This window comes from Eschrichtius robustus, chromosome 19, assembly GCF_028021215.1.
Source record: "Eschrichtius robustus isolate mEscRob2 chromosome 19, mEscRob2.pri, whole genome shotgun sequence".
Classification (NCBI taxonomy): domain Eukaryota; kingdom Metazoa; phylum Chordata; class Mammalia; order Artiodactyla; family Eschrichtiidae; genus Eschrichtius; species Eschrichtius robustus.
The window spans coordinates 36,010,335-36,255,817 of NC_090842.1; the positions used below are offsets into that span (position 1 = coordinate 36,010,335).

Consider the following 245,483-nt stretch of genomic DNA (forward strand, 5'->3'; position numbering starts at 1 on the left):
GTCACCCCCCACCCAGTGCTGCTGCCTGGGGCCCCTGGGATCTTTCCACTGCGGGACCTTGTAAGTGCTCCTTGTTCTCAGGGCAATGCCAGCACACTCAGACTCTCTCCTGGGACCAGATAACAGCCCCCCACTTATCAGGTGCCTACCATGTGTCTTATGATCGACAAAGTGATGACCACATATGTCTTATGAATCCCCGTTTCACCAAGGAGGAAACCCGGGCTCAGGGGATTAAGTGTTTCACCCAGGAACACACAGTCGGGGTTTAACTCAGGCCTGTCTGACCCCAAAGGCTATGCACTCTCTCTACTGCACACCCTTTCCTAACTTCACGCCCACCCCTGAGCCTCAACTGAGTCATAGCCCTCTGCACCCCAGCTGGGCTACTGTGGTGGCCAGGTGCCTCCTCTGGAGAAAGCAACAACCCCTGTAGGTCAGGACAGGCCTCCAGGAAGAGCTGTCAGCCAGACAATCCACAACCACCAGGTCCGGCTGGCTTTCCGGTGACTTTTCCACCGTGTGCTCTGCTTCCCTCTGATGCTGTGCCCTTGGGAGAGCTGGCAGTGGGGAAATGGGACCCACTTTATTCCCTGCACATCATGAAGCTCTGTTCCTGACTTCCATTCCTCACATCTGGAAACTGGTCTCCTGTCCAGACCCCTGTTACTTCTTTTTCTATTTTTTTAAATATAATTTTTGATTTTGTATTGGAATATAGTTGATTTACAATGTTGTGTTAGTTTCAGGTGTACAGCAAAACGATTCAGTTACACATATACATATATCCATTCTTTTTCAGATTCTTTTCCTATATAGGTTATTACAGAATACTGAGCAGAGTTCCCTGTGCTATACAGTAGGTCCTTGTTGGTTATCTATTTTATATATAGTCGTGTGTACATGTTAATCCCAAACTCCTGATTTATCCCTCCCCCCACCTTTCCCCTTTGGTAACCATAAGTTTGTTTTCCAAGTCTGTGATCCTGTCTCTGTTCTATAAATAAGTCCATTTGTATCATTACACCTGAGGAACTGTAAATACTGATGCTCGGGTCCCACCCCCAGAGATTCTGACCCAATTGTTCGGGAGTGTGGGCGTCGGCAGCTTGAAAGCTCTTCATGCCACTAGAGCGTACAGCTAGGACTGAGAGCCGCCACACCGCACGGGAGCTGATCCATGCTTATCTCTGTCCCCGGGCGGGCACTTCGGTCTCATTCAGTGTTGGTTGGATGAACGAGGGGACCCCAGATAGTCCCGGGAGCCGGGGTGGCTGCTGCTAGTGCCCTGAGATGGGAGGAATACTGCCTGTTCTCTCCTTCTCCTGCTCCCTGTCCCTCTCCCCCCTCCCTCCTTCTTCTTTTCCTCCTTCTTCTTTTAATTAATAAGCTTTCTTAGAGCAGCTTAGGTTCACAGCAAAATTGAGCAGGAAGTACAGAGATTTCCCGCATACTCCCTTTTTCTACACACATACAATCTCCCTACTACCCACACCCCCACCAGAGAGGCACTTCTGTTACAATCAGTGAACCTACGCATCACCCAAAGTCCACAGTTTACATTGGGGTTCTCTCTTGGTGTTGGACATTCTGTGGGTTTGGATAAATGTATAATGACATGTATCACACAGAATAGTTTCACTGCCCTAAAAATCCTCTGTGCTCTGTCTGTTCATCCCTACCTCTCCTCAACCACAGATCCTTTTACTGTCTCCATTTTTCCAGAATGTCAATATAGTTGGAATCATTTTCAGATTGGCTTCTTTGACATAGTACTAGGCCTTTTAGTCCCCTCCGTGTCTTTGCATTGCTTGATAGCTCGTTTCTTTAAGAGCTGAATAATATTCCATTGTCTGGATGCACCACAGTTTATGTATCCGCTCACCTACTGAAGGACATCTTAGTTGATTACAAGTTGTGACAACTAAGAATAAAGCTGCTATAGACATCCACGTGCAGGTTTTTGTGTGGACGTATGTTTTCAGTTCATTTGGTTAAATACCAAGGAGTGTGATGCCTGTATCTTATGGTAAGAGCATGTTTCATTTTGTAGGAAGGCAAACTGTCTTCCAAAGTGACTGTACCATTTTGCATTCCCACCAGCAATGAATGCGAATTCTTGTTTCTCCAAGCATTTGGTGTTGTCAGTGTTTTGGATTTTGACCATTCTAATGTGTAGTGTTATCTCATTGTTTGTCTCGTTGTTTGAATTTGCTGTTCCCTAATGACTATGATGTCCGGTACCTTTTCATATGCTCATTTGCCATCTGTATATCTTTTTTTTTTCTTTTTATAAATTTATTTATTTATTTTTGGCTGTGTTGGGTCTTCGTTTCTGTGCGAGGGCTTTCTCCAGTTGCGGTGAGCGGGGGCCACTCTTCATCGCGGTGCGCGGGCCTCTCACTGTCGCGGCCTCTCTTGTTGCGGAGCACAGGCTCCAGACGCGCAGGCTCAGTAGTTGTGGCTCACGGGCTTAGTTGCTCCACGGCATGTGGAATCTTCCCAGACCAGGGCTCGAACCCGTGTCCCCTGCATTGGCAGGCAGATTCTCAACCACTGCGCCACCAGGGAAGCCCTGTATATCTTTTTTGATGAGGTGTCTGTTAAGAACTTTTGCCCATTTTTTGATTGGATTGTTCACTTTTATTGTTGAATTTAAGAGTTCTTTCTATATTTTGGATAACCATCCTTTATCAATCAAGTATGTCTTTTGCAAATATTTTCTCCCAGTCTGTTGCTAGTCTTCTCATTCTCTTGGCAGTGTCTTTTGCATAGCAGAATTTTAATTTCAATGAAGTCTAGAACATGAATTATTTCTTTCATGGATTGTGCCTTTGGTGTTGTATCTAAAAACTCATCACCATACCCAAGGTCATCTAGGTTTTCTCATAGGTTATCTTCTAGGAGTTGATCCATTTTGAGTTAATTTTTGTGCAAGATATAAAGTCTGTGTCTAGATTCCTAATTTTTTTTTTTTTTTTTTGGCATGGAGATGTCCAGTTGTTTTAGCACCATTTGTTGAAAAGACTATATTTGCTCCATGGTATGACCTTTGCTCCTTTATCAAAGATCAGTTGACTATATTTATATGGGTCCATTTCTGGGATCTTGATTCTGTTTCACTGAACTATTTGTCTTTTCTTTCACCATACCACACTGTCTTGATTACTGTAGCTTAATAGTAAGTTGGGTAGTGTCAATCATCCCACTTTCTTCTTCTCCTTCAACGTGGTGTTGCTGTTCTCAGTTTTTGTCTCTCCAAAGTTGTCATCTTGACAATATTGAGCCTTTCTTTCCATGACTATGGAGTATCTCTCCATGTACTTAGTTCTTCCTTGATTCCATTATTCAGAGTTTTGTAGTGTTCCTCATATAGATCTTGTACATATAATATTTTGCCAGATTTATATCTAAGTATTTTACTTTGGAGGGTGTTAATATAAATGGCAATTTGTTTTTAAATTTCACTTGTTCATTGCTGGCGTATAGGAAAACAATTAACTTTTGTGCATCAACCTTGTATCCTGCAGCTTGTTATAATCACTTATTAATTTCAGGAATTTTTTTTGTCAATTCTTTCAGATTTTTCTATATAGTTATTGACGTCATCTGTGAGCAAAGAGTTTTATATTTTCCTTCCCAATCTGTATACCTTTTATATCTTTTTTTCTTGTCTTATTGCATTAGCTAGACCTTCCAGTGAAAGAAAATGAATGGTGTGAGGGACATCTTTGCCTTATTCTTGATCTTAGCAAAAAAGCTTTGAGTTTTTCATTATTAAGCATTATGTTACCTGTAGGTTTTTGTAGATTTTTTTTATCAGGTAGAAGAAATTCTCCTTTACTCCTAGTTTGCTGAGAGTTTTTATCATGAATGAATGCTGGATGTTTTCAAATGCTTTTCTGTATCAATTGATATGATCATTTGATTTTTCTTCTTTTAGCCCATTGATGTAATGGATTACATTAATTGATATTCTAATGTTGAACCATTCTTGCACATGTGGAACAAATCTCACTTGGTCATGGTGTATACTTCTTATTATACATTGTTGGATTTGGTTAGCTATATTTTGTTGAAGATTTTTGCATCTATGTTATGAGAGACACTGTTTAGTGGGGTTTTGTGTGTGTGTGTGTGTGTAATGTTTTTTCTGACTTTGACATCAGGGTAGTGCTGGCCTCATAGAATGACTTGTAAAGTATTCCCTCTGCTTCTATATTCTGGAAGAAATTGTAGAGAATTGATATAATTTCTTCATTAAGTACTTGATAGAATTTACCAGTGACACATCTGGGCCTGGTGTTTTCTGTTTTGATAGGTTGTTAATTATTGATTCAATTTCTTTTAATAGATATTGGCCTATTCGATTGTCTATTTCTTCTTGTGTGAGTTTTGGCAGATTGTCCCTTTAAAAGAATTGGTCCATTCCAACTAGGTTACCAAATTTGTGGTCATAGAGTTGTTCATAATAATATTCCTTTGTTATTGTTTTAATATCCAGGGGATCTGTAATGATGTTCCCACTTTCATTTCTGGTATTAGTAATTGTGACTCCTATTTTTCTTAGAAGAAATCAATGGCTAGAGGCTTACTGATTTTATTGATCTTTTCAAAGAAACAGCTTTTGGTTTCATTGACTTTTCTCTATTGATTTCTTTCCTGTCTTCAATTTCATTGATTTCTGCTCTAATTTTTATTATTTATTTTCTTCTGCTTATTTTGGATTGAATTTGCTCTTCTTTCTCTAATTTCCTAAGGAGGAAACTTATCTTATTGATTTTAAATCTTTTGTCTTTTCTAATACCTGGATTCAATGCTATAAATTTTCCTTTAAGTACCACCTTTGCTGCATCCCCAAAATTTTGATAAGTTGTGTTTTCACTTTCATTTTCTTTCAGTCCAAAATATTTTGAAATTTCTCTTGAGATTCCTTTTTTCACCCATGTGTTATTTAGAAATGTGTTGTTTAATCTCCAAATACTTTGGGAGTTTCCAACTATCTTTCTGTTATTGATTTCTAGTTTAATTCTATTATGGTCTGAGAGCAGACATTGTATGATTTATATTCTTTTAAATTTGTTAAGTTGTGTTTTATGGCCCAGAATGTGGTCTATCTTGGTGAATGTCCCATGTGACCTTGAAAAGAGTGTAAAATCTGCTGTTGTTGGATGAAGTAGTCTATACATGTCAATTATATCCAGTTGACTGATGGTGCTGTTGAGTTCAACTGTGTCCTTACTGATTTTCTTCCTACTGGATCTGCACATTTCCATTAGAGGGTGGTAATGTCTCCAACTATAAGAGTGGATAATCCATTGCTCCTTGTAATTCTGTCAGTTTTTGCCTCACATATTTCAATGCTCTGTTGTTGGGTGCATATACAAAGAGATTGTTGTGTCTTCTTGGAGAACTGACCTCTTTATCATTATGTGATGCCCCTGTTTATCCATGATAACTTTCCCTGCTCTGAAGTCTGCTCTGTCTGAAATTAATAGAGTTACTCTTTCTTTCTTTTGATTAGTGTTAGAAGGGTATAACTTTCTCCATTCCTTTACTTATAATTTGCATGTATTTTTATATTTAATGTGGGTTTCTTGTAGACAACATATAGTTGGGTCTTGCTGGTTTTTTTTTTTTACTCCACTCTGATAATCTCTGTCTCTTAATTGATGTATTTAAACCATTGATATTTAAGGTGATTATTGATATAATTGGATTAACATCTATAGTATTTGTTACTGATTTCTATTTGTTCCCCTTGTTTTTTGTTCCTATTTTTGTCTTCTACACTTTTTCTATCTTTTTGTGGTTTTAAGTGAGCATTTTATATAATTCCTTTTTCTCTCCTTTCTTAGAATATCAATTACACTTTTATTTTTAATGGTAGCCCTAGAGTTTACAATATATATTTACAATTAATCCAAGTCCACTTTCAAATAACACTATACCACTTCACTGTAGTGCAAGTACCTTATAATATTCTAAATTTCTCTCTCCCCTTCCTCATATCATTGCTGCCATATATATATATATATATATATATATATATATATTCAAATGCATTGTTGCTATTATTATTTTGAGCAAATTGTTATCTCTTAGATTAATTGGAATAATAAAAATAAAAGTTTTTATTTCACATTTACTTATTCATTCTCTAATGCTCTTGCTTTATGTGAGTCAGAGCTTCTGACCTATGTCATTTTCCTTCTTTCTGAACTTCTTTTAACATTTCTTTCAAGACAGTTCTACTGATAACAAGTTCCCTCAATTTTTATTTGTCTGAGAAAGTCTTAATCTCTTTTTCACTTTTGAAGGATAACTTTGCAGGGCACAGAATTCTAGGTTGGTGATTTTTTTTCTCTCAACACTTTAAATATTTAACTCCACTCTCTTCTTGCTTGCATGGAGAGAAGTTAGATGTAATTCTTAGCATTGCTCCTCTATAAGTAAGATTTTTTCCTCTGGTATCTTTCAAGATTTTTTTCTTTATCTTTGATTTTCTGCAAATTAAATATGATATGCCTAGGTGTAGTTTTTTTGTATTGTTTTGGCATTTATCCTGCTTGCTGTTTCTGAGCTTCCTGGATCTGTGGTTCAGTGTCTAACATTAATTTTGGAAAGTTCTCAGTCACTGTTGTTTCAAATGTTGCTTCTGTTCCTTTCTCTCTTTCTTCTCCTGCTATTCCCATTACACTTTTTGAGTTGTTCCACAATTCTTGGATATTTTGTTCTGTGGGGGGTTTTTTGAGTCTTTTTTCTCTTTGCTTTTTAATTTGGAAGTTTCCATTGTCATACTTTCAAGCTCAGAGATTGTTTCCTCAGCTAATGAGCCCATCAAAGGCATTCCTCATTTCTGTTACGGGTTTTTTTTCTTTTTTTTTTTAATCTCTACCATTTCTTTTTGGTTTTTTCTTAGAAACTACATGTTTCTGCTTACTTTATCCACCTGTTCTTGCATGTTGTCTACGTTTTACATATTAATCATAGTTTAAAAAAAATTCCTGGTCTGGTAATTCTAACATTCGTGCCATATCTGACTCTGGTTCTAATGCTTGTTCAGTTTCTTCAAACTGTGGTTCTTTCCTGTTAGTGTGCCTTGTAATTTCTTTGTTGAAAGGCAGACATGATATATTAGGTAAAAGGAACTGTGGTAAATAGGCCTTTAGTAATGTAGTGGTGAGGTGTAGGAGGAGGGGAAGCATTCTACAGTCCTGTGATTCAGTCTCAGTCTTTCAGTGACCCTGTGCCCCTGAACTGCGAATTTCGTCAGTGCTTCTCATTTGTCCCCCACTCCCCACCTTAGGTGGGGCAGGATGGCTGGAAGGGACTGGAGTTGTGTGTTTCCCTTCCCCCACATGGAAGGCTAGAGTGGGCTGGAGTTAGGTATTTCCCTTCCCCCAGGTTGGTTAAGCTCTGATAAAATCCCAATAGTTTAAGATCTGGCAAAATAGATTCTCCTGGCCTGTTGAGAAGAACAGAGGGCTGTGGCATATTTCAAAATGATCCCTTTTCCCTTTTCCCTTCCCCTGCCAGAAGCACAAGGGGATTTTTTTCTTCAGTATTCACTTTGAGAACCTGGTAGAGCTCCTGGAGGTAAAACTCACAAAAGCATGGGAGACCGCTGTGACAGGGTCCCCCTGGAGTTTTTAACTCTCAGAGTTGTTCACATTGAGCCTCCAGCAATTCACAGTTCTGGTTTTCCTACTCTGGCACTGGTTCTCAAAGAGGTTTCTGCTCCAGTAAGTTGTGATTCTCTGTATCCAACCTATCTGTGTCTCCAATTTTGCAACCTCACTTCTCTGTTGGATTTAAGAAGAGTTGTTGATTTTTCAGTTTTTAAACTTGTTAGGACATAGTGGCAAATTTCAAGCTCCCTACATGCCAGACTGGAAACTGGAAGTCCCTTCCTCTGCCGTCTAATGCCTGCCCGCCAGCAGCTCCTCCCCACTCATGGACAGGCCCATGCAGGTGACTCTCTGGGGCCCCAAATGCAGAAGAGAAGAGCATATGCTGGGGAGGTTACATTTGACCAGTGGAACTGAACCAGCAGGTGGTACAGAGAACCAGCACCACCCCCAACTCCACTCCACTCTCCATCCTTGGGCCCCACTACCTTCCTCTGGGAGGCACCTAAGTTCTAGGACCTGTATATGCTCAGTCTAAAGCACTCTCCCCACCCACCCACCCCAGGCTCCCTCCTAACTTTCCTAATTAGCTCTGACTCAGCCTCCAGAATAACTCAGGCAACCTGATCCCAATCTAGTTTGGGATTTTCTGATATGCCGTCATGGAACAGAGCCTGACTTGTAGAAGGCCTTCAGTAAATCTTTGTGACAGAAATGAGTGCATAGCATTGTGTTTCTTTCCGTTAGTGTGTGTGGTTCCTGCTGTAATCAAACATTCATTGAGATGATTATATATACTGTACATCTTTCCCTTTAGGCCATGAGGATTTAGTTTTTCATAACTGAATTCCCTACTTTTAGCACAATGTGGCATATAGTAGGTAATCAACAAATATTTCATGAATGGATGGATGTATGGATGATGAGAGGTGAGGTGAGTCCCTCATTGAACAGAGAGATTTAAATGTGTTTGGGAGCCCATGTCGCATACGTGGCGGCAAAGGTGGGAAAGCACTGTTCTGGGATGAACTCACTGGTGTTCTGGGGAGACTGTCAGCCAGACAAGCTTGCACCTGGAGGCCAAATACCTTGTGGATTTTGCAAAAGCATTTTTCGGTGGATGTGTTGGGGTGGCGGGGAAAGGAAGTGTTTCGCCCCAGTCAGCAGCTCATGTCAAAGGCAGGCAGGGAGACAGCAGGCAGGCCTGGCTGGGAGGAGAGTTTGTTGGGACCAGACACCCAGAAACCAGTCAGCGTTCCCAGCAGATACTGACTCATGGGCAGCCTCTAGGCTGTGGACAGAAATGGGCCCTCCAAACCCAGGGTCTGTGGCTCTGCATTGGCGGGGAGGTTGGGATCCTAGATGGTGGGCTGTAGGAAACTAACAGGATGATGAAAGCTCATGAGGGCCTTAGGGAAGGCAAAGATAAGGGGACTGGTGAGGGAGGCTGATGTCAGAAGCAGGTCTTCCCTGGGTGGCAAGAGCCCTCTGTGGGAGGAATGGAGGGCAGGCTCTCATGTAGCTAATCTTAGACTTCCACCAGCCCACGGATAGAGCCTCATGCTGTGAACAGCAAGGTTCTGGCTCTTCCCATTTGTGAGACCTCAGATTTGTTGTGGCAATGCAGAAGGTCAGAGACCCACAGGCTTACTACACAGGTGGGAAAACAGGCCCAGAGTGGGTAAGATAATATCCAGGGTGCCACAGGAAGGTAACAGGTGATCTGAACCTGGGGCTGATGTCCCAGGGCTCCAGGGCCACCCACTTACTATCTTTGGAAGGTTGCTGTAACCTCTCTGAGCCTTAGTGCACTCATCTATAAAATGGGGATAATAATACCTACCTTAGAGGATTGCTGTATTAAGTGAGATCGTTCCTCTATTCAGTAAATATTTATTGAGGGCTATGGCAGACACTGCTCGTTATCTTCCCTTCTTGGAAACCGAGCCCCCACTGTTAGCTGGGAACACAGCCACACAGAATAGATTACATTTCCCCCATTTCCCTTGCATGTGTGGTGATGAGACTTAGGAAGATAAGTGGAAGTGGTATATGAAATTTTGAGAAGCCTGACAACAAGGAAGCATGATTTGTATTCCCTCCTCCTTGCTGGCTAGAATTTGGCAGGGATGGCTAGAGCAGCCATCATGGACCATGGCGCCGAAGTCAAGGTAGAAGATGCGTGAGCTCCTGATCGTCATGGGGGTCCCCATTTCATAACTGTGGGGTAAGAAATGGGACTCCTTACCACTAGCCTTTGTTCACATGAGACAAAGATGAGTGTGTATTTCCTTAAGTCACCATTATTCCTGGTTTTCTGTCACTCACTGCTACACCCAATCCTAGTTGACACAAGAGCCATTTATGTGCCAGGCCCTGGACTCTACACTGGGGATAAAACAGAGAACAGAACCACATGCAGCCCCTTCCCTCCCGAAGCTTCCAGTCTGGTGGAGGCGAGAGACAATCAGAAAAGCACATGCAGAAGTGAAAAGTACAAATGTGTTGTCATGAGGGTGGACAATACAGGGCCTTGACCTCCTCAACACGGAAGCAGCAATCTGAAGGTTGAGAGGATTTTCCAGGAGGTGGAGAAGTGAAGACGGTTGCAGGGTTTAGGAAATACCTTGTGGCAGGAGGGACAGTGGCACGAAGTGACAATAGAAGAGGGCCAGGGAGGCCATGGGCAGAGCTGGGACTGCATGGTGTGAGGCGAGGCAGGGGCCAGACCACGCCAGCCACGGCAAGTGCTCCTCAAAACAATATTGACGACAACACCTGTAAAGCACCTAGCAGGGGGCCTGCTCACCAGCAGCCGGGCTGTCTGCAGTATATTTTCAGAGGATTGGATAGTAATAGGAGAACCGGGACTCAGGAGGGCCCCCAGGCCAGCAGAGTGAGGGGGAAGACATGGGAGCAGGAAAAAGACCGACGTGGAGGTGGGGCAGGAGAGGAGCAGGGAGAGGACCAGTAAGGCCCTTGATCACTTTAAGGGCTTGGTGTGCAGCTCACGTGTGACCCTTTCCCTTCATGCCTTGGACAAGCTCTCACTCCTGAACCCTGGGTAAGAACGGCTTTTTATCTTTTTGAATAGAAACTGACAAAGGGCTTCTCCGGGGTCGACGAAGGGCTTCTCCGGGGTCCCCAAAGTGCAGAACAGAGACAGCAGACACAGAAGACAGAGCCAAGGCCAAAACCAACCATGAGAAAGTGAGGCCTCTGGCAATCTGCCCAAAACTCAGGAAGAACTTTGGACTCCCCAGAGCAGGGTGGGTTTGAGCCTGGCTTGTCTGGACCTCGGAGGCCAGACGCCCCTTCCGCTACAACAGTCGGTGACACAGCTCTGAGCTGCCTGTCTAGGGCAGCGGGGGGTGGGAGGGAGTCACTGGCTAGGAGAGGGCTTTAGGGAAACTTGTAAAGCCCCTGGGGCCAGGGCAATGGAATATTTTGTTCCTTCAGCACTCCTGAGTCATCCGCCTCTGCTGGCCAGGTCCCAGGCCCCTGTGCACGGGGGCTGCAGCTTTCCCGGGGAAGGCGAAGGAAATGCCCAAGATGTTGCTGCAGTTGCGATTGGACGCTGGAGCTCAAGGCCTCATCAGGCCCCTGAGCTAACCTGCACTGGGGCGTGAGAAGAGCCCAGGCCTCGGGGGATAGCTAAGGCACTCTGCACCTCTGAGGACTCATTTGGCAGGAAGGGACCCAGGCCTCCCTGTACCTCACCCGAGACAGCTGATGGCTGAGATGGCTGGTGTTTGCTTGCCCCATTTGCTTTAGATTTCCTTCTTCCCTTCTTTCTTCCCTCCTTCTTCCCTTCTTTCTTCCCTCCTTCCTTCCTTCTTTCCTTCCTTCCTCCCTCCTTCCCTCCCTTCCTCTCTCTCTCTCTTTTTTTCTCTCCTTCTCTGCCTCCCTCCCTCCCTCCCTTTCTTTCTTTAAATTTTAAAATTTTATTATAACAAATACCAAAAAATACCCAAAAGAATAAGGAAGAAAATAAAAATATCTCAACTCCCACCGTCCCTGAGATAACTACCATTCTGGTGACAATCTTCTTATTCTTTTAAAAACCAGCATTTTTGGACTTCCCTGGTGGCGCAGTGGTTAAGAATCCGCCTGCCAATGTAGGCGACACAGGTTCGAGCCCTGGTCCATGAAGATCCCACATGCTGCAGAGCAACTAAGCCCGTGCGCCACAGCTACTGAAGCCCACGTGCTCTAGGGCCTATGTGCCGCGACTACTGAGCCCGCGAGCCACAACTACTGAAGCCCGCGTGCCTAGAGCTCATGCTCCGCAACAAGAGAAGCCACCACAATGAGAAGCCCGCGCACCGCGACGAAGAGTGGCCTCCGCTCACCACAACTAGCAAAAGCCCGCACACAGCAACAAAGACCCAACGCAGCCAAAAATAAATTAAAAAAAATAATAATAGGGCTTCCCTGGTGGCGCAGTGGTTGAGAATCTGCCTGCTAATGGAGGGGACACGGGTTTGAGCCCTGGTCTGGGAAGGTCCCACATGCCGCGGAGCAACTGGGCCCGTGAGCCACAATTACTGAGCCTGCGCGTCTGGAGCCTGTGCTCCGCAACGGGAGAGGCCGCGATAGTGAGAGGCCCGCACATCGCGATGAAGAGTGGCCCCCACTTGCCGCAACTAGAGAAAGCCCTTGCACAGAAATGAAGACCCAACACAGCCAAAAATAAATAAATAAATTTTTTAAAAAAAATTTTAAAAAATAAAGGAATTCCTTAAAAATAATAATAATAATAATAAAAACAGATTTTTAAAAACTGGCATTTTTAAAAGTAAATGATTTTAAAATGGATTTAGATATTCAGAAAGTTTACAAGGGTAGTTCAGAGAGTCCCCGTACAGCCCCTGTCTTAGTTCAGGCTGCTATAACAAAAATACTGTAGACCGGTGGCTTGAACAATAAACATTCATTTCTCACAGTTCTAGAGGCTGTAAAGTCCAAGACCAAGGTACTGGCAGATCCAGTGTCTCGGCGACGGCCCTCTTCCTGGTTGCAGACAATTAGTTGTCTTCCCCTTGTATCCACACCTGGAGGAGAGCAGGGACCAAAAACAAGCTGTGTCTTCTTATAAGGCACTAATCGTATTCAAGAAGGCTCAACCCTCATGACCTAATGCCCCCCAAAGGCCCCACCTTCTAATATCATCCCATTTGAGGAGGACACAAATATTCCATCCATACACCCCCACAAGCAATTTCTCCTGTTACTGTTAGCATCTTAAATATGTACGGCACATTTGTTACAACTAATGAACGGACACATATACCTAAAGCCTATACGGTACTCAGATTTCCTTAGTCTCTCCTAATGTCCTTTTTCATTCCAGGATCCCATCCAGGATTTACTTGCCATGTTTCCTTAGGCTCCTCTTGGCTATGACAGTTTCTCAGACTTCCCTTGTTTTTAACGACCTTGAGAGTTCTGAGAACTGGTCACATATATTATACAATGTCCATCAATTGGGATTTGCCTCTAGTTTTTCTTATGATTAAACTGAGGTTATGGGATGGGGGTTGGGCTCCTCTAGAAGAGGCAGCAGCTAGTAGGTGGGGAAAAAGCAAGAACCGGGCCTTCCCTTAAGGGAAGGAGCTTGTCTGGTTCCTACAGACCCTCCTGGTACTGGCTGATTTCCCAGACCAGCAGAGAAGAGGAAAAAGGATGCAGCCAGACTGGGGGTCCCCCAGGGCAATGTCCACCCCCAGGCTTCCTTCCTAAATGACTCAAGTTCACGGCCTTAAGTTGATTATTAATAACAATGACTGGCATGTGTGCAGCCCTTCAGAGCTTACAAAGGATTCTTATTAATAACAAAATGAATCACTAGAAAAGCTGCCCCAGTGCCGGGCATTGAGGTAAAGCACAATTGTTAGTAATCCTGGAGGAGGCTGATATCATGCCCATTTCACAGATGAGAAACAGGCTTACTGAGGCTAAGTGACTTGTCCAGTCATTAGCCTGAGAAGTGAGAAAATGGAGATTCAAACCCAGAGTGGACCTGACTCAGTTCCAGGCTTCCTCTATCACACTGCTGACCACTCACATTAATCTACAACCACTGTTCTCATTTATACAAATGAAGAAACCGAGGCTCACAGAGGAGAGGTGCCCGGCCCACAATGACCCAGCCCAGCATTACTGATGGACCTGCACAGAGCCCAGGTGTCCTTATCTACCCAGGGTCAGGGGTGTGGCCTGAGGGGCACTTTGCACGCAGCCCAGCCAGGTGGCATTCATAGGGAAGGCATGTGTGGGCGGAGCCTTGCTGGGGCCCTGCTGGGTTGGTGATCCTGTCCCTCTGCTCCCTGCAAGGCTGCCCAGGTGTGGCCGATGTTCCCAGCCACTCCTGAGTAGGAAAGGGACCAGAAAGGACCTCCATGATCACTCCTCCCCGGACCCCGGACAGCCTGGGAGCTTCAGTCCACAGCTGCTTCCTCAGCACAGCCAAGCCTGGCACAGAGCAACGCTCACACAATACTGAGGCCTGAACAAGTCCAGTGCCCACGGGCTGGAATGCCATCCTCACTGGCCCTGGTGTGCCACTGATGATCTTGCCTTCTTCCCAGAGATGGAACACTCACTTCCCACTCTCAGGGCAACTGCCTCTGTTTTTGGACGGTCCTATCTCTTAATTTACAGGTTTCCCTTTAACTGAACCAAAACATCCTTTCTTGGCTTTAGTTCAACCCTCTGTGGCCGCACACAACAAGAAAGCCTTTTTCTCTTTTTTTAACGCTCAGCTGGGTGCGCCTGCTTCACCCTGAGCAGCTCCAGCTTCACCTCCAGCCCCGCCTTCCCCAGGGCCCCACCTTCCCCTGTCCTCCCTCCCTAATGCACTCCCACCTCCCTCTTTCCCTCCTGTTCCCCGTTCCAGGTTGAACTGCATCCCCCCACAGTTGATATGGTGACTTCCTAACCGCCAGTACCTCAGAGTGTGATCTTATTTGGGAATAGGGTCATCACCAGATACAGTTACTTAAGATGAAATCATTAGGGTGTGTTCTAATCCAATATGACTGGTGCCGTTATAAAAAGGGGAAATTTGGACATAGAGGTGAACGCATATAGAGGGAAGGTGATGTGAAGATTCGCAAGGAGAGGACGCCAATCTGTGAGCCAAGGAGAGAGGCCTGGAGCAGGTGCTTCCTCGCAGCCCTTAGAAGGAACCAACCCTGCTGACACCGTGATCTCAGACTTCCAGTCTCCAGAACTGGAATACATTTCTGTTGTTTAGGTACCCAGTCTGTGGTCCTTCGTTTTGGCAGCCCCAGAAAACAAGCACACCCCCTGTCAATCATCCATTCAAAAATACTGAGCCCCTGACAGGTGCTAGGGATAAAGCAGTGAAGATTAACAGAAGGGACAGAGGATAGGTAACAGGAAGGGGTTGCCTTCAAGGGGCCTACACTTCATGGGGCTTACACAGGCAGATAATAAATACCTTAAGATGAAATCATTCCACACTGATAAGAGCTCTGCAGGAAATAAAACGTGGGCTGTTTTGGCTCTTCGTCAACTCTCTCCCCATCAGCCTTTTCGTCTCTTCTGAGCAAAGAGCTCAGGCCTCTCTCGACCTACGAAAGCCTTTGCCCAATGCTGCCGTGCTCCCCGAGCCTGCCCAGCCATTCTCCAGCCCACCTCTGGAGAAACCCTTAAGAGCGTACTCCCCACTCCTGGCACCTCCAGCTCTCCTGCACTCCTGAACCTCCAAGACTGCAGCGTTCTTCCCACAGCCCGCAGACTGCTCTTCAGCCGTCCCCACGTCCTCGCCACCTCCCACCTTCCCGCAGCCTCTGCTGCCTTCCTGGACTCACATCCTCTCTCTCGGCTGCCAGGAGCCTGCCCTCTCCCCCTGCTCTTCTCCTTTGTTGCCGCCTCTCCCTGCTCCCACTTCTTTTCTTTAACTTTTCCATTTGGAAGAATTTCAAGCCTACAGAAAATCTGCAAGAACAGTACAACAAATACCCTTATATCTTTCATCTATTGGTTTTCACCAATTGTTAACATTTTGCCACTTTGCTTTATCTCTACATGAGTATACTTACTATTATTGTTTGCTGAACCATTGGAGAGAAAGTTAGAGCCATCGTGACTCATCACCCTGAAATACTTCAGCTGTATCTCCTAAGAGCAGTACAGTCTCTTATGTAATTACAATTTAAATATTAATTAAGGGAATTTTATATCGACACTTTATTATCAAATGTACAGTCCGAATTTAAATTTCATCAATTGCTTTAATTCATGTCCTTTGAAGCATTTTTTTTTTCCTGATCCAACAGCCAACCTAGAGTCTCACATTGCACTGAGTTGTCATGTCCTTCTCCCCTTCAGAGAGCCACCAACTCCGAGGGCTGCCCGCTCTCAGCGAGAACTCTCCGACTTCAGTTATCACCTCTGTGTGGATGCCTCTGGGTTTGCACCTGCTCCACGATTTCCCGCCCTGCTTTGCCCCCCTTTTCTATCTCGTGGTTGTTCACTGCTTCCTGCACTGCCGGCTCCCTGGGGCAGGGATCCAAGTTCATCGCGTTTTCCCTGGGGCCAGGCCCAGAGCTTGAGGAGCACGTCAGGGAAGAATGGGAGAAACACCCACCCAGAGTCAGCCAGACCTGGATTTAAACTGTTGCCCCACCAGCCTCTGCTGCCGTGCCCTTCGTCAGGTTATTTAACAGTTGCTCTGAGCAGATAATACAGCCTACCCTGCAGGGCTACTATGAGTACTTACTTAGGTACTGGCTCATAGTAGCTTGGAAGGAAGGCAGGAAGAAAAAACAGGGAGGGACGATGGGAGGGGGTGGGGAAGAGGAAGGATGTCCAGTAGAGCTCAAAACCTGGAAAGGCAATGGAGTGCCAACCTAGACTCCCGGACTCACCCCACCACCCACCCCCAGGGCTCTAAGCAGCCTGACCCTCCCAAGCTTGCTGCACAGAGAGCCTCACATGAAGGAAAGCACATTAAATGACACAAGAAATCAAGCTGGTCTGGAGCTGGCTCCCAAGATGAAGAAGTGAGATTCAAGCACCTTTGAATTCTTGACCGGACACTTGACGAACATGACAACCTGGCCATAAATCAGCACAGCTAGGGAACACTGCCTACCTGCAGGCGGAAGAAACTACCGACCTGGGATCCCGTGGGCCCAGGACCCTCCAGAACCTCCAAACCCGGGCTGCAGGCTCAGGGGCCAAGGCTTCTGGCGGTAGGAAGGACCAGCTGTCCCAGGAACGCGTTTGTTAATATCAGATTCCTGGGCAACAGCTGGACTGAATTTAGCTGCGGAACATTGACAACGAGGCCTGGCCGCCAGCCAGCACCCCGCAGGAGACCTGAGCCTGCCATTCCCTTTTCCACGGAGATAGAGTTGCTGAGGACTCGCCCTGGCCCACCCAGCCCCCTTGTGCCTCCCAAGCAGCCCAGGGAAGGAGAGAGAGCTACCAACACTCGCTGGGAGCCCAACCTTTGTCTCCTGCAGACTGGTCTCCTTGCCTGCCTCCCAGGTTTTCCCAGACACTAAAGTGATTGCCACAGCTCTCTGCATGGATTTTGGGGTTTCCGGGGGTAACACCTCCACCCAGTGAAAAGGGACACACATATACTCATGCTCCCCAAACACACACACACACACACACAGACAGGTGCACGTATGCACACCATGTCGCTCTTTGGCATTGGACTTCCATCATGCCCTGCCCTTGGAAGTCCCCGGTTCTCAGAACAGGCAGAACATCTAGCCCAACCCTCGTTGTCCAGACAGGGGAAGGGACTTGGCAAAGGTCAACCAGCAAAGCAGGTCCCCGTGCCGGTGTACTCCACTGTAAATAAATAATATTTATTAACGATAATAGTAACATTATGTTTACTGGGTGCCTAAATCAACCAAATCTCCTGATGGGTATTTGAAATATAGTCGTTCTTTTAAATTAATCCTCAAAATAACTGGAGGCTTGGTGAGGTTAAATATTTCTCCCAAAGCCGCATACTTTTAAAAAGTGACAAAGCTGGGAATCAAATTCAGGGTTGCCTGACATCAAATGATAGGATTCCCTCCACTGCAGGTCTGATGTCTGGAATTCCACCAGTTAGTCTTTCCAGGCCCTGTGAATAAATGTAAATGGCCCTGGAAAGGTCCTGCCTTAAGCCATCCCCTGCCAGGAGGGGGCGCAGGAGGGAAGGACACCAGAAGGGGGTGTGGCACCTCCCACAAGGAGGTGAAAGGGTGTAAGAGACACTTTCTCGCCTTCCCAGCTTGTCAGCCTCAGAGATGTAAGGTGGAGGTGGAGCCTCCTCAAAATGCCTTCCTGGGAAGAGATCTCTTCTGTGGGAGGAGAGTTTTCCAGCTGTGCTGCTCTGCGGGCGGGGGGTGGGGGGGGGGGGGGGGCGGTGGGAAGGGAAGTGGGGCTTTAGGCACTGTGAGTGGAGTACATAGATGACATCTTCCTGAGGCAGTTTGGTCATTTAGATCAAGAGATTTTCCAATGTGCTTACTTTATGACCCAGTCTTACAGTCCCGACCTCCTTGCTAAGCTTAGAGCACTGGGTACACTGAATGCTCAATAAATAAGTCAAAAAGGTGTGTAGAGATTGCTCCCAAAAATGTATCTGTCTAGGGGTTATGAGTGACTTTCCTGTTCCCAGTATTTGTCCTCATCTTTTCTTCTTGTGGTTTTTTGTTCTTTAAGTAAACATATATAAAGCCATTGTTCTAGTCTCTCTGCCATTCATCCCCCCTTTTTTTGATAACTACAACCCTGGTTTCCCTTCCACTCAATCAGTCCATGTATTCCAGGCAGGGTGGGCATGTGACCTAGGCATGGCCAATCAGAATCCTCTCACTTGGCCACAGTGATTGGTACAGGGATGAGCACATGACTCAAACCAGGCCAATGGGATTCAGTTCTGAGACTTTTGTTGGAACTATTGGGAAAGAGACACTCCTTTTCACGGTTGTTATGAAGCTGGCAGGAGGTGAGCCTGGTGCTGTCGGCAGCCGTCCTGCTGCTCATTCTGGTGGGGGGGGGGTGCCCTCCTCCTCATTATGAGGGATGGTGTATGAAGTGGGAGCCGAATTCTTCCTGACTCTCAACCGTAGCATTGGAAGATCTACCATCATTGTTCCTTTGGCTCATATAGGCCTTCTAGACTCAAAATGGCAATGCCCTTGGGAAACATTATATGGGTTAGTAACTAAAATAGACCAGAATCCTCCCATTTGGGCCTGCTTGCTGTGGGGCATGATGAAAATAACACCAAGCCAGGCAGTGAGGTCAGCAAGATCAGGGGCCGATGGACAGCATCCAATTTCTTCTGTCCATCCCCTGTAACTCCTTGAGCATACGAAAAAATTCCCTTGGGTGGGAGGGGGTGGGAAGGTCACATGAGGCTCAGAATGCTTAAAGAAAGTAGAGAGAAAATGTGAGATTGTGGTATAAAAAGTGGGTTGAATGAGAAAAAAATCTTGCTGGGCCTGAAGAATTAAAAAGACGCAGACTGACTTCAAGAGAGTCTTCATCCATGTTAGGAGCCAGAGGTTTTGCTCCTTACTGTAAGTGGGAAGTAGTTGTGCTTCTGGGTTGGGCAACCACCAGAAGTAAACAGGAGAAGCTAAATGCACTTCTGAATCCATTTGCTTTAGGTTCTTCTTACGGATGTGGCAAAAGTCACAGGGAGACAGAAACGGGGGTGGGGTTGGGGGGAAACACACCAGTTCCCATCCCCCTCCATGGTCACTCTCAGCCATCAAACAGTCAACCAGGGGACTTCCCTGGTGACACAGTGGTTAAGAATCCGCCTGCCAATGCAGGGGACACGGGTTCGATCCCTGGTCTGGGAAGATCCCACATGCCGCGGAGCAGCTAAGCCCCTGCGCCACGACTACTGAGCCTGCGCTCTAGAGCCTGCATGCCACAACTACTGAAGCCCGCGCACCTAGAGCCCATGCTCTGCAACAAGAGAAGCCACCGCAATGAGAAGACCGTGCACTGCAACAAAGAGTAACCCCCGCTCCCCGCAACTAGAGAAAGCCCAGTGAAGACCCAACACAGCCAAAAATAAATAAATAAATAAACAAATTAATCTAAAAAAATTTAAAATAAAAAAAAAAAAACAGTCAACCAGCTGCTGAAACCACAGGGCATCTAATGAAAGTGTGTCTGTTCTTTTTTTTTTTTTCTTCTGAATTGGAGTTGCAGCTTTTAAGAAGTTGGGACTGTGGATTCATTAAAAATCAATCTGTTAAAAGCCTTGGATTATAGGCCTTTCATAGTCTTTTGCAGAGGGAAAGTGCCTTCTTCAGGAAAATAGATTGCCCAGGGGGAGCCTACATTTCTGCTTTGATATCTGCAAAGTTCTGTCTTTAATGACCACGTACATCAGCCCCACTGGTTTGGAACTGAGATCTGAATTTATGAGACAGGTTTTTGCTGTTCAACATGCACTTTTTTTATTCTTGTGAAAAGCTCTTAAAGGGATGTAGAGTTTATTTTTGAGTTAGGATACTCCTCACTTTTTCTCCATTATGAAAAACATTGTGCTAGTCATGGGCCTGCATAATTATAAATGTGTGACTTTAGTCAAGAATGTGCTTTTTATTTTTCTTAGAAGCTTTCTTACTTCGAAGCTAGTTCTCAGTGTCTGACACCACGTTGGCAGAGATCAGCAGGAAAGGAAGGCGATTTAAATTGGCAACCTGCCTGGAAATGAGAGAGAGAAAAAGTTCTCCCTTACTAGAGTTGCTAGCTTAGCCAAGGCTACAAAGAAAGAAATATTCTTATGCCACTTTTTTTCCTTTTCTCTTACCAAAGTAACACGAACATATTAAAAAAAAATCAAGTGATACAGAAGGGCTAATAATGAAAAGCAATTGTTTCTTTGTTCTGCTCCTAAGAAGGAATCACTTTCAAATCTGTCTTTCAGTGGATCCTTCCATATCTCCAATACTTCACTTACATAGCTGTCTCTGTTCTTGTTTTTGTTTTGTTTTTTATTGACGAATAATTCACATGGAACAAAATTCATCGTTTTAAAGAGTGCAATGCAGTGATTTTTTTTTGTATATTTGCAACGTTGTATGGCCATCACCACTATCTGATTCTAGAACATTTTTATCCCCCCACCCCCCCAAAAAAAACCCCATATTCATTAGCAGTCATTCCCCCTTGCTCCTCCCCCCAACTCCTGACAATTACTTATCTATCTTATGTTTCTCTGGATTTGACTCATCTGGACATTTCATATAAAGAGAATCACACAATATGTGACCTTTTGTTATCTGACTTCTTTCACTTAGCAAAATGTTTTCAAGGTTCATCCGTATTGTAATATGTATAAGTACTTCATTCTTTTTTATGGCTGAATAATATTCCATTGTATGGCCATACCATTCTTTGTTTATCAGTTAATCGGTCGATGATGAACATTTGGTTTGTTACCTCTGTGGGGCTATTATGAATAATGCTGCTATGAACATTCAAGTACAAGTGTTTGTATGGACATATGTTTTCAGTTCTTTTGGGTATATATAACTATTTTTGATTTATCCCTTTAGACTTCCTGTTATGAGAGATGAGTATTTAGCTTGTTTATACTACTCTCTCTCCTCCCCTGCCCCATCCCACCAGTATAGTATTATACATTTTTACTTTCTCTCTTCATTACGTTTGTAACTCTAGCAGTTGTGATTGCTCTTTGCTCAAATAATAGAAACCTGACTACAGTGGCTTAAACACATAGGGAGATATTTTTCTCACTTAATAAATCCAGTTTATTGCTAGTTCAGCTGCCAAAAACTGCCAGCAAGGGCCCAGGTTCTCTTTTGCTTTCCTCTCTGATGTCCTTAATAGACTAGTCTCCTTTGGAATACAAGATGGCTGCTGCAACTCCAGACCTCACATCTGCATACAAACAAGGAACAAGAGAATGGGCAAGAAACAGAAGCTATGTTGGTTGCCCTTTATCTAGAAAGCATAAGATTTCTTAGACCTCCTCTCACCAGCAAACTCCTACTTACATCTCATTGGCCAGAACTATGCCACAAGGTCACATCTAGCTGCCAGGGAGCTGGAGAAACCTGTAAGAAATAGGATTGACATCACTGGCTTAGATCAGTGGTTCTCGAAACTGGTTGCATATTAGAATCTTCTAGGGATATTTTAAGATGTAGTGATGTGTATGTGATCTTACCCTAGTCCAGTGGTTCTCAGCCAGCTATGATTTTGTCCCCCACAGGACTTTTGGCAATGTCTGGAGATATTTCTTATTGTCACGAATAGGGGTGGGGTGTTCCTGGCATTTTGTGGGTAAAGGCTAGGATACTGCCAAATATCCTACAATGCATAGGACAGCCCTGCACAGGAAAGACTTATCCAGTCCAAAATATCAGTAGTGTCAAGACTGAGAAACTGTGCCCATTCTGTTACTAAGAGGCAGAGAGGAGTGGATATTGGTTAGGTATTATGTCTGCCCCAGTAACTTTTAGTCATATACTGACATCTTTACTTCTAATTCCATTAATTATGCAGTGTCTTTTGGCTCCTTCTTTTTGGTTTGTTTGTTTGTTTTAATATTTATTTATTTATTTATTTATTTATTTATTTTGGCTGCGCTGGGTCTTAGCTGCGGCACGCGGGATCTTTTTTAGTTGCGGCATGCGGACTTCTTAGTTGTGGCATGCATGAGGGATCTACCTGATCAGGAATCAAACCTGGGCCCCCTGCCCTGGGAACGAGGAGCTTTACCCGCTGCACCACCAGGGAAGTCCTTTTTGGCTCCTTCTTTGTGAGATGAAGTTAGCCCCCTCACTTTGAATTCTTCTCCCTTCTGCCTTTCAACTTCTACAATTTGAACTTTTACATTGACAAAATTAACAGCATTTATTTTCTTTCTTATAATCAAAGTTATATCTATATGTTGTCTAACTATAGATTCTAAACATTGAAATTTAATAAACAGGATATATATTTTGACAATATGAAAGTTTAATGCAGAGCCAAGAAATGTTTTATAATAACTTTTTTCCTCTATCAGATTTTTGTTTTCCTGGAATATGTAGTTTCACTTTTTCCCCTGGCACTATTTAACTTAGGCCATTTTAAAGGGTTATTCATATAACCCCATTTCTATCTGGTATAAAAAATGAGCAAGGAAGAGATAAGCACTAAAACTGACCAAATTCCTTGAGAACCGAAAGCTTTCACAATCACCCTCAACTTCCAATTCGATAAAAAAATGACTGAGAAATCTATTTAATGTGAAATTGGGAATACAGAATTGAATGCTAATATTATAATCCTATGTACCTTACGTTTAATAAGTATTTGGTGAATGTTGTTAAATATTTGCTTCTGTTTGGAATAGTGTTACTGGATGCTTCTAATTTAAATAGAGGAAAAATCTCTCAATGATACATTTGTCAGTTACAATAACACATGATTTTTTATACTGTGCAAGGGTGACCTAAGGATATAGCAGTGGATTAGCTAGCAATGTAACAACTGTAAACATTTTTATCTGCAATGGATATTTGTCATTATTGACTGCTGTACGGCTGAAGAACTTTTAAGTGAAATTATGTTCAGACTTCCTGTGACCAGGAAGCAAGCTCCTTACCGTTGTGAATGTCTTCAACAGGAACATGCTGTGACCTCCAGGCTGCTGAACATCCACCCTGATTGCAATTCCACATGGGATTTCCTTCTAGATTTCAGTGACAATTTAAATAACTTTATGATATGCTTCCAAGAGCTCTACACAGCAGTGTAGATGAATACTTGGATTCCCAGAAGCTGTGTAATTCAACCTACCTTATAGGTAGTACAATATCATATTTCCACAGATTATTTTTGTATGTAGTACAGTTGTATTTTTTGTTACTATTGGTTGGCTAATTTTTATTAAGATAAAATTTACATACAGTGAAACACACAAATGTTAAGTACCATTCAAGGGGTTTTGACAAATGCATACACCCTAGTAATCAACATCTTAATCGGTTAATTTTTCCCTTTGGGGAATTTAGGGTAAATATTACTTTGAGATAATGCCCAAAGAGCTCTGAAAAAGATTTTTTTTACCTTTTGCTTTCTAGGAAAGTTTTTTTAATTGTGGTAAAATATACAGAATATAAATTTTACTATTAGTGACATTTAGTACATTCATAATGTTGTGCAATCATCACCACTATATATTTCTAGATTATTTGCATCACCAAAAAGAAAAACTGATACACATTAAGCAGTTACTTCGTATTTCCCCCTTCCCCAGGCCCTGGGCAACCACTAATCCACTTTCTGTCTCTATAGATTTGCCTATTCTGTATGTTTCATATAAATGGAATCACACAGTATATAGTCTTTTATATCTGGCCTCTTTTTAAACAATTAACATAAGGGGAATTCCCTGGCAGTCCAGTGGTTAGAACTCCACGTTGTAACTGCCAAGGGCCCGGGGTGCAATCCCTGGTCAAGGAACTAACATCCCACAAGCCTCGTAGCGTGGGCAAATACTACTACTACTACTACTAATAATAATAATAATAATAATAAAATGAAATTTGCATTTTGGTTTCTAAGGTCATCCATTTGTAACATGCATCAGCACTTCATTTCTTTTTATGCCCGAATAATATTCCATTGTGTATATATACACCACAATTTGTTTACCCATCCATCTGTTGATGGACATCTGGGCTGTTAACACACTTTGGCGATTATGAATATGGCTGCTATGAACATTTGTGTACAAGGTTTGTTTGAACACTTGTTTTCAATTCTGAAAAAAATATTTTACTTGTCCCCCAAATAGCCCAGATCTGATAAATATGAGTCACGTTGGGACGATGCTATTTTGTTCTCTCACTGCCTGTTACTTCCACTAAAATGAAAGAAAATAAAACAAAGGACTTCCCTGGTGGCACAGTGGTTAAGAATCCACCTACCAACGCAGGGGACACGGGTTCGAGCCCTGGTCCGGGAAGATCCCACATGCCGCGGAGCAACTAAGCCTGTGCGCCACAACTACTGAGCCTGCGCTCTAAAGCCTGTGAGCCACAACTACTGAAGCCCACGAACCTAGAGCCCGTGCTCCGCAACGAGAGAAGCCACCATGATGACAAGTCTGCACACCGCAAAGAGTAGCCCTTGCTGGTTGCAACTAGAGAAAGCCCGCGCACAGCAGCGAAGCCCCAACGCAGCCAAAAATAAAATTAAATAAATAAATTAATTTAAAAAACACAAATGTTAAAATAAAAAGAAAACAAAAAGAGCAAGTCAGTGGTGAAACCACCAAGGAAGAAAAGTTAAAGAGTTGGTCATGCTGTTTGGTATGATTTTTGACAACACCCTTGGCCAGTGCACAGGAATATGAAAGTGACAGAAATGGAGAACAGAAAGGAGGCGTCGGTGTGTTTTTAGTTATCAAAGTCACAAGCTTTTCTAATATTTTGTGTGAAAGGTTTTGATACCCACGCCTGTGTCCAAAAGGGGATTGTTGTTTGAACCACATGACTTCTTAGTAAAAACGGTAAAAGTGATCATTACTCAGCAGGCGGTCCTGACGGTGGTCAAGCTTGCACTGCAGTGTGCAGACATTAGGAAGGAGGCGTGGAATGGGAGTGAAAATTTGACCAACCCAGTAATAGTGTTACCCAAGGTGTGTGTACTCTGCAAGTTGAGAATCCCACAAAGTTTCCACTGCCCTCTAGCCTTCCAACCCAAAGTGATTCCCCCACCCTTGGCATCCAAGCAATTCTAGAGCTCTGAGAATGGGGAAATCCTGAGCACAATGCCCCTGTTTGGCCAGTACAAACAGTGGTGGGAGCTGGGCACTGGCTGAAGACCAGCAGCAGATCAGCCCAGCGTGCCCCAGGGTGAAAGGCCCCAGGAACGAGGTGCAGACTCGGCCAGGCATTTTCTTTCATTCTTGTACGCCCAGCTCACCAGAAACCATCTGTTTTCCCCTGTCCGCGACTGCCTCGGGATAAACCAATTCCTCTACAATCTGCTACTGACTGTGATCTTGGTCGAGTTAGTTAATACATCTCAGCTTATGTTTCCTCTGTAAAATGGTGTTCATCAAAGGGCCTACCATTTAGGATTCAGAGAATTGAGTTAATCCATGTAAAGCACTTAGTAGAGTTTCAGGAAGATCAGCAGTGAAAAAAAAAAAAAAAGCAATTATTATTCTGCTGACAGAACGAGGAGAGCACAGCAGCACTACAGATGTGATATAAACTGCCGGGGCACCTGAGCCTCCCCTAAGGGCCGGCACATGGGGACAGGGTAGTGAGAAGGAAAAGTCTATCCAGATCCCCAAATACCATGGACCAAGAGAAGCCATCTCTGCACCTTGGCTGCTAGCTGTACACCCACACTCTGTCCTGAAAACCACTGTGGTTCAGCCTGGGTAAAATTGTTCCAGCTGATTAAGGGCCTTGTAATTGTACTAATTCTGCAGGTATGTTTAAATATATGAAACTTTCTCTTATACACTCATTCATTAATTCAATAACCATTTACTGATCACCTCCTGTGTTCCAGCAATTGTTCTAGAACCTGGAGATATAGCAACAAATAAGACAGAAGAGGATTTATGCTCTCGTGGAGCTCTTGTTCCGAAGGGCTTTGCCACATAATGCCTGAGTCCTTAACTTCTTGTCACTGAACTTTTCTATGCTTCAGTTTCCTAATCTATAAAATGGAGATAATAATTGCTACTTCGTAAAGTTGTCCTGAGGCTTTTTTCTTTTTGGTTTGTTTGTTTTTTTTTGAGGTATACTTGACATATACTATTATGGACACTTAGATGGTTCCCATATCTTGGTTATTGTAAATCATGCTGTAGTGAACACGGGGGTACAGATATGTTTTGAGTTAGTGTTTTGTTTTCTTTGTATAAATACCCAGAAGTGGAATTCCTGGATCATATGGTGGTTCTATTTTTAATTTTCTGAGGAATTGCCATACTGTTCTCCATAGTGGCTACACCAATTTACAATCTCACCAACAGTGCACAAGTGTTCCCTTTTCTCCACGTCCTCACCAACACTTGTCATTCCTTGTCTTTTTGATAATAGCCATTCTAACAGGTGGTATCTTATTGTGGTTTTGATTTGCATTTCCTTGATGATTTGTGATGCTGAACATCTTTTCATGTAGCTGTTGGCCATTTGTATATGCCATCTTTAGAAATACGTTTATTTAGATCCGCTGCCCATTTTTTAATCAGGTCATTTGTTTTTCTTAATGAGTTAATATCATAAAACACTTAGAACAGTGCAAAGCACAGAGTCAGCACTGGGTAAGTGCTAGCTATTACTATTTGGGGGAAGACTGAATGAAAAGCAGGTTTGGGAGAAGATCAGCAGTTTCTTTTGGGTGCATATTAACTCTGAGATGTCTGTTAAACATCCAAGGGAAGATTGTTGATCAGGAGCTCAGATATAATACAAGTCTAGATGTCAAGGGACAGGTCTGAGTTAGAGATGTAAATCTGGAGGTAACTGGCATAGAGTTGGTAATTAAAGTCATGAAATTGATTGAGATCACCAAAGGAGTGGAGTTGGAGTAGAGACACATCCTGAGGACTGAGCCCCAGGGCACCCAAAGTTTAGGAGTTGAGGATCTGAGGAGGAATAAGCAAAGAAGACTGAAAAGGGGCAGCCAGAGGGGTAGGAGGAAAATTTGGAGAGTGCAGAGTCCTGGAGGCTAAGTGAAGAGAGCTTTGCCAGGAAAAGGGAAGGTCCACCGTGTATGCTTCTGGTGGGTCAGGTGAGATGAGAACTGAGAGGTAGTCATTGAATGTGGCCACAGGAAGGTCACTGGTAACCTTGCAGCAGTTCTGGAATAGTGGAGGCAGATATCATTTTGGAGTATGTTTCAGAGAGGATGGTAGGACATGAATTGAAGACTGTGAGTATAACATCACTTCTGAAGATATTTCTGTAAAGGGGAACAAAGAAATGAGAGGCAGAAGGGAATATAAAGTCAAAAAACTTCTCTTGTTTGTTTGCCTTTATTTTTGTAATATGGGCTTTGTTTCAGCATATTTGCAGTGATATGCAAATATATTTGAAGTATTCCTTTATGAGATTTTTTTTGGCCACACCGCACAGCTTGTGGGATCTTAGTTCCCCAACCGGGAATCAAACCTGGGCACCATCAGTGAAAGAATCGAGTCCTAATCACTGGACTGCCAGGGAATTCTCTATGAGATTTTAATAACATAGTTTTATCAATGAAAGGCACAGAACCCTAGGAGAAATTGTCACTGTTGTAGTTATACTGTTCCATGCATTTCTAATACATTGAATAAAGTAGGGAAGTTAACTCAAGGGCTCGAAAATATGGGCCTTTTGTGTTTAATAGCTGATGCTACAGAATCATTGGAGAGCCTTGTAGCTGATACGTTACATATGTGCAGTTCGATGTGACATATACCATGGTATCTAAAGGGAAGAAGAAAGCTGGTAACCCAGAAGGAAGAGTTAAAAATTGAAAAGTTCTTGTATAAATGATGGGAAAGGGCTTTAGTGAAGCTCCTGTACCGTCAATGAAATAAAACTGCGTGGTGTCTATGGGGTCACCCAATGACAGCAGGTAACATAACATGGTGTGCACCCCCAGGACCCAGAATTCTAGGCCTCTGGAGAAAAAAATGTTGTGGTCATCAAGCCATCAGCCACTGCAGCTGTCTCCCACAGTGTGCCCTGAGGGGAATTCAGGTTGGAGAAAAACAGGATGCTGGCCCAAAATAGTACGATGCATATCAAAGGAATATTGAGCCTGGACCCTTGCATCTTCATATATAGAAAAGCACTAAAATCATTAACTTGAGATGCCTATTTTTTGTGATTAACAGTAATCTTTTGATGTTCAGCTACATGGTTTTTTGTTTATTTTTGCTGTTGTTTTGTTTTTTCAGAAAAACTATGTATCCTAGCTCCTCCCTTATCTGGTTGGAACAGTTTCTCAGAGCTCTCTGAGAGGCTGATTCCCAGACTATAGTCCTCAGTAAGATCCCGAATAAAACATAACTCTCAAATTTTAGGTTGCCCATTTTTTTTAAAGTCCCCAGGTTTCTGCTACCATCTTTTACCAAAAGGAACCAGAGCCTTCCTGATGGGGTGGGGGTGGGGAGTGGAGGGGACTTGGGGTAAGACAGTAGCAAGGCTTGCGACATCTTGTGGTGAGGAAGCAAGGATGCTTTCAAAGACTTGAGGGTTCTTTGGAGCTAGGAAAGGAGGCCAGCCTGTGGGGAGGACCCAAACTTGGAAGGGTAACCATGGAATGAGTTCAGAAGGAAAATTCATAATCTCAGCCTTTTTGAAGAGGCTGAGTCTGTAAAAACTCTCAAGCCCTGAAAAGGAAATGTTAACATGGTATGTTTTATAAGGTAGTTATAATGCCCATGTGAATTGTCAGCATTATTAGAGAAAATATTATATATTGATTGAACCAAAGTATGACCCAAAGAAAAATTGTCTATTGAGATTTTGTTCAACAAGGAAAGTGCCAGAGTAACTTATTTTCCCCTATATCTTAATCAGTTTGGACTGCTATAACGAAAACACCATAGACTGGGTGACTTATAAACAATAGAATGTATTTCTCATAGTTCTGGAGGCTGGGAAGTCTGAGATCCAGGTGCCAGAAGATTCAATGTCTGGTGAGGCCCGCTTCCTAGTTCATAAATGGCTGTTTTCTCTCTGTGTCCTCACATGGTGGAAGGGGCAAGAGAGCTCTCTGAGGTCCCCATTTTAAGGACACTGCTGACTGAAAAAAAATGCACAACCTAAAAGTTAAGAGTTATGTTTTATTCTGTGGACTTTCTGAGGACTTCAAGCCCTACACACAGCATCTCAGATAACTCTGAGCGACTGCTCCAAACAGGCAACAGGGAGTAGCCAAGATATATAGGAGTTTTGCAGCAAAGACTAGGTAGTAGAAACATCAGAAGATTGTTGTTAAAAAAAAAACAAAAAAAACCCAGTTATCTTACGTTAAGGAACTTAGTGCTTTTTTATGTATGGGAAGATGCAAGAATCTGGGATCCTTGAAATCATTCCTTTGATATGCACATCAGCTATCCCGGGCCAGTATCTTGTATTTTCTCATCCTCAGTTTCCTCAGGGTGCACCCTTGGGGGTGGCTGTAATGGCGGGCATTCTGTTTCTTTCCTGAGCTCACTGTTGGCAACGCCCTAATGCGATGGCTTGATGGCTGCAAAGTCCTTTGTTTACTGATATGGCAGGCAATATTTTTCATTCACAACACTAATCCTATTCATGCGGGCTCTGCTGTGATGAGCTAATCACCACCCAAAGGCCTCACTTCCACACACCATCACAGTGGGATTAGGTTTCAACATATGACTTTGGAGGAGACACACACATTCAGTTCATAGTGCCCTGCAAGACTTTTGATCTGTTCAAGTTGCTTGATTAGGCAGAATCTCAGAATTTCTGAAGCTTCTGTCTGCTCCAAGTGGTTTTTGATTGGGAGGTAGTGTTGATCAACCTGTTAAACAAAAGGTGTGTATGATAGTCTGCAAGAACTGTTTTAAACTCAACGTACACACAAGCTTGCCACCTGCCAGTATAGAAACTCAGGGTAACATATCCACCTGCCTTTGTCATGAAGAAAGTAGGTCTTGTTCTTAGTCTAAAGAAATATTGGGGAAATATTTCAACTAGAGGCCAAGGACAGAGATGCCTTGTTCCCCCGGTCCACTTGTGTCTTTTATTTGAAACTTTCATTTTAATCACCTACTCCCTGTGCCTGCTTCTGGTCTCAACCCATATTGCAGAAGCCAAGCTCTACTTGTACATCCTTCCTGCTGTCTGATTCCCACAAAAATTGACTTTGCCACCCACTTCATACTTGCTGCAATTAGAGAGAAATTAGTCTCACACTTGGACTGACCAATAAGTCACAGGAGGCATTTCTGGAGAATCTAGGAGACTGAAACAGATAGAGAAGCATAAGGCAGCTGGGGCCAAGGACCGAAGCCGCCCAAAGCATCTCTCACTCTCAGAACCCCAGCTTCTGCTGCCCTTTTTGACTGGCTGGGGGAATCCAGCTGTGATGTCATAAAAAATAAGTATTGGCTTTTGTCCCTGGTTCCTGCCAACAGCTCCTAACACCCTTGGAATGTCCAGAGTGATCAATGTCTTTTATATGCTAATGATATGACTAGTGGCTGGGGGTATGGGGGCTGGTCACCAGAAAGACCAGGCATGATTAGAGCCTTGGAACTTTCAGCCCCACCTCCAGGCCTCCTGGAAGGGGAGAGGGGCTGGAGATTGAGTTAATCACCAATGGTCAATGACTTAATCAATCATGCCTACATGATGGAACCTCCATACAAACCCTAAATAGCAGGGTTTGGAGAGCTTCCAGGTTGATGAACATGTCGGGGTGCTAGGAGGGTGGTACACACCCCCATACCTTGCCCTATGCATCTCTTCCAACTGGCTGTTTCTGAGTTGAACCCTTTCTGATAAACTTCTAATCATAAGTAAAGCGTTTTCCTGAGTTCTGTGAGTTGGTCTAGCGAATTACCAAACTTGAAGAGGGGGTTGTGGGAACCCTCTAAATTTATAACCAGTTGGTCAAAAGTACCAGTGACAACCTGGGACTTGTAACTGGCATCTGAAGTGGGAGCAGTCTTGTGGGACTGAGCCCTTAACTTGTGGGATCTGATGCTGGTTCCAGGTAGATGGTGTCAGAATTGAACTGAATTGTAAGACCCACAGCTGGAAGAATGGTGTGGACAAGACACCACACATTTGGTGTCAGAAGTGTTGTGAGTAAAAATAGCTCAGAGGCCTGAAGCAAGAAGAGGAGAAGGAGGAGGAGTAAGGGGAGACCTGGGCAGGACACATGGTGTGGACCAGCGTAGTGTTCAAGTTCAACAGGCAATCTTTTTGTTTAAAAATCCCATACTTAAGAGACAAAGATTGACAATTACTATTTTTACTTTCTGTAAACTCAGAGAGGGAAAGCCAAGCCATGCCTTCAGGAGGGGATAGCAATTAAGCAAACATGAAGGCTGGATCCAATCATAGAGCAACCAGGCCCAGGACTGGCCCAGGAGTACAAAATAATGGTGACCTTGCCGATTTGAGGGGAGGAGGAAATGAGGTCACGTGTACAAAACTCCTAGCACAATGCCTGGAACACACAGATTTGTCTATAGTCATCACAGGCAGAGGGAAGAAACCTAGTTTCATGTTTCCTTTCTGTTGGAAACGAATGAAACTATTCAGTTTTCCTTTCATCTTGCTGTCTGAAAACTGGTTCATTTGAATGAAACCCTGGGCCTAGAACCCAGCAAACAGGGAAGGAGTTGCTTCAGGATAATGAGATGCTGATGGAGAAATAGAAAATGATAAAATTTCAACCCACTACTTGGAAATGCAAACACATTTCATGTATTCATTGTCACTGATGTCTTTACTGGAGCTGGAATGTCTAACACATCCAAACAACACATGATTAGTCTCCATAATAGGAATGAAACAAGCTCCCATTGAAGTAATCAGCTGATCACGTTGCAAAGGGTGTTCAGTGCTTTTCCACAACACATGTGGCACTGGGCTGGTCCCCTGGTGCCTTGCGCTAATGCGCACGTGGGGTGTCATCCGTCCCGGCACCTGCTGAGTTCAGATGCTTCAGCATCTTCAGTCACCGTAGCCTGACACCTCCAGCTGCTGGGCTCAGCTCCAGGCCCTTGAGGGATCAGACCTAATTCCCGACTAGGAGAGATCATGGTGAGACTGAAGTGCGTTGGCTGCTTGTTTATTTGATTAAAAAGAAGGAAAAACTCCACTGTTACAGAACAAAGGGTGCAAAGCAAGCCCCCAGACCTGGACCTGTTCCTGGCTCCGTTATTTCACTTACATATTTTATAAAGCTTGGCCAATATGGAAAATCGCACTATTGCTTAGCAACCCAAATTATAGAGAAAATTAGATCTGAAAGACCCATGACAATAAGCAGGATTCTAAAGGGAGATACAGTAAAGAGAAGGATCCAGAATGACTAAGCTCAAGGCTGACTCCCTTCTGAGCCTACACTTGGCCCCTAATAATAATCATAGTTAACATGAATTAAGCATTCCGTGGGTGAGGCACTATACAAAGTATTACACATTCATTATCTCGTTTATTCCTCACAACAACCTCTGGGGTGGGTATAATGATTACCTCCACTTTCTCACAAGAAAACAGAGGCATAGAGAAATAGGTATTGGTCAAGTCACTCAGCCAGAAACAGTGGGTCCAGAATTGGAACATCAGACCCCCAGTTTTTTGGCATCATGCGTACTAACCCAAGAGTGCAGTTCCCTGTGCCTCAAACATCCAAAAATGCAATTTATAGGAAAAGATGTAATTCGGAGGGCTAAATAATCCAGATGGTAAACTCGATTTTTTCCTTCACTGAGGCATAGTCATAGATCATTGGAACAAAAATGTTTTTTTCTGCTATTTTTACAAAATGGAGAAAGTATCATTGATTTTTTAATGATTATAAAAATAAAATACATGCTTATTATAAAATATGCAAATGATACAGGACTGTAGAAAATGGAACCTCCCCAAATACATGTATATATATAATCCCATTTGTCACAGATGTCAGAGATAATCACTGTTAATCATCTTCTCTCTCTCTCCTCCCCATATATATATATATATATATTTTTTTTTTTTTTAAAGAAATGCAGCAGACTTAAGAAGCAGCCACAACAAATTAGCTTTCACTGAGAAGAAATAGAAACACTGGTTTAATCAAAACAAAAGTAAAAATCTCTTTGAGGGACAAATCTTCCATACAGAAGAATTTCAAATTAGGCAAGTAAACACTTTTCCCTAATTCTCCATGAATGTGGACCTTAATGCTCCATGAGTGTGGGCTGTTCTTAGAGACCCACTTCCAATGAATATAGTACAGAAAGGGAAAAACACTAACCTTACAGTGGAGAAATCAGACAGACACTACTTTAACTAAATGATCACAGTTAACACCACCAGTAATAATCACGTTGACATCATGTACTGTCTTAATTCAGGCTGTTGTAAAAAAACAAAAACAAAAACACAGACTGTGTGGCTTAAACAGACATTTATTTCTCACAGTTCTGGAGGCTGGAAGTCCAAGATCAAGGTGATGGCAGATGCAGTTCCTGGTGAGAGCTCTCTTCCTAGCTTGCAGACGACCACCTTCTCACTGTTCTCACATGGTAGAGAGAGGGTGAGGGAGCAAGCTCTATGTTGTCTAGTCTTACACAGGCACTAATCTCATCATGAGGGCACCTCCCTCATCTAAACCTAATTCCCTCCCAAAGGCCTCACCTCCAAATACCATCACATTGGGGGTTAGGGCTTCAACATATGAATTTGGTGGACGGGGTGGGGGGGTGATACAAGCATTTAGTTCATAACACGTACCCACTGATATGATGTAATGAGAATGGTACTTTGTGGTCTATTCACGAGAAAACACCAGACAAACCCAAACTAAGAGATCCTTTACAAGATGCCTGACTAGTACTCTTCAAAACTATCAAGGTTGTGAAAAACAAATAATAAAGACTGATAAAATGGTTACAGACTGTGTTACAGACATGACAACTAAACACAATGCAGTACCCTGGATTGGGTATTAGAACAGAGAAAGGACATCCTGAAAAACCTGATGAAATCTGAATAAAGTCTGTAGATCACTTAATAGCATTATTTCAATGTTAACTTATTGGTTTTGACAAATGTAAAAAGGTTAGGCAAGATGTAATCAACAGGGGAAACTGGATGAAGGATATATGGGAACTCTATACTATTTTGCAAACTTCTGTAATTAAAAAATTATTTCAAAATAAAAAGTTTACTTAAATATTTTTGTTGTTGCTTGAAAATAGTTAGGACTTAAAGAGCCTGAAAGTGCTCGCTTTGGCAGCACATATACTAAAATTGGGACGATACAGAGAAGATTATCATGGCCCCTGTGCAAGGATGACACGCAAATTCGTGAAGCATTACATATTTTTGTACATATATACAATGGAATATTACTCAGCCATAAAAATAAACGAAATTGAGCTATTTGTAGTGAGGTGGATGGACTTAGAGTCTCTCATACAGACTGAAGTAAGTCAGCAAGAGAAAAACAAATACCGTATGCTAACACATATATATGGAATGTAAAAAAAAAAACAAAAACGGTTATGAAGAACCTAGAGGCAGAGCAAGAATAAAGACGCAGATGTAGAGAATGGACCTGAGGGCATGGGGAGGGGAAAGGGTAAACTGGGATGAAGTGAGAGAGTGGCATGGACTAATATATACTACCAAATATAAAATAGATAGCTAGTGGGAAGCAGCCGCATAGCACAGGGAGATCAGCTCGGTGCTTTGTGACCACCTAGAGGCGTGGGATAGGGAGGGTGGGAGGGAGACGCAAGAGGGAGGAGATATGGGGATAGATGTATAGGTATAGCTGATTCACTGTGTTATAAAGCAGAAACTAGCACACCATTGTAAAGCAATTATACTCCAATAAAGATGTTTATAAAAAAAAAAGAGCCTGAGAAAAGAGGGTGCATTGAAGTGAGCCCAGCATTACGCCCAGCTCCACTTTGAGGCATTAACCATAGGGCTAACAAGTGCCATAGGGCTAAGAGGCTCAGAAGCTTCCCCTGGCTCTTTGCTGATTCATACGCAGTATTGGGCTCCAATTAGCATCCCAGAAAAGCCACACCCTAGGAATAAAGGTGAAATGGAAATAGCCTGATTCTTCAAAAGACTAAAACTCTCTTTCAAACCAACTCAGACTCAGACTGGATTAAGGTAATCTGCATTTATTCAAACTAACTGCTAGAGGCAAAAGTAAATCCTCTCTGAAGGAAACTAACACCATGAGAACCTCAAATTATCTATACAATATTTTTATACACAATGCCTAGCATTCAGTAAAAAAATTTAAGTGATATGGTAAAAAGGGATATGGTAAAAAAAGCCAAACATACATAAAATTGGAATTTCAGAATGAGACAAAAAGATAGAGAGGGAAAGCAGCACTATTTGAAGAGAAAATGGCTGAGTGATAAAAGATACCATGTCATAGATCCAAGAAGCTCTATGAATGCCATGAAGAATAAATATAAAGAAAAACACATTTAATTACACCATATTAAACCTGTTGAAAATCAAAGACAAAGGAAACTCTTAAAAGCAGCCAGAGGATAAAAGACACGTTACTTTCAAAAGAACAACAAGACTGGCAATTTTTCAACAGAAATTATGGTAGCCTAGAGGACAATCCAATTGAATCTTTATGGAACACAAACAAAATAACTGCCACCCTAGAATTCTATTCTCAATGAAAATGTCTTTCCAAAATGAAGGTAAAATGAAAATATTTTCAGTCGAACAAAAACTTAGAGCATGCATTTCTAGCATATGGGAATAAAAGAAACACTAAAGGAGTTTTTTTAAACAGAAGGAAAATTATTAAAGATGGAGGTGCAGTAATGCAAGAAGGAATGATGAACAGTAGAAAGGTAAGTGTATCATTAACTCTAAATGAAAACAGATCAAATAAAATAATAATTATGTCTCTTGATGTTTAAAGTATATGTGGAATTAAAATATAAGATAGAAAGAAGCCCTTTCAAAACAGTAGAGTGAGAATCTCCAAAAAATCCACTCCTCCAAAACAGCAATAAAGAAACTGAGAAAAAATGTAAAAAAACCCACTTTTTGGGGCTTCCCTGGTGGCGCAGTGGTTGAGAATCTGCCTGCCAATGCAGGGGACACGGGTTCGAGCCCTGGTCTGGGAAGATCCCACATGCCGCAGAGCAACTGGGCCCGTGAGCCACAATTACTGAGCCTGCGCGTCTGGAGCCTGTGCTCCGCAACGGGAGAGGCCGCGATAGTGAGAGGCCCGCACATCGCGATGAAGAGTGGCCCCCGCTTGCCACAACTAGAGAAAGCCCTCGCACAGAAACGAAGACCCAACACAGCCATAAATAAATTAATTAATTAATATAGAAAAAAAAAAACCCACTTTTTCAGAACTTTGGAAACCACCAGCTTTCAACAATAAAGGAGTTCTTATCTAAGGAAAAAGTTTGAATATTAGAAAGAGGAATGAATTGTGTAGCATTTTAACTTGCCCTATTCTCATACTGTCTCCCCAGCTCCATGATTGGCTTGAAAATCGGAAGACTCACAGCCATGATAGCTGTTAAAACCAGTAGCCTCGTAACCACTGGAGAGGTTAGAACAGGTTTGAAGCTCCCAAAAAAAGCCCACCCGAGATTTGTCACTATTTGACTTGACAGTTTTCTGGAAAAGCCCCATTGCAAAGCTTGTCTTTATTTGACCTGACTCATAGCTCACTCAGTAAGAAAAACCCTATCCTCAGGGCATTTGTCAAAAGCAATCAACAGCAACTGTTTAACTTCATAGCTTCCTGAGGAGATGATACCAGAAAGGGGAAACAAAATGCTTGTCCAAAAATGTAAAAGGAAAATCTGGAGAATGAGATGTCCATCGGGGTTTTGAAAAACTCCAGCATATTTCTGTGGATCTAGAAGGCCGTGTGCATGTGCAGGATTAAGAAGATTAGGGCCTGAGAAGATCCTAATCTCTCACCTTGGGCTGATCTTGAGGCTTTGGCTGAGTGTTGAAGGTGTGCCCCAACACAAACACACAGAGCCCCTTTGCAAAGATAGGGAGATTTGGGGTGGGGGGGTGGTCCAAGAATTTAAGAAAATCTCTCTAATCACTAGCTGAGCACTAGGCTAGTGGAACAGACATTTCAATGCCCACACATGACAAAGAATACAGAATTAGTTCAGAAAAGTCACTAGGGAAGCAATCAGCAGAAACAACAAACCCTGGAAAAGAAGAGAAATCTGATGTTTACATTACATTATTTAAAATGTTTAGTTTTCAACAAAAATTTATGAGGCATGCAAAGAAACAGGAAAAGTATGGCCCGTAGACAGGGGAAAAAGCAGTCAGAAGTTACTGTCCCTGAGGAAGTCCAGATGCTGAACTTACCATATAAAGTCTTTAAACAAGCTATTATAAGTATGTTCAAAGAACTAAAGGAAACCATACCTAAAGAATTAAAGGAAAGTATGAAAATAATGTCTTGCCAAATAGAAAATATCACTAAAATGAAAAAAAATATTTTTAAATAGAGATCTGGACCTGAAAAGTATAACCGAAATGAAAAACTCACTAGAGGGGTTCAACAGCAGATGTGAGTTGGTAAAAGAAAGAATAAACATACTTATAGATAGTTCAATAAGATTATCCAGCCTGAGGAACAGAAAGAAAACAAGAATGAAGAAAAATTAATGGAGTGTCAGTGACCTGTGGACACAATCAAGCATATCAACATACACATAATGAGACCCACAGAAAGGGGGGAGGGAGAGAAAAAGGGACAGAAAGAATATTTGAAGAAATTATGACCAGAAGACTTCCCAAATTTGATTTTAAAAATCTATGTATCAAAGAAACTCACTAACTCTAAGTAAAATAAGCTCAAAAGAATCCACATCTAGACACATCACAGCCAAATTTTCAAAAGACAGAGAGAATCTTGAAAATAGCAAGAAAAAATTAAAACTCATCACATACAAGAGATCCACAAAAAGATTAACAGCTGACTTATCAGAATCCATGGAGGCCGGAAGGCAGTGCAATGACATATCCAATATGCTGGGGGTGGAGGGAGACTATCAATCAAGAACTCTATATCCAGGGACTTCCCTGGTGGCTCAGTCATTAAGAATCTGCCTGCAGGGACTTCCCTGGTGGCACAGTGGTTAGGAATCCGCCTGCCAATGCAGGGGCCACAGGTTCGAGCCCTGGTCTGGGAAGATCCCACATGCCGTGGAGCAACTGTGCCCCTGTGCCACAACTACTGAGCCTGCGCTCTAGAGACCCTGAGCCAAAACTGCTGAGTCTGCGTACCACAACAACTGAAGCCCACGCACCTAGAACCCATGTTCCGCAACAAGAGAAGCCACCGCAATGAGAAGCCCACGCACCGCAACGAAAAGTAGTCCCTGCTGGCTGCAATTAGAAAAAGCTCACACACAGAAACGAAGACCCAACACGGCCAAAAATAAATTAATTAATTAAAAAAAAAAGAATCTGCCTGCCAGTGCCAGGGACACAGGTTCGAGCCCTGGTCTGTGAAGATCCCACATGTTGCAGAGCAACTAAGCCCATGCACCACAACTACTGAGCCTGCACTCTAGAGCCTGCAAGCCACAACTACTGAGCCCACATGCCACAACTACTGAAGCCCACATGCCTGGAGCCAACACACTGCAACGAAGAGTAGCCCCTGCTTGCCGCAACTAGAGAAAGCCTGCGTGCAGCAACAAAGACCCAATGCAGCCAAAAATCAATCAATTAATTAATTAATTAAAAAAAAAGAATTCTATATCCAGCAAAACTATACTTCAAAAATTTAGACATTCTCAGAGAATTCATCACCAGTAGACCTGCCCTATAAGAAATACTAAAGGAAGTCTTTTCAAGCTGAAATGGAAGAACACCTGACAATAACTTGAATATACACAAAAAATAAGGAGTACTAGTGAAAGTAACTACATAGGTAAACATAAAAGGCAGTATAAATGTATTTTTGTTTGTAACTTTTTTGTACTCCTTTCTGACTTTTTAAAATCATTACAAATTTAATTAATATATTTCTTAAAATTTTATTGAAGTATAGTTGATTTACTACTCCCTTCTTATTTGAGACAACCACATAAGGCAATAATTATAAAACTATGTAAATGGGCTTCTAATGTATAAAAATGTAATTTGTATGACAATAATAGCACTAAGGGGGGGGAGGGTATGTAGCTATATTAGAGCAGTTTTTGTATAAGATTGAAATGAAGTTGGTATTAATCCAAACTAGATTGCTTTAAATTAAGATGTTAATTCTAATACTCAGGGAAACCACTAAGAAATAACTTTAAAAAGCAGAGTAAAAAAATAAGAAGGGAATTAAGACAGTGCACTATAAAATATTTATTTAATGCAAAAGGCATCAGTAATTGCAAATTAGTAGGAAAAAAGATACAAGATATGTAGAAAACAAATAGAAAAATGTCAGGCATTAATCCTACCTTATCAGTAATTACATTAAATATAAATAGATTAAACATGCCAAACAAAAGGCAGACATTGGCATAATGGATTTTTTTTAAATGATCCAGCTCAATGCTGTGTATAAGAGACAAATTTTAGATTCAAAGATTTATTAGGTTGAAAATAAAAGGATAGGAAAAGATATACCATGTAAATATTAGCCAAATACTGCTAGAGTGGCTATACTAATATCAGACAAAATAAATATTAAGACAAAAATTTTTACTAGACACAAAGAAAATACACTTGGCCATAAAGCAAGTCTCAACAATTTAATTTCAGAAAATTAAAATCACATAGGATGTGTGTCTCTGACTGCAGTGGAGATAGCTCGATGTGAATTACAGAATGAAAACTAGAAAAGTCCTCAAGGGTTTGCAAATTAAGCAATATAATTGTCAATAGTATATTAACAGATCAGAAAGGAAATTACAATCAAAATTAGGAAGTATTTTGAAAGGAATTATAAAAACCATATATCAATACTTCTGGGGTATTGCTTAGTCCATAGTCAGAGAAAACTCTTTAGCTCCAAATACATGTATGTATAAGAAAAAATAAACACCATAAATCAATTATCTAAGTATCCAGATCAAGTAGTTAGAAAATAGCAAATTAAAGGCAGAGAAAGTAGAGGAGAGGAAATGATAAAGATAGCAACAGAGATTAATGAAGTTGAAGACAAATATACAAAAAAGTGTATAAAAAAATTCATATTTATGAGCCCCTAGCAAAACTGATCTAGAATAAAAGTAGAAAAGACACAAAATATTGATACCAGGAACAAATAAGAGCATCATTACAGATCCCACATATTAGAAAGATAGTACATAAAAGAATATTATAAACGATGTGACAGTGAACTTGAAAATTTTAATGAAATAGCAAATTCCTAGAAAAATACAACTTTACAAAATTGACACAAGGTAAAAAAAGAAAATATAAAAAGTATCAATCATGTTTACTAAAGAAATAAATTCTGTAGTTAAAAACCTTCCTACAATACAAATTCCAAACCCAGATAGCTTCCTTGGTGAATATACCAAGCATTTAAAGAAGAAATAACACCAATCACACATAATAAACTCTTTCAGAAAATAGATGAAGAAATATTTTCCATTTTGCATTAGGTTATGAGATCACATAACCTTAATCCCCAAACCTAATAAGGACATTATAGCAAAGAAAAATTACCCACCAATCTTTCTCAGAAACAGAGATGAGCCAAAAAATCCTAAAAAAAGGAAATAGCTAGACTAGAGGAGAGCAGCCAAGATGGCAGAGTAGAAAGACCCTGAGCTCACCTCTTCCCACAAGCACATCAAAATCACAACTATCTGCAGAACAACCATCAATGAAAAAGACAAATCTACCAGAGAAGCTCTTCTACAACTAAAGACATAAAGAAGGAACCACAACGAGATGGGTGTGAGTGCTGGACTTGCAATATAATCAAATCCCATACCCCAGTTTGCGACTCACAAACTGGAGAATAATTATATTACAGAGGTTCTCCTACAGGAGTGAAAGTTCTGAGCCCCACATCAGGCTCCCCAGCCCAGGGGTCCTGCACTGGGAAGATGAGCCCCCACAGCACTTGGCTTTGAAGACCAGAAGGGCTTAATTTCAGGAGCCCCACAGGACTGGAGGAAATAGAGACTTCACTCTTAAAGCGTGCACACAAAATCTCACATGCATCAGGACCCAGGGCAAAAGAAGTAATTTGATAGGAGCCTAGGCCAGACCTGCCTGCTGGTCTTGGAGAGTCTCCTAGAGAGTCAGGGGGCAGCTGCAGCTCACCCTGGGGACATAGATACTGATGTCAGCCATATTTGGGAACATTCTACCGTGTGAACACTGCTGCTGGCAGCTGCCATCCTGGCTCATTAGTGGAAAGACCAGGTCCCACCCAACAGCCTGTGGGCACCAGTGCGAGGATGTCTCAGGCCAAGCAACGAACTGGGTGGAGACACAGCCCCACTCATTAGCAGACAGACTGCCTAAATACCTCCTGAGCCAACATCTGCCTCTAGAAATGCCCCTGACATGGCCCTGCCCACCAGAGGGCCAAGAACCAGCTCCACTCACCAGTGGGCAGGCACCAGCTCTTCTCTCCAGGAAGCCTGCACTAGCCTCTAGACAAGCCTCATCCACCAGGGGGGCTGATACCAGAAGCAAGAGAACTATGATCCAATAGTCTGCAGACCAAGCCCAGCCACAGTAAGCCAGACCCTACCCTGGGGCCAGCTGGGCCCTGGCTCTGCCCACTAGCAGGCAAACACAAGCTTTGAGTCACCCCAAATCCCCTGGGAACCACCCCTTTCCCACTCACCAATGATGTGAAATGAGCTCTGGGATCCCTGGGCTTTGCAGCCAGACTCCAGGAACCATCTCTGCTTGCCAGTAGTCTGGCACTAACCTCAAGACCTGGTTTCACTTGCCAGCAGGCAGGCAACAGCTCTGGAGTCTTCAGGACCCTGACTCTGCCCACCCGTGAGCCAGCACTAGCCCCAGAGTCCCCCAGGGTTCTGCAGCTAGCTGCCTCATGACCAGGCCCTGCTAAACAGCAGCCAGCAGCATCTGTACAAGGCAGAGTCTGGCAACCAACCAGACTAGGGGCCAACTGAGCCTACCAGACTGCCCACATAATCAGCCTGTCACAACAGAAGGACCCATGCAGCCCTTTTAGGGGAAACCTCCAGAACATAGAGCTTGGGTGACAAGAGGGGAGTGTCCTGCTGAGACAGATAGGATGTTTCCTACAAGAGGTTGCTTCTCCAAGGTCAAGAAACATAACTAACCTACCACACACATAAAAATACAAATAGCAGCTTAGACAAAATGAGGGGTCAGAGGAACATTTTCCAGATGAAGGAAAAAGACAAAACCCTAGAAGAAGAACTAAGTGAAGTGGAGATAGTCAATCTACCCAAGAAAGAGTTCAGAGTAATGGTCATAAAGATGATCAAAGAACTCAGGAGAAGAATGAATGCACAGAGTGAGAAGTTAGAAGTTTTTAAAGAGTTAGAAAACATAAAGAACAACCAAACAGAGATTAAGAATACAATAAGTGAAATGAAAAAAATACACTGGAAGGAATCAATAGTAGACTAAATGATACAGAGGAACAGATCAGTATTGGAAGATAGAATATTGGAAATCACTGCCGCTGAACTGAAAAAAAAAAAAAAAAGAATGGAAAGAAATGAGACCCCTGCGATAACATCAAGTGCACAATATTTGCAATATAGGGGTCCCAGAAGGAGAAGAGAGAGAGAGAAAGGGCCTGAGAAAATATTTGAAGACATAATAGCTGAAAACTTCCCTAACATGGAAAAGAAAACAGTCACCCAAGTCCAGGAAGTGCAGAGAGTCCATACAGGATTAACCCAAAAAGGAATATGCCAAGACACATTGTAATTAAAATGAAAAAAAAAAAAAAAAGATAAAGAAAGACTATTAAAAAGCAGCAAGGGAAAAGCAACAAATAACATACAAGGGAACTCCCATATGGCTATCAGCTGATTTTTCAGCATGAATTCTGCAGGCCAGAAGGGAGTGGCATAATATATTTAAAGTGATGAAAAGAAAAAACCTACAACCAAGAATACTCTACCCAGCAAGTCTCTCATCCAGGTTTGATGGAGAAATCAAAAGCTTTACAGACAAGCAAAAGCTAAAAGAGTTCAGCACCATGAAACCAGCTTTACAACAGATGTTACCTAGGAATTTCTCTAGGTGAAAAAGAAAAAAACCACAGCTAGAAACAAGAAAATTATGAAATAATAAAGCTCATCAGTAAAGGCACTAAAGATAGGAAATCATCCACACACAAAGCTAGTAGGGAGGTTAAAAGACAAAAGTAGTAAATTCATCTATATCCACAACAAGCAGTTAAGGGATACACAAAACAATTAGATGTAAAATATGATATCAAAAACAGTGATCATAAGAGGACTAGAATACAAATGCAGAGTTTAAAAAAATGCATTTGAAATTAGGAGATGAGCAATTTAAAACAATTGCATATACATATATATATATATATATATATATATATTATATATATATATACATACATACACACATACTGCTATACAAAAAACTCATGGTAAACACAAACCAAAAATCTATAATAGATACACACATAAAAAAGAGAAAGGAATCCAAACATAAGGTTAAAGATAGTCATAAAATTACAAGAGAAGAGAACAAAAGAAGAAGAAAGGGGAAAAAAAGACCTACAAAGACAAATCCAAAACAATTAATAAAATGGCAGTAAGAACATACATAATACCTAAATGTAAACAGACTAAATGCTCCAACCAAAAGACATAGAGTGGCTGAAGGGATACAAAAACAAGATCTGCATATATGCTGTCTACAAGAGACTCACTTCAGATCTAGAGACACATACAGACTGAACATGAGGGGATGGAAAAAAGGTATTCCATGAAAATGGAAATCAAAAGAAAGCCAGAGAAGCAATACTTATATCAGACAAAATAGACTTCAAAATAAAGACCGTTACAAGAGACAAAGAAGGACACTACATAATGATCAAGATATCAATCCAAGAAGTTATAATATTTGTAAATATATGTGCACCCAACATAGGTGCACCTAAATATACAAGGCAATTATTAACAGGCATAAAAGGAAAAATGGACAGTAATACAATAATAGTAGGGGACTTTAACACCACACTTATGTCAATGGACAGATCATCCAGACAGAAAATCAATACGGAAAAACAGGCCTTAAAAAACACATTAGTCCAAATGGACTTAATTGATATATAGAGAGCATTCTATCCAAAAGCAGCAGAATATGCATTATTTTCAACTGTACATGGAACATTCTCCAGGAGAGATGACTTGTTAGACCACAAAAGAAGCCTCAGTAAATTTAAGAAGATTGAAATCATAACGAGCATCTTTTCCCACTACAACGCGATGATACTAGAAATCTACTACAAGAAAAAAATTGCAAAAAACACAAACTCGTGGAGGCTAAACAATATGTTACTAAACAACTAATGCATCACTGAAGAAATCAAAGAGGAAATCAAAAAACACCTAGAGACAGATGAAAACAAAAACACGACAATCCAAAACCTATGGGACACAGCAAAAGCAGTTCTAAGAGGGAAGTTTATAGTGATACAGGCTTACCTCAGGAGACAAGAAAAATCTCAAATAAACAACCTAACCCTACACCTAGAGGAACTAGAGAAAAAAGAACAAACAAAACCCAAAATTAGTAGAAGGAAAAGATCACAAAGATCAGAGAAGAAATAAATGAAATAGATACTTAAAAAATCAATAGAAAAGATCAATGAAACTAAAAGCTCATTCTTTGAAAAGATAAACAAAAATGATAAACCTTTAGCCAGACTTATCAAGAAAAAAGAAGAGAGGCCCCAAATCAATAAAATCAGAAATGAAAAAGGAGACATAACTGAACCACAGAAATACAAAGGATCATAAAAGACTACTACAAGCAACTACATGCCAATGAAATGGACAACCTAGAAGAAATGGACAAATTCTTAGAAAGATACAATCTCCCAAGACTGAATCAGGAAGGAAGAGAAAATATGAATAGACCAATTACCAGTAATAAAATTGAATTAGTAATTTTAAAACTCCCAACAAACAAAAGTCCAGGACCAGATGGCTTCACAGGTGAATTCTACCAAACATTTAGAAAAGAGTTAGCACCTATTCTTTTGAAACTATTCCAAAAAACTACAGAGGAAGAAACACTTCTGAACTCATTCTATGAGGCCAGCATCATGGTGATTACAAAACCAGACAAAGATATCACGAAAAAAGAAAGTTACAGGCCAATATCACTGATGAATATAGATACAAAAATCATCAACAAAATACTAGCAATCCGTATCCAACAATACAATTAAAGGATCATATACCATGATCAAGTGGGATTTATCCTAGGGCTGCAAGGATTTTTCAGTATCTGCAGAATTAATCAATGTGATACACCACATTAACAAATTGAAGAATAAAAACTGTATGATCATCTCAATAGATGAAGAAAAAAGGATTTGATAAGATTCAACATACATTTATGGTAAAAACTCTCCAGAAAGTGAGCACGGAGGGAACATACTTCAACATATAATAAAGGCCATATATGACAAACCCACAGCTAACATCATACTCAATGGTGAAAAGCTGAAAGCATTTCCTCTAAGATCAGGAAAAAGACAAGGATGTCCACTCTTGCCACTTTTATTCAACATAGTTTTGGAAGTCCTGACCACAGCAATTGGAGAAGAAAAAGAAATAAAAGGAATCCAAATTGGAAGGAAGAAGTAAAATTGTCACTATTTGCAGATGACATGATAATATACATAGAAAACCCTAAAGAAGCCACCAGAAAATTACCAGAGCTCATGAATGAGTTCAGTAAAGTTTCAGGATAAAAAATTAATACACAGAAATCTGTTGCATTTCTATATGCTAACAACAAACTATCAGAGAGAGAAATTAAGGCAACAATCCTATTTACCATTGCATCAAAAAGAATAAACTACCTAGGAATAAACCTACCCAAGGAGGCAAAAGACCTGTACTCTGAAAACTATAAGGTGCTGATGAAAGAAATTGAAGATGACACAAACAGATGGAAAGATATACTGTGTTCTTGGACTGGAAGAATCAATATTATTAAAATGACCATACTATCCATGGCAATCTACAAATTCCATGCAATCCCTGTCAAAATACCAATGGCACTTTTCACAGAACAAGAACAATAATTTTAAAATTTGTATGAAAACATGAAAGACCCCAAATAGCCAAAACAATCTTGAGATAGAAGAACAGAGCTGGAGGAAACAAGCTCCCTTTCTTCAGACTATACTGCAAACCTACAGTAATCAAAACAGTATGGTACTGGCACAAAAACAGACACATAGATCAAGGGAACAGGAAAGAAATACCAAAAATAAACCCACGAAATTATGGTCAGTTAATCTGTGACAAAGCAGGCAAGAATATACAATGAAGAAAAGACAGTCTTTTCAATAAGTGGTGCTAGGAAAACTGTACAGCTACATGTAAAAGAATGAAATCAGAACATTCTCTAACCCCACACACAAAAATAAACTCAAAATGGTTTAAAGACTTAAATGTAAGACTGGATACTATAAAAGTCCTAGAAGAAAACATAGAACACTCTTCGACATAAATTGCAGTAAAATTTTTTTGGATCTGCCTCCTAAAGTAAAGGAAATCAAAGCAAAAATAAACAAATGGGACCTAACTAAACTCGAAAGGTTTTGCACAGCAAAGGAAATCATCAACAAAACAAAAAGACAGCCTATGGAATGGGAAAAGATATTCACAAAAGATATGATTGATAGGGGTTAATATCTAACATATATAAACAGCTCATACAACTCAACATCAAAAAAACAAACAACCCAATTTAAAAATGGGCAGAAGAACTGAATAGACGTTTTTCCAAAGAGGAAATGCAGGTGGTCAATAGGCACATGAAAAGATGCTCAACATTACTAATCATCAGGGAAATGAAAATCAAAACCACAGTGAGAAATCACCTGACACCTGTCAGATTGGCTAAAATCAAAAAGAACACAAATAACAAATGTTGGACAGGATGTGGAGAAAAGGGAACTCTCATACACTGTTGGTGGGAATGTAAATTAGTGCAGCCACTGTGGAAAACTTTATGGGGGTTTCTCAAAAAACTAAAAATAGAACTACCATATGACCCAGCAATTCCACTCCTGGGTATATATCTGAAAGAAACAAACACACTAATATGCACCCCAATATTCATAGCAGCATTATTTACAATTGCCAAGATATGGAAGCAACCTAAGTGTCCATCAACAGCTGAATGGATAAAGAAGATGTGGTATATATAAATACAATGGAATACTACTCAGCCATAAGAAAGAACGAAATTTTGCCATTTGTGGAAACATGGATTGGCTTGGAGGGCATTATGCTAAGTGAAATAAGTCTGACAGAGAAAGACAAATACTGAATGATATTGTTGATATGTGGAATTTTAAATATACAACAAACTAGTAAATATAACAAAAAAGAAGCGGACCCACAGATACAGAGTACAAACTAGTGATTACCAGTGCAGGGGTAGGGGCACCACAGGGGTGGGGGAGTGGAAGGTACAAACAATTGGGTGTGAGATAGGCTACAAGGTTATATTGTACAACATGGAGAATACAGCCAATATTTTGTAATAACTAAATGGAAAGTTACCCTTAAAATTGTATTAATTTTTTTTAATTTTTAAAAAAAGAAAATGGGAAATTAAATTTGGCAACATATAAAAGTGTAACATATCAAGCCAAAGTTGGATTCATTCCAGGAATGAGAGGTTGATCTAACAGTTAAAAATTAATCACTGTAACTCAGTATATTAGAAAAATATAAGAGAAAATTGCATAAAGCATCAATAGATACAGAGAATGCATTTGGTAAAATTCAACCCCATTCACAATAAACACATAGCAAACTAGGAATAAAAGGAAACTTTAACAAAATCTTTCCTCAAAGAACTATTTTAGACTTACAGAAAAGTTGCAAAAATAGTGCAAAAGTTGCAAATAATAGTTCTCATATAATATTAACCCACTTCCCCTAATCTTACCATCTTACATAATCATAGTATAATTATTGAAATTAGAAAATTAACACTGATAAAATATGATCTAATTTATAGAACTTATTTAAATTGTGCTCATTTTCCCATTAATGTCCTTTTCTGATCCAGGATCCAACCCAAGATCCCACCTTGCATATACTTGTTATGTCTACTTACTGTCCTCCAATCTGAGACAGTTCCTCAGTGTTTCTTTGTCTTTCATGACCTTAACACTTTCGAAGAATATTACAAAGTGATGTTATGCCAGAAGGGAACTTTCTTAATTTAATAAAGAACATGTTTAAAAAATCTAAGCACACTGTAGGGTGAAGAGGGAGAGGAGAAATAAAATGCACAAGGATCAGTAAGGAAGAAAAAAATGGTCACAAAGCACAGATGACATTATTATATACATAGAAGATCTAAAGAAATCTACAGATAAACTATTACAATCAATGAGTGAATTTAACAAGGTCATTAGACACAAGGTCAAAAATGTTTTTAATCCGTTGCATTTCTATCTAATTAGAAATTGAAGAAAAATTCAAATACCACATACAGTAGCATCAAGGACATAAATATATAGGAATAAATATAACAAAACTGTGTAGAATCTCTACACAGAAAATTACAATACTGTATTGAGGAATATTAAAGAAGAGTTACAAAAATGAAAGGAATGAAAGGATATAGTATGTTCATGGATTGAAATACTATTTCTAAGATGTCAGTTCTTCCTAACTTGATCTATAGATTGAATGCAATCGCAATTAAAATCCCAGTAGGGGACTTCCCTTGTGGTGCAGTGGTTAAGAATCTACCTGCCAATGCAGGGAACATGGGTTTGAGCCCTGGTCTGGGAAGATCCCACATGCCGCGGAGCGACTAAGCCAGTGAGCCACAGCTACTGAGCCCACGTGCCACAACTACTGAAGCCCACGCACCTAGAGCCTGTGCTCTGCAACAAGAGAAGCCACCGCAATGAGAAGCCCATGCACGGCAACGAATAGCAGCCCCTGCTCGTCACAACTAGAGAAAGCCTGTGCGCAGCAACAAAGACCCAACACAGCCATGAATAAATAAATAAATAAATAAATAAATAAATAAATAAATAAATAAATAAGTTTATTTATTAAAAAAAAAAATCCCAGTAGGTTTTTTGTTTGTTTTGGTTTTTTTGGGGGCGGGGGCGGGTGGGATGAAGGAGTTTTGAAATTGACATGCCAATTCTAGAATTTATACAAAATACAAAGGGCCGGAAATAGCTAAGACAATCTTGAAGAATAAGAACACAGCTGGAGGATTTAGACTACAGTAATAAGATAGTCTGGTATTGATACAAAGGTGTGAAAGAAAAGAGTCTAGAAACAACCCACGTGTATATAGACAGTTATGACAAAAGGTGGCACTGTAGTGGGGAAAAGATGAGTCTTTCAATAAATGGTGCTGGGTCAACTGAATACCCATACAGAAAAAAAATGAATCTCGGTTCTTATGTGATACCATACATAAAAATCAAATCCAGGTAGACTGTAGATCTGAATCTGAAAGGTAAAAGAATAAAGCTTCTAGAAATTAGCATAAGAACATATATTCATATCCTTGTGTCGGGCAAAATTTCTTAAACAAAACACAAAGAAGCACTAACCATAGAAGAAAAATAGACAAATTGGACTATATTAAATTCAAGAACTTCCATTTATCAAACAACACCATCAAGAGAGTAAAGAGGCAAGTTAAGGAATGGGAACAGATTTTTGGGATACATATAACCAACAAAAGTCTAATATCCAAAATACACAAAGAACTGCAAATTTGTAAGAAAAAGATTGGCAACTCAACAGAAAAAAAAGGCTAGACTGTAAAAGGGGATATCCAAATGGCCCGGAAACTTGTAGGTAAAAAAAAAAGTGCTCATCCTGATTAGTCATCAGAGAAGCACAAGTTAAAACCATAGTAATTCACTACTACACACCCACCAGAACCCCCAAAATGACACAGATTGGCAAATATCTGATGAAACTGAGCTCTCAAACACCGTTGGTGAGAGTGCCAATTGGTACCACCACTTTGGAAAATTCTTTGGCACTATCCATCAAAGCTGAATATAAGTACACCCCATAACCAGCTAAGTATATTCCTAATGAAATGGGCACACAATGCACCAAAATTCATGTGTAAGAATATTTGTAGCAGCATTATTTTTAAAAGACAAATAATGGGAACAATCCAAATATTCATCAGTAGGAGAATGAATACTATGTGAGTATATTCACACAGTGGAATCAGATATAGAAATGCATATGAACGAACTCCTAGTACATCCAGAGGGATCTCACAATGTTGACTGAAAGAAGCTAAACCTAAAAGAGTACATAGTTTATGATTCTGTTGATGTAAAGTTTAAGCAGAGATCAGATTCATTTCTGATATTAGACGTCAAAGTGTGGTCCTATGAGGGGGGTTGAGGGGAGTTTCAGGGCCTCTCCTGGTAATTTCTTTATGAGAAAGGCAGTTACACGAGTGTGCTCACTGTGCAAATTCTTCAAGTTGTACATTTTCTATGTTTATGTTCAATAAACTTGTTTATTTTTTAATGAACGTAGCTTATACTTACCAATCTTCAATAAGTCTATAAATACAGTTACAGGTGCACCAAAAAAACCCAAACCTGGCTGTTACCCTTTACTTACACAGGCTGGGACTCTTACCTCACCCCAAAGTCCTTATCATTTTCCCAGCTCTTTCTTGGAGTCTCCAAAGGGTAACCTCACATGTATTTACAAAATCGTCTGTCAAACATTTCAACTTCTGCAAATATCAGAAAACCAGTTGTAGAAAACCAGTTGTATAAAAACCAGTTGTCAAAATCAAAATCCAACTTAGGTCTCAGCCGGGAGACTCTGTTATCAAAAATAAGACCACATACTGCAATTTGCTTTTTGAATTTATCATGGACTTTCCCCCTTATCAGCATCTATAAATCCACCTTATCTCCTTCAACAGTTATATAGTAATCTGCTCTATAGCTTTTCAGTATTTTTCATAACAAATCTCCTTTTAAAGGACATTTAAGTTGTTTTCAACTGTTTGCTTTTTTAAAAAATGTACCAGTGAATATTCTAGCACATATCTTTTCCATTTGATTATTTTTTTTTCATTAGAATAAATGATGTGAAGTTAAAATATTAAGCCAAAAGGTGCACGTGTGGATGAGGACTTGGGCGTTTCCAATTTATCTCCAGAAAGGCTTTAAGCATTTATCCCACCACAGTCTAGAAGAGCATCTTCTACCCTGTACCCTTGCCAACACCGCTTATTGTCCGTCTTTTTAATCCTTGCCAAATCTGATGTATGAAAATAACATCTTGTCATTTTCATTATCATTTCTTTGATTATGAGCAAGGTTGAACCCACATTTAACTGTCATTTGTCGTTCCTCTTTTGTAGACTCTCCCATTTTTAGTGAGGTCTACTTCTGACTAATTTTTGAGTTGCTCATATATGGTAAAGAGATTAACCATGTTTCTATCACATATGAAGTAACAAATATTTCTCATTTTGACATTTGACTTTACATTTTCTTCTGTGCTCTGTCATGTCACACAGAAATTTTCCTTTGTTTTCTGTCTTTGATATCAATGCCAAGAAACACTTTCTCTATCCCAAAGATTATAAAAATATTTTCATCTGTTTTCTAGGCCAAGGTTACATATAAACAGTAAAGCCAGAATTTGAACATGAGTTTGTCTTACTTCATACCTTGTGTGTGTAACTCTTCACTATATTGTTAGTTAGCAATAATTGCAAGTATCTCTGGATATTAAAACTACAGGTTATCTTTAGTTTATTTTTACTTACCTGTATTTTCACACATGTACAATAAGGCATGATAGTATAGTGGTTAAAAGAGGGAACTCTGTGGCCACTGCTCTGCTACTTCTTAGTCATGTGATTCTGGGAAAGTTACTTACCTTCTCTGTGCCTTGATTTACTTATCCATAAAATGGGGGACATGGTAGTACCTACCTGGTAAAATTATTGTGCAAATTCAGTGAATTAAGACAAGTGTTAGAACAGTGCCTGCTATATCATAAGCTCAATATAAGCTTTTGTTTTAATGAACATAGACTACTTTTATAACAAAAAAACCTTAAGCTTATTTTTTAAATGAGAATATGTTGTTAAGGGCAAGTAACTGAAAAGCCCATTAGCCCAGCCCCCTGGGGAGCTGTCCTGGGATTCCAGGGCAAACCCTCACTGTCCAGACCTCACACTCAGCTCCATCAAATTAAGCCCCCAAGGGGACACAGCAGCTACACCTCCTGCCCCTAGCCCTGGCCTCCCCTCTTGTTTCCAAGCGGCAGAGCTTTCTAATCCCAAGTAGCTTTTTAGGTAAAGAACAAATATTTGGAGGATGAAAAGAAAAAGGAAACGTGTCTGATTCATTCTTCAGACATTTCCCAAGTGCCCATTATGTGTGACCTACCTGGTCAGGTAACTGCTGCCATTTATGAGGACCTACTGTGTGCTGGTACTTAATGAACATTATCTCATGAAAAACTCACCCCCTCCCATGAAGCAGACATGACTGTATCCCCATTTTACAGAGAGCTAAGTGACGTGCCGCAAATCTCCAAAGCTGGCAAATGGCAGGGCCTGCCTCGTCCAGAGGTGGCCGGGCCCTGCTGCGCTCTGCTGATTTGGCTGCACTGTCTCTCCTGAGCTCCCATCCCTGCTTAAACGTTATTTGGGAAGAAACTGGGGCCTCAAAGAAGGCCCAGCTGGGCAGGCATTTGGGGTGGCCAGCCAGCCTCCCGCCAGCCTTGGGCAGAGCACCCACCTATGGCCACGGGGAAGGAAAGGGCTTCTGGGCTGCCGCTCGCCTGGCGGCCTGGCTGGGACCCTGACTGGGGACTCACCATGTCCTGCTCTTCAGAGCTGAGCCCTGAATGCCTGGAACAGATTCCCGCTCTAGCCAAGCAGGGTGCACGCACACTGCAGCTTTCTCCCTGCCTCTCTTTCCACACACCTCTAGGCACTAGCCTCAGCCCACAGGGTGCCAACCGGGAGCCAAGGCATGTTGCCTAATTACCTCCCTCGAGACTCTGAAGGGTCTTCACAGCTCCCGCAGGGCCACATCCTCTCCCGTCCTCTTCCTGAAAGCCCACCCAGATCCCACTCCCACAGCTCCCCCGGGGAAGGGCTGGCTGTCCCCTCCTGCATCCCAGCATCACTCATGCCTCAAGATCTGACTTGTCTTTCGCCCTGATCCCCAAGCCTTTCTCCTTCTGAAGCAGGAAGTAGGCCTTCTCCACCTTTGAATCCCCCAGCCTTCAGCCAAGAGCTGGGCCCGTAGAAAGTGCTTAATAAATGTTGGTGATTAATGAATGAGTACATAAATCTAAAGTAGACACACCTATAGTTCTCTTCCAGGAACTGGCTGATGAATGGCTCGATGCTTTGGGTTCTGGTGGAGAAATTAGAAAATCTGCATTTGAGACCAAGCTCTGCCCTGACTTGCATTTAGTCCCTGGCTCTGGACGGATCACCAAGAACCTTTCTGAACCTGAGATTCCTCAGCTATAAAAAATGGTCATGACAGAGCAGCTCCACACTCTGCACAGGGGGAGGAAAAGAAGGAGGTGACGGCCCTGGAAAGGGCTCTGCTTGAAGAGCAGCTCTGACTGTGGTTTCTCATCCACTGGGAGGGATAGTGATAGATCCTGGGGGGAGAGAGCTACCTACCCCCACCCCCCAGCAGGTCTCCTTTTCCTCCACTGACCCCAGAGGAAAGCTGTTTTCAGACTTCAGGGTGCTGGACACTCACAAAAGGGGCTTTGAAATTTCAAGGCCTTGCCCTATCCTAGAAGCTTGTCTTCCTTCCCAAGAACCCTCAGCTTCCCTTCTGGCAGGTCTGAGGCAGGGGAAGGACGTAAGACCATCCAGTTCAGGTGACAGATGCCTGCCTGGGGACCTTTAAGTCCAGGCAGTGACCTCTCAGCCAGGTCCAAAGCTCTGAGGTCATTTCCCCTGACACCAGAGACTTGGCACCTGCTGGAATCCTTGGTGGATTAGCATGCCAGGAGTGCCCCTGATCTGACGCCTCCCGCCCTGGCGCCTGGCAAAGAGACCTGGGAGGAGCACACCGCCCTCCGCTGCCCAGAGTTCAGGCCCTGCTGCAGGGCAGGGTCCACAAAGCCCAGGGGAGAGGGGAGGTCACTGAGCTGCCAGCCTGTGTCCTGCAAGGCTGACCTTGGGCTCAGGGGCACCCGTAGGCAAGTGCAAGGGCAGACCCCTTCTGGAGACCTCAGAAGATCTGAAACAGGATCCAGCCTCATTCTCGCAATCCCTCCACTGTTGACGCCACCAACAGTTGCGAAGAGACAGCAGGCATCACAGGAGCTGGCAGGAAGTGTTCCCCAGAGCCCTGCCAACACCAGGCCCCTGGCAGAGCCTGGGGCTCTGTCCACATCCTCGGCCTCTGCAGAGGCCAGAGGTCGCCACCAGGAGCCAGTAGCTTTGCTGAGAAATCACTCGCTTGGAGCATGCAAGCTGCACCTAGCAATCCTCAGAGAGGAGGCGAGGGTGTTGGGGAAGACACGGGGTCTGGACTCCAAGCAGTGTGTGATCGTGGTAGCTCCCTAGCTGGCAAGTCACGTAACCGCCTTTTTTTTTTTTCTTTTTTTAAAGATTTGTTTTTTGTTTTTTGTGGTTTCTTTAAATTTATTTTATTTATTTTTGGCTGCGTTGGGTCTTCGTTTCTGCAGGCGAGCTTTCTCTAGTTGCGGCCAGTGGGGATTACTCTTCGTTGTGGTGTGTGGGCTTCTCATTGCGGTGGCTTCTCTTGTTGCGGAGCAGGGGCTCTAGGTGTGCGGGCTTCGGTAGTTGTGGTACGTGGGCTCAGTAGTTGTGGCTTGCGGGCTCTAGAGCGCAGGCTCAGTAGCTGTGGTGCATGGGCTTAGTTGCTCGGGGGCATGTGGGATCTTCCTGGGCCAAGGCTTGAACCCGTGTTCCCTGCATTGGCAAGCGGATTCTTAACCATTGCACTACCAGGGAAGCCCATGTAACCTCTTTGAACTTGAGTTTCTTTCTCAATAAAATGAGAATAGTTAGACAACATCAACAGACCTCCCAGAGGGATTGTTAGAATTGAAAGAGATAATGGCTGGAGAGGGCTCAGTAAGTTGTAAGGTGGAGTTCAATGCCAGTCATTATCATTACAAATAAAGAATTGGGTTTAGGGCACCTGGTGAAAGAAGACACGCCCATCCTCCACTTGGCCAAACTTGAGGTTTACCAAATCATGTCTACGGTGGGTTCTTATCCCATTTTTTTAATAAATATATAAATGTATATGCTATCAAATGATATACAAAAATTATAAGACAAAATGTTTTAAATGATACATTTTATTAAAAATAATTTTTATAGATATATAAATAAAATCTATGACTAAATGTATTGTCTCATCTATAGTCTGGGAAGTTAGTCACAAACTGTTAATAACTACCTCATCAAGAGGGGATCGTGGGTGGTTTTTAATCTTACTCTCTTTCCTTACCCATATTTTCTGTCTTTTCTGTAATGTTTGATTGCTTGCATGCTTTTTTAAGAGACAGACAGAGTGGGTTCCGGGCTACAGCGCTACAGAGGGGGCGCCTTCAACACTAGAAGATCCGTCTTGTCCAGACTTTTCCCACGGAATGACTCAGGCTCTGAACAGGTGGCTTCCCCGGGGCTGCTGATTCAGAGTAAAATCCTTTTTTCAAAGAAATCTCACACAGAAGCCCAAGGTACATGCCGGAGGGGGAGGCAGTCTGTGCAGTGGAAGGGGCTCAGCCTCAGGCATCAGAGAGGCCTGGGGCTGTAGGGCCCCAGACAAGCCCGCCCACCCCCAGCTCTTTATCTGTAAAATGGGATCCTAATACTTGCCCACAGGGCAGCTGTGAGAATTCAGTGTTATCTCTTTGTAACGTACAAAATGTGTTAGCAATTAGTAAAGTTTTTAAACAAAAAAATATAGTCAGAATTGCTCTGGTTAAAGGGCACACCCCTTCCCTGATCCTCTGTGTAGCCCCAGTAGCCCCGAAGGGACCTCCAGGGAAGCCTGATTTCCAAAGTGCGGGGTCGGAACCCTCTGTAGAAGGAGGGGCACCCAGCTAGGGTCAGGAGGCAGCATGCCCAGGCCAGGCTGGGCCGCTAGCCAGTTCCTAGGGCATTTTCTCTCTCTGTGCCCTGGTTCCTTTGCAAACCAAACAAGAGTAGTTCTCAATGGGAGGTGTGAAAACTTTTGTTGGGCCTGGGGGCAGGTTTTGCTTTGTCACAATGACTGTTGAATGGTCTCTCCTCTGGCCAGAATTTCAACTGCCCCTTCAAGCAGCCTGGTAGATGAAACAGCTATTAATAATCCCCTGTTTAAAAATCCATTTTACCTGTGTTTTATATGTTTACATATAAAGTGCAAGAATTTTTGCAGTTTTACCCTATGTTATGTTTTCTGGGATCGTAACTCCTATGTAAATCAAGGTAAGATGTATTGTTTTGTGCATTAATTTACCAAAACATTTCAGAAAATCAAACCACTGATGGCAGCACAGCTCACAGTGTTTGACCCACCAAAACATCACACCACAAAACATCACATACACTTATGCTGATTCCACACACCAGTACAAGCATCCATTTCATTAATTCTACTGGTGTAGTTTGACCAGGACAGTTGCCTGTTTGAAAGCCTATTTTTTTGTTTTCTAAGCCTCAGTTTTTATTTATTTTATACAATTTTTAAAGGTTACACTCTATTTACAGTTATTACAAAATATTGGCTGTATTCCCCATGTTGTACAATACATCCCTGTAGCCTACCTTACACCCAATAGTTTGTACCTCCCACTCCCCGGCCCCTATAGTGCCCCTCCCCTCGCCACTGGTAACCACTAGTTTGTTCTCTATACCTGGGAGTCTGCTTTTTTTTGTTGTTATATTCACTAGTTTGTTGTATTTTTAAAATTCCACATGTAAGTGATATCATTCAGTGTTTATCTTTCTCTGTCTGACTTATTTCACTTAGCATAATGCCCTCCAAGTCCATCCACTTTGCTGCAAATGGCAAAATTTCATTCTCTTTTATGGCTGAGTAGTATTCCATTGTACATATATACCACATCTTCTTTATCCATTCAGTTGTTGATGGGCACTTAGGTTGCTTCCATATCCTACTATGAACATTGTGGTGCATATTAGTGTGTTTGTTTCTTTCAGATATATACCCAGGAGTGGAATTGCTGGGTCATATGGTAGTTCTATTTTTAGTTTTTTGAGAAACCTCCATACTGTTTTCCACAATGGCTGCACCAATTTACACTCCCACCCACAGTGTATGAGGGTTCCCTTTTCTCCACATCCTGTCCAACATTTGTTATTTGTGTTCTTTTTGATGATAGCCATTGTGACAGGTGTGAGGTGATTTATCATTGTGGGTTTTTTTTTTTTTTGGCTGTGTTGGGTCTTTGTTGCTGCGTGCAGGCTTTCTCTAGTTGCAGCGACTGGGGGCTACTCTTCGTTGCGGTGTGCAGGCTTCTCATTGTGGTGGCTCCTCTTGTCGCGGAGCACGGGCTCTAGGTGTGTGGGCTTCAGTAGTTGCAGCATGCGGGCTCAGTAGTTGTGGCACACGGGTTCTAGAGCACAGGCTCAGTAGTTGTGGCGCATGGGCTTAGTTGCTCCGTGGCCTGTGGGATCTTCCCGGACCAGGAATCGAACTCGTGTCCCCTGCATTGGCAGGCAGATACTTAACCACTGCACCACCAGGGAAGTCCCTCTCATTGTGGTTTTGATTTGCATTTCCCTGATGCTTAGCGATGTTGAGCATCTTTTCATGAACCCATTGGCCATCTGCATTTTCTCTTTGGAAAAATGTCTATTCAGGTCTCTTGCCCATTCTTTAATCGGGTTGTTTGTTTTTTTTGATGTTGAGTTGTATGAGCTGTTTATATATGTTGGATATTAACCCCTTATTGACCATATCATTTGGAAATACCTTCTCATATTCCATAGGTTGTCTTTTCATTTTGTTGGTTTCGCTTGCTGTGTAAAAGCTTTTGAGTTTAATTAGGTTCCATTTGTTTATTTTTGCTTTTATTTCCTTTACTTTTAGGAGATGGATCCAAAAGAATATTGCTGCAATTTATGTCAAAGGGTGTTCTATGTTTTCCTCTAGGAGTTTTATGCTATCCTTACATTTAGGTCTTTAATCCATTTTGAGTTTATTTTTGTATATGGTGTTAGAGAATGTTCTAATTTCATTCTTTTACATGTAGCTGTCCAGTTTTCCCAGCACTGCTTATTGGAGGGACTGTCTTTTCTCTCTTATATATTCTTGCCTCCTTTGTTGTAGATTAATTGACCATAATTGCCTGGGTTTATTTCCGGGCTCTCTATCCTGTTCCACTGATCTATGTTTTTGTGCCAGTACCATAATGTTTTGATTATTGTAGCTTTGTGGTATAGTCTGAGATCAGAGAACATGATTCCTCCAGCTCTGTTCTTCTACTACACACAGGCATAAGCATCTGTTTCATAAGCATCTGTTTCATTAATTCTACTAGCGTAGTTTGGCCAGGGCATTTACCTGTTTGAAGGCCTATTACTTTATTTTATTATAAAGTACTATTCTTTTATATATGTAATACATATAGGTCAGTTATGTTATGCATACATTTCAGAACAATAAAAAGGGTTTTATAAAATATTTTTACCAAGTATTTGTTATAAGAAAGGGACTTTGACAGCTGTATCAAATTGTGGGAAGAGACTAGGAAAAGGAGCATAGGTGTTGGGACTGTGGGTTGGGAACCTCGGCTAACAGTAAACCATAGATTTCAGGTAATGACTCCTACCCTGCCTTCTCTGGCTGTTGAGCACAGTTCAGGAGCCCTCCTCCAGGACACCTGTTTTTGGGACTGGGAAAGCCGTATCAGATCCAGTGGCCCTGCTCTGGAGCCATTCTCAGTCTGAGGCTCCCAATCCAAGGGCGATTTACCAGTTGAGAAAACCCCTGGTTAAACTGAACTCAGCACAAAAGACTGGGCATCTCCTGATGATATTCTCAGTTTCCAGTCAGTTGGACTCATCAACCCAAACTGACGCAAGGGGGTGGGGTGTCTCGGGCAGCATCTGAAGGGCATCCCTAGGGTTCTGGTTGCCAGGGAAACCACAGCAGCTGGAACTGTGAGCTCACAGGCTGCCAGGCACCCCACTAGGGCTCACACTCTAGAACAGAAGATCTCAAAAGTTGGTCCTCACCCTGGGGCCTAAGGACAAGTAAGAAGTATAAAACCAACATGTATATATAAATGTAGAAGTTGTCAAGACTTGTTTCTTTGAAGCACTGTCCTTAAATCTGAGGTCATGACCTTCCTATTGCTTTTTGTATTAATATTACCTTGCTTTTATGAAATAACGGTGATGGTAGAGGAACTGGGGTATTTTCATAAACACCCTTTACATGGCAAAATAGTGAGCGACCCTCTTTGTTGGCCCCTCCATTTATTCTCTCTCCTTCCCCCTCCCCTCTCTCTCTCTCACCACCCCGCTCTTTTCTTTTCCTCTCCATCTTTCTATCTCCTCCTAAAAGTCTTGGAATGGAAGGAAACTGCATGAAAACCAACAAGTTCACTACAATGGTTCAGAAGTCATCCCAGTAGCCATCTGGACCTGGCACAGTGAGGTCACCAAAAAAGGGCGTGGTTAGCTTTACCTGGGGAAACTTCACAAAGGAGATGGTGTTTGAGCTAGGTCTGAAATTTCAGGGGCTGCTTGCCGGGGGATAGATAGATGGATGGTGGGAAGCGGGGGAGGAGGGATGGGGGCAGAGATGTGAGGCAGATCATGCCAGCGAGTCTCTTGTTAGAGATGTTGCCATCAGAGTGTCTCATCCAAGAGGGGCCCCATCAGGCCATGAAGCCGGAGCAGTCAGTGGATGCCAGGGAACTGCAGGTCTTGGGGGACAAGCTAAGACCCGTGGACTCCAGCCTCTGAATTGATATCCTCAGCATTAAGCAGTTAACGTCTAGGATTTGAAACTCCAAACTGAATACAGGCAGGAGGGTGTGTCGGGAGGCTAGGTGGTGCAGACAGCATTCTGGAGGAACTGGAGTCTCCCTTCGGAAGTTCTTTATGCAGGATGTCAGCAGGCCTTCCCTAGACCACAGGGGGATTCTGAGCCACTGGGGTCCCCAAAGTGACAAGAGACCTGTTGTGTAGACCACTCCCCAGGGACCTTCATGAAGATACAAAAGCAGCAAATTTTGCTGAGAATGATGATGCCTGCACTCTGTGAGAATAATATGCCCCCTACACAGGATGTAATAGGCTCTGCTCAGTCTCCAGCCTGGGGGGTGGGAGGTGGGAGGTGGGAGGTGGGGTCCGGGGTGGGGGGTGTTTAGGGGATTCCCTATTGGAATAAAATTGGACTTATTTATTTTTTATCCTTGTACTATTTTGAATTTTTTCCAGTGTTATTAAGAATAACTGACACACATCGCTATGTAAGTTTAAAGCGTACAGCATGATGGTTTGATTTACATATTGTATATTGTGAAATGATTATTGTAATAGGTTCAGCTAATGTCCATCTTCTCATAGAGATACAATAACAACTTTTTTTTTTTTTTATAACTGTTTAATTTTGTTCTAAGCTTCTGTTTTGCTAGGTGGCAGAAATGTCATCTCAAGCAACTTGGGGGGCTTGCCTCTTTGCTCAGGATCACCTCTAATTTCTGGGGGACTTACCAAGGGCTTGTTATCGAGGGTCCATGTCCCATCTGTCCTCAGGGTTGATGTGGGGGACACTCTCTCCTCAGTGTTCTGGGTCTGGAGCCTCTCTCACTGCTGGGGGGCCCGGCAACATTTCATAGCTCCCCACTCTTGGAAGTTGCCTGTGGCCACGGCCCTTTCTTTGAGTCTTGCTGCCTCTCCCGAACTCTTCCCAGGAACAGGAAGTGGCATTGGGCGCTCTGGTCATTGGCTGGGAGTTTTGCCTCCAACCCGAGGCTGAGATAGGGGTCAAGGTCCCTCTTGAATCCAGAATCCATCAGTATCTACTGCAGGCCTTCCTCTCTGCCTCTCTCCCCTCCCCCAACCTGTGGCATCCTATCTGCCCTGGGGGAGGGGTGCTGGTCTTACTCATCATGTACCCGCCTCCATCTTTAAATATTAGATTTATTCTTTCTATTTGTCTAAAGGCATAGGCTTCTGAAACTCAAAAGCCCGGGAAAGAACATTTTTCTCCTCCACTTTCATCACATCCTCTCCCCAAGGCATCAAGCAAGTCTGGGCTTAGCTGCCCGAATGGGGCAAAAGGACCATGGGTGGGTCTGGATTCTTCTCTGTTGGAGCCCTGGGATCCTTTTTGTACTGTTCTGTGCCAGGTATTTGTTTCTTCATTTGGTTCCCTCCCTAATCATTAAAACAAAACAAAGCAAAACCTCTCCGGCTCTTTGCTGCAGCCCTTGCCTAGAGCGGTCTCTGGCAGGTTATCAGTGCTCTCTGAAGGTGGCCTCTGCTGTACCCAAGCTGCTCTGCCCTGGGTGACGGACAATGGGTGATGGGTGATGGGCCAGGGCATGGGTGCAGCCAATCTGATGGGGCAATTGGTAATCAGGAAACTTGCAGGTCCATCACTGGTCCCTCTGGCTCTCTCATTCCAGTGCTCAGAGATTTCGTTTCCTTGGCCACAAGGAAGACAATGAGATGATGATGATAGAAAATTACAAACGGGGAAAAGTTATCTTGCTTGTGGTTATTGCTAAAAATGAAGCAATGTTTCAGGACCATTTTTTACATTTAAAAATATTTCCTCAGGACTTCCCTGGCGGTTCCAGTGGAAGACTCCACGCTTCCACTGCAAAGGGCACGAGTTTGATCCCTGGTCAGGGAGCTAAGATCCCACATGCCGCACGATGCATCCAAAAAAAAAAAAATTTTTCTCCAACCACCAACAAACATCTTATCCTTTATCTGTCACCAGCAAAGTGACAGCTTTTTCTCTCTTTTCTACTTTTCTTTTAATCCAATTTCCAGAAACAGAAGCTGCCTTTCTTGGAGATTTAAGTGTTTGTCCTTGAGAGATTGGGCTCTGTTTTTTGCCACCTACCACCCTATAACTGGTAAGAGGTGATTTGCATATACTGAGCCTCAGTTTCCTTATCTGTAAAGTGGGGGTGCTAATAGTACCTACCTCAAAGAATCGTGAGGATTAGATGAGTGAATACATGTAAAATGCTTTAGATCCATGTCTGTCACACAGTCAGCCCTCAATAAGTGTTGGCTTGAATCATGATGTGACCTAATTACTTCCCTGTGGTCCTTGGGAATTTATGGGGAAACTGGCATCAGGAATTCAAGGTTTTAATCTAAAGGAAGACTATGTACTGGGAGGAAGTGAGAAAGGGAAATGCTAGAGATTTCAGGCCACATGATATCATTTCAACTACAAACAGCAGCAGAGCCAGCAATTCCTCCATCATCCTGCAAAGCAAGGAGCTCCTTCCTTTAAGTCACTTGAAGGACAAATAGAGCCCCACCCCCTCTCCCAACATAGGCATAAGGAAGTAACTCGAGAACCACATCCACCAACAGAGAGAGAACTAGGAGCGCCCTGGTGGGCGCCGGCCCCGCAGCTGGGCTCCATCCATGGGTGCCAGTGCCCTCCAGCCTCCCTTGGCAGCCCAGGGACTGGGAGCCCCACCACGAGCTTCCAGTGAAGCCCCACTTCGGCAGGCTCCTGGATAATCCTCGGTGTGGACTTCCAGGATGGGGTACTTAGACAAGAGAGAAGCAGAGAAACATCTTTGTCCATGGATTTCAGAAGCATCCCTTAGGATTCCAGAGCTGGACACATCCTCTGGAGCCCACTGGCCTTCTTTGGACAGCCCACCTCTTAGCTACTCATGACTAATCACCATCACCATCACCATCAGCATCACTGATGTTCCTTTTGAGCATTGATTACAACCTGGCACTTTTCTAAATACTAGTGCCTCCTCATACCAGCACACCAAAGCCCCTCAGACTCCCCCAGAACTCTGCCCAAAAGGCCCTCTCCTCTAGGAAGCCTCTGTTGCTCTGTGAAGCTAGCAGGGGAGGTCAGGTCACAAATATCTGTTGAGTACCTACTATGTATCTGAAAAAGACACACTGAGTTGCTGCCATTAAACAACTAATTGCGAGTGTGACAAAGGTGAGCAAAGGGGAAGTACACGATGCCCCTGGGAGTAACCACCATGGAGAGTCGACCTCCTCCAGGGTGCCCAGGGCCAGAGCCCAGGCCAGTCACTGAGTGCCTCACAGGTCAATCGCCCATCTTCTTGGCTGCTGTTTCAGACCACCATGTGTGCACCTCATTCCCTCTGGTGGATGGACGGTTGAGTGACTTCATAATGGCAGAGTTGGGGAGGGATTCTGGGGTGTGTCCAGGCTGTGAGCTCATCGAGGACAGGAAATATCTCACCCCTGCATCTTTGTGCCCAGAGTGGACATTGAGGAACAAATGTGGCTCAGCAAAGGAAACTGTCAACAAAATGAAAAGGCAACCTACTGAGTGGGAGAAAGCATTATACCCAAAATATATTAAAAACTCATACAACTCAATAGTAAAAATAGATACAATTCAATTTAAAAATGGACAGAAGATCTGAATAAACATTTTTTCAAAGAAGACATGCAGATGGCCAACAGGCACATAAAAAGATGCTCAGCATCACTAAAATCAGAGAAATGCAAATCAAAACCACCACGAGATATTACCTCACACCTGTTGGAATGGCTATTTTCAAAAAGACCAGATGTAAGTGCTGATGAGGGTGTAGAGGAAAGAAAACTCTACTGCACTGTTGGTGGGATTGTAAATTGGTGCAATCACTATAGGAAACAGTATGGACATTCCTCAAAAACTTAAAAATAGAACTACCATGTGATCCAGCAATTCTACTTCTGGGTATTTATCTAAAGAAAAGGAAAACATTAACTCAAAAAGATATCTGCAATCCCATGTTCAAGGCAGCATTATTCAAAATAGCCAAGATATGGAAACAACCTGAGTGCCCATCAATGGAAAAGTGGATGAAGAAAATGTGATATATATATATGCTGGAATATTATTCAGCCATAAAAAAGAAGGAAATCTTGCTGTATGGGACAACATGAATGGACCTTGAGGGCATTATGGTAAGTGAAATAAGTCAGAAAAAGAATAATATCATATGATATCACTTATATGTGGAATTTAAAAAAGAAACAACAAAGAAGCTCAGAGATACAGAGAACTGATTGGTGGTTGCCAGAGGCGTGGGATTGGGGCAGGGAGTGGTAGATGAAATGGGTAAAGGGGGTTAAAAGGTACAAACTCCAGTTATAAAATAAATTCTGGGGAATATAATGTACAGCATGGTGACTATAGTTAATAATACTGTATTATATATTTGAAATTTACTAAGAGAGTAGATCTTAAAAGTTCTCATCACAGGAAAAAAATCTACTGTGTATGGTGACAGATGTTAACTAGACTTAATTGTGATGATCATTTTGCAATATATACAGATATTGAAACATTATATTGTGCACCTGAAGCTAATATAATGTTATATCAATTATACCTCAATTTTTTAAAAGACCATGAAATGATCTTTTAAAAAGGAATAAATATGAAGTGAATTAACACAGGAAGGAACAATAGAATAGATGAAGCCTTCATCACTGCCTTTTTTGTTTTTTCATGGTGGTGCTGTGTGGCATGTGGGATCTTAGTGCCCCGACCAGGGATGAACCTGTGTCCCCTGCAGTGGAAGCGTGGCGCCCTAATCACTGGACCGCCAGGGAATTCCCCATCATTGCCTCTTATAAGATAAAATTGTAGGGACTTCCCTGGTGGTGCAGTGGTTGAGAATTCGCCTGCCAATGCAGGGGACACGGGTTTGATCCCTGGTCCGGGAAGATCCCACATGCCGTGGAGCAACTAAGCCCTCGAGCCACAACTACTGAGCCCGCGTGCCTAGAGCCCATGCTCCGCAACAAGAGAAGCCACCACAATGAGAAGGTCGCGCAGCAACTAGAGAAAGCCCGTGCGCAGCATCGAAGACTCAGTGCAGCCAAAAATTAAAAAAAAAAAAAAAAAAAAGATAAATAAATAAATAAGTAAATTTATAAAAAATTTTAAAAATAAAATAAAATTGTAGGGGACTTGAGCTATTTCCCATTCTTCCCTGCCCAATGCCCGTCTTAGTGCTTGGCCCATAGTAAACAACACTATTTGTTGAATGAATAAATGGATGCATACCTGAAAAAGCATAACCCTGGTATCCATCAGAGTGTACAGTGTAGTGTATAGTATGCACTCTATAAATGTTTGACAAATAAACTAATAAATGAAATTATTAACATTATGTATATACCTTAGAAAACTACCAAAATTCTTTTCCCCATTACCTTCTATTAATATTTACTGGTAACAGATTTTCTACAACCTCACAATTGTTTACTCCCTTTTCTGGAATTTCTTAGCAAATTAAAAAAAAAAACAGACCCACTGAGTGGAAAATGGTCTGAGTCTACCTAAAAATATCTCCACGTGAGCAGCCAAATAGACTGTGGAGTCTGCTCATGGCCTCCTGCTGGCGTTGGGGCTGCCGCAGAGTGAGAGGGTGGGGACCACGTAGCGGAGAAGGCTCCTGGGGCCAGCCTGGCTGCTCGCGAAAGCACAGCTACCTCAGCCATATTCTCTCTGGAGGCTCACTTTTTCTATTTTCAACATCATTATCCGATTTCCGTATGATTTTACAAGATGCAGGGTAAATATTAGTACAAGTCCTTCTTTGCGAAGAGAAGCCATTTAATCCAATGAAGTATGGTTCACGGTGATGGATGATTTTGGACAAGCCGACATTGTACAAAGTCAACATTTACGGGACTCTCAGAGAAGCCTCCCCTGCTTGAAGAAAGCTGTTCCACGTCTGCTCAGCTTGATTCTCCATCAAAGGAAGTCAGGGCAGAAAGGGGAAACAGAGAAGGGCCATCTTTACGAAACTTGGAGGTTGAAAGATCAAGGCTGAGAGCAGAGAATCCTGGCTGAGTAACTTGGGGGCTTTCCCATGGTCCACTGGATTCTCCAGGGTGGTCCCTCGAGTTCACTTCCATTGTCAAGCACTAACCCCTCTTCTTACTCTCCACCTCACCTCAAAGGCTGAGCAGGGGAAGATCTTTCCTTGCCACCCTCCTCAGGAACCTCTTTTTTCCTCCTCCTTCCTCTCCTGCTAGGGATATTTGCTTAAAACAAAAAGAAAAAAAACCCAGAAGAACAATTGAAAGATCCAAAAAGGTGTGACTATGCAGAGGCAGGGGGGTCTTGCTTTCTACTCTCCCTTTTCCTGGGGGAAGGAGAGAGAGGGGTCCAACGCTTCTGCCCACCACTCTCCCCCAGCTGTTGGCACCCATCACAAGCATCAAGCCTGAGGCCGTGGGTCAGGGAGCACAGTGGGGCAGCTCAGGGAGTGAGCTCTGGGCGGCTCCTACCCGCCTCCTCTACTCTGCCCCAACCCAACAGACCCTTCCCAGTTGGTCTACCCCCCCGGGGAGTGGCACAGTAAAGACTGAGATTACTCCCTCTGAAATACTACTGTCCTCATCCACTTCAGCTCTTCTCCTACAATCATCACAATTTCTCCCATGCCCACGTGCGAACCTGTACTATTTTTTATAGCACAGGCCTTATTAAGGTATAATTTCCATTAAAATTCCCCTATTTTAAGTATAGCTTGATAAGTTGTGATAAACGCAAACAGTATGTAACCACCACTAGAATCAAGATGTTTTCATCTTGATGAAAGAATGTTTTCATCGCCACAAAAGTTCCCACACGTTCTTTGCAGTCACTCTCCTCCCCTCACTCCTGACTCCTGGTATGCTATTGTTTTGCCTTTTCAAAGTTTCATACAAGGGGGATCATATAGATCCATTGTTTGGTGATGGCTTCTTAACATAATGCTTTTGAGGTTCATCCAAGTTGTGACATGTATTAATTGTTCAATCTTTTTTATTGCTGAGTATGGATTCTCCTTAATTTGCTTGTCCCTTTACCTGTTGAAGCACACTGGGCAGTTTCTAGTTTTGGGGTCCTATGTATGAAGCTGCTGTGAATACTTGGGTACAACCTGTACTATTTTTTATTTAATATTTTTCTTTAAATTAAATCTTATTAAAATTACCATAAATGCAAAACCTTTATAGTATACCATAAGTCAACCAGGCAAAGACATGAAAAAGGATAATAAAAACAGTTATTCAATTCTAGCTAGATCCTGTTGCCTGCTCTCTTAGAATTCTTTAGATTTGTGTGCAAGTGCTTGAGTGAGGGAGAGCTCTTGGTGAAGAAGAAGGGAAACAGGAGGCTACACAAGGGCGTGGGTTCCGCTGAAGTCTGGCCTTAGCCTGGTCCCAGGAGCTCTGGACCACAAAAGGCAGCACGGCCTTGAACCACCTTGATGCATGAACACTGGGCCCTGCCTCTTGCACCCATCAGTCGTTGCCTGAAGATGGCCCCCCAGTGATGGTGTCATCATCTCTCACCTATTTCCAGGTGAGGCAACTTCCAAGAGAAGGGTGTAAGCTGTTGGCAGCCAACACTCACGGCAGCTGGGAGGTGAGTGACAGTGGGTCAAGGGGATCTGAGCGGGGCCAACATAACCATTACACCAGCCAGAGGCTTAGACCTGAGGTTGCTGCCTCTGGAACTTAAGAAGAGAGATGAGCACGTGTCAGAGAGATGTTAAAGGTCTGTTAGCACCAAGCAGAGACTGTCTCCTTAAAGCTAGCTGACAATGGGAAAGAGAATTAAAAATAGACCAGCTTACTCACAGATACGCTGTTCCTTGATGCCCTGCCTGGTCTGTTTGCCACCTTCCTCAGCTCTGGTATCTCACCCACATTTTGGGACACAGTAGTCAAGCTTTGAATGGGGTCTAGCCCCAGGCTGCCTGCTTAGTTCCCCTGCTCTCTTGGTGCTTTGCTATTTCCTAGCTGTTTCATCCAGCAATTGGCTTGTTGGAGACTCTGTCCGTTATTTGCTCCCGGGTCTGTTCCCTGCCTTTCCGCTGTTCTCTATACAGGAAGCTACATTTCCCAGGCTCCCTTGCCAAGTCACTTCCAGATAGCTTTGACCAATGGGAGAAACTGGTGGGAGACTGGAGTACACTGGCGTTTCTCCCCTCTTGTTCTGCCTTAGGTGGCACCTAAAGCAGTGGCCGTGTCTCCTCTATGGCTCCAGCACTCATAGGACAGCCCTCATGGGCTCCAACTCCTGCAGGACAGCCCTTATCTCCACGTGGCCAGCGCCCACAGGAACCTTGCCTGGTTTAGCGTCTGCCAGCCAGCTCTGGCTCTGGCTGGGCTCGCACTCCTCAGCCTCAGGGTAAGAGGCTTTCTGTTCTTGCTAAGCTGTGTTCTTCACTCTACCCTGTTTAGCTTCTTGTTCCTTCCATTTTCTGTATAACCAATTCCTTGTATTAAATTCCCTCTGTTGGCACCAGAGAGAGACTGTCTCCTTAAAGCTCTCTGACGATGGGAAAGAGAATGAAAAAGAGACCAGCTTTCTCACTCAACGGATACAGATCTACAGAAGTTTCTGGTCCCTGGCTGATACAGAGAAGCAGCGAGACAGCAGTGAGCTAACCAAGTGTTTACAAAGTTGCCAGTAAGAAGCTCTGCAGAAATCAATCAGATGCGAAGGTCATTTGACTGTGAAAGTCACCCAAGGCTAAGGGCCAAACTTCATCCACTTGAAAACCCAGATAGGATATAGAGGAGGAAGGAGGAGGAGAAGGAGTAATTAACAGTTTACATGCCTCCAGAAGTCCACTGTGTTAACAGTCCCGGCCTTGACCTTGTTCCTCGCCCTGCGTCTTACTTTCAGAGCAGTGCTAGCCCTTCCTGGCTTGCTTGGTAAGGGGCACTGACTCGTTTCCGCTGGCTCTTCAAAAAAAGTGTTTCTCATCTGTCCAGTGGGCCCTCTCATTAACAACCAGGATGTAAAGAAACAGAGAGAGAGATTACACAGAGGGACTTAATTTCAAACCACTTAAGTAAGTGGTTTTATGAGACCCGATTCCCTCTGTTATTTCTGAACAGTGCCGCTGAGAATTTGAAGGCTTGCACACAGCTCCCACTTTTAGTTACAGGTGGGAATAACCCTCCAGGTGGGAGAGTCAAGGAGGGAGGCAATCCTTCCAGGGAGAGTAAGACCGAGGCTGGACTCCAATGCTTTGCCTGGGATTCTGCTGTCAATTTCTCCTTGGAAATGGCCATGATTAGAGAGAGGGCCAGAAAGGAGCTCCGGGGAGGCTAGCCAAAGAGCAGAGTAACCTGGTGCTGAAGCAACACGAGTGCAGGGGACACTCCTTCCCTATGGTCGTCTTAAGACTTCACCAGGCTCCCTTGCTGGAAGGGGTTCCCTCCAAGCCAGGCGCCCACGAGGGCCCCCAGGAAGCAGGACCTGCTCCAATCCCCCACAGAACCTTCTCATGTGTGACACATTACACCTTTAAAAAGAAAAAATAACACTGTAGTTTTGTAACTGTCTATGGCTGGTCCCCTGGGTCTGGGCAAAGGCGACAACTGTGGATTCAGAATCCTGCCAGCGGCCCTCACTTCCTGGGGCCTGGTTGTCTGAAGGGCGTGGCTGATCCGGTGAGTGATGGCAGGGGCTCTCCCGGAGGGGGCAGCTGTATTATCGCTCCAAGAAGGACTTACCAAACGGCGAAATGGGGAGAACAGGTCCAGGAGCAAGTTTTGGCAACATAGAAACAAGTGACTAAAGCTGGGTTTTCTTCCTCTTTTTGTTTTTGGAAGCATTCACTGAATACTTAGTGTGTCAGGCACCAGCCTAGGCCTGTCTCAGGCCCGTCTCATGCCTGAGCTCATCTGATCTTCGCAGCCGCCGCAGGGGTCAGCTGCTCCACACTGGTGAGGAGAAGGAAGTCAGTAAGTAAGTAAGGGAGATAAAGGAGCATGCCAAGGTCACACAGCTGCCAGTGGCTCGTTTTGCAAGAGCAATATTTAGACTCTGCAACCCAGGAGGCAATCTAAACACCTGGTGAGGCAAGGGTCAGCTGCCCGAGAGGCAGAGAGGAGGGCCCCAGGTGGGGGTGGTGGTGGAATCACGCTCATGTGAAAGTTAGGCCAAAATAGCCCACTGAGAAGCAGGGAAAGGAGGAATCGACTGGGTGTGGGTCTATGAAACAGATGATCTGTGCGTTTGGAAGCAAGAGCAGTGTCCCCGTTTCATCTGGACCTTTGCCCTGAAGGCTTTGCCTGGAGTTTGTCTTCACTTCAGCTCTGTCCCGGGAAGCCTTATTTCTTGTTTACTGCAGATGTGATGGAGAACCCGCTGTGCCCTGGGGCCTACTGAGTGCTGTGGAGGACACAGATATCAACGAGATAAGATCCCTTACCCTGGAGAAGCCCACAGGGTAAAGAGAGGGGGACATATATCCAGATAGAAATGACCAAGAGATGCCTGACTAGAGGAGTGAGCAAATGGTGCAAGATCCAGAAAGGAGAGGAATCAGGGAGGACTTCTCAGAGGAAGTGGTCTTTGCCATAGACCCAGAAGATGGACTGGGCTTGCAATTGTTGGATTGAGAGGGAAGGCTAGCTCAGGCTGAGGAAGTAGCCTGAACACAAAGGTGCAGAGGAGAGAAGGGGGTGGGGGTGGGGGAATGGCCAGGATGGGTGAGGAACCACATGTGGCTGGAGGGTGAGCTTTCGGAGCTGGTGTAGGGACAATAAGCCTGGAAGGGTCACTCAGGTTGGGTGATGAAAGGCTCCACTACTTACTGCTACACACTCAGCGCTTCTACACAGACAGCACTAACCCTCAGAACACGGCTCCAGGGTGGGGATCAGCCCCCCTGTTTTTCACATGGGAAAACCAGGGATTGTAGCAATTCTTTCTCCTCACTTCCTCTTCCTCCACCATCAGCAAGAGGTCTTCCTTGGAGGCCCCTGTGTTCCCTTGAGGACGACGACCTATTCCACCCACAGTTCCTGGCGGCTTCACATCAAGTTGCCATTTCCCCAGGCGAAAGGCTGCTCCCAGAAGCTTGGTGTAGTGCGCAGGGCACTGAACTGGGAGACGGGACACCTGGGTTCTAGTCTGGACCCCATCACCAACCGGGGGACCTTGTGCAAGTCACTTCCTCTCTCTGGGTCTTACTTTCCTCATCTCCAAGATGAAGATGAGGAACTGAACTAAAGGTCTACCAACTCCCAGAGTCTGTGAGTGGTGAAATGGAGCCCAGGGACAAGTTCAGGTCCCCGACGTCCAATGAGGGGGAAAAACAAGTGAAATGAAAGGGGCAGCAGTGCAAGGGCACCTGGCGACAGTCTGCCCTGGAAACAGCCGGCCTCAAAATCAGCTTGATGGGGGAAGCAGGGCCTCACAAAGGAACTGAAGTTTGAGCGGCCCTGTGAAGGAAGAATGGGTGTGAACTGCTAGGTGTACGAGACAGGAAGGGCTTTCCAGGCAGGAGGAGCTGCGTGGAGCTGAGGCGACAGCGTATGGCCTTGGGAAAGTGCAAAGGTGAAAACAGAGTGGTTGGAAAGGGCAGCCAGGCCCATCCCCATGGGGCCAGGGGAGATGTTCTGTCCCAAGGGACGTGGCCATGGAAACCACTAGTTTGACGGCTGGCCAATTGCAGCGTGGGTAGATGCCTGCACCCCATGTAGATCCCCGAACAGGCATGGTTTCCCCCTGTGGTCCTCACCTCTCCAGGAGTGACAAGGCAGAGGTAACTCACCACAGACTTCTTCCTACTTGGGAAAACAGGGTGGGCATCGCAGGGGGTCTTGGTTGGTGCAGCGTTAAAAAAACAGGACACGTGCTCTCTGGAGCTGCAGCCTGAGTGCTCACAGCGTTACAACCATTATCTGAGTTGAAGAAAATGAAAGATTAGGCAGTGTGGATTCAGGACTAAGAGGCCTCTCCCAGGGCCCTCTCCTCCAGGCCAGGCATGTAGTAAGCATTCGATAAATAATTTAACGTTTTCATATATGCCCCATTCCCCCGCTATAAGATCGACAGCTTTATGAGGGTAAAGACAGTATCTTTGCCATCTTTATAGGCCCCTCAACCTTTGGCCCCCTGCTTTGAAGTTATCCAGAATGGATTCCACCTCCAGCTTAGCTACTACTTCCTGCTGTGTGACTTTGACAAGTCACTCACCCCCTCTGGAGACAGGACAATCATGCCCAGGCCAGATAGGATTATTGAGAAAGGATTATTATTGGAAGGATTATTGAGGCTGCACCTCCCTGGGCCCTCCACCGATGGCAGTTATTGTGACTCCTGTTGTTAGCTTGAATGGATGAAGAAGTAAGATGCTTGCCCTCTCTGGCCCTCTAGTGTCTTCACCTGTAAGCAAAGGTGCTCAAGCACTTCTCCTTGCATCTACTTGGAACATCTCGGTGACCAGTGCTTCCTGTAAGAGGAGTCTCCTTGCTACTGGCTTCCCAAGAAACTCCCTTGTCCTGGGAGCTGCAGAAGTGATAGAAACATGGCGGTCCTCAATTCTGAGACACTAAGACTTAGAGCAGAAGTTCATGGATCCTTTCACGGATCAGCCTCATGGGTGACCCAGGAACCTCCTAAACTGGAGGCAAAAGGTTGTGAGAGTACATTTTCCAGGAAGAAGGTCCGTATTAATTGCCATTTTATTTCATAGAATCGGATTACTATCCTCAAGGGTCCTTCAGGGTTTGGACTGAGTCTCCAATGCCCAGCACAGTGTAGATGTTTTGGGAGTGAAATTAATGGACATTTGTGAATTGATATGGTCCCCCAGGGGTGTGTTTTGTCCAGGATATGAAACGGATCTGAATTTAAGGTGACTATGTTCAGGTCCATGGTAAACCCCAATAATTTGGAGATTACAACACCCTGTTGTTTGTTAAATTTGATGCAAGTTCCCATACTCCTCCATATTCCCCACATCCAGAGCTCCCATGAATACCGATGGGTATAAACTGCTTTTCAAAACATAAAGTATATTGATACTAATTTTGCTTGGGGCATCTTTGAGACTCTCTCAACACCCTTAAAAGTTGTTGATAGGGCTTCCCTGGTGGCGCAGTGGTTGAGAATCTGCCTGCCAATGCAGGGGACACGGGTTCGAGCTCTGGTCTGGGAAGATCCCACATGCCACGGAGCAACTAAGCCCGTGTGCCACAACTACTGAGCCTGCGCATCTGGAGCCTGTGCCCCGCAACAAGAGAGGCCCCCACAGTGAAAGGCCCGCGCACCGCGATGAAGAGTGGCCCCCGCTTGCCTCAACTAGAGAAAGCCCTCGCACAGAAATGAAGACCCAACACAACCGTAAATAAATAAATAAATTAATTTAAAAAAAAAAAGTTGTTGATATACTGAAAAACCAGGATTTGGAAATACCACCCCCAATCCAGGAAATAAAGAAGATTAAGAAAAAAGGCCTTTTGTAATTCCCTGGCAGTCCGTGGTTAGGACTCCATGCTTCCACTGCAGGGGCTTGGGTTCGATCCCTTGTCGAGGAGTTGAGATCCCGCGTGCCGCACGGCGTAGCCAAAAAGAAGAAAAAAGGAAAAAGGCCTTTTATACCCTGTGTCCTAGGAACTCTTCAAAGCCAAAAGGTCCTTTAGACCTACAGTGGGTCTTGGTGATGTTGTTTGGTAGCAAGGGCAAAGAGTTATCCAGCCTGAAACATCAAAAATGCCTTCTCAGCCCCACTTCAGCCCCCATAGGTTGTATCATGCAATTTAGCACTTATTTATTGTATTGTTTTAAAACTTTATATTATTAAAGTAGCAGATGACAACAATCTTCCATCACACTTCTCTCCACCTCAGAAGCAATCTCTTTAACCACTAGTGATTGCAACTCTTCAGGTGGTTAATTCCACCTCACAGGACATCTATTGACTCACACTGTGAAACATGAAGCTCTAACTCACTCACTCTACGTCCCCCGACTAGTCCTCTCAATGTTCAGTAGTTCTAGTATTACTTTTCTTCTGTCCATTGGTTGCCTTTGTAAATTTAAATATTCAGAACTTTCTTTTCCATCAACCCGACATACTCCCTAACTTCTCTCTCACTTTGTAAGACAAAGGTATCAGAACCCTTTACCATTTTTTTTCATCCTCCATCCCCCACCTTTCACACTTCATCTTTTGTCAGCTACACTTAAAAGAAAACCTTTTCTTTTAGTACAACATAAAGAAATGTGCACGCATCGTAAGAGTACAGTTTGATGATTTTTCAGAAAGGAAACACACCTGTCTAACCAGCACCCAGATCAAGAAATAGAACATTATTGTTCTCCCCAGAAATACCCGTTGTGATGTTGGAAGAGTCTCAAAGGTGTCCAAAACAAAACCAGTTTTAATACATGTTTTAAAAACCAGTTTATATCCATCAGCATTTGTAGGGACTACGAGACATGGGAAATCAAAGGGGTTATGGGAAGTAGCATACAATTCCATAAAAAATAGCGTTCTGTAATAAAAAAAATTATTGGGTTTTCCATGGAACTGGACACAGTCACCTTAAATCCTTTTTTGTTTGCTTCCAGTTTGGACCATAATTTTCTTGTACAATCTTCTTTTTTCCTGGAGTTTCTAACTGACTTAGTTTTTGTATCCCTTGCATTATGTGTCTATCATATTCTTACATTAAAAAAAAAAGTCTCAACTGAAGTCCTCCATTTCTTCCTGATGCCTCTGTCCTGAACTCCTCCATCTTTCTGCTGCGATTTAAATGATTTCCTTCTTGGCAATCCTGTGTCTTCCTTTCACTGCTCTCCTGAGTTAGAGCTACTGTTTTCCAAGACCCCATTTTCCCCTACTTACTGGTTTACACATCCTCACATAGCTTCCTATGACAGGGACTGTGGGAGTTAAATTTTCTGAGAACTTGCCTGTTTGGAAAAGTTTTTTATTTTGCTCTTACCTGCTAGATATTTGGTTGGGTATAGAATTCCAGGTTTAAAATAATATTTTCTCATAACTGTGAAAGTATTTCTCTATTATGTCCAGAGTCACTACTAAGAGGTCTGAAACCAGACTGATCTCTGTTCCTTTTTTAACTGATTGTTTTGTCTCTTTGGAAACTTTTGGAACTTTCTATTTCCTTGTTATTCTGACATTTCACTAGAATGTCTTTTTCATTCACTGTGGGCCTTTTCAATCTAAAAATCTGGATCCTGTCAACTTGGAGGAATTCTCTTCTTCCTTCTTTATTATTTCTTCTTAATTTTTTGTCTTTTTTGTTTTCTCCTTTCTCTTGAATTCTTTTCTCGCATAGTTTGACATTCTAACAAACTTTACTTTCCACCCTTTAATAATTTATTTTGTTGACTTTGCTTTCCATCCTTTAATAATTTATTTTATTTTGGCAGTAATCTTTTAATCCCTAAAAGTGTCTTCTTATTCTCCAGCTGTTCCTTCTTCATAGCATTCTCTTCTTGTTTTACTGATGTAATATTGTCTTGAATCTCTCTGAGACTATTCATTAGGTGGTTTTAAAAATAGAATTTTTTTCTAATCCTTGAATTGTCTTTTTTTTTTTTTTCTGTTTGGGTTTTTAATTTTTGGTTATTCCCTTACAAGTTGCTGCTTGCCTCAGAAACCTAGTAATCCATGATCTTCCGTTCATACTTAAGAAAGACAGGATGGGGCGGGGCGGGTGGGGTGGTGTTGCTTTCTGCTACTGTTGGAAAGGACTGACTGTTTCACTACATCTTCTCCAGAGAGGACCTCTTTGTGAAATGGTCCCTAGGGCTGCCATAACAAAATACCACAAATGGGTGGCTTACACAACAGAAATTTGTTTTCTCACAGTTCTGGAGGCTGGAAGTCTGAGATCAAGATGTCAGGATTGGTTTCTCCAGAGGCCTCTCTCCTAGGCTTGCAGACAGCTGTCTTCTTGCTGTGTCCTCACATGGTCTTTCCTCTGTGTGTGTGTGTACTCCTGGTGTCTTGTCCTCTTCTTATAAGGACAGCAGTCCTATTGGGGTCCCCTATAAACTCATTTAACCTTAATTACCTCCTTACAGGCCCAATCTCCAAATACTGGCTGCAGACTGCTGGATTTTGCTTCAGGGTGAACAGGAAGAAAACCAGCTCTAAGGCAGTTGGACCCCAAATGTTGAATGAGCAGGTCTTTCCTCTGCGACACTGTCAGTTAGGAATGTTTTCAGTCATGCTTTTAAAAACACTCAATTAGCAGAGGTTTGTTTTATTTTTCCACATGAGAAATCTGGAAGTAGATAGTCTACTATGATCTAACAGCTTTGCAAGGTCTTTGAGAAGCCAGACTCTTTCCTCTCTTAGCATTTTGACTTTTCATCATGATGATTGCAAGATGAGTCCACAGCTTCAGGCATTGCCTGCACATTCAGGGCAGGTAGAGTCGGGAAGGGCTGGCACCGGCCAGATCTGTCCAGTTTATCAGGGAAGCAGAGCTTTGCAGAAGCTCCCTTTGCATTGTATCTCTTTGGGTCACAGGGCACAGCTACAAGTGAAGGGGGCCTGGGAAATAGGTTGTCAGACAATAGAAACAGAAGCAATGCTGCATTGGGGTTTACGATGGGCTCAAATGAAATTGGGGTTCTATGAGGAAGCTAGAAGGTGAGAATAGTTTTAGGGTAGGTAACTGTGTCTAGCACAGACACCAACATCTATACCCGAGGAGCGTGCCCTCCTCCTCAGAAGCTCATACACCTTCCCTCATAGCCGCTCAAGTAGACTTGAGCAGCTGTCCTCTCTGCTCCCACGGCCCCATGGACACCTCAGAGTTGGCATTAATGACCTGGTTTGGAAACTTGGTCTCTGTCTTCCCTTCAGACTGTGAGCTCCACGTGGGAGGAATTGTGTCGTGGTCATTTGGGGATGCCCGGAGGCTGACAAAGGGCCTGACCCAGATGAGGTCCTTTGCTGCCCATTGATGGAGGAAGGAAGGGAGAGAAGGAAAGAAGGGAAGAGGAATGGGGAAAAGGGATGGGGAGGCAAGGCAGCACTTGGTCTCCTTTGGATTATTCTTCTGGCTCCTGATAGCAACATCTGTAGATTTTGGATTCTGGAGTTTCTACGATAGTATGGTCTAAACTGAACTTCATAGAATACTCGTATATGCAAAGAAAACGTGGCTTCCTTAGCTTTCCAGTGTCTGACGCGGCCGTACCCTGCAGAGAGGTGCAAGTGAAAGAGGAGAGCTGTGTCTAGTCTAGTCTGGTCAATAGGAGTCCAGATGAATCATCTCACAGCTCCTTTGAGGCACACCCTCTTCTCCCCAGGATGGTGCCTTGGTAGAGAGGGTCACTGAGTCCTGGAGATGAGAGAAAGATCACCCTGACCCAGGCAGTGCCTCAGGGGTGCTCACTGGTCTCTGGAGCTGAGTACCTCCTCTGCCCTGCCCTCTGGGACTGGTGACTCCTGAAGTGTGACTGTCCCTCTGGTCCCCACTGCTAATGTCCATGGTTCTGACCATGGCGGCCTCTTCACCAGACACAGGCCTCTGATGGGCCACAGGCTCTCCCAGGCTCTCTGTCCCTCCTCCCTGTGACTTGGGTTCCTGGATGCCACGCCTTGGAGAGCCAAGGTGTCCTGCCATAGGCTAGCTGTTGTAGCTGCCTTCGGTGCCACATCCTCGCCATCTCTCCCATGCCATGGTAAAATGGTGCCAAACAAGAGAATAGAGTTCCCCTCAGGGCTGGCGCCTCCTGGACTCTGGCTAGGAGAGCCGATCATGGGCCCCTGAGTTCTGAGGATGCCCCAACCCCAGCTGGATGAGCCTGATGCCCCCACCTCCTCACTTGAAGGATAGCCCCAAAGGGCAAGGTTAGGACCCCACCTTCTCACCCTGCCTCAAGGTCCCTTCTTTTCAGAATCCCTGGAGGACGAAAGAACAGGCTTTTCACGTCCTCCCCTGTCTGACTGGGGCTCCCACCAGGTTACACTCTCCTTCCCAACTCCACTTTCATAGCTTAAATCCAATTGCACAAGGCATCTTTGCAGGAAGAGAAACCAGCCCACCAGTATGGGAACATAAATATTACTGCAAAATATAATACTGGTACAACATATACCCAAATAAACTTGCAAAGAAGAAGTATCTATTGGAAAGATACAGGATCTCACATGGATCCAAAGGCAGGGAGTGAAGCAGAAATGGCAGGATATGGCTGCCTCATAATCCTCTAGAGTAACACAGCATTTCTCAGTCTCAACTACAGATTCTCAAGAGAGAAGCTGATTACCCAGCTTGGGTCCTGACCAGGGGGATGGGATCACAAGGTACAGACATGGCTCTAGGGGGCCACCTATGTAGGAGAGGACACTGCGGGGGCAGTTTTTAATAGAAGAAGCAATGGTTTATGGGCTAAACAGACACCTGTCCAATTGTCCACTCTGATGGAGACCCAAATAACTGATGAAAATGAACTTACAGAGGTTCTCAGAGCAATGTAAATATATCTCATTAAATAACAGAATTGTCTAGGAAAAAATAAATACTGTTTCTAGCCAATATTCAGTGTAAATATGTGGTTTTCCAAATGTTTTCTTTGTAGAAAGATAATCAGTTGACTTGCCACTTCTGCTATGTTAATTCTTCTGTGGGACATTTCTATGCCCTGCTTCTCTTACATAAGGGTCATGAGGTAGCAATGAATTCTTAGTTAGGACACCAAAATCACAAGCAACAAAAGAAAAAATAAATTGGGCTTCATTAAAATTAAAAACCTGTTGTGCATCAAAGGACATTACCAAGAAAGTAAAAAGACTACTGCAGAATAGGAAAAATATTTGCAAATCATGTATCTGATAAGGGTTTAATATCCAGAATATGTAATGAACTCTTAAAACTCACCAGCAAAGAGACAAACAACAAAATTTTAAAAATGAGCAAAGGACTTGAATAGACATTTATCCGAAGACGATATATACATGGCCAATAAGCACATGAAAAGATGCTCAATATCCTTAGTCATTAGGTAACTGCAAATCAAAACCACAATAAGATAGCACTTCACATCTACTAGGATGGCTATAATTATTTTTAAAAACCTGAAAATAAGTGTTGGTGAGGATATGGAGAAACTGGAACTCTTGTGCATTGCTGGTGGGAATGTAAAATGATGCAGCTGCTATGGAAAACAATTTGGTGTTTCCCCAAAAAGTTAAACATAGAGTTACTACATGACTGAGCAATTCTACTCCTAGGTATGTATTCAAAAAAAAAAAAAAAATGAAAAGGACTCAAACAGGTACTTATATGCCAATGTTCATGATAGCATTATTCACAATAACCAAAATGTAGAAACAGCCCATGTCCACCAACAGATGAATGGATACACAAAATATGGTATATCCATACGATAGAATATTAATTAGCCATAAAAGGAATGTGTCCAAAATTCTGATTCATGCTGCAACCTGGATGAACCTTGAAAACATTATGCTAAGTGAAATAAGCCAGACACAAAAGGACAAATACTGTTTGATTCCACTCATAGGAAATATTTAGAATAGTCAAATCCTAGAGACAGAAAGTAGACCAGAGGTTACCAAGGGCTGAGGAGAGGAAGAATGGGGGCTTCTCTTAAGGGGCATAGAGTTTCTGTTTGCAGTGATGGAAAAGGTTTTGGAAATAGATAGTAGTAATGGTTGCACAACATTGTGAATGTAATTAATGCCACTGAATTTACTTTAAAAATGGTTTAAATGACATATTTTATGTTATTTTTTTTAACTACAAAAAAAGGGGTCATGAGGATGTTGGATTAGAATTCTCAGCTCTGTTGGCGCAGAGGGGCACTGAACCCCCAAACGTGGGAGCCAGGTCTTTTGAAATTACGGCACCACTAGCTCTGTTTGCTTCCTTTGTGAAAAAAAGAACACAACAACAGCAACAAGCGTGTGAAGAGAAGCCAGAAAAGACATTCTTATCTGTACCTTCTCTAACCTTGTTTGGAAAGGGACATATCACTGTAATCATCATGAAATGTAACTAAAAGTTACGGAAGGGGGACTGAGTGTCAACATTCTTCTTTAAGACATATTCATACTATTGAGTGTTTACCTCTGGTTAAAAATGCTTGCTGCACCCGTGTAACATGAGTTAAGCAGTCTTTTGCTGTGTGTATATCCATATCGAAGGATGTGGTTATTAGGGTTGATTGAGTTCCTTGCATGGAAGGAAATTCACCGTATGGCAACTGGGGTCAGTAGACAATGAGATCTTTTTCTGTTGAATGTCTAAACTAATATCATTACTATTATCTTATAAAATGACTAAGTTTGACCCAGCAATTCCAATCCTACTTATGTACCCAAGAGAAGTGAAAATGTACATCTGTACAAAAACTTGTACATATTCACAGCAGGTTTATTCATAATAACCAAAAAGTGGAAACAACCAAATATCCATTAACTAATGAATGGATAAATAAAAAGTAGCATAGCCATACAATGGAATATTATTTGTCAGTAAAAAGGAATGAAGTACTGACAAATACTACAAGGTTTTATGAACCTTGAAATTATTATACTAAGTGAAAGAAGCCAGACACAAAAGACCGTATATTATAAGATTCCATTTGTGTGAAATGTCCAGAATAAGCAAATCTATACAGACAGAAAATAGGTTAATGGTTGCCTAGAGCTGGTGGATGGGGGAGGGAAGGGTGACGGCTAAAGGGTACTAAGTTTCTTTTTAGGATGATGAAAAAGTTTTAAAAATAGATTACGATGATCATTGCACAATTCTGTGAATATGCTAAAAACCATTGACTTGTACAATCTAAATGGGTGAATTGTACGGTAATGTGAATTATATCTCAATAAAACTGCTATCCAAAAATAAGTAAACGGAAGAGATCTTGACTGACTGGCCGTGAGGACTAAAGGAAAGTATGAGGTCCAAGGGTACATATCTCTGAATCTACTACAATGTATAACTCCCTATGGGTTACAGTGTTCTAGTTTTTAAAAAGTGGTTATTGGATTATCAGCCCTAAGATGAAAACATGTTCAATGAATTAAATAAAACATAAAAACCTAAATTACAAAAACCTGTATGTATTTTAAAACCAATGATGAGTGGTTTAAATTGCATTTGACAGATAATTTATTTAGAATGATGCAGAGAGAAAATTACCCTTCTTGAGTTACAATAGTGTAGTCATCTTTTTAAATAGCTTCATTGAGATATAATTCACATACTACACATTTCACCCTTTTAAAGTGTAAATTCAATAGATTTTAGCATATTCACAGTTGTGCAACCATCACCACAGCCAATTTCAGAACATTTTATTCACCCCCAAAAAGAAACTCTGTACCCTTTAGCAATCACCCTTCAACCCCCCTGCCCATTATCCCCTCAGCCTTAGGCAATCACAAATCTTTCTGTCTGCATAGTTTTGCCTGTTCTGGACATTTCACATAAATGGAATCTTATAATATGCGGTCTTTTGTGATTGGCTTCTTTCCTTAGCATGATGTTTTCAAGGTTCGTCATGTTGTGTATCAGTACTTCATTCCTTTTTCTTGATAAATAACATTCCATTGTATGGATATAGCACATCTTACTTATCCATGTATCAGTTGGTGGACATTTGGGTTGTTTCCACTATCGTGAATAATGCTTCTGTGAATGTTAGTGTATAAGTTTTTGCGTGGACATATGTTTTAGATTTTCCTGTTATATACTTGAAGTGGCATTGCTGGGTCATATGGTACTTCCCTTCTGAGGAACTGTCAAGACAGTTTCCCAAAGTGGCTGCACCATTTTGCATCCCCACCAGCAGTGTGTGAGGGTTCCAGTTTCTCCATATCCTGCCGACACTTGTATTATCTGTCTTTTTTAATAATAGCCATCCCACTGAGTGTGTGATGGTACCTCATTGTGGTTTTGACATACATTTCCCTGATGGCTGATGATATTGAGCATCTTTATATGCATCCAGTTTATCTTTGAATATCTTTCTTCTCTCTAACACCCCTGCCCCTGCTTGTTTTGGCCCTAGCCATCTCTTCCCTGACTGGTTTGCATGCCTCCAAACTGGTCTTTCTGTCTTCTATTCCACTCCCTAAAATGCAATCTCAGACCATGTCACTTTCTGCCTAAAACCTTGAGTGATTCCCAGTTGCCCACAGGACAGAGCCGTAACTGCTGGGTGTGGTATTTAAGACCCTTCGCGGTCTATCTCTGACCTGCCTCTGGGTCCCATCCCTCTGTTCCCTCCTGCGTAGCAGCTGTGCTGTTCCCTCTGTTTGTAATCCCTCCCCTGAAGTGTCCAGCGAGTCAGCATTTACTGCCCTTCAAATAGGATATTCGGAGTGAAGTGGGATGGGACCCTCATGCTGCACAGCCCCAGGGGATGCCATTCGCGTTGTAATCTACATCGGGGGCCAGCAAAGTACAGCCCACAGGCCAAATCCAGCCCACCACCTGTTTTTGTATAGTGCACAAATGAAGATTTTTTACATTTTTTTTTTAAATTAATTAATTTATTTATTTATTTTTGGCTGTGTTGGGTCCTCGTTTCTGTGCGAGGGTTTTCTCTAGTTGCGGCAAGCGGGGTCCACTCTTCATCGCGGTGCGCGGGCCTCTCACTATCGCGGGCGGCCTCTCCCGTTGCGGAGCACAGGCTCCAGACGCGCAGGCTCAGCAGCTGTGGCTCACGGACCCAGTTGCTCCGCGGCATGTGGGATCCTCCCAGACCAGGGCTCGAACCCGTGTCCCCTGCATTGGCAGGCAGACTCTCAACCGCTGCGCCACCAGGGAAGCCCGATTTTTTACATTTTTAACGGTTGAAAATAATTAAAAATTAGAATACTTCATGGCACAATTCAGGGCCTACAAGTAAAGTTTAACTGGAATTTAGGCAAGCTGATTTGTGTACATAATGTCTCTTGCTGCATTTGTGCTACAACAACAGAGCTGAGAAATTGCAACGGAGACAGTATGGCCCACAAGACATAAAATATTTACTATCATCTGGCCCTCAACAGAAAACATTCGCCAAACCCTGGTCTATGTGAATGGAATCTCAGAGTTGTGCCGTGTACAACCTACGTGGATGGGCCCCAGCAGCCCGGCCTCCAGGGTCCCCTGGAACTCTCTTCAAACCTCTGCTCTCATTTTTTCACACGCTTTGTGTTCTTCCCCCACAGAGACTAGCCAAGACTAGCTCTATGCGTCTCATTCATCTGTGTATCCTCAGAGTGTAGCCCAGGGTCTGGCACAGAAAAAGACCTCCGTAAATGTCTGCGTCACTGCATTGAATTAAATATTTCCTGGATACTGAAGATGAATTAATCAAACACTAAATATTTCAGGAGTAATGTAACTCATAAAAATGATGGGACCACTGCTGGTAAATTTCTAGGTCCATTGTTTAAATACATTCCACATTCCGGCATAACTTGTGCAATTTGTTATCTCTCTTCTCCCAGAGAAGTACTAATTGGCATATTTCACTGAATCAAATTAAAATCACTGTGGTTGGTGTGGAATGTTGGCGCTATCACAGCACCCCTCCAGCGGCTGGAGACAGCCCAGGCTGCGCAGAGTCGAGAACCGTTCCCCTAAAGCATGGTTCCAACTGGGGTAAGTTAATGCAGAGAGGTTCATCTGGCAAAATCAGAGGTCTTGGTGAAGAGGAAGGCCTGGCTAGGTTTGCAGAAGGGGATAGAATAAGAACACTGAAGATGTTACAGTCAAGAACTATTTGTGGAAGGAAGCGGAAAGGCACCAGTCAACCCTGAACCCACACTTTTGTGCTGGGCACTCAGAAGGATGCATCTGGCCTCCTTCATCTTATTTAGTCCCTGAAAAAACCTTTCTCAGTTGAGGGCACAGACCCAGAGAGGTGACACTGCTGGTCCATACCTGCCCTGTAGAGCTTGAGTTCAAGTCCAGATCTCAGGGTTCCCAGCCTGTCCTTCTTTGTCTATGGCAGGCACTGGATGATCTTACCAAGACCTGGCTCTTTCAGCAAGTCACTTGCTTTTGTTTTGTTGCTCGTGGCTTCTCTTTAGCTCCTGAAATTAATTTGTTCCCCTGCAAGAGAAAAGACCTAACCTCTTAACCTGAATTCAAAGACTTCCAAGAACTGTGCCATGTCTTCCTTAATCTCCTCTCCTTCCCCCCATGCCCAGTCATCAGGCCAGCCAAACAAAACTTAAATAATAGCTAAGATTTACTCTGCGCTCACCATGTACTGTTTTAAGCCATTTCACCAACACCGTCTCATTTATTGAATGAGAATGAAACAAAAACTTTTTGTTTTTCTTTTTTTGTATTTCTTTTTTCCTTTTTTTAAAAAAATATACCATCTCATTTATATCCTATGATGTAGTGCAATTATCAGTCCTGTTCTATAGATGAGGAAACTAAGTACAGAGAGGTTAAATAACTTGCCTAGGGTCACACAGCCAGTAAGTGGTAGAGTTGGAATTTGAATGCAGGCAGTCTAATTTGAGAAAGCATAAGGGCTTACGCAATGTGTTCTTCATCTCTTGCAAATGCCATTTCTTTTAGTTTTATCCAATGGGCCATCCTCTATCTGTCTTCTAATCGTTGCACTTACAGTTCTCCTTTCCTAATACCCCTGAGTAACTCTACTCATTCTTCAGATTGCAGCTAAAATGTCACCTCCTCTGGGAAGCCTTCCCTGATTCCTTGGTCTGTTTGCTACTCAGCTATCACTCCCTTAGCACCCTCTGTTTCCTCTCCATGGCACTAATCACCCTTTACTGACATAACTGTTTGCAAGCCTGCCGCCCCCTAGACTGTAGGCTCTGTGAAGCCAGGAAGTATGCTTCCCAGACTTGTGTGAATGGAGTTCCCTCTCTGACACTCAGCCTGACACAGACTAGGCTCTTAACACATATTTGTGGAATGAATGAATTTGGCAGTGAACTTCTTGGCAAAACCTCTACTATGGATCAGCCTGAAGGTAAAAAATCAAATCAGGTTTTCGTGCTACTTGTTGTAAGATCTATAGGGGAGTGGGAGGAGAAGGAGGGAAGAGGGAGAGATAGAGACAGAGAGGGCAGGAGTCAGTGTACTGGTGGCGGTGTTCATAAATCACCAAGAATTCATTGTATTAAATTTGTACATTTTTAGCACAGATCTAAACCACTGGCCCCCACGTTCAACAACGCAACAGTTCCAAGAGCCATTCCGTCCAGGCTTAGTCAACACCACTCTGGGCAGAGCCAGTAAGCAACCAGGGGCCCGTTGACAGTCACGCACCGCGCAATAGATGGAGCGAGGGCCTTTGACCCACCTGCAGGTGAGGAAGGAGGAGGGAAGGGCAGTGGAGCCATATGGCTCCACCAGTGTGAAAAGGAGGGGCCGGGTCCCTCCACGCAGCTTGGTTCCTGGAGAGAAACAGGACATCTGGTAACAGGAGTTGCCCTGGGAGACTGCAGGACAGGACTGGGAGGGAGAATTCCTTTTTCTTGTAGACTCTTTGAAATGTTGGAATTTTATTTTATTTATTACTATGGACATGTCTATTTAAAAAATAATTGAAATGTTGATTTTTAAAAGTGAAAGTAATTAGGATATTTGCAGACTTCCTGACTCACTCACTCCCTGAACACATTTCGGGGGTTGGCTAATCAGACAGCACAGGCTTGTGGCCTTCCTCTCCTGACGCTGCAGTTCCTACACCTTCCTTGAATTTCAGGCCCTCTCAGCTTTCCCACAAGTGACTTAGGGAGGGTGTTTCCCAGTGCTCAGCCGGCTGCTGGCAAGCCCGGGCACTGTTAGGGAAGGATGTACCACTTTCAGATCCCAATCTGGCCAGCTAGAACCCCCCTGGTAAGAATAAATATGGGTATAGGGAGTACTAGAAGGGACGATCGCTCTCTAAGAATTTTTCCTTTTTCTTTTAAACTTTCTGTATTATTTGAATTTCTATAATCTGTATACATTACTTTGCAAACAGAAAAATGTGAAGGTATAAACGGTGCCTGATAAACTCCCAGATGCAACCAGCCTGTGGAGGGCCAATTCTGTGTCCTGGGGGAGCGGGGGAGACCCCCAGCCCTTGAGATAAGTAGGAGGCCACCTGTATCCAGAGGGCTCCCCTGTGACTCAGAAGCGCAGCCAGGTGAAAACAGGTGCTTTAGGCAAGAGGGTGTTAAGCCGGGGAGTAAAGTGTCTGGTCCACCGTGAGTACTTGTGTTCTAGAACTGTTCTTTAGGCTTGCCCCAGGTGTAGCTTCTTGTAAACCGCCTATAAATGTTCCAAATTTTTGTTTTCTTCTCACTCCATTCTGTGCATACCACCTCCTACCTTCCCAGTCTTTACCATCTCAATAAATATATAACCCCACCTGATGCTCAACCAGAACAATTATCTTTGTTCTTCCTTTTCTCTCTCTCCCAATAGCTAGTCCTGTGGATTTCCTCTCCAGAATATATCTCCAGTTCACTTCTCTCTACACTCGCGCTATGACCAAACCCTGCACCACCCTTCACCTGAGTCACTGCTACAGCCTCTCACTGGTCCCCTGATGTCAGCCTTGCCCCTCTGTCTGCAGTCCCTCTTGGACTTGGCAGCCAGAATGCTCTTGCTGAGACACAAATCAGGTCTAGTTTTTCACTTAAATGCTCTGATGGCTCTCCAGCACACAGTAGATAAAATAGAAACTCTGTACTATGACCTGCGGGATTGTCCCCAGCATCCACCTTGAACTCACCTGCTAGAGTTCCCCCATGTGTATCCCGCTCATGGATGTTTATTAGGAATTTCATGGTTTTTCAAGCAATTTCGTGTCTTTGCCCATGCTTGTTCTCCTGGCATCTGGACTTCTTCACCAGAATCAGCTCCTTTTCTCTCCCCTGCCTTCTCCCAAAAAAGGTATCCACTTGGCTCTATCTACATTTAGTAGAAAAATCAAAATTTCAGCTCCTCATCAAACACTCCCCTACTCGTTGACCAATTGATCAGGTCCATCTCAACCTGATGAGTCATCTGGCTGATTTTCTTATATCCAATCAACAAATTACAGAACTCACCAATTTGGGGAATGTCATTTGACAACTCTTAAAGGGATCCAGGAAACAGTACCTCTGGAGTGGGGTGCCAGGAGGAAGCGTTGAGGCACGAATCAGGAAGGCAGCTCCGGCCTGACCCCCACCATCTGACGTCAGGGCCAAGCAGCCACTATTGCAAGAGCCGTGCTGGGCGGCACGAGAGGTATTTCCCCTGAGTCAGCCACTCACTTGGCCTCGGGCTCTCATGCTTAGAAGTGTGCAGGGCTGGAAAATGGTAATACTAGTTAACTAACCCTCAGAGCATCACACTTACCACCCACCTCCTCTGACCAGCTAATATCCTTAGCCATAAGTGTATCTTTGAGCTGTTTATTCCCTAACCCAACTCTTGCATAAACTGTTTTCAACAAATACATGCATGGTTCCGTTCAAATGAACCCACGTTTGAAGACTGGTGGACAAGACTCGGGTCGTAGATGGTTTTTGTGTGCTGTTTGGGGTGGGTGATTTTCTAGCTAGGACAAATTGCTCTGGTCACTAAGTAACAAGTCGTTCTTAGTGGAAGAATTGCGTGAGGTGAGGGTTGTGCAATTGTGTCCTCGCCCTGACTCCCCACCTCTTTAGCAGAGGTGTTTCCATCAGCGGGGCTGCCATGCATCTTGCAGAGGCAGTCGTGTAGAGACACACCTCTGTAATTAACATTTAGGAGGTGCAGAGGGATGTCACGAAATTCTCACGTGAGTGCCAAGAAGGGGCAGGACCAGACGGAGGAGACTTCTGGCCCACCCTGCGAGCTCAGGGCAGAGCCCACTTCCTGGACATTGCCCATCCTTGATCCCTGTAGGACCCCGGGGAATCACCTTGTCAGCCTCCACGACACAGGGACACTGAGATGGGATAGGGCCGAGGGAGGAGAATGCACTCAGCTACTTGGCAGCCCCTTGGTAAGCATTACTCAGGCGTGTGCACTGTGACCTCTGGCCTACTCCAGATTTGTTGCTGCATGTTAGGTAATTAGTATGTGGAGCGGCCTGGCTGACTCATGGATGTGACCGATAAGCCCTCTCTCTCTGCACTAAGGGGCAGATTTGAGTTCCCTATGGGAAGGATGGTGTGTGAGCTCCATTTAGAGTATTTTAGGCTACCTGGAATGTCTCTCCTGACAAGAGCCTCACATGTTCCACCTAACACACAGGTTTGTTTATTTGTTTTTGTTTAAAAAAAAGAAAAAAGAAACAAGCCCTTATTTTTACTTTCTAGGATGACAAGAATTGTTGCTCAATCCTTCAAGTTAGAGAACGTTACATATTAAATAAGGGTTTGTGAACATTGCAGCCAAAAACCATAGACGTTTCTCCAGCGCTAACATTTTAAAATTCCACGACCCGGGCTTCCCTGGTGGCTCAGTGGTTAAGAATCCGCCTGCCAATTAAGGGGACATGGGTTCGAGCCCTGGTCCCGGAAGATCCCACATGCCACGGAGCAACTAAGCCCGTGCACCTCAACTACTGAGCCTGTGCTCTAGAGCCCGTGAGCTGCAACTACTGAAGCTCACGTGCCTCGAGCCTGTGCTCCACAGCAAGAGAAGCCACCGCAATGAGAAGCCCACGCACCGCAACGAAGAGTAGCCCCCGCTCGCCTCAGCCAGAGAAAGCCCGCGTGCAGCAACAAAGACCCAATGCAGCCAAAAATAAATAAATAAAATAAAATAAAATAATTTAAAAAATAAAATAAAATAAAATTCCACGACTCTCAGAGATTTGTGCCACTCAAAAATGTTCAGCAAAGTAGAATGAAGCCTACACACCAAAAGAATGACTTAAGAATTCATTAAAATTAAAAGATTGACTCTGTAATCGTTGAATTGGTGCTCTGAAATAGGAACCAGGTAAAGACTTGTGTTAATCCCTCCATCCATAAATACATGCATCTCACAACCCCTCTCTGTGACTAGGAAAGAGTGTGATGGGGACTTCCCTGGCGGTCAAGTGGTTAAGACTCTGTGCTTCCAATGCAGGGGCTCAGGTTCAATCCCTGCTCGGGGAACTAAGATCCCGCATGCCGCGTGGCACGGCCAAAAAAAAAAGTGTAACGGAGCAGGACCCTAGGGGCCTTCCTAGGACAGACCCCCCCACCCCCATGTCCTCCACCTGCCTTTTGTCTGCAGAGACACTTTAGCCAAAGAATAAAATTAATCAGAGAAATGAGAAAATCAGAACCAAAGGAAATTAGTCAAACAGGACAAAATAATAATTAAACAAAGTTAAGGACCTTTAGTTCCTCCTCAAGGGCTATAGGTAATATTCTTAGCCATGTGCTTTGAGCTGTTTTGCAGATACTGAAACCCCCATCAGATGGAAGAATTTAACCACATGATGACCAGACTGTAGCCATGCCATAAGCTGCTCCACCTTACACAATTAAACAATCTTACGTATCTAAACAATCAAGATGATGGAATCAGACCACCGCATGACCAATTTCAAGACGACTGTCAGAGCTGACTGTGCTGGTCTGCACATAGCCCCCTCCCTCTGCCTGTACCCCCCTGAAACTCCCCTTTAAAAGCTTTTGCCCCTGATCATCAGTGAGGAGTTGGCCTTTAGACACAAATCTGCCTTCTCCCTCGGTTGCTGATCTCCTGAATAAAGCAAGCTTTCCTTTCCTACCAACACTTGTCTCTCAAATATTGGCTTTCAAGCAGCCAGCAACCGAACCTGAGTTTGGTAACAAGGAGAGCAGGTTTTCCAAGGTGGAGTCACTTCCTACACACTCTGGCCTCCAGTTGGTCCCATTCCTTTTCTTCTACATTTGCCTTTTCCTTCACCGTGATTTTCAGCCCTCCAACATTTCCCTGTTCTTCCAGGTGTCACCCTTGTATTGCCTTCCTTCTCCATTTAGAAACTTGGTCCCACACACAAACACACAGTAATAATCAATATAGTCCAAGTTTCTTAAGTATTCAAACCCAATCTGACTCCACCTGTGCATCCAGAGGTAGCTTCCCTCCTCCCAGCACAGACTCATTTGCCCAGCACCCATGCCTCTGTGCCCCTCCAACGAGCATGGTCCCTCCACGCCCAGCCTTGGGTCCAAGTTAAATGCTGCCTCCTACTTTAAGGTGTGCTCCCTGCATGAAATTCCTAACTCTCGTAGGGCAGAACTCACCTCTGGGGTTATTCAAATTATTCAAACGATTTGTGTCCCGGTCACTTCTCTCATGAGATGGTAAACTCCTTAAAGGTAGGGAATGAGAGCTCGTACATTTTTCTGGTCCCCACTGAGCTGAGTACAGATAGGAAAACAATATATTTTTTTAAATGAGTGAGTGAATTTTCAAAGAACTTCTCTGGGGTTTTTTTGGTTTTTTTTCAGTCCGGTTATTGACACCCTCCCCCACTGATCCCTGAACACACACAAAACAAAGAATATAATCTCTTTATAAAACAGGGGAAGGAGAGGGACCAACGTCCAAAGTGTTTACCAGACTCTCAAATTTTCTTTCTCTTTATTTGATGGTGGAACTTATTTTTGACCTTATAATGAATTGTATTTTATTTTTTAGTATATAAAATCTTTTTTATTGTAAAGTCATTCAGCTAACAGTAAAAAGTTATAACAATATGCAAGTATGTGATGTGGGAACAGAAGTCTTCCCAGCCCAGGTTGCTCCGTCAGGATTATGGGAGAGGAGCCCCACGGAGCTGCCCAGGGACCAGATGGGGCAGTGATACTGGCCAACACAGACGCACGAAAAGATAGCGCAACATGCTTGATAAGCCTCACTCTTTTTCTTTTTTCTGAGGATGATGCAAAATTGGCAACATCTTTGTGCTGCAAAGCTTATAATGTACTGCAATGTTAATGGGATTTCCTTATAGTGTTAGTGTTATGACAGCATCTAAATAACTTCCCTGGCAATTTTATACCCCAGAAATAACAGAGACTTCTGGTCACTGTGACTCTGTGCTGTGTCTGGATGCTGGGAGCATGAGTGAATTGAAGCTGCATCACCTGAAGCAAACTTGGTTGTTGGTGTCGAGAACTGTGAAAGAATCAGGCCTTTACATTTCTTGCAAGCTATTTATCCTGCCACAGTTCTACGGATGTTGGCAGAAGACATGAGACTCCTGGGACAGGGGCAAAAGATTTGATCACTCACAGCAATAGCAGCAGCTGAGTACGAGCATTTTCTTGTATCTGTTTCCCAAGCCCTGATTCCCACAGGGTGATGTGAAGAGGGCGAGGTGTCACGTGCACTCACAGTGGGTTGCATTCCAGGAGAGGAACCCTGCATGTATTTGGGAATCCAAATCCTTTATAATGGCCAGTAAACTCATTTGCTCCAGAGCAATCCACTATCTCTGTCTCGTCAGCAAACTTGCTCTGTGCTCCGGAGGGAGGTGCCATCTCTCGCTTCAAAAGCTGTTCACTACGCAAACATCCCTAAAACATCCTGTTTTATTTAAGAGACCCGTGGACAATTGTCTTCCAAAAGTAGGGTTCTACTTTAGCTGATGCTTTGAGTTAATCAACAAGGATCAAAACAAATAAATGGTAGTAAATTCAAATAAATATTTATTGTGTGCTCCTTGGTTGGGGAGAGCAGAGTGGTCAGCAAATAAATGAATAAACAAACTTAAGGGGCTCTTTGAAGAAGTGACAAACAAACTGAGGCCAGATTTATAGTCATGTGAAGATCAAGGGTAAGAGAGGTAAGCAAGGGCCAGATCATGTAGGGCGGGAGACTGGATTGTATTCTGGTGTGGTGAGAAGCGATCGGAAGGTTTAAAGCAGGGTCCTGGGTTACACGACAAACGTGGGAATACAGCTGCTCAAAGGGGCACCTCCTTGTTCTCATGTCCCAGGCTTCAGATCATCTTTGTGAGTAATGGGAACATTCAGCCAAAGTCAGTTAAGAAACCAAGTTTCCAGTGAGGCCTCACAGAGCGGGAGAAAGCCTGTGAGCAGACGGCATCCTCTTCCTGGCAGCCTGGGCATTCAGAAAGCAACTGTGGAACCGTGGATCTGACACCAAATCCTCAGCTCCTGGCGTGTGGCCTGCTTAATAGCTGACCCTGTCTGGGTAACGGAGCGCGCACATTGCTAGGAGGGCTGACCCATCCCAGGACAGCACTGCAGCCTCACAGACGAAACGGTCTGGGCTCCTACCCAAACCCAGCTGTGCAGCCTCTGACGGCTACTTCACCTCTCTAGGCCTGTTCTGTCCTCTGTAAAGCGGGGACGACAATGGTGCCTATCTCATAGGGTCGTAATGAGGGTCACGGGAGCCTGCGAAGAGCTCAGCACGGTGCGGGGCCCAGCGTGGGTTCAACCCGAGCTCACAGTCAGGTAAAGAGAGGAGGCAGCCCAGGGAACACGGGAGCTGGGGACCAAGGACTGTGACACGTGAATACAAGGCAGGACTCCGAGGGCCTCAGGGAGGCAGGATGGCTTCATGGGTCCCTCCAGCAGGTTCACCAGGCTCAGTCACCTGTAATGGAAGGTGGTAAAGAAATAGGAGGCGACGGGGAGGTAGAGGGGTGTGAAGAAAAGGACTTTGGACTCAGACCTCTGTGTGAAGGCCAGCTGCACGACTGCCTACTTGTAGTGACCTCAGCTGGGCTGGTTCCATTTCCTGAAACGGGTTTCCTCATTTATAAAGTGGGGAGCCCCTCCTGGGGTTGTGAGGGTCAGGTGAGTTCATGTAAGTGGCTGCCACAGGGTGGGCGTCCAGTAACTATTACGTCTCCTAGAGCTTTTCTTTGGGTAAAGATCTGCCTCTACTTACAGAACTAGAGCTGGAAAAGTGTTTCCGGGCTGACTCCCCCACTTCACAAATGGGGAATCTCAGAGAGAAGGCACTGACTGGTGAGCCCTCAGTGGGCGGGGCGTTGGGGTCTTTTCCAGACCCCTGCTCATTGCTTTGCCCCTTCTCCGTGGGCCCCTTGTGCCCCAGCTTCGCTGAGATAGAGGACATCTGAGATCCCGGCTTTGGAATGAGCTGGAGAAACCTAACCCTAACTGGGAGTTTTGTCAGCTCCCCAGCAGGGCCTGCGTCAATTAGTTTAATGGACTCCTTTGTGCGGCCCTTGCCAGGGAGCAGGAAGGACGGTATTTATTTGCTTTTTCCTTCACCACCTGGGTTTCACAAACGCGCATCCTTATATTGACTTTGAGGCTCTCGGTGTCAGGAAATCTACTCTTGCCCTTGCCTGTCCCCGTTGCCATAACAACAAGGTCCTGAAGGGTGCCAAGTGCATAATGTCCTGCCTTGTTCCTTAATACCCAGAAAGCAAAAAATGCAACCACTCAGATCTTACACTCTTTCCAAGAAATAAAAAAAACACACCGTAGTTAGCACAGTTTATAGAATCACACAAAAATTATTTGGAAGCTGCTGAATGACTTACTTAACAAGACACCCACCTGCCCTGAGGTTTTGCTTCATGTCTCAGCTCTGGATGCCCTCTATCATGACCTTCAGGTCTTGTGATTCTGATCAAGCTGGCGAAGGATGTCTAGAAATCTGATCACCCCTGTCCACTCAAGCACCAAGTGCCCAGGTTCAGTTGTAAAAACTCAGTTCTTCACTGCATGAATATCTCACTTTCCTGGGCCAAAATTTAATGACCTCCTGGGGACCGCACACCTCAAATCCATTTTCACATAAATACCCTGTGGTTTTCCACTAACGCATATTCTACCAGGTGGGGTTGGGCAGGAGAAGTTTGCATTATTAATTAGAGAAGGAAAGATTTAAACTGAGTAAAGAAAGCCAGTATTTTTTCTCTTTGTGTTTAGGAAATCATTTTGGTTGGCATGTTCAGCCAGCAAGAGAGAGGGGGATCAAGGAATTACCTACAAATTGGAGCCTTTTAAATTCTATTGATAGAATCTCTTAAGGAGATCCCTAACAACAATGATCACTAGTTTTCTAATTCTAGTCTCTTTTCATCCTAAAACTTCCCTTCAAGGAGTCGAGAAAGTGTATACTCAAAGGGAACAAAAAATGGACACATATGCTAAGGGAATTGCCCAAGACAAATCTAAGATGAAGGAGGTCTTCTTTAAAGATAGGTGTGAAGGTGCTAAAGAGTTAGTTGTCTCAGCTCAGCGCTGGTCACAGAGACCACCTCCTCTCAGCAACAGTGCAGATTAAACAGAGACATCTTGCACATCACCTATCAGTCTGAAATTACCGTTAGGACTCTGCAGTTGAGTCCTATATCCTTCTATTCTCCATCTTACCTACCTTCCTTCTTTCCTTCCTTCACGGAAAACTTTTCAATCACCTTTGCTCTCTGCTGTTGGGAAAACAAACACAGAGAAGTCACAGTCCTTGTGCAATTTAGTTACGGGGACAAGACATATAGACATTTAACAGAGAACAAAAAGGACGGGATGCTGGCCAAATTGTGTCCCTGGTGCCTCTCTGTTCCTTTACAACAAAGCTGGGAAGATTTTCTGAAAGGGCGCTCTTTGGATTCGCTCTTGAAAGAAAGGAGGAGGTGTAGTGGCAGAGAGGTGACCTTCCTGGTAGGGAAGGCAGTGAGGTGTCAGGGAAGGGACAATCAACTGAGAGTTAGGAGAACTTGGGGTGCATCCAAGCTATCTTGAAGTGGGACCTGTATTTGGTGGGGGAGGTGGCCCAGGGCCTTCAAAGACATTTTCCAGTGCTAATTGTCTATGATCAGTCTATGATTCTGTGGTGTCAGGAATGCAGAGGAGTCAGGCTTCTGTTCCTAGCGTGTGTTACATCTGTCTGTAGCCCAGTGGGATTGTGTCCTTCCCAGGACCTTTGCACGTGCCTTTCCCTCTGCCTGGAACTCCTCTGGATCAGCTCTGGTCAATAGAAATTTCTGGGATGATGGCAATGTTCTATTACCCTATGTAATCCAATACAGTAGCCACTAGCCAAATATGAGTATTGCATACTTGAAATGTGGCTAGTGTGACTGAGGAATACATTTTTTATTTTACTTAATTTTAATTAATTCCAACTTAAATAGCCACGGTGGCCGCCATATTGGACTGCATGGCCCTAGATTTTCTCATGGTTGGCTCCTTTGTGATGTTCAGATCTCACTTCTCAATCACCCTCTCAGAGAAGCTATCCCTTAGGTTTGCCACCTGTGGAAGGCAGAAGAATGCCCCCCACACCAAAGATGTCCGTGTCTTAATCCCCAGAATCTGTGACTATATTACGTCACATGGCAAAAGAGAATTAAGGTTGCAGAAAGAATTAAGCTGCTGATCAGCTGACCTTGAAATGGGAAGGTTATCCTGCATTTTCTGGGTGGGCTCAATTTAATCATATGAGCCTTTAAAAGTAGAAGTAAGTACAGAAACAGTATGGGCTGGAGAATGAGATGGATGATAAAGGAGGAAGGATTTGAAGTGTTCAAACACTTGCTCAACAGCCTGAATGAGCAAGGAAATGGGTTCTCCCTTAGAGCCTCCAGAAAGGAGCATAGCCTTCTGACACCTTGATTTCAGTCCTGTGAGGTCCCACCAGACTTCCAACCTACAGAACTAGAAGATAATAAATTTGCATCATTTTAAACCACTAAGTTTGTGGTAATTTGAACAGCAATAGGAAACATCTATAACAGACTAGCTTTGGCCCTTCTCTGCCCAGGCCCCTCAGGAGTGAAGAGTCTAAGGTTCCAGAGAGAGGGGTCCACCTGGAGCCCCCTTCTGGACCACACTTCAGCTCCCAGGACCTTGGAATCCCAGTTCAAGGGCCCTGGGACTGCTCCCAAGGCCGTGTGCCCCTCCGCTTTCAGAGGGTGGACAGAACCACAAGAGAGCATTGCTTATGCATACGTTTGGGGGGGGGGTGAGGCCAGAGCTGGGACACTGTGCTACAGTGCCACATGCACCCAGTTGATGTGAGGGACAGAGTGGGGTGAGGGAGTGTGGGAAGAGAAGAAGGTCAGGAGGAGAGCTAAAGGTCAAGCTGGCCTCTGGGCTGCCAGGTTCCAGTGGGAAACTCTAGGAAACCTGCAGATTTTAAATTCAAACCTGTTTTGTTTTTGTTTTTTTTTGTTTTTTTGGCTGAGCTGTGCAGCTTGTAGTATTTTAGTTCCCTGACCAGGGATCAAACCCAGGCTCTGGTAGTGAGAGCCCTGAGTTCTAACCACCGGACCACCAGACCCCAAACCTGGAATTCTTTATGAGGGTGTATCTGTCCTCATAAGAGAATAGAACATATTTTCATTAATAAATAGCCCGTTATCTGGATCATACTTTGTCAGTACTTAGACATGTGTCTGGAGCCTCCATTTGTTCAGTCTGGCCTCCATCCATGATGGTCGGGGCAGGGCTATTGCTTTCTCTCTACCAATAGTCGCATCCCCCATCCAGTCAGTCTCCCCATCACCTTGTTTTATTTTCTCCACAACACCTAATTCCGTCTGAAATTATTATGTGCTTGCTCATATCATCACTGCCTTTCCCCATTAAAATGTAAACTCCAGAGAGCAGGTCTGTCTTGCTCAATGCTGTTTTGCCAGCACCTAGATGGAGTAGGTGCTTAATTGATATGTGTTGGATGAGTGGATGGGCAAATGCATTGAGGAGGAAGGGCCTTGCAGCTGGGCAGAGAGGTTTCACTTTGCATGCGGAATTTGGAAATGCGGGTCTTTGTGTAAGCTCTGCCACCATCCCTTCCCCACGCCGGAGAATTGGAATAGGAGTCCTTGAGGTCGCTTCAGGTTTTAAATTTCTAAGGTATTCTAGGGAAGGGGGAAATTCTAGTGGTTTCTGGTCAGGAGACTCCTATTGCTGACTTTATTAGTTACCTACTGATGTATTTCAAATCACCCCACATTTAGCAGCTTAAAACAACAAACATAGATTATAAAACAGTTTCTGTGGGTCAGGAATTTGGGAGTGGCTTAGTTGGGTGGTTCTAATTCAGCATCTCATGAGGTTGCAGTCAAGCTGATGGCTGGCTGGGGCTGCCGTCATCTGAAGGCTTGACTGGGGCCTGGGGAGGATCATTCCAAGACAGCCCACTCACAAGACTGTTGGCTGGAGGCCTCAGTTCCTCGCTGGCTGTTGGTGACCAGCCTTGGTTGCTCACCATGTGGACTTCTCCAGAGGGTAACTTGAGTGTTCTCATGACAAAGTGGCTGGGTCTCCTAGAGCAAGTAATGCAAAAGAAAGAGAACAAGAAAGAAGATAGGGCTTCCCTGGTGGCGCAGTGGTTGAGAATCTGCCTGCCAATGCAGGGGACATGGGTTTGAGCCCTGGTCTGGGAAGATCCCACGTGCCGCGGAGCAACTGAGCACGTGAGCCACAACTACTGAGCCTGCGTGTCTGGAACCTGTGCTCCGCAACAAGAGAGGCCGCGATAGTGAGAGGCCCGTGCACCGCAATGAAGAGTGGCCCCTGCTCGCTGCAACTGGAGAAAGCCCTCGCACAGAAACGAAGACCCAACACAGCAAAAATAAATAAATAAAAAATAAAAAATAAAAAAAAAAGAAAGAAGATAAAGTGCCTTTTTTGGACCGCTCTTGAAAGTGACACACCATCATTTTTGTCCTATTTTATTTGTAAGAAATGAGTCACCAATTCCAACCCACAATGAGGGTTTGGGGGATTAAGCTCTACTTTTTTTTTTGGCTGCACCGTGCAGCTTGCGGGATTAGTTCCCTGACCAAGGATTGAACCTGGGCCCTCAGCAGTGAAAGCGTGGAGTTCTAACCACTGGACCACCAGGGAATTCCTTAAGCTCTATTTTTAAAAGAAGGTATATTTGTGGATATATATATATATATATATTTTTTTTTTTAAATTAATTAATTAATTAATTTAGTTTTGGCTGTGTTGGGTCTTCTTTTCTGTGCGAGGGCTTTCTCTAGTTGCAGCGAGTGGGGGCCACTCTTCATCGCAGTGCGCAGGCCTCTCACTGTTGCAGCCTCTCTTGTTGCGGAGCACAGGCTCCAGACACGCAGGCTCAGTAGTTGTGGCTCACAGGCCCAATTGCTCTGCGGCACGTGGGATCTTCCCAGACCAGGGCTCGAACCCGTGTCCCCTGCATTGGCAGGCAGATTCTCAACCACTGCGCCCCCAGGGAAGCCCCTGTGGATATATTTTTAAACCATCACAATGACCAAGCTAGATCTTGCTTCCTTGCAAAGGCTAATCTCCCTCCTTGCTTTTTAGCTTTTATTTTTTTAACCATCACTTCTTGCTTCTCTTGGGTCTTTGAATCTTTCACCACTTTCTCCCTACCTTGCCTCTCCTATTTTCTCTGGTCATGGAAGTACACAGACCACCCCCCTCCACCGACACACACACAGCATTCTTACAAGTCCCTTTTTCTCCTAGTCGTCATCCCTCTGGTTCTGTGCTCTGGCCCCTCACTAGCGCCCCCTCCTCCCATCTGCTCTCCTTATCTCACTCTTCTGCTGGCGCCTCCTCCTCCTTCCTCTCTCTGAACATGGACATTCTCTAATACCCTTTTGTTTCTCTGTATACTCTTGTCCTTGAAACTCTCATTAACTTCTATGATTTTAACCAACCCTTCTTGATAGATGATATCCCAAAGCACACTCTTTTCTCAAACTCCATCCCCAAATTTCCTCCTGTCTGCTCTACTTCTCCAGCTGAATACCCCAGAAGCCACTCAGCCTGCCAAGTCTACATTTAGACCCCTCCTCCAATCTGCTCATCAGACCATAATCACCAAGATTCATAACCTCAGGGACTCTGACACTTCCCTCTCCCCCATTTCACCACTACGCCCTTTGGATTTTACCACCAAGACAGTGTCACTAATCTAGTATGAGAGCCTATGAATTGGTCTCTCTGTCTCCAGGGTACCCGGTCCACTCCTTCCTGCTCAGCATGCCTGAATTGATCCTTATACAGCATGGTTCTGAGTATGTTACTCCCCTGGCTCAAAAACTTTCAAGGGCTCCTCCTGGTTACAGACTTTCAGCTGGGCATCCCAGGTCTCACAGTCTGTGAGATTATGGTGCTTTAATGTTTTTTGTTTTTTGTTTTTTTACATTATTTATTTATTTATTTTATTTTTTTAGCTGTGTTGGGTCTTCGTTTCGTGCGAGGGCTTTCTCTAGTTGCGGTAAGCGGGGGCCACTCTTCATCGTGGTGCAGGGACCGCTCTTCATCGCGGTGTGCGGGCCTCTCACTATCGCGGCCCCTCCCGTTGCGGGGCACAGGCTCCAGACGCGCAGGCTCAGCAGTTGTGGCTCACGGGCCCAGTTGCTCCGCGGCATGTGGGATCCTCCCAGACCAGGGCTCGAACCCGTGTCCCCTGCATTAGCAGGCAGATTCTCAACCACTGCGCCACCAGGGAAGCCCATGGTGCTTTAATGTTTAACCTCCAATAGGCTTGAACTCCGAAGACCTGATATGAAATCTTGGATGTGTCACTTACTACTAATGTGACCCTGGGCAAGAAGCCTCACCTCCATGAGCCTGTGTTTTCCTATTTCCAAAAAGGGAATAGCATTACTTCCAATCAGGCGTCTTGAGGATTAAACGAGATAATGTACATAAAGTTCTTATTCTTGTTCACATTAAACCAGGAGCTACACTGTAGCTGCCATCATTACCATCCCATTTAAAGACACCTAGCAAAAAAACACCTGCTGCAAGGTAGGTGCTCAACAAATCAGTGCTTTCCCAAGTGTTACTTGAGTGTGTACCTCTGGCGTTACCTTTATTTTTAAATTATTTGTTCCAGTTGCTTTTCATTATGACAAGTGACAGGATTTCCAAATGCATATGTTAATACATTTATTATACATCAGAGGTTGGCAATCTTTTTCTGTAAAGGGCCAGAGAGTGAATATTTTAGGCTAGGAGGGCCATGTACGATCTATGTCGTAACAGTTCAATTCTGCTGTTATAGCACAAAAGCAGCCATGGACCACATGTAAATGAATGGCGGTAGGTGTGCCAAACAAAGCCTTTTAATGTACGCTAAAATTTGGATTTCATATAATTTTTACATGTCATTAAATATTCTTCTTCTTTTCATGTTTGCCAACCATTTAAAAAAGTAAAACTATTCTTAGCCAGTGGGTCATACAAGAACAGATGGTGGGCTAGATTTGGTCTGCGGGGCCAATTGCTGACCCCTGGTACAGAGTGTTCATTACATTTAAACAATAAACAGAAACTGACTTAAGAATAATATGAAGTAAAGAAGGGTACAGATGATATGTGGATCTGGAAAATATTCTGACAATGGTGCAAGAATCATCTAAGTTGGGGCAACACATCAATAAAACTGCACTGGCCACAGAGCTCTACAGTCTGGTTCAACCTAGCTGTCCAGCTGCATCTCTTCCAGGGCCCAGCCAAGCCAGGCTTTTGTTTCCCACATACCCTGCATGTTCCCGAGTCCTTTGGTCTGGAACACCCTCTCTGAGTTATTTTTACTCCCAGTTCTTCTGACACCAAAGCTGTGGAATTCTTCCACACCAGCAACCAGTTCAATTCTCCAGACAACCCTGTCCTGACACTGTCTACGTGGAGCCGGTGTCAGCCCTGCAGGTTGAAGGGCGCAGTCCCACAAGAATGCCCTCACTTCAGATGACAGTCCCAAGCACTGGGTCCCCTAAGTGCCCACACTTCTATCAACTTGGCTACAAATTTGGAGGTTCCCACAACCCCTTACTTTCAGGTTTGACAATTTGCTGAAACGGCTCACAGAACTTAGAAAAGTGTTTTACTTACCATTACCTGTTTATTATAAAGGATATTACGAAGGATACAAAAGAACAGCTAGATGGAGACGTACACAGGACGAGAAACGGAAGGGTCTGGAACACAGGAGCCTCTGTCAGGAACAAAGACCAAATACATATTTCTTGTTTTAACATGATATCACCCCTTCCCATTATGCCCATTAAAATCATGTCCTGTAAGGGCCACATTAAATACCATCTCTGTTAAAAGCCCTCCAGTGATTTCTCCCTCCCCCACAAATGATATTTTCCCTTCCCTGCCCCTTCCCTTCATGCGCTCTTCTCTCAGTAACAGCCTGCTGGCACCGTCATTATTGTACTTGTATTACAGTTATTTGGCTATTTATCTGACTCAAAACCAAGGTTCTTAAGGGTCTGGGACCTTATCTAGCCAGAACTTGGCAGTACCTGGCACAAAGCAGGCACTCAGAAAGCATTTCTTGAACTTTGTTTCCTTGAATTGAAAATGGGATTTGACATTATTCTGGCCACTGTGTAAACTGACATAATGGAGTGGAAGAGATTAGCTGGTCAAATTGTCGTCAATGGAGCGGGTCTGCTGGGAGGCTGGGGAGGGGAGAGGTCACACCCTCCGATCTGCAAGGCTGTGCTCCTGGTCTATATCAGTGAAACCTTCAGGAAGCAGGTCTGAATAGAGAGAAAAGTAGGCTTCCTAGAGCTTCCCACGCACCCGAGAGGCTAAGCAAAGAGCACAGAGCAGTTCAACTGCTGATTGTCCCGGGCCCCTGGAGAGCCCAGGTCTGAGAAGGGCGTCCCGATACGCATCGTGCCCCAGTTCTGAGGAGTGAATCAGGCTCTGATGCAACTGGCAATGGGGCCTTCATCACGAGCCCAGTCTCTCAGGTTCGGTACAGACGAGCTTTGTCATTTCTCTGAGGGAATCACTGCCGTTCCTCTTCCAGGCTCAAAGCAGCCCCCCTGTCCCATCTAGCCCTCATGAGATGGCAAGTTAAACTGCTCCGACGACCAGGTTTCATTAGGTAAGGAAGACCGATTAAGCAACGGTGACCCAAATAACCTTAGTGGTTCAGATGCTTTTTCGAAGCCAGCGGAAGTCTTGCCAAATTAAAGGATGTCAGGATGAGATAGTATGAATATCAGTTTCCTTCTCTCTGGCAGTGGAGAGGATTAATTAAATGCTTGTGAAGTGCTTTGAAAATTTAAGCTGTTAAGAATTATCGTTCTGTGTAATAGGGAAAAAATAGAATTCTTGGCTCATTAAAGCTGTAATGTTGTAAGCCTGAGTGCTTTTTCCAGGATATCTTTGAAGGCTACATTTTTATTAAAAGAAAGGAAGAATGAGAAAGAAAAGAAATGTGTCTATAATATGCATACACACGTGCTGGAAAGTCAGCTGGGTTAATCAGTGTTTCTGTTGATTAAGAAATGAACTGTGAGAAGCTGTTTCTTACTGTGTACCAAAGAGACAGTTACTAGGAATCAAGCGTTCAAATGTGCAGGGACAGTTTCACTAAAATGTTAGCAGACACGCACTTGCTTTCTCTCAATAGGCTCAAGGGATTCAAAGGTTGTGAGACTGAATGCAGGTAAACATGGAGTTCGATGTGCTCTGATAGCCTTTTCCATCTTAACATAACCACATGAGGTAGACATCCTTCTGCCTTCACTCTATTGGCAGATTTGCCCAGGGATGCTTTTGCTTTGTTCCAGATATCTTGTGATATTCAAAAGTGTGCCATCCTCAGTGGACCCTCGCATCTCTTTCTTTTTTTTTTTATAAGACCCCAAATAACCAAAGCAATCTTTTCTTTTTTTAATGTTTATTTATTTATTTAATTTACTTATTTTGACTGTGCCAGGTCTTAGTTGCAACATGCGTGACCTTTTAGTTGCAGCATGCAGACTCTTAGTAGCAGCATGCATGCAGGATCTAGTTCCCTGACCAGGGATCGAACCCAGGCCCCCTGCATTGGGAGCGTGGAGTCTTACCCACAAGACCACCAGGGGAGTCCCCTCAGTTCTCTTTCAATCCACATTGACTGAGGACTTAGACTTCCCTTTGTGTCTGCACCCGTTTCCTATTGCTGCTGCAACAAATTACCACAAACGTAATGACTTAAAATGACATAAGTGTATTCTCTTATAGTTCTGGATGTCAGCAGTCTAAAAGCAGCCTCACTGGGCTAAAGTCAAGGTGTTGGCAGGGCTAGTTCCTTCTGGAGGATCCAGAGGAGAATCCATTTCCTTGCCTTTCCAGCCTCTGGAGGCCGCCTGCATTTCCTGGCTTGTGACTCTTTCCTGGCATCACCCTGACCTCTGCTTCCCTCCTCACATCTCCTTCTGTCAACTCTCCTGCTTCCCTCTTTCCCTTACAAGACCCTGTGATTACACTGGATGCACCAGGATAGCCCAGGATAATCTCCTCATCTCAAGATCCTTAACTCAATCATACCTGCAAAGTCCCCCTCCCAACATATTCACAGGTTCTTGGGGGGAGGTTGTGGATATTTTGGGGGGCCATTATTCTATCGACCAGACTCCATCTGCCAGCCCCCTTCTGTTGTTTTTTGGTGTTTTCTGTCTACTCAAGCCAGGCCCTGTTCTAAATGTTTTACATGGATTAACTCATTTAATTTTCACAATCATCCTAGAAGAGAGGGTCTGTTACTATAGATAAGGAAACTGTGGCAAAAAGGTTAGATTACTTGCCTGGGGTCACTAATTTAGTACTCAAGCCTAGAACTCACAGACTTTGTGTCCTTAAAGACTTTTTATTACCTTTATTGTTTTTAATTATAAAAGTAATGTCATATATATGATTAAAATAATTCAAATGGAAATTCCTTTCCTTCTCCTCTACCCCATCTTCAGCTGGATCACTCCTCCTAATAGCCCTTTGCAACTTTAGTGCTTCCGGCAGTCACCCTTATACCTTAATATTATACAGACACCTGAATTTTTAAATTAAAATAGACAGTTTTAGGTAGTTGTCCAGATAATATAACATGTACTTTTTACTAATTCTTCTAAAATTATTAGAATGAAAATCCTGAATTTAAAAATTCTCATCAAGGACTTGAGAGCTCTGGAGAAGAATTCATGTATAAACTCTTACAGATCAGTGTACCTTAGTTGAAATACGCAGGCACAGAACAAAGAGCGAAGGCCTTGGAGCCAGGCAGGCCTGGCTGTTAGCTTTCACCCCACCTCTTATTATTAGGTACCCTTGGAAAAGTTACTTTTCCTCTCTGCGTTTCAGTTTCCTCATCCATACGATGCTCCCTTCATATGTGTTGTTAATTTTAAAGTAAGTAACCTGTAAATTTTTTTTTAAATTAATTTATTTACTTTTGGCTGCGTTGGGTCTTCGTTGCTGCACGCGGGCTTTCTCTAGTTGTGGCGAGCGGGGGCTTCTCTTGTTGCAGAGCACGGGCTCCAGGCGCACGGGCTTCAGTAGTTGTGGCTCGCGGGCTCCAGAGTGAAGCCTCAGTAGTTGTGGCGCACGGGCTTAGTTGCTCCGTGGCATGTGGGATCTTCCCGGACCAGGGCTCGAACCCGTGTCCCCTGCATTGGCAGGCGGACTCTTAACCACTGTGCCACCAGGGAAGCCCCAGTTACCTGTAAATTTAAGCACATGTTAGGAGTTCAATAAATGTTAGTTCTTCCAAGAAAGAAGGAACAAATGTCTTCTAACAAAGAATGAAAACATATAAAACAAAAAACATAAACAGATTCCATAGACAGCCATAGGTTTTTAGGACATGGTCCTTGTCTAATATTTCCTCATTTGCTCAACAAAAATTTTGAGGGCTCTCTATGGCATTGTGCTAGGCCTGGATGGGGACACAATGGTGAATGTGCCGTGCCCCTCACTGCGAAGGGCTTAGTGTACTTCTTAGCACAGAACAGGAGCTCAACATGGAATTTTTTAAAAGGCTAGCTTCTGATGACTATAAAGAAAAGATCTGGATCTGTGGAAATGAGTATGTGTGTGTTTGGGGGTCAGGGGGAGGCAGGGATTGTATCAAAAGCACTGGACAGGTGGATACTAATTGCATTTCACTGATTTAAGATTGACATTTGGAATGTAATTATTCTTAATACCATCAATCCCCACAGACCACCAGGTACATAAAAACCTAAATGATTTTCCAGCTTCTTGCAAAATTTAGTGCCTATTACATAACCTGTTTCGTGAAGAAATAGATTCAATTCAAGGAAAAAAACAGTTCTGGGTGAATGCATTTCCTGATCATTGAGGAACTTTTGGCAGTTAGTGCCTATCACGTTTTTGGGTGTTCATGCTGTATCTCCAATTTCTTCTCCACCTTGTTTGGCAAAATTTGTTTTGGATGCTATTTAATACAATCACCAACACCAGACAGTGACTGACTGTCAACAGGTGTGTCTGATAAAGAAAACATTGTTTCTGCTCTGCTTCAGGCATGTCTGACGTGTTGGGGACCTGCTTTCCTTTGCAAAGCTGATAGGAATCTAGTATTTGGGAGGGAGGAGTGCTTCCCTGTTTCAGGCCAAGAAAGGCTCTCAGTTTGGCTAGCAGCAGAGCTAAGCTTGGAAGGGAATGCTAATATGTCTTCAGAGCTCTCCTCCTCAGCTGAATGATAAATGGGTATTAATGGTCTAACGTGAGAGAAGATAGCAGTAGTTTCCTGGGCAAGAGATATCTATGATTGCCCGGAAACAAACACAGCTCATTGATGATCCGGGAGAGATGGCTTTGGCCTTGTAAACTGGTCTGTTATAAAACAGTTGTATTGACATTAGACACTTGGAAATCATCTGTACTGTCTTAACTGGTTTTGCCAGCTTTGACGGTGTCATCTGGGATTGCATGTAATCCATGCAAAGGACAACTTGCTTTGACTGTATAGAGGACAGCCAGTGTGCCTTGAATGGTACTAGCACATTCATCAAGTGAGTCAGTGAACTAATAGAAGCTTGATGGAAGAGAAGTTTGAGAAATGGGCCTTCCAAAAACTCAGGGATTTCAGAGACCCATACAGAAAGCTATCAATTAGAGCAGGAGCAGGAGAAGGACTTAACAAAGGCAGGATTTATGCTTTGGAAAAAGGGCACCGGTGACTGGGAGAAGGGAGGGTGATGTTAAGTGGGGCTAAGGCTTTGAGTTTTGGGGAGCATTTGGAAAGTTACTGTAGCATTGTATTGTTGTATTGGAGGGACGAAATGGAGTTTAGAATTTTGTATACCTGAGGAATTCCCTGGCGGGCCGGTGGTTAGGACTTCGCACTTCCACTGCTGGGTCCCCGGGTTCGATCCCTGGTCAGGGAACTGAGATCCCACAAGCCGTGCAGTGCGGCCAAAAAAAAATAAAAACCAGAACTTTGTATATCTGAGATTTATATTTATATATATATACACACACACACATATCTATATCTATATATATACATATATATAAAATTTGAATTCATGTTTCTTAAATTAAGAACACTGGTGTGTCCAAAGATCTACATAGGTGTGTCTGAGTGCTCTTAATTTATAGAACAGTTACAAGAGAATGTGGAAGAGAGGAAGAATGTATGTATATGTGTGTATTTTTAGCAAATTTCCATGTGAAAGAAATGATATCCAATTTTGAACATGATTCAATTAGTAAAAATCATGGACTAATGCAGTACATCAAAACATTTTCTACTTATTCCACTCGCTCCTACTTCATCTTTTGGTACAATCTCTCCAGACATCATGGAAAGAATAGTTGTTTTTGAGAAGATGTCAATGAGTTGGTCTCTAACCTATATTAAATGTCGAGTTACTATGAATTCGAATAAGATCCTAAAATATAGATACTATTATGAGCTCCTGCTTTATTCATAAGTAGGAAAAAAGAAAGTCATGCCGCTTACTATCACTGGAGCCTTTATTATGGGTCATCTACAGGATTAGCACTTTACATTCCATTGGAGTAGATGAAATTGCCATTTGATGTGATTTCAGGCGACCAGGAAGGATCCCTACCCTGAAATATTTTCCCCATATGGCCTGAAAATATTTGGCACTCACCCTGAAATCCCATCAAGTAGAGCACAATTTGGGTTGGCTTTAGAATTTACAAAATGCTTCTTTATAGATTAACTGTCATGGAAGAAGGGTTGCTTCCTTATTCAGAAAAGGATGTCTAGTTACTTCACAGTAGGGCTATTTTCCTTCAAATGTTTAAAATTTATAACACTGTGTTTGTGTCCCACCCACACCTATCAGCCATTCATACCTTCGGTAGGAATGAACTAAATCAGATTAAGCCCCTCCCAAATCTAGGTAAGATTAGTGGGGATGAAATTATTCTAATGAGCTAGTTTTGCATAAAAGCGAAGCGGGAGAAGGAAGGAGACGTAGTTTCGACTTTTCTACAGGAGAGCAGGCACAAACCAAGCCAAGAAAAGCAAGTGTGAGAATTCCAGAAACAGAAGTTGCTTCTGAGTGGTGACGTGAAATCTCCAACACTTCGTAACTGACGTGTGGCATCTCCAAGGAACACGTTGTCCTGGGCGCCCCTGCAGCTCCAAAGAATCCACCAATTTATAAGGTACTCTAACATCAAAGGAGATAGTGTCATTTTCAGATGGACAAAATGCTGTTGATAAATGGGTATTAATGGTCTAACAGGGAGAAGGAACGGGGATATGAGGGGTCAAAATTTGATTTTGGCAAAGCATAGTATTTGTAATTTTGATTGCCACAAAATAATATGCACTGTAATTTATGGGCAATTCAAAGGATTTTCAAGGGTAATTTTTATTACACTTATTTTTTTCTTTATGGGCAGAGTTTAGAACCTAACTCTGCTTAGCTGTGTCACCACTATATGTTATGTACTTTTGTATATACCATATGTTTGATTCGTGTCTACCTTTTTTTTGTTTTTTGTTTTAATTATTATTTATTTATTTATTTATTTTTGGCTGTGTTGGGCCTTCGTTTCTGTGCGAGGGCTTTCTCCAGTTGCGGCAAGCAGGGGCCACTCTTCATCGCGGTGCGCGGGCCTTACGCTATCGCGGCCTCTCTTGTTGCGGAGCACACGCTCCAGATGCGCAGGCTCAGTAGTTGTGGCTCACGGGCCTAGTTGCTCCGCGGCATGTGGGATCTTCCCAGACCAGGGCTCGAACCCATGTCCCCTGCATCGGCAGGCAGATTCTCAACCACTGCTCCACCAAGGAAGCCCGTGTCTACCTTTTTTAAAAAAGGTAGACTGTTCCTTGGACTCTGATGAGACACAGCTCAAATCTCCAACGGAGAGGGAAGTATAGTTTGAAAACTGAGGGAATCTGGGACTTTCTCTGGTCTGGCTCCTAGGAAAATACCAGGTTTTCCTTGAGACCAATGTACTTGGCCCTCTCTTTATAAAGAGGCAGTTTTCTCAAAGGTAGAGAGATCGTGTCCCACTGGCTTACATTATCCCATCAAACTTCCCTCATTTTTAAAAAAAATTATTTTATTGAAGTATAGTTGATTTATAATGTTAATTTCTGCTGTACAGCAAAGCGATTCAGTTATACATAAAGATATTTTTTTCATGTTCTTTCCACTGTGGTTTATCACAGGATATTGAATATAGTTCCCTGTGCTATACAGTAGGACCCTGTTGTTTAATCCATTCTATATATAATAGTTTGCATCTGCTAGTCCCAAACTCCCAATCCATCCTTCCGCCACCACACCTCCCCCTTGGCAACCACAAGTCTGTTCTCTATGTTTGCGAGTCTGTTTCTGTTTCATAGATAAGTTCATTTGTGTCATATTTTAGATTCCACATAAAAGTGATATCATATGGTGTTTGTCTTTCTCTTTCTGACTTACTTCACTTAGTATGATAATCCCTATGTCCATCCATGTTGCTGCAAATGGCATTATTTCACTCTTTTATGGCTGAGTAGTATTCCATTCATGTCTACCTTTTTGATTTAGTATATTAAGTTCTACCTTATATCTTAAAAATACGTACCGTATACCATCTTGTAATGTCCAGTTTTGCCTTAATTGAATTGAAATTGACAAACCTCAAAATAACTGCTGAAAAAGAACCTTTCTTGGTTTTCCTCATTAATTCCTTTACTAGGCCCTGTTCTCTGTGACTCCAGAGAATCTGCTAGGAAGACACACCTCTGCCCCACCCCAAGCAGGGGTGGGGTGGGGTGGGGTGGGGTGGGGTGGGGTGGGGTGGGCGGGGCAGGGACTGTGGGGAGTGACCTACCACCTCCTTCCTAAGTCCTGGGTTAAGTCCTGGTTTTTTACTTTCCCAATCTCAAGAAACACTGTGCTAATGGTCCCAGAGGAAGAAAGCAGCCACAATAGGCAAAGTACTAGGTTGAGAACAGAAGTATCAACACAGACACGGTCTACAAGTTTTTGGGGGGAAGCTGGAAATTAGCAGCTTGCGTTAGTACCTAAGAGAACTTTGTGTGCCTCTGGCTTTCAAGCAGAAACTTTTGAGTGTGTTTTCAGTGGAGTGCTTGCATAAAAATTTCCCTTTTTACAAAATATTTATTTATTTATTTTTGGCTGTGCTGGGTTTTCGTTGCTGCGCACGGGGCCTATTCTAGCTGCGGTGAGCAAGGGCTACTCTTCGTAGCGGTGCTCAGGCTTCTCATTGCGGTGGCTTCTCATGTTGCAGAGCACGGGCTCTAGGCGCTCAGGCTTCAGCAGTTGTGGCTCGCGAGCTCTAGAGCGCAGGCTCAGCAGTTGTGGCCCGCAGGTTTAGTTGCTCCACAGCATGTGGGATCTTCCCGGACCAGGGCTCGAACCTGTGTCCCCTGGGCGGATTCTTAACCACTGCGCCACCAGGGAAGCCCTCCCATCTTTTTTTTTTTTTTTTTTTAAATTTATTTGTTTATTTATTTACTTTTGGCTGCGTTGGTTCTTGGTTGCTGCGCGTGGGCTTTCTCCAGTTGCGGCAAGCAGGGGCTACTCTTCGTTGCGGTGTGCGGGCTTCTCATTGCAGTGTCTTGTCTTGTTGTGGAGCACAGGCTCTAGACACGTGGGCTTCAGTAGTTGTGGCTCGAGGGCTCTAGAGCGCAGGCTCAGCAGTTGTGGCGCGCGGGTTTAGTTGCTCCGTGGCATGTGGGATCTTCCCGGACCAGGGCTCGAACCCGTGTCCCCTGCATTGGCAGGCGGACTCTCAACCACTGCACCACAAGGGAAGCCCCCTCCCATCTTTTTTAGATGGGAAATCTTTTTGATTTTCTATTGGTAGGGAACTTGAACATAATGGGAGACTATTCCCTGGCGGTTTCTAAAATCTCATATAAAAAGTACCTTTTTGTTTTCACACAGAATACTACCTTTATGGAGGCTCTTACATGGAAATCCAGAGTTTGTAAAGGTCTGACACTGGCGTTTGCTCTGATATATACCTTGTACCCGTCAAGAACCGTGAATGACATTTTCTTTTTATTTTTTATGTAAAGACCCAGAATCTCATTTAGTTTCCAGAGGAGGACACGGTGAAGGGCGTGCCACTACCCACTCTTCAGCTAAAATAAGCTTTTGTAACTCGTTCCGGTTTTGCTGAAGAGCAGCTCAAAGCTAAGGAAGCGTCTTGGACCTCTTCCCCTTTAGGCGTGGGGTCCCACGTCGGCGGCCAAGGCAGCCGGCTTCTTTCTTTGGGAAAGAGTGGAGTTGGGAAGGGCCGGAGGAGGCATTACGTGAAACCAGCAAACAAAACAGGAGGGGTGGTAGGTAGCGGGGCCGGGTCGCGGGACGACCCCTTGGGCCGCGAAACAAAGCCCCGCGGGGGTCGCGCAGCCGGGGTCCCTGACGCGGCAGGCGAGCGCCCGCTCCTCCCCAGGAGAGGACGGTTGCGGGCAAGAGCGCGATATGCCAGCGTTTGTGGCTCGCGAGGTGTTCAGTCACAGCAACAGTAGCCGAGGAGCCCGAGCTCTAACTACCATCCTCGGATGCTTGCAAAACTCTCAGCCTTCCGCGCGAGAGCCTCAGCGCCTGCGCGCCCGCGGGAAGCCCCGCCCTCTCTGGGCCGCCGGCGCGCGGGGCCGCGCCTCCTCATGGCGGCCGCCGCAGTGTGTGGTATTTAGCGGGAGCGCGCGGCGGGCTCGAGGACGCGCGAAACGGCAGCGGCGGCCAGGGGGGAATCGGGGCGGCCGTTGCGGGGCGCGCTCTCGAGCGGCGGCGGCGGCGGCCCAGGGTGTCCCGTCGGTGTCGGCACGGGGAAGAGGCGGTGGCGCTGCCCGCGGTGGCGGGGGTTGGCGGCGGCGACGGAGCGCGTTTGAGCCAGGACCGGGGTCCAAGGCGCGCTCTCCGCCCACAGGTAAGTGGGGCCCGGCCTGGAGGGAGGAGTTGGCCGCGAGGGGCTCTGCGGGAGGAGAACTCCCAAGCCCGGTAATGGCGGCGGGCGGGAAGGGCGGCCGGACCGGGTCGCGCCGCCCGGCCGGGGGCGCGGGCAGCCCCCGGCGCCGGGCGCCTTTGTCTCGGCCGGAGCCCGGCTGCCCGGCCGCCGGGCCGAGCGCCGCCCCCCGCCCCTCCCCTCCCCTGCCCGGCCCTTCCCCGCGCCGCGAGCCGGCTCGCCCCCGCCCCCGGCGCCCCGGGCCCCGCAGGCCCGCGTCGGGGGTCTGCCCCGAGCGGCCGGGCGAGGGCGGGGTAGGGCCTCCTCGCCGCCCGGCCCGGCCCCCGCGCTCCCGGGAGGCGGGCCCGGCCGGGGGAGGCGCCCGGCGCGCCCTGCGCCCGGGTGCCGGTCTTTGTTGTGAAGGGTCCCGGCGTGTGCGGCCAACATGGCGGAGGTCAGCTGAGTGCGGGCAGTGGCCAGCCCTTCCCTCCGGCCCCTCCCCGCACCGGCCCGGGGGCAGGACCGGGCGACTCGGCCGTCCTTGGCCTCCCCTGCCTGCCCCCGACCCCGGGAGCGGCCGTCCCCGACTGTGCTGCGTTCTTCCTCCCGCTCCGGCCCGAGCCTTCATTGTGCGGTGGGAAGAATGCAGCCTCCTCCCTTGTTTATGTCGTTAGAGAGGAGATCGCGTGAACGGCTTGCCAGGGAAGCTCCAGCTTTTTATTGTAAACGTTGCTTTTCCTAGGCTTCATTTGTCGAGTAGTTTGGGGGCCTTTCTCGACTCTCCCAGATTTATAATTTAGGAATGTGGATAATCTGGGGCCACAGCGTTGCGTAGGTTTTTCTTTTCCTGGGCCTGGAAAGATTCAGAATTTGTTTGCTCTGACATCTAGAGAAGTCCAATTTGTGTGTTTGGAAAATCAGATGGTGTAGCTGATTTGTCAAAGTCGTAGAAGCCATGAGCACGGATATAGGACAGTGATCGGACTGACGGTTTCTAGCAGTTGAACATTTACCATTTCTTGATAAGGGGCTGTCAAGGGTAAATTTTTAACTCTTTGCACCAGTTGAACGTTGGGAGCACGACTCTGAAGTCAGACTGCCTGCTTTGGTTCCAGCCCTGCCCCACCGGTTTGTGACCTTGGGCAAGATGCTTAACCTCTGTGCCTCATTTTCCTTATCTGCAAAATAGGGGGTAATGACAGTACCTACCTGGTAGGACTGTTGGGAGAATTGATGAGATGATAGTAGGCGAAGGGCTTAGGGTTTAGAGCAGTGGCAGGCCCATGGTTAAGTGCTCAGTAAATGTTTAGTGCTAAGGCTGTTGTTTAATCACTAAATTTGTGAGATTATCTTGGCATGTTGGATATGTTGGAACTGCATAGGCCAGAATATGTGAAATTGCATTATAAATCATTAGTGCTTGGGTTTTTCTTTTAGTGCATTTTGTTAGTTCTTAAACATGAGAACAAGAGGTTTAGGTGGTAAATGTCCAGGCATTTGGAGATGATGGCATTGGGAAATTTTTATAGTAAGACATTTGGGTAGGTTTTGTGTGGTCTGGAATTTAAAAAATGAAATTCATGGGTCAGTTTGCTTTTGAGGACTTAACTAACTTGGAAGAGTGACACAGTGAGTCTCTTTGAGTGTTAGGTGTCTGTGGTGTCACCATCTATTTTGGACATTACTGAAGAGCAGAGTGTAGTATGGTGATAAATGTAATGGTCTGGTAATTTTATCAGGCAGATATTGGCTCAAATTGGGGAGGAGAGGATTTTGGTTAGCTGTTAGGAGAACTTCATGACAAGTAGATTTTGACCTAAAGAGGAGTATATGAATTATGTAATTTTTTGTTCTGGAAATTAAAGATACCGATTTTTGTGATCTGGAATAATTAGTTGCAACCCTAAGGTTGGCTTTGCCAAAATATTTTCTTTAGATATATTATAGAATTGCTTTACATGACCCCTCTTGACACCTTTCCAGCATAATTTAGTAACATTTAATAATATTTTAAGCTGAAGTATAATTGATAGATATGGAACTTTTCAGGATAAGTATTACACAAACTACAAATTCAGAAATTTAATTCAATTTAGTGTAATGTGTTCTCCCTCTAAGCTTTGGGAAATTCTTACAAAATGGTTGTAGAGCAATATTCTTTAATATCTGTAATTAAAAAGAATATTAGGCTACAATTAATTGGAGTTACAAAGGAAATATCTAGTTATGGCAACAATGACATAATATGAAGAATAGGATTTTATTTTCAGCTTATACAGTGTTTTGAAAACAGGTCTTACATAAGGACGGTAACAAAGTAAGTTTAGTAACTTTGCAAAGCAGCCACTTAAAACTGTATTTTAAAGCAGTTGATTTACTTGATTTCTAGAGATTGAAGGTTTTTCTTGGCTTAAGAGATCTGTTACACACTTTCAGTTATAATTATGGAATGTCCATACACACTTTATAAAAATGTTTAAATTTTGGTTATTTTTGGTCTAGACCTCATTACAAACAAAATCAATACGTGAAAACCTCAGACTTCCTACCCTTCCTCCCCGCCCCCCCCCAAAAAAAAACCAGCAACTGGGTATAAATTTTTCCTCTCTAAAAAGCATCCTTAATGGTTTCTTTTATTTCTTTTATTTTTTTAATTTATTTTTTAAAGGTCAAGTCTTTATTTATGGCTGCTTTGAGTTTTCATTGCTGTGCGCGGGCTTTCTCTAGTTGCGGCGAGCGGGGGCTTCTCTTGTTGCGGAGCACAGGCTCTAGGCGTGCGGGCTTCAGTAGTTGTGGCATGCAGGCTCAGTAGTTGTGGCTAGCGGGCTCTAGAGCGCAGGCTCAGTAGTTGTGACCCACGGGCTTAGTTGATCTGCAGCATATGGGATCTTCCTGGACCAGGGCTTGAACCTTTGTCCACTGCATTAGCATGCAGATTCTTAACCATTGCGCCACCAGGGAAGTCCAGTGGTTTCTTTTAAATAGAGATTTTTCTAATGCATTTTGAATCATTTGGTTTTCCATGGCTATAGTTACTAGAGTTTCTGCTGCAAAAGGGCAGGGATTGTGGTTTTTTATTCCTATATCCTCAGTGCCTAACACTCAGTACAGACTTGTTTCCTGACCTACTACTTCTGTATTCTTATGACACTCAGATTTCTTTGCTGTGAAACTTAGACCCATGTATTCTCTTGCTCGTAGATCTTTTTTTTTTTATGACTATTTTTTAGAGGAGTTTTAGGTTCACAGCAAAATTGAACAGAAGGTTCAGAGATTTCCCATATACTCTGCCCCACTCCTGCATAACCTCCTCCATTATCAACATCTTCCATCAGAGTGATACATTTGTTACAATTGATGTATCTACACTGACACATTCTCACCCGTAGGTTATGGTTTACATTATGGTGCACTCTTGGTGCTGTGTATTATGAATTTTGACAAATGTATAATGATATGTCCCTACCATTATAGTATCACACAGAATAGTTTTCACTGCCCTAAAAATCCTCTGTGGTCTACCTATTCATCCCTCCCTCTTTCCTAACTTCTGGCAAGCACTAATCTTTTTACTGTCTCCATAGTTTTGTCCTTTCCAGAGTGTTATGTAATTGGAATCATACAGTATGTACCCTTTTCACACTGGCTGCTTTCAGCTAGTCATATGCATATAAGTTTCCTCCATGTCCTTTCATAGCTTGATAGCTCAGTTCTTTTTAGCGCTGAGTATTATTCCATTGTCGGGGTGTACCAATTTGTTTATCTACTCACCTACCAGAGGACATCTTAGTTGCTGCCACGTTTTGGCAGTTATGAATAAAGCTGCTATAAACATCTGTGTGCAGGTTTTTGTGTGGACATAAGTTTTCAGCTCCTTTGGGTAAATACCGAGGAGTATGATTGCTGGATCTTATGGAAAGAATATATTTAATTTTGTAATAAACTGCCAAACTGCCTTTCAAGTGGCTGTACCATTTTGCATTCCCACCAGCAATGAATGAGAGTTCCCGTTGCTCCACATGCCCACCAGCGTTTGGTGTTGTCAGTGTTCTGGATTTTGCCATTCTAGAAGGTGTGTGGTGGTACCTTATTTTTGTTTTAATTTGTATTTCCCTGATGACAAATGATGTGGAGCACCTTTTCATATGCTCTTTTGCCATCTGTATATCTGATGAGGCAAGGTGTCTGTTAAGGTCTTTTGCTCATTTTTTAATTGGCATGTTCGCTTTCTTGTTGAGTTTTAAGAGTTCTGTGCTGTATTTTGGATAATAGTCCTTTATCAGATATGTCTTTTGCAAACATTTTCTCCCAGTCTGTGGTTTGTCTTCTCATTCTTTTGACTGTGCCTTTCCCTGCACGTCATTTTCCACTTTCACGTACCAAGGTACTTCAAATTTATGTGTCTAAAACTAAAACCTTTGTTTCCAACCATCCAAGGCTCTCATCCTCTGTATCCAGTGAGTCATAGAGCCCTGATTTTTCTACTGTCTGGTTATCTCAAATCTGGTGTTGCTTCTGTCTCTCACTCATTTGCACATGTACATTCAGTCCTTCTCTTTTACTTTCTAAGTGTCTATCTGCTTTTGGTCTCTGCCTCCTCCCTTCAGTTTTTCCCACTGCCATTTAAGGGAGCTTTCTAACATAGGTGACTTAAGGCCTTCAGTTTAAAGTCCCAAGTTCCTTGACATAGATAGTAAGTACACAGACCCTTCTGGAGCTGGCTTTTGTTACTTTCCTGTCATTTTCAACTGTGTACTTGCAAGTGCCTGTGTGCACCATATTTTGTCTTCCAACTAAGCTCTGTAATCTCAGCCTAGACATCACTTAGCTGAGGCACTCTTCCTGGATCCCCCACCTTGAATTGGATGTCATCTTTCCGTGTTCCCATAGCACTTTCTGCTTCGCCCTACTACAACCATATCCCGCTGAACTATAATTTTTCTCTACTACTTTGCTTCCCCAGATATAGACTGCAGTCTCTATGAGGACTTTGCCTTTATCACCCTTGTTGGTCTAGAGTTTAGCACTGTTGCTGGCGTGTAGTTGGTGCTCAGTAAATATTTATTGAATGACTGATACCTTCGCAGTGTTCAATTATGCTCTTCTAGCCTTATCCTCCAGCATTTCTTCTTGGCCATATCTGGTTAAACTGGATTCTTTTTGTTTCTTGAATATTCACCATACTTCAACACCTCTGTGCCTTTGCTCATGATTGTACTTGATCTCTCAAATGTCTGTGCTACTTTGGGCACATGACTTAACCTCTCCAAGCCTTAGTTTCCACTAGCATGTGAACAGCTGTTAAGCATATTGCTGCTCCTTGCTCTGTGTCCTAAAGCTAGAGTAGCAGTGTAGCTGAGTGGTTAAGAGCCAGATCTGGATGTGTCTCTTGCCTCTATCACTTACTAGTGTGTTTATGACTTTAAGCTCAATAAGAGCAGGGACACTGCCTAAAAGCAGGGACACTTGCATTTAAAAGCACATTACTTAACACAGAGAAAGTGCTTAAATAATTTAAAAAATTAGTTATTTAATTTCTGTATTATCACTTATATTCTAGTAAGGGAAAAAAGAATTACAAATTGTGATATGTACTATAAAGGAGTAAAGAGTAATGGTGGGAGGGAGACTTGCTGTGAGAAGTGGTGATATTCAAGCTACCTTAAAAGGATAAGGAGCTAGTCCTTTGAAGGAGAGAAAGGAGAACATCTCAGGTTGAAGGAGCAGCAGAGGTAAAGGCCCTGAGGCAGGAATGAACATGGACTGTTCCGGGAACTGAGAGAAGAGAGTGTTTCTGGAGCAAATGGATGAGGGGGAGAGATAGGCAAGGATCAGATCCTGCAGAGTCATAGTAAGGAATGTGAATTTAAGTGTACTGAGAAGCCATCAAAAGGTTTTAATTAAAGTAGTAACATAATCTGCTTTTAACTTCTAAGATTGCTTTAGCTGTTTGGAGAATGTTTGGTTAGAAGGCCATTTCTTTGATCAGGAAGTACCGTAGTTGAGTATAACCTGGATCAAGGTGGTGGCCGTGAAGATGAAGAGAAGTGGATGGATTTGAGATGTATTTGGGGACAGAATTAACAGGGCTTGTTGATGGATTAGATATGAGAGGTGAGGGAAGGAAGAAATTAGGTTGTTTCTGGCTTGAGCAACTGTGTGGATCATGGTGCTATTTACCAAGAATGGAAAAACTAGAGGGGGCGGGGGGTGGTGGTACAGATAGCAATAAAACTCAAACAATGGAAGGATAGCAAATAAACTCAAAGTTCTGATATGTTGGATTTAAGATACCTATGAGACATCCAGAATGATCCAGTGAGGTAGAAGGAATATCACAGAAGCCGGATGAGAGATAGTAGAGCGTGTTCGGGTGTTAGGGAATGGTCCAGTAGAAAAAGAGGGAGAGATTGATGTGAGAAAGGGATAATAGGAGTGTGAAGTCTGAGAAGGTGACAGGACACTGCCCAAGGGCCTGGGTCACTTCTTCCATTCTAAGGGGAGGAAAGGAAGTGGTAAGTCAGCATTTGATGGCTTCTGTTGTATTTTCTGAACGAGGTATGGGTGAAGCCATCGGTTGAGTATTTATAGTTAGTGATTACTGTACTATGGTGGGTTAAAGACATAGTAGAGAGAGATATATTGAGAAACTGAGCAGAGGGGAGGAGAGAAGAGGTTCTGGATGTGTTACCAGCTATGACACCTGACACTTATTGTTCTCAGGAGATTCTAGAATACCTAGAGCAATAGTATTACTTTTTTTCCCCCCAATGTAAACTTTTTTGATGAAGTGTAGGTTAGCTACATATAGAAAAAAGTGCTCAAATATTAAGGATACAGCTTGATGCATTTTCACACTATCATGACCAGCTCCCATGTATCCTGTTACTTTTATTTTGATTTTTGGGGGGGGTGTGTGTGTGTGTAAATCTTCAGGAACTCTAGGCTGAATGATACATCAATAGATAATACAGTCCATTTGGGGGTCAGTTTATTCTCTCGGTTTGAGCCACAGTGACTAAAATGATATTGGCAAAGATCTTTTATTAGGTTTGAGGTTGCCCAGTCATGTTGAACTTACTTGTGGCTTTTGTTTTTGTTTATTTTGAATAGTAGGGGGTTGGGAGCACATGGAACTAGAAAGAGAAGTGGAGGAAAAATCTTTGGAGAACTAGTCTATATTTATAAAGCAGGTATTGCCGGTGAGAAATAGTCTCTTAGAAAATTAGAAAAATTTAATGCCAGTCTTGAATTTTATAGGAAGTATTATACTGTACTTGTTATTATTGTCATGTTGACAGGCTTAGGTAGTAATGGTTGATACAGTGAAATTAAGTGTACTGTACACTAAATTTTTTACTTCAATTTTTGGTTTAAATGAAGTAATCTAATTGTTAAAAACTTGCTTTTTTCCCCCTTTGTGTTTTACCTTTTAGCTCCTTTGAACTCAGCTAAAGTTGAGTTGTGGTTTTTTTGTTTGTTTTTGTTTTGTCAGAGTGCCTGATTTAGCTTTGTTAGGGACAGCTTCGGATATCTTGTTAATACAGATAGTTTTGAGATAATTTCTGTAGCCTGTGTTCTTTTGATTTTGCTTGCAGAGGTGAGCAGATAAATTTTGTCTTAGAATTAACTTTTAAAATGCTAAATTTAGGTAGTTTTTATAAGTATAAACTAAAATATATGTATCCATATTTGAAATATGTGGGTTTTAAAAAATGTGAATAAGCTGTTTTTTAAATAATTTTTTCCCTATAAGTATTCATCTATTTGAGGCATTTTAAGAAAAAAACTAAGAAAAAAAAATGCAGTAGGCAAAATCAACTCTTGATCTCTCAGTGTTTAAATTTGTGTATGAAGTCACTAGCAATTCGTTAGCAGCAAAGTGTGGAGACACAAAATATGCACTAAAATTTAATTATTAATCACCAAAGTAATATAAATATGTTTTATGGAACATTTGAGAAATGCATACAGAAATGAAGCCCCCACTTTCCTCATGATCGTTCATAATGTGATAATTGAAAAGTAACCATTGTAGACATTTTGGTGTAGTTTCTAGTCTATGTGTGTTCCACATTTTTTTGAGACAGCCATAGACATTTTAAAGTCCGTTTCTTTGATCTGACTTAAATCCTTGTAGATATTTTCCCATTAATGATTACCACTTGTCAGTAACTATACATGTTTGAACTGCATAATTCCACAGGATGAAGTTTGTGCTTAGAGTCTATACCCTTCTGTTCTTGATATTTTGTGTACTCGTAGTTAAGTGGTCCCATCTCTTCTCTGTGATTTCTGGTTCTAAACTTGACCTCCTTTTTCCCTTCTCTAAACCCTTACCTTAAGTCTTTAAACCACATTCTGCAATTCAGATGCCCTTCTAGTTTCTTTTCTGTCCCGTTATGTGGTATGTACACACATGAGTACATATATAAAAATAGACAGCTATGTCAATGTCCATATTTACTTAATTCTTTTTTTCTCTTTTAACATAAATGGGATTGTAATATATCCTGTGGGTTTGTTTTTTTTCTCCACCTGTTTAAACAGTTTGCTTCTTATATGTTAGTAGGTATGAGTATCTTTTTTAAAAGAAAAAAAAGGCAGCATTGTGTTCTGTTGTATGGACCATAATTTAATCACTTTCTTAAGCTAGGGCTGTTTTCAGTTTATTTGCTCTTACAAACAGGATTGCTGTAGGCATCCATATGTATACACCTTTGCCAATGTGTAAATCGTTGGATAGACTCTTGGAAGAGAAACTACTGGGTCAAAGAGTATACAAACTTTATATTTTGAAACAAACTGCCAAATCTTATTAGAAGCCTTCACAGTGGACATTTCCAACAGTGTAGGAAAGTCTGTTTCTGCACATCTTATGTAATACTTGGAATCAAATCTTTGAAAACAAATTTATAATTTTTAAGTAACGCATGCAGTTTGTGGCAGTTCTCATATCAAGTTTTTGAATTTCTTCTTCTTTTAGTCTGAAGAGTTTTACATGCACAATAATTAAAAATCAAATATTTCACTAGGCTTATTTTTTAAAGAAAAACTCCCTGCCCCTACTCCTCTCCAGGATCTAGGGGATGTAAATAATGTTTTGAAACCTTGCATCGTTATTCTGCCCTCAACACTTTTAGGATGATTTGGTTGGGCACAGAATTTCTAGAATGTTAATTAATCATTTTCTTTGTGGATTTTAAAAAGTATTGCTCTGTTGCATCTAGCTTTGGATATTAGTGCTCAAAAGTCCAAAGCTCTTTTGCCTTCTAATTTATTTATTCATCTATCAAATATTTCTTGAACCTGTACTGTGTGTCAGGCACTGTTTTAAATGTTTGGGACACATCATTGAACCAGACAGGTTCCCATTTTCCAGGTGGTGAGGCGGGGGGCTACAACAACAAACATAATAAATAAGTAAATTGTATAGCCTGATAGAAGGTCATACATTTTATTGACGACAACAACAGAGTAGAAATGGAGGAGGGGAAGGGAAGAGGAAGAGAGGTAGAATGGGCAAGGATTAGGAGGAGGGGTCAGTGGGCACAGTGCTGGGCACTGTTTTAAATAGAGGGAACAGGGTAGGCCTCATTGAGAAGGTAATATACAAACAAAGATTAGAAGAAGGTGAAAGAGTTAGTCATGTGGATATCCAGGAGAAAAGTATTTTAAGGCAGAGGCCCAAAGGAGCAACCTAGCCTTATGGAACAAGGAGGCTAGTACAGTGAGTGAGGGAGAAAGAGGTAGGAGATAAAGTCAAAAAGTAATGGGACACATCGTCATATTGTGTAGGGCCTTATAAGCTGTTGTAGGATTTATCTATTACCTGCACATGGGAGATTTTAATGGATTTTTTTGATTGCTGTGCTTGGAATCGGCGGGTGGGGTGGGAAACAAGGATGGAAGCAGGGAGACTGGTTAGAAGGATATTGCAGTAATCCAGTTGAGAGATAATGAGGCTTAGACTATATAATAGTAGTAGAGGTAGTGAGGAGTGGTTGGATTCTGGATATATTTTTCAAGGAGGTACAGTAAGATTTCCTGGTGGTTTTAGATACAAGATGTGTAGAGAAGAATCAAGGATGACATGAAGGCTTGAAGGCTTTTGGACCGAGAATCTGGAAGGATGGAGTTTCCATCAAGTGAGGGGAAGGCTATTGGTTGAGTAGTCTGGGAGAAGATAAGGAGTTCAGTTTTGGTCACCCCCCCTGTAGGAATGTCTAGGAGGGTGTACACATCTGGGGTTTAAGACACATCTGGAGGGTTTTTGTTTTTTAATCTGGACTGGATATAAAAATGTTGAAGTCCATGGCAGTATCAGTGGAATTTTAAAAATACAGGAGTGAATGAGATCACCAAAGTGCAGAAAAGTGGGCCATGGACAACTCCCAAATTCAAGACTTTGGGGAGAAGAGCAGGAAGCAATACCAGGCAGGAGCCAGTGATCTGATCATCTCTGTCAGATGTTGGTGACAGCTCAAAACTTACAAATTAAATACAAACAAAACTACAAAACCAGTAAAATTCAAATTACACTAATTTATGAAAGTATTGAATACTGCCTGCTAAATTGAAGTCTTGAAACAACATGAGTTATGGAATTGACTATTATGCTGTAAGTTCTTTTTTGAGTTGAGCACACCAAAATTATTCCATATGTTGTGGTCACCACATGATGCATTTTCTTACCAATGTGTAAGTGCTTCAGTGAAAACCATGATGTCATTTGGGCTTCACTTCACACAAATGCATCATTTATATATTAGGTCCCCCTCTGTATTTCTCTTTAGCCTCCCATAATTAGAGTACTGTAGTACCAACTTGGAGCTAGTGTGACCATAAATGTAAATAGGAACATTCAGTTACATGGCTAACAGGTGGATTCAGATGATTCAGAATGTGCTAATGCTGTTTTTTAGATTATTAAACACGGGAAAATAAAACAAAAATTTTTGTTGAGAAATGTGGCACCCACCCTGAGAACAGAATCTTAGTTTGAGGAAAATTAGAGTCTAAGTTAATTTGTGTGTTATATCCTTATTTGAAATAACTAAAATGATTTGGTTAGAATTTCAGATGTGATGCTTATGAAGACACAGATTATAACTCTTTCAAAGGAATATAATTTCATTTGAATAAGGCTCCATGAATTTTTTAATATGGCATTTCCCCCTATAAATTCCATTATTTTTTTGCAGTAGTAGTAAAGATCTATCAATATCAGTGTATTGATATTAACATTCTCTGGTGTGACTTTTTACCTCATTTCTTTAATTTCTTCATCTCAAGCAATGTGTTCTTTTCTGTTTAGCTTAGTATCACCAACTCTTCATAGGTTACTACCAATTTAGATATGCTTTAAATTTTTGTTCTCTGTATGTATGTGTGTATTTACTTACCATTATTTGTCAGGAAGAATGGGAAGATGAATGTTACAGTGCAGAACTGGGTACAAGATATTTTATGAGGAAGATTTAAAAAGCATAGCTTAACATCAAGATGGAGCAAAAGAGCAAAGATCTACTGGCATGTGTGACAATTTTACATCCTGAGAGAATATAAAACATAATCAGGGTAGTGAACAGTTGTTTTCAAACTTGGACATGTAACTAAGTGAATAGTATTTGGCTGCTTTTATCTAGAAACTGTGAGCCTTGGTTATATTGCAGTAGTGACTGTGTTGTAATCATGACCGACATGGTTTCAAGTGAATTTCAAGTGAATTCCCAAAAATTCTATTTAGTGATATGTGGTAGGACATAAAAAAGTTGAGAGCCTATTTTTGACCCTCTTCCTGCTTCTTTTACTCTTTTTTTTTTTTTTTTGGCCGCGCCATGTGGCATGTGGGATCTTAGTTCCCCAACCAGGGATTGAACCCGCACCCCGTGCAGTGGAAGCGTGGAGTCTTAACCACTGGACTGCCAGGGAAGTCCCCTGCTTCTTTTATTTCTCTGCTCTTACCTCTCTTCTTGATTCTTTGCTTTGATTTAATGTCTAATGGTTTAGTGACTGTTAGATTATACCACTTTGAAACAAAAAATTTCAAAAAGCAACTACTTGCTATGACTACAGTTTTAATTTAAAGAATTTAGGGAACTTTTTTTTTTTTTGGTCAATTTTTATAAACATTGAAGATTAGTTAGATGCTAAGTTGAATATTCTGTGCCAGAGTGAGAAGATTATACATACTTTTTTTTAGAGTTATTTGAAAGAAAATAAGATTCAGGAAGGAAGCAGTCTGGCTCTGTTCTTATTACTTCTTAATTTTTCTGATCTTCAATTTCCTCATCTGCAAAATGGAGATACACCCTTCTTTATGAGTCTTAAAGACTGTATATGAAGCTGCTGACATGAGGCCTTACAGGTTGGTAGATGCTCAGTTTGAAGCTTCTTTCATAGCAATCTGTTATCTTTATCATGTTTCAGACACAGTCCCAAGTTGAGGTTACGAAAATGAACACAGTACATTGAAACAACAGTTTTCAGTAAAATCCCGTATAATCTGGATCTTTTTAATTTAGTGATTCCTTGCAGGGTTCCTAGTATGGCTCTGTAAACATCACTGAGTGTGTTGTTAATAATATACCAAATGTTCCCACATACTTGATCTTAGTTAAAGTCCAAAAATCTTGTTGTTAGTTTTATTGTTTCACAAATGAGCAACTTGAGACCCAGGACATTGTAGTTTTGCCCAATATCAAAATAATTAATATAGGTATATGCATAGGTATATTCTTAAGGTAGGTTACCAGTGGTGCATTACTAAAAAATGAAACTACTACCTAGGAATGAATGGGTTTATGGAACTGTGATGTCACAAACATGTTTTGAAAACTTAGAGAATTGGTATGAAAATATATTCAATTTTTTAGACTGTGTTTATGGTGATAAAATGATTTACTTCACCACATAGTGTTGTTATTACTTTTTAAAACAGACTTTATTTTTTAGAGCAGTTTTAGATTCACAGCAGAAGTGAACAGAAGATACAGAGATTTCTTGTATTCACCCTGCCCCATTATTATCACCCAAAGTCCATGGTTTACATTAATGGTTCTCTCTTAGTGCTATATATTATATGAGTTCTGACAAATGTATAATGATATGTACTCACAACTGTAGCATACAGGATAGTTTCACTGCCCTAAAAATCCTTTGTGATCCACCTATTCATCCCCTCCCTGCCCAGTCTCTGGCAAATACTGATCTTTTTACTGCCTCCATAGCTTTGCCTTTTCCAGAATGTCATATAGTTGGAATCATACAGTATGTAGCCTTTTCAGACTGGCTTCTTTCACTTAGCAGTATGTATTTAAGTTTTCTTCATATGTTTTTGTGGCTTGATAGCTCATTTTTTTAAATTTCTGTATTATATTCCATTGTATGAATGTATCACAGTTTACCTGTTCACTATAGGAAGACATCTTAGTTGCTGCCATGTCTTGGGAATTATGAATAAAGCTGCTGTAAACATCTATGTGCAGGTTTTTGTGTGGACGTAAGTTTTCACCTCCTTTGGGTAAATACCGGGGAGCATGATTTCTGGATCTTATGGTAAGAATACGTTTAGTTTTGAATAAACTGTCAAACTGCCTTCCAAGTGGCTGTACCATTTTGCATTCCCACCAGCAATGAATGAGAGTTCCCATTGTGGAGACATGTCCACCAGCGTTTGGTGTTGTCAGTGTTCTGGATTTTGCCATTCTAAAAGGTGTGTGGTGATACCTTATTTTTATTTTAGTTTGCATTCCACTGATGACAAATGATGTGGAGCACCTTTTCATATGCTCCTTTGTCATTTGTATATCTGATGAGGTGAGGTGTCTGTTAAGGTCTTTTGCCTGTTTTTTAATTGGCATGTTCGTTTTCTCGTTGAGTTTTAAGAGTTCTGTGCTGTATTTTGGATAATATAGTCCTTTATCAGATATGCCTTTTGCAAACATTTTCTCCCCGTCTGTGGTTTGTCTTCGCATTCTCCTGACTGTTGCAGAGCAGACATTTTTACTTTTAATCAAGTCCAGCTTATCAATTGATTCTTTCCTGGTTCATCATGCCTTTGGTGTTTCTGAGAAGTCATTGCCAAACCCAAGGTCATCTAGATCTTCTCCTGTGTTGTTATCTTCTAGGAGTTTTATAGTTTTGTGTTTTACGTTTAGATCTGTGATCCATTTGAGTTAATTTTTGTGAAAGGTGTAAGATTTGTGTCTAGATTCCTTTTTTTTTGCATGTGGATACTCAGCTGTTCCAGCACCATTTGTTGAAGACTCTCTTTTCTACATTGTGTCGCCTTTTGCTCCTTTGTCAAAGATAAGCATAGTGTGTTGTAAAATAGTGTTATTTAAAGTGAATTTTAAATCTTAGTTGTGAATTCACTCTCTTTAATATCAAGTAACAGATATATTCTACCTTAGGGGTCATCAGGGATGAGTGAGTTCTGGTTGTATACATGCTATTTCTTTTTTTTTTTTTTTTTTTTTTTAATTTATTTATTTATTTATTTTTGGCTGCGTTGGGTCTTCGTTTCTGCGCGAGGGCTTTCTCTAGTTGCGGCGAGCGGGGGCCACTCTTCATCGCGGTGCGCGGGCCTCTCACTGTCGCGGCCTCTCTTGTTGCGGGGCACAGGCTCCAGACGCGCAGGCTCAGTAGTTGTGGCTCACGGGCCTAGTTGCTCCGCGGCATGTGGGATCTTCCCAGACCAGGGCTCGAACCCATGTCCCCTGCATTGGCAGGCGGATTCTCAACCACTGCGCCACCAGGGAAGCCCCATGCTATTTCTTTTATTTGGAATCTTTCATACTGTTGTACTTGATTTATTCATTCCTTCCAGAAATATCTGAGTACCTGGTCTGGGCTGGGTACTGTCCTAGGTGCTGGAGATAGAAGCGTGAGCAAAATAAACAAGGTTTATTCTGATGAAGTTTATATTGTAGTACAGAGCTCTTGAACCAAAAGTTAGTGGTTCAGGGATCCTGGGAGTTCTCAAGACCCTTTGAGGGTCAAAACTTTTTTTCACAATAATGAGACATGAGAGTAAAGTGAGGTTCCCAGAGGCTACATGACATGTGGTATCTTCACAGATTAATTGCAGAAGCAGATATTAAATATCCAACAGTATTTTTTATTGCATCAGATATTAAAAAGATTTGCAGAAAATGTAAAACATAAACATTCTTCTCCCTATTATGGGAGATAGCTATTTTTTCATAAACATTTAACATGTAATAGATTTTCACTTGTTATGTAAAAAATGTGATGGTAATTTTAACATAAATATTTTTAAAGTTCTTGGCTTGAATTTCTAATATTGTAAATATTAATACATATAAACCACATTGACAAAATGCTCTTTTGGGGTCCTCAATAATTTTTTAAAACTTTAAAGCAGTAAAGACAAATTTTTTCTTAAATGGCCGGATAGGTTTAAAAGGGCTTTAGGAGTCATAGGGTCAACTTTTCAACTCCACCCTTGAAAGCAGTCACGGATAATATGTAAATGAATGGGCTTAACTATGTTCCAGTAAAGCTACTTACAAAAACAGGCAAGTGGTCTGTAGCTGTAGTTCGCCAGTTATTGGTGTAAAGGGTTCCTGGTACCAAAAAAGTTTGAGAATTGCTGTTATCAGTGAAAAGCTGGTATTGTGGAGAGAGAGACGGGCAAAAGATAGACAATAAGTAAGTTATTTAGCAAGAGAATTTCATATGGCAAGAGATAATATGAAGACAGTAAGAAGGGTGATCTGGCCTAGAAATAAAGTGATCAGGAAAGGCCCCTCTAAGGAGCTGACTTAAGGTAACTCTTATTTGTTCAGGTTTTCAGGTTTTATCTCCCATCTTTTTTTTTTTAAATCTCTCCTGGCTACATTGGGATCTCTCTTGTGTTGGGAGGGAAAGCAAGACAGTTGAATCTTATTAAACTTAAATTCAGAAAAGGTTAATTTTTCAAGTTGAATTAGAAAATATCCAAAGCGTATCTGCTTTGAAAGGATCTAGGAAATTATAACATATTGCCCAGATTAGAACATTGACGTACTTTATACGACATCTAGCAAGTTAACTTCTCTGTATCATTTTTCTCTTCTGAAAATGAGAGAGTTGGTTAAGATCTTTTCCAAGTCTAAAATTTTTCATAATGTCTGTTTGCCTAGGATGCCATTTGTCACCCCTTCTAAGTCCTCCTCAATCAGATAGCTCCAACTTCCTTTTTTTTTTTTTTTCCTTAAACTAGTTCTGTGATCTGAAATATTTATTTTATTTTGAAATCTATTTTCCTGTCTATAATGCAGGGGGTAAATGCTTAACCTGGAAGCTCATTGAGGACAATACCTGGTACATAAGTATGCTTATTAATAAATATTTGGGGCAGCTGTTTTAGTGAGAATGGAGGAAAGTCCCTCCTCTGCCTCAGTATTTAACTTGCTGACCCTGGAACCATTTAGGTTATAGCAGTAAGAATGAAACCAACCAACAATGAAGCTCCAATGAGGGACATGAAAACTTTAATAGAGAGGTTAAGGAAGTACAAGAGCAATGCAGTATGAATTTATGTGGCCATTCCAACTTCAGGGAAAGGAAGGGGATGTAGCCGTTCCTGCCATCAAACTCTCTGTTCCCTTGTTGGAGATTGAGGGTATCTACATAATTAAATGCTTTAGCATATCAAGAGATAGGTAACTTTAGCAAAACCAAATTTATGAATTAGAACTTAATGAGTTCTCTTGGAATGCAGTGCAAAACAAAGATTGGAATTATGAGAAAAAAATATATAAGTGACTTGAAGATAGATCCAGGAGAGTCAGTATCAGAATTACACGAAGAGAAGAACTGAGTAATGGTAAGAGTCAAAGAACAATTAGAAGAAAGGTCCACAAAGGTAAGAGACTTGAGTCTTGGGATTGAAAAGACTCACCTGGTGTTTGGCAAGTGCTGATGGCATATATCTAGATGTTTTGATGAAAATCTCTTCCAAAGATAAGAGTCTTAGAAGCCACCTGTCAGAGTAGAAAAGGTTACCTGCAAATGAATGAGAATAAAAATGACATTAGATTTTTCATCTACAGTTACATGTCAGAAGACAGCAGAATTTATGTAGTTCTAGGGGTAAAGGGTGTGAACTAGAATTCTAAGCTTGTGCAAGAGCTTCAGATTGTTAAGACTGAGACTTAATTGCTTACATGCCCTTTCTGAAAACTTTTTTGAGGTACTATGGCCATACCAAAAAATGAATCATAATTAAGGATTCAAGGGGAAGAAAAAGATGGGTATTTGTCTTATGATATAGTTGTGAGAAATGAAATCAGAATGGTTGCAGTTAGGTTTAAATGATTGTTTTGACAAAAGTTTTGAAGTTTAGTACAGTCTTTATCCTGGCAGGTGGGAAAGGGAAAGTTTCACTATTAGCACATTAAATGACCTGCCTTGTTTTGGGAGATGTTAATACTTTCATTCTTGATGTTAATGTAGATTCAATGTGAAATAAAAATAATAAGGATAATAGCTAGTAAAATAAAATTAGGATGTAGAATCATGCTTTCCAATAGGACTTTCTGCAGTGACAGGATATGGTGATACTGTTTTGCATTCCCACCAGCAGAGTATGAGAGTTCCATCTCTTAGATGTGTCACAGGCATCTCACTTCTACTTTGCATTTCATCCATTATTACAGTTTGGTATCTAGCATAGTGCCTGATGGGCTCTGGTTAAGTATAAGTATATGTTGTTTTTTACCAGGTGTAGAAGCCTCAAAATACAGTGTTAGGCATTAAAAAGCAAATGTACTTTGCTTTACACTTTTAAGTTATGGTTTGCATTTTCCTCTCCGTTTACTGTCATCACCTTTGTTCAGACTTCTGGTTTTCCAGGTCTTCTATCAGGTCTTTTGTCCTGGGCTTTCCCCACTTCAGATCATCACTCTTACTGGACACATAACTCTGATTCTGTGGCTACAACGTCTTCTGAATTATCTTCAGGAAAATAGAGCTTTTAGGAAAATACTTTGTATAATTTTTTTTAATTCCCATTACTTTGGTGCAGTTCTGGAAACTAAAAATAGATTGCTTTACTTTTTTTCTTGGCATTATGGTTTTATAACAAAGTTTGATTTTTAACTTTTGGCATTTTAAGCTGTTGAATTTTTAAGGAGACTTGCCTTAGTTTTAATTTCGTCTGAGGTGGACAAACTTATTAGGATGTGGCCATCTTTGAGGGGGGCCATTATTAGCAGGCCGCAGTAGCATTAGTAAACTGCAAGAAAATAAAAAGCACAACATTGTTGTATATTCATTTTAATCAGAGAAATTCTTCATCAGTCATTTATAATTTATAATAGGAAACAAAGGTTCCCCCATGAAATTGAGAATAAAAATTTAAGACTTTACTTCTATCACAAGTTTGTGAATGTGGCAAAGCAATGGTTAAATGCTCTGAAATTACTAAGGCAACATTAAAGGCTGATTCTAAAATGTTTTTATCTAAATTAAAATCTGTTTAAACTTTATACCAAACGGGGCCTGAGATGTAGGCTTTATGTAGGTAGGTAATAGTGCACTCTTGGTAAATTTTGGATTTTTGCTAACTTTGGATTCTATGGGCTTGTCTTAGTGTAATGTAGTTTTTGTGAAATTTTCCCTCGTAAAACCAGTTTAAATAAATGTTTTACCTAGTGGAGAAATTCTACTATATTGTGCTAAAAATTAGTTAAATGGCAGTTGATCTTTGGTATACATTTTTGATAACCTTACAAGCTAAAGGCATCTTTCAGAGTATATATCTGGAACCCACAAGTTCTAGGTCTCTAACTAATTGATGACCTCAGGCAAAACAAGTTAACTTTTGGAATTGTGTGAGTACTTACATATTTTGGAATATGTACCACCTATGATATATATAACTTACCCATCTCCCTTAATCCAGACAAAAGCCATGCAAGGCTGGAAATATTGTCCCAGTTTTACAGCTGAGCGGGTGAAGACTGGGTTTGAATCCAAGTGTAGATGGCTCCAGAACACTTCCATTTTTACTGTCCTGACTCACTTATTGTGAGGTTTGTCCATAGATTAATGGTTTTCAGATAGTAAGGATCTGTACAGGTCCTTTGGAAGTTTGGGAGAAAATTTTTCTTTGGCTTGAGAAATCTGTCATCCCTTTTATTTGTTTTACACATTTAGACTCTCTTAATTCTGTTTGGAAAGAGTTTTTCCTGCCTAAAACATTTGAAGTCTCCTGCTCTAGAAACCTGAGACTTATCTGTTGAATAGAATGAATATGTATTAGAAAATAAAAACCTAGGTAATAGTAATTTATATTTGTTAGTGAAGAGACTGTATTTTCAATTATATTTCTATTCCTAAAGATTTCCTAATATCAAAATGAGGTTGAGGTGACTGAACACAGTATTAATAGGGTGGGTAAGTGCTTAGAGTTAAGATTTTATGCTGAAAATGGGCAATCTACAATTTGCAGCATAGGGTTCACTCCCCACTACCAGCTCTTGCTGCCTTTAAAGGCTGCCCTAAGCATGATGTAATGACAGGTTAAACCTCTGAATGCCTGAGCTGACGCAATGCAAATCTGAGGCCCTGGACTTTATTGGGGCAAGGGTAATGCTTGTTTAAAAACAAAACAAGCTACTCTGTTTAATGAGGCCGTTTAAGATGGCTTTCCTAGAGTGGGAAGAGAATAAAATCTCAATTTGGAGGTTGAAGCAGGAGTTTAATATGGTTATGTGTGTTTACTACTCTCACTGCGAAGTCTTCTCGAAGGGAGAAAGGGGGAGTTTAAAACAAGGTGCGGTAAAAATGGGGAAGTGAGTTACAATTGAGGAAATAAGGTAGTTGACGCCCGATAAATAGTTATTGAACGAAGTAGGGAGAATGTTTTTACTGTATAAAAACCTAGCGTTCTCACGGTTAACCGGGAGAGTGTAGTGCAGAGAAGAGTGCTTGTCTGGCCACGGATTCCCGTATATTCTGTGCAGATCTTCGGTTGAAACCAGCCGAAACCAACCGAAATTGCCGATATCTGACTGTTTGGGCCTACAGAAGCGGAGTGTTTCGACCTACTTGTAAGCTGGTGGAAATGCTGTGGCGTGCGCAGTGTCTCCAGGTTCGCGGGGATCTCGGGTTTAGCCCGGCTGGGTGGCTGGTGGGAGTCGCGCGCTGCGTGCTGTAGAGCCGCCCTAGGCTGAGTGGGGTGGAGCCTTAGTCCCCGCCCCCGTGCGCCGCCCCGCCCTTCGCCCACAGAGGCAGCCGCCGCCCTGAGCACAGCGTTCCTGCGGCCGTCTGACGCTCTGCGTTGGAGCGGGCTCTCCCAGCTGCGGGCCGGACCCTGCAGTGGTAGCTCGAGCTGGCACCGAGAGCGCAGTTCCTCGTCCGGTCGCCTCCACGCACCCTACAGTCCTGTCCTTCACCGAGCTGGCTGGAGCCTAGCCGATGAATTTGGGGAAGATAGACTTCCGAGACAGACAGACGAAGGTTTAGGGCCCAGCAGAGGACAGCTCGGCAATGGCTCCCATTTTTGGAGACGCAGGCGAATTTGAGCTCATGGGGAGGTGTGGTCGGCTCCTCTTGGGACAGGATGGGTGCTTCAATGCTCTGCCTCTGTAGCCAGTGCTTCTGAGGAGTGAATGCAGTGTATGGAGCAGGGCACGTGCCTTCCCTTCGTGAAATCTTGACCCGGGACATGTTTAGGAACAAGAGGTGTCCAGGACGGCCCTCTGTTGCAAGTCGTCTTTGCTTCTGGGGGAAAGGCTATGAGCTGCCTGGCTTCTCATGACGGGGAAGCCTCCCTTACCTTTTCTGTACTCCTGGAGGGGCGTCTTGCTCACTTGTTTACCAGCATCTGGGACAAAGAAGAGAAAAGGTACTGCCATTAAGAGACTGGGTTGCTTAAACTGTGAAGTGGGAAAGTTGTGTGAGCCAGTGGAATCGAAGTGGATCAGGGAATGGCTGCACCATAATTGAGCTGGCAGTGATGTTTCTTTTGATCGGCTGTAGTACTTTTCTCAATTTAAATCAAACTTCAGGTTATGTCATGACTCCTGCAGAGTTGTCCAGACACTTGAGTCCTTGGCTCCTACTGCAGGGCTGTGTGTGGGTTAGGGCTCTTTCTCTGAAGATGGAGCTGGGTTCCACCTTCCGAGCTTTGGGAGGCTTTAGCAGCTGCTATCCTGTACTACTTCCATTCACAAGAAATAGAAGCCACATTTTGCTTGTTTTCACACTTTGAATAGGAATTTAAGTTGTGCTTTCTACAATGTTGGAAAAATAATGTACATTGTAACATGAGCCTGAACTATTGATGATAAATGTATAACTATTTTGCTTGGTCAAGAAATTAAAACAGTAATACTTTTCTTGCTTAATAGTTACGTTATATTGAATACAAACTGAGTTTGCTGCCTCTCGATGTGTGACTAGCTGTTTTGGTTTAGTGATTTGAAAGGCATTGGTGGCTTAGATTATTTTGTGCCCAGGGAACCACTTCCCAGTTATTATGTTGCTCTCTGAAATGAGCAGCATAAAATGGACCATGAAATAAACATACAGCACACACGCAGGATATTCTGGCAACACTGATAAGCCCATTGTTTTACTCGTGACCTAAAACAAAGTGCATGGATCATCATATGCACAGAGAATCTCCTCAGGGGAAACTGGGTTACGGCAGAGTTCCTTGACAGTGCTTTTGTTGGGCTGGAATCCCGGGGTTATAGAGGGCTTCAGTGATGAGAGTTGGTTCCTGTTGTCCTAAATCCATGTGATGAGCCACATTATGATAGAATTCTGTGGTACTTTTGTTTCCCCTTGTACTTTAGAATATACCTTTAGTGGCAGGGGAATTGATCTATTTGTTTTGGGTTTCTTTTGTTTTTCTTTCACTCTCAGTCCCCATTTAAGGTGTCTATCCTTGAGCAATCTATGAGTAATAGAAGCCAGATTGCATTTATGTGGTCACATTGATAACAGCATTTTTTCAAAGTTAAATTCTTTCCAACAATAACAAGTACAATGGAGAAAACATTAAATTTGAGGAGTTAAATTTTAATTTTGTAGAAGTATACTCTTAGGACATCAGTAGACTGATTTTTTTGTCACCCCCAAGAAAGCGGCCCACTGTATCCTAGCAAAGATAGATTCCTGGGAAAAGGTGGCTTGTTTTATCTTTCATTTAGCTTGACAAGTTAGTTAATATTGTTGATCATTTCTTCCAGATGGCATTTATTTCTTAAATAATGTTTATCACTGTACTGATGAATGCTTCAGCAACACTGGTGAACTCTAGGGTACAATGAGTTCTTTACCTGTTGGCTCTATCCCTCACCCCCAATGTTGTGTGAGTCTCTCTGATGCTTTTTATCTTTATTCTTTATTTATCTTTTCCTGGCTCTCTTTCTGCTTTGCAAATTATACCTGATTTATATTGTAGAATGGAAGTAGAATAGAATGGTTTACTTTCTTTGAATACCAGACTCAAATCTTTTATTTGAGGATGGCCCTCCATTGCTCCTCCATACTTCCTCACTTTTGAAGGGGGCACAGATCAGTAGGAAACAAGGTTAATACCTAGCTGGTGTTAACGTTCCATGGAGACGGAGGATGGAATGGCAGTAGACCCTTCCCCTTGTAACCCCTTCCCTTCCCCCAGTACACCTCTAGAGCAGATAACTGTTCACCATTAGGAGGAGTTAATCATAGTGCCCTGGTGATCCTTTGGATCACGTATAACTCACTGGAGCTATCAACAGCTGACTTAAGAATGAGAAAGAAATAGAATGAGTAGGGCAGTTGAACACAGAGAGGGAGGAGATCCAGTCAAAACTGATTGCATTGAACTTAAACTACTTGTACAGTGTTCCTTAGTTGTTTATGGTCCAGTTTCTATTTTAGCATTTATTACATACAGTCCATCCAAGGGTGATTTTTTTTTTAAAGAAAAGGAATTCTAAATGTGCTCTGGAACATTTTGAAAAGAGATTTTATCCAGTGTACAATGCACATATTTCGTGTAATTTATGTTTTTTTAAACCCTGTTTTCCTTTATTCTTTTGCTTACAGTAAATTTTGCATGAAACTTAAGTATTTCTGGCATGTAAACATTATTTATATAAAACAAGTTATAGTTGTAATTATTTTTCTCCTGCCTCCTTTTATTTTTATTTATGTTTTTTATTACAGAAATGAGCCGTCAGACTGCAACAGCATTACCTACTGGAACCTCAAAGTGTACACCATCCCAGAGGGTACCTGCCCTGACTGGCACAACTGCGTCCAACAATGACTTGGCGAGTCTTTTTGAGTGTCCGGTCTGCTTTGACTATGTGTTACCACCCATTCTTCAGTGTCAGAGTGGCCATCTTGTTTGTAGCAACTGTCGCCCAAAGCTCACATGTTGTCCAACTTGCCGGGGCCCGTTGGGATCCATTCGCAACTTGGCTATGGAGAAGGTGGCCAATTCAGTACTTTTCCCTTGTAAATATGCCTCTTCTGGATGTGAAATAACTCTGCCACACACAGAAAAAGCAGACCACGAAGAGCTCTGTGAGTTTAGGCCTTATTCCTGTCCGTGCCCTGGTGCTTCCTGTAAATGGCAAGGCTCTTTGGATGCTGTAATGCCGCATCTGATGCATCAGCATAAGTCTATTACAACCCTGCAGGGAGAGGATATAGTTTTCCTTGCTACAGACATTAATCTTCCTGGTGCTGTTGACTGGGTGATGATGCAGTCCTGTTTTGGCTTTCACTTCATGTTAGTCTTGGAGAAACAGGAAAAATACGATGGTCACCAGCAGTTCTTTGCAATTGTACAGCTGATAGGAACACGCAAGCAAGCTGAAAATTTTGCTTATCGACTTGAGCTAAATGGTCATAGGCGGCGATTGACTTGGGAAGCCACTCCTCGATCTATTCATGAGGGAATTGCAACAGCCATTATGAATAGTGACTGCCTAGTCTTTGACACCAGCATTGCACAGCTTTTTGCAGAAAATGGCAATTTAGGCATCAATGTAACTATTTCCATGTGTTGAAATGGCAATCAAACATTTTCTGGCCAGTGTTGAAAACCGTTGCATTCAATTTCACAGAGAATAAGGCACCTGTCTGCCTACCAACCAGAAGCTTTTGGTAGGTGGAAGCTAGACACATGAAGGTAAATAAAAGGAAAGGCTGTTAAATACAGGAAACAGTTGCATGTAGTAACACTAATATATTTAAAAATAAGTCAACAGTAAACCACTGAAAAAAAAAATATATATATATATACACCCAAGATGGGCATCTTTTGTATTAAGAAAGGAAGCATTGTAAAATAATTCTGAATTTGTGTTTGTTGTAGATTGAGTGTACTGTTAAAAGATATTGGGTTCTTGTTTTTTGTTTTGTTTTTTTTGTGTGCGTGTGCGTGCGTGAGTGTGTGTGTGTTTGGGTTTTTTTTCCTTTAACTGACAAGCCATGTTGAGTGGTCTTGGACCACTGCTTTTCCCCTATGTGAGTCAATACATAGTGCTGCTGTGTGTGTATATTTTTTTGTGTGTATTTGCTAATTTTTATTAATTCTAGTTTTTCATTAAATAAATTTGACTTTCTTTTCTGTAATTCAGGTTTTTCCTCACTTTTTTTTTTTGTACCTTTTTAAAGTTAGTGTCTTTTTGATATGCATAACTGTTTATGGTAAAATTTATACATATGTGTTCAATACATATTTTCTTTTTCCCCCATTAATCAGTTCATTAGAAATATTTTAAATTCAACTATTTTGTGAAGATACGAGTTTCAGAAAGGAAAGGTAACATCGGAAGAATTATCAGAAGCTATTTAAAGCAGCTATAAAGTGATATCTCTCTCTCTCTCTCTCTCTCTTTTCTCCAGTTGAGTCATACCTTCAAACTTATTCTTTGTAAGGTTAGGGAGTACTGATTTTTTTTTTTTTTTTTTTTAATACTGGGAAAAAAAAAATCAGGCTCTCCCCCTTCCCCCCAAATATCTTGGACAAATCACATATGTTTAAAATTTGTTCTTGTATTTATTGGTTTTGCAAAAGAAGGCATCGTCTCACACAGTATTTGTAATTAAAAGCAAGTCATTTGTTTAAAAAAAAGAGGCAGTTTGCAAAAAAAATGTTTTTGGTCTTTTATAATTCTCATTAAAAGAATATCTGGCAAATTAAAAACTCTTACGTGTCTGCTTTAGCTCCAAGTTTGATTAAAATCCGAAGTTATTTTCCTGTTAAATTCTGTATTTTATAGCCAAAAGCAATATACTATGTACTTTGAATTTTGGTAGATAGCGATCTGTTCTAAAGTACAGTAAAAGAATGGGTATACGGTCTCTGTTTGGCCTACACAGAATCTTGTTTTTTCCTTCCTCTTGCTTAGATTTTGATTCTCACAACTCTGTTAGGAGGCCAATTAGTTAAAATGCTGATCACTTTTCTCCCCTTTTTAACAACAAAAAAATGAGTTAGTGTTTTATAGCCTCGTGGTTAAGAGCCTGGTTTCTGCAGCCAGACTACATGCCTATGCTAGCTGTAACTCACTAATCAGCTGTGTGATCTTGGGTTCCAGTTTACTAGTGAAAACTGAAATGAGGTTAATTATGGTAGCTACATCCAAGGGTTAAATGGGATGGATACAAGTTACCTAGGACAGTGCTCTGTACAGAATAAGCTAACCCAACGTGTTAGCTGCTTTTAGTATACCTGTAACTAGCACCATATAGTTAACTGATGTGAGTTAGCCTGAAGCACCTAGCAAGATTCTGAAATTGCCTTCTGATTGGCCAGAGATCATTTTATTTTGTGTGGTTTTTATGGGTACCCTAAACATAGGAAGTCAGTTAAAAATAATTTGGACTTCCCCTTACCCCCCCCCACCAATTCTGGATAACAAAATTTACTTCTGTTAACCATTTTCAGGAAAGAAGGTTGTGTAGTTTCTTTCCTACGTAAGCCTTATTTTTTGAATTGGTTATAACTTGTGCTTGTGTAGCCATTTTTGTGGTGAAAGGAAACAGGTCAACCACCAATGTATATCCAGGTCTATTCCTCCTATTAGTATGTGTGTTTAGAAAAGCAGTTTTTCCTCCTCATTTAGCATACTGAATATTTTTGTGGAGGTATATCATTTGTATTTAAAATATTTTAAAATGTTTCTTTGATTATAAAACATTTCTTTGATATATGTGTTCAATATATAGACTTTGGCACACGCAGTAGTCTGTAGTCTTATCCATTCAGAGACGACTACAAACATTTTCGTTTTTCTAGTTCTTTATGTGTATTTACATGTGTTTACACACATTTATTTTGAAATCATATAATTTGGGATTGTGTAACTATGTAACTCCCTCGTGCCCCTACACATAACGTGATCATCTAAGCATTTAATAATCTTGGAAAAACATCATTTGGGGTAACTTTTGTGAAGATTGACTGTAGTTTTAGCCAGGTCCCTAGTGTTGGATATTTGCTTTGCCCAGTTTTTCCAGGTAAATTTTTTTGGCTGATTATAAATAGCCTGTGAACATTTCTCTGTTTTCTGGTTATATTCTTCGGGTTCTTTTTTATTTTCTTTAAAGGTCTTGATACTTTTTTCATTGCTTCTGGAGAGGTTTCAGTGGAAACTTATGGTAGCAGTGCGAAGGATTTTGCCTTTCGTTGTAACGTCATGTTTTGCCAGTTTATGCCTAAGAGAGTAAATTTTGTGTGTTTGATAGGTAATAAGGTTGATATTTTAATATTTGTTAACTATACTTCTTCTTATTTGTCTTCATATTTTTGGCCTATAGGGATAATGTGATCTAGAGCCGTATTTATTTCTTGGTCCATTTGAGATTTGATTTATGAGATCTAACTCTTGTTCTTAAATCATCTATATTTATAATCAATATTCTACTTTTTCCTATTGATGCCCCCACCCCTTCTGGTGTCTTGGTGTTTTCTTTCAGGGGATTATATAGGGTAGGGGTAGGTGATACTCTTTGTTCTTTTACATTCTTAAACTTGAATTCATCCTGTTGAACTGAATCATGGACCAGTTTAATATGCTAACGATTGTTGGCGAATGTTTTCTTTTGCTTTGAGTGATTTTTATTATAATATGTATAACTTTTTAATTTAAAAGGCCCCCAGTTTTACAGACTTTAAACTTAAGTGAAGCAAATGGCTATAGATGTTTTTGGCTCACCAAAAAATCTTAGTCATGTTCCCTGCCCCCCGCCAAGCTCAACAGCTCTATATCCAGGAACATCTGCAATGATTCTACTAATGGAATTTTATTTCACTCAGGTTCCTGAGTGGAAAAATTGGTAAGTAACCCAAATTAAAAAACAAAACACTGGATCAAACTTAAACATACCTGGGGTCCAGGCCAGTCTGTGACTGGTGCGTTAGACTAGAGTAAGATTAGAACACACAGGGTGAATTGAGTGTATGACCTACCAACTAGTACTGTAGTCATTTATGTAAGTTAAATAAGAAAGGTACACACAGAACGTTTTGAAAATCTATAGATTGAATGCACTGCTAGAACCTTAGTCATTCCCCTCCCCACCTACCTGTTGCGCATGTTCCAAACATAAAGGATGATTTGGTGGCTTACTGCGTACGATCTTAAGCTAGTTGAGTCATTTACCAAAAGAAACTCACATTTTCCTAAAAACAGCATCATCCCCCAAATTCAAGCATCTCCTAAAATGTAAAGTGTGGGCTGTAGGTTCTAACTGCCTGGGTTTGAATTCTGACCCTTTACCTACTAACTTTGACTTAACTTTGCTCTAAGTTCCTTCTCTGTGAAGGCTGTAGTTGTGTCTACCTCGTAAGGGAATGAGGATGGCTAAGTGTGCTGTAAAGTGCTTATCCTCATGCCTGGCACTATAGCTTCATTGCCGAACCATTTTCCTTAACTTTATACAGCCTTAAGAATTTTCTTTGAAAATAATTTATTTTTCTTAGGCCTTTCTAAATTCTGAAACGTAGAAACAATGGTTTGAAGGAATACTTGGTTTTATAATAAAGTCACATTTTGACAAGCTTGCACTGTCATGTCAAGATTAGGATTTAGCCTAAAGGGTTTTAGTTCCTATTGCCTGGAAATGTACTGACAATATGTTAGAGCTCAACTTAATTAAAAACTTTTTAATACGAAAGATTTTTTATGAGGTCCAAGAATGTTAAATACATTCTTTAGCTCATTGATAGTACCTACCATACCTGATATGTTCCAAATAAGTAAATCTTCATAGCAAATAAATCCTAGATTAAAAAAGAAACTTTTGATACAGCTGTTTAAAAACATTTCAATAGCCATTCAGTGCATTTGCCTATTGTGTCCCTTCAGATCCCTTTAATATTTATTTCCTTCCTGTTTTGGTGCTTTAACAATTTTTCTAGTAACTGTAATTTTCATTGCAGTATCCACTAAATGTTATTAAAACAAAAAAGGAGCATAGCATTGGATCATAAATCATCAAATTGGATAATGACTGTACTTTTGTAGTCTTTGACTTTTTAAGCTGCTGGATATCATGAAGATGGGCACTCAAATACAACGCATTTTTGCCAAAATAATGTGAGCTTGAACATGTTACACTTCATTAAAAAAAGTTTTTGATGTTTACATCTAATAAATAGTCCCAGACAAAATAAACCTTGGATTTGGAAGGAGAATTGGCAAAATTAACATTCTTTGTGGCTTAGTGTCAAGTCCCTTTAATTATAGTAAGGTTTTTCTCATTTCAGTGGTCAATAAAAGGAAAATGCAAAGTCAGCCCACTCTACCCTCAGCAGTTGGTTACCTCACAACATGGTAGACTTTGGTAAGGTTTAAATGTGGACCAGTCACACCGAGCGCCGGGAGCTCCTCTTGGTAGGCATGACTAGTCACTGTGTTCAGATGATGGGAATCAGAAACCTCTGCATTTCAAGCAGCCTCTGCAACTCAGATGGCACTGGAAATGGAAATGAATTTGCAACCCCACTCTTCTTACGAAGAGGATCTGTGCTATGACCAGAATGCAAATCTTGACTGATGTCCCGGGAAGAAAAGGAGAGAAGGAAATCGTGTGTGTTTCACTCAGCACATAACTTTTACCTCCCCTTATTTAGAAAAATTCAAGTATGTATGTTTAGTACACTTTAAATCCACTCATTTAGTCAGGAGACCTTAACTATGGTCCAAGATTTGTAGGCTGATGTTAAATAGGATCACTCATTCTGATGGCATCTTCCACTGTATATAGGTGATTAAAAGCAGTAAATCTCTGACGACATGGTTTACAGTAAGGTTCAAACAGAAGGGGCAGAGCTAAGGAAAAAAAGTGTGCCTCAAGCAGTGTAAAATTTCTTGATTACCAAGGCACTTAAAGCTTTACATAGTTTTAATACTTGAAGAGTTTTAAAAGCCCACATAAAAAGTGTGGAGAGCACTGGTTAAATACACAGATTCCCAAGCCCTCACCTCTAGGCCTGCTGAATTGGAATTTAAGTTAGTTAGTTAGCAGTTCTCAAAAAACCTAGCTGACTGATATATGAGGGGTCTTTGGGAAACACTTTTTACACACAGTACTAGGAAAAGATACTCAACCATTAGTCATCAGGGAAATGCAAATCAAAACCATGAGCTGCTTCTTTACACTCTCAGGATGGCCATTATCAATAATGAAAATAAGTGCTGGCAAGAATGTGGAGAAATTGGAACCTTCTTTGTGTATTGCTGGTGAGAATGTCAAATGGTGCAGCTGTGGTGGGAAACATGGGTGGTTCCTCAAGTATATTTCCAAAAGAATGAAAAACAGACTCAAAGGGATAGATAGTTGTACGCTCATGTTCACAGCACAATAGCCTAGAGGCAGAAACAACAGATAAATGAATAAAATGTGGCACGTGCAGCAGTGGAATATTATTCAGTCTTAAAGAAATGAAATTGATACATGCTGCTGCAACATGGATAAACAATGACATGCTAAGTGAAATATGCCAGACACAAAAGGGCAGATATTCCACTTACATAAGGTACTTAGAGTAGGAAAATTCAGAGAGACAAAGTAAAATAGTGGCTACCAGGGTCTGGGGGACGGAGGAATGGGGAGTTACTTTTTATTGGATACAGAGTTTCAGTTTAAGATGATGAAAAGGTTTTGGATATAGCTAGTGGTGATAGTTGTACATTAGTGTAATTAACAAGCCTGAATTACACACTTCTAAGTTAACGTGGTAAATCATTTTGCCACAATTAAAAAAAAAGGTAAATAAAAGAGCTCAGACTTAAAAAACCAAAAACAATGCTAGAGAAATGAAGGTCATACTGCTAATTTCACATATGTACGGGTTTTCTCAGTCAGCTCCTTTAGTAAGGAAAGGCATGCTCAAAGCCAGAGGGCGCAGCAGATGCCCTACTGCTGTTCGCAGACCAGTACAAAACTGCATACTCAGGACTCCTGAGGAAGAATACAGATAACTCCCACTTTTTAAAAGTGTGCTATGTTGCCACTGCTGGGTGGGACAAGGCAGAGCAAGGTGGGTATGGATTAACTCCCTCTGGTTGCTGGAAACAAATTAACATCATAGTTTCTTCTACCTTGTAAGATGATTGTGCAGAGATAATAAAATCATAGTAGTGATAAGATAGTCAATGAAATGTTTTCCAAGTTCCCGGTGCTTGCTTTCTCCCACTGGCCACGGCCCTAGGTCTGCACTTGTCCTCCCAGAACACATTCAGATTTTTACCACCAGGTCTGAGCACAGTATTTGGGTAATTTGTATACCCCATTCTTATCCAAGAAATTCCAAAGTATCTTTACATATCTGTTGTTATATTTTGTAATATAAGATTCTGAAGTCCATTACTGGCTGGAATAATGATTAGAAATTGTTCCGTGTTACTATATGTTGCATTCTAACTGTATCTTCACAGTAACACTCACGAGTACAATTATTTGCATTTTAAAGGTAAGGAAAACTAAGATACAGAAAGTTCAAATGCTAGTAAGTAGAAGAGCCTAACTTCATAGTTATCCATATCCTGGACTGAGTCACAGGAGAAGAGAGGCATGGAAAGGCTACCAGAACTGGGGATTGGCACAGGCAAACAAGCAACACAAGGGGAGGTGGCAGGAATCAGGATACCAAGTGTAGGGACCATCCCAGGATGGATGGCTGCCTCCCTCTGGGGACTGGACTTTTTTCTACGATGACAGGCATTCAGGGCCAGTATGTTTCTGTCATGTGGGCCAACACATGCCGCTATGCTGCTTCCCTCAGCAAAGGAAGGGTAGGATGTATAGACCTCATCACAGAGTTTGCTTCACTTGAATATTTTCCAAAAAGACTAATAGTTGGCTATTATTTTCACCTTTGCCCAGTTCCCCTTCTGATTGCTTTCAGGGGCCAATAAAGTCTACAGGTGAATCTGCTAAGGTAATGGTCTATACCAATGGTTCTTGACCTTGACTACACATCAGAATCATCTAGGTGGCTTAGTAAAGCAGATTGGGTCTCACCCCCAGAGTCTGATTCAGAAGGTCTGCTGGTGGGTTTTGAGAATTGACATTTCTAACAAGTTCTCAGGTAATACAGATGCTTCTGTTTGGAACCACAAGAGAACCACTGTTCCATAACTTTCCAGGGACAGTAATGAGCCCATTCAAGACAAGAATTCAATTCCAATTTAATCAATTTATTAAATTGACATTTCTGTAATAACCACTTGCCACCACTTGAGTCAGGTTTGTTACTGCTGTGAGTAGGTTCGCAAATTAGGGACATTTTGCTTACCCCTGCTGGTGTGAATAAAATCATCCTGTCAGTACCTTTCGGCACTTTATAACTTAAAATTCTAAGAAGTTGAGATCTGGGCTTACAATTTGCTATTCAAGAGGCCAGGTGTGGTGCTGACAGTAAAGCCACCATCAAAAGCTGCGTTAAGAACTTCATCCAGGCAGGTTGCTGTGACAAAACTTAAATCCTGCCGGACATTGCCTGGGATTTCTTCAAGGTCTTTCTCATTCCTCTGAGGAATAATGACACGCTTCAATCCCGCTCTGTGTGCTGCCAGCACTTTGTCTTTAATTCCACCCACCTGTAAGGAGAGAAGAACGTTATTAAGGTTTATGATCATCCTCAGGCTGTCAAAGAAACCCTGACCCACCACCTTTCCACTGCTTTTTTAAAACATCCAAATCATCTTTCATTTTGCTACAGCATGAGCTAGGAAAGCCACTAAAAAGGTTAATAGTAAATTCTTTACATTTCAATTAGTATTATATTAAATCCTTTTAATGGAAAATTCTAAATTTTTGACAGGTGTGAGCACCTCTTCTGTCCGTGATTCTCTTTTATATTGTCAAGGTTAACATTTATATTCCTTTCTGTACTCACAACAATCTTGTTTATAGGTTAATTCTGAAAAAGCATTACATTATTTTGACCATAAAATACCATTCCTACAGAGCTTAGTTGCATGCCAGGATTATTTTCTTCTGTACAGGTTTAAAGCAATGACCTCTGTGCTGTGTGATGAAGAAAACATCTAGGCTCTTGTGGTGGTTTTAAAATATGTGTAAAATGGTCCCTTCAGAAGGTGGAGTCTAATTCCCCTCCCTCGAATGTGTGCCAGGCTTATTAGTGATTTACTTATGAGTGTGGTGGAAGTGATGCCGTGTGACTTTCAAGGTTAAGTCACAAAAAATAAGAGCTTCTGCCTGGATCTCTCTTGGATCTCTTGCCCTGCAGGTAGCTCAGGTAGCCCAGGTGTCTGAGGTCACCCCAGCAGTCCGGCCAACCAGGACCAATCTGCAGTCACGTGAGTGAACCACAACAGAAGCAGATGCCCCGCCCCAGTCAGCCTTCAGATGACTGCAACCGGGCTGGCATACGACTACATGATGAGAGACCCTGGGCCAGAAGAGCCCAGCTAATAAGCCTCTCTTGAGTTCCTGCCCCACAGAAACTAAGAATAATAACTGCTGTTTTGGGGTGGTGTGTATGAGTAATAGATAACAGACACAAGTCTCAGTCACGCCACGCGGAACACGCGACCCCTGGAGACAGCCCTCAGAAGCCTGCTCCCGCCTGTGGCACCAGACAGGCTGGGCTGTAGGCCTTTCTGCACAGCGGCCATCCTAGCACACTGTCACTCTCTTGCCAGGCTTTTGCTTTATGCTGCTGAACTACACTTTCAACGTAACTTCTTCAGAAAGAGTGTGAGATAAACGGGTTCCCTGCACGTATGGAAATGTCTATCTTGCATTCACATTTGATTGACGGTAAGGCTGTGTATACAAGACTTGATTTAAACCCATTTTCCCTCAGAGTCTTGAAGGTGCTGTGTATCTAGGGTCACGGATGAGAAAGCTTCTTCCTCGGTGATCTGAAAAGTCACGAGGATGCAATCCTTTTTCCTTGTTGGTATAGGCCCTTTCAATCTGAACATAGCCTTAAATTCTAGGAAATGCTCCAGTATTTCCATGACAATTTGTTCTCTTCCATTTTCTCTGTTTAGTTAGATGTTGGACTTGTCAAGATTGTTTTTTCTATTATTTTTTTCTGAATAGTTCATCGACCAATTCCTAAAACCATTGTTTTAAATTCACGAGCTCTGTCTTATCCTCTGTTCTTGAATTACGTTTTCTCCAGACTTAGCAGGTCTTTCTCTTAAATGCTGCTGCTTTTCTCCATGTCTCCCATAATAGTTTAAAACTGAAGGCTTACTCAGAGCTGCTGTGGCTTCTCCTCTGCTGGAGGTGGGGAAGCCTTTACCTGCGTGCAATTTGCTCTTGAGTGCAGGGGACCTAGTGGTAGAACCATTTGTTCTATGGAGATTGCAACGAATCCCCTGGTTTTCATTTCCCACCCCCTTCCTTTTCTCCTGGTCTGAACCTTCTGGCTCTGAACCAGTGCTTTTCAACAGATTCCTGCTGGGAAGACTGTCTCTACCTCTATTTCTGTTACATCAGCTGGGGACACTTCTATCTTCTAGAAGTTGGCTGAACCATCAGCTGATGGCTCCCCACTCATTTTTTTTTTTTAACATCTTTATTGGAGTATAATTGCTTTACAATGGTGTGTCCCCCTCTTTTTTTTTTTTTTTATATTTTTCATTTATTTATTTTTGGCTGCGTTGGGTCTTCATTGCTGCGTGCGGGCTTTCTCTAGTTGCGGCTAGCGGGGGCTGCTCTTCATTGCGGTGCGCGGGCTTCTCACTGTGGTGGCTTCTCTTGTTGCAGAGCATGGGCTCTAGGTGCGCAGGCTTCAGTAGTTGTGGCTCGTGGGCTCTAGAGCGCAGGCTCAGTAGTTGTGGAGCACGGGCTTAGTTGCTCCGCAGCATGTGGGATCTTCCCGGACTAGGACTCAAACCCGTGTGCCCTGCGCTGGCAGGCGGATTCTTAACCACTGCGCCACGGGGGAAGTCCTCCCCCCTCATTTTTGACTGTTATAATTTATTCCCTTTATTCCTTGCTTAGCTTACCATTTTGAACTAGGAAACTATAGAGTTTATGGTCAGTAAAGCATTTGCTCATTTCCTTTTAGTAGTACAGCTAGTACTAACCACTACTGTCACTAGAAATGCAGTAGTTCTGGGGTAAGGTGAAGAAAAGAGATCGACGTTCCTATTGAGTATAGATATACAGTTATATCATAGTAAATAAGGTTTAGAATATGACTTTCTGGTTGAATTAAATTTAAAAAATCAGGGAACTGAGAGCATTTTTTGTGATCCTAATTGGTGATTCTATGACCTACTTTCACCATTAACTCATAAAATAAAGGCGCTCTCAGAATAAAGAACATTCCTTTTTTTCTCATTTTGCTATTGAACTCACCAAAACTTTATTGTAGTCTGGTACTACTAACTCATGACTTAAACCTCTAAATGAGCTCTCAAGTTCTATGCGTTTTTCAGTGTTTTTATAAGTAGTTATGATATAGGTTGGAGCCCTAAAGCCTCATATGTACAGAACTTTTTCAAAATTTAGCAATTAGGCATGGTTAGTCTTTACTACAATTTCCATTTTATACTACTTCTTTTCTATATTATTTTTTTATCAATCTATCAATTACGGTAATCTAAGTTATCTATAGGCGGATAGGAGGTCTCACAGGAATTCCAAAAGGTGAGAATTGGGCTTAAAGTTTAAAAATAGCTACCATCCTATTTTACACACATGCCATATATTTAACAATTCGTTAACTAGAACAAAGCCTCAAATCTTCACCTGAACAGCTGATATTTCTGGTGACCAGACTGATATTTTTTTCTGTAAGCAAGTCTTCTTTTTTAGTAGAAGGGAAAACATGGGGAAAATGGTCAGTTTTTCCTTTATTTGATCAAAATTTAAAAATCTGAATTACAGATATAAAAATTTAATATGTGTTTAAAACTAAGCTATTGATAGGAAGAAGGCAAACCACTATTAATTTAGATTTTAAAATAATTTAATACGTGTTTAAAACTAAGCTATTGATAGGAAGAAGGCAAACCACTATTAATTTAGATTTTAAAATGCTATTAATAAAAATTTTAAATTAAAAAATTTAAAAACCACATAAATAGGTTTCTTCATACATACTGGAAGAACAAGACCTCGCAGTGTGATTTCACCAGTCATGGCTACATCTGAACACACCAGCCGCCCACTAAAAAGTGAGGCGAGACAGGTTGCTATGGTAACTCCAGCAGATGGTCCATCTTTTGTGACAGCTCCAGCTGGGAAGTGCAGATGGATGTCTGTGTTCTCAAGAAGATCAAAACTTCCAGAAGCTTTAAAAAAGGAAAAAAGGATTTTGATGTAGAAAAATTAAACCTGTTTTCTTTTTCTCCGAAAAAAGAAAATCAAAGAGATAAAAATGAATGTTTCGGGTAAATAAATCCTTCAAAATATTAATGGGCAGTATAAGTAAAGTGGGGGTCTGGAAGAACAGCTTCATTCTATTCCAAGTAGCAGGAAAAACAAAACAAACCCTTGGAGTCAGTTTCCAGCTCAGGTTCCAGTCAAACAGTCCTCAACTGGGAACTAGAATTTCCACGGGAATTCAAAAGCAAAGGTCTGTGCTTTAAGGGGTAACTGGATCTGTCTCTGAACAGTGGGATGCCTCCTGGGTCACGATCCCAAGGCTCTCCTGTGCCCGCGGCTGCACCCCGCCCCCCCCCACTCCCCGGGGCGGGTCGCTCACCATTGGTCAGATGGTATTTCTTGGCGTTGCTGCGGAGCCAGCTGATAGCCAGGTGGGCAGACTCCTTCATGACGTCCCCCAGCTGGCCGGTCAGAGTTAACTGGCCTTCGCCATCCATCCGACTCGCCTCCACGAACATGATTTCCCCACCTAAGGGAGTCCAAGCCAAACCTATCGCCACTCCTGGCTGACTCAGACGCTCAGACACCTTGAGAGAAAGAAGGAAGATGATCGGTAAGGCCAACAAGAGCCGAATTCTTTTCAGGCTGGCCTAATCACAAGCGTTGGCTCTTCCTCAGAGGGCTTAAGCTTAAGCTGCACCTCAAAGTACTTACTACTGCACATGACTTGGAGTCACATAGGGCTTTTTTGCCAAGAGAAACTTCGGCATTTATCAGAAACAATTTTACCTTAAAGTATGTGTGAATGACTTTGATTCTTAAGCACCACATCTAGTTACACATGCCCTAATTTTCAAGGAACAAACGCAATCGTTTTATCTATCTCAATGCTTTTATTAGCCTGCATATTTAAAAACACTACAGCACCGAACTTCATTTTAGGCAATCATAAATTTGCTTCTGGAAATAGAAATGCTCTTTTCAACATACTTTTGAGAAGTGTTAGCTCCAGAGGCCAAGGTATATATTAAAACCCCTGGATCTTACTTCCCCGCCACTCATCTTTACTTTATTGCTGCAGAGACACTACAAAATGCTACTTTACTATGTCCTGGATCCTTTCTGTGTGCTTGGAGGCCCACTGTGCTGCCTCACTTCCATATTAAACTGATCGTGTCACTCACTGGTGATTTCAAGCCAAATAGGTTAACGCATCCAGGTTATGAAAACATATCAAAAGTAACAGTTGAAAAACAGTCATGTTAACTTTTATCGCACACTCTGAGCCTCCAAATTTCTTATCCTATAGAAGTTATCCATGTTAGAGGAACTGGGCACAATATGTCAACCCAGCACTAGTGCAATCATGAGATTTTTCCACCGAGAGGTAACTTTCTCACTAAGGAGCAGTGGAGTCTATAGCCTGAGTTTCTGGTTAAAGGGCTGGGTGGCTGATGCTTACTTCTTTTCCAAGGGGCTTAGATGCTGAAAATCCTGATTTTAAATGGATGTGTGACACCCATTGAAGCTATTGGGCACTTATTTTTAGTAGTAAACATAAAAGCCTATTTTTTAAGTTGGTTTTATATTTAAAATTTTAATTTTATATTTAATGATAAGTTAGAGACTGGGAAGGCCCGGTTGCACTGCTGGCTGAGCTGAGGCTGTGCACCATGGATTTCACCTTCCCTCAGCTTTGCATTTGCCCTGTTTTCTATCTATTTGAGGAGAAAGACACAAAAGATCAGTACTATTTAAGGAAAACATAGAAACAACTATTTATAGAAGTGTTCACAAGGCTTGTTCTTGCTAATATGAAATCAATTCTCTATACCTGAACGACATCTACTTTGGGTGGGAACTTGTCAGGGGTTCCTGTTTTTACTGCATGGCTCTTTTCTAGGGCTGACTGAACCAGTCCTAAAGAATTATCCTCAACATACTGAATCCTGTGCTAATTTAACAGAAAAAGCCATATAATATAGCACAACTTCATTAGCTATAATGAGAACAATCCCTTTTTTTTTAACAGCTAAATCCTCAGAACTCATTTTGTCAGAATAATACCAAACATGTCCCCAAAGAATCAGAAGTAGGATTCATGTTGATTACCACACTGCTTCAAGAAACCACGCCAGTTTCCAACACTCTCCATCTGCTGGAGAGTCGTGGTGCTCTGGGTAAAAGTAACTGGTCTGTTGTTCATTGAAAGGACAGGGGGTAGATAAGTACACGTGACCAAACCAAAACCATCCAGGCTTGTAATCACTTTATCCTAACTTGACGGTAAGTGCTGAAATATTAACCTGAAGATGGGACCAGTGACAAATCTGTGTAACTCAACAACAACATACACGGGTGGGAGAACTGAGGGCAGGAGTTATTATCAAACCTAGAGTCTCGTGATCAGGCTAATAGCAGTTATCTAAGAAGTAAAGAATCTGTAATTCTTAGACTTGGAGTCATATTCTTCAAAGCCATGTGTTCTGAAATTGTAACAATTCTCTTAACAACCAAGCATCCAGTTTCTATGTATTTTTCCCTCAGAAGTAATGAGTGCAAGTAAGTATGAATTTAAAAGATAAGATATATGCTCTTTCTTGCTCCTGAATGCAGTTTCCCAAGCCTCTTAAACCCTTTATACAGAACAATTTGTATTTTACAGACTTCCCTAACAAGTGATTCAACACAAGAATTTCAAAACTATGTTTATCTACTGGTACTTTTCTACCAGTTTCTAATTCCATTACTGGTTTGTGGAATCATCAATTATATTAGCCAAGACAGGCCTAGGCTTGATGCTTGAACGTTTTTCCCTCTAAATGTCAAAGCGGAACAGCAGTATCTCAAGTTCACTTCTGTCATTCAATTTCCCTTGAAACTGGTGCTTCAAGTTTCCTTTATCTGTTAACTAAATCTTGTTCAAAGAAATGGTCATTTTCTTCTGTAATAATTCTACCAATCATGTAAATATGCAGACTGAGGAAGTGTTTAAAATAGTTAATGAAAAACCTAATTAATAATAGGATATGTCTTATAAAGTATGATTGCATTCTGAACACTTCAATGATAGCAGTGTTTAAGGAGCATTTGAGCATCTAATCATTGCCAATTTCACACTGTTCTTTCCTCTCGATTAACTTAAAATAGTGATATTTAGTGATATTTGACTGAAATAGTAAATACGTACAACTCTTTGTGACCCTTCCAAACCTAGACCAACACTTACAGTTTTAATACCTTGTTATTTACTGCTGCAGCCATCAGAGGGACGAAGAGTTTTACCTTCATCCAATGGGTGCTTTACTGGCAATGGGAGCCTGGCCCCATCATGGATCATAGGGATATCAAGTGAAAACCTCTGAGCGGCGACAGACTACCTACCTAACCACATCAGATAAGGGGCCGCTTACCCCCCAGCACGGGGAGTGCAACAAAACCATCTAGCCAGTGCCTGTATCTACAGAGAGCCCTGCAGAGGCAAGGGTCCGTGTCTGGGGAGTTGGGACAGGTGTCACAGGAGAGACTGAGCGGTCTTAAAGTCTGCTGGGCAGAAAAGGGCCAGGAAGCCTTTTCACAGCAGAGAGGCCAGCAGGTGCCAAGGACTCGAGACAGGAATAATATTGTGGGCCTTCTCGCCAGGGACAGGCACAGTGCCTCGCAAAACCTGAGCTGTCAGATGGCTGCGGTATGTGTGCAGGTTCGTGCCTCAGTAACGCTTACACCACACGTTGGTTTGTTTTCTCTATAGCTCGCATAGCATTTTTTATGCTCCCGCCAGGGTTGTCACCACGGCGGCTCTCCATCTGCCAACTTCTTTAAAGTCTCTAGGAATATTTGATTTTTCCAGTTGTGAACTTGTTTGCTTTGGAGGGGTGCCGGGGTCGGCCACCGTCACCTCTGGAAGCTGCGCGACACAGCCCCGGTCTGGTGCGGCACCGGCGCTGCTGAGAGCCAGCTGCGTGCCGGCCCTTCAGTAAGGCCTTTCCTTGGTACCACCGGCTGGTGGTGGGCCAGGCTGAGTGCAGCATTGGTGCTGTCCTAACAGGGGCATGGGGCACAGCAGGTCTGAACGGAGAGGGAGGAAGAAGGGATTTACTACCATGACTCTTTGGGCATTTCGTTAGTGTGTATACACTTTGCTCATTTCTAGCACCTGCTTTTGTCTGTCTGCAAGGCAAGCACCCTGATGGAATCTCCTGGAATTCACCTGTGGATGCATTCTATTCAGGACGTTTTTTGAAATCTGCATGTCTTGTCTCTTCTTCCCTTTATTACTATTTTTTCTAAGGGCAGTGACCTTTGCATAAGGACTTTTTGTCCACCACTGAGGCTTTCATACAAACTATGAATGGAGTCAGGAATACTCAGATGACACATTCTCAGGATTAGCAGACTGGACAAAACGTAGACGCTCGTGGCTTGGATGACTGGTTTTCTGAGGCTGAAAATCAAATTCATCCTGGAAAGACTAGAGTTTATGTGTTCTTCTGATTGTGTCACCACATTTGCAGTCTATGAGATTGATTGTTACCCCCGGAGATATATAGGAACTCTGTATGTCGGGTTTTTTTTTGGGGGGGGGTGTCAAACTGCAGGATTGTATTATATTTATATAATGTATCTAATTATGTATATATATCTAATATGCAGATAATATATATGTGTGTGTGTATATATGTATCTCATAATGCGGAGGCTTCTCCTGGCTTCACTAGGACGAAAATGAAAATTATCAGATTCTCATCTCCCCCCAAAGAGGTTCATGTAATCAACAAAAGTAACTGCAACCACGTTTACCATTATTAATGGCAATCTCATAACTGACCAGATCAAATAAGACTCAACAGCTGCGTCCTTCCTAAACCCTCCACGCAGGGACCCGGGCCTGCCTCTGAGGTGTTCTGAGAAGCAGTCAGGGAGAATGAAGTCTCGGCTGCCCCAGACGCCGGCACCTGCCCCACCCTCTCCCACTCTCTCTCTCATAATGCAGGGCGATCTGTTATTCTTTAAAAGTGAGTGTTTAACTGATCTTGCTTCTTTAGGAAACTTTATTGTATTTGAAAAGGTGACTTATGATACTGTTCCTAAATCTGAAATCTAGACAAAGTTTTAGGAACTCATTTTTCAACCTGCTGAGAGAATTCTGAACGGATGTAACACGGGTAAAAGTGTGCCTTCTCATCTTTCCTCCTCACTGTTAGTTTGCTAGGTCAGTAACATTTTTGGTACTAATGTATTTTTGCAGACTCATCTTCAATGAAAATAAAGCACGGTAAGGGGTGGTAGAGGTTATTAAAGCAAATATAAAATTAGGGTTATAATAAAAATAATAGGGACTTTTACTTTTGTGACTGGGCATAGGTCTATTTGTTTTTAGGGTGTATGGTGGTTGCAGGAACCAGTATTTGTTTGTTTTTTTAGCATGTACCGGGCACTATGGTGGGTGCCTTATATACATTAACTCAGCAGATTCTAAACACTCTCTAAAACCTACATATAATTCCCCCCATGCATCGGATGACGCCAGCACAGTCAAGGAGGCGGGGTTCATCATGGTGAGTGACAGGCCTCTTCCTCCTCCTACTAAGCCCTGCTTCCGGCAGCTGGCTTCCCATCTTCATTCTCTGCTCACTGCCTTCTATATGCAAACCCACGCTTCTCCTTCCTGACCACCCTGAGTCCCGCCATCACCCTGGGTTTCTTCAGTGAGTACCTGAGACTCGCGCAACCCGGCCTCTCTGTCTCTAAACACCCCTTAACTCCAAAAGCACGCTCCTTACCCTCACCCAGCCACCCTTCTCCCGGCCCTTATTGCCAACAGAAGCCATACGACCTCCGAAACCTGAATTTAACCACCCCCTTCCCCGACCACCACTTTTTCATCCTTCTAGCTCACTTGTACTCAAGACCATCAACTCTACCTCCTTCACATTATACACCAGCTCTGTCCCAGCTTTACTGCTCTCCTTGTGCACGAATACTCCTTTGTTCCCGCGTTATCATCTTTTCCTTGTGATTACTCAATACTCTCAGCCCCCCTTCTCCATCATACCCCGCCACAGGGGATCCTCATCACAGACCACCGCCTCCTTCACACTGGGGACCCCACCGCCTCGCACTGCCCGAAAGACTCTGCTCCTGTGGTACCACCTCTCTCTCCAGCAACCTCAGTCTGACTCTCTCTACTGGACTATTCTGACCAGCAAACAGGCTGCCATTTGTTACCACACTCCCTTTGACCTCCATCCTCCCTTCTAGCCACCTCACTTCTCTGCAGTCGTTCACAGCCAACCTTCTGAAAGAGCTGCCTACAAACGACTTCTACCTCCCCACCTTCCATTCCCTCTGCAACACACTCCCATCACGCCCTGTGAACCCACTCTGTCAAGGTCACCTACAACCTCCATGCTGTCAAATCCAGTACACAGCCAGCAAACACATGTGCATGTTCCCCCTTCCTGAGACAGTCTCCGCCTTTGTTGTCATGGCGGCACAACATCCTTGTTTTGCTCTTACCTGACCGCCTGTTCCTTCTTTAGTTTCTCTCTGTCTGTCTTGAGGGCTCCTCTTCCCCTCCGTGACCCTAACTGTCCAGGGCCTGCTCCTAGGCTCCCTGCTCTTTCCTCCGTATCCTTTTCCTTTGGTGATCTCAACGTTCCCAGGACTTAAAAAATCCTCTATTTTCTAACAACTCTATAATTTATATCTCCCATTCCAAAACAGAGTACTATAGTTGGTAAGAATAGAAATGAAAATCTGAGGTAGAGCAGGTATGCCTTTTTGTTAAACTGCTGTACTTCAAGCAATTCTCTTTTAGCAGGAAAGGGCAGGAACTAGCTTGGCTGCAGGGTATTGTAGGAGAGTGGAAAGAATACTGGACTTGAGTTGGCTGATCTGAGTTTAAAGATTGGCCTCGCTAATTGCACCTTATGTGAATTTGCATGATTCATTTAATTTCCTTAAGCTCTTTCCCTGTGTGTAAAACGGACGACCCCTAGCACACTGATGGACCTTGTGGACAGTAAAGAAAAGTTCCATAAATCTTAATTTCATGGATGCAAAAGCTGAGGCAGAGAGTGGTTATATAATTTGGGGCTGATGGTCATCAGACCACTAAAGGTAGACAAAGAAACCCCTGGCGCCAGGGTAAATTCTCTCAACTGTGGAAAATATGAACAAAATGTTCCAAACTCCCAGATACCAGACCTTCTATTCTAAGATGCTATTTATAGAAGGGAAAATGGCTACTGGATTCATGCTGGTGAAAGTGTTCATATGTAATAGCTCAGATGCTACAAGGAAAATAAAATAGTTTTTGCAGTGATATCAAACAGAGCTATTAAGCAGTGTTTATAAAATTTCTCTTTTCTGTCCTTTGGCTCCTTCTCTGCCAAAGCTCCAAGAAGGTCAGCAATGCTTCCAAACCTAACAGGAGCAGTCATGGCTGGGAGAGAAGGGTCTACGCAACAGAAACACGCATCCATCTTTTGTTTTTATCAACCGTTCTGGTGTAAATTCCCAAAGAATGGCTGGCATGTACTGTTCTGGAAAGCCAAGAGAAAAAAGCCCGCCGGACATGCAGGAGCAGAACCTGTTTCCACTGTCACTCACACCATCACTGGGTTCACTCGGAGCAGGAAAGCAGCTTTGGCCCACGTTCTCAACCAAAACAAGTTTTGCTCCACTTCTTTCAACACTTCAAAATTTAAATCCATCCACAGTATCTTAAGAATTCAAATAACCAAAATAATGTTTCTGATTCTATCGTTCAGGACCAGGTTTACTGCCAACAGTAAACGTGTGCTATTCTTGTAGCTGAGAGCTTTGCAGAACTAAATGACTAGCTCAGAGTTTAAGTAAATAAACAAGATGGGTTTGGGGGCTACTTCTCCTCTTCTCCGTTTTAAGACTTGAGGAAAATCATGTTTACTGGTAGTGATTTCAAATGCTGGATGGAGAGATTATCTTCTGCGTAATTCACCAGATGTATCTGCTGCAAACCTTTTTTCCTTTACACAGACAAGGTGATGGTAAAGCTTCTGAAGAAAGATGCTAATAAGTTCAGTAGTAAAATACATACTCTTTCCAGTAAATGCCCCAGGAAAGCTCATATAAGCATCCTATAAAGTATATCACAATACCTCAGCAGTCACAGCTTCCAACACCTATTTCTATCCCGCTCCCTCGACTCAGTCCTGCTCCCAAGGCCCTTATGGCTCCGCGTTCCGCTATGAGGGACAGTTAGGGGAGACAGATGGAAATAGGGAAGGACTTGCATGTCGGTTTAACCCGAAAGGAACTAGTGATAACAATGAAAGAACAGATCCTGAAAGATGCCATCTGGTCTGCACTAGAGCAGCCTGAAGCTAAAGGCCAGGCTCATGTCTTCAGGTATTCTGTACTGGGTTGTTTCCCTCCATCCTCCCTCCAAGTCTTTGATAGCACAAAGGAGTACTTAATTAAAGCACATACAACAGGAATATAGAATTTCTAAGGAGGAAAGTCAGAGAAAGTCAGAGACACTGTTCTTAAAATAGAACTGGATGCAAAGAATAAGATCAGACTGGGTTTCCAAAAGAGGATGTGGCCAGGGTCTCTGGCGCTCTGCAAAAGCCGTATTATCACATTAAGCACCAAAATTTAATACCATAGAGAACACAAGTTTCCAATCTTAAGACAAAATTCAGCCTCCCCAGATACCCAAATCTACTTCTCCCCCAATCTATTAGGCAACCAGCAGAGTAAACTGGTGGGTATCAACAAAGGAACGAGAATGATCACCTCCATTTCATACATCGGGGGCCCGAGGATGTCTTTCAGAGCATGGAAGTCGATCAAAATTGGCATTTCAGGTGGTAGGGCCAAGTCGGTAGTGTCACTGGTAGATTCCGGTTTTGTATCTTCTAAGATGTGTTCTCTGTAACCTAAGAGAAAATTTTATTTAAGAATTCTCAGAGATTTGCAGGTATGAAAATTCATTAGCAGTAAAGAGCAAACAGAAGCTCAGTGGACTTCCAACCGTTCAGTCACCTTTATACATTTATCAAGGCACAAAAATTCACCTTGTGTACGTGTGGTACGCAACAGAAGAATCAGTCTTTCAAGAGCCCCCGAGGGGCGCCACAATGCATTGCCCTGTTCATTTACTTTCACTGGTTTGTCCTCCATCTTCCCCCATTAAAGTGTAAGCCCCAGGAGGGCAGCAACCTTGCCTGTCTTCTTTTCAACCATTATATTAAGCCAAGAGCAATGCCTGGCACTGTTCAACTGATGGCCTTTAGAGGCCAGATACTCAAGTGTCAGATGCAATAGATTACCTTGTACAATTCTCTGTGAAATCAACACAACTCAAACTGTTCAATTCCCTCCTCAGAGGAGTTGCATCAGGTGTCCCATTTCCTGACAGGCAACGTGAACTTGGAAATGACAGAACCCCTAGAAGCAATGCCTCTTGTGTAAACATATAGCTCAACTCCAAGGTTATTATTTTCCAATAAAAACGAATATAATTGTCATCGCCAGGGTAAGATAATACGAAGCCTGGCTTGAAATCCCTATAATAATGGACTATTTCCTTTACCTGCCTAAGAGCCCTGGTTGCTGACATCTTGTCGAAGGACTGACTCATTCTGGTTGAGATTAGACAACCAGGGAACAGGAGCCAATTGCCCTATGACCACCTTTTCTACTGGTCTTTGTAATTCCAACCTGAGTAAAGAAAAATGTTACTTAAGTCTGTAGCCAGAAACCTAAAATGAGTAGAGGTTTAAAAATGTAGGAAATATCTGGCTCTATTCATTTTCATTCCCTGCTTTTCTTTTCTTTTTGTTTTACCATAATTCTTCTAGTTCTTGTACGACACCTCACAAAGTGCTTTAAAATATTTTTCTTTTATTACTTTCTTTACATATCCCCTTCCTTCTGGAAATGATTACTGTATATATTAATATACAACACATAATAATTATAAAGTCACCTCAACATTGTATATCCATATATATTTATTCTAGCTTTGCTATGATTCTTCTATTCTGATATCATGAAGTTAAAGGAATTGCTTTTCACTAACTCCTTTCTTTTCCAAAGTGATTACTGAATATGTTTAATCATATTAGACCTTAATTTTAGATTCCAATGATAATTGGACACATCCTGGGGTGTCCCCAAATGATCCCCGTGTCTCACGGCCTTGCGGTGACCTTCAGGGGAAGGGCTCTCTTGGTCTACTCTCTTGCTGGCCTTAGGGGGCTCCTCTTCAAGACTGAATTACAAGTGAAAACAGACAACAGTTCAGACTTTTTGCCACTTGCTGGCTATTTGACTTTATGCAAAACATTAAACCTCTCACTACCTATCTCTGCAGGACTCTTGTGAGAATTAAAGAGAAAACCCTTTGTAGGCTGCAAAGTGTAATACACACACTGTATCCTAAGTGTGGTTCTTGAGCTATACATAATCTCATAGTCATACCTCTGTAATGTCACTTGATCTTTCAAAGTTTGGCTCAACCAGATTCTAGGAAGTCTTCCCTGACCTTTCCAACTTCTTACAGCACTTACTTATCTGTTTCACTAAACTGAGCAATTCCTGGGTTACTCAGTCGCGTGTAGGAGATCTTCTGTCTGCTGCTCTGTTTGCAGCAACGTCAGTGACCAAGGGTGGGGAGGCACTTAAACCATCAGTTTAGCTACACGTAGATCTCAGAGCGGAACAGAAAGTAGGTGTCATTGCTTAATTAAAGTTAATGCACAGAAAAAAAAAGCACTACTGTCTTAAGGTTACCGTACACTGAAAACGAAGGGCTCTGAAACTCTAGCCGATGCATAGAAGAGGCTGTGACTTTCTTTAACCTGTTGTGTTTTGTGACGGGCTTTTCTGAGATCTAATTACTGTTGCCAGCCTGGAATTCACTATCACAGGAGGAAGTAAAGCTGGATGGGTGAAAGCCAATCCACAATTATGTAACCACTGCTTTGGGATATCCCATCCCTTTCCAAGTGGAGGAGTGAATTCAGTGCTTTGAGTACTGAGGGGGCTGGGGGTGTGGAGAGCTACTTCTAATGCATCTAGACCTTACAATGCAAAAGATGGCCATTTACTCCAGGCTCTAGGCACAGCAGCTGGGTGATGAAAAATGCAATAAACTTAGAACTAATCTGTGCTTCAAAATGTTCCATCATGGAGCACAAGCCTAGAGAACTAAAGCTCACGTCAAGAAAATGGTGCCAGCTAATCACGAAAGACGGGCTGGCACTGGATTTTAAGAACCATCCACTGCACCTTGGGTAACGCAAAGTGAGAGTAAGAGAATGCTGGGTTTTCAGAGAACACACGCTCTGATTCCTCATTAAACATCATCTCGCCAACATGCCATTCAAGGAATGAGGCCCAGGTTAGAGCTGAACCCTGAGTCCTCGCACAAGCTTTAAGTACTCAGCTCTAGTGCCACGGTCTCCCTAGTCAGAAGGGATCGGCACCAAGAGAAGATAGTGGCAGAGTCCCTGGGCCTCATTACGGGCCTTGCCCCAGATCATAACATTCACGCCAGGTGGACTTTTTAAGGCAAGGCAAACAAGAACAATAAAACAAAGTTCAACCTCCCTATAGGACATGGACCCTGTCCCACAAATCCTTCCTGTTGGAACTGCACAGTTAACTTTCTTCTTCTATGCCCTTATCTTGGGCTAAAACAGTGGTTCTTAACAAATGGGGAATAGTCACATGAAAAAATGATTATTTCACCAAGAAGTTTAAATTATAAAAACAAGATACATTTTCTGGTTACAAAATTAAAGTAACCAGTAGAGAAGTTTAAGAAATGACCAAGATCAATGGAAAAGAGAGTGGAGAGATCTTCTCAAATACTATTGCTTATGAAAATATAAATGGGTTCAATCTTTCTGGAAAGCCATTTGTCAATATATTGAAAGTCTCCTAAATATTCATTATCTCACACCCAGGGATTCTATTGGGTTGGCCAAAAAGTTCCTTCGGCTTTTAAGTAAAAATAAAAGACACATTTTTCATTTTCACCAAGAACTTTATTAAACGACGTATTCACCGTTCTGTTCCACTACCTTCCGCCATTTTTCAGGCAACATCATAATTCCATCTTCCCAAAACATTTTATCTTTTTGAGCAAAGAACTGTTCCAGGTGCCTTTTACAGTCTTCCAGGGAATTGAAGTTTTTTCCATTAAGAGGATTTTGTAAAGACTGAAATAAATGGAAATCCGAAGGTCAACGTCTGGTGAATATGGCCGATGAATCAGAACTTCCCAGCCAAGCTGTAACAGTTTTTGCCTGGTCGTGAAAGAAACATGTGGTCTTGTGTTATCCTGATGGAAGATTATGCATTTTCTGTTGACTAATTCCAGACACTTTTCTTCAAGTGCTGCTTTCAGTTGGTCTAACTGGGAGCAGTACTTGTTGGAACTAATCTTTTGGTTTTCTGGAAGGAGCTCATAATAGAGGACTCCCTTCCAATCCCACCATATACACAGCATCACCTTCTTTGAAGACCGGTCTTGGTGTGGTTGGTGGTGGCTCATTTCACTTGCCCCACGGTCTCTTCCATTCCACGTTATTGTACAGTATCCACTTTTCATTACCCATCACAATTTGTTTTAAAAACGGAACTTTTCACTACGTTTAAGTAGAGAATCGCACGAGGAAATACGGTCGAGAAGGTTTTTTTCGCTTAACTTATGTGGAACCCAAACATCAAAGCGATTCACATAACCAGGCTGGTGCAAATGATTTTCAACGCTTGATTTGGATAGTTTGAGTATGTCGGCTACCTCTCGCGTGGTATAACACTGATTGTTCTCAAATTAATGTCTCGATTTGATCGCCGTCAACTTCAACTGGTCTACCCGACCATGGGGCGTCGTCCAGCGAGAAATCTCCAGCACGAAACTTCACAAACCACTTTTGACAAGTTTGATCAGTCACGGCACCTTCTCCATACACTGCACAAATCTTTTTTTTTGCATTTCAGTTGCGTTTTTACCTTTCTTGAAATAATAAAGCATAATGTGCCAAAAATGTTGCTTTTCTTCTTCCATTTTCAATATTAAAATGGCTACACAAAAATTCACCAGTTTTGATAAGCTTTTTTTAAAAATGCACACTGGTATGACAGCTGTCACTATACAATCTAACAAAATTGTTTTGAATGAAGTTAAAGACAACTCGGCGCTACTAAAAGCATCTTACAGAAAACACCAAATGAACTTTTTGGCCAATCCAGTATTTTGAAGGAACCTATCCTTAAGGGCATAACCAAAAGTTTAGACGAATGTTTAGACCACAAATATACTCACTGCAGCACTATCTGTAACAGCAAAAATTAGATCCATTATAAATACGCAACATTAGGAACATGGTTATGTAAACTGTGGCACAGCCACACATCTAATAAAATACTATACAGTCACTAAAACTGTTTCCTAAGTGTTTTTCAAGTGATGCGAGAAAATCCTTTTGAAACAACAGCAAACGGAGGAAAGGGGGGGAGTACAAAATTTCATGTGCCATGATTTTTACTAATATAACATGATATAAATGTATATGAGAATGAATGAAATGATATAGTCCAAAATTTTAACATAAGCTATTCCCTAAGTTATGAGGTTAAGATTACATGATGAGATAGTCAATAAATAATAGTCTCCAATCCTGGCTCTGGCTTCCTGACTGGCCTTGACAAAAGTTACTTTACCTCTTTGTATCTGGTTTTCCAATCCGTAAAATCATAATAATTATAGTAACCCTCAGAGTTGCTGGGAGAATTTGATAATGCTGAAAGCCTTACTATGCACAAATGAGGAAATGAATTATGTAGTCAGAGCAGTATTTAATACAGACTTCTAAGACTCACATGTCTTACTCCATAGCCCCTTTCACTAGAAGAAAACAAAATGCTCTCTGCAGCCCAATCCCACCCAGGGCTCCATAGACAGGGCTTTGACTACAAACACACGGCTGCTGGGAATCACATAAATTAAATACATTCAAGAAAAAGAAAAAGATACCAAGGCTCAAGACTCTGCCCCATGTTTCTCAACGGTATTATCAGCCTGTTCTGAGTCTAATTCAGGACACAGCCAGGGCGGTCAGGGCATAGCCAAGGAGCTTCACGGCATGAAGGTAGCAGATAAGCAAACAGCACCAGAGGCAGAACCTGCAAGGCACTCGCTCTGCCAGCAGGACAAATGTGGACCTTGGCAAAGCAGGGGTGAAACTCAGGGGTACTCCCCAAGGGCCAAACCAGGCTCCACAGCTGATGTCGCCACAGCTATGACAAAAGGATATTCTATAGCTACAAACTCCTCAGGGGAAGGGTCTGGCTTTCCCAAAGCAGCTGTCACGAGGACATGATCACGTGATCTTTTCCAGCCACTTTTCCTCTGTCAGAGGAACATGATTTACATGAAAGCAGGCCCAAGAGCCAAAGAATCACTGTGGGAAGCGGGGAGAAAGAAAGATCCTAAGAAGGGAGGACAGGAGGAAGGACAGAGGGGTGTAATACCTCAGGAAACTCCAGTAGCTTTCTTGTTTAAAAAAAAGTTTCTTACCTTTTGAACAAATCCTGCAGCAAATGGTGTCTTTGGGCAGGTGATCCAACCAAGGGAAAGTAGCAGAGGCCAGGAACAGGGTACTGACACCAAACAACTATTCCGCAGAATGTGGCAGAAACAAAAATCGCCCCAACCACAAACAGCCCCAGGTTATCTATAATCATCTTTACTCAGGACAGAACTTTTTAGGTATCACTTACTATTCTCTATATTCTGCTTAACTTGAAGCATATGCTACACTCTCTAGACCACTCTCATGAGTTCAAAAGCTACATTTCGTGGTACCGCCATAAAAGGAACCCCTTCTTCTAGATTATTAAAGACGTGTGCATCTTCCCGAATAACCGTTTCTTTTTTAACTCCTTCGGGGTAGGTCTGGAGGAGAAGACAGGGTGTACAATACTGTTAACTGCAGCCAGCAATCGAATAACAGGGCCCAGAAACAGGGGGTTAATTCTCCAAAGGAACAAATATCAATACTACCTGTTCCTGTCATACTAATACAATGTCCCTGAGAACACCTCAGATCTCATTCTGAGGCTTAGCAGAATTCAGGAAGCATCAGAAATTCAAGAATAGGACGGAACCATGATACATAAAAATATAAGAGCTAGTCAGAAAGTAAGAAATCTGGTCCAATCTTTCATTTTATACTCAAGGAAACTTGAGACCCAGGAAGGTGAAGCAAATCGCCTGACGTCCACAGCAAATCACAGACAGTCTCAGGGTTCTGGACACCCAGCTAAGGGAACGTTTTGTCCCACCTGAAGTCCAGTCTAGAAAAGCTGCCTGCAGCTCAGGAGTTCCTTGACAAGGCAGCCGGGTGGTAAATTTAGAGATTAGATTATTTTTTTCCTGACTGAAAATAATCAACACATCTGGCATTATATACACGGATTCCCTTCTATGACTGTTGTCAGAAAAAACTGTGGAAGACTTGGAAATGAGCAAAACATAGATTACTGGGTATGCTGTCCGGTGTGCCCTCCCAGGCTGTCTGTGTCTCAGTGCCTTTCAGCTATTTTCCTGTAAGTTGTAGGAAACTAATAGTAATACGAGTGATTCTTGTCCATAGAAATGAAAATGAATTTTGTCCTCTCCCTTTCCCAAGAAGCTGGTTTTGCAAATTAATTTCAGCATTCCTGATTGCCTATACAGAGATGTCTGCTTTCTGAATTCTCCATGGAACCAGATCTTACTGGTTCTCTAATTAATTAATGAGTTCATTAAAGTCTTTAACACACGTTCATTTTATACCTGTATAGTAGTGATGAGTTTGCCATTAAAAATTATCCTTTAATACTGAACAAAAACAACTGTTTCTAAAAAGTGACAAATTCTCCCAGTAGCCAACTCTTAACCACTAAGAGTAGCTGAAATGTTTCGATCAAAAAGCTTTAGGGCCTCAGACAGATATACCAAATTGCTTTAGATACAAAAGCATGAAACTTCCCGTTTTCAGTATTCCTGATTTTGGGTAGATCCTCAGAAATATGCAGGTGAGGTACAACTGATGCTCCTTATTTCCAAGAGGCCTTGGAGTCAGATAGCCTGGGTTTGTGGTCCATTTCTTACAAGCTTGTATGATTTGGGGAAATTTCCTTAACCTCTTTTTTTTTTTTTTTTGTTTTTTTGGTAACTTTTTATTATGGTAAAATAGATATAATATTGATCATTTTAGCCATTTGGATTGAACAATTAGGTGGCATTAAATACATTCACAATGTTGTTGTAACCTTCACCGCTATCTATACCCGAAACTTTTTTTAATCATCTCAGTATAAACTCTGAACCCATTAAATAATAACTTCCCATTCTCTCACCCCCACAGCCCCTGATGACCTCTATTTTACTTTTATGTCTCAATGAATCTGCCTATTCTAGCTACCTCATATTAAGTGGAATTATATAATATTTGTCCTTCAGTGTCTGGCTTATTTCACTTAAGCATAATGTTTTCTAAGTCCAGCCGTGTTGTGATATATATATCAAAATTTTATTCCTTTTTATGGCTGAATAATATTCCACGGTATGCAGACACCACAGTTTGTTTATCCATTCATCTTTTGATGGACACTTTGGTTGTTTCCATCTTTTGGCTACTGTGAATAATGCTGCCATGAACACTGCTATTGTTTGAGGTCCTGCTGTGAACTCTTCGGGATACATACCTAGAAGCAGAATTGCTTGGTTACATGGTAGTTCTACATTTAAGTTTTTGAAGAACTGATGGACTATTTTCCACAGCAGCTGCACCATTTTACACACCCACCAGCAATGCACGAGGGTTTCAATTTCTCCACATCTTCACCAATGCGAGGCTTTTTATTTTCCACTTTATTTTATTACAGCCATCATACTAGGTGTGAAGTAATATCTCATTGCAGTTTTCATTTGCATTTATCTAATGACTAACAATGGTAATAAACATCCTTCCATGTGCTTATGGGCCATTTGTCCATCTTCTTTGGAACAAGTGTCCATTCAAGTCCTTTAGTTTTGAACTGGGTTGTTTTTTGTTGGTTGAGTTATATAGGAGTTCTTTATACATTCTGGATATCAACCTCTTATCAGACATTTGATTTGCAAGTATCTCCTCCTATTCTATAGGTTGTTTTTTCTTACTTTCTTGACTGTGTCTTTTGATGCACTAACGTTTTTAATTTTGATGAAGTCCAATTTATCTGTTTTTTCTTTTGTTACCTGTGCTTTTGGTGTCATATTCATGAAGCCATTGCCAAATCTAATGTCATGAAGATTTTCCCCAAATCTTTTATGCCAGGAGCTTTATAATTTTAGCTCTTACGTTTCGGTCATTGATCAATTTTTAGTTAACTTTGGTATATATAATAAGGTAAAGGTCCAAATTCATCCTTTTGCATGTGAATATCCAGTTTTCCCAGCAATCATTTGTTGAAAAGACTTTCCTTTCCCCACTGGTCTAGGCATCCTTATTAAAAATCAACTGACCATATATGTGACCCTTTATTTCTGTGCCCTCTATTCTATCCCACTGGTCTATATGTCTGTCCTCATGCCAGTATCATACCAGCTAATTACTGTAGCTTTGTAGAAAGTTCAAACTCGGGACATGTGAGTCCTCCATTTTGTTCTTTCTTTTTTTAAGATTGTTTTGGCTATTTGGAGCCCACTGCAATTCCACATGAATCTGAGGATCCGCTTTTCCATTTCCCTGAAAAAGGATATTGAAGTTTTGGAAGAGACTGCATTGAATCTGTAGATCTTAACAATGTTAAGTCTTCCTATCCATGGACACAGGATATCCTTCCATTTACTTAGATCTTTAAAAAATTTTTTCCAGCAGTGTTTTGTATTTTTCAGCACACAAGTCTTTCACCTCCTTGGTGAGATTTATTCTTAAGTATTTAAGTCTTTTAGATGTTCACTGTAAATGGAACTGCCTTCTTAATTTCATTTTCAGACTGTTCATTTCCCTAATCTCTTTAAGCTCCATTTCCTCATCTGAAAAGAGAGAAATGGTACCTACACTTCAAATAGTTGTTACAGGGATAATGGATATAGGATATATAGGAATAATGAAAGCATAGTCTAGCTACTGAGGTTAGACTTGGAGCTGTTTGGCCTAGATTAAAACCTTGACTGACATTTACAAGCTGTGAACCTTGGGGAAGTTACTGAATCTTCTGTGCCTTAGTTTTCTCATCTGTAAAATGGGCCTAAAAACAAAACTTACAGGGTCATTGAAGGATTAAATGCATAAATACATGTAAAATGCTTAGGACAGAGTCTAGCAAATAGTAGGAACTTTATAAATGACAATTAGCCTTCCTGCCTGGATTATCACGTAGCCTTCTAATTTGGTTTCTCTACCTAGTTTCCTACTATCCCTTTTATTCACTACTTGTAAATGAATCTTTCTTAATCACTACTCTAATTACATCATTTCCAGACTTAAAATCTTTACTAGTTTCTCATTACAAATTAAGCAAGTTCTTAACTTCTAAGAGGTGCATCCAAGATCTACCACCATATAGTGTCAAATTACCTTCCTAATCATAGTTCCCACTGGAATCGCTTTTAAACTGAAGGAGTAACCACCACCCAGGACTCGACTAACATTTATGGAGCAAAATCTTGGGTAAGAAACTGCACCCTAGATTCCCTATTTGTAAAACGTCAGACTAGATGAACTCTAATCTTACCATACCAATTCATCACAGTGCCTTATACAATACAGGTATTGAATTATGGTCTGCTGAATTAAGTTGAATTTGGCTACTGCATTTTTTTTTTTTTTTTTTTCATTTTATTGGAGTATAGTTGATTTACAATGTTGTATTAGTTTTAGGTATACAGCATAGTGACTGGCTATTGCATTCTTAAATCTTAATAACATCTATGGACAAATGACAAATCACCAAAACACTTAATCATTACTTTGATTTGCCAAGAAACTATCAGGTCTTTAATACTGGCTTTGTCAAGTAAATATAAAGATGTTTAATAAATGAAAATTAAATATGTGACAAAATTATTGCCGAATGATTAAAATTTCTTCTTGAAAGTTGAATCCAATCACACCGGGCTCCTGCATCTTGAAGAAGCAGCAAAATGAAACTTACAGATTGGTTGAACTATATTTGTTTGCAGGGCGTAGGACGTGTATTACTAGGTATATTAACAGGTAGTTGGCAGAGAGGTCGTGTATGAACCAATGAATGGGAATACTGTTTACATCTCAATTCCTTAGCATACATGGGTATGTAAACATGGATCCAGACCCCATTTAGGCATGAAGAGAGATGTGTATGGCTGCAGTTATAAAACTACTTTAAAAAAAAAAAAAAAAAAAACCAAGTCTACTTCACAAATTTAGATGAGATGCTGAGATTGTAAGTGGCTTTGTTACTTCTTACAAGATAATAGATGTGCCTCAAAGCTAAACTGACCATAGATAAAAAGCATTTGAGAGCCTTCTCTGAGGAAGGCAGAAAGGGGAAAACAAAATATCTAAAAACAAATCAGAAAAACCTGAATATTTTCAACTATATAATTTGTCTGTCAGTTTCAGGTTAATCTTTTCCAAAAAACCATCTTCCCAGCCAGAGGAAGTGTGCTACACGCAACTGAGATTCAAGTTACTGACCCTGGCTGCCAAAGCATTTGTGCCTGCATATTTTCAATCTGTTTTTCTTTCTTTTTTTTTTTTTTTAAAGGAACTAGTAATGGGGAAATCTGTGGATCAAATGCCCAGAAAAAACCTTCACGCTAGCAATAAAATATTTTAAGTCCTTTCTGCCAATATTTTCTTCATTATTTTGGGGACGATAATACAACCTTAACACTACCAAATACATTTTCTTTCGAGTTTACCTACTAAACATTTCTACATAATAACTGTTGAGATATATAGATGGACATTAGGATTGTGAACCATTTCTCAATTTTAGTAACAGTTATCTATTCATAAAAATAAAGAACATCAAAAAAGGTATCTGGAAAACATTTTTTTTCCATCTATTTACCTATTCAAATCAATTCTGAGATGTAAATAAATGACCATTTTATCTCGATTTACTAAAAGCAATTCTTAAAAGCTACAATATTTACAATAAATAAAATGAAGCTTTCAACGATCAAGTCAATGCCTCTACAGCACTTTAAAAACCAGCATTTATCCCACATCTAAAAAGTATTTGTTTATATATCTACCTCCCCCAGTGGACTACATACTTGTTAGAAGTTCTCTTTCATCTCCTTCCCAGAATCCAATCTAGAACCCGGCATATCATAAGTATTCAGTGACTCTTAGCTGACTCACTTACTGAATAAATCAGTATTATACAAAGGTCCAAGACATAGGACCCTAACTTTAAACCAGACAAGAGAGCTTGTACCGTCTCCCAGGGTTTTTTTTTTTTTTTTTTTTTGCATTAATAAATCTCATTTCCTGTGTTAGAGATTCAGAAAATAGTCTTGGAGAATTACTTGGATTAGCAGTTAAGATGCAGACACCATCTGTAGTATTTTTTTTTTTTTTGTATTATTTTTAAAAAGTACTGTTTTACTATCTTGTAACTTAAGGCTGGTTTTGATAATATATGTCAGTGACACCCAAAGGCCACTGTATCTTCCTATATGATTCATTAAATGGAACAATGACTTTTTAATTTTTAGACAATATTTGATTTTCCTGTTTCCAAATAGAGTTTAAATAACAAACGTTTGTCTCCTATCATACGTAAGTAGGATTTTTCCTTTATTACAGCTTCCTTCCAGTCTACATAGGCAAAACAAATCTCTTAAACCAGGCCAGTATTGAAGAGGGAACAATCAGTAAATCAGCATAAATGTCAGAACAGAATATCTTCATGATACTGGCAGTATATACCAATATAACACTTTCATCTCAAATTTGAACACCACTTGATTTTAGATGTTTGGACACAACATGCTGCCTAATATCCCTACAAATGCAAAGGATTGAGCATAGAAAGTCTTAAGCTAAATTTAATTAGATCTTGGTTTGCAAAATCCAATTAGCTGTAACAGAACCCTACAAACCCCCAAAGCTTTAGAATCAGCAAGCCAGGTAGGTGCCCTGGTAGTAAAACTCTCTCTGAAGTCCATACTCCTTAACAGTTAACCTTAGTTGTTCCTTTGACTATTAGAAAATTTTATTTGCCCCGAGTCACTAATACAATCAAAGGAAAGATTAAGCATGAACAGATGAAGCAAGACTTTGAATACTAAAAATGCAAAAATGAATCAAAACTTCTTAGCCCTATCTGTGCAACCTGGGTCTTTAATAAGAAATCAGCTTAAGTTTGATGGATGGATACTCAACAGCACAAACTTAAATGCTGGCTTAGCAAAATCCTTCTGATAATAAAGCATCTTAGATTGTGATGCCTATTGAACTGCTACAGCCTTTTAAATCAGCAAATTCTGTAAGGATGTGCAGAAATTCTCAAAGTCGCTGCTTAAAGATTAGGAAAATGTAGGCCAATTTAAATTTGGCCCCCATAATAACACTAAAACTGTGGCTCGTCACACTGTATTCAAAGACCTCAACATCAGACGTAGGCGTCTCTTCAGAAACTAAGAATCTGACTTCTGAGTATTATTATAACAATCTAAAATAAACAGCCCAAGCGTCTGGTCTGTGGTTTTTGGGTTCAGAGGCAAACACACAAATTACTCTCTCTTTTTTGTTCTAACTCTGGCCAGAAGGGAAGATATGGGATTTAGGTTAAAATGTTTGAGGATTTTTATATGTAACTGGAACCAAGTAATAAGAAACGACTCACTTATCCTCACTTTATTAAAAACAGCTAACAAAGTTTTTATGTCCCCAAACAAAACAAAACAAAACAAACAAGAACAATATCAACAAAATCCACATTAAAAGCTGACAAGTAAAGGTTGCTTCCATTGTTACTAAAGAATCATTCATTTGCTTGTGGGTCTTATTAAGCTTTTCTCCCCTGAAGGCCCACCCAACAGAGTTATACAGCTATTCTTAACTGTTCCTGCAGCACAGAAATTTCCACCCTCTATTAACAACCCAAACCACAGGTCTTCTTTAAAACTCGAAACGAACTATTTCAATCTTCAGGAATGGGGGTTGTATTAATAGAAACGAAATGTATAATAACCTTCTTTAAAATAAGTAAAAAAAAAAAAAAAAAAAAAAAACCTGTGAGAGCCAGCCTTCAAGATGGTCCCCAATGATCCCTACTCCCATGGAGTGCCACCTCTCACTGTACCAGGGTTGGTCTGTATGACGAACGGAATGTGGCAGAAGTGAGGATTAGAAAAGCCTGCAGCTTCTGTCTTGGGCTCTCTGTTGCTCCCTTTTGCACAGCACACTCTCTGGGGAAGCCAACAGCCGTGTCCTGAGCCTAGGAAGAGGCCTAAGTGGCGAGAACCTCAACATCTGGCCAACATGCAGCAAGGAACCCAGGTTGCTATGCGATACTGTGATTTTAAGAAGTGTTTCTCATCGGTATCTGCCCATCCATCCAGGCTCACAGTTCCCGAAGCCTTTAGAATATCCTGAGTGTCGACAGCAGCGATAAAGCTGTCTTTTGTTGTGTGAATGAGGTGACTTTTAGGAGCACCTGGGGTGGGTGCTGGTTGCCAGGAGATTAGAGGGTTGAAACTTTCTGTCCCACCCACTGATAACCTGGGGAGGGGAGAAGGGTCTGAGGTTGAATCAGTCGCCACTGGCCAATGATCTAGTCAATCATGACCAAGTAACAAAGCCTCCATAAAAGCCCCGAAGGACAGCTTTTTGGTCCATTTTTGGAGAGCTTCCCTGTGCCAGGGTGCCAGGCCCCAGGCTCCACGAGGACGTGGGCTCCTTTGTTCCGGACCTCACCCTATGTAGCTGATTCGTATCCTTTAATATCCTTTTATAATCACTTGGTAACCTAGTGGGTAAAGGGGGGATCTCCTGAGTTCGGTGACACGTTCTAGCAAACGAAGCCCGAGGAGGGGGTTGTGGGGAACTCCAATTTGAGCCAGTCAGTCCGAAGTACAGGGAATGACCCTGGTGTATGACGTGCCTCTAGTGGAGGGCAGTCTTGTGAGACTGAGCCCTTTGCCTGTGGAACCGGACGCTGTCTCTAGGTAGGTGAGTGTCAGAATTGAGCTGAATTCTTAGACACCCAGCTGGCATCCCAGAATTGCTTGTTGGCGTGGGGAAGCCTCCACATACACGGTGGAATTGGGTGGGTCTCGGAACCCTTTTCAGCTAACAGCGCCATCAGTGAGCCTGGAGGCGGATCCGCCCTGAGCTGAACCTCCGGTTGGCTGACAGCTTGACCAGAACCTCACAACTACCCAGCTAAACTGCTCCTGGACCCCTGACCCACAGACACAGTGAGGTGATAAACGCTTGCTAACTGATTTACTAAGTTTTGGGGTAATTGGTTACACAGCACTGAACAATGTAGAATCCAAAAGATAAAGGGACAGATCCTGCAACAGTTAGAAGACGGCTCCAAGAAGTCAAAGACAAAAGAATTTAGCAAAAAGTTACACAAAGCTCAGAGGTTACTTCCTGAAAACATGATATATAGTATTTTCCATTAATATAAGAAATTCATGACATTAGACAAGAGAATGGATATGCTTCGGATCTGGCGATGACCAGTAGGAAAAAAAAAAAAAAAAGAGCTGAAAGGATCAAAAACACTTGTTTCTCCTGCAGGAACAGCTTCCTGTTTTGGTTACAAAGGAGTCATGCTTAAAATAACCATCGTAAAGCACGCTGAGGGTCTGAGAAGTCAACGGCAGGAAGCCACAACAAAGAGCCCTGAACGCAGCCAGACAGACGATGATTCCTCCGTAGAAAAGGACCCAAGAAAGGCTAAGGAAAAAGCTACCCTAGCAAATGAGTGGGATGTTAAGTGAGGAAGGCCCGTCAGAATGCGGCTCTCCTCTCAGCATCTGCCCCCGCCCCGCTCCGGCAATAAGCAGCCGGGCAGGACACCCCTCCTCCAGCCGGCATACTCCTTGCTGACAGCCAAGAGTGTGGTGACCCAGGAAAATTAAAGCTAATGAAGGAGGAGAACAGTGCTGTAAACTCTGACTATTTTATTTTGATGCATTTTTAACTGTGAAGTCTGGAAAGGATACACCAAAAATTAAGGATATTATATCTGCCTGTTTCCACTATATTAGGTTGATTTCACTGTCCTACTACATAAGGCAAACATATCAGAGAAACGATACATGTCGAAATGCAACTCAGTCAAACTGGGACCCAGATTGAACTAGAGAAACTCCTAGAGTTAGATCTGTGGTCTAGCCAGCCCAATGTTTTGTGGCCAGTGGGGGCCCAGGGCATCTATCATGAGAGGACAGGCATGTTTTCACTGACATCAAATCCTAATGCTTGTGACTCATACCACCCAACCACTCAGCCCTTTTTCCAATCTACAGCTTCTGTTTTCTTATGGACTGGGAAGTAGACAGCTAAGTTTATAAAGAGGTGTCTGTTAACAGAGTCAAATAGGCAAGGCTCAGTGTTTACTGGGGAATTCTGTGAAGGGACTGACGAATCAAACCAGAGTCAAACCAGACAGCTGCCGCGCATCCCACTCCACTAAGATTTTGTAATAGTCAGTCAAGTCACCCAAAGGTACAAAACAAAGGCTACAGAGACTGGTAATTCTTCGTAGGCATTTTTTCTACCTCCTTTGTCTATCGTCACTATTTCTATTCACCATCGTCCTGGAGGTCCCTGCTAGTTCATTAGGGAAGAACCGAAATAAAAGGTATAATAATGATCAGAAGGGAAAAAGTAAAAGCTGACATTATTTGCACTTGTGATAACTGATGGTATGTGTAGAAAATCCAAAAGAGTCTACAGTAAGAATTAAGAAGTCAGTTTGGCAAGTTTGCTGGATACAAGTCAATGTAGTATTCCCATATATAGTAACCAAAAAAAGTAGAAAATTACAAATTAAAACTGCTACTTACAATGATACACACACATAACACACACACACAAGGATCAATTAACTAGGAGTACAGTCAATGTCTAAAGAAAAATATGCAAAAGCTCACCACTGAAAACTATTAAAACACTCAAAAACATTTATTAAGACAAACAAATGAAGCTAGTCATGAACTGGAAGACCTGATAATATCAGACTGTCAATTCTCCCCAAACTAATTTACAGATTCAACGCAAATCACAATCAAAATATCAGAAGGTGTTATTTATTTATTTATTTACTTATTTATTGGTAGAGACTGACAAGCTGATTCTAAACTTAACGCAGCTATCTGGTGGACCTACAGTAGCCAAGGCAATCCCGAAGAGAGACAAACCTGGAGGATTTACGCTACCGGGTAGCAGGACCGAACGGGACAACAGTCATTCTGGAAACCGTGTTTGATGCTGCCACTGGAAATCTCACCCAGAGTACCCACCACCCACGTACCGTTAAGTCGGCTAGTTTAATTCATGTTTCCTTTGAGTGTTTATCTCAGATCTCCATAACATCACCACGTACCTATTGCTTTAAGTGACATGTAGAAAGCTTATTCGTAATAACAGCTAACAGACTTCATGAATAACTGTTAAATCTGTTCATTTTGTCTCTTTTTTTTCCTACCCAGTTTTTCAGGTGGCTTCGACGAGAACAGTTCAGAAACTAACATCTCGGGGGCGTCCCTGGTGGCGCAGTGGTTGAGAGTCCGCCTGCCGACGCAGGGGACACGGGCTCGAGCCCTGGCCCGGGAGGATCCCACGTGCCGCGGAGCGGCTGGGCCCGTGAGCCACAGCTGCTGAGCCTGCGCGACTGGAGCCTGTGCCCCGCAACGGGAGGGGCCGCGACGGTGAGTGGCCCCCGCTCGCCGCAACTGGAGAAAGCCCTCGCACGCACCGAAGAGCCAGCACGGCCAAAAATAAAATAAAAAAAAAAAAAAAATAGAAGTAGCTATAAGAAACAACCAAATTTAAAACAAAGGAACTAACCTCTTGAGGTACGTTACGTTTCATGTAGCTTCTCCAAAGAAAACCATGTTTTTCACAAATAACTGACAGTGCTCCATAGTCTGAGAAACTTTATAAAGTGAATCTTTCTTTGCTGAGGATAATGTTTGAGGAAAACAATCTTACTAGATAGTAACTGGACAGATATGGCACATGAGTGATTGAACAAATGGACATATGCCTAACTCTTCAGAGAGAAACGCCCAAATCTGCAAAACTGAATACATGGAACACGTGTGTCGCAAAAGCGGAATAAAACTTTAGCCGATTTCGACCCAACTAATATCCCAGAAAGGAAAAGGGCAATTCAGAACACGCTAATAACGTACAGAAAAACACTCGCAGTGCTGCTTTTATGAAATAATTCCTACACTTCATAGGGAAGTGACCGAAACCATAAATATTCCTCCTCTAACACAAATCAATTGCAAATCTCACCCGCCTTTTAAACTCTTGCTATTCGTTCTGACAGTCAAGACCCCACGAACACAAAGACAACTTGTTCACCCACCAGTACTGCTGGGCCTACTCCAGAAAGTTTGTTCCATATGCTGAGGTTTCTGCCTGTCCTTAAAGCGTGTGGCCTGAAATCACTTTTCTTCCTGGCAGCAACTCCAGGTCCAGCAATGCTTTTAACATTAAAAATAGCTCCCTCACTGCATTACTTGAAATTTCCAAGACAACTTCTATTTTAGACTCTCATTTTACGTAATTCATCTCTTAATGAGAAACTTTCAGTTACTAAGCTAGCTGCATTTGAACTTTGTGGCATGAGAACCCAACAGAGACTTTTTTTTGTAGAAATTTTTCTTTTGGCTTGGTTGAGGTCATAAACATCAATTCAGGATACCTTATGATTATTTTACCAGAATCTGGAGGACAGTCACCTACAGTAACTCCAGGGTATCTCACGATGTAATAAGACCCAGCTTGGAGTCCATGTATCTCTAAGAAGAACTACAATCAAAATCATCCTCTCAAGAGACAAGTACTTGTCCTAATTATCTATTCATATGGGTGTCCTAGGTAATATCTTAACCACCCAAGTCTGCTTAACTATGTTATCTTTTACGATTTGTTCTGTGAATCACGGATTAAAAAAAAAATAACCAAATAAATGTTACCATGAAACACTGGATGTTCTCACACGGTTCACAAGCTGAACAAGTTCTTGAGTATTTCTGGGTTACCTTTAAATAGCTAATGTGGTCACAGACGTTATTAGAAATATGCTAATGGATGTATATAAGCACTGTATAACTACGGAACGCTTCTCTTAGCATCAAATCCCTCTGAATGTGTTATTATAAATTCCAAAATAAACTGTCTAAATCCTAAACACAATTTTCAAAATGTCTTAACTAGATAAACTCATTTCACTCTCTGCCTTTCTATTATATCACAGACAAGAACAAAGGGACACAGGCTCGGGTGCCAGAGGCCACAGCACGAAGGGAATGTTCTAAGAATAAAAAGGGGAAACTCATGAGGCTCTAGCCCTTATATTTAGAAAGGGAAAAAAGAGAAAAATACATTAGTTCTACACTGTCCTTGTCAGCTACACCGAGTGACACAATTCTTAATAGGCTATCACTCACCTAGGGTACTTTTTAAAAATTCAGATTTCTGAAAGTGGTGGTCTGAACATGTGTTTATCTTTAAACTTCCTCTCCAAATCCTATCAAAATGACAAGAAACAAACAAAAAGGATAAACCCACAAGAACAAAAAGAATAAGAAAGAAGAAAAGAGACGCTGACAACATTTTGGATACGCGCAAGTAGATGGGCAAGAAGTAATAAACACTTAGCAGGCTAGAAAATGTGGAAACTTTAATGTCTGTGAGGACGGGGGTGGGGTGGTTATCCACAAAGGCTCAGGAATTTGAGGTACTCCTGAAAAGATGGGTGAGACGTGGGACTAAAGACAAAAAGGTTTTTAAGTCTGTGTTAAGAAATAATTATGGGTTTAAGATCTCTCTCCTACTCCACGTAACAAGGGCCCTACCCCTCCCCAATTCAACAGAAGGTGGGAGGTTCACTCTCTGGAGAAATGAACCAGTGAGGTTCTAGGCACGGTGCGAGCAGGGGTGAAACACATATGAGGAAGAGGAGGATTTGGGAAAGTCTACTCTTTGGATGATACTGCGGTTAAATGTACGGCGCTTAGCAGTAGAAGGAAAAGCAGGGAAGATGTTTAACTGCATCTGTTCTACTGAGCTTATCACAAATTATGGTTCTTCAGCTATATTCATCAAACTCCTTTCTAGAAAGAGCTACGGAAATGGTAGCACATCTAATAAATGTCTTTACTATGCAAGAGTAAAGAGATTCTCTACTACTCAAGTCATGTGTGTGAAAGCAAATTTTGGCAGCTATGCAGCAGCACGGCCTGGGGCAAGAAGTTAAGACATTTTAACTGGGCACCGAAGGAAATGTCCACGTGTCATTAACTCGAGGAATAGACTCCTTCCCTTTTTTTCCTTGTCACCACCTCCACAATTATTTTTCAAAGAAAAAGTAATTTAAATTACATCTTAAATGTGTACCTCTCAAAGAAAATGTGTGAGAAAAACAAATATTACACATGAAGCTATTCCAGAGAACACAGATCTGCCCTTGCAGTACTTGGACAGCTTGGATTTTTTTTTTCTCTTTTTTTTTTTCTGTTTTCTTTTGTTTTTTTTTTTTTTTCTAACTGTTGTAGCAACTTTCTATGCTATAAATATTGAATGACTTAACAATCTGGATCAGAAGGAAAAATGAGAACGCCAGAACCCAAACATAAAGTGTACCATCATTACAAAGCTGGAGAAATATATCCCTAAAGCATTAATACTAAGTATTATTCCTGCTAAAACTCTGTATTATTTGTAGGAAAGAATCCTCTTGATAAAATATATCAACCATTAAGTTTTACTTACTCACTGGATGCATTTACCAGTGGAGAAATATATGCCATTGCTCCAAGGACCACCCCACACTATCCCTCCACATCCAGCTTTTTTTTGCCATTTACTCCTAGCCACCAAGCCTGTGGGCACCAGATCAAAGTCACAGACCTTGTCCCTCAGCCACATCAGGACGGTCCAACCTGGCCTCTCTGTGCTGTCCCTCTGCCACCTTCACAGCAACAGCGCGGCAAATGGCCCCCAGCTTCCTGTCCAGAGAGCGAACCCCTGCCTCTCTGGTGTACCTGTCATCAAAGAAAAATATTTTATTTTTGGCTAAACACCACCTGTAAAAATAGAAGTCATGTGATTAACAACTATCCTAAAGGAAGTGTACATTTAAAAGTTTATTACAGTTTCTTGAGTACTAACTGCCTCACCTTTAAAAATTCCTCAGTAAAGTATTCTTATTTCTTAAATATTCAGAGTATTTCCAGCAACAACTTTTCCTTTTATATAGAATATCTTGGACTATTACGCTATACTTAAAAATGAATTATTGGTTCTTCAATTTATAGCACCAAAGTAAATTTAGCAGCACATAAAGCATGATTTACTCCTTGATGATATGTGTAAGAGCTTTCTTAAAATCTGTCGATTTAAGAAAATTCTGATAAATTTATTATACAGGAAACATTGCTGAAAGAATCAGAAAAATAATTTTTTTTCTAAACTAAAGCAAAAATAATTTGAGACAGAAATCTAGTCTTTACCTGGAACTGTGCTAATTACCCCTATTTAGTGTCTTTTCATTGTAGAGACTTAGACTAAAGAAAGAAATATGCTAATGATGCAAGCAGTGTGATAAAATGGAAAAGGTTCTAAATGTGCTTAAGCAGAGCTGTCTTAAAAAACATATATGTTAGACTCAAATTCCATAAGCCACTTCATAATCCTTTATACAGTACAATCATTTTTGGCCACCCAGCTCTGGATGAGTTTGAATGGACAGCATCAGCTAGAGAATGCAGTTTTATCTGAAAAACTGGATTTGATTAGGCAGTCAGACATATATTCAAGACTCTGGGGAAGCAGATTTTTTAAGTTCTGAGAAAAGACAAATAAAATTCTTGGCTAAACACTCTAAAGTAAAAAACTAATTTCAATCAAAGGAATAGGAAGATAAAGGAATAAAGTCCATATTATACAAATGCATGTAATTTCAGTAAGAAAGAAAATAGGGAGGCACTTTAAAAATAAACAAACCAACATGTAAAAACAAAAACAAAAACCTAATGTAGCTTCCTAGACAACTATTTGATGAGCTCAGATGAAAGGGTCTGGACAAAAGATGAAAGAGAAGGGCCTGAAGATGCTTACAGAGGGATGGTGTGAACATGCAGAAATGGTACCAGGAAGTTCAGAATCAACTGGAGCTTGCCAAAAATAATAAGGACATCAGCAACAAAGAAATACTTTTTTAGGTGTTTAGAACAATCATGGGCTAGGAACTAATGCAGACAGTATAATATTAACAGCGACTGGAGGAACGTAGACACATCAACTGCTGGTTTGGTTTAGTAATTTTAAACCAAAAAAAGGAAGAATCACCAGTGTCAAATAAGAATTGGTTAATGTTTCCTAACCATGACTAGATGATCATGAAGACGCTAATTTTCAGAGGACATAAAACTAACGTACTGGATGATAATCAAGATGAAAAAAAAAATCAATTTGCTGCAATGGTAGCTGAAACTAACATGTATATTAAAATATACATAATTGTAAACGTCTACATCTGGGCTTTAAAAAATTCAACCCTATAAAGATGGAATGAGATAGACCAAGTGCAGCAGAAATTCAAAGAACTAAAGGTGTTGCGTAACTATATGTGCAATAGGCAAGAGGATAACCTAAGAGAGCTAAGAATCTTGAGACACAGTCATAAAATAATATAGTCAGAGTAAGAAAATCAGTGGTCTTCTTACACCGTGAACTGTTTAGGCTATGTCTGAAACACTGAGTTCTGCTCTGGGTGTTTATTTTAAAAGAGACATTGGCATCACAGGAGTCATTCAGAAGAAGACTAATCAGGAAGGTGAAAAGTCTTGAAAATGGGTCAAGAGGAATGGTAAAGAGAATAGGAATATTTAGTCTGAAGAAGAGAACAGTTATGGGATGTGGACCTGACAGCATTTTTTTTTTAATGCCAGAAGGGCTGTACAAGGGAGGAATTAGATTCTAGGTGTTACATATAGGGCACAATGAGAAAACTATAGGGAGGTGAATATAAAGACTCTTTTCTAACAATTATATTTACTCACCAAGGAGTGGTTTGCAGTAAGCAGTGTAATTCAAGCAGTCTAGTGACCCTGGGAGGTAAGGAGGACTAGATGACTTCTAAGACTTCCTCCCCTCCTCCCAAACATTATGGGTCTATGACCACAACACAGGAAAAGATGAAAAACACATGAAAGATGAAAATCTATGTCCTAAGTTGGGTAACTCACTAAATACCCAAAACTTGCCTGGAGTAGCAAATACCTGTGCTGTTTTTATAAATATTAAAACTGCTCAGAGAAATTTCCTGATGTTCACAGCTTTTAATAGCTGATGTTTTGAGCTAACAAGTATATAAAAAAGAAATAATTCTCCAGGCAACAATTGGGAAATACAAATAGTGATTATTCTTCAAGTCATTAGTATTTAGTTCCAGATAAGCTATGAATGGATATTTTTCTCTACCACTCATATTTTACAGATGGGGAAGCTATCAAAAAGGTTAAGTGACTTGTTGAAAGTTACCCAAAGACATGAGAGGTATTATCTGGAATAATGATATTTTTGGAAGACTCTGGTGCAGAAATCACCTACTTTATTTCCCCTGGCATTATCCACACAATAAATCACAAGTTAAGAAAAGGAACTCCTAGGTCAGATTGAGTCTTACTTGTTTCATAAGTAAATTTAAACAGACTTCCAAATAGACTTCCTTAAGAAGGCTGGCTTAGATCAAAGAGCAGCCTGACTGGCCAAACTCTAAGTCAAAGTTCAAAACAGAGGGAGACTGCACTTCTTTTGAAAAAACAGCGGTTACTGGGAACGGGCTGCATGAGGAGCCCTGGCAGCCTGACACAATTTGCCAGATGATGCAACAGACCTGCAATACTGAGCCAGGAAAACTGTGAGAGGCTATTGTAGATAGAAATTCTCAACAGGATATATTTTCCATTCAAACATGCAATCTATAAATTAGACTCAGCAATACTCGACTCAGATAATTTATGTGCTGCTTGCCACGGGCTTAACCACTTGGTAGCTAACTCGGGAATATACCTTCTCCGTTGTTCTGGTGTTAATTCCAAAGATGAAAACACTAAGGATTTTTTTAAATCTCTCAAAGAGAAGAAAAGAAAATCTGAATAACTTAAAACTGATGTCTGAAAGTACCATCTCACCTCTCAGGAGAATTCAACTTTCAAGATCCTGGGACATAAAAGGTGTCTCAATATTTTCCATGTTTTTGGTTGTTAAATTTATCGAATTAATCCCTTATATTGCAACTGTGGAAAAGTTGAAATTCTGGCTCAACTGAAGTCCTTAGTTAGCTATGAAGATACTCTAAATGCTTTCCCTGTGAATTTCTGCCTAATACAGAGCCCTGTGTAAATCAATAGTTATGGAAATGCTTGCTGGGAATCTGTTGGAGAGAGAGAAATGGATGCTGTGAGTTGCCAGTGAAATAGGAATCCCCTTTTCGGATCTGAACATTATTGAAGCCTCAGGACGGCTGACTAACCTGGTGATGATGTCGAGAGTAGTAACCTGAGGGATCTGAATCTGCTGAGGAGTCAGCCCATGCTGTTCCAGTTGCTTCGGGATCAAGTGCCTGTGGGCAATCTCTATCTTTTCCTCTTGTGTATACCCTGGAAAAGAAGCGATTTTGCTTTGTGATTGTTCACAGTGCTTCCACAGTGCCATGCTTCACTAATAAATCCAACACAGATGCAATGGATCTTGGATTTAGAATGAATTTAAATATGACTTCAACTAAGATTATAATCAGAATAAAGAAATTTAATCTCCAATCAATAATTCTTAAAATTTCCAACTTTTTCACAAACAAAACAAGCACTTAACTAAATAAGCACAGTGTTTGAAAGTCTTCTGATTAAATGATATCTCTCTCAAAGAAGAGAAAAAAATCTCAGTTTCATTAACTTAGAGATAATTACCTCCTTAACTCAAATGCGAGTTTTTATTATTTAACAGGAAAATAATGCATCCCTTTTCTTTAGCATAATTTGACACGTAATTGAAAACACTGACAGCAGCAACAACAGAGACCTCAATTAAGACTTCAAGGGAAGAGCTGCAAAGGAGCTATTTCCAGAGCTCCGACTATAAACTTTAGCAACAAACAAAACAGAAACTAAGACTTCCCTATAAAAGTTTTATTCCTTACATGCTGGAATTATACATATAATTTATATATTTAAAAGACTTCATGGTCTTATCTACTTAAAAGCCTCAACGAGTATAAATGTACTTTGTCTTTAAAACAAATGTCCCCCACAATAATTGCCCCTTTCCACTTAACAAGCAAAAATTAAAAAGATGAATTGACAAGGCATCTTTTGAGCAGAAAAAGGAAATTAAAAACACCAGAAAAGCTAGAAGATAGGATAACCAAAACTGCAGAAGAAGGTGGCATCATATGTCCACCTCTGCAGCAGCTGCCCTGATTATTTCACTTCACGTTAGTATATCTTATGGATTTTGATTTGGAGTTTCCAGGCAACTGGATCTCATTACTTACTTATTTTAGTGTTATAAATAGGCACAAAGCAAGTTTAAAGTTCTCCACCATATTTTAAAATTAAATATAGGGCCGTGCAGGGTTCACAGATAACTAAGAAATCCAATTATCATTTACTGGAGGGTGAAAATATATTTCAGTTTAATATGAAATATATATTTAGATTATACTCTATTTTTTATTTTAAAAGATACCCACTGACATTTGATCTCTTCTAGGGAAAAATAATTCTGAGCAATTTAAATAAGGTGAAAACACTGGGATTTATTTAGTGTTAGTAACTAAAGGACTTTTTTTTACACACTCCAGTGAAGGGGAAGACATGGTAAAAAAAAAAAAAAAAAAGTATATAACTACTTGACAGATTCGACTAAAAAGAAGAAGAATTTAAAAGCACCCTGTACTTTTATATAAAAATGAGGCCAGCTGTAATAAAAAGAAAGTTTTAGGACCTATTTCTTAACAAGAATAAATGATTACACTTTCCAAGAGATGGTAAAAACTTCAAAATCTGATAGACAGGAAGCTACATTGGGTATGTAAAGACCTATTTTTGTGTTTTAGACACTTACTTTAAAAAAAATAAATTATTTTTATCTATAATTTTAGAAATTGCTTCAAAGAAGAATATCTTGTTTTCCATAAAAATGATCATTCTTTTATGCTAAGTTAAATCTGAAAGTGTTATGTTGTATACAACGTACATACACTCTTGTCTGTCATGGTTAAAACAAACAAAATTTTGCAAAATTTTGTAGACTTTGAATCTACAATATATAAAAGCTGGTTTAAATGCCAGATTCAGAACTTCTGAAGATCATACACTGGCAAATCAACTTTTTACTCAAAACTCCACAGCTCGACCAGTTTTGAAGAGTTATGCTCAGAAAAGCAAGAAATAGCTTTTTATTGATCAAAATCATTATTTAACAATCATTATTTAACAAAATAATGATTCTGTTTACAAATCAACTACCTGGCACCTGAATGATCTCCATTCTGTCCAACAAAGCAGGTGGAATAGTAGCAGTGGTGTTGGCAGTAGCTATAAAAAGAACTTGGGAAAGGTCAAAGGCCACATTTAGGTAATGATCTGTGAAGTTATGGTTTTGTTCAGGATCCAACACCTGTGGGAGAACAATAAACATTTAAACAGATTCAGTAGTTCCAAAAGAAAGCTGTATAAATTAAAACATGATATTTCTGCTCAATACAGTTAGTTCGGGAAATATGGGGATAACACTAAAACTAAAATTTTTTGAACATATGTAAGTACAGAGAAACAAAAATTAGCCATTCAAGCTGTTCTCAAATCTATTAATGACTCACTGCGTGGCCATAAATAAGTTATCAATCCTGCAAAACCGGTTTCCCTCTTGGTAACACACCCTCTCTTAACTGCTATGGGAATATTAAGTAAACGTGTACAGCATTTTGAAATTCTTAGGTAACAGGTAAAATAATAATTAGTATATTCCTCCTCAAACATTATCAGAAAGTCTTTAACAGGTTTTTTTTCCTTTTGGTTGCGTCACGGCATGTGGGATCTTAGTTCCCTGACCAGGGATCGAATCCACGCCCCCTGAAGTGAAAGCGCGGAGTCCTAACCACTGGACCGCCAGGAAATTCCCCTAACAGTTTTTAAAAAAGTAAAACCTTTCTGTTTATAATGAGCAAAATATTACTATCTCTTAAAAATATTTTAGTTGGATAAATGAGATAATTTACCAATTAGGTTCTTAAAACGTTGAACAATTGTATGTTAAGGAGAATATATCTTCTTAGATTACTGCTCAAATGCTCCAAGTCGTAGGCACTCGCAGTGAAGAGGCCTACACTGGACTTAAAAGAAGGCAATGAGTGGCTTCCACACGTTCTGACCTTCAACATATTACCACTTTCACTTAGACTAGGTTAGTATAGATATAAATAGGGTTGACATGCACAGGCAAAAAGGAAGCAAAACGACTAAAATACTTACCACTCACAATTTTACTATATAACTATCTTTTCCTTGCTTCTGATTCCCTTTCTAAAGTTTTACTTGTTTTTAAATATATCCACAAGTTAATTCGAAGCCCTTTACTCTTGAAAACTCTTGAATTTTGTTAAACATTCATTGTTATTGGCAACTCAGTGTGTATCTAGATTACAATTCCTAGAAAGTTCTACTATTCATATTTTCACAAGACTTAATAATGTTTAATGTTATAAAAATGTTACTTTCAAGTCATCAAAGACAATTTTAATTATGTTCAGCATAAATTGGTTAAGTGTGATATTACTGTCTACCAACTACCTGAAAACTATTCATCTATGTATGGCAATCTTAGTTAAACCCACTGTCTAGTTAAATAAAAATCTATCATTTAATGGCTATAATTAAATTTAATACATACATGTTAGATATGTTACTGTTCAAGTGAAGTTAATTTTTTTTTTCCCTTAAAATTTTAAGACACTGAGGTTTTGGGACTTCCCTGGTGGTGCAGTGCTTAAGAATCCGCCTGCCAATGCAGGGGACACAGGTTCAAGCCCTGGTCTGGGAAGACCCCACAAGCCGTGGAGCAACTAAGCCCGTGTGCCACAACTACTGAGCCTGCGCTCTAGAGCCCGTGAGCCACAACTACTGAGCCCGCATGCCACAACTACTGAAGCCCGTGCGCCGAGAGACTGTGCCCTGCAACAAAAGAAGCCACCTCAATAAGAAGCCCACGCACCGCAACGAAGAGTAGCCCCCGCTCGCCACAGCTAGAGAAAGCCTGTGCACAGCAACGAAGACCCAATGCAGCCAAAAGTAAATAAATAAAAAATAAATAAATTTTAAAAAAAAGACACTGAGGTTTTAAAAAGTAGGAAAATTAATAAAGCAAGGCTCCTGAGTTATGAATGAGGTCTTTTAAAGTGTATTACAGGATACCTAGGTTATGAGGACAGAAAATCAGTGATGCCCAATTTGCCTACCTCCATCTTTTATTTAGGAAAATACAAAAAGATATGTAGAGTTTAAGCAACATCAGAAATAGTAATCCTTAGTCTGCCAGATAAAAAGCATTTCTAGGAACCATACTCAAATGAAACCTTACGGTAAACTGGTGAGTTCACGGAGGGACAAGAATTACAGTCAGAACTTTCTAGCCATCAAACCTCTGCTTTTCCCCCAAACTTCAGAGTCAGGGCTTCCATGGCCCAACTCACCCACATAAAAGAGCAGATTCCAAGAATGACCAGAGCTGTTTTTTCTCTTCTCCTGATTAAAAGGTATTTCTACATAAACCCGAAACTATAATTCCTACCTACGGAGTATGACTAGGAATGCAAACAGCTGTGATATGACATTTTATTCTTAGGGACGTGAAGTCAGAGGTAGGATAAACTCTGGGAAGAGGTGTACACTGAGAAGTTTTCTTCAGTAAGTTTCTAGCAAGAGAAGAACTACAGATGTTTGTAGGCAATCCAGGAATATACTCCGCTTATTACACATGATGTGGCAACTGTCACCTTTAAGTATGATACTATGGTGATACTTTTTAAAAGTCTGTATCTTTTAGGGATAGATGCTAAAATATTTATGAAAAGATATGATGTCTGGAATTTGATTCAAAATAAATAGGAGTGGGATGAGGGAGACTGGGTAGGAATAGATGAAATAAGATTGGTCATGAGATGGTAATTATTAAAGGTGGGTTACAAGTTTTACGGTTCATTATCCTATTTTCTCCACTTTTGTTACGGTTGATATTTTCCACAACAAAAAGTAAAAATAAATAAATAAAGTAAAATAAAGTAACTAAAATCAACTCTGGAAGCCACATACAAATACTGTAGAAATTAAATCAGTGATGATGACAAGGTTGAGAAAAATGTCCAGAGCACAGAAGAAAAAGGCAGTAAAGCTACGTAGGGGAAATATATGGAAAAAATAACGATACCTAATTCATAGATAATTGATATAACTAAAGAAGGGGTCTCAGCAAATGTAAAATCGGATATAATTAAAGAAATTACCAAGAAAATATTCTAGAAGACTCAACACTACAGATTGAAAAGCCTCAGACTCCTCTTGTGCAATAATAAATGACAGAATGTTAGGATAACAGCTACAGAATTTTCAAGCAAACTTATGACTACTTTAAAATGTTTTAAAAATATTTTATTACACAGAATACATGCCACAACACATAAGATACAAAGGATAACAAAGTGAACACCTGTGAACCGACTACCCAATTGTGACTACATCTGTATTTTGTGTTTAGATGAGCGGTCACCAAAGTGGAATGTTTAGAATAACCCACCAAAGCGCAAGTAGAAAATATGAGTACATATATTCACCTTTATGTATCTATAAATACTAGAAAGAAATTAGTTTTTAAAATATTTAATATACAAAATGAAGTAATGCCCTCACTTGGAATACACGTTACACACATGAGATATTCTAAGAGAAGAGTAGAAATCCCATAACATACTGGGCTGATGTGGGGCCCTCACTCATCTGCTTTAACTGTAATTATAGCACAACTGCAGTCCATGTGTGCCTGATTAACTGTTTTTACAGAATATAAATGGATAAATGGAGTGTTTAAAAAAATTCCTGCAAAATATCATTAAAGATAATAGAGGCAAAGATGTGAACAACAAGAAAATGATAAGAGTTGACACTTTTACTTCTGGAATAAGCTTTGATAGCCACATTATAAAATAAAAACAATTATCTAATTAGAATACATTGTTTGCACTAAAAATAATTACTTTTAAAAATTTATTCTGTGTGTGTTGTACATATAAATATCTAACATTACTACAATGGTACATTTATGTTATGTTTATATTACATATTTATCCTTTGTTATGGATTGAACTGTGTCCCCTCAATGTGACTATATTTGGAAATAGGGCCTTTAAGGAGGAAATTAAGGTTAAAAGAGGCCATAAAGGTGGGGCTCTTATCCAATATGACTGGTGTCCTTATAAGAAGAAAGAGAGAGACCAGGGATGCAGAAGCACAGAGAAAAGGTCATGCGAGGACACACTGAAAAGGCAGCCATCTGCAAGCCATGGAGGAGACCTCAGGAGAAATCAAACCTGCCAACAACTTGATCTTGGACTTCTAGCTTTCAAAACTGTGAGAAAATACATTTGTTTGTTTTTTTTAAGCCACCCAGTCTGTGGTATTTTTGTTATGACAGCCTTAGCATTCTAATACACCCTTATTACATATGTATTTATATTATAGAGAGATATATTTTCAAAAATTTTTACTGATGGAATATGTGAACAAAACATATGGGGATTACTGGTGCAGACAACAAAGAGACCTTAGCAAATATAAAGGGCCTCAAAACATAACTTATAAACAAATCCTTAAAAAAAAGTAACCTGAAGATATATTCCATCTGAACAACAAATAAATCAAAATAAAAGGATCAGAAGCAATGAAATCATTTAAGCCCAGAATTCAAACTAAATGTATGAGGACACACCTTTAGAACAAGGGACTAAGGAAGTCTGAAAATCTGCTCCTCCATAAAAGCAATGAGAACTGGCAAATGTTTTCAAAATCAACTTTTTCAGTATTCTAGAAATTAACTTGCAACAACCTGTTTATTCAAGAAAAACAACTGAATCTCAGTAAATATAACAAGCTTTATGGTCTATTAACTTGCTTTACACCCTACCCTTCTCCCAAGTTCATGGTAGCCTTGAAAACTAATAGCCTCACAACCACAATAGCTGTGAAAACCAATAGCCTAGCAACCCCTATAAGGGGCAGAATAAGATCAGAGATCCCCAGAAGCCACATCTCCAGAGAATGTCACCCACCTGTCTGAAAGTTCCTTGGAAAGGCTCAATTCTCAGGATTTATCTTTATTTGACCTGACTCAGAGAACACTCTGAGTGAACAGCCCTATACTCAGGGCATTTGTCAAAAACAACCGACAGCAATTGTTTAACACTGCAGCTGCCTGAGGCAGCGATACCAGTTGGGACTAACAAGAGGCTGATCAAAAAACTTAAAAGAAAAAAATCTGGGTGATGAGATATTCATAGAGGCTTTTGAAAAGCTCTGAAATATTCCTAGGAATCTAGACGGTCATATATATGTATAGGACTCTAAGTATGATCAGGAAAGATCTGAGAAAGGCTTCAAAGCTCACCTCTGGCAGACACTGAAGCTGTATAAAAGCAAGAAGTGAAGGCTAAGGTAGAGTTATAAACTCTGCCCAAATGTTAAGCACAGAGCCCCTTGGAAAAGAGTGGGAGACCTATTGGTTCAGGCACTTAAGGAAATCTCTGTCCTACCATTAGCTGACCACTAAACAAGCAGCAACTTCAGTGGCCACCCATGACAAAGAATACAGACTTTACAGAAAGAGACCAGGAAAAACACTAAAACAAACCAAATAACAACAACAATAAACCAACAAATCCTTGAGGGAGTGAGAAATCTAATTATATTATTTAAAAATTATAACATTATATATGTTCAGTTTCAACAAAGAAATTATGAGACACATGAAGAAATACAAAAGTATGGCCTAAAATCAGTAAAAGAAAAAAAAAAAATAGTGAATAGAAATTGTCCCTGAGGAAGCCCAGATGTCAAACTTCTTAGACAAAGATTTAAAATCAGCTATTACACATATGTTCAAAAAAACTAATGCTCCAACATGGATGAACCTTGAAGATATTATGAAAAGTGAAATAAACCAGTTACAAAAAGACAAATACTGTATGATTCCACTTATATAAGATGAATAGATTAGTCAAACTTATAAAAACAGAAAGGAAAATGATAGTTACCAGGCACTGAGGAAGGAAAAAATGGAGAGTTGCTGTTTCATGAGTACAGAGTTTTGCAAGACAGAAAAGTTCTAGAGATTGGTGACATAAAAATGTGAATACACCTAACACTACTGAACTGTACACTTAAAAATGGTTAAGAGGGCAAATTTTATGCTAAGTGTATTTTACTACAATTAAAAAACAAAACTAAAGGAAACCACATCTGAAGAACTACAGGAAACTATGAAAACGATGTTCTAACAGATAGAAAAGATCAATAAAGAGACAGGAATCATAAAAAAAGAAGCAAATAGAAATTTTAGGATTGAAAAATATAGTAACTTAAATGAAAAATTCACTAGATGGGCTAACTAGCAATTTTAGCTGGCAGAAGAAAGAATCAATGAACTTGAAGACAGGTCAATTGAGATTAACCAATCTGAGGAACAGAAAGAAAAAAGCAAAGAAATGAACAGTGCCACAGGGACCTTCTGGACATTAGAAAGATTACCAACATACTCATATTGGAAGTTCAAGAAGAGGATAAAGAGAAAGGAGCATAAAGAATATCCAAAAAACATTAATTGACACATCTAATAAGCTCAACAAACCCTAAGTAAACTCAGAGATTCATACCTACACTCATCATAGTCAAACTATCAAAAGGCAAAGACAAAGAATCTTAAAAGCAATAAGAGAAAATACTGTTTTCATTAAGTACAAGGGACCCTCCATAAGATTAACAACTGACTTTGCATTAGAAACCATGAGGATGGAAAGCAGTAAGAAGACATACTGAAAGAAAAAAAGACTCAACCAAGAACTGTATACCCAACAAAGCTATCTTTCAAAGATGAAGAAGAAATTAAGACATTCCCAGATTTTAAAAAAAAGAAAAAACACTGAATCTGTAGCTAGCAGACCACACTATAAGAAATATTAAAAGCTGAAGTGAAAGGTCGCTAAACTGTATCCAAACACACACAAAAAAGAACACCAATAAAAGTAATTACATCAGTAAATATAAAAAACAGTATATGCGAAGGGGGAAGGGATAAATTAGGAGCTTGGGATTAACATACATACACTACTATATATAAAATAGATAGCCAACAAGGACCTACTGTATAGCACAGGGAGCTATATTCAATATTCTGCAATAACCTATATGGGAAAAGAATCTGAAAAAGAATGAATACATGTATATGTATAACTGAATCACTATGCTGCACACCTGAAACACAACATTGTAAATCAACTATACCCCAATAAAATTTTTTTAAAAAGACAGTATAATGCATTTTTGTTTGTGACTTTTATGTTCTCTTATCTGATTCAAAAAACTTCATTAAACGATAATTACAGCTGACCCTCATTATTCATGGATTTTATATTTGAAAATTCACCTACTTGCTAGAATTTATTTGTAACTCCAAAATTACTACTTGTAGTGCTTCTGCAGTCGTTTGCAGACATGGTATAGCACATCACCCAAGGTGCATAATCCCAGCTGAGGTCAAACAAGATGATGCTCTGCCTTCTTATTTTAATTCTCATATTCTAAGCAAGGATCCTCCCTGCAGTCTATTTAGTGCCAGGTTTTTTGCATTTTTGTGTTTTTTGTTAGTGATTCTGCCCTTTAAAAAGCCCCAAAGGCAGTGCTGAAGTGCTGTCTAGTGTTCCCGTGAGCAAGAAGGCCATGATGTGCCTTACGGAGAAAATACGTGTGTTAGATAGCTTCATTTGGGCATGAGTTATAGGGTTAATGGTCATGAGTTTAATGTTAATGAATCAACAATATATAAATAAGGCAACTTTAAACAGAAACACAAATAAAACAAGGTTATGTACTGATTGATGACGAATTGGCTTGCAGGAAGCTAACCCTGTATTTCTTCAAGGAGCAATAATTCAGTATTTGCTACTTCAGTGCTTGCTGCAACTTTATAGAACATAACTACTGCAAATAATGAGAAGCAACTACATATTACTGTGCTGATAAGCTTACAGTGTATAGAGACGTATTTTCTATGACAAAAATGGTACAAAAGAGGGCTGAGGGAAGGAGGGCTTGTTGAAACTAAGTTTTTACATACTATTTGCAATGGTTAATTTCATGTATCAACTTGGAGAGTGTTTTGGATGAAATTAATATTTACATCAGTGAACCTTGGGTAAGTTTGCCTCCATAATGTGGGTGGGCTTCATCCAAACAGCTGAAGGTCTGAAAAGAACAAAAAGACTGGCCTCCTTGAGCAAGAGGAAATTCTCCAGCAAACTGCCTTCAAACTTCGTCTACACCATCAGCTCTCTTTGGGTCTCAAGCCTGCTGGCCCACACTATAGATTCTGGACTTCCCAGCCTCCATAACTACATGAGTTAATTCCTTACAATAAATCTCTTTACATAAGTATATCTAGATATCTATCATATCTATAGATACACATGGATATAGATAATCTATATATTATAAATAAATCTATATATTCAATAATAGGTAAAACTGGGAAAAGATAAGCAAGGACATAGAAGACTTGAACAGTACTATCAACCAATTAGACATAACAAACACCTAGAGAGCAAGCCATCCAACAACAGCAGCAGTATACATATTCTTCACAAGTGCACATGCAAACATTCTCCAGGGTAGACCATAAGCAAGCCATTAAACAAATATCTATATTTCAAAACCCTGAAATCATACAAAGTATAATCTTTGACCACCATGCAATAAAATTAGAAATGAATAATTTTTAAAAATTTGGAAATTCACAAAAATATGAAATTAACCCCTAAATCACAAGGGAAAACAAAAAGAAATCACAAGGGAAATCGGAAAAAGAGCAAACTGAATACAAAGCAAGCAGAAGGAAGGATTAGAGAATAATCCTTAAATAAATGAAACTGTGACAAGAAAAACAATTGAGAAAAATCAATAAACCAAAAGTTGGTTCTTTGAATAGTTCAATAAAATTGACAAACATTTAGCCATACTGAGTAAGGAAAACAAGGACATTCAACTTACTAAATCAGGAATGACACAGGCCACATTACTATCAACCTTACAGAAATAAAAAAGAAATAAGAGCATACTATAAACAAACTTGTATGCCAACAAATTTGATAATCTAAATGAAATGGGAAAATTTCTAGAAAGATATAAACTATTGAAAGTAATCTGTTAAAAAGTAATAGAAAATCTGAATAGATCTTGCCATTCCTATCCATCATTGTACTGGAGGTTCTAGCCAGGGCAATTGGGGGTGGGGGGGAAGGCATCCAGACTGGAAAAAAGTAAAAGTATCTCTATTTGCATACGACATGATCTTGTACATGGAAAAAATCTAAGGAATCCACTAAAAAAACCATTAGAACTAATAAACAAGTTCTGAAAGGTTGCAGAATATAAGACTGATATACAAAAATCAATTTGTATTTCTTTACATAAGCAATGAACAATTTGAAAAAGAAATGAAGAAAATAATTCAATTTATTTTCTTCAATAGTATCAAAAAGAATAAAATACTTAAGAATACATTTAACAAAAGAATTGCAAGACATATACTCAAAAACCACAAAAACAAAGTTGAAAGAAATTAAAGACCTAAATAACAGAAGGACCCCCTGTTCATGGATTCAAAGAATTAATATTATTAATATGGCAATACTCCCCAAAGTGATCTACAGATTCAACAGAATCCCTATCAAAATTCTATTTAGGTTTTTTGTAGAAAGTGACAAGCTGATCCTAAAACTCATATGCAAGTAAAAAGGACCCAGAAGGGCTAGGCAATCTTGCAAAAGAAGAACAAATCAGGAGGATTCACACTTCCCAATTTCAATAATTTTTACAAAATTACAGTAATCAAGAGTGTGTGGTACTGGCATAAGGATAGAAATATGGATCAATGGTACAGTTGGAAGTCCAGAAATAAACCCTTACACTTATAGTCAACTGATTTTCCACAAGGGCAACATTACATGGAAAAAGAAGTCAACAAATGGTACTTGGGACAACTGGATATCCACAAGCAAGAGAATGAGACGGATCCTGACATCTCACACCACATACAGACATTAACTCAAAATGGATTATAGATCTAAATATAAGAACTAAAACTGTAAAACTCTTATAAGAAAATGTAGGAGTAAATCCTCATGACCTTGGATTAGGCAATGGCTTCTTAGATATGACATTAAAACCAAAATAACAAAAGAAAAATACATATAAATTAGACTTTATCAAAATTAAAACCGTTTTGTGCCTCAAAGAACACCACCAAAAAAGTGAAAAGAAAGCCCACAAAACTGGTGAAAATATTTGCAAATCATGTATCTCACAAGGGATTTATATCCAGAATATAAAAGGAACTCAACAAGAAAAAGACAAATACCCAATTAAAAATGTGCAAATCATTAAAATAGATATTTCTACAAAGAAGATATACAAATAGCCAATAAACACATGAAACGATGCTCAATATTATTAGCAATTAGGGAAATGAAAATCAAACCACAATGAGCTATCACTTCACACATACTAAACCAAATGGATGGCTAAAATAAAAAAGACAGACAATAACAAGTGTTGATGAGGATGCAGAGAAACTGGAACCCTCATACACTGTTAGTGAGGTAGTAAAATAGTGTAGCCACTTTGAAAAATAGTTTGGAAGTTTCTCAAAATGTTAAATACAGAATTTTCATATGATCCAGCAATTCTACTCCTAGTCATACACTGAGAACTGAAAACCTACGTTTACACAGAAACTTGTACATGAATGATCACAGCAACATTATTCAGAATAACCAAAAGGTGGGAACCACCCAAACATCCATCAACCGCTCAATGATAAACAAAATATGGTATATATTCATATAAGAGAATACTATTTAGCCATGAAAAGGAATGAAGTTCTGATGCATACAACATGGAGGAATCCTGAAAACACTAGGCTAAATGAAACAAGCTAGTCTCAAGAGGCCACATATTGTATGATTCTATTTATACGAAATATCCAAAACAGGTAAATCCACTGAGACAGAAAGATGAGTGGTTTCCAGGGGCTTCTGGTGGTGGGGGGGTATGGAGAGTGGCTGCTAATGGTACATGGGCAAAGACAGTGTTCCAAAATTAGATAATGTTCATGGCTGTATAACTTGTCAATATACTGAAAACCAAAGAATTGCACATTCAAAGGGGTGAATCTTATGGTTTGTGAATTATATCTCAATAAATTTGTTATTTAAAAAATAAGGGTGGGAAATATGTTTACAAAAAAGAATACAAAAACAAGACACTCTACACACTTCTTAAAATGGCCAAAATCCAAAACACTGACAACACCAAATGGTGGTGAGGATGTGGAACAACAAGAACTCTCATTCATTGCTGGTGGGAATGCAAAATGGTACAGACAACTTGGAAGACAGTTTGACAGTTTCTTACAAAACTAACATGCTCTTACCTTATGACCCCAGCAACTGCACTCCCTGGTATTTACTCAAGTGAGCTGAAAACTTACATCCACACAAAAACCTGCACACAAATGTTTACAGTAGCTTTATTCATAATTGTCAAAACCTAGAAATAACTAAGATGTCCTTCAATAAAGGGATAAACAAACTGTTGTACATCCATACAGTAGAATGTTATTCAGTGATAAAAAGAAATGAACTATCAAGCCAGAAAAAGACATGGAAGAATCTTAAATGCATACTACTAAGTGAAAGAAGCCAACCTAAAAAGGCTATATATACTGTGTAATTCCAACTATATGACATTCCTGGAACAGACAAAAATATGGAGACAGATCAGTGATTGCCAGGGACTTGGAGAGAGGGAGGGAGGAATGTGTAAGTGGGGCACACGGAATTTTTAGGGCTATGAAACTATATTCTTTGATACTGTAATGGTGGTACATATCATTTACACAGTCATCAAAACCCATACAATGTACAACACAAAGTGAACCCTGATGTAAAGTATGGACTTAAGTTAAAATAATGGATTAATACCGACTCATCAATTTTAAGGGGAAACTGGGGGAGGGAGGGGGAGAGGTTATATGGGACTCTTTGTACTTTCCACTCAAATTGTACTGTGGACCTAAAACTGCTTTTTTAAAAAAAGCTATTAATTTAAAAAAAAGAAAGAATATAAAAGTTGAAAATAGTTTCTGATAAAGATTCATAATGTAAAAAAATTAAGTCCTCTAAAGTAACTAGGTAGTGAGATGAGGAAGGGATAGATTACTGTGTATTAATTATTTCATTTTATACAAGGGAGGGAAAATATATTTCATTTATGATGCTGATACTTAGAGAAACAGAGATGCGTGATTTTTAACTGAAAGGTATCACAAGTAGTATTAAAAAAACAGAATACATGCTTTCTGATCTAACAAACTGTCCATACAGTTAATGACATAATTCAAAGGGAAAAACTAGGACCCTTTTTTAAAAAGGGGACAGAAAACAACCAAACCACAGATGTCAAAAGTCCCAACATACCAGTTAGTACAATATTTGAAAAAGCCTATTGAATATCCAGACTTCCAGGTAGAGTCAAAAGTAATCTAAAAATTGATTATATGAAATACTAATAAAACATAATGAAACAAGAAGGTTAAAAATTCAAAAAAAGCTGTACCTGGTATACACTAACAAAAAGGAAGGATGAACTGCAAAAGTATTACCAGCCTAAGGAGAAACCAAGGTAAGAATGGAACAAAGAAAATGGCTGTACGAGATAGCAGGAAATGGCCACAATGATGACATAACAAATAAATACTATTAAAATGTATATTAAAAAATTAGAAATTATAAAGTGAAACTGACAGAAAAAAAAACTGTCGTGGCAAGTTTAATGCACTTCTGTATATCACAACGTGCAGAAAAAATAAAGCTATAAACCTAGAGAATAGCAATCTCATAACACACATATATACTCTTGTTAAAATACTGCTGTATTCAGATATATATGTATACACAGACACACACACAAACTATCTTTCCTAGAATCTATGGAATATGTATAAAAACGGTTCCTCACTAAACTCCAAAATTAAGAAATTATTTAAATTACATACTTAGACAATACATAAGTGGTAGACAGTACATTTATTTAAGTTACATACTTAAACAAAACATAATAAACATCAAAATTATAACATTATTATAATACAAAAACAGTGAAAGTGGAAGTCAAAATTTTAACTACAGGCAGCTTAGAATAGTAGGTTTACAATACAGACAGCCCAACACCCTCTACTAGATGATACCACAGGACCCTTCTTTGAAAATACCAACTGGTCTAAGAGATAAGATTTATAGATCCTGAAACATGGGGAACCCCACCCCCAATTTATCACTATCTGATGAAGCCCACCAGGTATCAAGCCTCACATGTGCACACAAAATGTTCAATAATCTTAATGTCACACCTTATATATATATAAAGAGACATCAAAGAATCACCAAAGATTGGAGGAAAGCCCTAACATAAAACACAGGGGCCAAACAAACAAAAAAGGTAGAGAGACAAGGTGATTGAAATTAATGAGTTTACTAGCAAAGTTGTAGGATACAAGGTTAATATACAAAATACAAATTGTACTCTTTCTTTATATTAGCAATTATCAAAAATTGAAATAAAAAACAGCATCAAGAAATAGGAAATAATTTGAGATAAATTTGACAAAGTGCAAGAGCTGTATGCTGAAAGTGAAAAAACATTGCTGAGAAAGTTAGGAAGACCTAAAAAAAAACAGAGATACACCTGTTCACAGATGAGAAGAAACAATATTTTTAAGATGACAATTCTCCCCAAATGATCTACAGGTTCAAATGAAATGCCAATTAAAATCCCAGCAGAATCCCAGCAGACTGTTTTGCAGCAACTGACAAGCAGATTCTAAAATTTATATGGAAATGCAAAGAACCTAGAATAGCTGAAAAATTTTTAGACAAGAAAAGCAAAGCTGGACAACTAACACTAAATGATTTCAAGACCTATTATAAAGCAAAGTGATCAACTCAGTGTGGTATTGGCATAAACATAAATTAATGGAACAGTATAGGGAACTCAAAAATATAAAACACACATTTGACAAAGATGTCTAAGGCAATTCAACGGAGAAAAGATACTTTTTTTGACAAACAGTACTGGAACAATTAAATATCTATATGCAAAAAGAAAAGGAACCTTGACCCACACTATGCATCATATACAAAAATTCACTCAGCATGAATCATAGACTCAAATGTTAGAGCTAAAAATATGAAACTTCTAGAAGAAAACAGAAGAGAAAATCTGTGTGACCTTGGTTTAGTAAAGATTTCTTAATTACAACTCAAAAGAAACCATTAACAAAATTTTTTAAATTGGACTTTATAAAAAACAAAAACTTTTGCTCTTCAACAAACACTGTCAATAAAATATTTGAAGAAAATATCTGAAAAATATGTACCTGACAAAGGAAATCTATGTAGAACACATAAGGAATTCTTACAACTCAAGAATGAAAAGACAACTCAATTAAAAGGGAAAAGTAAAATTGGAATTTCATCAAAAGACACAAAGGATGGCCAATAATCACATGCAGAGATGCTCAACAAGTCATTAATCATTAGGGAGATGCAAACTAAAACCACAATGAGATGATACAACACACCCACCAGAATGACTAAAATTACAAAAACTTACCACATATCAATTATTGGCAATGATGTGGAGCAACTGGGACTCTTACACACTACTAGTAGAATTGGAAAATAGCACAACCATTTTGGAAAACAATCTGGCAGTTCCTTGAAAAATTAAATCTATACCTACCACTTGCCCAAGCCATTCCACTCCTAGGTATTTATTTATCAAAAAGAAATAAAAATATATGTCCATACAAAGACTTGTATTAATACATGAGTATTCATAGCAGCTTTATTTGTAATAGCCAAAAGTTGAAAAATCCAAATATCCATCAAAATATGAATGGACATACCATCTCTTGTTGCTTCCAAAGGTTTCTGTCTTTCAGCATTTTTACTACATTATGTATCTATAGATTTCTTTGTGTTTATCCTACATGAGATTCATTGAGCTTCTTGGTTGTGTAGATTTATGTTTTTCATCAAATTTGGGAAGTTTTCATCCATTATTTCTTTGAAAATTTTTTCTGCTCCCATGTCCCTCTCCTGCCCTCTTTTTCACATATTCGTGTGCTTCACAGTATCCCACATTTCCTTGATGCTCTGTTCATTTTATTCATTTTTTAAATCTGTTCTTCAGATTGCATAATCTCTATCAATCTATCTTCAAATTCACTGGTTCTTTCTTCTACGAGTTCAAGTCAACTGCTGATTCTATGAATTTTTCATTTCAGAAGTGGAACCACTATGTTCATTATCTTGATTATTCATATGGCTTCATAATTTATACATATGTCACAGTTTATCAAATTGTGCATTTTAAATATACTCACTTTATTATATGTCAATTATACCACACCCTAAAGCTGTAAAAAAAATTAATCAATAAAATATCTTTAAATAACAATTTGTTAAAAGGGTGAGCTGGCTTCGGTTTAATGAGTGGCAATCAGTTGACATCTCAGTCTGAATGCCCATCTCCATTTGTGAATTAAACTGCCCAAGGCTAAGCATACATTTTGTAGAACATTCAAATGTTTTCATTTATTTCTGGCAAAACAGAATCGTTAATATAAAGGAGATTCCTATATAATTTTTAAATACTGTCTATTCCTTGTGTAAAAAATAGGAATACATAACTTGTTAAATACTGGTAAAATACTTCCCTAAATGGACAGGATATTTTGAAAAGTGTTTGCTCCTGGAAACCTGGGATGTAGACACTAAACCCAATGCATTATTTCTCAATTCATTCGTCAAATTTCTATTTCTCAACTTATTTTTTCTCAATTTACCATTTACTGTTTACTTCTCTCAAGTTTCCTTTTTTTTCTTTTCTTATTTTACTAGTGAATCCAGTGGGGGGGGGGTGGTCCTTGTAGAGAAAGAAAGATGACAAGAGCCAGGATTTGGGCCACACGTTTGTCTGCTGATTCCCTGATATAGCAGCCCTGATATTGGCAGCAGAGGAAAGGAAACCCTTGGAGATTATCCAGTCACAAATTCATACCAATAATTATCCCAACGCACTCAAGATTAGTTTTCATGTAAATTTAATCATGCAATCCAATCACCACCAAACTCTAATACCAGGAATGTTAAATAGGATAGAAATGAGAAATAATAATTTTGGTTGAGAATATAGCTAAGGGCTGGAGGGCAGTGGATAGTCTGGTGGCAGCTGGTGCATGTATATGTGGGGGGTAGGGTGGGTGGGTAATACAGGAAAGACAGAAAATGCAAGTGGGTATAAAGAGAAAAGAAAAAGGCTAACAAAGACATTAAGATATTTTTGTGTAATCTGCAACTATGCCTTGGGGACTGGTAAAAATGATTGCTAGCACTGAAAAGTAATGATTAACAAGCCTTAAGCTTCCCTAATTTACCTTAGTTCCTCTTTCAGTTGCAGTCTTTCCCCTAATTAGAGGCGGCAGAGAGAAAAAGAAAGCAGAAAAATGGGTATGGGTCTTCACCTACTCTTCTCTCATAACATCAGTATTTAAGGCATTTTTTTACTCTGCTAGAGTTTCAGAATTTAAATTGTAAACACAGCGTGTGATGAGATGAAAAATTAAGATAATATCCCGGACTTCAAGTTTTTCATTTATGAAAGTTTAGAGCTGGATTTCCCTAAGTCTCTTTGACATTCTTTGACGATAGTTGTACATCTTAGAAGATAATATGTCTGTTGTATCTAAGTAGTAAATATACTACTTGATTTAATTACTAATTGGATCTAATTGTTTTTTTTTTAACATTTTTATTGGAGTATAATTGTTTTACAATGATGTGCTAGTTTCTGCTTTATAACAAAGTGAATCAGCTATACATATAATATATCCCCATATCTCCTCCCTCTTGGGTCTCCCCACCACCCTCACTATCCCACCCCTTTAGGTGGTCACAAAGCACCAAGCTGATCTCCCTGTGCTATGCAGCTGCTTCCCACTAGCTATCTATTTTACATTTGGTAGTGTATATATGTCCATGCCACTCTCTCACTTCGTCCCAGCTTACCCTTCCAACCCTCCCCATGTCCTCAAGTCTATTCTCTACATCTGCGTCTTTATTCCTGTCCTGCCCCTAGGTTCTTCAGAACTTTTTTTTTTCTTTTAGATTCCATATGTATGTGTTAGCATACGGTATTTGTTTTTCTCTTTCTGACTTACTTCACTCTGTATGACAGACTCTAGGTCCATCCACCTCACTACAAATAACTCAATTTTGTTTCTTTTTACGGCTGAATAACATTCCAATATAAGAGCCACATATTCTATATCCATTCATCTGTCGATGGACACTTAGGTTGCTTCCATGTCCTGGCTATTGTAAATAGCTGCAATGAACATTGTGGTACATGACTCTTTTTGAATTACGGTTTTCTCAAGGTATATGCCCAGTAGTGGGACTGCTGGGTCATATGGTAGTTCTATTTTTAGTTTTTTAAGAAACCTCCATACTGTTCTCCATAATGTCTGTATCAATTTACATTCCCACCAACAGTACAAGAGGGTTCCCTTTTCTCCACACCCTTTCCGGCATTTATTGTTTGTAGATTTTTTGATGATGGCCATTCTGACTGGTGTGAGGTGATACCTCATTGTAGTTTTGATTTGCATTTCTCTAATGATTAGTGATGTTGAGCATCCTTTCATGTGTTAGTTGGCAATCTGTGTATCTTCTTTGGAGAAATGTCTATTTAGGTCTTCTGCCCATTTTTGGACTGGGTTGTATGTTTTTTTGATATTGAGCTGCATGAGCTGCTTGTAAATTTTGGAGATTAATCCTTTGTCAGGTGCTTCATTTGCAAATATTTTCTCCCATTCTGAGGGTTGTCTTTTCGTCTTGTTTATGTTTCCCTTTGCTGTGCAAAAGCTTTTAAGTTTCATTAGGTCCCATTTGTTTATTTTTGTTTTTAATTCCATTTTTCTAGGAGGTGAATCAAAAACATAGAGTGTTCTGCCTATGTTTTCCTCTAAGAGTTTGATAGTGTCTGGCCTTACATCTAGGTCTTTAATCCATTTTGAGATTATTTTTGTGTATGGTGTTACGGAGTGTTCTGATTTCATTCTTTTACATGCAGCTGTCCAGTTTTCCAGCATCACTTATTGAAGAGGCTGTCTTTTCTCCACTGTATATTCTTGCCTCCTTTATCAAAGAAAAGGTGACAATATGTGTGTGGGTTTATCTCTGGGCTTTCTATCCTGTTCCATTGATCTATATTTCTGTTTTTGTGCCAGTACCATACTGTCTTGATTACAGTAGCTTTGTAGTATAGTCTGAAGTCAGTGAGCCTGATTCCTCCAGCTCCGTTTTTGTTTCTCAAGGTTGCTTTGGCTATTCGGGGTCTTTTGTGTTTCCATACAAATTCTGAAATTTTTAGTTCTAGTTCTGTTTTTTGTTCTAGTTTGTTTGGTCTAGTGGGTTTTTACCTTGCTCCTTCATCTGCTGTGTGTTTCTCTGTCTTCTCATTTTGCTTAACTTACTGTGTTTGGGATCTCCTTTTCGCAGTCTGCAGGTCCATGGTTCCTGTTGTTTTAGGTGTCTGCCCCCAGTGGCTAAGGTTGGTTCAGTGGGTTGTGTAGGCTTCCTGGTGGAGGGAACTGGTGTCTGTGTTCTTGTGGATGAGGCTGTATCTTGTCTTTCTGGTGGGCAGGACCACGTCCGCTGGTGTGTTTTGGGGTGTCTGTGGCCTTATGGTTTTAGGCAGCCTCTCTGCTAATGGGTGGGGTTGTGTTCCTGTCTTGCTAGTTGTTTGGCATAGGGTGTCCAGCACTGGAGCTTGCTGGTCGTTGAGTGGAGCTGGGTCTTAGCGTTGAGATGGAGATCTCTGGGAGAGCTTTCACCATTTGATATTACATGGAGCTGGGAGGTCTCTGGTGGACCAATGTCCTGAACTCAGCTCTCCCACCTCAGAAGCACAGGCCTGACACCCGGCCAGAGCATGAAGACCCTGTCAGCCACACGGCTCAGAAGAAAAGGGAGAAAAAAAGAAAGAAAGAAAGAAAAAAATACAATAAAATAAAGTTTTTAAAATAAAAAATAAATTATTAATAATTTAAAAGTAATTAAAAAAAGAAAGAAGAGAGCAACCAAACCCAACCCAAAAACAAATCCACCAATGATAACAAGCGCTAAAAACTATACTAAAAAAAAAAAAAAGACAGAACCCTAGGACAAGTGGTAAAAGCAAAGCTATACAGACAAAATCACACAAAGAAGCATACACATACACACTCACAAAAAGAGAAAAGGGAAATATATATATATATATCTATATATATATATATATCTATATATATTAAAAAAAAAAGAAGAGAGCAACCAAAACAATAAACAAATCTACCAATGATACTAAACTCTAAATACTAAGATAAATATGAGACCAAAACCAAATTAGATGCAGAAAACAAACCCCAAGTCTACAGTTGCTCCAAAGTCCACCGCCTCAATTTTGGGATGATTTGTTGTCTATTCAGGTATTCCACAAATGCTGGGTACATCAAGTTGATTGTGGAGATTTAATCTGCTGCTCCTGAGGCTGCTGGGAGAGATTTCCCTTTCTCTTCTTTGTTTGCACAGCTCCTGGGGTTCAGTTTCGGATTTGGCCCCGCCTCTGTGTGTAGGTCGCCTGAGGGTGTCTGTTCTTCGCTCAGAGAGGACAGGGTTACAGTAGCAGCTGATTCGGGGGTTCTGGTTCACTCAGGCCGGGGGGAGGGAGGGGTAGGGAATGCAGGGCGAGCCTGCAGTGGCAGAGGCCAGTGCGATGTTGCAACAGCCTGAGGCGTGCCGCGTGTTCGCCTGGGGACGTTGTCCCTGGATCATGGGACCCTGGCAGTGGTGGGCTGCACAGGTTCCCGGGAGGGGAGGTGTGGATAGTGACGTGTGTTTGTACACAGGCTTCTTGGTGGCTGCAGCAGCAGCCTTAGCATCTCATGCCTGTCTCTGGTGTCTGCACTGATAGCCGCGGCTCACGCCCATCTCTGGAGCTCATTTAGGCGGTGCTCTGAATCCCCTCTCCTCACGCACCCTGAAACAATGTTCTCTTGCCTCTTAGGCAGTTCCAGATTTTTTCCCGGACTCCCTCCCGGCTAGCTGTGGTGCACTAGCCCCCTTCAGCCTGTGTTCACGCAGCCAACCCCAGTCCCCTCCCTGGGATCTGACCGCCGAGCCCCGAGCCTCAGCTCCCAGCCCCCAGCCACCCCAGCGGGTGAGCAGACAAGCCTCTCGGGCTGGTGAGTGCTGGTCGGCGCCGCTCCTCTGTGCGGGAGTCTCTCCACTTTGCCCTCCGCACCCCTGTTGCTGCACTCTCCTCCGTGGCTCCGAAGCTTCCCCGCCTCCACCCCCCGTCTCCACCAGTGAAGGGGCTTCCTAGTGTGTGGAAACTTTTCCTCCTTCACAGCTCCCTCCCAGAGGTGCAGGTCCTGTCCCTATTCTTTTGTCTCTGTTTTTTCTTTTTTCTTTTGCCCTACCCAGGTACGTGGGGAGTTTCTTGCCGTTTGGGAAGTCTGAGGTCTTCTGTCAGCGTTCATTAAGTGTTCTGTAGGAGTTGCTCCACATGTAAATGTATTTCCAATGTATTTGTGGGGAGGAAGATGAACTCCACACCTTACTCCTCCGCCATCTTGAAGGTCTCAACTGGATCTAATTCTAATTAAGAACTTCAGTTGTTTTTTTTCGTTTAATAAATTTTATTTATTTATTTATTTATTTATGGCTGCATTGGGTCTTCATTGCTGCGTGTGTGCTTTCTGTAGTTGCTGTGAGCAGGGGCTACTCTTTGTTGCAGTGCGCGGGCTTCTCATCGCGGTGGCTTCTCTTGTTGCGGAGCACAGGCTCTAGGCATGTAGGTTTCAGTAGTTGTGGTGCATGGGCTAGGTAGTTGTGGCTCGTGATCTCTAGAGCGCAGGCTCAGTAGCTGTGGCACACAGGCTTAGCTGCTCCGAGCCATGTGGGATCTTCCCGGACCAGGGCTTGAACTCGTGTCCCCTGCGTTGGCAGGTGGATTCCCAACCACCGTGCCACCAGGGAAGTCTCCAAGAACTTCAGTTTTAAAGAAAGAAGTTTGGACTTCCCTGGTGCTGCAGTTCTAATATTAGAACTGTAATATTATTGCCTATATAGAAAATTTGGTATAGTATCCATGTATTTTATTTGCCCATTCACACAAAAGTGTATTTCAGAAATGCACTTATATTTAACGAACAGCCTGAATCTTGCATTAATTATAAATATGATAATAATCTAGCTGATAAAACTTCCATAATTTTGAGTCTAATAATTACGTAAAAGGACTTTCCTTGATCTAATATTTTAACACTATTCAACAACAGACTTGCCTGAATTCTACTACCAACATTTGTTTATCAAGTAGTTAGATCTAGTTTTATATTCTTCCAATAAATTTTCAAGAGGTATCTAAATTTTAAGTAAATATTTCTATGCTGAAAACAGTATGCTGGAAATACATTCTATGCTGGAAATACATTCTATTTTATATAAGCAACAATTCCATGGAAGCTCAAGGAAATCAGCAGATTCTTCATGAGTCATATGAAGGCAAGAAGAATCTACAGGCAGAACAAGTTTATTTTTTAATTCATTCTGAGTAACCACTCTATATCTACTATTATGTTCTTCATATCCAGTACATATTCTCTTAATACAAATTAGCTGTAAAATAAAAATAATCTTGTATGAGTAAATTTTATAAATAATGTCTAAACGTCAATTTTGAAAAAGTAGGTTTTCTATATGGAAAGATAAAAAGCACATGCTCTTGAATATTCCAGACTCTCAGTAATATTCTACTTTAAATACAAGGTGTTGAGTAATTGAATTTATTCTTTTTTTCCATTCAGGGGGATCTACTGGTATTGGAAAATTTGAAGGGGCTTTCAGAACAGACACAAAAGAAATGTCAGTGGATATTAAATTAAAATATTATCTGTAGAGTGCTTTACAGTTTACAGAGTGCTTTTACATATATTCTTATTTGCTTCAATAACCTGTGAGGTATGAGAGGTTTTTACCCAGGATTTGGGCAGGTGGGGAGAAGGAGGATGTCAGGGACCAAGACACTCGGTTCTTGCAAATCTACATCTTGCTTCACAGATACCACAGTCTATAAGGAACTGATGCTATTCGTCACTAAACATCAGAGATAAGCATGTGGCCCAGGGTGGCATTTACTTTGAGGTATCATTTGAGGCTTTTGTACTTTTAGTTTGGAAATTGCCAAAAGAGTGAATACCAAGTTCTACGGCAGGTAAGAAAATATCAATGTATCAGCTGCTTGTTATCAAAGATCAATTCAATTCAACAAATATTACTGAATCACCACAAAGCACTAGGTGAACATTTGAAATATACAGTCAAACAAACATACAGGGGGCTTAATCATCTTCTCCTACTACTTGTGAAGCTGTCTTTGGTGGACTTGTTTCAGGACTCCTACAGATAGTCTGTTGGGAAATCTAACTATCAGGGAATTACTCTTAAGTTCTTTTCAACAGGGTAACAGTAAGTGTCTAACGGGAGAATCTGTCAGATTATCTGAAAAGTGCCCCAATTAAACTGCAAGTCTAAAGTTAACAACTAAGAAACCACTAAAATCTTAAATAATGTTCACTATTTTATCATTCAGAGTACTGATTAGTAAACCAGTTACTGAGCCAGAAGAGAACTGTCTTCAAATAAAAACAAGCAAAACCAAACCAAATCAAACTCTTATCTCCAAGCCCTGGGGCTTTTAAAGTAGGGTAACTGTACTGTTTATTGTCCGAAGAGGACCCACTTGTAAGACTAAAAGAGAGTGCAATTAATAATTAGGCATAAACTGGGACTGTCCCATGCAAAAGAGAATGTATGGTCTCCCTGCTCATAAGACACAGGCCCCAGTCCATCCTGTTCTAAGAAGATTACAAAAACAGAAAAACAGGAAGCCAGAGGGAACTCAAAGCAAGGAAATAAACAAGAAAAAAACCTTTTTACAAAGCAAGTTTTCCCTCGGTTTTACAAATCAATTTGAATATTAATAATATTTTACTTAAACCAGGGTGAAGAGTGGGGGCAGAGGTGGCAAAATAAGGAGGACTGGTTAAAGTAAATTTATGAAGCAGTCAGGCACACCATATCCCTTCCCCTATCCCAGCAAAGTACTGGGATTTTCTTAAGAACATAAAGCAGTGGTTCCCTGTGCAGGTGACAGTGGGCACAGCTGAGTAGAGTACATACTATACTGAAAACAACAGTTCAGGTGAATGCATACATCCAGGATGCTGAATGCTTGGTTCCTAGAATGTTGGCAGCCAGGCCTTCATTCTCAAGCCAAGAGACTTAAAGAGTCTTCTCTGAGAAATCTGACCAGCCTCAACAGAAAGACCTAAAGTTATTGACACAGAAGGTTCCTCAATGAAATATATTAGTCAGATGACCCTACTGTGAAAATTGTAATCAATAAGCCCCCTCTCATATGCTCATAGCTTCCAATCAGCTTTTTCATGCCTCACTATTAAATATGAACACACAAGAACTGCCAGACATCTAATGAAAGACTCTAATATAAAAGACAGAGACCAGAAAAAATATATAACAAACAGATAAATGCAGCTTTGGAGCAAAGCAAGGAAAAAAAAATTTTTTTTAATCTATTAGTATTTTTCTCACAGAGACAAAAGGACATTTTACAACTATGTAACAAGAGCAAGGTAGTATAAAAAGAACATGCAGAGAAGTTAAAAAAAGGGGTTCTTTGAAATGACAAACTCATAGAAGGATTAAAAGATAAAGCTGAGGAACTCTTCACAGAAAGTAGAACAAAAAATAAAAAGGATGAGTAATAGGAGAGATAAGAAAATTAAAGATCTAACATCAAATTAATAGGAGTTCCCAAAAAATGGAGAAGAAATCAACAAAAGGATTCAAGAAAATTTTACAGAAATAAAAGGAGAGGATTTTCCAATACAAAGAACCATCAAAGCATCAGCAAAAATGGAAAGAGACCCATGCCATGGCAGATTATTGTAAATTTTCAGAACACTGGGATAAACAGGAGATCTGAAAAGTTTTCAGACAGTAAAACAAGTCACAAAAGACAGGACCACAACAGCTTAGTCTCATCAATAGCAACACTGAAAACTGGAAAACAATGGAGAAACATCTTTAAAATTTTGCAGGAAAATTACTTCCACCTGGAATTCTATACCCAGTCAAACTACCAATCAAGTATGAGAGAAGCATAAAGACATTTTCAGATATGCAAAGTTGAAGAACGTTTACATGCAAGCTTTCTCAGGAAGCTACTGGGAGACTAACACCAGGACAATGAGAGAATAAACCAAGAAAGAGGAAGACGTGGAATACGGAAAACAGGAAACGCAATGTGGGGGGAGGTGAAGGGAGATCCTCGGACCACAGCTCTGTGCCTAGTGTGGGAACAACCAGTTCAGGTTAGAGGCTTAGAGAAGACAAAACCAATAAAACACAAAGAGTCTGGAAGTCTCCCAATGAAAATTAGACAGTTGGTGAAAGTGAACAAAAGAAACAAGATGATTATTAACTCTAAAAACATTTTTAAAAACACAGAAAAACAAAAAGGACAGAAAAAGAAAAGTGATCATAGTTCACCACATGGCTCAGCTGTGAAAAGCCCTTATATAACTATAATAGTGTAAATACTCAACAATGACTTAACAAAATCAGGATAAAATTTATATTGGGAGATTGGGGATATAAAAATGATACAGTAGGGGCAGAAGGAAGCAAGCAAGCAAAATCATCTCCTATAGATAGGAATCTATAATGCCAAAAACTCTAAAATCAAGAAAGCAATACAGCCATGATCGCTAGAAAATGGACTAATCAACTAAAAGTCAGAGGATCAAAGTGCAGAAGAGGAAATAAGGAACCCGAGGGAGGAGACTTGCTTGCTGTTTTTTGTAACAATCTTATAGAACAACTGGTCTCTAAACAATAAGTATGCATAAAATTTTTATTAAACTATTTGATAAAAACAAAGAAAGAAACAAGGGGAATTATTAGAAAAAGAAAAAAGAAAATCTCTATGACATTTTAATTTAAATATCAAATAGCTTCAGATTTTAGTTTGTATCAAAGTGTTTTTCCCATGGCTAAACCCACATCAACGTATATGTTCCCTAAATATGATTATCTACTCTCACCCATACTCTTCCAGTGTGATTACAGACAGGGAATTTTCTAAATCTTACCTCAAGCAGAGCTGCTGCAGGATCACCCTGTAGACTTTTTCCTAGTTTGTCCACCTCATCTAACAGGAACACTGGATTGTTCACCCCGACAGTCTTCAAGCCATTGATTATCCGGCCAGGCATGCTGCCAACATAGGTGCGCCTGCAGAAGGTGAGCAGTAGATTAGCAACAGGGAGATGGCAGAGCAGTTATCACTTAGAAATCAAAACTCTGGACTGGGAAACAGTCATTTAGCTATCACAGGAATATAGCAAAGAGATACTGTCAATTTTAAAAGCCCTGTGATACGTCAAAGAGTTACTAGATTCAATTCTTATTTTCTATTGAATTCTGGCTGTAAATTACCCATGATATTAGAAGCACTGTATCTAATTTTTGCCACTTAGTGAAACTGAAAAAAATTACACTTAAATCACATAGTTATGATTCTTACTCTTTGAGATTCTAAAACATCCAAAGAGCCCTATGAATTTAATTCCCACATTTTTCACCGTTTTTCTGGGCACCTCCCTGGCACTTACCAAACCCCAACATAACTACCTGCTTACAGACTGAAATGGCTGACCCAGAGCTGGCTAAAACATCACCACCATCTTCATAAAGGAAATCAGAACTGGTTCAAAGGACCACTCAAAATGTAGACCTCTCCCCCAAAAAAGAAAGAAAAATTCCAACTTTTTCATTTTCAGAGGGAATAATTTGTTATTCACTGTAGTAAGAGGATCTGGGGCCAACAGTATTTATATCAAAATTCCATTAATTCTGGCCTTTTGAATAAAACTGTGTTCACCTTATATACACTGATTGGCATAACCAAGCTCAGCCAGACATTATGTCATGCATTCAAATGTTAGAGGCTGCTTTAACATATCTGAACAAGAATCATCTACATAACTGACAAATGTACGTGACATGAAATAAAAATATGCTTGTCAAACTGAAAAAAGTGCCTCTTTTACAAAGCCAGCAAAACTTTATTTTAAGCAGCAGTTTACTAATTTTAGTTACAACCTTGCTGCCTAAGCCATGAGCAAATCAAATGCTGTCTGTGAAGAGGCATAGAAGGGTGAATGCCTGCAAGAAACAAACCAAGGGCAAGTGGAACAGCGGCCGTATCTCATGATCTGCACAAAGCCAGCTCACGGAGCAGTTCTGCCACATGACTGGTATAAAGTAGGACAGAGTAAATAGTGACCTTTGAAAAAGACAAGAAAGCCTTAAAAATATCGTGGGAATGCCTTTCATCTGGGGGAGTGACCAAGGCCCTGGAACCAGATACAGTAAACACTGTCCGGTTATAATAAGGAGTTAGCACATTTCAAGATTTCAGAACAGGATATAGGAACGACAAGACTCACGATTAATAAATTCTCTGAAATTCTCTCTCTAGAGAACTTACAGATTTGTCAGCCTTCTGTGAATAAGTAGGGAAGGGAAATTAAAAACAAAACAAAAAAATCTCAAAGCCTCTAAGGGTCATTTCTTGCGCATTAATTTCTTTTTCCTTACTGCTTTCGATAGGCAGATTTCAAAAAGAGGTACTGACAATTCTAGACCTAAAGTCATGGAGAGAAAATAATATTCTAGGCAGCTGCCCCTTCTAAAGAAGAAGCGGAAATCTAGGTACTAGTCACAGTATACAAACAACTCCTCCTAAACTTTCTACTGCTTCCCAGAACCTAGAGAATAAGGTCCAAATTCCTTTGTCTGGAATTCAAGGCTCTTCACAATCCAGTCCCCACCAGCTTTCCTAACTTGCTGCCCTTATGCTCTTGCTTCATCCACAATCAAGGTCCTATTAATAGCCCTTAAGCTTTTTTACCTTTGTTAATATAGTGCCTTCCTGCCCTTAATACTCTCCCCACCTAGGTAAATCCCAGAAATTCTACCAAACTTTTCCTGACCACCCCTCACAAAGTGATCTTTCCAATAATGTAATGTCTGCAACATTTACTGGCCCTACAATTTGCCTGATTCATACTTACAACCTAGGTTTTATCCATGGGTACCAAGCATATGGCCTCCTCTAAAGAGCCAGTGAGCATTCTGATGACAGAAAGTGGGTCTAAATACAGATTAGATGCTGCATACAGAGTTGTAAGATTGTTCCCCAAACAAAAGTTTGCTTCTCCTATTTGTTTAAGGACAACAGATCAACAATGATAGCACCCAAAGTATCTTTCTATCACCATTGTTAAGGTCATATAAGTCTCTGAGTACTGCTTTGCATAAATAACATGACCCAAGCCTCAGTTTCCTCATCTGCTAAAATGGGGATAATGACAGTGTCAACCTGATGGATTATATGAGATCACGAGAGAACATAATATGTAAAGCACAAAGCACAGTGCCTGGCACATGGTAAGCTTTCAAAAAGATGTTAATTGTAATTGTTATTAGTAATAGCCACTTAAAGTCAGCTTCGAATTTCCTAGAAAAAATACAAAAGCAGAAATCAGTACACCTAAATTTGGGTCCCATTTCAATCTCTGTCTCATGGAAGCAACTCTTTTTTTTTTTTTTAATTTTTTTCCTTTTTTAAAATTAAAATTTTTTTTTTTTCTGGCTGCGTTGGATCTTCATTGCTGCGCGCGCGGCGTTGCGGCGCATGGGCTTCTCATTGCAATGGCTTCTCTTGTTGCCAAGCATGGGCTCTAGGCGCACGGGCTTCAGTAGTTGTGGCACGTGGGCTCTAGAGCGCAGGCTCAGTAGTTGTGGCACATGGGCTTAGTTGCTCCGCGGCATGTGGGATATTCCCGGACCAGGGCTCGAACCCGTGTCCCATGCATTGGCAGACAGATTCTTAACTACTGCGCCACCAGGTAAGTTCCAGAAGCAACTCTTATAAATGTCTTTTCATAGTGAAACCAAGCCCCCCAAACCAAGTTCTCTTACCGAGTTTATGATTAATCTCTCTACCCAAAACTTTACTCCTTTTCTTATCCCCTCTGACCTCAATCCTGCCAACACTGGTCAACCAGAGTCAGATGACTGAAATTGCTGTTGCCAATAACATTGTTAATGTACTAAAATCACTGTTATAGATCTTATCATTAACATACAAACTCAGGTTATTTCTCCAGGGCAAGATGAGCCACGGACTACCTGGCCAGAGAACTGTAAACCAGAGACATCCTGACTCCTGAAACTATGATTAAGAAATGTCACAAGATGATGATTAACCCCAGACTTTTTGTTCTTTGCCTTTTAAAAAACCCCTCACTCAAAGATCAACTGGAATTGGATCTGGGGTTTGTCTCCCAAGCGTTTGCTTGGCGCCCTGCAATAAACCCTTCCTTTGCTACAAACCCACTGTCAGGGTTTGGCTTTCTGTGCTGTGAGCACACAAGCCCTTTGCTCAGTTACAACAGCACCAAGCGTGCTCAATGCCCCTAGAGTTCCTTAATCACAGGTGACATCCTCAAACGTGTACCACTAGTCTAGATGTCAAACCAAGACAACTATTATCAGAGCCTGTAAGCTACTGAAAATATCTATAATGTGCTTGTCTTTTGCCACAAGGTATGCGTAACAGGCAATTCACTAACTGAAGTTACAGAATAAACTTTGAATAAACCTTTGGAATATGAACCAGATGGTGAAAAATGTAGCAACACAAAAATGAAAATGTTCTCTTTCAACATCACTAAACAAACACAAACATTTTAAAAAACAAATTAGCATACCAAAATATCCTACTGAGAAACTACATTTAAGTAGGAAATAAATGAAACTAGTATTCTTTTACAAACTATAACTTTTTTGAGGGCAAAATACTGTCTTTTCTATGTTCTTCCTTGTGATACAACATCTAGAAAGCAATATAGCACAATATAGGAAAGTTTGCAAAGAATGCATCATTTTAATTACTTATTATTCAGCCTGAATACATAATTACCTAGAAGTTTTTCTTAAAGTGTACAAGTGAACTAAAAAATATATGGATTCATAGGTATAATTATTACAGGCAGTTCACAGGTTTATCAGGACAATTCAACTAGTGTATAAGATACACAAAAACAAAAGTGTCTACACAGTTCAAAAGTTTAATATACAAGGTCAGCATTTTTAATTTTCCAAAAAGTAGTCTGTGTTATACTTCAAAAAACAACTACACCAAATTACAATAGCATCTATTTACAGCTCCATGGTAATCAACTATTTTACTACTCTGCATCATCCCTAGATATATTCAAATCTAACGTAATCCAAGAAGCTGGTCATTCTGTCACTGCCAAGGATATCAGGATAAATGTCAGGAATAAGGGATGTTTTACTCACCTCTTTTCCAGTATGTAGACAGGGAGAAAAGCAGGCATTTACCATCAATATTTTCATGCCTATCCAATTAAGGAGCTCTTATGGGCTACAACACAAACTATTAAAGTGATATTTACAAACAATTTGTAATATAAAAAGTTTATGTTATAATGTTAAGTGGAAAGGGTAGGATAATTCTGTTGCTTTAAAAAAAATGGCAAAAGCTGCCCAATGAAAAGTTGGGCAGGAAATAAACTGTTAAAGGTGATTACCTTTGTATGGTAGAAAAACATGAGGATTTTTTTCCTTTTATTTTTCTAATTTTCTACCAAGGGTGTATATATATATCTCTCAAGTTGGCAAAAGTAATAAACCTAAAAGAGATCCTAATGATGTCTTTTTAAAAAAGAAAAACAGTCTTTAAGGAACTAAAAAGTCTTTAATATAGCATGTCTAAACAAATCAAATTGTTCTTACAGCAGTCATTCCTAAATCATTTGCATGGATGTGCTCATCTAAAGAACTGCATGACTTCCAACATGGTTTAATCCTACTTGAACTCACGCAGCACTTAGAGAGCACTTACCACGTTTGGCACTGTGCTTGGCAGCACAGACTGATACAGAGGGGTATAAGATATGTGAAAACGCCTACCCTACAGAGCTCCTACTTTTAATATATCTATGTTTCACCTCTGTAAGAATATATCAGAAATGCCAGAGGCCTGTATTATTTGATCACTGAAGAGCACAACAGACAGTAAGTAGTCAGTTCAGAGGAGAGTACGATCGTCACTGACTGCACTTATCTTAATGGAGGAAGCCTTGGGCTGGGGCCTCAAGATAACCTGAAAGTTTTTCGGAGGCAAAGAAGAGCTGCATACAAATATAGGTTATAAAGGAGGCTAGTGAGCAAACCGTAACATGTCTGGCATACCATGCTAAGAATATTTTAAAGGCTTGCTGCTTCAGGTATTTTTCCCTTGTAGAGACTAATAATGAAACAGCAAATTTATTTTAAAACATCATTATTGCAGGTTGCACATGAAAATTTATCAATGTGGAAAGAAAAGTTCATTTTTCTTCTCATCTTGTTTAAGAATTGAGCCAAGGATTCCTTACAATGATAGAACTTTATCGTCTGAACAAATAGTTGGTCAGTGACCTCCAGCTACTCTCAACAACAACTTGAGAAACATCACAACAGTAGTATATTTCACTGAGGAACAGCTAATGAAAAAAGATCGTTATAGAAACATGATTTCATAAAACTTCATCCTAAAAGAAGTCACTTTATACTTAATGTCTATGAACTGATTTAAATTATTTAAATATAATATTTAAATATAAAAATGTAAGTCGTAAAAACTGAGAGATGGGAACAGAGATTCTATGGCTTATAAAAGTAGAGAGAAAAATCCCAATGGAGATAATGAGAAATGTTAAATTGAAAAAAATGCATTAGCTAATATGGAGCATAAACATGACTATTCTTCCTCTAATCCACTCAAAATAATATGAACCAAAACAATGGGCCAATATTTAGTCAGATCACTGTATTTTCCCAGTTTAAGATTTAAATGTAAACCAAGTCTTTTTTTTTTCTTCCCCATCTTTCACCTCATTATCATTTTAACTCTAAAAGACATATCTTAGGTTGTTTTTAAAATAAATTCCTAACTTATTAGCACCTTCCTCCACATAAACAGGTACTTCTACCAAAAGGCTGGAGCTCCATGCGTGGGAAAATGGGGAAAGTGAGTGACAGAATCAAGAGAATAAGCAAGGAAGATAGATAACAGAACACAGCTCTGTTTTTCCTTGGCTATTTTAAGGCTGCAGAACAGTGGTGCCTACTCATAGGCTGCGGAAAAACAAAACTCTGCATGAACTCTACTTGTGAGCATGTGACCGGTACTTAAATGCCAAGACCTGGGTGTTCCCAAATGCCCACACACTCCACCCCGTGGCTGTGCTATAATCCTCTACTGTTCTCTCCCCTCCTATCACCTCCTCCAACCCGCAACTCTGACACAAGCGCATACTCTGCTCTCAACCCCCTCCCCTTAACCACCACACCCCACGCTCCACCTGCTTCCAAACGGGTTTTCAAACAGAAATTTTCACCAGGCTTTGATAATTTAGTGGGTAGCTGGGTAATAAGTCCCCAGTAGCACAAGGGCAGATGGCTATAGTGTTTAGTGAAACATCTGGTACAGGGATGGCTAGTGAGTACATGCTTACCAGCAAGGTGTATCAAAAATCAGGCTTAGTAGAATGAGTCATAGACAAACCCACAAACCTTTTATTTGGCAACAATCATAACCTCAATTCGCACCACACGTTTCTAAAAAGCTTATATTTACACATATTTTAGGCAAATACACAAGCTCCTTTCACAAAAGACTCATAAAGAAAATAAATTCTCATTTTCTTTAGGTTCAATCGTCTTAACAATAGTCACACACACGAAAGGATACTCACTTGAAAAAAAGAGAACACATTTTAGGTCTATCAGTTTCAGTAAAAATTTAAAACAAAGATCTGTTTAAACCCAACAATGCTCATAAGAAGTGGTAGGGATTATGACATTATATACTGCCTACCAGCAGGCATCATAAAAATATATTTTCCACAATTCTGCCACATAAATTAAATAATAATGCCCAAAACAGGATATTTTAGGTACAGTTTAAGAATCAGACTGAATTTTATAAAAAGTCATATTGAAGCTTATAAATCTAAACTTGTCCTCCTGAGAACTGAGAATTAAAATAATAATGAAAGCTAATTTTTATTGAATGCTCAGTGTGTGCTGGGCACTAAGCACTCTCCAAGCCTTACTGAATAATCAACACCAATGTAGGAAGAAATAAGGACAAATACCTACATGTCATGTGCCCATGACATTAATTTCACATGACAGTAACTCCACAAACTCAGTCTCCAAATTCCATCAAATATCACACAATACTGTGCCACAGGTAATAAAAGGAAGAAATAAACTAAGACAACTCTGAGTGCAGGAATCAAGTCTCTTGCATGGAGAACACCTCCCTAAAGCTCTGTAGCATAAATCAGAAGATTTAGGCCCTAGATCTAGCTTCTCCAGGATTGGTCCACGATGCCAATTTCTTTACAAAAGCAAACTACAGCCTCTAGTGGCACATGTGAGAATAAGAAAGTCTAGGCAACAAAAACATGATTTGAATTGCCAGAAAGACTGACCCAAATCAATCCCCTGACCTAATTTGCAGTCCTCATTGCTTATTTACTAAAATCTGGGGATGCTTTTTCTTCAATGCGTAAGAATTGTAAATAAGCAAATAAAAGAGAATAAAAAGAACCATTTTTCATGAAAAAGTTTCTGAAATAGTGTCCCATCCCTGCCTAAGGATCCCATGAATAAGGCAAATGGAAAATAAGATGTTATAAAAGGATCGTGTTCTTTTCTTTTCCCCACAATCCAAGTTTAATCCATATTCACCAAACTGTAAATATGCATTTAAATTACCCGTGGCCACTGGCAGCTGTCCACTGCTTGCACTGGCATGCCTGCCAAAGCCCCCATTTATAATCTGCAATGCTTTTACAACTTTAAGATCGAGTTTATGATCTTGAGGTTAGAAGTTTTATCTTCAGTTTAATTACTTTCTACTTAAAGCTACATGCCTTCTTTTAAAAAAATTGTTTTAACTGAGATATAATTGACATATTACATTATATTAGTCTCAGGTATACAACATCATATTCTTTTAAGCAGTTCATAATTTCTAAATTTTTAAATGTTCCTTAACACATAAGCTATAGGAATGTTTTCTCACAACTTGCAACTATGAAACAGAGGTTCATGCTTTCCCAAAGCATCTTCCGATATGAGCCACCGAGAACAAAACAATGAACGTAACATGCAAATCTCATTCTAATAATGTCAGATTAATCAGAGACACAGTTCTTACAGTTTAATGTATTTTTATAGAAAGGGTGTCAAAAATGCAAAGCCTTTATTTTCTTTTCTCCATATTATTCATACTCACACTGTAAACCAGCCTCCTTGAAAGAAAGTTTAAAATGCAAACATAATAAATTTGTTATCAAAGATTTCTTACCTCCTCCTACTTGCCTGCTATTGCACTTATTCCTTAAACTCTAAAAGTTATGGGTCATTATTGATGAAATGCTATTGGGCCAAAATGAATATAAAAATATAATATTTAATTATAACTAATTTATAATTGCATTCAAATGAGATTCCAGGAAAGCTGAGGCACAGACCCCCACCACCGTCCACCGTCACACAGACATCAAGGTTAGTTTGGGTATACCTTGACGGTAGAGGCTTTGGCTAGCAGGTAAGTACCATAAATGTCCTTTCCATTCAAGGTAACACAAAGAGCCCTTTAAGAAAAAGATATACATTATGCCTTGGCTTTTGGCGGGGGGGGGGGGGGGGGGGGGGCTCTAGACAAATGAAAAGGAAGGAAATCAGAGATTAAATCGAGAGAAGTACTCTACCTATGTCCTCGAATGTCAGACTGATCACACACGCCTCCAAGTGCGATCCTGTGGAACTCTCGGCCCAGAGTCTTGGCCACTGATCTTCCCACGCTTGTTTTACCAACACCAGGAGGGCCGACAAAGCACAGAATGGGGCCCTTCAGGTTGTTTTTCAGCTGTCTGACAGCCAAGTATTCCAGCACTCTTTTCTTCAATTTTTCCATGGCATAATGGTCATTATCCAGAAGAATCCGAGCTGCTCGAATGTCCAGACGGTCTGTCAAGCAACCCAACAGAAACAATCTGAGCATGTGGAATTTTTCAATGGGACAACTCCTTTCCAGGCTGGTTAAGAGTCAAAATAGTTTTTTGAAAAAAGATGTGACAAGAACAGGCTTGGTTTCTTCTAAATGAGTCTTCAGGGAGACCCAGACTTGGTTTTCCTGCTTAAAAAGATTTAGTACTTACAGAAATAGTAGACACTACATAATTAAAAACTCAAGGAGTTAATACTCATTTAATTTGGAATGATTTTCTAGATACACATTATTTCTATGGAGACATAATTTCTACATATTCTATTTGTGCTGGCATTTGTTCTTTTTTTTTAAGTGTTTTTTTCTTATTACAATTAGTTATATATGCTCATTCCAGAAAACCCTATGACACTAATAAAAAAAGAAGGAAATAGTCACCCATAATTTCATTTCTCCCCTAGAGAACATCACTACCTTCACTTCAGTACGTATTATTCCAGATTCTGTGTGTGTGGGGGGGTGTGAGTGTGTGTGTGTGTATGCGTGCACACACGCTTACATACCTATTTTTCAAACTAAGATTATACGGGTCTTCAAGTTTTGTAAAATGGTTTTTCACTTAATATATTACAGACGTCTTTCAGTGTCAAATGTATTGTTCAGTACCAGTTTAGTGGGTACATATTATTCCATTATTTAATTATCCACACTCATTTAACTAATTCCCTATTGCTGAGCATTTAGGTTATCCACAAATCTTTACAGTTATAAAGCATGCTTCACTGTGCATCCTTGTAACTAAATCTCCACATATATCTGTAATTATTTCCTTCAGCTAATCTTCTAAAACAGAAGGGCTGGGTCAAAAAAAAAAAAATTAAGACATAAAGAACTGCCTAAGTTCTATCCATTCAAGTCTCACCAGAAATGTATGAATTAGGCCCTGTTTCTAGAGCCAAGCTTTCATTAGGTTTACTGATGTGCTTCAGGCTCTGAAATAATCACAGATTAAACACTAGGTCATGGAAGCCAAAAGGAATTCATCAGCTGGGTGGCAGCTAGAGGATAATCCACAGCCACAATACTGACAGTGAAGGAAGAAAATGGAAGAGAGAAAAACACACACAAGTCCACTCTTTCAATCAGTTATTTGGAAACTGTTATACATTTTTCCTACAAGAAAAAAAAAAAAAATGCCTTAAATGGTAGTTTGGTTCCCAAGCTAGTCTATAAAAACCCAGGTAAGCAGTAATGTATGTAATTTAATTATAGTACTATTCATTTTAGTCAGAGTCTTGGCTGAGTGATTTGGAAACGGAAGAATAAAATTTCTTTCCCTTTCCTGGCTTCAGAAGCCAACCAATGAATATATGAATAAATGAAATATAGAAAGTTTCCTGTTTCATGATGCTAACCCTGACACTAAAACCTACCATAGTAAACAAACAAAAAACACCACTTCAGACCAATTCCATTTCGCATAGCTCTAAATATTAAAATGCTTGTAAATCAAATCTATTCAAAGAGTAATCTACTAAGTCCCAGTGGGATTTATTTTAGTTATGCAAAGATGGTTCAATATTCAGTTATCAACATATTTATTATATCATCATGTCCAAGGAGAAACACTTTCTATCAAAATGTCATTTTGTACCTAAAAAGGCACTTGTTGTATGCAACATCCATTCCTAATTAACATTTAGTAAACTAAGAATAGAATTCTATGTACTTTAGAAAAAAATGAAAACAGTGAAGGAATTTCTTCTAATATGCCACGTAAAGACAATTTTAAAAGTTCTTTCAAACTTTTAAGGAAAGATAATTTCCATGTTACGTATTGTTGTATATCTTCTCTGATGCATCTTTTCTGAATATTCCTTTTAATGATTCAGAATGTATGTTTCCTATTATGAATAATACTTGTGGTTAAACATAAAAAATTTAAAACTTACATGAACATATATTTCTCTATTTACAATTAGAAGATTGAAATGGTATCTACTGGCTCCCTCCATTCAAGATGGAAAATCAACAAACTTATTTCCTCCAACTCGTTCCTCTCTGCTTTCCTTTCTGCTTTTGATAATCTCTACTTAGGTAAGCTTCCCTTTTCAAGAATTATGAAAGACATTTTCACAGTTTTATGATCTTACTCATAACTATTTAGACCTAAGTCTATATAGTACTGGTTTAGAAGCTCAACATGACTACTTCTATACCACAATTTACCCATCTTTAGTTCTCCACTGAAATGATGAACAATGAGAAGTGTTTTCGTGATGGGTACATGAGTGCTATGTATCTCTAATGCTGACCACATCCAGCAGAAACTCTCTGAGTTGTAAAGAAAAAAACAAAAAGCTTTGCCTTGTTTTCATATTTTCTTGGTTATTTCAGTGAAGAATGGGAGCTAGAACTCTGCATTCAAATAGACATTTTGCCCTCAACTCTCCACAATTACACTGTATGAACCTGACAAAAATTCCTAGTTGCTAATTAATTTCACTTTACAAATAGGACAAGTGGGGAGGGGAGGAAGCCAAGAGCGATTTACTGGGCTACTAATAGCAAATAATAAAACCGGCAATTTTAATATTCTCAGGCCATTATACTACATACACCCTGCATTTCTCTTAAGTCATTAGTTAAAATAAATCCTGAAGCACAGAAAAACATTACCAAAAGAACACCCAAATTTCAAAACAAGACCCTTGGTGTTACCAAGTTACCTAGATATGCTGCTTCACATTGTGCACTAGCCCTACTGTCAAAAGAGAAAATAACAGGGTTTGGAAATTACCACCACTCCATCAGTGACACAAACAAATACCCATCAAACACACACCAAAATGGAAGATGTTTCATTTCACGCAGATGAAATGAAATCAGAGCAGTTAAACATGTAAAGTTGAAATGTAACTTTCTTTCCCAGGTCTAAACAGGGAGCAGGACCCTCTCCAAATCTCACAGAATAGGACCACTTCACTTAAAAGCAGGCATTGGAGAGTAAGGAGTTAACCGAAGACTATCTGAACCAAAATGTATTTCCTAACAGCCCAGCTAGATCCAGACAGACATCAGAACTCAAACTGACCAAGTGACAACTAGGGGCTAATTCAATGGGAATGCATGCTCCCCTGCATTCATCTTACTACGGCATTCCTAGAAAATTTTGAATCAAGAATTAAACCAAGAAATTCAGCTTCAGTTTGTCTGGTAAAACACCGTCAACTAGAAGGCAATATTCTGTCATGAATGTAAACATGAAATAAATTAAGAAATAAATGTACCAACATAGTCCATAGCAGCTTTATATACAGTTGCCAAAAACCTAGAAACAACCCACATGTCCAACAACAGGTAAATGGACAAACCAATTACTGATATATGCAGTAACATGGATGAGCTTTAATATAATTATGCTTAGTGAAAGAACCAAAAAAAAGGGGGTGGCACATACTATATCATTCCATTTATATAAAATTTTAGCCACACACATTAATGTGTTAAGTGAGCCTATCAAAAAAACCCTAATTAAAATAGGGTTGTTTTAACCTTAACACTGCCCCAGCATAGTTAATTTAACACAAATATGCTTCATTCTGGGCCCTCTTTGAGACAAAAATAATTTTTTTGAATGCTCAATACCAGAGAGCATGGTCCTCTGTCGATTAACCAAAAAGTATTTTTTTAGAAAAGTATTTTTTAATATTAAAAGTTCAACATCCTGAAATCTAGTATGTATATCATACCTCATGTGGGGCATAAACGTGCGTTTTAGGGCTAATGCTTCAAAATTTCTAGCACTGTTTTAAATGTAAGAGTTTTATTAGCCAGGATAATATATCTGTTCAATTTTCAAAAGTCAACCATATAGCTATTCTTATGCCAAAAGTAGTTCAGGCAATCAACCCCCTGCTGAACTCAACAAACCTTGTATGTAAACTTGACAAAAGAGTGTCCAATAACAGACATAAATGCAAATAAAATGATTCTGAAGATTCTGAAAGACGACTGAGTATATTTCTTACCCCAAGAGAAAATACATAACAAATACATAAGAAAACTGGTATAAAATGCTCCTGATAGGTAGAAAAGTTCTACTGAAGGATAGAGAGAGAAAAAGAATTTAAACTCTTTAAATAAGTTCTAGTGGGAGAAAAACAAACTTCCAAATGGTAAAACTGTTCCACTGTTATCCTGTCTTTATATGTAATTATTTCCTTTAGAAAACATAAAAGATATAGTCTCTAGTACTGAGTTGGCACTTATTGCCGACTACCTCAAAACTGTTTTGTTTTCCTATGTTCCTGACAAAGAGCACATAAATATAAAAGTTTATTGTCTGACTATTGGTATTGAGAAACACGTATTTCACCAATTACAGAAAATCTTACTTTCTCCAAAATTAGGCGAAAGGTACTTCCATGAAGCACCTTCTTTTCCTTTTCATCCTAAAACCTAGATGACACAAGTTTAGTCTCTAAATAGTTTACATCATGAACTACTATAACAGGAAGATAACCAATGGGGAGCATTTCAACAGAATTTGCTTGAGCTTCCTGAGTGACAATTGGACTGCAAAAAAAAGGTGTTATTTTGTTTGCTCACCAGTTGTACTTTTGTTCCAGGGAAGTTCCACCATAAGTTCTAAATAATTTCTAGTCAGAGCATATTCTGGCATCGACTGAGGCATTTTTTTGAGCCTGTGTGGAAAGAATACATAGCAAACCTGTTCAAGAACATAGAAAAATTCTGTAAAACAGAAAAACCAAGTATATCTCCCTTTCATGGTCAGATATATCATGCATTTTTGGCTAAACAAATCTGAAAAAGGTTTTAAAAATCTAGTTAATAAAATGATTATTTTGTTTTAAACAGATACTTGCAAACTGGTGGGGAACACTATATGTGATTCTATCCTTGAAATATGGCCTTATCAGTATCAGGATCTCACAGGGAGGGTCTAAGTCACACTTACCCATTGATTTACTTAAGTGCCTAATCATGCATAATACAGTAATTACATATTGTTTTGTATCAGAGATGAAGTCAGCTCACCAGATATTTAATTAAAAAATGCAACTTCCATAATATATGCAGTGCATAATAAGGTGTTCTGCACACAACAGATGTTCTGCATTTATTAACTAATGTCAGAGTCAATATAAAATATGCCTCAACAACATTTATATTCTTAACTGTGAACCTCAGAAGTCAAATCTTCAGTTACTGAGCATTCAGTTAGGTTGATTACAATTCACTCATAAAAGAAAATGCAATATAGTTACAACGTTACAAGTATGGAAAGGAAAATTTGGTTTTCTATTTAACCCTGAGATTATCCAGAAAATGTAATCAATCCATGTACCCTATCCTGTCATCAAGGTTCCCCTGTACTTTACCTTGTACAAAGAGAAAGTGACAGTCCCTACCCTCTAGAGTTTATAATCTAAGGAAGAAAACAGTAACTGAATAAACATTATTTCTAAGCAAAATATGGTCTTTTATTTTGGCTGCGCTGGGCCTTCATTGCTGCGCGTGGGCTTTCTCTAGTTGTGGCGAGCCGGGGCTACTCTTTGTTGTGGTGCAGTGTGTGGGCTTCTCATTGTGGTGGCTTCTCTTGTTGTGGAGCACAGGCTCTAGGCGCGCGGGCTTCAGTAGTTGTGGCTCGCAGGCTCTAGAGCACAGGCTCAGTAGTTGTGGCGCACGGGCTTAGTTGCTCCGTGGCATGTGGGATCTTCCCAGACCAGGGCTCGAATCTGTGTCCCCTGCATTGTCAGGTGGATTCTTAACCACTGTGCCATAAGGGAAGCCCAAAATATGGTCTTAAGACTGTGAAAAGGAACACTACCTAACACCATACACAAAAATATACTCCAAATGGATTAAAGACTTAAATGTAAGACCAGACACTATAAAACTCTTCGAGGAAAACATAGGAAAAACACTCTTTGACATAAACCACAGCAAGATCTTTTTTGACCCACCTCCTAGAGTAACAGAAATAAAAACAGAAATAAACAAATGGGACATAAACTTAAAAGCTTTTGCACAGCAAAGGAAACCATAAACAAAACAAAAAGACAACCCTCAGAACGGGAGAAAATATTTCCAAGTGAAACAGACAAAAGATTAATCTCCAAAATCTACAAACAGCTCATGGAGCTCAATATCAAAAAAACAAACAATCCAGTTAAAAAATGGGTGGAAGACCTAAATAGACATTTTACCAAAGAAGACACAGATGGCCAAGAGGCACATGAAAAGATGCTCAACATCACTAATTATTAGAGAAATGCAAATCAAAACTACAATGAGGTGTCACCTCACACCAGTCAGAATGGCCATCATCAAAAAATCTAGAAACAATAAATGCTGGAAAGGATGTGGTGAAAAGGGAACCCTTCTGCACTGTTGGTGGGAATGTAAATTGATACAGCCACTATGGAAAACAGTATGGAGGTTGCTTAAAAAACTAAAAATAGAACTACCATATGACCCAGCAATCCCACTACTGGGCATATACCCTGAGAAAACCATAACTCAAAAAGACACATGTACCACAATGTTCACTGCAGCACTATTTACAATAGCCAGGACATGGAACCAACCTAAATGTCCATCGACAGATGAATGGATAAAGAAGATGTGGCACATATATACAATGGAATATTACTCAGCCATAAAAAGAAACAATAAAATTGAGTTATTTGTAGTGAGGTGGATGGACCTAGCGTCTATCATACAGAGTGAAGTAAGTCAGAAAGAGAAAAACAAATACCTTATGCTAACGCATACATATGAAATCGAAAAAAAAAAAAAAAAACGGTACTGATGAACCTAGTTGCAGGGCAGGAATAAAGAGGTAGACATAGAGAATGGACTCGAGGACACAGGGTGGGAGAGGGAACCTGGGGTGAAGTGAGAGTAGCATCGACATATATACATTACCGAACGTAAACTAGTTAGCTAGTGGGAAGCAGCAGCATAGCACAGGGAGATCAGCTCAGTGCTTTGCGATGACCTAGAGGGGTGGGATAGGGAGGATGGGAGGGGGGCTCAAGAGGGAGGGGATATGGGGACATGTGTATGCATATGGCTGATTCACTTTGTTGTACAACAGAAACTAACACAGTATTGTGAAGCAATTATACTCCAATAAAGATCTATTAAAAAAAAAAAGACTATGAAAAGGCAGTTGCAATAGTGATCGTGTTTGATAGCATACAGTAGGTGGAAGAGTTGTATCATTTATACTCAGCATTTGAGGAAAAGACTAGTGAAAGTGGTGTTGATTCAGGAGTATTAAGAACATTTTGAGAATCAGATTCCGGTGGAGCAATGAAGAGGAAAAAGCACTCCACAGATCACAGCTATAACCTGAGAATTAGGAAAGCCATAAAGATAAGAAATACAAGAGATAAGAGTTGACAATGGAAAGGTAAGATGAATAGAGTGGTCCATGACTATACTAAATATAAGAAAAGGAGAAAGATGAAAGAATATGAAACAAATGACTCAGCTTTGTAATGCAAAGTAGCAGATTCATTTCCATGAGCAACAGTTTTTAACGTTAATAAGCAAAATGAAAATACTAGTGAATGAACAGCTTCTACAATTTACCTTTTTATCTCTTTGACACAGACTTTGTGGGCCTGGTCTGGCATACTGGATGTTCGTATTTTTTTCTCTAGCATGACAATGTCATCATTGTCTTCATCCTCATCCTCATCTTCTAAAGTACCTGGGATGTGTGTAATCCTCCTAATAGGGCGTATTGCTATAATCTAAAGCATAAAGTAGAGAAGTAAAACCACATGTCAAAATAAACTGGAAACGAAGTATCGAGCTAGACATACACATTTTTATGGCTAGAGTCTGAATCTTTAGGAACTAAAGTTCAGAATAAGTAGGACACACATGCACATATGGAGGGAGCAGGATTTAAAAAGCAGACCACGATAAGGTGGACATGATTCTTCCATATATGCTAACACTACCAGCACGAGACAAAAAAAAAATTCAAGGAACTGGCTACTAGAAATAATTAAAACATCTAAGAATTGTCTTTTCTTGAGCTACTCCTGCAGCCACTATTTTCTTGATAATCTTATGACTACTTACCATTTGGCAACTGAATAAATTCCATTTTTCCCCCTACACTGAAAAGTTTCTCTCTAACATCTTTAATCTTTCCACCATTGCTTCTATTCTGTTTGTCGTCAACACATAGAAAAGTCTTCCTCCTTTCAAAATATTTTATCTTACCTATGGTCCCTCCAGTTAACTATACATTATTTACATCCCTTGTGATGTTCTGCTTTTCCAACAAGAGGCTTTAACCACCACTTCCCCCTTCTTACCAATTACTCAGTAATTTGTACTTTGTACTTTGGCTTTTGTCTCCATTGTGCTGAAATTATTCTTTGAAATCCAACAACATTCTCCTTTGCCAGGTCAAATGGTCTTATTTAAGATCTCTTTCTCCATGACTCTCTATCATATTTTAAAACTACCTGCTCTTTTGAAATTCTCAACTCATTATTTTTTTTTTTTTTAATTTTATTTATTTATTTATTTATGGCCGTGTTGGGTCTTCGTTTCTGTGCGAGGGCTCTCTCTAGTTGTGGCAAGCGGGGGCCACTCTTCATCGCGGTGCGCGGGCCTCTCACTATCGCGGCCTCTCTTGTTGCGGAGCACAGGCTCCAGACGCGCAGGCTCAGTAATTGTAGCTCACGGGCTTAGTTGGCCTAGTTGCTCCGCGGCATGTGGGATCTTCCCAGACCAGGGCTCGAAGCCGTGTCCCCTGCATTGGCAGGCAGATTCTCAACCACTGCGCCACAAGGGAAGCCCTCAACTCATTATTATCATGAATCAACTCTAGCCATTACTGGAGCAAAATGGTATACTGGTATTTAATTTAAATGTCTCAGAATTTATTTTTTAACCTATGACATTACCTATTTAATACATTCAAATATAAAAAGTTAAAAACATAAAACAGTAAAAAAAAAAAAGTAATTTTATAAAAACAGAAATATTAACTACATACTTTTATACTTATGTAAGTCATTAGCAGACAAAATTAATAAAATATTTTAAAGTATGAAAAACTAAAAATAAAATATTTAAGTGAGATTTTTTTAAAAGCACATCAATTATTTCATTGCTGAGACAAAATTACTTTTTTATGCAATTTTTCCCCAGCTGCTAAAAGAGAACTTTTGAACTCTTTGGGGAATAGGCAAGGAGACAGTTCTAGGCAAACTCCAAAAACTGTCCTCTGATTCCTACATTTTCAAGTAACTGTTGCTTGTTTGATAATTTTCTGGAGCAACTTTCTTTTTAAGCAATGGTAATATTAGTTGCTAGCAAGCTGTAAGTTTTCTGTCTCCCAATGCAGAGTATGCACTGGCTTGTCCTTTTGTACAAAATAAATAACTGAGTTGATATGATCTCAAGCCAGAAATAATTCAATTTCTGGTGTTTGCTTTCAATGGCATGGTATTCTACAACACCAACCACCAGATAAGCTACTCCCATCTCTCTCATTCTCAGCCTACTTTCCTGCTCCTTCTTTAGTCCCACCAGGGAGGAATCCTTCACGTCTGCTCTTCTGTCTCCACAATGTCTTATCTTCAATGGAGGAACGTTTCTGTGCTGATGACCATCAAATCTGTAACATTATTCTCAACCGTTCACTTAATCTCCAACAGCCTTCTGGTTCTCCAACAGCCTTCTGAGAACCATCATTTTCACCCTTGTCCACATCAAATGTATTTTCCTGATCCTAACTCTGCCCACACATAACAACAGTAAAACCAACAGCTCAAAGCAGTCTTCAGACAGATTGCATCATCCATATAAATGCACAAATCAATAGAGAAGTGAAGGATTATTTGATAATGGTGTTAAGTCAAATAAAAAGGGAAAAAATATAACTGCTATCTTTACCTTATTAACAGGGCAAAATAAAATACATATAGGTTAAAAAGTTAAATACTTTTTAAAAATCAACAAAAGGAAAACTAAAAGGAAAGTGGATATTATCAAATCCCTGGAGGATAGAGGACTCTAAGCTTAGAAGAAAGGAAAAGACTAACAGTTTGTATATGAAAATTGAAACGTTTATAAGTTAAAACAAAAAAGTCAGCCAAAAAACTTTAAAAAGTAAAACCAATTAAATTTTTAAGAAAGCCAAATTATGGCACAACACACTGACACAGTCCTTTTAGGAAACAATTTCGTGGTATGTTCTTAATAAATACTGCATACAGTGAAAAAAAGTCATACTCAAAGACACTCATCGTGGTTATTTGCTAATTTTTAAAATACTGAAAACATCACGCAATGTTTGGCAGAAAGAAAAATGGCTTAGTAAACTATCCTTTTCAGTAATTACCAAAACAAAAACAAAAAATGAGAAAATGTCTACATGCTTAAAAGGAAAAAAAAAAAGATCCAGACATGGAGAAGTAGCAGAGGGAAACAAACTAAAATTCAAAATTGTATCAGTAACTTGAGTGTAAGAGACAATGAACTTGTTTCTTCTTGTTCCTTTCTTTATTTATTCCCCCATTTTTTTTTCTTAAAAAAAAACACACCTGAATCTCACATCACACAAAAACAACTAGGAACCTGAAGAAATGGATTAAAAGAAGCATTTACCCGCTTATCATCATCTTGCTTGTGTTTTCTGGTTTTCTGAAGCAATTTCAGGCCTTCGATTTGTCTGACAAGCAGTGGTATGGTCATCTTGAACCGTTCCTCCAGACTCACAGCATCTAAAATCTGAGGAAATGTATAGCATCTCTCTCTCAGAAACACATGCTCCAAAAACAAGGCAGTCAAGACTCATGACTTAAACTGAGTAGAAAAGACAATTCTATCAATATTCACAGCTACACTATGGCTAACACAACCAAATTATCAGCAAGGTAATCTGACACAAATACCAGAATCCTAAAAAAGACAAGAATAAAAATACCTTGAGTTTCCATTTAAAGATGAAGCCTTATGTATTGTTCCAAGAGCAAGAACAAAACACATTTTATGTCAACTCTTTCTGGGAATTATTCTCTTAAAGCCCAGTCTACATATTAGGTCTATACAAACTTTAGGTTCAAAATATTAAATTTTTACAAACACAAGAGACTAGGAGCACTTTTAACCAACCTCCACTAACGATTTGTCTGAGTGACTAATGCTCTCCGGTCCTTCAGTATAACACTCTTGCTAAGCCTACAGCCAGGTCATTCTCTAGAGCTCCTGCCTTCTCTGCTCCTACCAGCTGAACCGAATTCTTGTGTTTAAACCCAGCCTGTCTGCATTAGTTGCACTTGCTAGTATAATTGTTAGACTGAAGTATTAAATAAACTGGGGATTTATTTAATAAATAAGGAGGGCTGTTTCAATGAAAAATAACTTTAATGTTCTAGGAAGATTCAATAAAGCAGACTGCTTAAAAATACTACAAAAATAAGTGTGGGGCTTCCCTGGTGGCACAGTGGTTGAGAGTCTGCCTGCCAGTGCAGGGGACGCGGGCTCGAGCCCTGGTCTGGGAGGATCCCACATGCCGCAGAGCGGCTGGGCCCGTGAGCCACAATTGCTGAGCCTGCATGTCTGGAGCCTGTGCTTCGCAGCAATAGAGGCCGCGATGGTGAGAGGCTCGCGCACCGCGATGAGGAGTGGCCCCCGCTTGCCGCAGCTGGAGAGAGCCCTCGCACAGAAACGGAGACCCAACACAGCCAAAAATAAATAAATTAATTAAATAAAATATGTATGAAAAAAAAAATAAGTGTGCAAGAAAACTTTTATAGTTTGCAGGAAAGACATGCAAATCTAAGAGTCCGCACTTGGATTATTTTTCAAGTGTCTTTGAAACTCATTTCACTTTAAATAAACAGAAATTGAAAATCATAAAAAATCATAAATATCGCATCATAGGGGTGGTTAACGTAAGAAACGTGAAGAATTCTAACAAAGCAGGCCTATACACAAGGGAAAGGTCACGGCTCCACACTTTTAAAAAGTAGTGAGACAAAGCATATTTATATATTTAAGTTAAATTAAATATTTACCTTTTTTATTATTCTAGTTTTAACTTTTTCCACAAATTGACAAACTACCAGTACAGATAATGCAAATAAAAGAACGGCCTAAGTATACAAAAATGTAAAGCAATCACTTTAAAAGTCAACTTAAGCCTCGTAAAAGCATCTTAACTACTTCTGAGTCTCCAGTATCTTACCTGAAAGTCAAAACTTACTCACTATCTAGATCTGAACAGGAAGTGACAAAGCAATGTGGAATTCCAGTGTGGAACACTGTTACCTGGAGCTTCTCTTTGTTGCTTGTTCGGATAATTGATGTCAGAATGTCTGGTAAAGCTTCCCTCGGAAGACTGTCTAAAAGACGTCTCAATTTAGCAACTGCGGGGACAGACATATCCAACATTTCAACCAACTACAAGGGAAAAAAACATCTTTTTAATGAAATATGGCATTATTTGTGAATTTAAAAAATCAAATCGTCATAGAGGTTTAATGTTCTGGCCTCAGAGAAAGTCTTTATTTCTGAAAAATCACTGTTTATTAGAGTCCAGGCATTTTTACAGGACTCAGAGGAAAAGAGAAGTACTTTTAAAATGTCAATCAGAATGAAAAGCAAAAATGGCTCAAAAAGTGGATAATACTAATGTTTATAAAAGGCTTTGTAAATTTGTGATTTTATGTTATTTTATTTTGGAAAAAAATTAAAATTTATAGAAAAATTGCAATAGTACAGGAAACTCCTTCCCCTAATATCCTTCCCCTAAATTCACCAATTGTTAACATTTTGCTACATCTGCTTTCTCTCTTCCCAACTCTACACACACACACACACACACACACACTATTACTGCTGAATGTTTTAGAATAAATCACAGACATCACGACCCTTGTTCTTAAGAACCAAGGCATTCTCTTACACAATCAGTGTAATTATCAAATTCTGGAAATTTCACATGGTTGATGCTATTATATTAACCAATCGGTAGCTGAAATACTGTTTTGTAGTAGAACACTGGATTAACTAGAAGCTGAGCACTGACTGAATGATTTTTTTTAAAAACAACTTCCAGGGTATAGCCTGGAGTTAAGACAGATTAAGCTCAAGGCAACCTTTCAGTAACTGTGATAGTCACTGGGGCTATTGACAAAGTTGCCCTTTCCTTTTCAACTCATGGTAGGGCTGCTCCTTCTCACCTTTGAATACAGACGTACATGGCTATGGGTCCTGCCTGGAACCATGAAACATGAGGGGAAGTGACAGTTCCTTCTGGGCAGAAGCATCAAAAGCTATTGAGAGATCTGCCACATTTCCTTTTCCTTCCTCAGCAATAACGGAAGCACGTTTTGAAATGAATCTCCAACCCACCGGGGTCCCGAGGTGACTCTAATTGCTAGATCACCACACTCGCTGGTTTGGGGCATGAAGTGTGAGTGAGAAATACACCTTTGTCATGTTATGTGACTGAGATTTTGGAGTACTTAACACAGCAAAACTAACTTAACACCATACTGACTAACACAGATGATGTACCAAATCCTCATACAGTCACTCAAATGAGGTTTCATATGCCAGAAATAATCAAACCTCTCTAAAAGCAGTGTAACTTTGGAACCTATCTGTTACCTGCTTAGAGTCAAAAGAATTAAAGCATAATTATGATGACGCTGTCCAGGTGGGAGAAGTAGATAATAAAATTTGAAAACTCTTTCTCCTAGGAAGTCATTCTAAGAAAATAAAACAGTTAAAACTCATTCTCCAAGTACTTACTGAGTACAAACTATCTGTCAGACACAATAAAGTGCTCAGTATAACATGGTTAAAGCAGGGATGAATTCAAGTTTGGTAGGGAAAAGAGACCTACAAGATAAATTTCCATACAGCGTGATAAGCATTATATTAAAAGGGATGATTAAGCGATTGTGGATACACATGCAAAGGAGCACTAACAGCCTACAGGAGCTGGGAAAGCATAAGTCAAATCTGAAGATTCAGAGAAGGAGAAGCACTCCTAGCAGAGAGAACAGAAGGTAAAATCACAGAGACATGAAATAACAAGATGTGAAGCTCTCTGACATACAGTGTGGCTAGAACTCTGGGTATAAATGGAAGTAACTAGAGTTGCGAAGGGCCTTAATGTTATACCAAGAAATGTGAACTTTATCCTAGAGCCGTTAAAGTCTTCTACTCAGGGGAGAGGCATACCCAAAGCTTATTTAGAAAGGATTAGTGAACAGGTGGGTGAGAAAGAGAAGCAGCTAGAAGGAATCAGTTAGAAAGCTCCTGAAGAAGTCTACTGCTGAGGGCTGTAGAAGAAGATGTAGAGGGGATGGAAGAAAAGCATTAGCTGGAAACAATCCTAATGTCTAAGAAGAGAAATGAAAAAATTATGATATCCCAGCTCAATGGAATTCATAAAAGTACTTAATACGAAAGTTAGATATGGATAAGAAAACAAAACGTTAAGACTGAATAGGAACCAAGACCAGAAGATAAGCAAAAATAAAATCGGATGCATGATGGCAGTAAATAATGGTGATGTTTCTCTCTAAAAATCCCTTTAATGTCATTACAGAATCTTTACATATTTAAATTTTTTTTGTTGATTGATAGTGGGGAGAAGTAAAGAACAAGAGAAAGAAGCTATAAAGCTATGTCCAACAGAGGAACGGAGACTCAGGGAGGATTACTCGGGAAAAGGGAGAGAAATTCTATTTTCCCCTCTATTTTCTTCGCTCCTAAATAGCATATTCACTTACTCTGGTTCTCAAACTGAAGTCTCTTTCAGCCCCCACAGCAGCTGTAGTGCCAAATTTTCTATTTTGCTATTGTTGTTCACCACACTAGCAATGTGTAGCTTCAAATGCCACATCAGGTGCAAATACCATAGGCTATGAACACCTGCCTATGCATGCCTCATGTGTGCTTCCCTCCCAGAATTCTAGAGGATCAAGGTTTCAGCCATACTTGAAACCACAGGCTTAATCTTCCATACCACTCACAGTGTGATCCTGACTTCTGAACCAACATAACATATAATTTGATGCCTTGATAGTCTAGTGACAAATAGCTTCTGTACAGTATTTTAATTTTTAAGATTATTTAGGTTTAATAACTACCTGGTTTGGAGACACTGGAAATTATAAGGAAAACTCTAGAAATACTCTTTGGGAAAAGTTTAGGAAGGGTTGGCTAGTTATGTCCTAGAATGATTTAGGTACAATCCCAGACAAAAGCAGTTTGAAATCAATGTACTATAATATAGTGCGAAATCATTTAAACATGTACTGCCCGAAAACTTCACCACTCAACAAATTCATCACATCTTAGGGCAACAAAGAAACCGAAGAGGGTTTTAAGGAAAAACTAAAAGCAACTCACTTGTACCGCATACTTGTAGAACTGTTCCGAGAGTTCTCCTAGCTCCTCCCTAGTCTTACAGGTGTTGGGAAACTCCTCCAGCCAGTCCAACTGTTCCACTTTGGCAACAGGATATGGCTTCTCTTTTATGACCTGTACGATCTGGAAGCGGCACAGGCCCGTAATCAGCAAAGTATAGTGGGGCTTGGGCCAGTTACTGCCCACAACCTGGACCGCCAGTGCAGCTGTCCCAATCCTGAAAAACACACAGAATATCAGTATTACAAATGCTCAGTATGGTAGAAGAGAAACTCACCTCAAGAATAAAGACGCAGACGTAGAGAATGGACTTGAGGACACAGGGAGGGGGAAGGGTAAGCTGGGATGAAGTGAGAGAGTGAAACCGACATATATACACTACCGAATGTAAAACAGATAGCTAGCGGGAAGCAGCGGCATAGCGCAGGGAGATCAGCTCGGTGCTTTGTGACCACCTAAAGGGGTGGGATAGTGAGGGTGGGAGGGAGACGCAAGAGGGAGGGGATATGGGGATATATGTATATATATAGCTGATTCACTTTGTTGTACAGCAGAAACTAACACAACATTGTAAAGCAATTATACTTCAATAAAGATGTTAAAAAAAAACCTCAAAAGGGTTGCGTTTTCTGAGAAATTCATTAAAAAAACAAAGAACGTCTAAAGTGCAAATGAATTATTTCTCTATTTAATTTAGCATCCAGTACACGGTCTTTTAAGTCCCTACCATCTGATATGGGGCCATCTCATTCTAATTAGCCATTTAAAAATTAGGTAGAAATTCCTAAACATTTGGATTATTTAAGCATAAAAACATGAGTAAAAGCAGTTGAGACTTATATAGCTTAAGTTAATTTTGCCAGCTAGGAATGAGGCAATCTTACATGAGAATATATATGAGCATTTTAAACAGATTTAAACAGCGTGATGTAAACCAATCTAAAAAATCCCCTTCTGATACCAGTTTTGCTACTAACACCAAGACGGTTTTTTACATAATCCATCTATAAAACTGCCATCAAATCTGGGAATTAACATGTATGTCCTTGAATTTTGAATTTCTAAATCTGGGGCTAAATATCAGAGGCCACACTTTCATGGACTGAGGAGAGTTAGTCAAAGACCTACATCTCAGGAAGACGTAAACCTAGTTCTGTTTAAGTGGTAATCACCTCACCTAACACTAGCTGAAAAAGTTATACTTTAAGTCTTAGCTCCATATCATGCAATTCTGACCAAGTCATATATAAACTAATTCACAGAAAGAAAGTTTCATCCAAAGTAAGCTGAAGTGATACAAAATAGAAAGATCAAGGTTCAGAGGACACTTCCAGATCCCAAACTACCATTATATTTTCTCCCCTCAGGCATAGGAAAGGTTGTAATTTCAGAAAAGAAACTAAAATCAAAGTGACTAGAGCTCTCAACACCCTGGGACAATGGTGACACTGGAATGCTACACTTGCCCGTCTCAAACATACTGATGGCACAGACAGTATGTGCATATTTTTAGTGAGCTTGCTCACTTCTATATGCAGTTAATTCTTGATTAGTTCCTTGTAAATGATTCATTCTGTAGATTATCTGTACCTTCAGCTTCCCACCACCACTCAGTTTATCCTGAGCTATGCATATAATTTCCTTAACACCCTTCCAGGCATATCACGTGGATAGGGGATAAAACTTGATTTAAACAATAACTTAAACCAAAAAATTAGGAAGATAATTTGGTGGAGAGAAAAAACATCATGTACTTTAAAAACCTGAAATGATTTGGCAATCATCTATTGAGTTATTTGTGTTGTGGCTGCTTTTCTTCAGTCACTAATCAAACAGTAGGTTCTATCTCCCATTCCCTTAAAACCAACTCCGATTGCCTGAGTTAGCCATACCTAAACTGATTAGAGACCAACGAAGACTATAATTCACTGCAGATGACAACCACCAATGCTTACACAATGCAGAAAGAGTTTACAGTTCTATATACAAGAAACATTAACAGACAAGAAACCGGATTCCTGGCCTAAGGGGTTTACAAACTAGAAGCCAAGGAGAAACCAGAGAGAGATGAGACAAATCCAAACTTCCAGGTTAGGAAATAAATGTAATTATTTGGGGTATGTCATTGATTAAAGGTGAGACTAAAAGTGAGTTTTCTTACAAAGCAAATAAAATAGTTTTCCTAACTGTGAAAGGAAGATGTTCCAAACTGAAAAGAGATTAAGTTGGATTTATACTATGCTTTTCCTCCTAATAAAAAAAAATATATATATATAAAGGTTTTAAATATGTTAATTATTTCTTGCTTTAAATCACTTATAGTTGACAACATACCTAAAAAAATAAAAGGGTACATAAAAAGAATGTACCCTTTTTAAAGAAAAAAACATGATGTGTGAAATAATTAGATGGCTAGAAACAAACTACCTAGTGAAAGACATTTGGGGTAAAAGCTCTGGAAAGAAGGACGACGTTTAATGTTATTTTAGACAAGTTGCATTGCGTGTTGGGCTCTATGTTTTACATATAAAAATAGGTAAGCAAAATAGTCAATTAATCTAATACTTTCCTTCTAACTATGATCCATATGATACATAGGCTTTATATCAACTTAGTCATCTTTCAAAATATTCTAGTTCTTCTATTACTATGCACTTTATTAGGCATGACCAAAAACAACAATTTGATTTCGCAACAGATCCACATTTATTAGTACCCAAATGTGTAGTGTTTTTTCCATTTAGGTAGTAGCTCTGTAAATCTACACCTTAATTACTGTGGTATTTTACAGTTCAAAGAATTTCTGAAATTCCTGAGAACTACCCTCAGAGTTGTAAAGTATTATTTTAACCCAAAGTCTGACAACAATGGGTAAGATCTGTATAATTTGGAAACTGACTTAGATAATATAAGTTTTTGAGAACCATCAAACTATGGTGGTGGGAAAATCTAAAAGCAGCACTACTGCAAAAAGCAGTTTTCCAAGATGAGGATAGCCGTGGTCTATCTGCCAACCAGTGGTCTATTTGCCAACCATTTGCTTTTTTCTTTTCTTTCGTTCTTTTTTTTACTTTACCAGCCCTCCATTTTTCTTGGAATCCTTAATCTTCCAAATCTTTTTTCCAAATAATGCTACTTCAGCTCTGCCCATATTAAAAGAAAGAATATGGGGTCTTCCCACTCCTTCCCCCAACCTCCATTTGTGAAATCTACACTTAAAACTACCCATGTGGGCAATGGTAATACCATTAACATACAGGGTTATTGCTTTGCAGTTTACAAAAGGCTTTCATAGGTATTATTTCATACACACCACCTTTCACCTCTGTGAGGAAGGTAGCACTTTATTAAAAATGAGTAATTCAGATTCAAAAAGGGTAAACAGGTGAGTTATCCATGATTAGAAGGATATTAAATAGCAATAGGGGGGTTGAATTAGGTTTTATGACAAATTTTACTCTTTTCCCACCACAGTGGACAATATGAATTTGTACTTATAAGAAGTATAAAAATAAACACTATTAACATAGCTTCTAAATAGCTGAGATACTGCAAAGCAAAGCTATTATTTAACATCTAATGTTTACATCTTAACAACACTTAAGAGAAGTATTTCCACCAAAGCTCTGGAAGCAAAAGTTACACACTTCTGGGAAAGGACCACTGAAACATCTTTTTGGTTTTGACTTGGTGTCACCCAACTTATCTTCCTGAATATCTGATGATTTTAAGCAAAATTTATCATCACTGTTAATAAAGATTTAGAAACAAGGAAAGAGTCTATTAGGATAGTCCCAAATTCTACCACAGATGAGGCTTCTGTGGCTACAGGATTTTTGCTTTTCACTCCTTTCTTGAAAGTTCATTTCTGAATTTAAGAAACGCAACTTGCAGACAGACCTTCCTTAAAAAGAGTAAATGCAGACTTAGGAACATCTTAGTAGAGCTATTCATTACATACTTGCTAATATAAAAGATTAAATTTTAAAATCTTAGTGTTATCAGGTTTCTTGAATGCTGAAGAGTGCTAATAGATACAAATAACAGTAACACATGGATAGAGACTTGGCAAATTACGAAACTGTGTATCTGCTCTATATAAAGCATTCATTTTTTTTGCCAAATGCCAATGAAACTAATTTGGGGTCCTAGAGATGAAGTACACAAAAAATGAAGAGGGACTGAGCATTCAGCACTATGAGGAAATGAAGGCAGGTGCCCTGAAGAATGGAAGGCTGGGAGAAGACTGCGGGGCCATCTTGAAATGCATGAAAGGACAGTGCACAAGGAATGCTAATTATCCATTTGCACTAAGAAAACAATGGGTCACTGAGGAGCCACTAAAAAAGACAGTCCAGTGAAGCAGGGTGGCCTGAGGTGGCATGGGAACCAAATTCTAGACTGTGGGGATAATCCAAAGCTCTTCCTGTGCTAGGTGACATGCCTGCACACTGACGTGCAGATAGGGCCTGTGCTGTTCCAAACGGTAAAGGAAGTGGTTCAGGTAAGTCAACACCTGGCCCTGCCACTTTGTATGACAAGGAACCCAGGGGAACAAATTACTTCTGCTGCTCCCTGAAGACAGGCATTGTCACCTGGATGGTCTAAAGGAAACAAGGGACAGCAAGAGAGCCCTCACCGTCCCTCTGAGGTCCTACTACCACCTGGAAAAGCAGGTAACTGGGGAAGGACAGATTTGTGTATCGAAACACAATAACATTATAGACAACGCAGTACTTGTACTACTAAAGCTCTTTTAGGTACTTCCCTGGCGGTCCAGTGGTTAAGACTCCGCGCTTCCACTGCAAGGGGTGCAGGCCAAAATAAAATAAAATGGTTACTTAAAAAAAAAAAAAAAAGCTCTTTTAACTTTTTAAAGTAAGAGCATTTAAAGGTGATACTAGAGAAAAAAAGACATTGGAACCTAATACTAAGGAATGCAATGCAAACTTTCTACAGACTTTTCAAATAGCAAATAATATTTCTAGGATAACGAGATGGCCTGGTGGGTCCTTATAATGCTGAAATTCTATGAAGAATTTTCTATGTATGTTTTCTAACTTAAATGATTAAAATTTAACACTGCTATTCATTTAAAACAAAGGCAGCAATATGAACAGCAAGGACCAGATTACCCATCATCTGATATTAGTGATTACTTCCAAGCAGAAGAATTTAGTCGTTTTGGAGGAATTTACATAAAAGAAATTAAAAACCCTCCAAAATCTTGCCAGAATCATACCAACAAATAGTCACTCAAACCTGAAACATGACTAATCTACTTTCGAAATTCACAGTGTACCCATCGGTTATCAGCAGAACTAATACGAAACAGCTTATCATGAGCACTCTTGCCTCAACATGCAACTAAGTCCCTGGGCACAGAAAGCAAAAAATTAGGGGAGAAATAAACAAAGGCTAAAGGAATGGGGTCATATGTAGGGAAACCAAAATCCAACACAATTTATCACAGTTTACTGAAACTTGAAAAGTATCCAATTTCACTCAAGCAATAAGCAAAGTACATCAGATGGGAACCAAGATGTTTTCCATGCTTGAGAAAAGCCAGGCTTTTGCAATGTGGACCAACAATGGACTGCTAGGGTTTTTTTGGTTTGGTTTGGTTTTATGAGGGGAGGGGAGGAGAACCAAATCTCCTTTGAGAATTTTGACAAAGCTATGGACTCTCCTTTAAAAGGAGAGTATATAATCACAAGATTTTGGACAAAAACAAGACATTCCTAACTCTCCCCAAAACCATTCAGAGTCAGGCTACACCTAATTTTAAAAAAGGATAACTGTAGATGAACGAGGGAGGGGCTCTAAGTTAAAAATACCTCAAGAAGAGTTAAGGATAGGAGGCAGGGGCTTGGGAGGCTTGAAGATAATGGCATTTGTTGAGAGCATACGACATACCAGCGCTTTCTGGCAGAAATATAACGTGAACCACATATGTAATTTTAGTAGCCACATTAGAAAATAAGACAAGTGAAATGCTAATATTTTACTTAATTCCAACATTTAATGTATATAAAATTTATTAATCAACATTTTTCATACTAAATTTTCAAAATCTAGTGTGTAGTGTACACGTATAGCACATTTAGGGTGACCAACCACCCTGGTTTGTCTGGAACTAAGGGTTTTCCTGGGATATAGGGCTTTCAGGGCTGAAACCAGGACAGTCCCTGGCGAACCGGGACAACTGGTCACTCTAATAATACTATCTCAATTTGGACAAGCCACATTTCAACTGCTCTGTAGCCAGTGACTACAGTACTGGACAGTGCAACCATTTATCCAGCCTGGCGCAAAACCACACACTTGTGATTTCACTTCATCTTCATTAACACACATAACAGACGGATGCTGCTAGTTTCCAAATTACAGGTGAAGAAAGAAAGAAGCACAGGTTCAATCTGTCACCCAAAGTCACACAACTAGGGCCATGGTGTAGGGGAATCCAGTGGTAAGCTTGGGGCCTAAGAAACGTTACAATATGAGAAGAGATGAGAAGACAGGAAAGTTCTAGAAAAGGAGACAAGGGAAAATGTGAACAGGGAAGGTCCTTTAGGAAGGAAAACAGAAGCAGTGAGGGGAAGAGAGACGGCAGGGGGCGGGGGAGGCAGGGAGTGTGTTAGAAAGGCACCCCCAAATTAATAAGGAAACGGTGCAATTTAGGATGGGACGGGAAAAGAGAAAACGTGAGGCAGCCAAGTATCTCCGTTAAGAGGACAAAAGAGGTGGGAAGGAAGTTAAAGAAGGAAGAAGGGGGAGGCGGAAAGGAAGAGAGGAAGGAAAAGAAAGAGGGGGGCCTGGAAGGTTAAGAGCACCGGCCTAGGAGTCTGAAGACCCGGGGGGCGGGAAAGGAAATTCACATCAGATGGTGAGCAGCTAATCGTGCAGCTTTCACGACTCCATGAGTCATCTCATTTAACGGTCACGAGGCATTCCTGTCACCCCCGTCTGGCGCGTGAGTCGTCTGGAGAGGCGGAACACCGCCGCGGGGTCCCCCGAGCCCCACGCCCCGAAGCCGGGCCCGGTCTCGGGAGGAGGCCGCGCCGCCGCCGCTGCCGCCGAGCCGCCCGGCCTACCTGTGCAGCGGCGGCAGGTCCTGCGCGTCGCTGGCCGGGTCGGGAGTGTTGGGGATGACGCCCAGGATGGTGCTCTGCAGCGACGTGCCCTTGAGCAGGCGGCTCCGCACCAGCTGCAGGTTGCGGGCCGAGTCCACGCTGGTGCGCATGGTGGAGCCGGGCAGCAGCACGCCCTCGTGCGTGAGCAGCAGCGGGAGGCGGCTGGGGATCTGGATGGGGCTCAGGGACGACATGGCGACGGCCCTCCGCGCCGGGAGAGTCCCCGGGAGCCCGACGGCCGGCTCCGCGCGGCCTACGCGGCGACGACCAACCCTCAGACCCCGGCACGCCGCCGCTTCCGGCCCCGCGCTCCCGTCCGCCCCCGGGCTCTGCCGCCGCCCCGCGCCGTACACACGCGAAGAGATGCGCACTCCGCCCGCCGGGGCGACCCCTGCCTCCCGGCCCCGCTACTCCGCTTTCTCCGGAGGCTCCCTCAGAGCAGAGCTGTATGCCCAAGGATGATCCCATGTGAATTGTGTCCACTTGAAATGTTTGTACCTTTCTATTCGAAGTGATTTTAGATGTACAAAAATACAGTAGGGAGTTTCCATGTACCTGTCACCCAGCTTCCCCTGTAATCATCTTACACAATCATCCTTCAACTATTAAAAACCAGGAAATTAACACTCCTGTTATCTAATCTATAGACTTCCACAAATTTTGCCAGTTTTCTCACAAATGTCCTTTTTTCTGGTCCCCATCCCACTTTTCATTTAGTTGTGATGTCTCCTCAATCTTTCTTTTCTTTTTTTCTTCAAAGCTTTGCAACTTTTAAAACGTATTGATCCCATAGTTTGTAGAATGTCCCTCAATTTGGGTTTATCTGATGTTCTCTCAAGATCAACATTATACATTTTTGTCAGGAAGACCACAGAAGTGATGTGCCTTAGTGATACACGATGGTAAAATGTCTTACCAATGATGATTTTGACAGTGATTACTTGGTGAAGGTATAATAGTATCTGCTAGGTTTCTCCACTTTAAGGTACTATTTTTCTCATTATAAGTAGTAAGTATGTGTAGGGAGTTAAGTCTACATTAATTGAAATCTGTAAGAAAAAGCTGCCCCATCTCCCTCCCCAATAATTGAATAATTTACTTATTCAATTACTTTTTATGTTAGTATGGACTCATGGGTATTCAGTTTTTTATGGGCTATCATGCAATAATATCACGTATATCATTGCTTGAATTTTTTCAGATTTGGCCCTTGGGAGCTCCTTCGCACTGGAATTTGACTTGGGTTTGGCTGTAGTTTGCAGATGGAAATTTTTCCCCAAATATGAAATCCAGCAATGCTCTCAGAATCCAGGAGGGAACTGAAAGTCTAGTCAAGACAACATGCATTTGTTGAGGGCCTGCTGAGTGCAAGGCCCCAGTCTGATTGTGGAGGGTAGAGAGCGGAACAGAAGGCAAGGTCCTACCCTCAAGCACCTCTTGGTCAGAGGGACAGACCCATAGACAGCTGAGTCTGATACAGTGCAGCAGGTAAGGGAAAGGAGAAGGCAGGTGTCCTAGCTGCTGTGCTGGAGACAGAAATTCAGGAACTCGGAGTCTCCGGCCTAAAGCTCTTTCTCTGACATGATCCCACCTTTTATTCATTCTCTAAACAACCATTTTTTGAATGCCTACTATGTACTGGATATTACTTTAGGTGCTGGGGATATGCGATGGTCCAGCCACCGCAGAGGGTCTTCCAGGTCCCGACGGAGAGGGGCAAGAGACTGAATAGCACCACGAGTCTGGGGTCAGAAGGGCCAAGACAACTGATGGTTGCAAGGCACTTTATTTAGAATTTACTGAATCTTATATAGACAGAAGAGGAACTCATTATTAGACAATAAACCCATGGAATTGCTTATCGTCTCAGTTCAGTCATTACCACGGACATCAACAAGTTTACAACAACTATCCTTGAACATTATCTTCCCTTAACCAGGCTCACACACAGCCCCCAGCCATAAGGAACAACCAGGACTCTCAGTTCCCTGAGGTCTCCTAGCTTGAGATAGCTTTGCTAATCTCTTTTACATCCCTCAGGCCTGGGAAAAAGAGTGCATTCCAAGGTAAGGGCTTTGCTTTTTGTGAGAGACATAGTGTCTCCTCCAGGAGTTACCTCCGGCTAAGACTGCATGCTTCCCACAGGGATACATCAGTGAACACAACAGACAAGGTTCCTGCTTTCATGGAGCTAACATTCTAGGGGGAGAAACCGAAAATAAGCAAGGAAAATCCTTTTGGATGGCGATATGCCCTTTACATGGCCAGAGCAGGCCTCTCTGAAGAGCTGAGCCCTGTACTGCAGCCATGCAGAGGTCGTGGGAATGCAAGGTTTTTTTTTTTAATTTTTATTTATTTATTTTTGGCTGTGTTGGGTCTTCGTTTCTGTGCGAGGGCTTTCTCTAGTTGCGGCGAGCGGGGGCCACTCTTCATCGCGGTGCACGGGCCTCTCACTGTCGCGGCCTCTCTTGTTGCAGAGCACAGGCTCCAGACGCGCAGGCTCAGTAGTTGTGGCTCACGGGCTTAGTTGCTCCGCGGCATGTGGGATCTTCCCGGACCAGGGCTCGAACCCGTGTCCCCTGCATTGGCAGGCAGGCTCTCAACCACTGCGCCACCAGGGAAGCCCCAGAATGCAAGGTTTTAAGGTCAGACGCGGGGAGGCCAGTTAGGAGGTGGTTGAGATTGTCCAGGCAAGAGGTGATGGGGCTCAGACTCGAAGCAGTGGATTCAAGCCACGTTTGAATGTAGCTTCAACAGAGCACGCTGATGGATTGGACGTGATGAGTGAAGGAGAAACAGTCATCAAGGATGTTCCCTAGACCAGGGCCCTAGCCGCTAGGGCCTAGAGAGCAGTTGGGCTGGTAGCAGGAGATCCTAGATCCAATCAGCAAGCTCTGGATCACCTCTCTGGATGGGGCTGAGTACCTCACCCCCTGATAGACTCTAGGGGTTAAAAAAATAAGATTAAAAAATGCATGGCCCAGCTCCCCAAGAGCTTACCTTTTCACCAAGACCTCTCCAAGGTCAAGGGGGAAGGGCCCCATTTTTTGAAGAACTTCAAAACCCATCTTATAAACATTGTGGTATATTTTTTGATCATGTTTAATGCTTTTAACATACACTCTCCCCAACAACGACAAGCAATATGAGTGTCTAGTCACATAATAATAGCTGGATTTATTTCTAAATACAAATTCCTTCTGTATCGTAGAAGGTGTGGTATGGGACCGGGTCCACGTTTAAGTTGCTTGCTTGATGAACACCTTCTTTCTATCCCATCAGTCTATCCCTGTGATGGGGTGCCAGCCCACTTGGGAAAGCATCAAGAATCTAAGTGTGAGTTCTTAAGCGACCGTGTGGCTCTCCTGGTTCCTACTTTAACCAGCTCTACATCTACTTCCTTCATTGATCCACCAAATACTTATTCTGCATCTGCTATGTGCTAGGCACTAATCTAGATTCACGCATGCATCAGCGAAAAAGACAGACAAGGCCCCTGGTGTCAAAGGGCTTACATTCTAGTGAGGTAGGCAGAAAATAAGTAAGCCCCCAAAGAAATGACAATTTCAGAAAGTGATAAGTAAAGGAAATCTAATAGGAAAATCTGTAGAAGGTGCTAGAGACAGGAGGACAAGATGAGGGAGGGAGGTCTGGGAAGGTGACCCTGCAGAAGTGGTGTTTGAGCTGAAACCTACATGACGAGAAAGGCCAGGCTCTGTAGGGAGCTCGGAGGAAAGTGTTCTCGGCAGAGGTTAGGACTCAGACAAAGACCAAGATGGGAAGGAGCTTCCCAGTTTCTGGAACAGAGAAGACCAGGCTCTGGGCTGTAGGGATTCAGCAGTCAACAAGACGGCCACGGCCAGCGAGGGGCTCCAGGATCTCTGAGAACCAGCCCCTGGAAAGCTACCCAGCTACCCAGGGAAGGCAAGGGAGAGGTCTAATCATCTCAGCTTCCTCAGGCCTGGCTCTCCGGCCCTGTGGCCCTCACCATGGGCACCTCCCCTACCCTCTGGTGCCCTTTCTGGCCTTGGACACTAGACCCTGCTGGGAAAGTGGTAAGAACAATGAGGAAATAAATCAGCTCCTCCAAAAAAGTTACGTCTCTCCAAGGGCCCCCCTCCTGTACACAGGCTGTTTCCCCATATGCAAATGGCCCGTGTCTAATCATGACTTTGGCCCCCTGGGGATCGGGAAACACAGGGCTGGAAGCATCTGTTTCCTCTCTGGTTTACTCCCAGTCCTGTCCTGGCCCCCCGGCCTGACCACAGTGATGGGCTTGCCCCTAATTAGAATGAATAAACATCAGCTCTATCTTCTTGAGAGGAAGGTGGGAGGCCAGGGAACTTTTCTAGGATGCCAAAGAAAACTCTGGAGGGAATTCCCCCGGCCATTCAAGGAAGCGGAAGTGGGCCTCGTAGACATGGAAGGCAGCTCAAGCCAACACGTGGCTGAGCTCCAGTTAACGTTGAGATGAGCAATTGGTGTTCTGCAAGCATAGCCATTGCACACATTTGCGCTCCCTTCATTTGCATTTGCTTTACTTTTCCCTGTTGCTAGTTTCCTGGATGACTTCTGTATTTCTATAAGGAGTCACGTCTTTAAAACCCTCATTGTATCTCTTTGCAGGTGTGTATAAATAAACCAGGTTGGCAAATCATACTATACCTGAAAGGTGAGAAAAAATCTAATTTCTGTATTTGTTCTCTAAGAATCTGGTCTTCCTCATGAGCCCCTACTCGCTGGTTAATTAGGAGAACATAAATGTTTAGGCTTACCATTTTAAGATGCTAGTTCACAAGAACAAACTCAAATTTTCAGGAATTTTGAGAACCCAGTTGTTAAACACAAACATTAAAATTAAATTATATAGACTTAATAATATCAAAGACAAAGGTAATACTCAAAAATCTGTCATTTCCTGATTATTTCACTGCATTTTACTATTTATACTTTTGAGGTTATTTACATCTACTGTACTTGTATCCTGGAGATAACCATACGGTGATTTCTGGATGCGCCTCTCTTCCCAACATGTTGGTAGCTTGAAATCATCCATGATGGGAATATTTACACCACAAAAATCGGCAAAGGCTACAAATCTGGGCTTGTTTTATTATGTTATTGATTGTCTAAGCTTAAGAAATAAATGCAGGAAGTGTTAATAATGCAGATTAACAAGTGTGTGGTGCTTGTAGCCATTACATTGTGAAGAGCACAAAAAATGAGAAAATATTCAAGTATTTGAAAACTCTTCAGCAAAGAGACTCATTAACATAAAGAAAAATGTCAAGTAACACTTATGTTGGAACTACACCAATTGCAACCACAGGTTAGTTACAGATACACACGTTTACCAGCACACCACTGAGACCGTGGACACAGCCCCTTGCCAGGGTGCGTGACTTGCAATCTAGAATTTGCTGACTCCCTCTCCCCCTCCCCCTCCCCATTCCCTCCACTGAGAACCTTTGTGTAGTGAATAAACTGTACACCAGTACACCATGGTCCTATCCCCGGGGCCTCCTTCCATTGAATCATGACAGTTTCAGTTTAATGTGTCTGTGTCATAGGCTGGTTCATAGCAGCCAGAAACTGGACTCTTCCCACAGTCTTAAACAAGAAATATGTGACAGCCTCTCTTACCTGACATCCCTCCTTTTCTTACTTATTACTTATAATACCTAATAAAATGTAAATACTATGTAAATAGCTGTAAATACAATGTAATGCTATGTAAATAGTTTCCTGTGCCAGTTGAAGTTTTCCTTTATGGAACATTCTGGTTTTGGGGTTTTTTTTTTTCCGAATATTATCTATCGTCAGTTGGTTGAATCCTGATAGCGGAACATGTGGGTACAGAGGGCCTACTGTATACCTTATGGCCTGGTGCCATGGCTGGGGAGTCTATCTTGTAGGCTCTATAGGAGAATTCCAGAAACTGAGTTCACCAGATTTGGGTGCGATTTGCTAAAAGGAATTTAGAGAATCTTCTCCCAAGAGAATAGGCTAGTCTTCAGGTCTGTTTACTTGAAGCACAATCCAATACTTGAATGTCAAAAGCTGTAACTGAACACCAGGACTGACTACATAATTTGCAGGACCCAGTACAAAATGAAAATGTGGGACTCCTTGTTCAAATTATGAAGAATTTCATGATGGTGACGGGCAGAGCATTGAACCAAGCCTGGGGCCCTTCTGAGTACGGGGCCCTGTGAGACACCCATCATACCCCACGATGCCAGCCCTGTTGTACATTTTCTTTCTCTTTCTATTCCTTCAGAAATATTACTAATTACCATCCCCCCTCCTGCCCCAGGCACATGGATGTTCTGGGAGTGAATCAGATATTCACATAGGCAAAATGAAAAGCAAATTAATATATTTTTAAATTATTTAAATTTCCTAAATTGTGCCCAGATCCACTCCCTTGCGTCTGTGAAAACCAAGTCAGAGAATGGCAAAATCACATTTCTTTCATTTATTTATTCATCCATTCACCATTTATTTATTGAGCA

The 245,483-nt window shown here is 40.9% G+C and overlaps 2 protein-coding genes and 1 non-coding gene across 4 annotated transcripts; 2 read left to right on the top strand and 1 right to left on the bottom strand.

Moving 5' to 3' along the window:
* The first annotated feature begins 34,588 nt into the window (after window positions 1-34,588).
* On the top strand, window positions 34,589-34,695 carry LOC137754005 (U6 spliceosomal RNA). The gene has a single exon (XR_011071685.1). It is a non-coding gene; the product is annotated as a U6 spliceosomal RNA (small nuclear RNA).
* Window positions 34,696-111,348: 76,653 nt separating this feature from the next.
* SIAH1 (siah E3 ubiquitin protein ligase 1) lies at window positions 111,349-136,741 on the top strand. Of its 2 annotated transcripts, none has more exons than XM_068529436.1 (2): window positions 111,349-111,609; window positions 134,803-136,741. In XM_068529436.1, the coding sequence occupies exon 2, from the start codon at window positions 134,805-134,807 to the stop codon at window positions 135,651-135,653; it is 849 nt and encodes a 282-aa protein (XP_068385537.1). In that variant the 5' UTR covers window positions 111,349-111,609; window positions 134,803-134,804; the 3' UTR covers window positions 135,654-136,741. The 2 variants fall into 2 exon arrangements, with proteins under 2 accessions (XP_068385537.1, XP_068385536.1); XM_068529435.1 differs by lacking the exon at window positions 111,349-111,609 and adding an exon at window positions 131,899-132,487.
* Window positions 136,742-143,276: 6,535 nt separating this feature from the next.
* Window positions 143,277-239,280, bottom strand: LONP2 (lon peptidase 2, peroxisomal). Its single transcript, XM_068529434.1, has 15 exons — window positions 238,930-239,280; window positions 231,818-232,052; window positions 228,719-228,850; window positions 227,054-227,176; window positions 224,009-224,172; window positions 220,994-221,088; window positions 216,144-216,402; window positions 207,369-207,510; window positions 182,177-182,327; window positions 180,181-180,307; window positions 176,553-176,686; window positions 156,199-156,341; window positions 147,794-148,001; window positions 147,190-147,380; window positions 143,277-143,699 (listed from the first exon to the last, which is right to left on the bottom strand). The coding sequence occupies exons 1-15, from the start codon at window positions 239,160-239,162 to the stop codon at window positions 143,478-143,480; spliced, it is 2,559 nt and encodes an 852-aa protein (XP_068385535.1). The 5' UTR covers window positions 239,163-239,280; the 3' UTR covers window positions 143,277-143,477.
* Between the last annotated feature and the right edge of the window lie 6,203 nt (window positions 239,281-245,483).

Bases quoted from the DNA above. Each gene is read 5' to 3' on its own strand.
- SIAH1 (XM_068529435.1), top strand. From the start codon at position 132,397: ATGACGGGGAAGCCTCCCTTACCTTTTCTGTACTCCTGGAGGGGCGTC. The intron at 132,488-134,802 runs GTACTGCCATTA...TTTTTATTACAG, and splicing joins TGGGACAAAGAAGAGAAAAG to AAATGAGCCGTCAGACTGCA.
- LONP2 (XM_068529434.1), bottom strand. From the start codon at position 239,162: ATGTCGTCCCTGAGCCCCATCCAGATCCCCAGCCGCCTCCCGCTGCTG. The intron at 156,342-176,552 runs GTCTGTGACTTT...ATTTTCTCTTAG, and splicing joins TGATGTGGCTGAGGGACAAG to GTTACAGAGAACACATCTTA. The intron at 148,002-156,198 runs GTGATCATTCTC...CTTTCTCTCAAG, and splicing joins CCCCGATGTATGAAATGGAG to GTGTCTGAGCGTCTGAGTCA.